At 41.7% G+C, this 288358-nt stretch overlaps 3 protein-coding genes across 5 annotated transcripts in view; all 3 read right to left on the reverse strand.

Annotated features, from left to right (window-relative positions):
- top1mt (DNA topoisomerase I mitochondrial) overlaps positions 1-13743 on the reverse strand; it is a 23161-nt gene extending 9418 nt beyond the window's left edge. Inside the window, exons 1-11 of one of the 2 annotated variants that reach the window (XM_060922381.1) lie at positions 13522-13743; positions 11014-11129; positions 10805-10926; positions 10551-10673; positions 10253-10440; positions 9818-9962; positions 8190-8333; positions 5767-5949; positions 5310-5378; positions 5081-5195; positions 2286-2413 (exon numbers count right to left, since the gene is read on the reverse strand). In XM_060922381.1, coding sequence (XP_060778364.1) covers positions 2286-2413; positions 5081-5195; positions 5310-5378; positions 5767-5949; positions 8190-8333; positions 9818-9962; positions 10253-10440; positions 10551-10673; positions 10805-10926; positions 11014-11129; positions 13522-13649 — 1461 coding nt within the window. In that variant the 5' untranslated portion in view covers positions 13650-13743. Of the gene's footprint in view, positions 1-2285; positions 2414-5080; positions 5196-5309; positions 5379-5766; positions 5950-8189; positions 8334-9817; positions 9963-10252; positions 10441-10550; positions 10674-10804; positions 10927-11013; positions 11130-12034; positions 12105-13521 lie in introns of those variants that run through there. The other variant, XM_060922382.1, reaches the window with a different exon arrangement.
- Positions 13744-32621: 18878 nt separating this feature from the next.
- Positions 32622-36362, reverse strand: zbtb14 (zinc finger and BTB domain containing 14). Of its 2 annotated transcripts, none has more exons than XM_060922385.1 (2): positions 36221-36362; positions 32622-34458 (listed from the first exon to the last, which is right to left on the reverse strand). In XM_060922385.1, the coding sequence occupies exon 2, from the start codon at positions 34442-34444 to the stop codon at positions 33110-33112; it is 1335 nt and encodes a 444-aa protein (XP_060778368.1). In that variant the 5' UTR covers positions 34445-34458; positions 36221-36362; the 3' UTR covers positions 32622-33109. The 2 variants fall into 2 exon arrangements, with proteins under 2 accessions (XP_060778368.1, XP_060778367.1); XM_060922384.1 differs by lacking the exon at positions 36221-36362 and adding an exon at positions 35700-36041.
- A 12614-nt stretch (positions 36363-48976) lies between these two features.
- epb41l3a (erythrocyte membrane protein band 4.1-like 3a) lies at positions 48977-234197 on the reverse strand. The gene is made up of 25 exons (XM_060922394.1): positions 234155-234197; positions 173242-173393; positions 172254-172445; positions 152755-152859; positions 152608-152650; positions 142358-142433; positions 140272-140490; positions 139866-139953; positions 128917-128961; positions 127549-127701; positions 126507-126604; positions 117548-117723; positions 101506-101720; positions 87054-87101; positions 85095-85130; positions 76723-76911; positions 71971-72063; positions 67601-68263; positions 66328-66456; positions 64825-64953; positions 57645-57776; positions 55895-55993; positions 50990-51070; positions 50532-50647; positions 48977-49082 (listed from the first exon to the last, which is right to left on the reverse strand). Exons 2-24 carry the CDS (start codon positions 173380-173382, stop codon positions 50537-50539), a joined length of 3261 nt encoding a protein of 1086 aa, XP_060778377.1. The 5' UTR covers positions 173383-173393; positions 234155-234197; the 3' UTR covers positions 48977-49082; positions 50532-50536.
- Positions 234198-288358: the final 54161 nt, after the last annotated feature.

Here is a 288358-nt window from a genome sequence, read left to right on the forward strand (position 1 = left end):
GACTGTTGTAAAGAGAAAAGGGGATGTCTCACAGTGGTAAACATGGCCTTGTCCCAACTTTTTTGAGATGTGTTGTTGTCATGAAATTTAAAATCACCTAATTTTTCTCTTTAAATGATAAATTTTCTCAGTTTAAACATTTGATATGTCATCTATGTTCTATTCTGAATAAAATATGGAATTTTGAAACTTCCACATCATTGCATTCCATTTTTATTTACAATTTGTTCTTTGTCCCAACTTTTTTGGAATCGGGGTTGTAGTTAACTAAAAACACATACAGTCAGACCAAGTCAGAATGCTAATTCAAGTTGTTCTTCCATGCTGCAGTTTACAGCATGCCCCTGTTGAGCATCAAAACAATACATTTGCAATCAGTATGTCTCTCAAATCAGTCATAAACAAAAAAGCATTGGCGGGGCCTGTTTGGACCAGTTTCAGTTTTTGAATATGCAGTGAGAAACTGGCCAAAGAAAAAGGGAAATGATATTGCAGATGACACAAACATCAAATCAAATTGACTGATGAGTCCATGGAATAATAAACCAGCAGCAGGACAAACCGGTTTCTTAGAGAGCCGTTTCACAATCAGGGTAGACTTTCTGGGCCCACAAACCTCAGATTTGTGTGTTTCTCTGCTACCAAAAGAAGAAAATTAACTGCATAGAATTTCAGAGTTACAGGTCATATACCGTGCATGTTACCTGTGGTGAGAAGATGGCAGAGACTGTATTTCTAAAACTGAACAACTTTCTTATAGTCCACAAGACTAAGGTATACAAAGTGAAAAACTATGTGATTTTAAGCACAAATTTTCAAGTCCTGTGCAACAGTGTGTGTACATGGTGGAAACTAATAACAACTGAAGTGGTGATGACCCTTGTAGTTTTCCAGAGAGGACACTGACAAAACATTCATTTCAACCACATGTGACTCATCCATTTCAGGTCTTAGTTTTTTTTTTTTTTAAACTGTGGAACAGAGCATTCTGCTTCAAAAGAGACAAATATTTTCTTAATCATTTACAACCTCATCATATGGTGAGTGTTTTCCAGAGAGAACATTTTTGATGGATAAAGGATTTTGTCGGGGACACTTAGTGCCCGGGCGGCACGGTGGTGTAGTGGTTAGCGCTGTCGCCTCACAGCAAGAAGGTCCGGGTTCGAGCCCTGTGGCCGGCGAGGGCCTTTCTGTGCGGAGTTTGCATGTTCTCCCCGTGTCCGCGTGGGTTTCCTCCGGGTGCTCCGGTTTCCCCCACAGTCCAAAGACATGCAGGTTAGGTTAACTGGTGACTCTAAACTGACCGTAGGTGTGAATGTGAGTGTGAATGGTTGTCTGTGTCTATGTGTCAGCCCTGTGATGACCTGGCGACTTGTCCAGGGTGTACCCCGCCTTTCGCCCGTAGTCAGCTGGGATAGGCTCCAGCTTGCCTGCGACCCTGTAGAACAGGATAAAGCAGCTAGAGATAATGAGATGAGACACTTAGTGCCCCCCCCCAAAATATAAATAAATAAAATATCCACTTAAAAATACTTTCTATAGTGAATGAAAGTATATATGTCCCAAAATAAAACCTAGTTAGTGCTTAAAAACAAACAAAAAAACCCTATGCAATTCTGAATTTAACCTGTAAAAAAGTGTGATATTTAATGTAGAATTAGATGAAATGACCACAAAGTCAAAACGGAGTCTGCATTTGACTCAAATTTGATACAAGATCTTAAGAGACATTACTGCTATAGGTCGGGCTGGTGTGTCCATGTAAATTAAGCAATAAGAAACTCCAGTACACACACACACACACACACACACACACACACACACACACATGAGTTGCAGGAGTTAGGGTTGGTGTTATTCAAAAAGACAACCATGATTGTCAAACAGCCCTATAATAGCTACAAAATTACTGCCTGAAAATCAGCTTCCCATTTTAGCTTTCACCATTCATTCAATTAAATGTAGGAAGGCAGTCAGGGTCATTATCAGGTCCAAACTGGTTAAATGCAGGGACTAAAAAGCTGCAGGGCATCAGAACACTGCTGATTACAGGACCAGTGTACTTCGGCTCTCGGTGCTCGTCACGGACCTGATTCTCACTAAGTGCGCTACAAGAGCTTCAGATTAATGACTAATAATTAAGGCTTAGAAAACAAAATTGCAGGAAAAACAGGTGATGTAACATTTCTTAGTAATGATGGTTTTCATGTCAGCAGCATAATTACAGTAATTACAGAATTAATAATTTACACGATTAATAATTAAACAGGAAGTCTCAGGCTTACCTTCTCCTGAAGAGCTAACATGGACTTCTCAAATGTTTTGGGTGCTGCCCTCTGGTGGTTGCAGAGTATAGCCACAGCTCGGTTCGCTCTGTTATAAGCCAGCAGTTTTTCCTCCACAGTCATATCATCTGACCACAGAAACACAGTGCCAACGGCAATCGTGGAAAGTAAAAGGTCAATGTGACACTACATAAACAAAATTACCCCTTACAAACATTATTAATAATATTTAATGACTTAAGGCAGAAGTAGAATGCTAATAATGACAGTTTACCGTACACAGTTCTTCTGCACTGCTCAATTTTCATAAACCTCATAGCATTTTTATCCATCATAGTTGACACAGGACTCTGCTGTATTTGCACTCTTACCCGAATATATTTTTTAAAAAACAAGAATAATAAAATCATAAATTAATATCAATAATTCTTAATAATATGAATATAATAAAAGGTCCATAAAGCTAAATAAGTAACTTACTACTAATAAAGTATAAATAAGGATTTTTAATTTTCTGACCATTTGCTGAACAAACTGACTGATCAAAAACCAAGATAAGGTGGTGGTGGGGGGAACGGGACGGACACGACTCAGTTTGTACAACTCCGGTTCTCTAGGTTAGAGATGAAAGTGGAACAAAAAGAAACCCTGAACTTTTGAAAGTCAAACTAAGATGGGGGGGCAACGTCCCCCGTAAAAATTTTAACACGCAAAACCCTGCATTCTAGTGCATTTTAGTACTTATTTTCACTAAAAACAAGTTATAACTTTTAAGCCTTTTTCTTTCATGTACATTAATGATTAACATGTCAAAAATATAAAATTTAATTCCCCTAGTTAATGAGTAATTTTCAGGAGCGCATTTAGAAAACGTGGTGATTTTCCTGCTACACAGTTCATTACTTTGAAAAAAATCAGACAGTTGAAGGTAAACTCAGCAAAATCCCAAAACAGTCCTGTTAAAAAGTAAAGGTCTGTTAGAGTTTCTAAAGCTTTCAGGTTTCAATGTTGGGGACATTGAGCCTCGTTTATCAATCTTTTAGTAGAGTTGTGCGTTTGCAGAAGCTAAAGTGAACTAAACATTTCCAATTCATATTTATGCGAGTTGAAGCCAATTGTTTACATTAGTTCGTATTGTCTGTAAATTTAAACACACCAATGAATACCAAATTTCTCATGTAAATCAGGGGCGCAGCTAGGATTTTTCAGGGGTGTGTGTGTGTGTGTCTCACACTGACTGGCAGCCTGAGTGCATTATGTAACAAAAAATAATTACCATTGCTAGTTTTAGGTAGCTTAGAAACCGGCTCTTCCATTATTGCTGTTTCTTCCACGTTTTCTTGATGTTGTGTTCTAGAAACGGCACTAAAACTTAGCTTCGAAGCCACAAAATGCAACTTTGATGGAAAATATATATAATAAATTGCTTACCTCTCTTCACGTCGAAAGGAGGAGGAAAGTTTTGCTTGTTTTGACATGGCGAATTATTAACACGAGGAAATACTTGTAATTTGCAACTAAAAAGACTGCAGCTACACTGGCAGCTTGAACATGCTTTCTAGTGCGATTGTGCTGCGCTTGTGCAGAACGGTTTCAGGCCAGTGTGCCTTAGCATGTGCACCTGAGGCGCGCCTAACGAGCTCCAGCACACGCACCGTTAACAAACACCACCCGTCTTTAATCAGTGAACTATGTTTGGGCTATTTAAGGACCGCGCCCATGCAAGGACGATGCGAAGTATTACGCCGCGTCTAGGAATGCGAAAAATCCGAAAAATAAAATTTCTCCGTTCGGAAAACCGGAGATTTTCAAGAGTTTTGTCAAATATCCGGATTTCCGGGTAAATTCGGAAGACTTTCATCTATACTAGGTTGGACAATTTTTGAACTCGACTAAAAAATAAATGCATACCCAAAAAAAAAAAGGGGGGGGGGGGCCCAACCATACACAAAGACTGAAAAGATCCTGAAAAAGACACTTAAGACTAAAATCTGGCACCCTCTCACATCTAAAGACAATGTGTCAGTCACAGAGTTATACTGGCCTGACACCAAACGACTTTACAGGTGATTATCTAGGACTTTGCAAAGACTGGGGATCTTGCAGGGTCACTATTTGCAGGAGCCAAGACTGAAGATAATATTAAAAACGGCTGAGTTTACTGGAATGTCAAGATGAGAGAGAAAAAAAAAAAAAGTGAATTAAGATAGTGACCCTGACCACCTTACACCAAACGATCGTGATGGGAGCACGCTACAACTAACAACTCGCTCGTGATTTTATTCTGACACTGAAAGCTTGACTGCAACAGTGAAATTCCTTGAAAGGTCATTTGGTATGAGGCAGACCTAACTGTTCTTGGAAGCTGAATATCAAATTTAGGATCCTAAGATGCATTTTTGCCCACTAGATGTTACTTTATTTATACAGTTACTACACTGTACATGTTGTACTGTTTTGGGCAAGTACCATTTCATATGCAGAGTGAAAATATATATGTATTTTTAAAAAAAACAAAAAACCGAAAGTGGCCTTTGCAGATGTAACAGAAGTTTGGCAAAAAGTTTCAATCCACTGAGATCAACAAAATGCTCTATATTTACATAATTACCCAACACAGATGTGTGAGCTAAAGGCTACAACTATAATTTTGTTTTTTTTTTTACACCAAGTGTTCCAAAAGTTCCGGTCTTGGTTCAGTTTTTTCCAGTCCACCTCACTGGAATTATAGCATATGGTGGCTAAGAAACTGAGCCAGTATCTTTTCTCCTTCTACAAGGCATGTGCATACTGACCTCTGGTGAGTTTGTCCAGCTGCTCCTGCAGAGTAGTGGAAGCATTGAAAGTTCGAAACACTTTGGCTGTCAGTCCAGGCATTGCCTCATTCAGCTTCTTATTCAGGTAGAGTGTCTGCAAGGAGTTAAAATGACAATAACGCATTCCAAGTAATCGAGTTACGATTGTGAATGATGTCTAGATACAAGTATTAAATGGATGATGCCAAATGTAGAGCAAGATGCTTACAGAAATTCTGTCGAATAAGTCATCTTCTGGATCCTTATTTTCCATGAAAAGTTTCAAGTTTTTGAAAACCTGAATACAAATATTACACCTCAGTTTATGATTGTAAATCCACAAGCAACATTTCAAGTTAAGAGGGGGAATAGGGCAAAAATTACAATTTTAAAATAATTCATAATTTCATATCTTAACAGGTGGCAGCAAAACATTCAGCAGTTTCACATTTGCAAACATTTAAGTGTGGTACAACAAGCAATTACGGTTTATTTAAAAAGCTATTAAAATTACAACATCCCATCAGCCACTTTTTACTGCCAGCAGTATCCATTAGTGCATGTGCCATCAACGCTAATTAAGGTTGGTAATTTTTAAAGCATAAACTTATTCATTCACACTGCAACACTACAAAGAAACTCAAGACAAACTAATAAGACGACAGCAAAGACGAAGAAGTGCTCACTTGTTTCTCCACAGGCACTTTGTTGTAGTAGCGGATGGAGTCCTTCCCCAGGAAGTCAAACTCCACTACGTAGTCCTGACCATCCAGGTGCTGGTGGAGGGTAATGTGCTCTACACGCAGAGAGCAGCAGCCCACTGTGTCTGCAGTATCATCCTCCTTCTCATTTCCAGCCCTCAGAGCTAGCTATACACACCCACACAAACACAGAACTGCATTCAAGACATGATAATCTGTATATTTATACAACCATTTCCAACAAAGTTGGAACGCTGCATAAAACAAATTAAAACCAATGTCAGGGCTCAAAATTCGCGGTGGTCCGGTCGCCCGAGGCGACTTAATTTGTCATTTGGCGGGTAATTCCTGTCACTAGCCAGCCTGGCTGGCTAGTTGAAAATAAAAAATATATATGAAGCGAAGATTCAGACACACCGTCAACTAAAGCTGCCACATATTAAGCGTGTGCCGTGTCTGTGTTAATTGATGTGTTTATCGGCAGGACGGAAAATACCGAAGAATTCCGAATCATATCGTGTACGAGTCCGGCTGTCGGTTTTTTCACTACTGCACATGCATATAACACATCTCGTTGAATATTGCGGTAATCATGTGTAGTATTGGACCAGGTGGGTGGAGCACAGAAGTACGGCAGGCCAGAACTGAGTTCTCAATGAACTATTTATTGCTAGCTTTTCAGCCTTTTATCACTTCCCAGCCGTGCGCGCGCACGCGCGCGCACACACACGCACACGTGTTCTGGTTGGGGAGAGAGAGCTCCCTTTCTCTGCTCTCCTCTCCTTTTAAAGGGCGCGGTCACTGGGGAAGATACACAAACACAGGTTAATCCCCATCAGGTGCAATGATTCCACCACTTACCTTCCCTGACTCCGCCTTCCATTCACAGACAGACGCTTGGCCACGCCCCCGCTGCCACATCACGTTATCAAATTCAATAGATGTGGCCACATTATCGCCCATTTAAACACGTGTTTTTGTTGTTTACATCTACATCTGCCAAAACTACGTTGCGATGTGGAATTTTCTGAAAGGTGTACAGAAACCGCCAGAGACGGGGACAAAGCGACCTCGGTCTGAAGAGGAGAAACGACAAAGGACTTGTAAGCAAACGTGGGAGCAGGGTAGGCCTTGGCTGCAATACGATTTTTACGGAATAATTTTTTTCAAGTTGATTCCTAGTCAATATGAAGCTCCTAATGCTTTCTCTCTCATAAATGGTTAAATACAGAAAGCATGTTGGACATATTTTGGGTGCTATAGTCATGATAGTAAGTATATTTGTTTTCAATACTCATACACCAAGTTGCCAAGTTTTCCAATATATTATTATTTGTTGATATTATATTATGGTGCTCTGTGTTGTTCTCATTTATGTATTTAACATCAATATCAAAATACTCGGAGCTTGAAATAAATGCACATTAGTCATGAACAATGGTAACTACTCTCTTTTGCGTTATTTTTGACAGAAGTAAAATTCATACATGAACAAATTTTGGCGAGTTGATTTTCTGTTTGGCGAGTTACTTTGGAAGGTAACTAGCCCGGCTGGCTGGTGAAAAAAATATATGAATTTCGAGCTCTGAATGTGATCTGCAAACAATGGAAATCCTACATTTCATCGGAAACAGTACAAAGACAACATGTCAAATGTTCAAACTGAATTTTTTTTTTTTAAATATGCGCTCATTTTGAATTTAGTGCCAGCAACATGTTTAAAAAAAAAATTGGGACGTTGGATGTTTCACCGCTCTGTGAAAGATTAAGTGGGCAAACAGTGCAACAATTTAAGAATAATGTTCCTCAATGCAAAATTGCAAAGAATTTGGGGGCATCATCATCATCATCATCTATGGTACATACTATGATTAAAAGATTCAGAGAATCTGGAGAGATCTCTGCAAAGGATAAGGACGAAAACCAATGTCGGATGCCTGTGATCTTCAGGCCCTCAGGTGACACTGCGTTAAAAGCAGACATGATTCTGAAGTGGAAAAATCACTGTATGGGCTCAGGAACACTTCAGAAAACCATTATCTGTGAAAACAGTTCAATGCTACATCCACAACTGCAAGTTAAAATTCTACCATGCAAAGGTGGAACAATATCCAGAAACACTGCTGGGCCCAAGCTCATAGACAGAGGTGAAGTTGAAAACTAAAAATGGTCTGACGAAATCAATCATTCGATATGTTGTCTTTGTACTATTTCCAATTAAATATAGGGTTTGCACATTATAGCATTGTTTTTATTTACGGTTTACACAGCATCCCGACTTTTTTGGAAATGGTGTTTAAGATGTTTACATGTTTATTATTTTTAATACTGCATTAAAACGGTAAATGAGATTTGATGAGCATTTTCTAACTGATCCTTTATCATCATGCTCAGCAGTGATAATCTACCTTGTCAATGAAGTATAAAGCGACTCCCCTTTGTCTTTGTTTCATCTCTCGAGCAGTCCAGGCCATTCGGTACTCACGCCTGATAGCATCGACTCTCAGTTTCAGCTTACGGGCCGTTTCATACTTCTGCCAGTCCTTCTCACCCTGCACGGGACACAGAGTGCAACACACGAGTCAAAATTCAGCATTAATCCTCATGAAAATCATTACAAAGAGTCACTGATGACATGTCACTACGCAAACATTTTTCTAGCATGCAGGTTTTATATACATAAATTGGTGATTGACTGCAGTGAGTAAACAAACTAACTGGGATTGCTTTTGTGTAACCAAAGGCATTGTCACACTTGGCTGTGTTTGGAGTTACAAATTCCAGCCATGTTTTCACACAGATAAATTGCACAACTGATTTGTGCAATTGCTCTCTGAAGGCCAAATGTATATCTCATCTCATTATCTGTAGCCGCTTTATCCTGTCCTACAGGGTCGCAGGCAAGCTGGAGCCTATCCCAGCTGACTACGGGCGAAAGGCGGGGTACACCCTGGACAAGTCGCCAGGTCATCACAGGGCTGACACAGACACAGACAACCATTCACACTCACATTCACACCTACGCTCAATTTAGAGTCACCAGTTAACCTAACCTGCATGTCTTTGGACTGTGGGGGAAACCGGAGCACCCGGAGGAAACCCACGCGGACACGGGGAGAACATGCAAACTCCACACAGAAAGGCCCTCGCCGGCCACGGGGCTCGAACCCGGACCTTCTTGCTGTGAGGCGACAGCGCTAACCACTACACCACCGTGCCGCCCACCAAATTTATATAAATAGCATTTTTAACAACAACAACGCAGCTTTACTGAAATTCAGATGGAGATTTTGCTCCCAGTGAGCAAAACCAGAGGCAACAGGGTCAAAGAGAAACTTCCTAAAATAATATGAAGAATATTTGAAAGGGATGGAGATTTAAAAGGGAATCCATCCTCTTCTGGGTGACACTAGAGAATGGGATAATAAACCATTACAGTGTACACTTGTACAATAGTTGTAGTAAAGTATACCAAGTGTGTATAAAGAATGTTATAGCGGTTATTATAAGGTATTAGAAATGATTACATATTAGAGGTACAAACAAAAGTGTATTAGAAGGTACAAGGACAACTGTAAACTTAATTTCTGCTTTGTGCAAAAACTTGACATATTAGGAGATAAATAATACATAAAATTAAGAACAGTAACTGATTATCAACAGTTCTAACGTCATCACTTGAGTTTGAATGTATCGTTCACGCCACATATCGAGAAGGCATTGTGTCTCCGCCCTAGACCACAACATGCCTTTCCCAGGAAGACGACTGCTCGTCCCCCTCCCATATGGTGTAGTCCACACCTGAGCTCACTTGCAGCAAACTCCACACCACTATTTTAGAAACGTGTTTTCTGGATCACATACGAGTCTTAAAACAGCTTTCATATTTAGCCAAACATACTGGCGCAAACGGCTTCCGGCTGCGAAAAAAAAAAAGACGTGCAAGTGTGAAATAACAAACTAAGCACACAGGAAACCATTAGGTAAAGATGAATGGAGTAGTTGTCATCCCTTTAGGCTAGGCAGAAACTTGTACCTTGAGTTTGGAGCTGGGATTGAGCATGATGTACTTGATGTGTCCATGGATGTTCTCCACCCAAGACGCCAGCCATGTGACGGTGTTATCGTGCTGCACTCTCTTCCACCGATGGCCTGCAGGTGGCTCTGGGACCTTCACATCTCTGACCAAGACAAAGATCGGAGAGTTTTAACCCCCCCCACCTCAGCAAAAAGTATTTGACAGGATCAACAACAGTTTGCTTGTGTCTCAGCTGTTCACACATTTAAATGACTTGAAGCACCATCATGGGCCAACATTTAATGGGATATAATTAACCATACAGAAGATCTACAGACCTACTGGGGCCATACTACTGTGGTGTAATGCAAGGTTACCCAAAATTATACATGAAACCTATTAAAAAGCAATCAATCGCTTTGCTAATCTCTATTCATCTGAGCTTTTACTTACGGACTACAGTTAATAATCACGTCCTCAGGCTGGACGCGTTTCTTCAGCTTGCCCATTTTGGGGTGTTCCCCTCGTCCTCTAAACAGCCCTGGAGGCTCCACACGAAAATTGCCTATTTTCTCCTTATGTCCATCCAGCAGACAGTATCCATACTCCTCTGTGAGTTTATTAGCTTCCTCCTTTAAAACCTAAGTTACAGAATTATAAAAGACAATTCAAATACATGCCTAGCAGTGTTGTAACAAAATTAACTACTTAATACAACAGAACTAAAAGACAGTGACAAACACACACTTGCCTGTTTTTCTTCTTTGCTCATGTTCTTCTTTTCTTCTGACTTTTCCACAAAGTATTTATGGACTTTAGTAAAGTCACACTTGGACAGCTTCTTGATTAGTTTCCTCTCATCTTCTGTCATTACCTAGAGACAGAGTAGAACATGCGCACCTAATGAAGAGCGAGCTCTTCCTGACGGCAAAACCAGAAGAGAGAGAAAAAAAGGAGGCATCAAGGACAACAAATAAATTGCTAGCATTCAGAAGAAGTGCGTACCTCTCTCCAGTCAGTGAAGAAATTATTTTGAAAAACCTCCTTGGTGGTGTACTCATGATCCAGCATCTTGGCATAAAAAGTTGCTACTTCTTCAGCAGCCAGGCTAAGCTGCACAGGCTTTCCTAAAACCAAAACAAACCCAGTGCATTCAGCTTTGGACAATAAAGAAAACAGTCTGGTATACAGTATATTAGTAAATACACACTCACCATCATATAAAAATGGCACATTGCTTGGTAACGGTTCATATTCTGGTGGGAAGAGAGGCCCTTTGTGCTCAAGACTTTTCCACTTCTGACCATCAGAGTGCGTCCCTTCCTCCCACCTACACAACAGTCATGTTTAAAATAAACTCAAAAGCATTCTAAACAAGATGCTGAGAAAATATCAAAAATATTATCAAATCGATAGAAAGATGCACAGTTAGAAGATAAGGAGGAGGTAAAAGAAAAGGAAAGTGTTTTTGGACAAAAGGTCCATCATCTTCGCAATATATAAACACACAGTCCTATTTACAGTATATGAAATATTCGAGGTGCTTTTTTAAATACTGTGTACACTTGGTTATTTTATTGGACCCGTCTACCCCATTGGAAAATACTGTAGATGTAATTTATAAACAGGAAGGTGCATATTAATCATCTTCAAGTATTCATAATTGAAGGTTTCTGAGGTCAACATTATTGGTAGCTGGTGGACTGTTCTCAACCCGGCAATGAGAAGGTGGTGTTTCAAATTATCTTATATTAAATGGCATTTAGCAGATGCCTTTATCCAGAGTGACGTACAATATACCCCAGAGTAGCCTGGGGAGTAGATGACTTGCTCAAGGTCACATCAGCCATTCAGGGAATTGAACCAATGACCTTTTGGTCCCAAAACTGCTTCTCTAACCATTAGGCCATGACTTCTATTTGTGAACCTCGTGTTTGAGAACTACTGCCCGTTTCTTAGCTGTATTGAGAACAGGCTCATCTGTTCAGCAGACAGTGGTCCGATAGTAGTGCTTTTCCTACTGACAGACCTGACAAAAGGACCAGTGAGGTAAAAGTAGTTATTAAAAGTGCATATCCTGGACTAAATTTTTTTTAAATATGAAAGCATGTCCCTTTACACACTCATCCAGAAGGGTAATTTTGCACAAGGCCATCTGTCTACAGCAGAAAAAGATAAAATAAAACGTGTCTGGAAAAATCCCAAGGGAGTCTGGAGCCAGATTTGTGACGTCACCTGCAGAAGCGCCAGCAGGCTGCGCGAGCTTTGTCCGGTTTCAGTGCACAGCCTGTGTAGACCAAGTTTAGCAGCTAGCGATTTTGCATTGAAATATGGAATTGTCACCTGAGCGCAATGTGGGGAAACGATGAATACTAATCCCATCAAGATTGGTGCTGCTACACCCTCCTACGATACATCTGTTAACCATTTTAATAATTATGTGATCACGTTGAAGAAATTTGCAGAAAACCACCAGGTCGTTTTCTCATAAACAAACCAGAGCTGATGTAGGATTCAGAGGGAGGCGTCCCGCACGCGACATCACGAAAATCAATGTTCGCCGGGAAATCAAAACGCCAAGTTTTTTCAGAGGCGGACCAATTCGCCTCAAATGGCTTGATTTCAACTGAATTTTTCTGGTATTGCACAAGATAAAAAAAATTGCACAAAATGTGACAGATATTTGACCAAAGTTTAATATAAAATAGGAGAATTATATTGATCTTGCTCCTGAATTTACCTGTGCTATCTCATCTCATTATCTCTAGCCGCTTTATCCTGTTCTATAGGGTCGCAGGCAAACTGGAGCCTATCCCAGCTGACTACGGGCGAAAGGCGGGGTACACCCTGGACAAGTCGCCAGGTCATCACAGGGCTGACACATAGACACAGACAACCATTCACACCTATGGTCAATTTAGAGTCACCAGTTAACCTAACCTGCATGTCTTTGGACTGTGGGGGAAACCGGAGCACCCGGAGGAAACCCACGCGGACACGGGGAGAACATGCAAACTCCGCACAGAAAGGCCCTCGCCGGCCACGGGGCTCGAACCCGGACCTTCTTGCTGTGAGGCGACAGCGCTAACCACTACACCACCGTGCCGCCCCTACCTGTGATATGTGACTCTAAATTGACCGTAGGTGTGAATGGTTGTCTGTGTCTATGTGTCAGCCCTGTGATGACCTGGCGACTTGTCCAGGGTGTACCCCGCCTTTCGCCCGTAGTCAGCTGGGATAGGCTCCAGCTTGCCTGCGACCCTGTAGAACAGGATAAAGCGGCTAGAGATAATGAGAGGAGATGAGATGCACTTTAAACTGGCAGCTCGGTGTATGATGTTAACGTGGATCTTAAGTGGCTTGAAAGGAGGCGTAAAAGACTTGCTTTTTCATTAACAATGACCCAAATACAGCATGAACAAAAAGCACACTGGCTCCGGGTTCGAACCAATGACAAACCATCATTGAGTTCACACCTGTACTAAAGAGTTAGGTTCATATTCTGGTTCTTCCAACTCCAGCACTCCAATAACGTGGCACTAAATGGCACCAAGAGATGGCCAGGGCTGGGAAAATAAATAAACAAACAAACAAACAAACAAACAAACAAAAACAATCATCTTCATCCCACTTGGGAATCAGAGCACTTTATAAAAGACAGCGTAACCATGACAACAGATCTCTTCGTTCTCCGCACCACTGTATACAGCGAGCTAACTAACCTCCTCGGCATGGGCACACTTGCAGCAGTACGAGCATATTTTCTGACGGAGAGACACGGAAACGCAGTTCTGTCAAACTTCACGGAAACGCGAATCAGCAGAGTCAAAACATCATAACACACTTTCATTCCAGTCAGAAAGAGAATGCAGGGCGACAACGAAGCCTAAAACTAACGCGCTCGTGCCAGCGCGCAGCCCAAAACACACGGGCGCGCATCAATGACTGTGTCACATCTGCTATTGTCCTACCGGAAACGGGTGTTGATCTTGAGTTCCGGGAGACAAAACCCCAACATTTAATTGCAAAAGGTATTCAGAGAGAGAGAATCACATCAAGAAATAATTATTAAAAACACAACTATGTGCCATAATTACTGGCACCCCGTATTTAATACTTTGTACAACTTCCCTTTGCCAGTAAAACAGCACCGAGTCTTCTCCTAGGACATTTTTATAAGGTTGGAAATACAGAGCAGGATATCCGACCGAGACCATTCCTCTTTACACAATCTGTCCAGATCATCCAGGGTCCAAGGCCCTCTCTTGTGCTCTCTGCTCTTCATTGGGGTTCAGGTCAGGGGACTGAGATGGCCATGGCAGAAGCTTGATTCTGTGGTCAATTAAAGTGCCATTCCACCATTGGATGTATTTTTTTTGGCATCTCATCTCATCTCATTATCTGTAGCCGCTTTATCCTTCTACAGGGTCGCAGGCAAGCTGGAGCCTATCCCAGCTGACTACGGGCGAAAGGCGGGGTACACCCTGGACAAGTCGCCAGGTCATCACAGGGCTGACACATAGACAACCATTCACACTCATGTTCACACCTACGGTCAATTTAGAGTCACCAGTTAACCTAACCTGCATGTCTTTGGACTGTGGGGGAAACCGGAGCACCCGGAGGAAACCCACGCGGACACGGGGAGAACATGCAAACTCCGCACAGAAAGGCCCTCGCCGGCCCCAGGGCTCGAACCCAGGACCTTCTTGCTGTGAGGCGACAGCGCTAACCACTACACCACCGTGCCGCCTTTTTTGGCATAAAATACAATATATTTTATGACATGACTAGACAGAGAAATCTTTTAGCTTCAAAATGATATATCAAACATAATTTTTTGACAACGACAAGTATATTAATTAATTTTGCCACCAAAGTCACCTACCCTTTTAATTTCCGCGCGGTAGTGAAACGTGATGTCATCGGCAGGTTCCCCTTCTTGTGGCACAGATTATCAGCAATGGCGGATAGAACGCGATTGTCAGCTTCGGAAAAGAAGCGAAGGAAAATAGCAAGTGATGCCCAAAGGAGACGGTCGATGGTGAATATCGGCACAGCAATCGACAAGTGGAAATCTTGTTCTATCCGCCATTACTGATAATCTGTGCCACGTCACACGTGACGTGGTACACAAGAAGGGGAACCTGCCGATGACATCACGTTTCACTACTGCGCGGAAATTAAAAGGGTAGGTGACTTTGGTCGCAAAATTAATATGCTTGTCGTTGTCAAAAAATTATGTTTGATATATCATTTTGAAGCTAAAAGATTTCTCTGTCTAGTCATGTTGTCATAAAATATATTGTATTTTATGCCAAAAAAATACATCCAATGGTGGAATGGCACTTTAACTATTGTTGTGTTGATTTGGATATATGCTTCAGATCATTGTCCTGCTGGAAGATCCAATGACAACCCAGTTTTAGTTTCCTGGCAGAGGCAGCCAGGTTTTGATTTAAAATGTCCTGGTATTTCATGGAGTCCATGATGTCATGTACCCTAACAAGGTTTCCAGGGCCTTTGGAGGAACAATCACCCTGAAACATCACAGAACTTCCACCATATTTTATAGTTGGGATCGGGTTCTTTTCATTATAGCCATCCTTCTTTTTACACCAAACCCACCTTGAGTGTTTATTGCCAAGAAGCTCCATTTTTGTTTCATCAGACCAGAGAACACAGTTCCAGTCAAAGTTGTAATAGCGTTTCACAAATTTCAGGCACTTGCGTTTGTGGTTAATTGACAAAAGACTTTTTTCTGGCAAAAGACTTGACAAAATTGACAAAAGACTTTTCTTCCAAATCTGTTGGCATGGAGGTGGCGTCTGATGGTGGTTTTGCAGACTTCAAAACCCCAAGATTTTACCAAAAAAAAAAAAAAAAGAGGTAATTCACCAACAGTGATCCTTGGGGATCTTTTTTGCCTCTCTTACCATTGTCCTCACTGTACGGGGGCAAAATAAACTTGGGTCCTCTTCCAGGCAAGTTTGTAACAGTCCCACAGTTGGTGTCCACTTTATTGCCCCAACAATAGAAAGGGACATTTTGAGGCGAATAGCTTTTTTGTAATAACAATACCCTGACTTAACACACTTCTCTCTCATTTTGTTTGTGTTCTCTCTTCTCTTTCCCATGATGATGGATGACTAAGGGAATTTGGCCTCTGCGTCACCTCATATTTGTCCCCCAGTTAAACAGGAAGTCATGGATTACAGCTTGAAAATTCCTACACACTCCAACTCAAAAATGTACAATTTGAATGGGAAACATGCTTCAGTTACATTGTGCTCACTATAATTTCTAGGGGTGTCAATAATCATGGCACATGCATTTTTGTTAAATTATTTCAAGGGATTTGTTTTTCTTGAATATATTTTCAATTAAAGGTTGGATTTCTCTCATTTTTTCAGTGTGTGATGAAGCTACTTCAACAAAAGGTGGATTTTTTCTTAACCCTTTCTACTGATTTTTACAAGGGGCACCAATAACCATGGTGGGCACTTTAAATAAATAAATAAATAAATAAATAAATAAAAATTTAAATAGAATAAAACCACTAAACTCCGTTTCATGGACCCCATTTTCAGAACCACTGGTTTGGGCTACCTGCTGCTGAAAGTAAAAAGCCTGAACCAATAAAATTTACAGCCTCCTATAGTTTTTTTTAAACACACATGAATTAGAAATTTACTTCATCTTGAAATGATTTTATGGGTCAAACTCTTACCATTTCCATTTCCCAGCTTCATCTTCTGCTTTTTTTGTATCACCTTTCTGTTTCCGTTTTTCCTTGTCCTCATCCTTCTTGGCCTTTTTATTTTTCTTTGGTTCACGTTCTGGGCTGAGAGCGCTCCTTTTTTTCTTTTGGCCTTGGATTTTATCTTTTGTGATATTGACAGTGCACTCTTTGTCCCTCTTCTTTTCACTGTTGGATTTCTCTTTTCTCACCTCTAGATCATTGTCAATAGGCAGACAGGCTTGTGTGGAGCCAGAGATGGGATCAAAGATTTGCTTTTCAACGTCTTCCTCTTTTAAAGCTGTCAGAGATGTGTGGCTATCATCAGTCTGCTTCACTTTTGCCTATTCAAAATAGTTTCATATGAACAAGAGCATTAAGAATGATGAACGAGTTATATGATTAATCTGATGAAATGACCTTATACTAACTCTTGACCAAATAGCAAATTATTAAAAATCACATATTAAAAGTATAGGAAAACAAATGTGCAGGGGTCTCTAAAGACATTATTCATTTCCATAAGTCGCATGAGTGACAGACTTGAAATGATTATGAAATACTTTAATTTTACACTTACATAAGTTTTATTACTCTTGACATCAGACAAACATTCACCACTTTGATTTTTCCAATCCTTTTCAGATCTGCAAAGCAGGAAAGATAGAATTTCATTCAGAAACAAATATTCTTACAATTTCACACCATTTTGGATTTTTAGCAATTTAATATTCCTTGTTTATTCACTGAACGGAGAGATTTCCCCTCATGCCTTTACAAGACTGCATCCAGTGTGTAATGAGAGCTACACTATTTTGCCAAAAGTGTGTGTATTCTTGTCAAACATACCTTTATAGATATGTGCATCTCAAACAATTAGAATAGCATGGAAAATATTGAATTTTTCTTCATCAGCTATTTAAGAAAAGTGAAAATGTAATATATTCTACAACCCCGATTCCAAAAAAGTTGGGACAAAGTACAAATTGTAAATAAAAACAGAATGCAATAATTTACAAATCTCAAAAACTAATATTGTATTCACAGTAGAACATAGACAACATATCAAATGTCGAAAGTGAGACATTTTGAAATTTCATGCCAAATATTGGCTCATTTGAAATTTCATGATAGCAACACATCTCAAAAAAGTTGGGACAGGGGCAATAAGAGGCTGGAAAAGTTAAAGGTACCAAAAAGGAACAGCTGGAGGACCAAATTGCAACTCATTAGGTCAATTGGCAATAGGTCATTAACATGACTGGGTATAAAAAGAGCATCTTGGAGTGGCAGCGGCTCTCAGTAGTAAAGATGGGAAGAGGATCACCAATCCCCCTAATTCTGCGCCGACAAATAGTGGAGCAATATCAGAAAGGAGTTTGACAGTGTAAAATTGCAAAGAGTTTGAACATATCATCATCTACAGTGCATAATATCATCAAAAGATTCAGAGAATCTGGAAGAATTTCTGTGCGTAAGGGTCAAGGCCGGAAAACCATACAGGGTGCCCGTGACCTTCGGGCCCTGAGACAGCACTGCATCACATACAGGCATGCTTCTGTATTGGAAATCACAAAATGGGCTCAGGAATATTTCCAGAGAACATTATCTGTGAACACAATTCACCGTGCCATCCGCCGTTGCCAGCTAAAACTCTATAGTTCAAAGAAGCCGCCGTATCTAAACATGATCCAGAAGCGCAGACGTCTTCTCTGGGCCAAGGCTCATTTAAAATGGACTGTGGCAAAGTGGAAAACTGTTCTGTGGTCAGACGAATCAAAATTTGAAGTTCTTTATGGAAATCAGGGACGCCGTGTCATTCGGACTAAAGAGGAGAAGGACGACCCAAGTTGTTATCAGCGCTCAGTTCAGAAGCCTGCATCTCTGATGGTACGGGGTTGCATTAGTGTGTGTGGCATGGGCAGCTTACACATTTGGAAAGACACCATCAATGCTGAAAGGTATATCCAGGTTCGAGAGCAACATATGCTCCCATCCAGAGGACGTCTTTTTCAGGGAAGACCTTGCATTTTCCAACATGACAATGCCAAACCACAAACTGCATCAATTACAGCATCATGGCTGTGTAGAAGAAGGGTCCGGGTACTGAACTGGCCAGCCTGCAGTCCAGATCTTTCACCCATAGAAAACATTTGGCGCATCATAAAACAGAAGATACGACAAAAAAGACCCAAGACAGTTGAGCAACTAGAATCCTACATTAGACAAGAATGGGTTAACATTCCTATCCCTAAACTTGAGCAACTTGTCTCCTCAGTCCCCAGACGTTTACAGACTGTTGTAAAGAGAAAAGGGGATGTCTCACAGTGGTAAACATGGCCTTGTCCCAACTTTTTTGAGATGTGTTGTTGTCATGAAATTTAAAATCACCTAATTTTTCTCTTTAAATGATACATTTTCTCAGTTTAAACATTTGATATGTCATCTATGTTCTATTCTGAATAAAATATGGAATTTTGAAACTTCCACATCATTGCGTTCCGTTTTTATTTACAATTTGTACTTTGTCCCAACTTTTTTGGAATCGGGGTTGTAGACTCATTACATGTAAACTAAAATGTTTCAAGCATTTTTTCTATTTTGATAATTATAGCCTATAGCAGAAAAAAAACCATCTCAAAATATGAGAATATTTTCATTTCACATGAGTAAAACAGTATAAATACCATGCATCTCTTGGTTTGGCTTAGTACACGCAACTACAATCATGGGGAAGACTGCTGACTTGACAGTTATCCAGAAGACCATCATGAACACCCTCCACAAGGAGGGCAAGTCACAGAAGGTCATTGCTGAAAAGTGCACAAGCAACAGGGATGACTGCAGCCTCGAGAGGACAGTCACGAAAAGTCAATTCAAGAAATTGGGAGAGCTTCACAAGGAGTGGGCCGAGGCTGGTATCAGTGCATCAAGAGCCACCACACACAAACGCCTTCAGGAAAGGGGCAACAACTGTCGCATTGCTAATATCAAGCCACTCCTGAACCAGAGACATCAGAAGCATCTTAACTGGGCTAAGGAGAGAAAGAACTGGACTGTTGCTCAGTGGTTCAAAGTCCTCTTTTCAGATGAAAGTAAATTTTGAATTTTTTTGGAAATCAAGGTCCTAGAGTCTGGAGGAAGAGTGGAGAGGCACAGAATCCAAGGTGTTTGAAGTCCAGTGTGAAGTTTCCGCAGTCTGTGATGATTTGGGGTGCCATGTCATCTGCTGGTGTTGGTCCACTGCGTTTTATCAAGTCCAAAAGTCAATGCAGCTATCTACTAGTAGATTCTGGAGCACTTCACGCTTCTATCTGCTGACGAACTTTATGGTGATGCCGATTTCCTTTTCCAGCAGGACTTAGTACCTGCCCACAGTGCCAAAACTACTACCAAATGGTTTACTGACCAGGATGTTACTGTGCTTGATTGGCTAGCCAACTCACCTGACCCGAAACCCATGGAGAACCTACGGGGTATTGTCAAGAGGAAGATGAGAAACACCCGACCCAAAAATACAGACGAGCTGAAGGCTGCGATCAAAGCAACCTGGGCTTCCATAACACCTCAGCAGTGCCACAGGCTGATCACCTCCATGCCATGCCGCATTGATGCAGTAATTTGTGGTAAAGGAGCCCCAACCAAGTACTGAGTGTATAAATAAAACATACTTTTTTTTTTTTTTTTAGAAGTTGGACATTTCTGTATTGTAAATGCTTTTTTGATTGATCTTAAATATTCACATAATTTGGGATACTGGATTTCAGATTTTCATAAGCTATAAGCCATAGTCATCAAAATTAAAAAAACACCACACCTTGCAGTTTAGTTTCCCTACTTACACAAGCTCTAAAAATACAAAAGTCAATATGCAACATAACAGTAATGCAACGCAAAACAGAAAGTGTTGCATTTGAGTTCAGTGATAAATTATTTGTTAGAAATTATGTAACACTTAAAAGTTATATTAAAAACTATTAGGTATTAACATTTTGTTATGACTCTAATCAACTGCTTTCAATTATTTTATAATAAGACAGATACCCATTTCATCTCAAAATGCATTAGAACAATTAACACTATCAATATCACATTGCTGAGTGTGAATGGTTGTCTGTGTCTATGTGTCAGCCCTGTGATGACCTGGCGACTTGTCCAGGGTGTACCCCGCCTTTCGCCCGTAGTCAGCTGGGATAGGCTCCAGCTTGCCTGCGACCCTGTAGAAGGATAAAGCGGCTAGAGATAATGAGATAATGAGAATATCACATTGCAATATTACCCAGCTCCGCCCATAACAATATAAAGATGTATGAAATGTTTACAGCCACTAACAATTCACATCCTTCATGTTCTGTTTTCCCTTGTGGTTGCATTACTTCCTCCAAGTTATTGTTTCCATCCACTCTATAAGACAAACACATCATTCTTATTCACGTTACGCTATAAACCTTCTAGAATTAGTATTATACAACTGTTTGGAATCATTTAACAGCTAATAAATAACTTGCCTCTTTTCCAAGTCTTCACACGAGTCCTAACAGAAACAAGCATATTACTTCCATAAATCACAGCTCAGAGAGAATATTGCAAATGACCAGAAGAATGGTAACAGTGCCATCACATGGTCAACATTTCACCAAAAATAAATAAATAAATAAATAAATAAATAAATAAGGAAAATCATACCAACTTCATGACCTCAGGTTCAGATCCACTGTTCCCAGCATCAGACTTCAATTTTTCAGAGCTATGTGAAACATATATATAGCATGTATAATGAAGGAAGACTAACAGTATAGTTTCATTTATCTGAACATATGAAGATCTTCAACACACCTTGTGATCCTAGGCTCCTGCAAAGGTTTGTGTGCAGGTCCTGAGTGTGAGCTCTTTAAGAAGGGGGGGGGAAATAAAGCCTTGGACATATGGGTTTAAAAAAAAAAAAAAGATCCTTCATGTCTAGCATACCTTTGCAGATGATTGGTGGTACTTTCCATTTACTTCAGAACCTTTAACTTTCTCCTTGGATCCTGATTTTGCCTTCTTCCTAATTCTGGCACGAGAAATGATTCATGACAAATTTGGCAGAAGAAAAGGTCACTTTTATGGTTTTTAAATTTATGCAAAATAATGGCCCAAATGCTATATCCAGTTTTTAGGAAGAATTTAAATGTGTTCTGGCAGCCAAACTTGTAATTTATTGCCATCGTTCTGCAATGGTATACTATATGGCCAAAAGTACACCTGACCATCACACCCTGTTTGGTTGTTCCCCAAACTTTTGCCTCAGTGGAAGCACACAATTGTCTAGAATGTCTTTGCATGCTGCAGCAGCATTACAATTTCCCTTCACTGGAACTAAGAAGCCCAGACATGTTCCAGCATGACAATGCTGCTGTGCACAATGCGAGCTCCATGAAGACATGGTTTGCCAAGTTGGGTGTAGAAGAACTTGAGTGGCCTGCACAGAGCCCTGACCTCAACCCTACTGAACACTTTAGGATGAATTGGAATACTGACTGGGCACCAAGCCTCCTCACCAGACATCAGTGCCTAACCTCACGAATGCTCTTGTGGCTGAAATGATCACAAATCCCTATAGCCACGCTCCAAAATCTAGTGGAAAGGCTTCCCAGAAGAGTGGAGCTTGTTAGAACAGCAAAAGGGGGAACTAAATCTGGAACGGGATGTATAACAACACATATGGGTGAAACTGGTCAAGTGTCTACATACTTTTGACCATGTAGTGAATGTAGGCCAAATTAAAGTGGTAAAAGCAGGCTAGCACTGGGGAATTTGTAGTTAAACCAGCTGCATTGTGACTACAGTTTATGAAACACAATACAAAGTACTCTCAAATGCTGCTGCAGCTTTTTTTTTTTTTTTGCCCTGCAGTTTGGGATTTGAGCATTTTGCACCAATAAATCAATATATTAAACATGTACAAGCAGTCATTGAGGGAAATATCCTCTCATACAATTGTGTCTTGGTCCGATACCGAACCTTATCTCTGAGATTATAGGGTCAGTCCATATGAAATCACCAGAAGCCTCCCGACTGACCATCTCTGATTTGTTTCATACTTTCACAAAATAATGTTATTTCCAGTAAACACCACACAAAATGTCAGCTTTATATCTTTATTAGTTTTTGCGATATTGGCGGGGTGTGTGTGTGTGTGTGTGTAAAAGAGACACTAATTTTACAGTAAAAACAAGGTGGTACAGGAAAAAGATGCCAAGGTCAATAAGTCATTACTTTTGAACTATTCCTGCTAGATGCATGAAATTTTCAGGAGTTGTTCTTAGGTACTAGATGTCTTTAACTACTATAAACGAAGAGCCACAGTTGCATATTTATCAGTTTATAGCTTACTGAAAACTGTTTAAAAAAATTGTTTGTGCTTTGGAGCAGTTTTGCCCCTCTGTATTTCCACATTGAAGCACATCAAATCTTTCAAATTTTGGTATTTATTTCTCATGTTGTAGTACCATTTTGGTGACTAAGTATTTTTTCTAAAAGAAATAAAATTCTGATTCTGTTCTCCCCGTGTCCGCGTGGGTTTCCTCCGGGTGCTCCGGTTTCCTCCACAGTCCAAAGACATGCAGGTTAGGTTAACTGGTGACTCTAAATTGATCGTAGGTGTGAATGGTTGTCTGTGTCTATGTGTCAGCCCTGTGATGACCTGGCGACTTGTCCAGGGTGTACCATGCCTTTTGCCCGTAGTCAGCTGGGATAGGCTCCAGCTTGCCTGCGACCCTGTAGAAGGATAAAGCGGCTAGAGATAATGAGATGAGATTACATACATACATATACACATATACACACACATAGAGAGAGAGAGAGAGAGAGAGAGAGAGAGAGAGAGAGAATCTTATTCTATAGTAAAGATAAGAACCCAAGAACAACAACTGAAAATTTCATGCATCTAGCAGGAATAGTTCAAAAGTAATGACTTATTGAACTTGGCATCTTTTTCTGTACCACTCGTTTTTACAGTAAAATCAGTGTCACGCTCCATTTTTAAAGCTCCAATATCTCAAACTAATAAAGATATAAGGCTGAAATTTTGTATGGTGTTTACTGGGAATAACAACATTAGTTTGTGAAAGTATGAAACAAATCATAGCTGGTCAGTCAGGAACATTTTCTGAAACCTGGTGATTTGAGGTGGATTTACCCTACAGTATAAACATCTTGTGCATCAGTAAATTCTCATGGCTCTTCTTTATTCTGAAAGAATATCTGTAAGAAGAGACCATTTCAGAACCTTGGCTGAAAACTATTTAGAGATGTAGTACGTTTTGAACCAGTTCTTTCAATATAAAAGTGCATGACATTACTTGTAAATATTACCATTTCATTATACACTCACTAAAAACTTTATTAGGAGCACCAGTACACCTACTCATTTCTGTGTTGTTTTTTTAAGAAGGCTTTGTCACATGTACACTCAAGCACAGTGTCTGCATTTAACCTACCTGAAGCTGTGAAAACACACATGCACACACAAGCGAGCAGTGAGCACATACAGACAGGCCTTTGGGCCCAAGGCTACTTCTCTAACCTTCAGGCCATGGCTGCCCTAATCAGCCAATCATGTGGCAGCAGCGCGATGCATAAAACATGCGGATATGGCCAGCGGCTTCAGGAAATTCAGTTCATGACAACCATCAGAATGGGCAAAAATGTAAATCACGGTGACTTTCACTGTGGTGTGATTGTTGGTGGCAGACAGGCTAGTTTGAGTATTGATATAACTGCTGATCTGGGACGTTCATACCAAACAGTCTCTAGATCTTACACAGAATGGTGCTGTGAAGAATAAAAAACATCCAGTGAGCAGCATTTCTGCAGATAGAAACACCTTGTTGATAAAGTTCAACAGAGAATAGCCAGACTGGTTTGAGCTTACAGAAAGGCTACGGTAACGCAACCACTTCAACTGTGCTGAGCAGAAAAGCATCTCAGAAAGCACAAGATGTTGAAACTCGAGGCAGATGGGTTACAACAGCAGATAACCAAGCCAAGCAGCCAAGCCAAGAAGCCTTTGTCACACAAACACTCAAGCACAGACTTAAGCACACAGTGAAATTTAACCTCTGCATTAACCCATCTGAAGCAGTGAACACACACACACAAGCAAGCAATGAGCGCGCACACATACCCAGAGCATAACCACATTGGGTTGTCCTTCTGTCAGCCAAGAACAGACAGCCGAGACTGCAGTAGTCACAGGCTCACCAAATCTGGACAGTTGAAGACTTGACTGTAGCCTGGTCTGATGAATTTCGATTTCTGCTGAGGTAGGGTCATAATTTAGCGCCAACGGCATGAACCCAACCTGGCTTGTATCAACTGTCCAGGCTGGTGGATGTGGTGCAATGGTGCAGAGTGAGTGTTTTCTTGTCACACTTTAGGCCAGTTAATACCGATCATTGCTTGAATGCCACAACCAGGGCTTTGAACCGGTTCAAGGAACGAAAACGAAAACCGGGAACTTTTTCTTTTTCACATGGAACAGAAACGAAACCAGAAACTTTATTATTTTTTATGTTCCGGAACAGAAACGCTTATTAAAAATAATGGTAACCGATTAATACCGGTTTTTATTTCGTTCCTCAAAGTTTCCGTAGCCTACAAATAAAAAATTCATTCTTCTCCTGCACAAGTTTCTATGACCCGCTGGGGTTCACTTCCTGTGTGACATTTGCTGACTGAATGGAGAGAGCGGGAGGGTGGACTACTATCACGTCTCCACATCTTAAATAAGAGGTAAATATTGCAGTCTGTCATTCAAAAACGTCAATTTCAAACACGATATCAATATATTTGTCCACGTTAATGAGAGGCTCGCGAACATTAAATGACGTTAACCTCTGTTAGCCTATCAATGCATAGGGCCTGACTAGCCTTTGGTAACACACTAAACGAATTATCTTTCATTTTTGGCACTTTTTCTGTTTGTGTAGATGGGAAGACATACTGAGAATCCAAATCGCCAACATTTGAAATAATAATTGTTTTGAATTATTTCTTGTCTTATTTAATGAAGGTTGTCATAGAATTAGCCTACATTTGGCTTAAGCTGGATGAGACAGAGACAATTTTATAGCCATTTGTTAAACAGCTGACAGGGAACGTAATTAACCGTTCCGGGAACGAAATTTTTTTGTTCTAACCGGTTCGGGAACGTCTATTTAATGGTGGAACCCAAAACCGGAAATGTTAAAATTCTGTTTCTGTTCAGAACGAACCAATAGGAAAAAAATTCTGGTTCAAAGCCCTGGCCACAACCTACTTGAGTATTGTTGCTGACCAGGTGCATCCCTTCATAGGTACGATTTACACATTTTCTCAGGGCTATTTCCAGCATGACAATGCACCATGTCACAAAGTAAAAGTCATCTTAAACTGGTTTCATGAACAAGACAATGAGTTCAATGTTCCTCAGTGGCCTTCCCAGTCACCACAATCCAGAACACCACCACCTTTGGGACGTGGTAAAATGGGACACTCACAGCATGAATGAAGTGCACCTAAAAAAAAATCTGAAGGAATTGCACGATTTTGAAATCACGTCAACATGGACCAGAATCTCAAAGGAACGTTCCAACATCCTGTGGAATCCATACCACTAAGAACTGAGGCGTTTGAGAGCAAAGCGAGGCCCTAGTCAGTATTAGTACAGTGTTCCTGATAAAGTGTTCAGTGAACGCTTTTGCATAGCTAGTTGTGATGTTTAAAAAGCGGCGTAAAGGGTTTGAATAGCCACTGGACTAAATTTATCATTCAGACATGGCCTGTGAGTCAGTTTGGATACAAGCTGCTTCGAAACGAATAAACACACAGTTTGATGGATACTGAAATGAAAGGTTTTTCCTCTACCTGCGGTCCTCGGTCTCGGCTGATCTTTTCTTGCCGTGTGAATGGCCTTCTCTGGCTCTCTCATCTTCCTCCAGCTTCATCACTGAGATTGAACAGGATGCACCACTGATGATTACACTTTTTTTTTTTTTTAGCTCCCAGCTCTGAAAAGAGACGAAATATAATTTAGACCCACTCTACCATTCAGACAAAGTGATTTTTCACATGCATGACTGAAAAAACAAAACAGCAAACACTTCTTGACAAATGTTCTTAAACTCCATAACCTGCACTTTTGAAGATAAAGACTAGTCTATCTTCTGCTGCCTGAAGTGAATGTTTATCTGTGCAGACAATACTGCACTTTAATTTTAATTTATTCTCAAATCAAAACAAGATTTCCAAGTAATCTGTAACAGAGACAATAGTGAAGCCTTGTTGTTGTTTTTTTTAATGAGCAGTCGACAAAGAGTGGACAAGGTGTGAAGAAGAAAAAAAAAACAACAACAAACCCTCACACTTCAACTTATCAAACTTGAGAAACTATCACCTAGATATATAATATATTCTGTCCCCTGAGATGTTTCTCTTCAAGCTGTTCCTAAAGCAAAAAGCGTGAAAAGATAAAATGGTGCAGCTAAATAGAGTAAATGAAACTCTCATTTCAGGAATGAAGTGATGTGACCTTACCTTACTCACACCTGAAAGTTTCTAAGTTCTCCTTGTCGCTAATTGCGCATGCGCATTAGCCGCGCCGACTCCCATTCTGTAGAGCAGTGCGTGTTTAATGGCAGAGGTGGATAAAGTACCCAACTTCATTACTTAAGTCGCAGAGCATTTTTTAACATAGTTACTGGGAGACCAAATGGTCTCCCAGTGGCCAGATTTGGTCTCCTAGTCAATGCCAAACCAGCTTCACTGGGAGACCAAATTTTAAACCAAGTTATGTCTTATCATTTGGTTCAATCAGATGCAATTAATTAACCAAGTGCCATGTAAGTATACATTTAACAAGGAAAACGAAGATCTATGTTATAAGATATACACACAAGATCATGTTGGTTAAGAAAAACAAAACTAAAATTTGGTTACTGGGATGGCTGATGTCAGAATCCGATGTCATTACTGTGTAACTTTGAGTGTCTCTGACATAACATTTGTGCTTGGTACACTCTAAAAAATAATGGGGCCAGTACCGGTTCTTCAGGGCGATGCCATAGAAGAACCTTTTTTCAGGGCTTCAAAGAACCGTTCATGCGACAGTCCTTTAAAGAACCATTTAAACCATTTGTTTGAGCAGTGAAGACAGATTTGTGTAAACATAGCCTATGTGCATTGACCAGCAAATGGTAAGAGAATGCCAGGCTCTGAAGAACCATTTCCAATGTGAAGAACCTTTCGCATAATGTAATGGTTCATCACAGAGTTTTGACTCTCCATGGAACCACCCAGAGATTTGAAGAACCACTGAAGCACCTTTATTTTTTAGAGTGTAATTGCTCTTGATAGCTGTGTAGTCACTGTAGTGTGTTTGTCTGTATGGTGATTGGTGAACCATTTTGCATCACAGAATATGCCGCAGCGGTGCAGCTGCATGGACTCTGGGGCCTGTGATTGTATTGCCCAGACCAGTTGGTCTCCTAGTGGAAAATCCTTAAAAAAATGCTCTGAGTCAGATCCCATTGGTCAAATGTTACTCTGATACAAGTGAAAGTTCTCATCTCATCTCATTATCTGTAGCCACTTTATCCTGTTCTACAGGGTCTCAGGCAAGCTGGAGCCTATCCCAGCTGACTACAGGCGAAAGGCGGGGTACACCCTGGACAAGTCGACAGGGCTGACACATAGACACAGACAACCATTCACACCTACGGTCAATTTAGAGTCACCAGTTAACCTAACCTGCATGTCTTTGGACTGTGGGGGAAACTGGAGCACCCGGAGGAAACCCACGCGGACACGGGGAGAACATGCAAACTCCGCACAGAAAGGCCCTCGCCGGCCACGGGGCTCGAACCCGGACCTTCTTGCTGTGAGGCGACAGCGTTAACCACTACACCACCGTGCCGCCACAAGTGAAAGTTGTCCAGTCAAATTTTTACTTAAGTTAAAGTACTTGCTTTTAATACTTAAGTATTAAAAGTACATTTTCTGTCAGTGCATTGTTGTATTATTGCCACAACACTTACAAAACCCAATGCCTCTGAAAAAACCAACTGGAAAAGAGCCAGTGTTTTTTTTTTATTGTAACACTCCTCACCACCTCCACAAAGCAGCATGGTAGTGTTCTGACCCAGCTCTGGCAGTGTGCACACATGTATGTGTATGTTAATCAGGGAGACAGTGGAATAGTTGTAAATGCAGCTTGCTCAGAAAATAAAAATGACAATCCAACCTGATTAAAACCCAGGTCCGCACCTCAAGCTTAATAACTGCCCAACAGCAACACTGCTTTAAGTCAAGTCAAGTGAAGTTTATTTGTATAGCGCTTTTAACAATAAACATTGTCGCAAAGCAGCTTTACAGAATTTGAACAACTTAAAATATGAGCTGATTTTATCCCTAATCTATCCCTAATGAGCAAGCCTGTGGCGACGGTGGCAAGGAAAAACTCCCTCAGACGACATGAGGAAGAAACCTCGAGAGGAACCAGACTCAAAAGGGAACCCATCCTCATTTAGGCAACAACAGACAACATGACTATAACATTAACAGTCCTAACATAAAGTCAGCTTCGTTGATGCTATAAACCCCCCACCGACAGAAACCTGAGCGCAAAACCGTTCACGACAACCGCAGTCCCAAAGTCAGCAAGTCAACTGCAGTCCCCAGCCATAAAAGCACCACTGCAAGAGTTCAGAGCGTCCTCCAGGCGCAACCCCCAACTGTCCACATGGGGCCGCCCTACACAGGAGCAATGCGATGAGACTCCAACCAGACACAGGGCACCAGAAGCGAGACCAAAAAAAAGACCATCATCTGACATCAAAACAAAAAAATTCCAGCAATTTGTTGCGACTGACTAGTACAATACTGTCCATCTCACAGGTCTCGTGTGTGTGTGTGCGTGTATTCATGCACATAATTCTGCCTGTGGAATCAAAGTGGTTTAACGTTAAGCTAGCTAGTCCGTGACCTCACATGCTAGCAAAATCTTTTCAAACGCAAAATCACATTGAGTAGCTAACATGACTAGAAAAGAAAGATTTCTACATTTTGTTTATTTGCCAAGATTATGCTAAAACATTTATGAAACCACTTCAGATAAGTTAACGTTATTGATGTTAGCGTAACTCCATGTTTACATGCTAACTAACAGTGTCCAAGTTAACTAGCTATGTGTAAATGTTAGCTGTGGACAAGGCTACGGCAGCTTGGCGGGCAAATCCATAGAAAGTCATGTGACTAACCAGACTGCATAGCTATTGCAATGTTATCACTAGCTCTAAAAGCACAGACAACTTCATTGCAAGCTTTCTCTTGGAATAAAACGTTTATATACCTCAATATGCTTCTGCAGGTCGGACAGCAAATTTTTGTAGGCCGTGATGTGGTTCGTTTTAGGTAAACAAAGCAAACATTTAAAATTAAAAAAATCTTTAATCCTTTCAGAAAACTGAAACATGGGTTCCAGATAAAGCTATGGATGCGTGCATTCCCCAGAAGAACCGCCTCCTTCCATTCTGCTATCATGTTCAAATAACGCTGCTGAGAAATCATTGAACTTGATTTTATAGTCTATGGACGTGACGTGACCCTAGTGATTATTGATAGACTGTCTCAGTGTCACCTGCGAAAAAAAACCCCAATCATGTTTTACAAAAGGAAAGGAAAAAAACATCCACTTTCAAAGCTGCTTCATAGGAACGAGTAACGAGGAGCTTGACAGAAATGTAGTGGAGTGAAAAGTACAATATTTGTCTTTCAAATGTAGTGAAGTTAAAGTCATAAGTTTCCCCCCCCCAAAAAATACTCAAGTACAGATACTCAGGGGCGGCACGGTGGTGTAGTGGTTAGCGCTGTCGCCTCACAGCAAGAAGGTCCTGGGTTCGAGCCCCGGGGCCGGCGAGGGCCTTTCTGTGCGGAGTTTGCATGTTCTCCCCGTGTCCGCGTGGGTTTCCTCCGGGTGCTCCGGTTTCCCCCACAGTCCAAAGACATGCAGGTTAGGTTAACTGGTGACTCTAAATTGAGCGTAGGTGTGAATGGGAGTGTGAATGGTTGTCTGTGTCTATGTGTCAGCCCTGTGATGACCTGGCGACTTGTCCAGGGTGTACCCCGCCTTTCGCCCGTAGTCAGCTGGGATAGGCTCCAGCTTGCCTGCGACCCTGTAGAAGGATAAAGCGGCTAGAGATAATGAGATGAGATGACAGATACTCAGAAAGTGTACTTAAGTACAGTACTCAAGTAAATGTATTTCATTACTGTCCACCTCCGACGTTTTTAACCCAGATCACACACATTTTATTTTATATTACAGTGAAAGGCCATCATGAGGGACAAGAAGATAAAACATGCCTCCTCATTACTGACAGTTTTAGCTTTAATTTTTCCAGAATGTTTCCTGGTTTAATACTCTTTAGTCATCTTCAGCTTCCATTTTATCCTGGTCAGGGACAAAGTGAATCTTAAGCCCATCCTGGAATACACACCAGTCCATCACAGGGCACCATGCAAACACACATTCACACCTAGGGGCAGTTTAGCCCAGTCACTCCATTTACTGAACTATGGGGGAAAAGAAAAAACAGAGGAAAGAAAGAAAGCAAGCAAGCACAACTTTATTCATCACACACTTGTGAAATTCCTCTCTCCATTTAACCCATTTGAAGCAGTGAACACACACATGCGCACACACATAGCATGGCTGCCCACTGCTCTGGATAACAGCAACCGGGGAGCAGTCGGGAGTTAGGTGCCTCGCTCAAGGGCACCTCAGCCCAAGGCCATCCCATGTTAACCTAACCGCATGTCTTTGAACTGTGGGGGAAACCGGAGCGCCCGGAGGAAACCCACACAGACACGGGGAAACCCTGTGTAGACAGTAATGCCGGGATCAGACTACATATTTTTTATCTTACATAACAGTCACCATGTCAAATTAGGCGATTATAGGGCCATAAATTCTTACTGTGTCTTGGTCAGGAGGCACGGTGGTGGGGCAGCATGATGTCAGGATGACAGCGGTTAGCACTGTCGCCTCACAGCAAGAAGGTTCTGGGTTCAAACTCAGCGGCCAACGAGGGCCTTTCTGTGTGGAGAAATGTTCTCCCTGTGTCTGCATGGGTTTTCCGCACAGTTCAAAGACATGCAAGTTAGGTTAACATGGGGCGGCCTTGGACAGAAGTGCCCCTGAGCAAGGCACCTAACCCCGAACTGCTCCCTGGGCACTGTAGTATAGCTGCTCACTGCTCTGGGTGTGTGTGTGCTCATTGCTCACTTGTATGTGTTCACTGCTTCAGATGGGTCAAATGCAGAGGACGAATTTCACTGTGCTTAAGTGTGCATGTGACAAATAAAGGGAGACTGGCAACACTATAAGTTTGTCCCCAGCCAATCATCATTGCACATTTTCTGGGAGAAAGACCAAGAAATGTGTCATAGGAGATGTCAAACTAGGCGAGAAAATATAAAAAATTTAAACATGCTAGACTTTTACTGGAGTGCCCCAGAACCCACATTGCTATTCTTTGTTTCACTACAAGGTCCATTCGTCACTCCTGACGTTCGTATTAAGGCCCAAAATTGGAAATTTGTCAGCCATGACAAAATCACATCGAAATCAGGCTGAATTTGTGTAGTCTGATCCCAGCATAACCCCAGGTCAGGATTAAACTGGGGACTCTGGAGCTACATGCTGCACTGTGCTGCCTGGTTTCACTCACCATTTTATCAGAGAAATTTTTTTTTTTTTAGAATTGTGTCACTCTTAGAATTGTTTTTAAAATAGATAGAATATTTTATTTAATTTTATTTACCTTTTTGATAGTGTTAATTTCATCTTTGCCAGTTATTTTTCTGAGGGCCATGTGCATGTTATCTATGGATATTTAATGTAACCCTCAATAAAAAATGTTAAAAAAAAAGAAAAGAAATGAAGTTGTGATAATTGCATACTAGGAATGATTTGCAGGTTTGGTTCAAATTCTTTACAAACTGTAGGTTTTTACGTTCCTCACACAAAATACAAAAATGCAACTGATGCACAAAAGTCTGCACTTTTGGAAATGCTTTTTTATTACAGCAAAAATATCAATAAGGTAAATCTTCTTTTCATCTTGCAAGATAGTTGGTGGAAAGACTGACCATCAAAGACAATTATCAGCATTTTGATAATTCTGTTTTCTTAGCAAAACTGGCACTGTGCACATCTGTACTGTGTCAACAAGTGTAAGTCAGTACAATTCATTGTCCATTGCACTGCCACAAATACTAAATACATTTGGTATGAAGTTTACAGTGAGAAAAAAAATCTTGCACCATTTACATCTGGAAGAAAATAAAAACATTCAACAGTGTTAATCAACTTATGTCTAAAATTAAAAAAATTATCATGATCTGATACTCTAATAGTTCAAAAAATGAACTTAAAACAAGACCAAAACAATAAGACTGCATCTGTTTACCATATTGAAATGGGTAAGAAAAGATTGTTCTACAGTGCATTAGTGTGAGTGTACTGAACATACACACACACGCACGTTATGTTACGAGCATGCTATGGATTCCAGTTGCTGCTCAGCCTCTGCTGCCATCGCAGCTGCTTGTAGCTGTTCAGTCTCACTCTGCAAGGTGTTTGCAGACAGCTGCTTCCTCTCACTGTGCATGTTGTTCTCATGTCTCTTCAAATCTGATGCTTTGGCAAAAGCCTTGGTGCAGGAGCTACACCTGAAAGGCTTTTCGCCTCGGTGTCGCCGTTCGTGGTCCTTCAGGTGGGACTTGTGCTTAAAAGCTTTTTCACACATGTGGCAGTTGAAGGGTCGCTCATTGCTGTGCACCCTCTCATGTTTCTTCAGATCCGGGGCGCGGATGAAAGACTTGCCACAGTCTTCGCATCTGTAGGGTTTAAAGCCAGTGTGGATTTTTAAATGCTCTTTCAAGTGGGCCTGTGTGGTGAATGCTTTGGTGCATATCTCACATATGAACGGTCTCTCAGCAGAATGCAGCTTTTCATGTTTCCTCAGTCGGTTCTCGTCCACGAAGGTCTTCCCGCAAACCTGGCAGGCAAACTGGTCCCTGTGGCCGTACAGCAGGTACTCAAGCTTCATGTCTGCAGTAGCCGTACTCCATCCAGGAGCTTGCTCATCCTTAACGTCCCCCATGCTGTCAGCAAACGCAAGGGTCTGAGTGTGAGCGGCGAGCTCTTTGGGCTCAGTGTCCATTGCTTCCACATCCTGATCATAACACGCAACCTTATGTACTTCCTCCTGGGTTAGCTCTTTTAAAAGTGAAGTGGCTTCCTCTACCCGCAGGGCACTGTTGGGCGATTTGTCTAGATCGTGATTGCCTTGAGGTTCCTCAACGATGTCGTCCGATGGCGTGTCGTCCTGGTCCCCAATGACCTGGACATCACTGTCTTGATTTAACTGGGGCTCATCCGGTTGAAGCCCGATTTTTACAAGGTCATAGGGATATTTGGCATTTTTATGGTCGTTTTTCTCCTCAGAGGACATGTCGCGTTTTTGAGAGCACAGTTTGTCCAAAAAACGTATTCCAAGTATTTGTCCAGATGACATCATTAAATTGACATCCTTCTTCTTAACAGAGATCTTTGCTGTGTACATATAGTTCAGAACCTCTTCAAAGATGTCCGAGCGGATGAAGTCAATCTCAATAACTGAAGAGCTGTCCACCTCGTGCTTCTTAAAAAGCTTTTTGAAGTAATTGCTGCAAGCTGCTAACACGCATCGATGTGCCCTGAACTTAACGTCTTCGACCACCACAGCTATGTCACAGTGCTCGCCTTCTAGTCTCTGCTCGTTCAAAATCTTCAGGAAAATAGTTTTGTGTTCATCATCCACATATTTCAAAGTTTCTGACATGCTGGAACAAAGGTCTGGAGGGACAGAGAGGAAAAGAGATGTTCAGTGATAATAATAAGTACTTATACTATAAAGAAGCCTTTCTTTATAGCTTATACATCATAATATAAACGGTTTCATTGAGTTGACTAGCACAGGACCTTTAACAGTTCAACTAAAATGTACAGGTGGATATTCTTGTATAGTCTACACGTTTCAAACTTTGCGTTTCATTATTATTTATCATCCAACACTGTAAATCGTGCTGGGTTGTTTTACAATCAGGGTACAAAGTTTGTGTCACAGGGGTCCAAAATTCAAACTGGTTCTTGTACCAGTTTTTAAGTGAAGGACAAGTTAAAGAACAGATAGGCATGTGTAATAGTTTGTATTATAACAAGATTAAGTGTAGCTTTAAGCAGGGCTGGGAGAAACTAATGAAGTGATTCTCGGAGAGGACTTTTTTTTTTTGACAATTCAGAATCCACTACTTCCATAGTGCTTTTAAATATAAGGCTGTAAGCTTTGTATTAGTTGTCTCTAATATTTGTCCCAATATCTTGACCACATTTTAGGATGAAAATCATTTTAGATATGTTATTTTATATTGAAAAATTAGCTGTCTAGGAGAGGACTTTTTTTTTTGACACAATTACATACTAATTTGATCAAAATAGTCTGAAAACTTACTGGCATTCAACATTAAAACTTAACTATGTTTCCAATGATATGGAACCAAATATTTGTTTTATGGTATAAAGAATGATTTAAGTGCATCCCTTTTGGAGCTACCTGTGGTCAAAAAAGCACTTTTTCTAAATGACACGAGTAATTTTGCTAAATATGACATATATTCCCATACATTCACCAAAAATAACGTTATCACCAATTTTTTTTTTTTTTTGCATGGTAAATAGAGCGTTCACAGACAGGGCTACAATAAACAACCAAGTTTATTTAGTCAAGCCTTTTGATATTGAAGATAATAAGTGTTAAATGTGATTTTTAGCTCGCGTACCCTGATTGTAAAACAACCCTGTTTCAAGAGTGACAAAGATATGCAAAGATTTTGATTTTACAATGAGTTAACATCATAGCGCCTGAACCAAATTCGGTTGCTAGCTAGCAGCCTGAGGCCGGAGGTAAAATAAATGTGAAATGATGTTTGATTATTACAAGATACTACCAACCATGAATGGGTTTACTTTCTTTACAAGCATGCAATGCGCTAGTTAAGCTTAGTTTGGGTTAATAATCCATTCTCGGTATTGTTTACCTGCCGCATTAGCCTCCCCGGTTAGCAACCATCTTGTTATGCTATCACCTAAAGGCAGAGGCTATTATGTACGGTTAGCATTTAGCAAGACGGCTGGCTAGCTAGCCAGCTAACTAGCTAGCTAGCAAGCAGTGTAACTAACTATCCATAGCAAACCATTGTTATATCACGCGCACAAAACAATTTAGCAAATAAAATCCTCGTAAAAGTGAATAAAATGTCTATTCGGCGTGTAAAAAAAGCGTTATAACCAGGCTACATAGCGGCAGTTTATGAACACAGAGCTCCGTGTAGAAGTGAGTGAGTGAGAGAGAGAGCGCGCGTGTGCGTGCGTGTGCGCGTTCGTTTCCCCCCTCAGCAGAGCGCTGGTAATATGGACGCCGTTCACGACGGACACAAGCACGAGCAGCCATGAACACTCCTGCCATGACGAAGCCGAGAACGCGCAGGCATCCCTGCTCAAACATTATGCAATTAATTGTAAAAGCTGCTCCAATTAGCGAAAAAAGCGCATTTCTCACCCTGACGTGGCGTTTTGATCCTCTGGAGAAGTCTACGTTGAATGTCACGCAGCCAGTAGTGAATAATGCACTTTGTGTTTTGTTGGCCTGAGGACGAGCACACACACGCGGGAGGACGCGCTCAGCGCCAGCACGGAACTGCAGGCAGAGCGAGGGCGTGCGCAGCCGTGCCGACAGCCAGCGCGCTTACGCAAACAGCGTACGAGCAGGCAGTCCATAACAAGCGCGAGCGGCAGCTCGGCTTGTAGATACGCTCGCGTAAGTTAGTGAATACGGATCTCAGCTCGCGCGGGTACGGAGCTGCTGGCGGCGCGAAAGCCACTGTCACGAGCGGGAAATGAGAGTGCACGCATTTTGCGCGCCACTGGAACCCAGAGACAGGAGCACACTTTAATCTTATTCATGCCTTTTGTTTGGTTACATTTTAGACGCATGGTCATTAAAATAATTGTCCTGTGCAGAATTTGACCACAAAATGTATCTCAGACTCAGGTCATGCAGTCTTTCTTGTGGTGTATGTTTACAGATGAGGATAACTACAGTACATTTCATTATACTATACACTCTGTATGTATTAAAAGTTGGGGAAGAAAAAAATCCAAATGCAGCATCCTTGATTTATCTTTTAACACACAGTGGTGCTTGAAAGTTTGTGAACCCTTTAGAATTCTCTATATTTCTGCATAAATATGACCCAAAACATGACACAAATACTAAAAGTAGATAAAGAGAACCCAGTTTATACTTGGTCATTTATTTATTCAGGAAAATGATCCGATATTACATATCTGTGAGTGGCAAAAGTATGTGAACCTCAAGGAGTCAGGTGCTTTCAATCAATGGGATGACAATCAGGTGTGAGTGGGCACCCTGTTTTATTTAAAGAACAGGGCTCTATCAAAGTCTGATCTTCACAACACGTGTTTGTGGAAGTGTATCATGGCACGAACAAAGGAGATTTCTGAGGACCTCAGAAAAAGCGTTGTTGATGCTCAGCAGGATTGAAAAGGTCACAAAACCATCTCTAAAGAGTTTGGACTCCACCAATCCACAGTCAGACAGATTGTGTACATCTCATCTCATCTCATTATCTGTAGCCGCTTTATCCTGTTCTACAGGGTTGCAGGCAAGCTGGAGCCTATCCCAGCTGACTACGGGCGAAAGGCGGGGTACACCCTGGACAAGTCGCCAGGTCATCACAGGGCTGACACATAGACACAGACAACCATTCACACTCACATTCACACCTACGGTCAATTTAGAGTCACCAGTTAACCTAACCTGCATGTCTTTGGACTGTGGGGGAAACCGGAGCACCCGGAGGAAACCCACGCGGACACGGGGAGAACATGCAAACTCCACACAGAAAGGCCCTCGCCGGCCCCAGGGCTCGAACCCAGGACCTTCTTGCTGTGAGGCGACAGCGCTAACCACTACACCACCGTGCCGCCCAGATTGTGTACAAATGGAGGAAATTCAAGACCATTGTTACCCTCCCCAGGAGTGGTCGACCAACAAAGATCACTCCAAGAGCAAGGCATGTAATAGTCGGCGAGGTCACAAAGGACCCCAGGGTAACTTCTAAGCAACTGAAGGCCTCTGTCACATTGGCTAATGTTAATGTTCATGAGTCCGCAATCAGGAGAACACTGAACAACAATGGTGTGCATGGCAGGGTTGCAAGGAGAAAGCCACTGCTCTCCAAAAAGAACATTGCTGCTCGTCTGCAGTTTGCTAAAGAGCATGTGGACAAGCCAGAAGGCTATTGGAAAAATGTTTTGGGATGGATGAGACCAAAATAGAAGTTTTTGGTTTAAATAAGAAGCGTTATGTTTGGAGAAAGGAAAACACTGCATTCCAGCATAAGAACCTTATCCCATCTGCGAACCTTATCCCATCTGTGTTTTGCTGCATCTGGGCCAGGAGGGCTGGCCATCATTGATGGAACAATGAATTCTGAATTATACCAGCGAATTCTAAAGGAAAATGTCAGGACATCTGTCCATGAACTGAATCTCAAGAGAAGGTGGGTCATGCAGCAAGACAACAACCCTAAGCACACAAGTCGTTCTACCAAAGAATGGTTAAAGAAGAATAAAGTTAATGTTTTGGAATGGCCAAGTCAAAGTCCTGACCTTAATCCAATCGAAATGTTGTGGAAGGACCTGAAGCGAGCAGTTCATGTGAGGAAACCCACCAACATTCCAGAGTTGAAGCTGTTCTGTATGGAGGAATGGGCTAAAATTCCTCCAAGCCGGTGTGCAGGATGGATCAACAGTTACGGGAAACGTTTAGTTGCAGTTATTGCTGCACAAGGGGGTCACACCAGATACTGAAAGCAAAGATTCACATACTTTTGCCACTCACAGATATGTAATATTGGATCATTTCCCTCAATAAATAAATGACCAAGTAGAATATTTTTGTTTCATTTGTTTAACTGGGTTCTCTTTATCTACTTTTAGGATTTGTGTGACAATCTGATGACGTTTTAGGTCATATTTATGCAGAAATATAGATAATGCTGAAGGGTTCACAAACTTTCAAGCACCACTGTAGCTGTTTTTATTATCTAGAAGTCCACATGAATTCCATCAGACAAGACACTTTTGGTCAGTGATCCCCCCCGATTTCTGAATAGGTTGTATTTAAAATCTTAAACTTAATATTCGCTCATATAAGTATTATAACTCAGCAAAAAATGCTTTGTGTCCACCCAATTTATCTACAATTTGGCAAAACTGATTAAGGACATAAGCTCCGCCCACTTGGTACAATGACATCACGTCATATATCTCTCAAAAGCTTGCTTCCTAATATACAGTCAGGTCCGTAGGTGTTTGGACAGTTATCCAATTTTCACAATTTTGCTTCTGTACACCACCACAATGGATTTGAAATGAATCAGTCAAGATGTGACTGAAGTATTTACTTCCAGCTTTAATTCAAGTGGCTTAACAAAAATATTGCAGTCACTGTTTTGGAATTACAGCCTTTTTTTTTTTACATAGTCACTCAATTTTCACAGGCTCAAAAGTAATCAGATAATCTCTCATAATTATAATTATTACACTGCTTATTTGAATACTCAGTTATGATCAGTGAATTACGGCATGCAGTGGTCTATTTCTTTATAATAGACCGGAGCTAATGACCACATTTTTAGGAGAAGTAATAAAAATAATTTTAAATCAATATTTTGTCAATATAGTGATTTCTTTAGTAAGCAGCCATGTACCGTAATAAGCAGGACAATGTACAGCAGGGCGGCATGGTGGTGTAGTGGTTAGCACTGTTGCCTTGCAGCAAGAAGGCTTTGGGTTCGAGCCCAGTGGCTGAAAGGGGCCTTTCTGTATGGAGTTTGCATGTTGTCTGTGTGGATTTCCTCTGGGTGCTCTGGTTTCCCCCACTGTCCAAAGACATGTGGTTAGGTTAACTGGCTACTCTAAATTGCCCATAGGTGTAAATGGTTGAGAGGAGTGAACCTCTATAAATAATCCAGTACAAGGCACCAGGAAGCCACTACTGTAATCCTTCACTAGAAACTTGGACCTGCCATCAGGCAGAACACTAAAAAAATGTACCGCAAGCCAGTCATTATTGCAAAAGAAACACCTTCAGGGTGATTCAAGACCACTCTGCTTTGTGCTAGGGTTCTGTATCACCCTGTCAGGGCTTATTTAGAGGCAAAATTACAAAAATTGTGTCTCTGTCCGACCCATATTCATGGGCTTGACTATATACACTATATGCCCAAAAGTATGTTGACACCTGACCATGACACCCATACGTGGGTCTTCTACAGACTGTTGCCACAAAGTTGGAAACACACAATTGTTTTGGATGTCTTAACATCTGTAAATCTGTAGTTTTACAATTTCCTTTTACTGGAACTAAAGGGCCTAAACATGTTTCATCATGACAATGCCCCTATGAACAAAGTGAGGTCCATGAAGACATGGTTTGCCAAAGCTTATGTACTGTAGAACTTGAGTGGATCAAGCCTAGACATCAACCCCACCAAACACCTTTGGGATGAACTGGAATGTCAACTGAATGCCAAGCCTCCTCACCCACCATCATGGCATCATTAATGATCTTGTGGCTGAATGAGCATAAATCCCTGCAGGCACACTCCAAAATCTAGTGGAAAGGGGGCAGCCATGGCCTGAAGGTTAGAGAAGCAGCCTTGGGCCCAAAGGAAAAAGTTGGGCAGGAAAAATGTGAGGGGAGTTGAGTGAATGAACAGCACTTTCCCCTCCCTCTGTGTCATGGTTGAAGTGCCCTTGAGCAAGGTACCTAACCCCCAACTGCTCCCCGGGTGCTGTAGCATAGCTGCCCACTGCTCTGGGTCTGTGTGTGTGCTCATTGCTTACTTGTGTGCATGTGTTCGCTGCTTCAGATGGGTTAAATGCAGAGGAGCAATTTTGCTGTGCTTGAGGGTACATGTAGGCTTCTTTTTCTAAAGCCTTCCCAGAAGAGTGTAGGTATTTTAACAGTAAAGGGAACTAACTCCATGTTAATATCCATGATTTTGGAATGGGCATATATGGGTATAATGCTCAGGCGTTCACGCACATTTGGCCACACAGTGTACATGTCAGTTTGTGTGTCATTATGATATACATGCCAATGCAAATTCCTTTATAAACCTAATAAACCTCACGAAATGTGGAAGAGTCACATTGTATTTTTAAAAAAACGTTTCTCAAAAATCTTCTGTATTTAGAACCAAAAATCACAGTTTCTATTTGACCTCCATCCATCCATTATCTGTAACCACTTATCCTGTGCAGGGTCACGGGCAAGCTGGAGCCTATCCCAGCTGACTGTGGGTGAGGGACACCCTGGACAAATCTCCAGATCATCGCAGGGCTGACACATAGAGATAAACAACCATTCACACTCACACCTACAGTCAATTTAGAGTCACCAGTTAACCTAACCTGCATGTCTTTGGACTGTGAGGGAAACCGGAACACCCGGAGAAAACCCACACAGACACAGGGAGAACATGCAAACTCCACACAGAAAGGCCACTGTCGGCCACTGGGCTCAAACCTAGAACCTTCTTGCTGTGAGGCAACAGTGTGAACCACTACACCACTGTGCTGCCCTTCTAGTTGACCTGCATTTATGAAATTTTATATGTTCATTACAATCCATAATTAGAAGAATATTAACAAGGAATTTTCAAAATTGTTGCATTTGCATTCAATTTTAAACTGAAAATTGACAGTTTATAACAGCTTGTAGGATGTTCTTAGTTAAAACAAGAAAGAAATGATTTTTTACCTAAACTTTCTTTAAAGTTTTTTTCTCTCAAGAAAGTGTTCACAGCGATATATACATTGTAATTATAACATCATCCAAAAGTTTTTGATTTTATTAAGTCCTGCATAGGGCAGCACGATGGTGTAGTGGTTAGCACTGTCGCCTCACAGCAAGAAGTCCTGGGTTCAAGCCCTGCGGCCAACGAGGGCCTTTCTGTGTGGAGTTTGCATGTTCTCCCCGTGTCTGCGTGGGTTTCCTCCGGGTGCTCCGGTTTCCCCCACAGTCCAAAGGCATGCAGGTTAGGCTAATTGGTGGCTCCAAATTGACCGTAGGTGTGAATGTGAATGGTTGTCTGTGTCTATGTGTCAGCCCTGCGATGACCTGGTGACTTGTCCAGGGTGTACCCCGCCTTTCGCCCATAGTCAGCTGGGATAGGCTCCAGCTTGCCTGCAACCCTGTAGGACAGGATAAGTGGCTACAGATAATGGATAGATGTAAGTCCTACATAAAGAGCAATATACAACCCACTCACGACCCTGACCAATTTGCATACCGAGCAAACAGATCCACTGATGACACCATCTTCATTGCTATATACACACTGTGCTGGATCATTTAGAGCATTGTGGCAGACCACAGTATGTGCGCTTGCAGTGCTGTGTGTCGGACAGAGTGATCAGCAACACCGGGGTTCCGCAAGGGACTGTCCTTTCTCCTTTCCTTTTCACTCTCTACACCACTGATTTCAACTACTGCATGGAGACCTGCCACCTCCAGAAATTTTCTGATGACTCTGCAGTGGTTGGACGTATTACCGGTGGTGATGAGAGCGAGTACAGGACGGTGGTGGACAACTTTGTCACGTGGAGCAGGAAGAACCACCTACAGCTCAACGTGATGAAGACGAAAGAACTGGTGATCGATCTGAAGAGAATCAGGGCTCCGGTGAACCCTGTTAACGTCTAAGGGGTCAGTGTGGATGTGGTGGAGGAATATAAGTACCTGGGGGTGTACTTGGATAATAAACTGGACTGGTCCAAAAACGTGGACACTGTACACAAAAAGGGCCAGAGCCTTCTCTATTTTCTGAGACGGCTGAGGTCCTTCAACATCTGCCAAATGATGCTGCGGATGTTCTATGAGTCTGTGGTGGCCAGTGCCATCCTGTACGCTATCATCTGCTGGGGCAGCGGCTTGAAGGTGAAGGACACTAACAGACTCAATAAGATCATCAGGAATGCCGGCCACGTTGTAGGCGTGGAACTGGACTCTCTGACAGTGGTGTTGGAGAAAAGGACACTGTCCAAAATAAAAACAATCTTAGACTGTCCTTCCCACCCTCTACATGAGGAGCTGATCAGCCACAGGAGCACGTTCAGTAAACGGCTGATTTTTCCACGCTGCACAACTGAGAGACGCAGGAAATCATTCCTACCTGTTGCAGTCAAGCTGTACAATGCCACTGTATAACTGTGGTACACTGTCTTACCATGTATACTGTATCCTTAACGCAGGTGCAATATATATAGGAATCATTGTATATAAAATCACTTCATTTTGCTTTTACTTAAGTTATTGAACTTATTTACATTTATTTTATTTTTATTTATTCTTTTCAGATGATTTTATCTTCTATTTTTAGACATGTTTACTTCTTCGATTCAGGAGCTTGGTAGCAAATTTGAATTTCCCTCCGGGGATTAATAAAGTAATTCTGATTCTGAACTCATATGCCAAGATGCCCTTCATTGAATACAGCTACACATTTAACACCATAATCCCTGGAAAACTGGTCATTAACTACACAACTATTTAACCAACTGTATTTCGACAGTCAAACTTAGCCAATATACATCTTCAATCTTGATCTTGAACACAGGATCCCCCAGGGCTGTGTGCTGAGCCCCCTTCATTACACAACCTACACTAATGACTGCCTCCACAGTAATGCCTCTAACACCATTATCACATTTACGGACAACGCAACTAATCTCTGACAACAACAAGACTGCAACGAGACACCTACTTGCTGTAGATCAAAAGGCGCAGGCTATCTGCTGGTACCTCATATAATGAAGGCTACATCAGTGGGCAGAGCGTTTTCTTACAAAGCCCTACAGTTATGGAACAGCCTTCCAAGTAGTGTTTGGAAATAAGACACAGTCTGAAAACATATCTGTTTAGTCAAGCCTTTTGTTAATGGTGTTTATGAGGTAAAGGAGTAGATCTGGAGGATCCTCAGACATAGAGTGTTTTGGTAAACTGGGATGTATGGATGCTGTCAGTCCCCCACTCACTTGCTCACTCGGGTTTGTTGACGGTGTAGTGGCTGGCTGCTTTATGTCCCGGGGCTCCCTCATGCCTGTGTTACCTTCTGGCTCTCCCCTTTTAGTTAGTTTTGCCAGAGTCCTTGCTTGCACTCAGCGCAAAATGTATACTGTTCCTACTCATCAGGTGACATTGGGCATACTTAACAACCTGTGTTTTCTCTCTCTTTTCTCCCCCCTCCCCCTTCTGTCTGTCCCTCTGAGTTACATGTCAATCCTGAGATTGAGATGCTGACCTCTTCTGCTCCTCGGACCTGCCTGATCCATCCTGATGCCCTGTGTCTGGCTGGAGTCTCATCACATCATTCCTGTGGAGGACGGCCCCATATGGACAGTTGAAAGTCACACTTGAAAGATGCTCTAATGTCAGGTGAAGAAGCATGGCACTCAGACTGCGTTCCCATTTATCTCAAAGGTGTTCAGTTGAGTTGAGCTGATGGCAAAGCATTTTTTCATGGACCTTAAATGTTTATGTTCAGGGGCAGTTTCTTTCCAGTCTTGCACTATACAATAGTACCTCACAATCACAGCACAGGTCACTGACTGTTACTAACAACTGGGTGCTGTCGCGACTCCAGGGCATATCAATAACTTTAACATGTCCAATAAATAAGAATCTGGCCAACAACTAATAATTTGTGCAATACTACAATATACATAAGAACTAAAAATTAGCGCAACTACGATGCAATATGTGCTACTACTAAGAATTTGCACCACAACTACTATGTGCAGTAACATGGGAATTTGTGCAATAACTGCAGTATGTGCATTAACTAAAAATGTGTGTAGGTTATCTGTGCAGTAGGGGTGTACAGGAGAATATGTAGGGTGAGTGGAATTGGGGCTCTTGCCTTTTCTTGTCTGTTATGTGCATGATATGTTAAATGTATAGTGGTGCAGTGGTTAATACTGTCGCCTCACAGCAAGAAGTTTCCAGGTTTGAACCTCACGGCCGACAGGGGCCTTTCTGTGTGGAGTTTGTGTTCTCCCTTGTGGGTTTCCTCTGGGTGCTCTGGTTTCCCCCACAGTTCAAAGACATGCAGGTTAAGTTAATATGGGACGGCCTTGGGCTGAGGTGCCCTTGAGCGAGGATGGTGGTATAGTGGTTAGCATGGTCCCCTCACAGCAAGAAGGTTCCGGGTTTGAACCCAGCGGCCGGCGAGGGCCTTTCTGTGTGGAGTTTGCATGTTCTCCCCGTGTCTGGGTGGGTTTCCTCCGGGTGCTCCGGTTTCCCCCACAATCCAAAGACATGCAGTTACGTAGGTTGACATGGGACGGCCTTGGGCTGAGGTGCCCTTGAGCAAGGTACCGAACCCCTGACTGCTCCCTGGGTGCTCTGGGTTGCCCACTGCTCTGGGTGTGTGCGTGTGTTCACTGCTTCAGATGGGTTAAATGCAGAGGATGAATTTCACTGTGCTTGAAGTGTGCATGTGACGAATAATAATAATAATAATAAAGGTTTCTAACTCCCAACTGCTCCCCGGGCGCTGTTAGCATGGTTGCCCACTGCTCTGGGTATGTGTGCGCGCATGTGTGTGTTCACTGCTTCAGATGGGTTAAATGCTGAGAGGAAATTTCACAAGTATGTGATGCATAAAAGTTGTGCTTTCTTTCAAAGACATGTAGGTTAGGTCCAATGGGGGCCGCTGTAATTGGTGCAAGCTGTTGTGGCTTCCCAGCTATAATGTGTGTGTAATATATATATATATATATATATATATACACACACACACACACACACACACGTGGCATAAGTTTACATACAGTGGCATGAATGTCATCTTGGATATGAATGTCATGGCAATATTTGGGCTTTCAGTCATTTCTTTGAACTGTTCTTTTTCTGTGGCAGAATGTACAGCATACATTTTTAATAAAAAAAAACACTAGAATTTGGTGTACAAGTTTTAATTTTTGGGGGGTTTTCTGAAATCAACACAGGGTCAAAATTATACATACAGGGTCAAAAATATACATACAGCACACCTAATATTTGGGTAAAATGTCTTTTCGCAAGATTCACCTTGACCAAACATTTTTGTTTACCATGAACAAGCTTCTGGCAGAATTCTGGTTGGATATTTCATGACTCTTCATGGTAGAATTGGTAGAGTTCAATTAATTTTTTTTCTTGGCATGGACTCATCTTATAAGCACGGTCCATATATTTTCAATAGGGTTGAAGTCAGGACTTGTTTTAAGCTTAATGTTAGCCTGCTTTATCCTCCATAACCAGCTCTGATGCATGTTTGGGTTCAGTGTCCTGTTGTAACTCCCAAGTCGTGTTCAAGTTTCTGATGGTTTATGTTGAAGAATTCTGAGGTAGTCCTCCTTCTTCATTATTCCATCCACTTTGTGCAATGAACCAGTTCCACTGGCAGCAAAACAGCCCCAGAGCATGATAATCTTACCACCACCACCAGCTGGTACAGTGTCCCTCTGTACACGGTGGTCTTTGTGGCCAAACAACTTGATCTTTGCCTCAGTTGACCATACAGTTCTCCTCCAGAAGGCTTTTTCTTTGTCCATGTGGTCAGCTTCAAACTTTAGTTAAGCTTGAAGGTGTCAATTTTGGAACAGGGGGTTATTTCTTGGATAGCAGCCTCTTAGTCCATGGTGATCTGAACTGTAGACAGTGATCCATCAGCTTCCAGTTCATGGCAGGGCTGTACCATGGTGGTTCCCAGGTTGTTCCTGACCATCCAAACCAATTTCCTTTCAGCTGAGGGTGACAGTTTGGGTTTTCTTGAAGCAAAGTGGCTTGGCAAAGTGACTACACCTCACAATAACTTGGATACAATTGTTTGAACTGATCTTGGAATTTACAGCTGTTTAGAAATGGCACCAAGAGACATTCTGGAGTTGTGTATATCTGTGATCCTCTTTCTCAGATCTATATTGAGCTCCTTGGACTTTCCCATTTTACTGTGTGTTGGTCAATCCAATGAGTGCTGTAAACAAACCCTTTTTATGAAGGCACAGAGAAGCTACCAGCTTCTCTGTGCTTGGGTTAAATAAAAATATCAGTAGTCAACTGGTGATAATTTATTTTGATTTTAACTGTTTAAAACCTACTACCTTACTGCTGTTGACTGGATATGTTTTGTTAGAAAATTAAATCTCAACCAAGCACTGACAGAAAGGTGCTAAACTACCTCAGCAACACCAGTGGATACCACTCACGGAACAAAACTCACTTGAGACTAAGCAACAGATTAAAGTAAATAAATAACTCAACATAAAACTTGTGCGCAGTTGTCTGTTTGCAAAGAACATGATGGAGATATCAAATTAATGGACTAAGACTGAATCAGACACACAAAATGAAAAGATCGATTCTTCAAATTTGCTCTTATTCAGTAAACAGTTTATTGTATAGGAGCCATTTTGCTGGTGGTGCAAGGGGCTCTTATAAAAGACAGTTATTTAGGTTCTCTGTGGTTCGCAGTCTGGTTATTGCACTAAACATAATAATACATATATAAGAAAAATCAAGTGATTATGTAGAATACTATAAACCATACTGGAGCAAATATTACAATGTTGTAAATTTATTTTATGAAAGTATTTGCATACCTGTAATATACACTAATCAGCCATAACATTAAAACCACTCACAGGTGACGTGAAAAAACATTCTACAATGGAACCTGTCAAGGGGTGGGATATATTAGACAGCAAGAGAATGAGTAATTCTTGAAGTTGATGTGTTGGAAGCAGAAAAAATGGGCAAGCATAAGGATCTGAGCAACTCTGACAAGGGCCAAATTGTGACGGCTAGATGACTGGGTCTGAGCGTCTCCAAAATGGCACATCTTGTAGGGTGTTCCCAGTATGCAGTGGTTAGTACCTACCAAAAGTGGTCCAAGGAAGGACAACCGCTGAACCGGTGACAGGGTCATGGGTGGCCAAGGCTCGTTGATTTGCATGGGGAAAGAAGGATAGCCCATCTGGTCCAATTCCACAGAAGAGCTACTGAAGCACAAACTGCTGAAAAAGTTGATGCTGGCTATGATAGAAAGGGGTCAGAACACACAGTACATCGCTGGATGCTTATACAGTATTTTGTCACAGTAATCTAATCTTTTGACCAAATCAATCTCTCAAATACATTTTTAAATATTGTTTTTATTGAGCTTATGTGGTAAACACATTCACCATGGAGTGCAGCATATGGCAGCATTATGATTTAAAAACACACAGGCTAACAACACCAGCAACAACAACAATATAATAATAATAATAATAATAATAATAATAATAATAATAAATAATAATAATAAAAAGAGGGACCAGAAAATGAAGGATAAAAACACAATTCGTGATGTTTCTGATTCTCTGTCCAGTTTGTCCACTTTTTAAGGCTCAGTTATACCACGCAGGGCATAATTATTATTATTTTTTTTTTTGGAAATGACTTAAAAATGTAAGATTGGGGTAAAAGTCACCTTGCAAAGCTTGAAAAGCCTTAAAGCCTCACTTTTAGCAAGGACCTTGAGTCAGTGACAAATATCACAGTGCGTTCATTCTTTGAAAATTTAGACATTTTAGTGAGGAAAAAATGGGTCATGACACATATCTTGTTTTCACAAGATATGTAAATTAAAAAAAAAACATATATATCAAATGTGACACATATCTTGTTTTTACTAGTATGGCCTACAAAGCAAGTGTACATCATTCATATTCTCAGGCACACATACATTGAGCAGGAACATGTCAGAGGCAGATAAGGATGGCTGGAACAGGACATGGTGACTGGACTCAATGATACACCTATTGCATGGTTAAATACTCGGTGTTCATACAGATGCAGTCTATTATTATTCTTATTTTACTGTATTGAGAAGTATCCTAATAAATAAAACGTAGATCATAATATCAGCACTATTTTCAAAATTCTTGTCACATACTCTCCCCTTCAGACGGAGTGTGCAGGAGAGACTGAAATTTACACTGCGGTCACTGAGCATTTCCTACATTGTATATAGCGTTTGTTCTCTGTACAGAAAAAGTGTTGTTCCCTTGTCATGCAGTATCATTGACCAGTGCTGGACCAGGCTAGCCAGGAGATCTGTAAGCATGTGCTGCAGGAGAGAGTGAGTATGGGTTTGTTAGAAGGCGACTCCAGCAGTGCTCAGATGAAGTTATATCCATGGATGTATCTGTGGTGCTGCTTCCGTAGGCAACATCTCCAAAATGTCCTTTATTTGCATGGTGTAGGTGAGACTGCTCCAGAAACTATGAAGACACTAATCCTACAAATATATGGGCAAAAACTTAGAATAATATTCCATAAAATGACTATCATCAAGGCATGAAGTAAAATTAGAGCAATATGAAGTAGGACACAGGACATTTCAATGCTGAATACACCATTTTAACACATTATCAACACCAAAGCATGACATACAACAGCATGTGTCTGTGAGTGTGCAGAAGTTTACACACGCTGAGAACACAAGCATACAAACAATGCCATATATTAGGAGTGCCATGCAAAATTATTGCATATATCAGTCTCTAAAACATGCTTGCACAATATCTGACAATAAGAAATACAGCAAGCGGGTCCTATTAACAGTACCAGTTTGTATATTTTAAGAATAGAAATTAAATAACAAAAACAAACAATAAACATATGAGGCCAAATTAAAGAAATCTATCATTAAATCCATCAATATATCTCCAAATATTAAGTAAAAAGCAAGCAAGCAAACAAACAAAGCTTTCAATATATCCATTAATAAATCCTTCATCATTAATTAAATGTTTGATAATTATTCAATAAAGCACGAACACAATTGTCAACTCATTTATTGATGGATTAATCTGAAAATCTATTAAAGGATATTTTGAAGGAAATATTAATGATGTATATATTTACTTTTAATGATTTTTCATTTGGCACTCTCCATCCTCCAATTTAAACATAGCCATAATTAGCTGCAATTACCTGCAGTAAACGGTACTATTATTGTAATACTACTTATGTCCATCAGAGGGCACCCTATTTCTTGTCTAATACAAAGCAATGGCTCTGAGAAGGTTTGCGTCATCGACAGCCCCAAAGCAACACTTTAATTTTCCCTTCATTACTGGCTCAGTCTTTGGCTGAAGCCTATAGAGGCACCTGTCTGTATGTCTATGTTTAATCGAGTTCGAGTGTGTTTAAGAACGTAATTGGCGTGCCAGCCTCAGGCAGCGATTCCACAGTCGCAGTGTGGCACCGCTGCGTACTCACTATTAAAGTGCCATGTTACATAACTTCGGTTTGTGATGTAATCCCCTGTGGCTGAGTGGTCTAGAGTGCTGTCCCGAGGAAACAAACACATTCTGCAACGTTTTTCTGAATCCTAGAGTTGACGTATTTCTGAGCAGGCTACTTTTTCTATTCATGTACCATAGCTTCTATCTCCCAATCAGACAAAGGCTGAGCTCAGACCTGCACAGGTCTCTAGTTTATTGTCAAAGCAACATGAAGCAAAACCAAGCAAAAATATACATGTTGTTTCAAAATATCCAGCATGAACAATATGAGGGAGACAAATGATCTGTCTTCAGAGAATCTCTGAATGGGATTTGGATGCAGACAAAATTGACAGGGGTTAGAATAGCAGCTCCTAGAGCTTTGGAGCATTAGCAAAGCGGTAGATTAGTTTGCAGTCGGCCAAGTCAAACAGAGTCGTGACTGGCTCTTCCCTTACCTGCATCACTCCTCGCCATCTTCTGGTGTGATTTCAGTCTCTTTGTGGACCACTACTTTGGTCACTGACATGTCGGGGTGCTGCTCTTTGGCTTCTTTAATGGCCTGAGCCAGGGCCTGGCCCCAGTGGCACCCCATAACGGCAACACAAAGAGGTGTAGGAATGCAAGTAATAAGAATTACGTCTTTAACAAATAATGTGAAGTGGAAGTGTGTGGAGAAAATGAATAGCTGGAGAGTGAATAGTCAGTTCTTTTACATTTAAAAAAAGAGCATTACTGAATGTCACCAAATAATAGGGAGAACTGATGAAGGTATATATATATATACACACTTAGTAATATTGGTTAGATCAGAGTAAGTATTCAAGTGAACATACTCGTCAGAATCCTGTGAAGCACTGTATCCACAGTATAGCTAAAGCAGCTGTTCAGTGTGAATGAATGGTGTGATTCTTACCTCATCATGGTCGATGTCTGCATCCCCTGAGATGACAATACGTTTCTCAATCCTGGTTTCTGAAACACCTCCCTTCACAGTCTGACAGCAAAAAGATCACACTTAAAAACATTTACAACAAACCAAACACAGCTCTTGGGTGTTTAAATATTGAGGACATGCAAAATAATGATCGTCTCAGGCTTCAACAGCCAAAAGGCAGCATTTAAGAATTTACTTGTTTGTTGTTAAATTATTGATACGTTTCTTGTGTCAGTCTTCGCTCATTCTTTCTCACTCCCCCCCATAACATTATTAGATGGTCCCACATGGATACCCTAAATGTTTGCACTTCACAAAACTAGTTTATACCAAAGTCTCACCCTCATCTGGACATTATTGCGGTATTTCACTCACGTGACCAAGTCATGTGATGCTGCCATTTTGGACGGCACGGCTCGAATCAGTTTGAATGTGAGGAAGGCGACAAACGAAAAACATAAAAGAAAAAGGAGCGAGATGCAGAAAACACCTTCACTATCCAGCGACGTAGGGCATTTACAGGGCGAGCAGAGGGAGAGGTATTTGCAAAAATTGAGGTTAGCAGGCTTAGACAGCGACGTTTACCTGCTTCCACCAGGATTGTTCACTGACGTACGGAAGTACACGAAGCCCTCGTCTTTACCTGACTTCGGCCCACATGATCTGTATACCTATGTCGTTAAAAACCCATCGCCATACACAGGTATTGATCTGAAAGCGTATAAGAGTTTGGATACCTACAGATATTTTGTGTCAGGCTGGGTAACATGCCTACATCAGCGGATCGTCCCTGGAGCCGGTGGTCGCCATCTGATTACAGCTAAGGTTTGTTCACATTTTCATTTACTTTCGGTCCTCAGGATAAACAAAATGTTATTAAATGTCATTGAAATAACTTCTTAGTCTGTTGAGACATGGCCCGTTATAAATTTGCTGTTACCAGGCAATGATGAAAAACTGTATTATTAGGGTCGGTGTAGTTGTAGCAGTCTATTAGCAACTAGCTGTTAGCACTAGCTAATGTCAACAACAGTAGCTGGTATGCTACTGTAGCAATGTTTACGTTCAGTCATTTGGATGACTGTTAAAACCTTTCAGTCTCAAGTTTTTCCTTTACTGGATTTACTAGTTTACTGAGCTAGCGCGCTCGGGCAAGCTGGGAGCCATCGCGCGCTAGCCTGCCGGCCGGCTGGCGCGCTCGCTAGCTCAGTAAACTAGTAAATACAGTAAAGGAAAAACTTGAGACTGAAAGGTTTTAACAGTCATCCAAATGACTGAACGTAAACATTGCTACAGTAGCATACCAGCTACTGTTGTTGACATTAGCTAGCTTGACGTTCAAAATAGTGGACACCGGGGCGTCACGTGACCCTGTGACATCAGGTGAAATACCTCAATAGTCTTTTTTTGGACTTCTCCCCATTTTGTCCAACCCAGTCGCCAGATCACACAACAGCTACTAACTGGGCAGGGTGAAAACCAACACGCGCTTCCTCATATCAAGCCAAACAACTGCATTTTTTCAAACAGCTGCTTAGGCAACCTCACAGTGCAGCATATCACACTTTGAGGAATATGCTATCTACCCTCTTCTGCATCCATGAAGCTCACAGAAACCCACAGTTGGCTAGCGTCGCTGTGTTGCCAGTGGAGAAAGAGTATGGTCTCCCTTCCATTCAGAGAGCACAAACACATTTTTACACTGTAGTATCCAACCGTAGAAGAGCAATAATTTATAAACTATCAGGTATCAGTCAGAAAAGGATCGATTCGCTTTTGAGTGTGAGAGGTTCCTCTCAAGATTTCTTCTTCATGTCATCCCAGGGAGCTTTTCCTTTTCACCGTCACCTGTGGTTTGTTCATTAGGGATTTAGAGCTGCTTCCAGATTTCTGCAGCTTTGTGACAAGGTTTATTGTTAAAAGTGCTACAGAAAGGAAACTGAACTGAATGTTATTTTACAGCAAGGATGATTGGTTTCATGCACCATGATCCATCAGGAAGACACATAATCTGATACTGTGGAATCACTACACAGCAAATTCAGAAGTGTTAAATTTTGGGTCTTAGTGAAATTTGAGCAAAAGTAGAGTTAATTTTACTCTGATAGAGTTAAATCCATTATATTTGACTTCAGGGGCGGCACGGTGGTGTAGTGGTTAGCGCTGTCGCCTCACAGCAAGAAGGTCCTGGGTTCGAGCCCCGGGGCCGGCGAGGGCCTTTCTGTGTGGAGTTTGCATGTTCTCCCCGTGTCCGCGTGGGTTTCCTCCGGGTGCTCCGGTTTCCCCCACAGTCCAAAGACATGCAGGTTAGGTTAACTGGTGACTCTAAATTGACCGTAGGTGTGAATGTGAGTGTGAATGGTTGTCTGTGTCTATGTGTCAGCCCTGTGATGACCTGGCGACTTGTCCAGGGTGTACCCCGCCTTTCACCCGTAGTCAGCTGGGATGGGCTCCAGCTTGCCTGCGACCCTGTAGAAGGATAAAGCGGCTAGAGATAATGAGATGAGATGAGATATTTGACTTCAGTTGATAAGTACCGGTAGTTGGTGTCAAAATCGGGTGTAAAAACAAAGCGTCACTAAATCAAACCTGTCAGTGTAACTGTATAAATACTAACTCTGAACTTCTAACTCTCAACTCCGATCCTGGGTTTTACACTTGAAGTGTTCATGTCACCCCGCCCGCTGCATAGACACACATCGATTGGCTGAAGCCAGAAGATCTACGTGCGCTTCACCGACTGCTGAACAAAGTAATGAACATGCTTTGATTTTTGTTGACCAGTTGACTTACTTTAGACCATTTCAGAAGCAATATTCTAATGAGAGTCAAAGGACATATATTGTTCCATAGTGTTACATTTTTTAATGCGACTTCATTTTTTTGGGGTGCAAATGTTTAAAATAAATGTTTAATTGTAAAACACAAAATATGTCCACCTTTATTTCAGCAAACTTTAATTTGAAAATCATTTTCAGGAAGAGCTGTATTTACACCTTTTAAGTGTTATGGGGCTAACGCTTTTATAGTCAACAAATGATCCTCTGAGAGCGTTAATGTCTAACACTACATATCAGTGTTGAGAAAAACTAACACTGGATGTTGTTAATAAGTGTTAACTTTTAACTCCAAAAAGAGTGAAAAATGACACCAAATTAGTGTTAAGGTACCAACACTGCAAAAAGAGTTAAATTAACACTCATGGGGTGGACCCATATAGACACTTTAAAAGTGTTGAAATTAAATCTGACAGTGTTAATTTGGGTATGCGGATTTTGCTGTGTACATGGCCAAATCTAATATTAACAAGCAATTCTACTTATTGACTACATTTTTATTTCCATATGCAGTGTTTCCCCTAAGTTTACTGGTTGGGGGGAGTTGCTGGATGAGGATGATCACCTGCAGGACCCCTCCCCGCAGCTCCTATTACAGAACATTTTGACCTGAACAAACAGTTAAAGGAGTCATATTTAAGTCTCATCTCATCTCTCATCTCATTATCTCTAGCCGCTTTATCCTGTTCTACAGGGTCGCAGGCAAGCTGGAGCCTATCCCAGCTGACTACGGGCGAAAGGCAGGGTACACCCTGGACAAGTCGCCAGGTCATCACAGGGCTGACACATAGACACAGACAACCATTCACACTCACATTCACACCTACGGTCAATTTAGAGTCACCAGTTAACCTAACCTGCATGTCTTTGGACTGTGGGGGAAACCGGAGCACCCGGAGGAAACCCACGCGGACACGGGGAGAACATGCAAACTCCGCACAGAAAGGCCCTCGCCGGCTGCGGGGCTCGAACCCGGACCTTCTTGCTGTGAGGCGACAGCGCTAACCACTACACCACCGTGCCGCCCATATTTAAGTCTTCACATTTATTTTAGAACAATAACGTGTAGAACCTTAAAGGTGTGTGAGTGTGTGTGTGTGTGTGTGGGTGCAGGGCACAGGGCAATATAATGGTAGAGGAAACACTGATATGGGACACCAAGTACAAGAAATGATTTCATATGAACATTAGAAAGTGGAAGCAGAAAATGAGGCTGCTCATGTTCATGAATTAGCAAGCAGTGATGGGAATAACGGCGTTACTAACGGCGTTACTTTTTTTAGTAACGAGTAATCTAACTAATTACTTTTTACATCGTTATAACGCCGTTCCCGTTACTTACAATAAAATACTATGCGTTACTTTATTAAAGCTGTTCTCATCTGGCACGCTGCTCGTTCAGCCTTTCTTTAGTCTGCTTTAGTGTGGGGCGGGGAGACACGAGACAACGGTACAGTAAGCCAATCAGAGTAGATTTGGACAACAGACGTAGGTAGGCTCCGCCTACTGCACTACTGCGCGCTCTTTCAATCAGAAGACACAGCGATGGCGAGCGGTCAGCCCAGCACTGCGCTTTCACACTGGAAATACAGCCAGGACTTTTCATTACTTGAAATAAAAGGCAAGAGTGTTTACGTGCAATGCACATTATGTCGAGGAACAAAGTGTTTGTCCTCGTCAGTGGCCAGTAATTAGTAACAATTTTAATAACTACAAAAATATATTACATTTGATAGATGTCTTATCTCACACTGTCCCACAAAAATATTAATATAGTGTAGATAACATTACTAATTGGTTCTGTTAAGTGTCCATTTCAGTCATTAAACACATTTAACATTCACTTTTATTATGATTACACTAATTGAATTTGATTTTTTTGAGGGGGAACAAAATGTAACGGAATAATTACTTTCCCTGGTAATTAGTTACTTTTATGACAAAGTAACTCCGTTACTAACTCAGTTACTTTTTGGGAAAAGTAACTAGTAACTATAACTAATTACTTTTTGAAAGTAACGTGCCCAACACTGTTAGCAAGCCATACCTTAGTGATGTGTGTGGTGGTGGTTGTACTGGTGGTTTCGGAGGTGATGGTCTGTGCACTCATCAGAATCCCCGGCTCTTTGTCACTGTCCGTATCACCCTGTCACCAAGACAAAAGCGATGTTGTGATAGATTGCATGAGGAGAAAATGCCTTCTCAAATATCACCTTCCAGACTATCCCTGCTCCTGACTCTTTCTTCCACCAGAGTTCTGCCTCCCCAGTCACCCCAACCTCCTGAGTTTTACCTGTTCCTAATTTCCTGTTGTGTATGCACAACCTAACAGATGACTGCTGTCCGTACAATTACTGAATGTACTCCATTACTGTGCAGAATTTGTCACCCACCCTCGTTCCCTTGAGTTAATGAAAAGAGACCATAGCAGGACCAGATATTAATTGGGTGTTGACTCATTCTCAGCATAGCAGTGATGCTGAAGTAGAAGTGTATGACGTGGAGCAGCACTGTGTGAGTTTTGCACATTGTGTACACTTGTTGGCCATTTTATTAGACACGTTTTCCCTATTGGTTCACATTGTATGCGTAGAGTTGGAGACTATAGCTAATTTTCCCAGGCACAATTTGAGTTTATCAGCTTTTAGCTCTTCTTAGGCCAAGTTTACATTAGACCGTATCTGTCACGTTTTCTTCGCGGATGCACTGTCCGTTTACATTAAAACGACTGGAAACGCCGGGAAACGGGAATCCGCCAGCGTCCACGTATTCAATCCAGATCGTGTCTGGTCCGGTGCTGTGTAAACATTGAGAATACGCGGATACGCTGTGCTGAGCTCTAGCTGGCGTCGTCATTGGACAACGTCACTGTGACATCCACCTTCCTGATTCGCTGGCGTTGGTCATGTGACGCGACTGCTGAAAAACGGCGCGGACTTCCGCCTTGTATCACCTTTCATTAAAGAGTATAAAAGTATGAAAATACTGCAAATACTGATGCAAATACTGCCCATTGTGTAGTTATGATTGTCTTTAGGCTTGCCATCCTTCCACTTGCAAGTGGTAAGTGACGCGCATGCCCGATATGCACTGAGAGCACACACACAGCGGCTCAGTCCCGAATCACTGCTCGTGCACTTCACTCGCGCGCTCTGTGAGCTGTGCAGGGCCGGAGTGCGCACCCTCCAGAGGGCACTCGCTGTTCAGGGCGGAGTGATTTGGAGCGCAGGATGCCTGCGGAGCCGAGCGTATCCGTGTATTGGCGTTGCTGTGTGCACGCAAATCGTGTATTGGCGTTGCTGTGTGCACGCTAATCGTTTTAAAAACATTAATCTGATGATCCGCTGATACGGTCTAATGTAAACCCCACCTTAGTGATGATTTCTGATCACAGGACTGCTGTTGGCTGTACATGTTTGATTGCTGTACGGTTACACGATCCAATCAGGGAAAGAACAAAATCTGATTTGAGTGTTAATGCCAGTTAGATAAAGGCCATGTGTGCTCGCTGTGTTGTTTTTCAGTGATGTGTGCTGGCTGTGTTGGTTTTCAGTGATCAATGCATTACTTTTTTTCTGTAATATTTTAAAATTATAAAGAATATTCTTTACTTTACATTTTAACTGTATTAACCTGAAACAATAAAAACAGTTTGAATAGTTTTTGTTTCAAACTGTGTATATAAAAAAGCAAGTGCATGGAGACTCTCTGTAAAAGCTTCACTATTCCAGCCTGTGTGTCTGCATGCTAAAACATGCTGTGATGTGTTTTCTGATATCTGCAGAGTAGCAGTGTACCTTCAGAGCTTCGTATGTTATGGTCTTCATTTCCGTGTGGATCACTGGCATTTCCTGTGCCACCAGTGTCTCCGTCTCACCTGACAACGCACTACTAAAGGTAATGACCTCTGTCTGGAGCAGTGATGAAACCTTCATAAAGAAAGAAAGAAAGAAAGAAAGAGCAGATAATACAATGTCAGTTTTCAACTCTTTTCTCTTTCTCTCTCTCTCACACACACACACACACACACACACACACACACACACACACACACACACACACACACACACACAGAGCTCATTGGACACATCCTGTCAGCTGTTGGTGTGGCATGGATGAGACAAAAAAAAAAAGAGAATAATAATTTGGACCTGTTAAAGCTCATGGGCAACGGTTTTAATTTTATGCACATTTGAAACTTTATATGTTAAAAAAACCCTCTGTAATTTTCTTCTGGTCCCAAGAAGTATTGTTAATAAGTAATAATTAAAATAAGTTAGCGCAGATCGTGGCGAATTTCTGTTCGGCTATTTTCATGACCACTCTGCACGTGACGTCATTTAAGCCAAACAAACCGCTTGAGTTGAGTCCACTTCCGTTTACTTACAGTGCCGTTCGGCTTGAGTGCAGACGTGCGTTCAGGAATTTCCAAAGAAAACCCATGCCTTATTGTTGTGCAGTGAACTGTAACAACGGGACTGGTTAAGGAAGAAGTTTTTACCTTTTACCAAGAGAGGAGAAGAGGCAGAGAGAGTGGACTGGCTTTTTCTGGAAGAGGAGAAGAGGCGGAGCAAGAGGGTTGGCTTTTTCCGAAAAAGGAGAAGAGACGGAGTGAATAGATTGGCTTTTTCCGAAAAAGGAGAAGAGGCAGAGCGAGTGGGTTGGCTTTTTCCAAAAGAGGAGACGAGGAGGAGAGAGTGGATTGTGTGCGTGAAGCCAGAGGGTTGTTTTTTTCCGGAAGAGGAGACGAGGAAGAGAGAGTGGATTGTGCGCGTGAAGCCAGAGGGTTGGCTTTTTCTGGAAGAGGAGAAGAGGAGGAGAGAGTGGATTGTGCACATGAAACAAATTCAAGCAGTCAAAGAAGAAACGGGCCAGCAACGTTCAAGCAAAAAGGAGAAGATTGGAGGTAAATATTTTTACTTTTGCTTGCAATTGACAAGTCAAGAATCCTGAGGGATCCTGTACAATCATTGTGGAAATGAGACAAAGGGATATGTCCTCGCTTAGAGTCGGCTATAAATAGTATAATGCCGCGGATGGCAGGCTAATGTGGCCTACCGGCACACTGTCCAGTAATCATTACCTGTATCCACTAGGGAGGGCGGTTTAATTATTTTTCAAAAGGGCTCTTATTTAGTATTACGATGAAAGTAGGAATTTATCATAACTACCAGGATAAATCGTTTGGGTGCGAGTCTTGTTGAGGTCCGGGGTCACCGCGATCAGAGTCGGCCGAGTCGCTGTCCGATTCCGAGGCCGCACGGTCAAACCGGTGAGACACATTCACCGATTGCTTCGCAACGGCCATAGGTTCATACATATATGGTTTCACCTCTCGATATTCAATGTGGAGAGTTCCTACTTCAAAATCGCTATCAGACATTTTACACGACCTCTCACGACCAAAGTCCGTACACGTGTGCTCGGTTCGCAAGTAAACACAGAGCTGCTCCCAGTCTGTTTGGCTTAAATGACGTCATGACGACGGTCCCCTGGCGGTGAAAGTGCGCATAAGTGGGATGTAAACAAGCCTTCGGAAATTGGGCAAAACAGTATATTTTAACCGTTTTATTCAATTTTAGGGTGCAAATTAGACACCAGGAAGATTGAATTCACTTTTTGGGTCATTCTTCTAGACCTTGGGTGGCCAACCCGCGGCTCGCGAGCCGCATGCGGCTCTTTGCCCGGTGTCATGCGGCTCTTACGTTCATATCGAAGTTTGTGTTTGTGTTTTTTTTTATGTGCGTGTGCGCTTTGCTTGAGTTCAGTATGGTATTTTCGTCAAATGCATCTTCGCTTTGCTTGGGTATATTACGGTATTTTCAGGTCATGTCAAATGCGCATGTGCGTGAGATAATCGCTAAGTTTTTGGGCAAGGTGTATCTTGTGTCAAGTAGCCTCTCAAAACGGCAATGAAAAAATGCACAGCAAAACGAAAATATGAAGACGAACATAGGACATTTTTAACAGAGTGGGAGAGTTTATACTTTTTTGTTGAACGTAATGGCAAGCCATTCTGCCTTATATGTCAGTCGTCATTAGCTCATTTCAAAGCTTCCCGCCTCCCTGAATAAGCAAGGAGCCAGATATGCAACACTAATTGAAAACCTGCACGAAAGCTTTGTAACCCGGTTCCGTGATATACAACTGAAAAGGCCACAGGTTACGTTCCTTGTCGACCCATTCAATGTGGAGACGGACTGTTTGAAAGCCCCGCTAGTCACAGATGAGGCTGCGGCTGAGTTGGAGATGATCGATCTTCGTGAGGAAGACCAACTGAAACCTGTTTTGAGGGAAGGCACCATTGAGTTTTGGAAAAGTGTGCCATTGGAAAAATACCCCAATGTGAAACGGGCTGCGCTTAAGATACTGTCAATGTTTGGGTCAACATACGTCTGCGAGTCTGTGTTCTCTACCATGAAACACGTGAAGTCAAAGCATCGTTCTGTTCTGACTGAAACCCATGTGAAAGAACTGCTTCGAGTGGCAACGACGGAATACAAGCCAGATTTGAAGAGGATTGTTCAAGGCAAGGAATGTCAGAAGTCCCACTAAGCAACATGCATAGTAAGTGCATACAATATTGATTGCTGTAAATGACTGGCCTGTGGTATTAGTACTGACTGAAGGAGTAAATTTCTCTCATGCTGGCGTGTGACATTTACTATTAATCTGGCTGAGCAGAGGTGCGTGAGCGTGTGTGTCTGTGAGAGAGAGAGAGCGAGGGGGGGCGATGTTCATGTGCGGTCATGTGTATGGTGTGGCTTTTTTTTGGTAATGCCATGAGTCCCATTAAGCAGCATGCATAGTAAGTGCACACAATGTTCATTGTTAAAAATGACTGGCCTCAGCCTGTGGTCTTAGTACTGTAGGAGTAAATATGTTGGTGTGTGACATTTATTATTAATCTGGCTGAGCAGAGGTGTGTGTGTGTGTGTGTGTGAGAGAGAGAGAGAGAGAGAGAGAGAGAGAGAGGAAGAGATGGGTGATGTTCGTGTGCCCATGTGTATGATGTGGCTCTTTGCGGTAATACAGTAAAAAATGTGGCTCTTGGTCTCCAACTGGTTGGCCACCCCTATTCTAGACAATAAAGTTGATATTCTACGTTTCACCTCTGACCTTTGCCTATGACCTTTAAAGGTAACACTATATCAGTATGGTAGGACACAGACACAATCAACCTTATTTACTAGAAAAACACCCCTACAAATATGTGCCAAAAAAAAAAAAAGAAGCTGTATCAGCATTATTCAGGTCACAATCTCCTTACTTTACAATGTTTGTTCCAGAGTAGTGTGAAAATACGACAGAAAAGTGATACTACATGAAGTTCCAACCATGTTCACCACCAACAGATTCAGGAGTACACATAAAACAAACAATGCTTTCATAAGATATTATTAGCATTTGTGCCACAGTGCGCTGTTATAGGAAAATAATCTAACTTGGTGATGGGTGGCAGCACACCACCCTTTTGTTGATTATTTTTCTACAACCCCGATTCCAAAAAAAGTTGGGACGCTGTGTAAAATGTAAATAAAAACAAAATGCAATGATTTGCACATTGTTTTCAACCTATATTCAATTGAATACAACACAAAGACAATATATTTAATGTTCAAAATGATCAACTATCCATTATCTGTAGCTGCTTATCCTGTACAGGGTCGCGGGCAAGCTGGAGCCTATCCCAGCTGACTACGGGTGAGAGGTGGGGTACAACCTGGTCATCATCACAGGGCTAACACATAGAGGCAAACAACCATTCACACCTACGGTCAATTTAGAGCCACCAGTTAACCTAACCTGCATGTCTTTGGACTGTGGGGGAAACCAGAGCACCTGGAGGAAACCCATGCAGACATGGGAAGAACATGCAAACTCCACACAGAAAGGTCCCTGGACTCGAACCCAGGACCTTCTTGTTGTGAGGTGACAATACTAACCACTACACCACCATGCCGCCATGATCTCATCTCATCTCATTATCTCTAGCCGCTTTATCCTGTTCTACAGGGTCGCAGGCAAGCTGGAGCCTATCCCAGCTGACTACGGGCGAAAGGCGGGGTACACCCTGAACAAGTTGCCAGGTCATAACAGGGCTGACACACAGACACCCATTCACACTCACATTCACACCTATGGTCAATTTAGAGTCACCAGTTAACCTAACCTGCATGTCTTTGGACTGTGGGGGAAACCGGAGCACCCGGAGGAAACCCACGCGGACACGGGGAGAACATGCAAACTCCACACAGAAAGGCCCTCGCCGGCCACGGGGCTCGAACCCGGACCTTCTTGCTGTGAGGCGACAGCGCTAACCACTACACCACCGTGCCGCCATGATATACTATAGTTTTTGTAAATATACACTCATTCTGAAGTTAATGACTAAGACATTCCAAAAAAGCTGTGACAGGGGAAACAAAAGACTGGGAAAGTTGTGGAATGCTTCAAAACCCACCTGTTTGGAACATTCTACAGGTAAAACAGGTTAACTGGTAATTGGAAAGGCTCAATCATTCACAAGCAAGGATGGGGTGAGGTTCACCACTTTGTGAGAAACTGCATGGGCAAATAGTCCAACGGAACAAAGAACAACATTTCTCAACATACAACTGCAAGGAATTTCGATAATTCAACATTGATAATCCATAATATCATCAAAAAATTCAGAGAATCCAAAGAAATCTCTGCACATAAGGGGAAATGCTGAAAACCAACATTGAACTCCTGTGACCTTCGATCATTCAGGCAGCACTGCATTAAAAACCAACATGAACGTTTAAAGGATATTACTACATGGGCTCAGGAACATTTCAGAAAACCGTTGTCAGTAAACACAGTTTGTTGTTGCATCTAACATGCAAAGCAAAAACCATATATCAACAACATCCGGAAATTTGTAACTGGTTTTGGAAATCATGGCTGTTGTATCTTCCAGGCTAAAGAGGAAAAGGACAATTCAGATTGTTAAGTTCAAAATCCAGCATCTGTGATGGTATGTGGATGTGTTTGTGCCCATGACATGGGTAACTTGCACATCTGTGAAGGCACCATTCATGCTGAAAGGTACATACAAATTTTGGAGCAATATGTGCTGCTATCCAGATGATGTCTTTTTCAGGGATGTCCCTGCTTATTCTAGTAAGACCATACCAAGCTACATTCTGCATGTGTTACAACAGTGTGGCTTCATAGTAAAAGAGTGCAGGTGCTAAACTGGTCTGCCTGCCTCCCACTGAAAATGTGTGGCACATTATGAAGTGCAAAACACAACAACGGAGACCCCAGACTGCTGAGCAGCTGAAGTCGTATGTCAAGCAGGAATGGGAAAGAATTTCATGCTCAAAACTTCAACAATTATAGCCCTTTTCCACCAAATCAGTTCCAGGGCTGGTTCGGGGCCAGTGCTGGTGCTGGTTCACAACTTGTTCAACTTGCGAACCAGCTGAGAACCAGTTTGCTTTTCCATAGCTCGGGGTCCTAAGGGGAGCCACGTCATTGTGTCACTGTATACGTCAGTTACGTTGTTGCGTTTGCATAAACCTTGGCGCGAACATCGAAGCAACAACAACACGGAGAAGAAGAAGAAGAAGAAGCAACAACAACAACAATAATGGATGACTGCTGCTTTACTGCATCCATGATATCTCGTCGCTTATTTAAAAATGGCGCCCTCTCGCGGTCTTGCTATTGTTGTTGGTCTTAACAACTCCGCCCCCCCGCTGACGTAAGCGGTTCTTTCCTCTGGCCCAGCAGAGAGTTGGTGCTAGCCTGGAACCGGTTTTTCTGGCCCAGAGCCAGTTCTTTGTCAGTGGAAACAGAAAACCCGGTTCCAAACTAAGCACTGGCCCCGAACCAGCCCTGGAGCTGATTTGGTGGAAAAGGGCTATTAGTGTCTTCAGTTTCCAAAATCTTATTGAGTGTTATTAAAAGAAAAGATGATATAACACAGTGGTAAACTTATCTTTGTATTGCATTCAACTGGATATAGGTCAAAAAGGATTTGCAAATAATTGCATTTTGTTTTTACACAGCGTCCCAACTTTTTTGGAATTGGGGTTGTATAACAGTATGTCTGGACATGTTTCACTCCTTTATTAAATTTTTGAGTGATGCAACAGTTTTTGACTCACATTTGAGTGCCAGTGATTAAGTTAAAAAAAATCCTTAATCTGTAGCTCATACCTTGTCATATATCAGCAGATAAACATTCAAAGGAAATGAGGAACATTTGAAGGAAGAGTCTCAGAACAAGTACAAGTTTCTGGGAAATTCTGGGAGGTGTGTGTGCTTCAGTGTGCTCATACACACAGAGCTACTGTCATCCATTTTCCAAATCTGACGAGCTTATTTCTAAGATTCTCAATATTGTACTCCATAACAATTTGTGCATTTAAAAAACTCTCAGTTAGAGACCTCAGTGCAGCTCACTGATGCACACACAGATACTGCTGCACACTGGAACTACTGGCTCAAATAACAGTGCATGGACAGTGTTGGGGGTTTCAGGAGAGGAACTGAAGCAGAAGCCTAGGTACTGGTTTGTTGATTATGGGGCCAAAGGTGGAGACACTACTAAAATTGAAGTTCTACCTCTTCACTGTGACCCTCAGGATCTCCACTCTGTTCTGACAGGATGATGGGGGAGCAGAGTGCTATACTGGGTGACTGGTTTCCTGAAGCTGGCTCATCATCATCAGTAGACAGAGAAAAACTCTCATCGCCAGACTCGCTGTCACTGGGCGACAGGGGCTGAGTGGTCGCGGCAGTGAGGGCATTACCCGTAGAGGACATGGACCTGTTGAATTCAGCAGCTGCCATGCCTTCTGAATCACTGCTGGCCTCTTCGGGCTCTGTGTCACTGTCTGATGTGGATTGGTCTGAGACATGCACAGAGCTTCTAGGCTCATCATAGCTAGTTTTAGAGACACTGGGCTCCAATGGTTGATCTGGAGAAATGAGTGCCTCTACCTGTGACTTTTCTGATACGGGATACTGCTGTAGATCAACTGCCTGTTCCTCTTCTCTTGGCTGGTCTTTTTCTGGAAGCTTCTGTGTATCTGCTGGCTGTTGAAGAGTACTCTCAGGATCGGTAGATGTCTACAACAAAACATAAAACAATGAAGATCAGAGATCACAGTGAAAAAGAAGCACATGATGCTTGAACAAATAATTACACAATAACAAAAAAAAATTTATTAGAATTTTGGTACTCAAGATAATTATACTATCATACAAAAGGGCTAATAATAATTTCATCCATCTAAAAAGCCTTAACAAGGCACATTATATCACATTTATCTTATTTAACAATTATTCACAGACGGTGAGGTGAACATCGGTGAATAATAACTGAGACGAAGTCAAGGTTATTATTCACCGATATTCACTCAGCCTGAGGCGGATAATTGTTTTAGTATAACACAGGTGATTATTAAAAAAAATTCTTAAAAAATAATTTATTTCAAACTTCAAAAGTGGCGTGCAAATGTAATGCCCGAAGACTTCTGTCACTTATCTACGCTGAGTCGCATAAAATACTTTTATTTTGAAATCAGTAAAATAAATTACAATTCCACCTTACCTTTGAATAGTTTTAAACCAAACTTCATAGCATCTTTAATGCTTTTAGGAACAGCATTTTCTTTCATAATTTGTAATTCTTCCTCACTTACGGTGACGAAGCAATTGGCTGCCATTTTGTCGATCGCTTGAAGTGAGTATCAAGAAATAGTCCCAAATTCTCGACCAATCATTGCGCGCGATTTTCTATAATCACTTGTGTATTTATACTAAAATGAAGTACTCAAAACTCATGTCTAAGAAAAGTGTAAGGAAAGTTGTTGGTACAGTACAGTCAATGTGCCTTAATTAATGCTTTAGTCAAAAGCATTTGTAAATTAATGCAGACAAAAGAAATTGTATTTATGTATGAACAAGTAAAACACAGAACTACATAAGTAACTGAAATAAACATCTTAATGTTTACTGACAGAAGTCAACAACTGTCCTGGGAGTTTCTAAACAGATTTTATGTTTATTGCAGATATGTAATAGTTTCAGCAGATTAATATATTACAATTGAGAATTAATATATTACAATCTTGCACCCTTTGAACCTCAAAAGGGTGCAAGAATTATGTATGTTGAATGCTGTGACTTTGAATACAATATCCTCTATGTACTGCAAGCAATAAATCTGTCAATATATAATGAAAAGACAAGAGATGGCTTATAGACAAAACATAAGGACAAGGGGACACAACGGCCTATAAAAGCATGCAGTAGGCTAGGCTGCAATGGCTCTGAATATAAAATGACCAGATCAAATCATAGCTATGCTTCATTTAGCATTAAATATAATTATAATGTAAGCAGGCAGAGCAAGTCTATCCTATTCTTTAGAAAAGACTGCACGCTATGGTTGTTGTACCAAGCTGTAAACATTAGAATGTTATCTCTAGTGTGGTCCACCTTAAGCATGGCTTGAGTTTGCCCAGTTGTTGTTGAGGAGGAGGACCAGGTACGAGTGCTGAGCTGTTCATGAGCAGACTTTAACAGAGCAGTGAGCTCCGGAGACATCTCATCGAATGTGGGCTTAGGCTGAGCAAATACCCACAAAAGCCAGACACACACACAGGTAAGGGTTAAAATGAATGCAGACACACACACACACACACACGCACGCACAGACACAGACACTCGCATATTCACACACACACACACACACACACACACACGAGCACAGACACATGCAGACACGCACAGACACACGCACGCGCACACACGCACGCACGCAGACACCATTTTTCAGAACACAGACTGGAAACTTGAGAAACAAGGACATCAGCCTGTTTGTTGTGCTGAGTGAAGTTCTTTAGGCAAAATCTAGCATATTCAATTTGGGCTATTCATAAGAGAGCTAATTAATTCCTTATTTCCCACAGATTCAACATACAGCAGCAATCTAAAGAATCTAAAGCACTTTGACAACTGTTGAACTGCTGAACACTTTGTAGGTTCGATTACAAATCGGTCATCCTAGAGTTTCACTATTAATGTTTTTGAGCGAGCATTAAGTGTGAACTGACATTTCAGAGTGAAGACCAATACCATTTAACCCCACAGGGACCACTCTACTTGAAATAGTGTTGCTTTCTCTTTGATTCCTGATGAATTTCAAATCACAACAGCCCTAAAAGGAGTGGAGTTACGTCAGTTTCCACTGGGAATCAGTACCCTCTTATGAATAGAGCCTTCAACATTCCACATCAAGCAGCATAAACATCAGAGAGAACATAAAAGGAAAAGAAATCTGCCATCTTTTCAATCTGTGACTAAAACCAAAGACATTCCATGTGTGACTGACAGCAGAAAGCCTGATTTAAAAAAAAAAAAAGAGAGAGAGAGAGAGAGAGAAAGAAAACAAAAATAAGCTGCTCATTTGTGTGCAAAATGAAGCGGGTCAAAGCGAGCTTCATAAAGCAGCAGGCTTGGGTTTAAAAGCAGAAGTGACATCAAATTCCGTGGTCAGGTATTTGAGTCAGAAAATAAAAAGAAACACAAGACAAAGGAAAACGATATAATTTGAGAACATTCATAATAATGTATTAATACTGCAAAGCACTGGCTTTTAAGTAATTCGTTCATTTGAATTGTAATTATTTTGGAAAGCCAGGCCTGGGAAGCTGGAAGGTGCCGTGTGGGAAGCACAGTGCTGGCATTATCAGTGTTAGTGTTATACTACCACTCTGGCTGTCGGAGAGGTTTTGGTTAGATAAGGGCCTGAGCTGGGGCTCACAGCCAGTTCCACTGACTTCGATGGAGATTTGAGTGGAGATCTAAGCGGGGACCTGAGAGGGGATCTGGGCGTAGGGGTTAGTGCCTCCCTCATTGAGGAATCTGTAAGCAGCTTCAGCTCAGCCTTTTTTGTCTCTTCAGTGTCCTCACTGGAGTGGGTAGCTACCACCAATTTCACAATGCCTGTAGGCTCAGATGGAGAAGGGGTCCGTGCTTCCTTAACCGTGATCACTGGTGCCGTTATGGCTTCTGTGCCTGTCAGGATTGCAGGCTCGTGCTTCTCAGTGGAGACTGGTATGAGCTTCACAGCTGTGGTGCTGGTTTGATCCCAGAGCTGCTTCTTCTCTACTGTGAGAGTCGGGGAAGGAAAGTCGTCTTCTTTTGTTGTGGTCACGATCTTCCCTGTTGTAGTGTCATAGGACTTGCCGAGTGTGTACGCCTTATCACGCACTTCCTCCTGTATGGCTGATGCCTTTTTGAGAGCTACATCTCCCAAAGCCTCGTCAGCAGTAACAGTGTTAGTAATGCCCACTACTTTGTAGCTGACTATGTTTTTCTTTTCAGGTACCTTAGGTGGAACCTTGTTTATAATTACCCAACCATCAGATTCCTACATATAAGATACAGAAAGGCATGTTAGGCACCTCTGTGGGAGAAGTGGAAGACACACTTAAAGCCAACATACATGTCAGTAGCTACTAACACATGCTGATAGATTTTTAAACATCTCTTTAAAATGTACAACCCTGTTTCCAAAAAAAAGTTGGGAAGCTGTGTAAACTGTAAATAAAAACAGAATATGATGATTTCCAAATCTTGGAAGCCCTAAATATCATTGAATATAGTACGAAGACAACATATTAAAATGTTGAAACTGAGAAATTTTATTGTTGTTTGAAAAATATATGCTCATTTTGAATTTGATGTCAGCAACACATTTCTAAAAAGTTGGGACGGGGCATGTGCTGTATCACCTCTACTTTTAACAGCACTCTGTAAATGTTTAGGAACTGAGAAGACCAGTTGCTGTAGTTTTGAAAGTGAAATGTTGTCCCATTTTTGCCTGATATATAATAATTTAATTTGTTCAGCAATTTGTGGTCTCCCTTACTGTATTTTGCATTTCATAATGCACCAAATGTTTTAAATGGGAGACAGAGCTGGACTGCAGGCAGGCCAGTTTAGCATCTGGACTCCTACCACAGAGCCATGCAGTTGTAATATATGCAGGAAGTGGTTTGGTTGGCATTGTCTTGATGAAAGAAGGAAGCCCTTCCCTGAAAAAGATCTTGTCTGGATGGCAGCACGTTGCTCTGAAACGTGTATATATCATTCAGCAGTAATGCTGCCTTCCCAGATGTACAAGCTCCCCATGTCATGTGCACTAATGCACCCTCATACCATCACAGATGCTGGCTTTTGAACTGTGCACTGATAACAAGCCGGATGGTCCCTCTCCTCTTTAGCCTGGAGGATGTGGTGTCCATGATATATGAAAATAATTTCAAAGTTTGATTCGTCAGATAGGCGGCACGGTGGTGTAGTGGTTAGCGCTGTCGCCTCACAGCAAGAAGGTCCGGGTTCGAGCCCCGTGGCCGGCGAGGGCCTTTCTGTGTGGAGTTTGCATGTTCTCCCCGTGTCCGCGTGGGTTTCCTCCGGCTGCTCCGGTTTCCCCCACAGTCCAAAGACATGCAGGTTAGGTTAACTGGTGACTCTAAATTGACCGTAGGTGTGAATGTGAGTGTGAATGGTTGTCTGTGTCTATGTGTCAGCCCTGTGATGACCTGGCGACTTGTCCAGGGTGTACCCCGCCTTTCGCCCGTAGTCAGCTGGGATAGGCTCCAGCTTGCCTGCGATCCTGTAGAACAGGATAAAGCGGCTAGAGATAATGAGATGAGATGAGATTCGTCAGATCTCAGGACAGTTTTCCACTTTGCCTCAGTCCATCATAAAAGAGCTCAAGCCCAGAGAAGGGGCAGTGTTTCTGGATATTGTTTATATATGGATTTAATTTGTGGATGCAGTAATGAACTGTTTTCACAGACGATGGTTTTTTGAAGTGTTCCTGAGCCCATACAGTGATTTCCACTACAGACACGTGTCTGCTTTTAATGCAGTGTCACCTGAGGGCCTGAAGATCACAGGCATCCACGATTGGTTTTTGGCTTTGTCTCTTTTGTACATAGATTTCTCCAGATTCTCTGAATCTTTTAATGATATGTACCATAGATGATGTGATCCCCAAATTCTTTGCAATTTTACATTGAGGAACATTATTCCTAACTTCTTGCACCGTTTTCCCACACAGTCTTTCACAGAGCGGTGAACCCCTCCCCATCTTTACTTCTAAGAGTCTCAGCCTCTCTGGGATGCTCTTTTTATACCCAATCATGTTACTGACCTGTTGTCAATTAACCTAATTAGGTTTCATTACATTACACAACCATTCCAGTCTCTTGTTGTCCCTGTCCCAACTTTTTTGAAACATGTTGCTGGCAATAAATTCAAAATGAGCATATATACTAGTGCATCTCAAAAAATTAGAATATTGTGAAAAAGTTCAATATTTTCCATCAGTGATTTAAGAAAATGAAAATGTTATATATTATAGACTCATTACACATAAACTAAAATGTTTCAAGCATTTTTCTATTTTAATTTTAATCAGTATGGCATACAGTACAAAAACATAAAAAAAAACATCTCAAAATATTAGAATATTTCATTTCGAGTTTGAGTAAAACAGTATGAACACAGTGTATCTCTCGGTCTAGTTCAGTACACACAACCACAATCATGGGGAAGACTGCTGACTTGACTGTTGTCCAGAAGATGATCACTGATGCCCTCCACAAGGAGGGTAAGCCACAAAAGGTCACTGCTGAAAAGGGTGGCTGGAAAAGGTGCACAAGCAACAGGGATAGTCGCAGTCTTGAGAGGATTGTCAAGAAAAGTCGATTCAAGAACTTGGGAGAGCTTCACAAGGAGTGGACTGAGGCTGGTGTCAGTGTATCAAGACCCATCACGAACAGACATCTTCAAGAAAGGGGATACAACTTTCCCATTCCTAATATCAAGCTACTCCTGAGCCAGAGACAATGTCAGAAGTGTCTTATCTGGGCTAAGGAGAGAAAGAAATGGACTGTTGCTCAGTGGTCCAAAGTCCTCTTTTCAGATGAAAGTACATTTTGCATTTAATTTGGAAATCATGGTTCTAGAGTCTGGAGGAAGAGTGGAGAGGCACAGAATCCAAGGTGTTTGAAGCCCAGTGTGAAGTTTCCACAGTCTGTGATGATTTGGGGTGCCATGTCATCTGCTGGTGTTGGTCCACTGTATTTTATCAAGTCCAATGTCAACACAGCCATCTACCAGGAGATTTTAGAGCACTTCCATCTGCTGACGAGCTTTTTGGAGATGCTGATTTCCCTTTCCAGCAGGACTTAGCACCTACCCACAGTGCCAAAACTACTACCAAATGGTTTGCTGACCATGATATTACTGTGTTTGATTGGCCAGCCAACTTGCCTGACCTGAACCCCATAGAGAATCTATGGGTTATTGTCAAGAGGAAGATGAGAAACACCCGACCCAAAAATACAGATACGCTGAAGGCCACTATCAAAGCAACCTGGGCTTCAATAACACCTCAGCAGTGCCACAGACTGATCACCTCCATGCCACACCGCACTGATACAGTAATTCATGGTAAAGGAGCCCCAACCAAGTATTGAGTGTATAAATGAATATACTTTTCAGAAGTTGGACATTTCTGTATTTTAAATCCTTTTTTTGATTGATCTTAGGGAATATTCTAATAATTTGAGATACTGGATTTCTGATTTTCATGAGCTATAAGCCATAATCATCAAAATTAAAACAAAAAAGGCTTTAAATATCTCACTTTACATGTAATGAATATAGAATATATGAAAGTTTACCTTTTTTTATTAAATTATGAAAAAAAAGGAACTTTTTCATGGTATTCTAATTTTTTGAGATGCACTAGTATTTTTTTTCAAAAAACAAAAACATTACTTAGTTTCAATATTTGACATGCTGTCTTTGTACTATTTTCAATGAAATATCTTTCCATGATTTGCAAACAATCACATTCTCTTTTTATTCACAGGTTACACAGCGTCCCAACTTTATTGGAAAGGGGGTTGTATTTAATAAAACTGAACTCATCAGAAAATTTGTTTGCTAAGAAAGAAGAGACACAATAAATCAGACTTTATTGCACACTCAGGACTATTTAGTTGGTCAGAGGAGATTTCAAAGGCATCCAAATGTCAAAAAAATTGTAAATTCACCCACCACATCATCTTTCCTGTCCTCCAGGCTGTCCTGTTGGTCTGTACCTTTAGCAATCTCCTCTTTCTCAGCCACTGCTTCTGAATCCTCTTTGGTCTGCATGAAGTGCAGAGAGAGAGTGATATCAGATGCTCCATTAAGAAAGCACGTTATAGAACATGACTCCGAGATCTACAGTGTAAAACAGACCTGACGTTTATATTCCTCAGTTATTTAAAATTATATACTGCATAACATCGTCCTGACCTGACTATGATCTGACACAACAGAGGCACAGTCTTAGGTGTATTAGCTTCAGGTATGAATCACAAGCATATATAATTGCAAGTAGATATTTCATGAGTCAAATCGTAACAGCATAAAAGCATAACAGAATGTGTAAAAAATATAAATTGATAAACAGAATATCACAAGCTTGATGCATCTGATTAACAAACAATATGAAAACAAAAGGGGATTGTCCGTGTGTCGGAAAAGAAAGCCCCTATACTGTACATACACAGCTATACAGTATATGTTTAAGTCACAGGTAGTTTTGTTGAAATTTTCAAAATATACTGACTTTCTGATCAGCAAAGTATTCAAATTTCATGTTCATATTCGACTTGAAAATTGTGACTATACTGAAATTCTGTTTGAATCAATAATTTATTATATGATATTTAATATGCATGAACATTACTGATGTCTTATGAAGTGCAAATATCTTGAATATTGTCAAATTCATCTAGTACATCTTATTATACAATTATAATAAACCCAGTAAAATTGTTAAGTTTTTAAAAAAGATATTTTCCTACTCATTTCAAACGTTAAATAGTTTTGTTCTATTGACAAATAATTTTTTCTAATTTTAAACATTTATTTCTGGAAAGAAACAAAATGATCTGCCAACAGAATAAGAAAGTTTTAAGCTCGAAATGTTTAAAAATGTATTGAAATAAGTTCAATAATTTTAGATTTGGTTTACTGTAATCTCATAACAGGAAATACTAGATAAATTTGACTATATTTAAGATATTTTCACTTATTAAGCTGCCATTGGGGCAGCACGGTGGTGTAAGTGGTTAGCACGGTCGCTTCATAGCAAGCCCAGCGGCCGGCGAGGGCCTTTCTGTGTGGAGTTTGCATGTTCTCCCCGTGTCTGCATGGGTTTCCTCTGGGTGCTCCGGTTTCCCCCACAGATCAAAGACATGCAGTTAGGTTGACGTGGGGCGGCCTTGGGCTGAGGTGCCCTTGAGCAAGGTACCTGACCCCTGACTGCTCCCCGGGCGCTGTAGCGTGGCTGCCCACTGCTCTGGGTGTGTGTGTGTGTGTTCACTGCTTCAGATGGGTTAAATGCAGAGAATGAATTTCACTGTGCTTGAAGTGTGCATGTGACAAATAAAGGTTTCTTCTTCTTCATTTTTTGCAGTGTAGTGCCACTATTTTAAATGAAATCACTGGAGTTTTCATTGTCACTACTGCCATAAGCACAGGCCATTACACTGTGACACTTAGATCAATCAGTGAGACTAGTGCCAAATTTTTTTTTATTAAAGATTTATTTTCCAGGATGGCACACATCAATAATAACTCAAGCATTAATAAATTATTCTACTTAATTCTTTTTTTTTTAAAGAAAGCAAGCAAGCACAACTTTATCATCACACACTTATGAAATTCCTCTCTGCATTTAACCCATCTAAAGCAGTGAACACACACACATGAGCACACACACATACCCAGAGCAGTGGGCACTGGGCAGTCATGCTAACAGCACCTGGGGAGCAGTTGGGAGTTAGGTGCTTCGCTCAAGGGCACCTCAGCCCAAGGCTGTCCCATACTAACCTAACCGCATGTCTTTGGACTGTGGGGGAAACCGGAGCACCCGGAGGAAACCCACACAGACACGGGGAGAACATGCAAACTCCACACAGAAAGACCCTCGCCGGCCGCTGGGCTCGAACCCAGAACCTTCTTGCTGTGAGGCGACCGCACTAACCACTTACACCACCGTGCCATGCCGTGTTAAAAATTCTCCGACAAGGAGTTTGAAATGAAGGTCATACAGCAGCGTATTGGGGCTGAGGTGTGTGGGAGGGTAATATTCTGAGAAAAACTCACAGTTTCTGAGATTAAAGTCATACATTTACGAGAAAGAACTCAGATATTCTTGGAGAGTATAAAGTCATAAATTTGTGAGAGAAAACCTCAGAAATTCCAAGATTAAGTAGTCACAAATTTATAAGGAAAACAAAACAAAAAACCTCATGCTTCCCTGCTTCATGGCTGCAGTGCACTCTGGAAAATGTAGGAGAAAACCTGTTGGTGCTTTATTCTTTCATATTGTGTGATTGAGGAGGACAGACCGTATTTCCTATAACTTTCGGCTCAGCCGTTTCAAAGAAACAGAGATCTGGACAGAAAAGAAGAATCCATACACTGAAAGTGACGGGAAACTTCTCGGCAAAAATAATTATACATTTATAGACTGCTAAGACAAAAAAAATTACATGGATAAACAAACCTGTATGGTTTATCCATTCATCACCCAGTGCATCCCGGAAGTGAAACAATCGCTCACGGCTTCTCAGCTGCAATGCATTCTGGGAGATGCAATCGAAAACCTCTTAGTGTTTTGTTCTTTTTATACTGTGTGACTGAGGAGGAAAAAGACTACACTTCCTATAACTCTTGGCTCAGCCGTGGCATCTGTGGTGTGATGACATCGATCCAACCTTCCAAAGTGAAGCGATCTGGTTCCTTGACAAAAACACTATTTTTTCCAAGTTTTGATCTTGTAAATTTGTGATTTATTAATTTTGGAATTTTTGACTTTTTAAATCTGAGTTTCTGAATTTTTTCTCAAAATTTCTAAGTTTATTTCTCGCAAATTTATTACTTTATAATCTCAGAGAATATCTGAGGTTTTTTCCTCATTATTTACAACTTTAATCTCAGAAATTCTGAGTTATTTTTCCCTCAGAATATTACCCCTGCTTAACTCTAACCCTGAAGAAACCTATCCACAAGGTTTTGTGATTTCTAAATGCATCTTCTAAAAATAGCTAACACAAACAAACAAACAAACAAACAAACAATATTGTTAAATGTCTGCAAATGCCTTTAAAGTGCATATCACGGGTAAATTCAGGAGCAAGATAAATATAATTCTTCTATTTTATATTAAACTTTGGTCAAATATCTGTCACATTCTGCATTCTCTGCAATTTTTTTACCTTGCGCAATACCAGAAAAATTCAGTTGAAATCAAGCCATTTGAGGCGAATTGGTCCGCCTCTGAAAAAACTTGGCATTTGGATTTCCCAGAAAACATTGATTTTCGTGACGTCGCGTGCGGGACGCCTCCCTCTGAATCCTACGTCAGCGCTGGTTTGTTTATGAGAAAACGACCTGGTGGTTTTCTGCAAATTTCTTCAACGTTATCGCGTAATTATTAAAATGGTGAACAGATGTATCGTAGGAGGGTGTAGCAACACCAGTCTTGATGGGATTAGTACTCATCGTTTCCCACATTGCGCTCAGGTAACAATTCCATATTTCAATGCAAAATCGCTAGCTGCTAAACTTGGTGTACACAGGCTGTGCACTGAAACCGTGCAAAGCTCGCGCAGCCTGCTGGCGCTTCCGCAGGTGATGTCACGAATCTGGCTCCAGACTCCCTTGGGATTTTTCCAGACGTGTTTTGTTATTTTATTTTTTTCTGCTGTAGACAGATGGCCTTGTGCAAAATTACCCTTCTGGATGAGTGTGTAAAGGGACATTCTTTCATATTAAAAAAAAAAAATTTGGTCCAGGATATGCACTTTAAAGCAGTACAGCTGGCGTGTGGTTCAGGCTATTTTTCCAACACTTGGCAGCTTCAAATAAATGAATGAATGAATGAATTAATCATTTTCAGTGTTTAGGAACCTTAAAAGTTGTAAAATTATATCTGTTATGTTGGGCTCCTTGCAAAGTTTAAACTATGTCATGACCAATAATTTAAGACACAGGTTTTCAGCATATTCTGTGACTCACTCACATAATATTTATGGAAGATTGCAACCTTGCAGCAGCTGTCATTTACACGGCTGCATGTCTCTTAGTCATACTGAGAATGTAATTTGCTACAATCTGATGATTCTTGCGTGCTGTGACAACTGTGATAACAAGTGTGATTAATACAGCACATTATTTTTTTTCCATACATCTTCTGGTTTTAGTTTACGTTACAAACCACACCAGTAATGAAAAAAGACTGCATGTATGTGACAGTAGTTGCAGTATCTTCTACAGAGTAAAGAAACCATATCTCTGTGCATATCTCTCTGTAGCTGAAAAGTTTTCCTCCTCTGAAGGGTATGTGCTTGAGACTATCATTACCTCCAATCTCACTGCCTTTCTGTGAACCGATTCGAAAATGTGACCATCTTAAGGAAAATCAGTAATTCATTCTTCACTCTTACCTAAAACATTCAGTCAGCTTCAATCCAAAGATTGGGGCTTTTTAACAAGCCCCAATCATTTTCCCCAGCATCTGTCAGCTGTGGCGGTCACAGCACTAATGTCTCAAGGTTAAGAGCAGTGGAAATGATTCAGCTTTTACGAGGCACATTCAGTAATCTGCACATCATCCTTGAAAACATTTCTGAAGAAAGTAATTTGTATCTGAGTCACATCAAAACGGCCCACCCTTTAAAAAAACACACACAAAAAAACCCCTAAATCTGTCTGAATGCCAGCCGAGTGACTGGGTGTGACTTTGCTTACATCTTCAGGCACTAGGGGTTCAATCATAGGAGCCTCGTCCAGCCGGGGGGATCGCAGCGGGGACGAGGAGAGACGCTTCTCCCACTCTGTTAAACCTGATTTGTTAGTATCTTCCGCCAGGAAAGTCCTCTTCAGCTCACTAATATTGGTCTGGTGTTTGATCAGCTCATTGGGTGTTTTATCCACTTCCTGAGGAAACAGGAAAATTATTATTATTACTGGGGCTAACAACAACAACAACAACAATAATAATAATAATAATAATAATAATTTCAATGCAAAGGTCAAAGGTTGGTGCTTGACTCTTCCTACACTCAGTACTAGCTCAATCTCCTTACAATTAAAAATACTGAGTGTACTTGGCCATCCATATTTTGTGGTTTTTAAACTTATTTTATTTTTATCTGCAGATTGGTCACTAAAGGGGTTAGATTACACTGTACAGCATTCTACATTATCTCTATTACCATGATTCAGTAATTACCTGAGAAGAAGAAGAAGTACTAAAGGGAAGAAGGCTATAATGAGGAGCAGGAGACAGTGAAGGAGAAGTCAAAGAAGAGTCATATGAACAGAGGCAGCAATGGCCTGGAGGTTAGAGAAGCAGCTTTGAGCCCAAAGAGCCACCAGTTTGATTCCTGGGACTGGCAGGAAAAATGTGAGGGGAGTTGACTGAATGAACAGCACTTTCCCTTCCCTCTGTATCATGGCTGAAGTGTCCTTGAGCAAGGCACCGAACCCCCAAATGCTCCCTGGGCGCTGTAGTGTGGCTGCCCGCTGCTCTGGGTGTGTGTGCGTGTGTTCACTGCTTCAGATGGGTTAAATGCAGAGGAGGAATTTCACTGTGCTTGAGTGTACATGTGACCAACTAAAGGCTTCTTCTTCTGAACGACTATAAGAACATTTTCCTTGATAAACACAGCAAAGAGGAAAGCCAGAGACCTACATCTCATCTCATTCATCTCATTATCTCTAGCCGCTTTATCCTTCTACAGGGTCGCAGGCAAGCTGGAGCCTATCCCAGCTGACTACGGGCGAAAGGCGGGGTACACCCTGGACAAGTCGCCAGGTCATCACAGGGCTGACACATAGACACAGACAACCATTCACACTCACATTCACACCTACGGTCAATTTAGAGTCACCAGTTAACCTAACCTGCATGTCTTTGGACTGTGGGGGAAACCGGAGCACCCGGAGGAAACCCACGCGGACACGGGGAAAACATGCAAACTCCACACAGAAAGGCCCTCGCCGGCCCCGGGGCTCGAACCCAGGACCTTCTTGCTGTGAGGCGACAGCGCTAACCACTACACCACCGTGCCGCCCCCCAGAGACCTACATGATTATATTAAAGTGTAAAGTTCTAAACTAAAGAGTACATTATATTAAACAGAAGCACATTAATAGGTTACCGTGAGTTGGCCTAGTGGTTAGCGTGTCCACCTCTCGATTGGGAGATCGCGAGTTCTACTCGCGGTCGGGTCATACCAAAGACCATCATAAAAATGTTACCTACTGCCATCTGGCAAGGCACACTGCAATACAGGTGCGAGTGGGGAGTCAAACTCTCACGGTTACCAGAGGACTAGCCCCCCCAATGTAACCCTAGCTATGTAACAGGCGAGAGGCCGAGGGCTACAGAAACGGAGATCGGCGCTGCCATATGGTGTGGGAAGGACTTTAGGCTTAGACATTAATAGGTTTCTAAAATGAAGCACATTAAAATGATTTTAGCTTCACTGCCAACCAAAAGTTTTTGAATACCCTGGATTATTTTTGGTTAAACTTAGGGAAAAATAATTCCAAGCCGTAATATTAAGAAATAAGTGCTCAGTGAACTAAGAAATGTGTATGGCTTTTTATTGTATAAAAACAATTCTAAATGAAAAAGGCTGAACTAGATAGTTTGATACGAACACCATCTCATACAGGGGTTTCCAAACTAGGGGTCGTGACCCCATGTGGGGCAGCCTGGTTTACAAAAGGGTTCAGAGAGAAGCTCAGAATATCCACAACGGTTTCTTCCATTTATTTGACAAATTAATAAATTGAAGAAATATCTAAGGTGGATTTTGTATACTAATATGTTTAAATGTTACTGGGAGTCACAGACAGACAAACCATATTTAAATGAACAGGGTGCATGTTATTTTAGTCTAACTCACTATCCTGACAGTAAAGCGGCAATAAAAATTTACACATTTTAACCATCTGGTCAATAAACTAATGTGTCTCAAACTGCAATACTTGTGTACAATTCTAGACCATTAGAGAGCACTAACACTAATAGATTTTCCTGTTACGGTTTAAAACGTTATCATGTAGCCTTCAAAACTCCCAAAAGGTCCGTTTTGCTTACCAGTCTTATAGATTTTCTAGATTAGTAAATACTTTTTAGTGTAAGGTCAGAGTTTTTAATTTGAGGGGCAGCTAGGGTCCAAAATAAGCCCCCACCACTCACCAAACATGAGTAAAAATCTAGGCTGGTGAATAAAATAGAGGTGGGTTGCTGAAACAGACCAACTTCATTTCAAACTTTCATCACTACAACACATAAGATGACTGACTACATTTCGCAATTCTTTGATTGACTCTCGTTCTTTACCGTTACTCCACTGCTTTCACATGGCACCACTTGGCTCAGATAAAACGATGTAGACTACAGCCAATCACAAAACCAGGAGCCATCAGCCAATAGCATTTTCCAATGGAAATGGCACGAACTCACCCCCAAACTGTCAAAACTACCCCATATCAAAACTTGAGCGCAGGAATTTCACTTCAGCAGCTGAAGGTAATCCACTTGGTGTGTGAGAACAACTATCAAATTGAGAAGGAAAAAAAACATTCTAGAAGGAAAAAACAGTTTGTGTGCAATATTATATTCTTTCTGTGTTTCCAAACTAAGAGGACTTATGTCAAAAAATGATCTGGAAAAACTAATACATGCCTTCATCTCTAGTAGGGTTGATTACTGCAATGGCCTTTTCACAGGCCTGCCAAAAAAGACCATCAAATGACTTCAGCTGGTTCAAAATGCAGCGGCGAGGGTTCTCACACGAACAAAAAGAACAGAGCACATTACTCCAATTCTAAGGTCCCTTCACTGGCTTCCAGTAAGCTACAGAATTGACTTTAAAGCATTGCTGCTGGTGTACAAATCTCTAAATGGTACAGGGCCCAATTACCTCTCTGATATGTTGCAGCGGCCTAACCCAATCAGATCTACCAGATCAAAACAGAAAAATTTACTATTAAAACCAGTTGTTAAAACAAAGTGTGGTGAAGCAGCTTTTAGCTACTATGCAGTACAGCTATGGAACCAACTGCCAGAGGACATTAAAAATGCTCCTGCTGTTGGCAGCTTCAAATCTAGGTTAAAGACCAAGCTGTTCTCAGATGCTTTCTGTTAAATAATTAATATTGTCTTCTTTACATTTTTTATAATCTTTACTTTCTCTGCATGTTTTAAATTTACTTTAACTTTAACTTTATTCTATTTTATTCTTTATTCTATTCTGCTGGTTTCTTTTTTCTCCTCCTATTTGAACTACTACTTCATTTTATTATTTTATTTCTACTATTGTTTAATTCTTATTATTTTCTTTTAATTATTTTAATTAATTTTTTTAGAATAAAAATAAAATTATTTTATGTAATTTTATTTCTCTATTGTTTACTGTTTTTGTTTTTACTTCTGTAAGGCACATTGAACTGCCATTGTGTATGAAATGTGCTATATAAATAAACCTGCCTTGCCTTGCAAGTTTCACATTTGTCCTCACGTAAGATATTTACACACGTGAAATGTTAAAACTTCCAGGTTTCCATTTTTCACTTTGTGTTTTAACGCCCTCTAGTTTTGACATTAATGTGCCACCATACTCGATGCAAGAGATATGATGTCACTTTTGGCACCAGGGACACTGCATCAAGCTAAACCTCAATGTAAATTTAAGAAATTTAAGTCATAGTAGGTTGCACATGATATTAGGCACTGCCAGCACGTAACCATAAGAGTAATTCTGAGCATTCTGAGTATACAGCCTTGAGTTTGCAGAGTGTGTGTATGAGATGTCTCATCTCATTATCTCTAGTCGCTTTATCCTGTCCTACAGTGTCGCAGGCAAGCTGGAGCCTATCCCAGCTGACTACGGGCGAAAGGCGGGGTACACCCTGGACAAGTCGCCAGGTCATCACAGGGCTGACACATAGACACAGACAACCATTCACACTCACATTCACACCTACGCTCAATTTAGAGTCACCAGTTAACCTAACCTGCATGTCTTTGGACTGTGGGGGAAACCGGAGCACCCGGAGGAAACCCACGCGGACACGGGGAGAACATGCAAACTCCACACAGAAAGGCCCTCGCCAGCCACGGGGCTCGAACCCGGGCCTTCTTGCTGTGAGGTGACAGCGCTAACCACTACACCACCGTGCTGCCCTGTATGAGATGTATTATCAATTAACATTTTAAAATAAAAGCTGAGTCTTCTTACAACAGCATCTGAAATTTTCATTATTATAGTTACCTTTAAAAACGTCAATCAATGGACAATTAGTAATTACATTGTTTTTAATTATATTTTGTCATATGCAGTTCTATGGCCAATTGAAAAATATTTTGGATGTTATATTTTTTCAGTTTATGAGCCATTGGCAGATAGAACAAAAGGCTAATTTTAGACCCATTACAACAATCATGATGATGACAAAGTTTAAAGAGAGAGAGCTCATCAGTGTTTAATATAACTGTGCAGGAAATTGCTAAATATTTTACAGTTTAAATGTGCTGACTGCAAAGACATTTGAAATTTTCAAAAATTTTTTATAGTGCATGGCATTTTCCTGTGTCTCGCAAGAACAATATCATGCGGACAAGATGTGATCATTTTGATCTGCTGAGGGTTGCTTTTCGCTGTTTTGGGACCGAATATCCTACCTCTTGAGGTAAACGGTATGGCTCTACGGAAACAGCCAAATGCAAGGAGCTTTAACTAATTAGAATAACTAGGGAACTGCATCACACCAAGATGGCAACACGCAGAAAACATCGTGACTCTGCATAATCACTACCGTGGAGTCGAGCCCATGCATTCTCAGGCTAAGACACTGTAGCTAAGCGCTAGCTAGAATGATTTAGTTATCTGCACAGAAAAATGACATCATCTAACCTTGCTCTATCTTGCAGTTGCACTCACTAGGCAGGCTTTCCTTTTCTTTTCTGCTGGCTTTTAGCTGGCAGGAGAGCCAAGTCCACCATGTTTGTCCATGCCAACTTGTTCTGGTTAAAAGTAGGTCAAACACACCCCATGGTGGTCACATGATATTGTTGCTCACTTTCTTTGGCAATCTCCAGAATCGTAAAACGCGGGACGCATTTTATCCCAGCAAAACATTTACACATACAGTAGGATACACGGTGTGTGCAGCAGCGAAACATCTCAAAACTCCAACAGCAATAGAAATAGAACATTTTGCCCAGAATTCAACTTTATAATCAGAATCTTTAACTTGAAGGACACAGATGTTTTGGCTCTCATGTGCAATCTAGTGAACGCCACTTTGAAATCTTCTGAAGGTACATGAAATATGCAGTGAGTGTATGAATAATATCACATGCTTCTGCGTGTGCATGCAAAATTATGCAATAGACTGTTAAGTCAGTGCAAGCAATATTCCTTTTATAGTCATTTGTTACACATACGTATATTACTGACATAATAAAATGTTGAAATATTACAGTAGTCCTATATTATAAATCTGGAATGTAGGGTGGTCAAGGCTTGAGGTCACAGAAAATTCAATGTCCATTTGGGGTTCTCATCTCATCTCATTATCTGTAGCAGCTTTATCCTGTTCTACAGGGTCGCAGGCAAGCTGGAGCCTATCCCAGCTGACTACGGGCGAAAGGCGGGGTACACCCTGGACAAGTCGCCAGGTCATCACAGGGCTGACACATAGACACAGACAACCATTCACACTCACATTCACACCTACGGTCAATTTAGAGTCACCAGTTAACCTAACCTGCATGTCTTTGGACTGTGGGGGAAACCGGAGCACCCGGAGGAAACCCACGCGGACACGGGGAGAACATGCAAACTCCACACAGAAAGGCCCGTGCCGGCCCCGGGGCTCGAACCCGGACCTTCTTGCTGTGAGGCGACAGCGCTAACCACTACACCACCGTGCCGCCCCCATTTGGGGTTGTTTGCCAAAAATAATTTCTGAACCCCTGATCTAATATCAACTGTAAGAAAAATCTAGATTTACAGTATTTTACAACTTATTAACTGCTTCAGCAAACAAGCACAACTGCCTTTAATAAAGCACTAAAGCACTCAATTACAGTCTCATTACAACCCTAAAGTGAACAATAAAGAAGTCCTTCATTGTGGAAACACAAACCAGAACGTCAAGGACGCAGTAGCTCATCTGACCTGCCATCAAAAAAACCATGACTACCAAAACATCAAACAGAACTGAAACGTGACAATGTGAGAGAGGACCAACCTCCACGACAAACTGGCTACAACAGGAAACTCAACAAAGGAATACATTTTGTTCCCCAAGGGAAGATCTACCCAAAACATCGATCAGAACTGAAATCAGGTGAGAATTGCAAGAGGAGATACTATTCTAGTCAGAAGAAAATGTGTTAAGTTGACCTAATTACTAATTTGTTAGCAAAAAACTGACAATACAACGACCAAGTTTTGTGTAGAAGGTCTAGTTCCTTCAAACAAAACAATCAGAACTGAAATTCATTGAGAACTGAGGGAGGAGATATAATTTAACTGAAAATAAACAAAGTTGTAAACAAATTGTTCACAAAAAAAAAAATCAAACAAATGACCAAGTTTGGGGCGGCACGGTGGTGTAGTGGTTAGCGCTGTCGCCTCACAGCAAGAAGGTCCTGGGTTCGAGCCCCAGGGCCGGCGAGGGCCTTTCTGTGTGGAGTTTGCATGTTCTCCGTGTCCGCGTGGGTTTCCTCCGGGTGCTCCGGTTTCCCCCACAGTCCAAAGACATGCAGGTTAGGTTAACTGGTGGCTCTAAATTGACCGTAGGTGTGAATGTGAGTGTGAATGGTTGTCTGTGTCTATGTGTCAGCCCTGTGATGACCTGGCGACTTGTCCAGGGTGTACCCCGCCTTTCGCCCGTAGTCGGCTGGGATGGGCTCCAGCTTGCCTGCGACCCTGTAGAAGGATAAAGCGGCTAGAGATAATGAGATGAGATGAGATGAGATGACCAAGTTTTGTTCCCTGAGGGAAGATCTACCCAAAACATCAATCAGAACTGAAATCAGATGACAATTGCGAGAGGAGATACAATTCAAATGAGAAGTCCCAAAAATCGTGAAGCAGTTTGTTAGCAAAAATTTGACAAAACAACGACCAAGTTTTGTGTGGAGTGATGAGTTCTTTCAAACAAAACAAGTGGAACAGAAATCCATGGAGAACTGACGGAGGAGATATGATTTAACTGAATTGTGGACGACGGACGGATGACTGATGCCATGCCAAGGCGAAAGCTCATCGGCTTTATGGCCAAATGAGCTAACAAGTGAGTGTGGCTGCTATGTGGTCGCTGTATAGTATAGTTGCTATGCTGGAGTTGTTAGGGAAGAAAGCAAGCTGAACTTCCAATTCCATCATTAATGCTGAACAACAATCTCACACACACACACACACACACACACACACACACACACACACACACACACACACACACAATTAAAGCCTTGCAGTGTTATGAACTTAGTTAGAGACTGCAAATGTTAGGAGGATGACACAGCTATTACATGTTTTATAACTGTTCTGTTGGACAAATTCAACACAGACCTGGAGCTGAGCTACCACACCTACCATGCTGCACACACACACTTAACATTTAGTGTTTTGTTTTCACTCCATGCAGCATATCTCCCATTCCTTACCAACCTCCAGCATCAGTCTACTATGTCTGATAAACACATTTTCTCCTTTCATTCTCCTTCTAACACTGGGCTGTAGAAGGAAGGAGACATTGATGTATGAACTAGGAGTTTCCTACTGTCACAAATTTTGCGATTAGTTTCTTTTTATCAACCTTCTGGTAATATAATATTGCTTGACGTGTAGAGGCTGCGTATACATCACATCAATCTCTCATGACAAGTGCGACATCACACACTGAACACATACACACTCAGAAGAAAAATGTTCAGTTATTTTAGATTGAGCTGGAAGATATCAATTATTATTATTATTATTATTAATTTTTTTTTTTTACAGTTTCTCAAACTGATAATAGTGCTACAGCTGTAACTATCCTGATATCTATTTGCAATGAAACCCATAGCATTCAGAGAGTCTTCTCACCTGATTCCTTATTTCAGATTCATCTTCCTGATCCGACTGCCAGCAGGAGACATACACACAAAAAATTGGACATTATCATATCAGTGAAACAAAAACAGAGATAAGGCAGCAAATGTGTCACTGGAAACAAAAATGAGGATGATAAATGAAAAACATACAGAATGAATTGTTTTTAGATGCTCCAATAGGTGAGAAACAATAGTGGCTGACTACATTTCTAAACAAATGATTTTCATTTTAATATCTGCTTCCCTGCCAAGTGTAAATCTACAGCTTAAAAAAGATCAAACACCTGCAATATAATGCTACATAGCTACGGCTAACAGTCAAAACCATAATTTAATAAGATGTAAAATACAATTACAGAAATGTTCAATTGTGATGTGTATATACAGATATAGATAAAGATTATATAGATATACAGATAGATATGCATTAAGATTTTTTACTATATTGCTGTAAAACTAGGCATATCTGACGATCGCTGGCCGTGCTGTGAAAACTATGCATGCGGATGCTCATCTAAGTTTCCAAATCTGTCATTGCTTAACTCTTGAATATTTTCTAGCATGAATACTCATTAAAAAGCTTATATTTTCTGCTTTCCAAAGAAATTCAGCTCATTAAGATCTGTTCAGTACTTTGGGAGTAACAGCAGGTTGAAGTTGGTACAACAGAGTGCACTCTCGGCTCACGGGACATCGGGAAACTGCCGGTGCTTTTTGAGTTACGGGAAAGCAGTCAGGCTCTCTTCTGATCAGTTTCCGTCTGGGTTACTCATGAATATCAAGCAGATAGCTTTTATAGAGATGTTCTCCTGCTTTCGCTGTTTCTAATGATGTATTCAGCAAAATTTTCCGTCAGCTAGTTTTGATGTTATGATTCACAGGAGACTTTGAAGTGAGTTTTCATAGCTTTACCTACTTTTTTTTTTCAAATCAAACTGATTCATATAAATAAGTATTTTAGAATATAAATGTAGTTGTTTTGATGAAAAATACTGAGATCTTAGTGGTCGGAATGATATTTTGAAAAACCAGAAGTCAGAAACACAAGTGTCAATTTCAATTCAATTAACTGGAATTGTTTATTGGATGTGGCTCACAGTTTTTTCGAGGTTAGCCTTGAAAGATGTGAATATTAAGTGAAATAATCATTTACATTCTTTCATGTAAACACTAGTAGACCTGACTTTTGAGAAATACAAAGGCCTACAGAGCACAAAGAGGGTATTAGAAATAATCTTTTATTATTTTTTTTATTGAGTGTACTGATTTAACATTAAAAAAAAAACTTAATTAGCATAATTAATACTAATTAAATACAAATTTACATAATTAGTTTTTACTAATTTTTCTAAATTTGTATTCAGTATACAACCATCTATGTGCCTGCCAATATCCATATAAATATCTTGAAAAACAGAAACGTTATTAAGAAAAAACCTTTGATCTCATTTGTTAATGAGGTCCATTTTGCACCATGTTATCCTAATACACGATATTACATCAGTTTTCTAAAAATTAAGCTGTTTCTTCAATCTTTGATTTGTAATATCTCAAGAATGGATAAATATTTTAATTCTGTAAAAAGTATGTTGTTCTGCATTCAATTCTGAATTCAATGAAAGCAATTTTAAGCAATTAGGACTGAATTTGAATTTTCACCTGATATGCCTAATAAAACTTAGAGCTTAAATTCAGGGCTGTAAAGCTCAAAAACTGGGTGATCTGGAGACAAATGATTAATCTGGAAGATCTGTATCTGTAGATACCCCTATATCAATTTGTTAATAGTAATACAATGGCTAAGAAGTAAAAGTCAGGTTCAAATGTTGTCCATATGCAATATCTCGAAACATAAAAAATGAATAAACATACTTAATGAAATCAAACAAACAATAAAACCCAAATGTGCTGAAATGTGAAAAGATCAGGAACTTGGAACTATATTACAAACCTCAGTAGCGGTCAATTCACCATCAATAGCAGTGTCTGTAAAATCAGTCTGTAATGTGCAACCAAGCACACATCCATTTGAAAGCATGCAAAGAAAGAAATCAATCTATTATTTCTTGTATTTATATTTGTCTGTATACTGAGGCAAGTGCAATCACAGTAGTTGGAATTTTAAATTTACCCCATTTTTTATTTACCTCATTGCATTATATTCATTAATAAATCTAAGGAGATTGCAATAAAAGGTGATTTTACAGACTTCATGGTAGTTCTTGAAATTCTTGACATATCACCCATGTAAAACTGATTAATGTACTTGATGGTCATCACCTTCACATTCATTACTCTGTCTGTCTGTCTGCTGCCATCCTCATAGTTGAGGATCAGCGATCCAGGAAGCCATCAACTAGCTCCCATGAATTCTCTTGGGTGATTATAGCACACGGGCGGCATGGTGGTGTAGTGGTTAGCGCTGTCGCCTCACAGCAAGAAGGTCCGGGTTTGAGCCCCGTGGCCGGTGAGGGCCTTTCTGTGCGGAGTTTGCATGTTCTCCCCGTGTCTGCGTGGGTTTCCTCCGGGTGCTCTGGTTTCCCCCACAGTCCAAAGACATGCAGGTTAGGTTAACTGGTGACTCTAAATTGACCGTAGGTGTGAATGTGAGTGTGAATGGTTGTCTGTGTCTATTGCCGCTTTTCCACTACCAACGCAGCTGAGTTGGGCTGAGCCGTGCCGTGCTGAGTCGGGCTGAGTCGAGCTGAGTGGGGCTGTTGGAGTTGCATTTCGACTACAACCGCGCTGAACCGTGCTGGCTGGAAGTGGGTGGACACATTGGGTGGAGTTAGCGAAAGTGGGTGGACGTCACGTGATGTTGTTAGGCGGCACAAACAGTGACATCAGTGACCTTTTAAGCGGTAGTCTCACGACCCGGAGAGTAAACAATAAACATGGAGGACATGGAGTCGTTAGTGTTGCTGGTCTTGGTGCTGTGGCTTGTTGTCACCGACAACGCCAACAGATACTGGCAAGAGCGTATAGATGAGGCGAGGCGCATAAGGCTTCAGAAATTCTCGTAATTCGTAATTCTTCTTCTTCCGGGTTTACGGTGTTTACAGATCCCAGCGTGCTCGCGGGGCGTGTGGGGGCATGTGAGGACACTCCTCCTCACCAATCAGTGCACAGGGCAGTGTCTCCTCATGCCCCCAGCCCCACTCGGCTCGGTTTGGCTCGCTTCAGCCCCACTCCAAAACCGTGCGAGTTTTGGGTGCTAAGCAGGGCTGAAGCGAGCTGAGTCGTGCTGCTCTGAGGTAGTCGAAACGCGAGCCGTGTCGGGCTGAAGTGAGCTGAAGCGAGCTGAAGTGAGCTGAAAAAGGGTAGTGGAAAAGGGCCATAAGTGTCAGCCCTGTGATGACCTGGCGACTTGTCCAGGGTGTACCCCGCCTTTCGCCCGTAGTCAGCTGGGATAGGCTCCAGCTTGCCTGCGACCCTGTAGAACAGGATAAAGCGGCTAGAGATAATGAGATGAGATGAGATTATAGCACACCAGAGAGACCCAAATCCTCATCTGGTGGCAGGTACACACACACCTATGGGCAATTTAGAGTAACCAATTGAACTAATCTGCATGTCTTTGGACTGTTGGAGGAAACTGGAGCACTCAGAGGAACTCCACGCAGACATGAGGAGAACATGCAAACTCTACACAGAAACTCAAACCCAGAACCTTCCTGCTGCGAGGTGACAGTGCTAACCACGGCACCACCGTGCTGCCATTCATCGCTCTAGGATACAGTATTACAGCCATTATATTTCATCTCATGCACACAGCACATTCATAACACATTTAACAGTTACTGAACATTATAACACAGTGCTACTGAATTGTCTATTCTGACTGGTCAGAAGGTATTGATTAATTTTCTATAACAGATAAGACAAACAACAGGTTTATATTAATGTGCTTGCTCCAATACATTATTGTTTTTATTGTACCGTACCAACATCCACTGGGACTTGTATGGTGGATGCTTCACTCACTGTAACTGGATTAAAGAAATTATTGATATGGTGAGGTTTTCTCAAAGGAGACATTTATTTAGCATTTTGGAAGAAGTTTCCAGTGTCAGCATTTTGCAATAGCAGGAGGTAAATCTGTAATTATGTTTTCTGGCACAGGAAAGTCTTCAGGACAAAAGATTTTGTAGTTTGTGGTTTCTCTGTAACATGACAAGCTGCAATTATTTTGTCTTATTAAAGGGAAACTTTGGTCTTTTTATTTTTATTTTTTTAAACCCAGGCCCTATTTCCCATCTTTTTGGGTCAAAATCTATACTAGGGACAAAAACGATTGAAATCAGTTCATTACTGAGGTAGACCATTATAATCAGCAATGGCAAAACAGCTATCCAATGTACCGTAATCCTACGGGGCAATTATCCACGTCAAGGTAAACCGCTTGTTTTACCAATGACAGGCTCAGGATATTATGATAAGTTTGACAACATGGAAAGGAACCCTACAGCGATACACCTCTGTCTACCTCAATAACTGTTAAGAAACTATAGCAAACAACCATTTCTACAGTCATTGTTTTACCTTTCTCTTCTTCCGGTCTCTGACAACATCACATTCAGTGCTTGTCATAAATTATCGCACAGGGGATGTTTTCTGATGTTTACAAAAGAAGTCAGGCAGAATTTGTGAAGACGTCTATTTCCAAACATTTAGCTGATTATAACATGAATGAGTGTCTGACAAGCATCAACAGGATCCATTTTGTCAGCATCAGAAAACAGCCCTGTGCCATAATCGATGACAGACACTGAATGTGGTGCTGCGTCAAATCAAGATATATTATAGTTCATAATGCCTACAGTGGTGCTTGAAAGTTTGTGAGTCCTTTAGAATTTTCTGTATTTCTGCACAAACATGACCTAAAACATCATCAGATTTTCACACAAGTCCTAAAAGTAGATAAAGAGAACCCAGTTAAACAAACAAGAGAAAATATTATACTTGGTCATTTGTTTATTGAGGAAAATGATCCAATATTACAAATCTGTGAGTGGCAAAAGTATGTGAACCTTTTGCTTTCAGTATCTGGTGTGACCCCCTTGTGCAGCAATAACTGCAACTAAACATTTCCGGTAACTGTTGATCAGTCCTGCACATCAGCTTGGAGAAATTTTAGCCCGTTCCTCCGTACAGAACAGCTTCAACTCTGGGATGTTGGTGGATTTCCTCACATGAACTGCTCGCTTCAGGTCCTTCCACAACATTTCCATTGGATTAAGGTCAGGACTTTGACTTGGCCATTCCAAAACATTAACTTTATTCTTCTTTAACCATTCTTTGATAGAACGACTTGTGTGGGTCATTGTCTTGCTGCATGACCCACCTTTTCTTGAGATTCAGTTCATGGACAGATGTCCTGACATTTTCCTTTAGAATTCGCTGGTATAATTCAGAATTCATTGTTCCATCAATGATGGCAAGCCGTCCTGGCCCAGATACAGCAAAACAGGCCTAAACCATGATACCACCACCACCATGTTTCACAGATGGGATAAGGTTCTTATGCTGGAATGCAGTGTTTTCCTTTCTCCAAGCATAACACTTCTCATTTGAACAAAAAAAGTTCTATTTTGGTCTCATTCGTCCACAAAACATTTTTCCAATAGCCTTCTGGCTTGTCCACGTGATCTTTAGCAAACTGCAGACGAGCAGCAATGTTCTTTTTGGAGAGCAGTGGCTTTCTCCTTGCAACCCTGCCATGCACACCATTGTTGTTTAGTGTTCTCCTGATGGTGGACTCATGAACATTAACATTAGCCAGTGTGCGAGTGGCCTTCAGTTGCTTAGAAGTTACCCTGGGGTCCTTTGTGACCTCGCCGACTATTACATGCCTTGCTCTTGGAGTGATCTTTGTTGGTCGACCACTCCTCCTGGGGAGGGTAACAATGGTCTTGAATTTCCTCCATTTGTACACAATCTGTCTGACTGTGGATTGGTGGAGTCCACACTCTTTAGAGATGGTTTTGTAACCTTTTCCAGCCTGATGAGCATCAACAACGCTTTTTCTGAGGTCCTCAGAAATCTCCTTTGTTCATGCCATGATACACTTCCACAAACATGTGTTGTGAAGATCAGACTTTGACAGATCCCTGTTTTTTAAATAAAACAGGGTGCCCACTCACACCTGATTGTCATCCCATTGATTGAAAACACCTGACTCTAATTTCACCTTCAAATTAACTGCTAATCCTAGAGGTTCACATACTTTTGTCACTCACAGATATGTAATATTGGATCATTTTCCTCAATAAATAAATGACCAAGTATAATATTTTGTCCCATTTGTTTAACTGGGTTCTCTTTATCTACTTTTAGGACTTGTGTGAAAATCTGATAATGTTTTAGGTCATATTTATGCAGAAATATAGAAAATTCTAAAGGGTTCACAAACTTTCAAGCACCAATGTAAATGTATAAGTCTATATGTCAACTATACAAAGGAGGAAACTTAAATGAAACACTGCAGTGCCCCCCATTTCTGATTTTAGGACTATAACTCAGTTTTTATTATGGTCCCGTGTTGAATTACACGCCTCATATATAAATATTGAGAAAGCAAAAAGCCTCTTCATTTTAGTTATCACAAGTTTTTCAGGTCTCCAAGGTCTAGTATTAAACTAATAGCTTCACTTCCTGCAGTGATATTACAAACAGAAATCTGTCTGTTGGATGGCTTATGTACACACAAAGTTTTCCTAATAGCAGATTAAATCAAGTGTACGTAATTGTGCTACTCAATTTGTTTTTATCATTTAAATACACTCACATACTGAAGAAAGTATGAAAAAGTGAGTTTGCTGAGAAGAGCTGCACATTAGCCAATCATCAGTAGCAACAAGAAATAATGGCACACAAATGATATTTGCAGTTCATCTTCAAGGTATAACTGCAATTATTCTATCCACATTCACTGGATATGAGCAATCACGCACTCTGACTGGCTACTCTACTCATAGGCTATCAGCTCATATATCGTGAGTAGAGAAAAACAAAATGGCAGAGTGCATCAAGTGATACATGTCACTTTGTTGTCAAGTATTTAAAAGAAACAGAAATAGCTAAAAGAATATAGCCCCCCCCCAGTATCTCCTGTTCCACACTCCAGCCCAGTCAGTGGTGGTAATGCACCTTTAAGTTGGTTTGCCAACCACCAAAAAAAAAAAAAAAACCTGAAGAAGAAAATGGCGGAGGATGTTGCTGAACCAACTGTAGACGAAATAAAAACTCTACTCGAAAACAACCCCCCCCCCAAAAAAAAATCAACAAAATATGGAATTAAAGTATTTGATGGTAAGAACATATCTTTTTTATTTTTCAAGAATTATTATTATAGCGTTTTTCACAAATTTCCACTATCATTTCGCCGGTTTGTTTACATTCTAAGCGGAAACGATTTTGTCGGACATTTTGTATAAAGTTTTTAATTTATCAAATTTGCAAACAATAAAAATAAAAATGCTCTGTTTCTCAAAATCCAGTGAATATGGATATAATAAATATATGTTATTTACCAGCTGGGAGGTCCGTATGGTGAAATACCGTGACCGAGGTCTTGAAAGTACTGAGCGAGGCCCTCTGGGCTGAGGTCATTATTCAAGGCCGAGGTCACGGTATTTCACTATATGGACCGACCTTAAGCTGGTAAATAATATATTAATTTTTTTCTTTACCAAATTCTAACAGAAAACGAGAGCGCCCGAAAGGGAAAACCAAACTGAGCCGCCATTTTGAATCCTCATTCACAGCTGTAATGCAAATGGCTCCCTCCTCAGTATACAAGTGCACTTCCATGGCAGGAAAAAAACTACATTTTGCCGCCTATGTAGTCCCCTATTTATACAAAATTGAGTCATTCAGGATTCAGCCATGTTTTTGCTCGGCGTTAGCAACAGTTACAGTGTGGAAGCGGGGGCGTGGCCAAGCGTCGGTCTGTGAATGGAGGGCGGAGTCAGGGAAGTGGTGGAATCATTGCACCTGATGGGAATTAACCTGTGTTTGTGTGTCTTCCCCAGTGACCGCGCCCTTTAAAAGGAGAGGAGAGCAGAGAAAGGGAGCTCTCCCCAACCAGAACACTTGTGTGTGTGTGTGCGTGCGTGGCTAGGAATTGGAGAAAGGCTGAAAAGCTAAAAAATAAAGAGTTTGTTGAGAACTCAGTTCTGGCCTGCCGTGCTTCTGTGCTCCACCCACCTGGTTGAATACTACAGTGGTGCTGAAACCTGGGAAAGTGTAGAAGGGAACGGCCACATGGAGTCCTGCCCCTTCAAGGACCTGGTCCATGCCCTCACCACGGCCCAACAGAGCCAGCACCAGGCGCTGATCGCCCTCCAGAAGGAGCAAGAACAACGCTTCAAAGCCCTGGTGCTGGCGCAACAGGAAGATCACCAGGCGTTCCGGCACCTGCTCGCGTCGCCGGGGTCCCCGATCACCACCACCGCGGACCCTCCCCACCTCACCCTAACGAAGATGGGTCCGCAGGATGACCCCGAAGCCTTCCTCGCTCTTTTCAAGCAGGCAGCCGAGGCGTGGGGTTGGCCGGTGGAACAACGCGCGGAGCGCTTCCTCCCCCTGCTAACGGGCGAGGCGCAGCTGGCCGTGCTACAGCTCCCCGCCGACAACCAGCTGGTCTATGTGGACCTCCGCAGGGCTGTCCTCCAGTGTGTGGGTCGCACCCCGGAGCAGCAGCGGCAGCGCTTCCGCACGCTGCGCCTGGAGGAGGCCGGCCGTTCGCATTTGGCCAGCAACTCCGGGACACCTGCCGGCGGTGGTTGAGGGCCGACAACCGCGATGCCGAGGGAATCAATCATCGATCTGGTGGCGCTGGAGCAATTCGTCGCCCGACTTCCGGAAGGAACCGCGGAGTGGGTCCAGTGCCATCGTCCGGTGTTGCTGGATCAGGCCATCAAGCTGGCGGAGGACCATATGGCGGCCGTTCCGATGGCAGGACAGCGTGTCTCCCCTTCTCTCCTCTCCTCCCTTCTGTTCCTCGTCCTCGCCCCATTCCCCCACCGCGGAGGTGGGGGCCGGCTCCACTCCAGCCGGCCCGCCACACCCACGGTGTCCTACCATTTCCTACTTCCGTGTCTGTGTCTTCCCCCCCTCAGGTGAGTGATCTCTGGAACACCGGTGCAGAGAGAGAACCTGGGCCGGTATGCTGGCACTGCGGGGAACCAGGGAACCTCCAGCATCAGTGCTCGGCGATGGAGGTGGGCACGATGGTCCGGATCCCCGACGTGCTGGAGACCACCCTCGATCGGGCCGGAGCGTATCGTATACAGATGAGTATCCAAGGGGATACGTATCAGGCTTTGGTGGACTCCGGCTGTAATCAGACCTCAATCCACCAAAGCTTGGTGCAAGACGAGGCGCTGGGAAGAGCACAGTTGGTGAAGGTGTTGTGTGTGCACGGGGATGTTCACAACTACCCTCTAGTGTCGGTCCATATTCTATTTCGAGGGGAGAAATTTAGAGCAAAGGCGGCGGTTAATCCTCGCCTTACCCACTCAATAATTTTGGGGACTGATTGGCCGGGATTTCGGGAATTAATGATGCACTTAGTGAAGAGTGGGGCCTGCCATAGTTCAGCGGGGGGAGGTCCCGGAGCAGCATTGGCGGGAGCAGCTGTCACAGAGCCGTCTACGTCATCACCGTGTCAGAGTGAGGCGCAGCAGGCTCCTCCTCCCTCTCTCGGGGATTCCCTCGCGGATTTCCCGTTAAAGCAGTCGCGAGACTCGACTCTGCGGCACGTGTTTGACCAAGTGAGAGTAATCGATGGTCAAACACTCAAGCCAAACGCCACCCCGTCCTTCCCCTATTTTTCCATTATTAAGGATAGATTATACCGAGTGACGCAGGACACTCAGACTAAGGAACAAATAACCCAGCTTTTACTCCCAAAGAGCCGCCGGGAATTTATATTCCCGGCGGCTCACTTTAATCCCATGACCGGACACTTGGGGCAGGACAAGACACTAGCCTGAATAATGGCCTGGTTCTATTGGCCAGGGATTCGCGGCGATGTCCGTAGGTGGTGTACGGCATGCCGCGAATGCCAGTTAGTAAATCCCAAAAGCGCCTTTGCACCCTCTGCCATTAATCAAGACCCCATTTGAAAGAATTGGGATGGATCTCGTCGGGCCATTAGATCGGTCAACATGAGGATATCGCTTTATTTTAGTTCTGGTGGACTATGCAACATGATATCCGGAAGCAGTGCCTCTTCACGATATCTCAGCACGTAGTATTGCTGAAGCACTCTTCCGTGTCATCTCCTGGGTCGGAATCCCTAAAGAGATTCTGACTGATCAAGGCACTATGTTTATGTCACGTACACTGCGCAAACTGTATGGGTTACTGGGAATTAAGCCTATCCGCACCAGCGTTTATCACCCACAAACGGATGGCTTAGTCGAACGGTTTAATCGCACCCTCAAAAACATAATTAGAAAATTTGTAAGCAAGGACGCACGCAACTGGGATAAATGGCTCGAGCCCCTGTTATTCACAGTATGAGAGGTCCCACAAGCCTCCATGGGGTTCTCCCCGTTTTAATTACTATATGGGCGTAAGCCGCGTGGCATTCTGGATGTGCTACGGGAAAATTGGGAGGAGGGACCTTCAACCAGTAAAAACGAAATTCAGTACGTTATTGACCTGCGCACCAAACTCCACACACTCACGCACCTAACCCTGGAGAATTTGCGGCAGGCCCAAGAAAGTCAAGTCCGTCTGTACGACAGGGGCATGTGCCTTAGGTAGAATTCACACCGGGAGATAAAGTACTCATGTTGTTGCCCACGTCGAGCTCTAAATTGATCGCCAGGTGGCAAGGACCCTTTGAGGTCACACGGCGAGTCGGGGACGTCAACTATGAGGTGAAGCGAACGGACAGGGGTGGGGCATTACAGATATACCACCTCAACCTACTAAAACTTTGGAACAAGGAGGTCCCCGTGGCGTTGGTGTCGGTGGTTCAAAAAGGGAAATTGACATCGCCCACCGCTCCAGTCCCCTGTGGAGACCACCTCTCCTCGACCCAGCTCACAGAGGTCACCCAGTTGCAAACAGAATTTTCTGACGTGTTCTCGCCCCTGCCTGGCCACACCCACCTCATAGAACACCACATTGAGATGCCCCCAGGGGTAGTAGTGCGCAGCCACCCTTACAGACTGCCCGAACACAAAAAAAAGGTGGTTCGGGAAGAGCTCGAGGCCATGCTCGAAATGGGCATTGTCAAGGAGTCCCACAGCGACTGGAGCAGCCCGGTGGTCTTGGTTCCCAAGGCTGACGGGTCGGTCCAGTTCTGCGTGGACTATAGGAAAGTCAATGCGGTGTCTAAGTTTGATGCGTACCCAATGCCTCGTATTGATGAGTTGCTCGATCGACTAGGCACAGCTCATTTTTATTCGACACTGGATTTGACAAAGGGATATTGGCAGATCCCCTTGACTCCACTATCCCGAGAGAAAACAGCCTTTTCCACACCGTTTGGCTTACACCAGTTCGTCACACTTCCTTTTGGGCTGTTTGGGGTGCCCGCTACATTCCAGCGGCTTATGGATAGGGTCTTCTGCCCCCATGCCACCTACGCGGCCGCCTACTTGGATATTATTATTTATAGTAATGACTGGCTGCGGCATGTGGAACACCTAAGGGCTGTCCTTAGGTCGCTGAGGCGAGCGGGCCTTACAGCCAACCCGAAGAAGTGTGCGATTGGGTGGGTGGAAGTACGGTATCTGGGTTTCCACTTGGGCAATGGGCAGGTGCGTCCCCAAATCAATAAGACAGCAGTGATTGCGGCCTGCCCAAGGCCCAAGACCAAAAAGGGGGTGAGACAGTTCCTGGGGCTGGCTGGCTGGCTACTATCGTAGGTTTATACCTAATTATTTGGATGTCACCAGCCCGCTGACTGATCTCACTAAAAAGAGTGCACCAGATCCGGTCCAGTGGACGAAGCAATGCCAGCGGGCTTTCTCAGAGGTAAAGGCTGCACTGTGTGGTGGGCCACTGTTACACTCCCCTGACTTTTCTCTCCCCTTTATTTTGCAGATGGACGCATCAGACAGAGGGCTGGGGGCTGTTCTGTCCCAGGAGGTGGGGGGGAGGACCACCCAGTGTTGTAGATCAGCTGGAAGCTGTCGGTCCGCGAGGGCAGGTACAGCACGATCGAAAAGGAGTGCCTCGCCATCAAATGGGCGGTCCTCGTCCTCCGCTACTACCTGCTGGGGCGCCCTTTCACCCTCTGTTCAGACCACGTGCCCCTGCAGTGGCTCCACCGCATGAAGGATGCCAACGCGCAGATCACCCGTTGGTATCTGGCACTCCCGCCGTTTAAGTTCAAGGTGGTCCACAGGCCGGGGGCGCAGATGGTCGTGGCGGATTTCCTCTCCCATCGGGGGGGGGAGGGAGTCGGCTATAGGCCGGACGGCTCCCCGGCCTGAGTCGGGCGGTGGGGGTATGTGGCAGTGGGGGCGTGGCCAAGCGTCGGTCTGTGAATGGAGAGCGGAGTCAGGGAAGATAAGTGGTGGAATCATTGCACCTGATGGGAATTAACCTGTGTTTGTGTGTCTTCCCCAGTGACCGCACCCTTTAAAAGGAGAGGAGAGCAGAGCAAGGGAGCTTTCCCCAACCAGAACACGTGTGTGTGTGTGTGTGTGTGTGTGTGTGTGTGTGTGTGCGTGGCTGGGAATTGGAGAAAGGCTGAAAAGCTAAAAAATAAAGAATTTGTTGAGAACTTAGTTCTGGCCTGCCGTGCTTCTGTGCGCCACCCACCTGGTCGAATACTACATACAGGTTTTTAGCTTTCTCCTGAAATGCTTTCTTTTATTTCTTCTTCCTCAGGGTAGTAAAACTCACTTTCACTGTGAAGACTGTCGTTATCGCTATCCATGCTGTAAAATTAATACTATTCTCTTGAGAAATGCTGGCAAAAATGTATAAGATTTTTGATAATCTTATAAATAAATCTCATAAAAAAAGATAAATGTTGACAAAAAAATGCTACTATGTTTGTTGTTGTTGTGAATGAGCGAGTCGCCAGAGGTCCATAACCGGGGTCCGTAACGTAGGATACATACCCGCTCGCCAGCCAATCAGAGCGCAGGATTTGATGGAAACCAGACCGTGAAAAAAATAAAAACAGTTATTCCACTCAATCTTGTCATACATGGCTTATAGCCAAGTCGGTGCTACGTGCCTCGTTGGTTATCAGCTCATGTACGACTCGATTTCATGGAATAACTGTTAAATATCCTGAGGCCTAGTAGCGGACAGCCCCAACAGTTCTTCATGACTGAAATGAGATGAGTGCTCTTATAATTCCAAAGCCATTTAAATAATTCTGTAATCAACATCTTACAGTTTGAAAGCATGTGGTCATTAAATATATCATATATATGAACCTGATTGCACTATTAATCACTGGCAGCAAATATCTGGGTTTTCTTTGTGATTTGGTCTGGGATTTGTTTGTGATGACTTAGTACTCCTCTGGACCTGTTTTTAGCACTATTCATAATAACTTTATGAATTGCTGCTGGACACACAAAAAAAGCCCTAATATTTGGATTAACAGAACTGTTTTGCAAGTTTCTTCTAAATGGGCCAGTTAGACACTAGCCCTTTCACTTTAAGATTCTTTAAAACCTCAAATATTGAATGGAGAATTCAATGTAGATATTAAAACCTAAAAATATGTCAATGTTCATTTGCTCATGGACTCCAATGATACAGTCCCAGTCAAACATCTGAACACACATTCTAATTCAATGTTTTTTCTTTATTTTTATTAATTAAAAGACACTTCATCTCTTAAATGATGGATGTCGTTTCTCTTTACTTAGTTGAGTGGTTCTTGACAGAATATGGATTACTACAGTTGTGTAATAGGGCTATTTACTGTATTTTTATTATTATTTACTATTTACTGTTTGGGGCGGCACGGTGGTGTAGTGGTTAGCGCTGTCGCCTCACAGCAAGAAGGTCCGGGTTCGAGCCCCGTGGCCGGCGAGGGCCTTCCTGTGTGGAGTTTGCATGTTCTCCCCGTGTCCGCGTGGGTTTCCTCCGGGTGCTCCGGTTTCCCCCACAGTCCAAAGACATGCAGGTTAGGTTAACTGGTGACTCTAAATTGACCGTAGGTGTGAATGTGAGTGTGAATGGTTGTCTGTGTCTATGTGTCAGCCCTGTGATGACCTGGCGACTTGTCCAGGGTGTACCCCGCCTTTCACCCGTAGTCAGCTGGGATAGGCTCCGGCTTGCCTGCAACCCTGTAGAACAGGATAAAGCGGCTAGAGATAATGAGATGAGATTTACTGTTTGATCTCAAACGCATTAAGAAGGCAAGAAACTGCACTAATTAACTTTTGACGAGGCACAGCTGTTAATTGAAAAGCATTCCAGGTGATTACCTCATGAAGCTGGTTAAGATAATGCCAATAGTATGTAAAGCATCATCAAGGTAAACGCTGACTACTTTGAAGAATCTAAAATATTAAAGCTTTTTTTTTTTTTAAACACTTGTTTGCCACCTAATTCCAACAGTCCCGTGCAAACGTCTTCGACACATGTAAAGAAATGCTGTAGACCAAAAATGGCTTAAAAATAATTAAATGAAATGTTTCAACATTAAAAAAATATGATAAACAGTAATCAGTAAGCCATAATAAATGAAACAAAGTCAATATTTGGTGTGAGGCGACCCTTTGCTTTAAAAAAAAAAAAAGTCGTCGTCGTCTCAGGTCCAGTGAGTGCAGTTTTATGCGGAAATGAGCTGTAGGTTTTACTGAGCATCTTACAGAACCAGCCACAGTTCTTCTGGACACTTTGGCCGAATCCCATTTCACCCCTTGGACCAACCCCTTGGCCCTTCCCCTCCATTTTGCGCGTTCACGTGAAGGGGTAGGGGCATCCCAATCCCAGTTAACGCGGAGGGGTAGGGGAAGGGGTAGGGCTTCTGTACCCCTCCAAACGGAGATTTTCCTGGAGCTGACTCCGAACGAAGGGGTTTGAGTGATTTCCCACAATGCCATGCGGATTTCAGCGAGATTTCAGAAAGATGGCGGTTCCCGCGGCGAAAGATTGTCATAAATGTATTTTCTCCATTATTTACGTGTTTTAAGTTGTTATCCAGAGGAAACACGCCGCTTGATTCGCTTTCGAGCTGAGAATGAGCAGCGATTTCTGAAATCCAAGCTGCTGCTAAAAAGCTTTGGGAGTGAGTATTGTTTTCGGGTGCTTGACTGCGTACGTTTTGTTCTGTTATTCTCGCTTTTATTGTTTACATGAGTGTTCTGACACCTCATTCTGTCGGATGTGGTGCACGAAGCGCCAAAGATATCCCATTCAGTGGTGTTAGTTAACAAATCACACCCTGCCAGCAGAGATTTCTGGCTCTGACTGTAGCGGCTGGTCGCAGCCAATGACGCATTTGGTCGCGTTTTGCTAACGTAAACGCTGACGGAGGTACGCGATGACGTATGCGATCGTTGAAGGGCTATCCCAATACGTAGGGGTTGAATTTCAAGCCCTATCCCTTGTAGCTCAGTTTCAAGGGGAAGGGCCAAGGGGTAGGGGGAGGGGTAGGGGTAGAAATTAGAATTGGGATTGGGCCTTTGACTGTCACACTTGTTTCTTAATTTTGCACCAAAACCCAGCAGCCTTCATTATGTTTTCTTTTTTAATCTGAAAAGTAGTCTCTTATGTAATATGCTGCTCAGATGCAAACTTTTTTTTTTCTGTAACATTTAATTATGTGACTGTGGGTGGTAAAAGAGAGCAACTGGACTTGCTTGGAGATTCTTGAAGACGTTTCACCTCTCATCCGAAAGGCTTCTTCAGTTCTGTCTGACTGGTAGGGAGTATCAGGTATTTATCCTACTCCCTACCAGTCAGACAGAACTGAAGAAGCCTTTCGGATGAGAGGTGAAACGTCTTCAAGAATCTCCAAGCAAGTCCAGTTGCTCTCTTTTACCACCCACAGTTACTATGACCTGGATGACTGAGAATCTTCACAGACATTTAATTATGTGCTGGAAAACGAACATTTGGACTCTAAAATGTTTTCGTACTGACTCGATAATGTAGAAATCATAAAATAGAAATATATAACAAAGTTTGTATGGTAAAAAAAAAAATAGCGGGCCTAAGACTTTTACACAGTACTGTATGTTCCATATGTAATTTCATAGTTTTGATGTCTTCAGTATTGTTCTACAGTGTAGAAAATAGTCAAAATACAGAAAAACCTATGAATGAGTACGGGTGCCCAAACTTTTGACTGGTACTGTACAGTATATCATTAAAATCAACACACAAATGTTACTACTTCATTTGGCAAGTGTTTAGTTATAGGAAGTTTTTCAGGACAGTGTTAATAATAAGGATCATACCCTTGTGTCTTGTCGGACAGGAGTTGGTGGACTTGGCTGGGACACTTCTGTAGCCTTGGTCGTCTCGTCCTCTTCCTCCACAACAACATTTTCTATGAGCACCAGTCCCTCCTCCTCCGATCTCTTCTCCTCTGCCTTCTTCTCTGGTGTAACTGTGGTGATGAGGTCACTCACGGCGATGCCCTTTGCAGCCCCGTACAATGCTGTGCCCATCTCTACAACACACACACACACACCCCTTTTCATTCACTGCATAATTATTGCAATAGGTAGTATGCAGTACAACGGTATGTTCAAGGCTTGGATGCTGATGTCATGACAGACAAAATGAGCAAAGCCATCCTGCATTCATTTTCAAATCTACGGGGATTATGAGAACAGCATCAAAGCAAAGGCGAAATGAACATACCAGAAAAACAAAAATGCAGCTCTCAATTACAGATATTAGCCTTGATCTATGACAAGAATCAAAAGCAATATCCAAGTAGCACAATAATGAGTCTGTTGTGAATGTGTTGAAATGTAAAGTCATAGTCAAAGTCCAGTGATCTTTTCATCCCGGTAACTATAGAATACTGTGATTTTTTTTATACCATTCTTAAAATCTTTAGTTTATATACTGTAATTAGGTGTTTTATTGCTTTTGCACTCCTTCTGCCATTACTCTATACACAGTCATGAAATTCTGGCAAATCAAATAATTCACATCTTTACAGATGTAGTTCTCTACTGGCATTTTGCAAAAAAATATATATATATTAAGTGTCGATTAACTAAAATAATTTTTAATAAACTAGCATTAAGTTCAAACTGCTAGATTTCATGTTGCTCTATTTACAACTCTTCCTAGTTTAGGACCATCACTGTTCACAGTTATTACAGTCACTATACAAGCCATTTAATCAGTGTATTGCAATGTTGTCATTCTTAAAACAATGTTCGAAATAATTTCTTTGGCTGTCTTGATTTTAAAACAAACATTACTGATGCAGCTCTTTGCTTCTTCCCTAAATCATCATATTTATAGATAACTTTAAACACTCTTTCCTTGAGGTAATTCAGTTGCATTGCCGAAAGGTTCGGTTTTATTATTGTTTTTGTGTATGAGGAAGCCTGAATAGAAATGCCATACATTCCAAAGCCACTTATATTTTTTTTATGTCTGTATGAGATGGAGGTTTGTGTATAAAGCAAAGATGTGATAAAAGATGAGAAAAACAGACTTGTTAAATACAATATTGTAGCAGGTATTCATTACAGTTTCTCCATGGTTACTACTGTAGTATATAATCATGTCAAAACAGTGCTGTAAAAGGGAAAGTCACCTCACTGAGGCTTTTATGTGGCTGCTAGCGCTTCCTGTGGCCATGTCACAAACCACACTACCACGTGAAAGTTTAAATAAATACAGTGTACATATGATGGCTATTTTAGAATATTATTTTCAGTACATTAGTTTTAAAAACAATTATTTTGCATTTTCTTTGTATGAATGAAAAGTTTTTGAAAAATTACTTAAAAGCTATGTTTGCCTGAAAACCCTTACTGCAGAGGTATTATTACAAACTGTGGGGTAAAAGAATTTCAGGGAGGCCTGGATACAGGAAAATACCAAAGCAATAAATATTTAAATGACTGTATCAGACCTGACAACCATTACATACCGTATTTTCCGGACTATACGTCGCTCCGGAGTTTAAGTCGCATCAGCCAAAAAATGCATTATGAAGACGAAAAAAACATATATACGTCGCACCGGACTATAAGTCGCACTTTTTTGAAGGGTTATTCTATCCATAGAATCTGTGATTGTATCTGATAAGCGGCGCGTGGTTACTGCGCGACTGCATTGTTTATTTAATAAACGAACAGCTGAGCAGTGATAACGCGCCCTTTGCCCTGTAAGTAGCCTAGTCTGATTATTTTAAATATCTACTACTATCTTTAATACTATCACTATCGTTATTACTAATAGCCTATATTACTATTATAACTAATATTAGTAGCCTATTACTGATGCATTAATCAGTTTGCTTTTAGAATATTTTTACCGGTAGGGCTTATTATCGCCCCATGGCTCTTTCATCTGTGTTATTAAAGCTGTAGTCATCATCGAGGAGTGTCATTCTTCATTTTTGTCGAATTTTATTTAATTAAATCAGAGGTCAAGTAGGCTATAGGTATATCATCTCCAAAGACAGGTACGGTAGTAAAAACAACCGTCTAGTGAAAAAACAAACAAACAAAAAACCGCTTTTAAATCCCCTACTTAAATCCTTAAAATGAGTCATTTAACTCATGTCTTGTGTGATCTGATCTCCAATGGTGAAATAAACCAGTTGTGATGAGTACAGTCTGTTATTTTAGAAGATAAATGTAATATATAATTTAATATATAGACTAATAAAAATTAATATTTTATAATAGAATATCACGACATATTACTGTCTGTAACTGTTTGTCACTAAAGCGTTTTCTAAGATCATAATGTCTGATATTATTATTATTATTATTATTATTATTATTTTACACACACAATAAGCGCATGTGCTTTAAGTTATAGTAAACCATCCCCCGCCTTTTTTTTTTTGAGTCGCCGGACCCACCCACCTCCTGCGTTCTGGGACCTCCCACTTCACAAATTAAGCACTGCCTAAAATCACTACATAACTTATTTAAATAACTACAGCCCTATCATTAATAATAAAACACAGGTCAATCAAGTTTATCAAGCTGATGATTTCACTCCAAATCAGCAAATCCATTGAATTCCTCATCCTCGGTGTCGCTTCTGAACAACTCTGCCAACTCCAGCGGCAGACGAAGCGCCGTTTCCTCTTCTTCTGCGTGGCTGTCGTCAGACTCAGCATCAGCTCCAGTTATTCCGCGGTGAAAAAAAAAAAAAAAAACATATATACGTCGCACCGGAGTATAAGTCGCATTGCCAGCCGAACCATGAAAAAAAGTGCGACTTATAGTCCGAAAAATACGGTATATTGCATAGGAGCTCCATATTTTAACATGAGTATGCAATATCTGATACAGTCGTTTAAATATTTACTGTTTTGGTATTTTACAATACAATACAATACGAGGTCTTTCACTGACATCACAGATTTTTGTTTTTCACGCAGCGTCTGCCATATTGCCGGCAAACAAAGAAACAGCCGCAACAGTTAATAATGAAAACTGAGATGAGTGCAGTGAGTACAATCTCTCTGAAATGATTAAAAATTTAGATTATACTAGCAGATCATGTTACATCCAAAAGCTGAAACATGCAGGCATCACAGATCCATATAATTTACCACAAACTTATTTATTCTGCACAGCTCTCTCTTTCTCTCTCTCGTTCTGTGTGTGTGTTTACCGCTTCAGATGGGTTAAATGCAGAGGAGGAATTTCACTGTGCTTGAGTGTACATGTGACAAAAAATAAAGGCTTCTTCTTCTTAATTTATCCACAAATGTATTTATTTATTATTTATTTTGCACACTGTTTTCTCTCTCTCTCTGTGTGTGCTGTGTGCACACCGCTTCAGATAGGTTAAATGCAGAGGAGGAATACACCAGTGTACATGTGACAAAAATAAAGGCTTCTTCTTCTTAATTTACCCACAAATGTATTTATTCCACTTGAAGAGTGTTCGGCAAACCAGCTACTGGATTTGGGATACTACGACATCCTGAACTATTTAGTATTTTGGACTTCTAAATACACCGGAGATGCTAAAGGCAGACAAAAGTACAGATGCCAACCAATATTTTGAGGCAAGTTTTGTGCCGAAATATTATGGGAAATTCCCAATAAAGAAAAATACCTTGGTATGATAAAAATAAGGACAAACGTGGACTTCTAATAGTAATAAACAAGCCAGGGCCTAGATCTAGCATATTTTATGGTGTTTAGCTGAGTCTACATTATCAGTACATAACAAACATGCTGCTAGTCTAGCCAAGCATGAGGTCAAATAAAATATATTGTGTCCAAGGCCCACATTCAGATCTACATTTTAACGTTGCACAGAGCTTTCACACTAACCTGATATAAAATGTTCTCCAAACACACGGGAATGCTTTATCATCCAGTCTTCCTGTTTAACTGCAGCTTGCCATTTTTCTATTTTTTTTTCAACAGGAAGCGGTGAAAAGTTAAACCAGGCTTATCTCCACGTCTGTTATTACATCCAAAAGCACTACAGGTCTCTGGCATTGTTCTTTTAGACATATCTTCTACAAGTTTATCTGTAGATGTTTACTGAATTGGGCCTACAATCACTCGCGTACACTTGTGCCGGTCATTGTCAAATACAAAGCTTGCCCAGCAATATGGCAGTGTAAACAAATCCGCAGTTGCGATGATGTCACGTGAAAGTCCTCCATACATTGAGTGATACAAGTCATCACTCAAGAATGTGCCAAAAGTACAATCTGCTTTTTTCATAACAAGACAGCAGATGAGCTAATCAAAATACACATATATATAAGATGACTGATAGTCCTGTTCCCTTCCCCATCTCACTTCAGTAAAGTTTTGGCCAGTGGTTTCATCTCCACTGAGTTTCCCATTTTAAAGATCCACTGATGCAGAGCCCTTGCTTTCTGTCACAGCAAACGGAGAATATTTTTAGAGTTTATTAATGTGAAATAAAATATTTCAAATCTACCACTTAGTTAACAGGAGACACATATTTAGTTAATATCAGTGTTAATATAAGTGTTCGATATGCAATAAAAATGTTCTTAAAAAACCCTGGATTTTGGCCTCATCAGGAAAAAAGTCATGAATATGAAAAGTTGAATATGTCTGCCTTATCATATAAAAACTTGAGTAAACAGTTCAAACAGGCTGAGCCAACAAGCTGAATCACAAATTACACAAATGTAATATGATGGTGGTGTACACAATAACATCCCTATATTCTTATGCTCTGTCGATGAATATTATACAGTCTGCATGTTTTTTTATGTAAGTGTGAATAATTTTCAGTTCAGTCTAGAAATTAGATTTATTCTTAATACTCTGTATGACCCAATAGCTCAATGTCCTCAATTTACCTTGAGAAATGTCCTGAGATTTAGTCAATGAAATTACTTTGAAATTAGCAGTCCGTGGTATGAGCCATGCTGACAAATATTCCCAGAAGATAAAATATTAGAAAGCTAAGCAAAGGGAGACTGTAGCTAGCAGTGAGCTTGTACATGCTAGGCTAGCAGCTTAAACAGTCAAGAGCATGCATAGCTGGCAAAAGGATTGCACCTATGACCTTCCACACTAGCAAGCTTTCAAGGCCTAGGCTGGGGGTTGGAGATGCACGCATCTACCTGTTGGTTTAGTGCCATTCATAGTGATAAGTGGTTTAAATCCTGGGATTAGAGTCGCTGTGATTTCAGGGATGCTCCGCTGAGCTGAGGAGAAAGTCAACACCACAAGAAGACTTGCTGACTGGTCAGTTGAAAAGACACCAAGTGTGTCTACAAACTGAGGCAGAACTTTTCTACATAGTAATATTCAACATATTCATTTGTATAGCTGAAATTTAAGGGAAAACATATAAAATGCTATCTGTATAACCTGAGGTCGTAAATGTGCAGTTTGTAGGTTTCAGTAGTGCTTCTAGAAGACGACGATGGCCTATAATAAAGAAATTTTATAGGCACCGTTCCTCCAAGCAACCACATTTTTGAACTGTTGCTCATACTATGTCACAAGGCTGCTGAACACACTCGGAGGAAAGTGCTAACTGCCCTCCTCCATATACATTATGGACAATCAGGAGAAAGTAACGCCATCCTTACCACTTAGAGATCATATACAATTTTGCTCTCTTGGATTCCTGGCTATAGATGGCTGTGGCAGTTTTTGTAAGACTTCAAACTTGTGATCAGCCTACAATACTGAAAACATATTCGGGAGCAATCAATACGTAATATTGTACTAGATACTAACTGCTTGGTTTGAGGCTGTTGTGTACAATTTATGGGCCTCAATTTCACACAATATAGCTCTGCTCACTTTTTTCCAAAAAAAAATCTAAAAAATAAAAAGTGTCCGCGCTTGTGTTTGACATAAGCGCAATATGCACGTTAGCGCAGAATGTGTAACATTCAAGAGCAGATTTATGCAGAGTATGATTCAAAGTATCAGATGGAGTAAAAATGTGTGCTTTTTTGCAAGAATAACGCTGAGTAAATAAAAAAAGATTAAAATTATGTGTTTTAGCATATTTAGTAAAGAAGACAGCGTGGACGACGGAAAATAAGAATAAGGAAAAAAATTAAATTCAGGTGTAGACTGTGTGAAGTCCAAATCGATGGTAATGAAACATGACCACAAATTTGTATAGATTTAAAAAAAAAAGTTAAGGTTAAGTTAGAGACAGTGTAAAAATAAGCAGTGCTATGCATGGAAGCGCTAAATGAGTGCTGCTCAGTGAACATGCTCATATTTTTGGTGAACTGAACAAATCCGTTTGCACCTAGTGAATGTGAACGTGAGTGTAGTTCACTGGTGAGAGGGAGCGATGCTCAATCAACAGAAATAGGGATAAAGGGCAGAAATTTAACTTTTATATTGTGATATGAAATACAATGTGTTAAGATGTCTCAGGATGGCACCTTGCAAAGTTATTACATGACCATCTAAATTTTCTCGCGCGTTCCTTGTCTTGACCGGTGTTGCCTTACGGTGATGTGCTCCGATGCACTGGTCATTACACTACTGATTTGCTTATATCAGTAAAGTAAACTTGAAGAGCTTTCTAATGGAAGGTGAAATTTAATATTTTAATTGCTGATCAAAGATTTCACTTTGGATGCAGAGCAGCTCATTAAAAAACATAAGATAAAATAAGAAGAAATGAACTTGAACTGGTTAATTTTAATCTATGTGAACTGAACTTTGAGCCAGATCTTGTTCAGTGTGAACTTGCATAACTCTGAAAATAAGTGTGCTCTTTTCCAAGAATAAAACCAAATAATCTATTCAAATGTTAAAAATAAGAACAAGAATAGATAAAAAAAAATCTTTAATTTGAAGTGTAGACTACAAATTAACAGCCATTTCTCATTAACATCGGTTTGGATTACTCACAGTCTACACTTGAATTTAATAATATATAGAGGATATTACACGGTGGCACGAAGATATGAAGTTTATCTTTGAGTGGTGAATGTATGTCACGAGTGAGCAAAGTGAACGAGTGAAAATATCTTCAACACGAGAAGATATTATATGGACACATCCACAAAAAAAATGCAAGTTAATCAAAAGACTTTAAATTTTGAACTGGTTAACCATGTTGACAACGCGCATCAAGTCAGCGGGAAAACACTGGGAGTGATGTCATCGGAGTGAAATATCGGGAATCATTATTATACATACGGGCCACTTTTTCCATGGAATAAAAACACGTATTCTATTCCCTTTTAGCGGGCTTATTGATGCCATGCAATATTGTTATCATATCGCTTATCCTCCATGTATTATGCCACTCTACCCAATGGAGAATGAGCGTGCACTATTGTTATAATATTGCACATTGTCAAGACAACACAATGTCAGACATCGGAGCTCATGCGAAGATCCAGTGACAAAACTTTTCTGCTGTGCATGTGCACAATCATTTCTTTGTCAGCCGGGAAAGAGCGAAGATCCAGTGCTAGGTTTAAGCACTAAATAAATAAACTGAAAACTGAAACTAAAGACGTGCTGAACACCCGAAAGGCTACCAAAACTTAATTATATATTCTTCACGCATATTTACAAGAGAAAAACATACCAACGGACATAGAAAAACTGGAAAAGAGACACATCAGAGACGTAAAACTTCTGTGCTAATGAGTGACTGACAGTTTGTACACAAACATGGCCGCGAGGTTTGCTTTATTAAAAGCAGAAGATTTAGAGAGAATTTTGAAAGCGGAAGATGCGCTGAACACCAGAAAGGCTACCAAAACTTCACTGGATATTCTTCATGCATTTAATCTTCCGCATTAAATATACTCAACAAAAATAAAAACTTTACACTCGTTTCAAAGTCAATAATTTGAACATTTTGGAAAATAGGTTTGAAATAACGGTTGTATTCAATTATCTTGTCATTAAAGATGCTATAGCATACAGATCATGTTTGTCATGGAATCGGTTCCACCGGAAATGCGACGACAATGTCCATGATCAAAAACTGTGAGTCACAACTTAATGAAATCATGTCAATATCGGGTGTGTCCTCCATGGGTATTCACAACTGCGATACAACGTCTCCTCATGGATTGGATGATGCGTCTGAACACAGCTTGGGGAATGCGCCGCCATATTTGTACCAACATGGCACCAAGCTCCTGCAAGTTCTGTGGAGGGTTCCTTACGGTCGGCTGTGGTACCAGTTTGATGGAGACGTGTCTGGAGATTATGGATGGTCTGTCGACTGGATCCCATAACCCTCGCAACATCAGTGACGGATGTTCCCGTATTCAGCATGCCAATGGCACGTTCACGCTGAATGTTTGACAGTCGTGGCATTGCAAATTAACGAATAAGTAACCATAAAACCTTGTTTTTCTGAGATGACGCTCTACTCTGATACCGTGAGATCAATTGTACGTGTATCAATAGGTCAAGTCACTTGTGTCACGTGGAAACGTGATTTTAGTGTGCAGTGCTCTCGCACGTACTACGTAGGCCCGACCAATAGAATGAATGTGTGACGTAATGCCCTTGACAATGCATTTAACCATAATCACAACAAGAACTCTTTCAAGAAAAGTTTCTAAACACTATTTGAAAAATGAGTGTCAAGTTTTTATTTTTGCTGAGTATATATGGAAAAGATGGAAAAGAGACACGTCAGAGATGTAAAACTTCCGCACTAGTGAATGTCTGACAGTCTGTACACAAACATGGCCATGAGGTTTGCTTCATTAAAAGCGGAAGATTTAAAGCCGAAGATTAAAAGCGAAAGATATATTTTGAAAGAGAAAGACGCGCTAAACTCCTGAAAAGCTATCAAAACTTCACTGGATATTCTTCACGCATACTTACAAGAGAAAAAAAAACATACCAACGGACATCGAAAAACTGGAAAAGAGAACAATAGCGGAAATATTGTCAAAGTTCTACTTGGAGGTGAGGAAAAGTGACGGAGACTTTTACAAGAGGACTTCACTCGTGGATTTCACTCAGCAAAGTCCTTTTGTTTTGAACAACTGCAATAGAAAAATTAACTACGACCAAAAGTAAATTTGAACTTGAACTGTATATAGCTTGTATACAAGTTGGGTTGTTGTTCAGACTTTCTGGACTTATACCATTTTTATTGTTAGAACTTTGACTTTGTACAGTACATTGGATTGACAGAACATTGAATTTCATTTGATCAGAATCAGCATTCAATATTGGTAAGTTACCGCCCTGTTCTGTTCCATTGAATGTATAATAATAATAATAATAATAATAAAAATAAACATTGGCTGGCTTTTTTGTGCTATATCAGATATATTCCATTCTCGTCTTCGACTCGTTCAATATCATGCTAGCTGAATGGAATATATCTGATATACCATTCAAAGCCAGCCAATATTATTTAAATATGTCACTCAGTTCCGTGATGTATTTTTTATGAAAAATACGAGTTTTTCAACACGAGAAGATAAACTTCATATCTTCAAGCCAATGTGTGATTTTCTTTTTAAGATATAGACAGACAAAAAGTACCAAATTTATCACTCACTATCCTCATGAGTGACATATAGAGATTGCATACATACATCAGTCCTGGACAAAACGAATACAACCCCGATTCCAAAAAAGTTGGGACAAAGTACAAATTGTAAATAAAAACGGAATGCAATAATTTACAAATCTCAAAAACTGATATTGTATTCACAGTAGAACATAGACAACATATCAAATGTCGAAAGTGAGACATTTTGAAATTTCATGCCAAATATTGGCTCATTTGAAATTTCATGACAGCAACACATCTCAAAAAAGTTGGGACAGGGGCAATAAGAGGCTAGAAAAGTTAAAGGTACAAAAAAGGAATAGCTGGAGGACCAAATTGCAACTCATTAGGTCAGTTGGCAATAGGTCATTAACATGACTGGGTATAAAAAGAGCATCTTGGAGTGGCAGCGGCTCTCAGAAGTAAAGATGGGAAGAGGATCACCAATCCCCCTAATTCTGCGCCGACAAATAGTGGAGCAATATCAGAAAGGGGTTCGACAGTGTAAAATTGCAAAGAGTTTGAACATATCATCATCTACAGTGCATAATATCATCAAAAGATTCAGAGAATCTGGAAGAATCTCTGTGCGTAAGGGTCAAGGGCGGAAAACCATACTGGGTGCCCGTGATCTTCGGGCCCTTAGACGGCACTGCATCACATACAGGCATGCTTCTGTATTGGAAATCACAAAATGGGCTCAGAAATATTTCCAGAGAACATTATCTGTGAACACAATTCACTGGGCTATCCGCCGTTGTCAGCTAAAACTCTATAGTTCAAAGAAGAAGCCGTATCTAAACATGATCCAGAAGCGCAGACGTCGTCTCTGGGCCAAGGCTCATTTAAAATGGACTGTGGCAAAGTGGAAAACTGTTCTGTGGTCAGACGAATCAAAATTTGAAGTTCTTTATGGAAATCAGGGATGCCGTGTCATTCGGACTAAAGAGGAGAAGGACGACCCAAGTTGTTATCAGCGCTCAGTTCAGAAGCCTGCATCTCTGATGGTATGGGGTTGCATTAGTGCGTGTGGCATGGGCAGCTTACACATCTGGAAAGACACCATCAATGCTGAAAGGTATATCCAGGTTCTAGAGCAGCATATGCTCCCATCCAGCCGACGTCTCTTTCAGGGAAGACCTTGCATTTTCCAACATGACAATGCCAAACCACATACTGCATCAATTACAGCATCATGGCTGCGTAGAAGAAGGGTCCGGGTACTGAACTGGCCAGCCTGCAGTCCAGATCTTTCACCCATAGAAAACATTTGGCGCATCATAAAACGGAAGATACGACAAAAAAGACCTAAGACAGTTGAGCAACTAGAATCCTACATTAGACAAGAATGGGTTAACATTCCTATCCCTAAACTTGAGCAACTTGTCTCCTCAGTCCCCAGACGTTTACAGACTGTTGTACAGAGAAAAGGGGATGTCTCACAGTGGTAAACATGGCCTTGTCCCAACTTTTTTGAGATGTGGTGTTGTCATGAAATTTAAAATCACCTAATTTTTCTCTTTAAATGATGCATTTTCTCAGTTTAAACATTTGATATGTCATCTAAGTTCTATTCTGAATAAAATATGGAATTTTGAAACTTCCACATCATTGCATTCCGTTTTTATTTACAATTTGTACTTTGTCCCAACTTTTTTGGAATCGGGGTTGTATATTCACAGCAACATTTGAATCAATTTTTCACTCAGTTTTCTTCTTGCATAAAAGCACACTTATTTTTATACTGTCCGATACCGTCTCTCTTGAACACTACACATTCTGCGCCAATGCGTGCATTGCTCTTATGTCAAACACACAGTTGTTTTTTTCTCAGTTTTATCTCAGAGTTTTCTGTTTTTCTCAGCGCTGAAACTAATAAGTGCTCAACATTTGTGCAACAATGTGTAAAGTTGCACAGGTGATAACTGCGTTGAAAAGGGCGGGATGAGCTTGTGTGGGGAGAAAGAGGAAAGGCACCCCCTTTGGCTTGGGCCAAAAATTCCTAATACTAGCTATTACTTAGTGGTGCTAGTGCATATTGCTTTGTTAATGCTTCTCTTGCATGTTAAACGTATCCCTTTTACACATTCATGCTATTAAAGACCGACACAGAAGCTGATTCTGCCTTTATCAGTTCTCAGTTCCATATATGCATGAAACATTGTTCATATTCATGGTATGTGAATCAGGATGTCATTGTAATCTACATTTTTTTTTTTTAACAGATGCCCCTTTTCCACCAAAGCAGTTCCAGGGCTGGTTCGGGGCCAGTGCTTAGTTTGGAACCGGGTTTTCTGTTTCCACTGACAAAGAACTGGCTCTGGGGCCAGAAAAACCGGTTCCAGGCTAGCACCAACTCTCTGCTGGGCCAGAGGAAAGAACCGCTTACGTCAGCGGAGGGGGCGGAGTTGTTAAGACCAACAACAATAACAAGACCGCGAAAGCGCCATTTTTAAGTGGCGAGAAGCAGCAGCTGTACAAACGCGAAGTCATCCATTATTATTATTATTATTGTTGCTGTTGTTGTTCTTGCTGCTGCTGCTTCTGTGTTGTTTTTGCTTCGATATTCGCGCCAAGGTTTAAGCAAACGTAGCGACGTAACTGACGTATACAGTGATGTAATGACGTATACAGCGACGTAATGACGTATACAGTGATGTAATGACGTGGCACCGCGAGCTATGGAAAAGCAAACTGGTTCTCAGCTGGCTCGCAAGTTGAATGAGTTGTGAACCAGCACCAGCACTGGCCCCAAACCAGCCCTGGAACTGATTTGGTGAAAAAGGGGTAAGAGTGAGGGTCTTACCGTATTTTCTGGACTATAAGCCGCTACTTTTTTCCTAGGTTTTGAACCATGCGGCTTATACAAAGGTGCGGCTATTCTGTGGATTTTTCTTCCACCGCTAGGGGCGCTCTAACCGGAAGTAGAATCAAAAATAAGATAGACGAAAAATCAATGCAAAGAAGAATTAGCAGATCTTTAGCAGATAGAACACGCACGACAAATTACTAACTGGTAATTATTTTCAAATCCAGCGAAGATGATTAAAGTGACTTGTGGTTTCAAACACAGGAGAAATGAAGGTAAATAAATACCGGTTATTTTCTCTTGGTTCTGTTCCGTTTTAATCAGCAAAGTTGCTGCCGTGTTAAAAGGCACTGTTCGGAAAGAATCTGTTCAGGTACATACATGTACATTTACAGTACAAAATCGTTCTGTACATGCAGTAAATATCTAATTTTTCAACATAGATATCTGCGGCTTATAGCCCGGTGCGGCTTGTATATCTTTTTATTATTATTTTTTTTTAAATAGAGTGGATGCGGCTTATATACAGGTGCGCTCTATAGTCCAGAAAATACGGTAAACAAAATAATAAAATTATAATTTTTGCCTGATATTAAACCATTTTTCCTAGTTGACTCTAATGTATTGGGATTGATATGCGGTTACGGAGACAAAAGAAGCTTAACCATAGTCCTCTCATATTGAAGAGCTAATTACAGAGGACACAGGTAATGGGAACTCACACAGGTAAATTAGGCTTACACTGCTCAAATCAATAGCTTCATTTCAGTATCATTTCATTAGCGAATTACTGTCCACATCAAGGGAATGTTTCTTTCCTAACTTCAGTAGAATAACAACATTAGTAGTCAAAACCGCTGTGTTAAGACTGAGAGTCAAAAATCCGCTGACTTCTGCGAGCTCTTGGGGAGCAATACAATTTTAATTTATTCCACTAATTAGAAATTGGCTGAGGAAAGAAAAGTGTAAGTGTGCATTTGAAAGCAGAAAGGATAAAACAGCACTAAGAAGAAAACCCCTGTGGTGAGTCTTCTGTCTTGCTCTTAACAATGTGCTTCAGGAAAATAGGGGTACAAAATAATGCTGGAGTTCATCAGAGGAGCTGCCCCAGCACAGCAAAAAGCGCTTCTCAGCAGAGACACCACAAAGCAACTTGGAAGACATTAATGCAGGTCTGGTACCAGTTGATAAAAACAGTGGGTATAAAGAGAGAGAGAGAGAGAGAGAGAGAGAGAGAGAGAGAGAGTGAAGGCCATGCTGGATGAAAATGGCAATGTGAACACAAATAATAACAATGACACAAACTCTAGTGAGGCTGACTGACATGCTGCCATTAACATAGGCACAAAAACATGTTGGCATTATTGTGAGAAACAGCCCGGACTGCTAAAGTGTGCCAGGATAGGATTTCGAGAAAAACAATGCCACCATTAAACAGATTATGGTAATGGAGAGTATAACTGCCAATAAAGCAAATTGTTTCTATTGATACATGTGAAGATAATACAGTTACAATTCTATTACAGTTACTTGAGTCAATTAGTTTACTCAAGACAGTGTCTAATAATAACTGACTACAGTAACTAGAACTGGTGGCAGGCATTGCTTAAAGCATATATGCAGAACCATGGCCTCATTTTTTGTTTATAAATGCCTTGAGAATGGCACAGGAATAGTTTTAAGTGTTAACAATAAATCTAATCTAGTAATTTTTATGATTAAAATGATTCATACAGGTAGCGGTCTGAGTGAATGACCTTGACGTCTGTGACGTCATAGCAGGAAGTCTATCGGTCTCATCGCCATTTCCGCTATACTAAAACACAGAGCTGACTGCAACTCCGATCCTCCATTTAGAGCTAATTTATCGCCATGCCACGTAGATGTGTTGCTGGTCGGTGCAGCAACACGACAAAAGGTGGATTTACGTTGCATTCATGGCCCAAGAATGTTCAAACTGCAAAGATTTGGACGCGTTTTGCGAGAAGTTCACGGGCACATTGGGTGGCTATGAAGCAGTCTCTCCTCTGCTCTGCACATTTTACTAAAGACTCGTACGAGACCTCTGATCTGTTGAGGAGCGTTGGTTAGAAGCCCATATTGAAAGAAAGTGCAGTACCAACAATTAAAGGAAAAGAAAACTACAAGAAAAGGAAAGTAAGTTCAGTTGCACCAGTTCTCCTGGAGTGTAAGCCGAGGGTTGTTGCTAAAACCTGGGATGGAACGGGACATCTTATCGCTCGGGCAGTGACCTCCCCGCGGTTGTTGCTAAAACCGGTGACATCCCGTCCCAGGTTTTAGTAACTGCCTGAGCCGAGCAGTAATGGCGGAGTACTCACTATGGAGAAAATGGAGAATGAGTGGACCAGCAGTCTGATTTCTCCGCTGGATATGCTTGCCTCAGCAGCAATATATTGGCCTTACGTGGAAGAAGCGAATGAACGGAGAACTGAACGAACAACTGAAAGTCAGATTGTTTCAAAACAATCGGCCACAAGGTCGGCCTTCAAGAAGCGAGAACACAGACGGGTAAGCTGCGACTCTCATTTGGATACAAAACAACAAAAACACCACTCGTTTACCTGCATTTAGATTAATACATGTAACTTGTATTGTGTTTAAGTTACCGGTATAAGATTATTTAATTTGCTTCAGAATGTGATTGTCTCAGTTCATCTGATTATTTAATTAGCCTTTTATGTTTTATCAGTGAAAATGCATGCATGTACATGTATGTTGCATAAGTTATAACACCTATCCAGTTTTAACCCACAATCAGTGAAGTCAAATCAGTCTTAGTTGAGCGAGTCGGTAACGGTGTTTCTTACTTTCACCATAAATTTTTATTTATATGGCTTTGGTCTATAGCTGTCAAAGGCCTCGGCCTTAAAACCGGTTCCTGCTGTGACGTCACGCACTCAGGGCTGGCTGGCTCAGTGGGGCAGCTCGAATGCCAACTTTGCGGTCGATTTTAAATCTCAAAAATATATATTTTTTATTCCCATTTATGCAGCATACAAGAGTCAAGGATGGAGATACTATCCACTCAGAAATTTATTTAAAAATAAAGGTTCTGCATATCTGCTTTAAAGGTAATAATACCACTGAATAGTACATCAGCTCTGCATTCATTAAACTTGACTAAAGGTAGCACTGATTAAAATCTGATCTTCAAATTAGGAACATTTAATTGCACATTAATCAATTTTTGCACTTTCAGCTTGTGGAATATTGTAATGATAAAAGATACATTTAAATAATGCAATCCATTTCGACTTCAGTTTTATCAATATTAAAGAGTGTGTTTTAAAAATCAGTGCCATAATGAGAAACATCAATCTTTGCAGTTCTGCTAATCATGACAAGTCCTTATAGCTGTATAGACTGTACCTGTAATTATTTAATTTGCATAATATCAAAATTTAATATGCATATATAATGAACCTAGCTTCAGTAATTAAACACTCAACCATAGATTACAGACAACGTGAATGAAAGACTGAACCAACCTCCATCTAGACTGCGGGACATGATGTAGCGTTTGCTGGTGGAGCGCTCAAAGTAGGGAGCTGGGCGAACTATTTGTGAACTGGCTCGTCTCGTTTGGACTTGGGTTCGTCCACTGTAGCGGAACTTGGAACCAAGAGTCAGGAACTTCTTGGGTGGAGTTTCAGGAGACACCAACCTGATAAATAATGTTCATATGCTTTGGTTACCTACTGGTATAAAGTGCTCATAGGTCAGTGCAACGCTTCTGGATTCCAGAAATGTGACTTAATTCTTTACCAAGTCAGGAACCCATTATCAATTTCACCTACAATCCTTAAATTCTGTTAGTATAAATGCTTCTTATTTGGGCTTTAATATCTTTTAAAAAGAAGTGGCTTATAGTCGGGCAAAGCCAGTTGGTGGTGTGTGGGCTGAGCATCGCATGTAGTTGTCATATCCTGCTATCTCATGTCTTATTCACATGTAAGAAAACACCTAACATTATCATAATGAATATAAATAACAAACAGGGCTGTTTTTCATACTTTTTTTTTCGTTTCGGTCGGGCACCACCTGAACCGATGATCACATCATCAGCTTTTCTTTGGCTAATCAGACACAAGGTACGCCACCACTCTTGCCGGAGCAGTTAGGGGTTAGGTGCCTTGCTCAAGGGCACTTCAGCCAGTCCTGCTGGTCCAGGGAATCGAACCAGCAACCTTTTGGTCCCAAAACTGCTTCTCTAACCATTTTAGGCCATGGCTTCCCCATTTTTCATACAACCCCGATTCCAAAAAAGTTGGGACAAAGTACAAATTGTAAATAAAAACGGAATGCAATGATGTGGAAGTTTCAAAATTCCATATTTTATTCAGAATAGAACATAGATGACATATCAAATGTTTAAACTGAGAAAATGTATCATTTAAAGAGAAAAATTAGGTGATTTTAAATTTCATGACAACAACACATCTCAAAAAAGTTGGGACAAGGCCATGTTTACCACTGTGAGACATCCCCTTTTCTCTTTACAACAGTCTGTAAACGTCTGGGGACTGAGGAGACAAGTTGCTCAAGTTTAGGGATAGGAATGTGTGGCAGCGGGGGCGTGGTCAAGCGCCGGTCTGTGACAGGAGGGCGGAGCCGGGGAAGGTGAGTGGCAGAATCGCTACACCTGACGGTAATTAACCTGTGTTTTGTGTGTTTTCCCAGTAACCGCTCCCTATTTAAGGAGGCAGAGGGAGAGCAGAGGGAGCACATCCCGGGACAAGAACACAGTGTGTGTGTGTGTGTGTGTGTGTGTGTGTTACGCCGCATGCTAGAAACTGGCGATTGAAACTGAAAAGTTGAGAAATAAAAAGCCTTCTCTGCATCTAAAGCGTTGTCCTGCCGTCCTCTGTGCTCCACCCACACTTCGTAAGTGCTACAGTGGTGCCGAAACCCGGGAAAAAGGTGGAGCACCAACTTTGCAGACCCATGGAATCCTCCCCGTTCGCGGACTTGGTCCACGCCCTCGCCACGGCTCAGCAGAGCCAGCACCAGGCACTCGTCACGCTCCGAAAGGAGCAGGAGCAACGCTTCGAAGCCCTGGTGCTGGCCCAGCAGGAAGATCGTGAGGTGTTCCGGCATCTCCTCGCGTCGGCGGGGTCCACCAGCGCCCCGGCCGCGGGCCCGTCTCCCCTCACCATGACCAAGATGGGCCCGCAGGACGACCCTGAGGCGTTTCTCACCTTGTTCGAGCAGGTCGCCGAAGCCTCGGGGTGGCCGATGGAGCAGCGCGCGGCGCGCCTCCTCCCCCTCCTGACGGGAGAGGCGCAGCTGGCCGCACTACAGCTCCCCGCCGACCGCCGGCTGGCCTACGCGGACCTTCGCCGGGCCGTCCTCCAGCGCGTGGGGCGCACGCCCGAACAACAGCGCCAGCGCTTCCGCGCGCTGCGGTTGGAGGAAGTTGGCCGGCCGTTCGGGTTCAGCCAGCAGCTCCGGGACGCCTGCTGGCGGTGGCTGAGGGCCGACGATCGTGACGCAGAGGGAATCATCGATCAGGTGGTGCTGGAGCAATTCATCGCCCGCTTACCAGCCGGAACCGCGGAGTGGGTCCAGTGCCACCGCCCGGCGTCGCTGGATCAGGCCGTAGGACTGGCGGAGGGTCATTTTGCGGCTGTTCCGGCGGCAGGACAGCCGACGACGTCGTCTCTTCTCTCCTCTTCTCTCTCTTTTTCTCCCCCCCTTCTGTGTCCCGTCCTCGCCCCATTCCCCCACCATGGAGGCGGGGGCCGGCACCACCCCATCCGGCCCGTTGCACCCGTGGTGCCCTCCCATTTCTCCCTTCTGTGTCTGTCTCTCCCCCCCCTCAGGTGAGTGAGCCCCAGAGCACAGCTGCAGGGGGAAGGCCCGGGCCGGTTTGCTGGCGCTGCGGGGAACCGGGCCACCTGCAGCAACAGTGCGCAGCAATGGAGGTGGGCGCGGTGGTGCGGATCCCCGACGCGCCAGAAGCTGCCCTCGATCGGGCCGGAGCGTATCGCATACCGGTGAGTGTACAAGGGGCTACATATCAGGCGTTGGTGGATTCTGGTTGCAATCAGACCTCGATCCGCCAAAGCCTGGTGCAAGACGAGGCATTGGGGGGAGCACAGGGGGTGAAGGTGTTGTGTGTGCACGGGGATGTTCACAGATACCCTTTGGTGTCGGTCCACATATATTTCAGAGGGGAAAAATCTATAGTGAAGGTGGCGGTTAATCCTCGCCTTACCCACTCTTTAATTTTGGGGACTGATTGGCTGGGATTTCAGGGTTTAATGACGCGCCTAGTAAAGAGTGGGTCCTGCCATTTGACAGGGGGAGGTCCCAGTGTCGCTTTGGCTGGAGCTGCTGTCGCAGAGCCGTCTACGTCATCTCCGCGACAGAGCGAGGAGCCGCCGGCTCCTCCTCTTTCTGTTGGGGAATCCCTCGCGGATTTCCCACTAGAACAATCGCGAGACGAGACTCTGCGACACGCGTTTGACCAAGTGAGAGTAATCGATGGTCAAACGCTCCAGCCGAACGCCACCCCGTCCTTCCCCTATTTTTCCATTTTGAAGGATAGATTATACCGAGTGACGCAGGACACTCAGGCGAAAGAGCGAGTCACACAGTTATTAATTCCAAAGAGCCGCCGGGAATTGGTATTTCAGGCGGCTCACTTTAATCCCATGGCGGGACACCTAGGGCAGGATAAGACACTAGCCCGGATAATGGCCCGATTCTATTGGCCGGAGATTCGCGGCGACGTCCGTAAGTGGTGTACGGCGTGCTGCGAATGCCAGTTAGTAAATCCAGCGGCCATTCCAAAAGCACCCTTGCACCCCCTACCATTAATCGAGATCCCGTTCGAAAGAATTGGGATGGATCTCGTCGGGCCATTAGATCGGTCAACACGAGGGTACCGCTTTATATTGGTTCTGGTGGACTATGCAACGCGATACCCGGAAGCAGTGCCTCTTCGCAATATCTCAGCACGCAGTATTGCAGAGGCTCTCTTCCACGTCATCTCCCGGGTTGGAATCCCGAAAGAGATTCTGACTGACCAAGGCACCTCGTTTATGTCACGAACACTGAGCGAACTGTATGGGCTACTGGGTGTTTAAGCCGATCCGCACCAGCGTCTATCACCCACAAACGGACGGTTTAGTTGAACGGTTCAATCGCACCCTCAAAAATAAAATCAAAAAATTCGTAAGTGAGGACGCACGTAACTGGGATAAATGGCTCGAACCCTTGTTATTTGCAGTGCGAGAGGTCCCTCAAGCCTCCACGGGGTTCTCCCCGTTTGAATTATTATATGGGCATAAGCCGTGCGGCATCTTAGATGTACTGCGGGAAAATTGGGAGGAGGGACCTTCACAGAGTAAAAACGAAATTCAGTACGTTATGGACCTGCACGCAAAACTCCACATGCTCACCCACCTAACTCAGGAGAATTCGCGGCAGGCCCAGGAACGGCAAGCCCGCCTGTACAACAAGGGCACGCGCCTTAGAGAGTTCACTCCGGGAGATAAGGTACTCGTCCTGTTGCCCACGTCGAGCTCCAAATTAATCGCCAAGTGGCAAGGACCCTTTGAGGTCACACGGCGAGTCGGGGACGTCGACTATGAGGTAAGGCGAACGGACAGGGAGGGGGCACTACAGATCTACCACCTCAATCTGCTTAAACTCTGGAACGAGGAGGTCCCCGTGGTGTTGGTGTCGGTAGTTCCGGAGAAGGCGGAGCTGGGGCCAGAGGTTCAAAAAGGGACATTGGCATCACGTACCTCTCCGGTCCCCTGTGGAGACCACCTCTCCCCGACCCAACTCACGGAGGTCGCCCAGTTGCAGGCCGAGTTTTTGGATGTGTTCTCGCCCCTGCCCGGTCGCACTAACCTCACAGAACACCAAATAGAAACGCCCCCAGGGGTGGTAGTGCGTAGCCGCCCTTATAGGCTACCTGAGCACAAAAAAAAGGTGGTTCGGGAAGAACTTCAGGCCATGCTCGAAATGGGCATCGTCGAGGAGCCCCACAGTGACTGGAGCAGCCCGGTGGTCTTGGTACCCAAGGCCGACGGGTCGGTCCGGTTCTGTGTGGACTATAGAAAAGTCAACGCGGCGTCTAAATTCGACGCGTACCCAATGCCTCGTATTGATGAGCTGCTCGATCGACTAGGCACGGCTCACTTTTACTCGACACTGGATTTGACGAAGGGATATTGGCAGATCCCCTTGACTCCATTATCCCGGGAGAAAACGGCCTTGTCCACACCGTTCAGCTTACACCAATTCGTCACACTTCCGTTTGGGCTGTTTGGGGTGCCCGCTACATTTCAGCGGCTGATGGATAGGGTCCTCCGGCCCCACGCCACCTATGCGGCCGCTTATCTAGACGATTTTATCATTTATAGTAATGACTGGCAGCGGCACCTGCAACACCTGAGGGCCATCCTTAGGTCGCTGAGGCAGGCGGGTCTCACTGCCAACCCGAAGAAGTGTGCGATTGGGCGGGTGGAAGTACGGTATCTGGGCTTCCACTTGGGCAACGGGCAGGTGCGTCCAAAAATTAATAAGACAGCAGCGATTGCGGCCTGCCCGAGGCCCAAGACCAAAAAGGGGGTGAGACAGTTCCTGGGGCTGGCTGGCTACTATCGTAGGTTTATACCTAATTATTCGGACGTCACCAGCCCGCTGACTGACCTCACTAAAAAGAGGGCGCCAGATCCGGTCCAGTGGACGGAGCAGTGCCAGCGGGCTTTCTCTGAGGTAAAGGCTGCACTGTGTGGGGGGCCACTTTTACACTCCCCTGACTTCTCTCTCCCTTTTATGTTGCAGACGGATGCGTCGGACAGAGGGCTGGGGGCCGTTTTGTCCCAGCAGGTGGAGGGGGAGGATCGCCCCGTCCTGTACATTAGTCGGAAGCTCTCGGTGCGTGAGGGGCGCTACAGCACGATTGAAAAGGAATGCCTGGCGATCAAGTGGGCGGTCCTCGCCCTCCGTTACTACCTGCTGGGGCGCCCTTTCACCCTCTGTTCGGACCACGCGCCCCTCCAGTGGCTCCACCGCATGAAGGATGCCAACGCGCAGATCACCCGTTGGTATCTGACACTCCAACCCTTCAACTTCAAGGTGGTCCACAGGCTGGGGGCGCAGATGGTCGTGGCGGACTTCCTCTCCCGTCAAGGGGGGGGGGGGGGAGTCGGCTGCGGGCCGGACAGGCGCCCGGCCTGAGTCGGGCGGTGGGGGTATGTGGCAGCGGGGGCGTGGTCAAGCGCCGGTCTGTGACAGGAGGGCGGAGCCAGGGAAGGTGAGTGGCAGAATCGCTACACCTGACGGTAATTAACCTGTGTTTTGTGTGTTTTCCCAGTAACTGCTCCCTATTTAAGGAGGCAGAGGGAGAGCAGAGGAAGCGCATCCCGGGACAAGAACACAGTGTGTATGTGTGTGTGTGTGTTACGCCGCATGCTAGAAACTGGCGATTGAAACTGAAAAGTTGAGAAATAAAAAGCCTTCTCTGCATCTAAAGCGTTGTCCTGCCGTCCTCTGTGTTCCACCCACACTTCGTAAGCGCTACAGAATGTTAACCCATTCTTGTCTAATGTAGGATTCTAGTTGCTCAACTGTCTTAGGTCTTTTTTGTCGTATCTTCCGTTTTATGATGCGCCAAATGTTTTCTATGGGTGAAAGATCTGGACTGCAGGCTGGCCAGTTCAGTACCCGGATCCTTCTTCTACGCAGCCATGATGCTGTAATTGATGCAGTATGTGGTTTGGCATTGTCATGTTGGAAAATGCAAGGTCTTCCCTGAAAGAGACGTTGTCTGGATGGGAGCATATGTTGTTCTAGAACCTGGATATACCTTTCAGCATTGATGTTGTCTTTCCTGATGTGTAAGCTGCCCATGCCACACGCACTAATGCAACCCCATACCATCAGAGATGCAGGCTTCTGAACTGAGCGCTGATAACAACTTGGGTCGTCCTTCTCCTCTTTAGTCCGAATGACACGGCGTCCCTGATTCCCATAAAGAACTTCAAATTTTGATTCGTCTGAGCACAGAACAGTTTTCCACTTTGCCACAGTCCATTTTAAATGAGCCTTGGCCCAGAGAAGACGTCTGCGCTTCTGGATCATGTTTAGATCCAGCTTCTTCTTTGAACTATAGAGTTTTAGCTGGTAACAGTGGATGGCATGGTGAATTGTGTTCACAGATAACGTCTCATCTCATCTCATTATCTCTAGCCGCTTTATCCTTCTACAGGGTCGCAGGCAAGCTGGAGCCTATCCCAGCTGACTACGGGCGAAAGGCGGGGTACACCCTGGACAAGTTGCCAGGTCATCACAGGGCTGACACAGACACAGACAACCATTCACACTCACATTCACACCTACGGTCAATTTAGAGTCACCAGTTAACCTAACCTGCATGTCTTTGGACTGTGGGGGAAACCGGAGCACCCGGAGGAAACCCACGCAGACACGGGGAGAACATGCAAACTCCACACAGAAAGGCCCTTGCCGGCCCCGGGGCTCGAACCCAGGACCTTCTTGCTGTGAGGCGACAGCGCTAACCACTACACCACCGTGCCGCCTCACAGATAATGTTCTCTGGAAATATTCCTGAGCCCATTTTGTGATTTCCAATACAGAAGCATGCCTGTATGTGATGCAGTGCCGTCTAAGGGCCCGAAGATCACGGGCACCCAGTATGGTTTTACAGCCTTGACCCTTACGCACAGAGATTCTTCCAGATTCTCTGAATCTTTTGATGATATTATGCACTGTAGATGATGATATGTTCAAACTCTTTGCAATTTTACACTGTCGAACTCCTTTCTGATATTGCTCCACTATTTATCGGCGCAGAATTAGGGGGATTGGTGATCCTCTTCCCATCTTTACTTCTGAGAGCCGCTGCCACTCCAAGATGCTCTTTTAATACCCAGTCATGTTAATGACCTATTGCCAATTGACCTAATGAGTTGCAATTTGGTCCTCCAGCTGTTCCATTTTTGTACCTTTAACTTTTCCAGCCTCTTATTGCCCCTGTCCCAACTTTTTTGAGATGTGTTGCTGTCATGAAATTTCAAATCAGCCAATATTTGGCATGAAATTTCAAAATGTCTCACTTTCGACATTTGATATGTTGTCTATGTTCTATTGTGAATACAATATCAGTTTTTGAGATTTGTAAATTATTGCATTCCGTTTTTATTTACAATTTGTACTTTGTCCCAACTTTTTTGGAATCGTGGTTGTACTTACAGCTGTTAATTAGCTTATTGCTTTAGCAATATATCTACCTAGCGCTGTGGAAGACTCTGGTCTTGCGCATGAGATAGGTAGACAGACAGGTAGGCTATCCAATCATTTCACTAGGACCGAATGAAATGATTGTGGACGGGCTTTTTACATCCCTGCGACTGCCACAGATGACAGATTTTTTTCTTTTTGTGTGTCAGAATATTCGAGATGTAAAGAGAATTTCAAGAAATATAGCCAATGCTTCTAAAAATTATCTACTGGAGCTTTAAAATTACTCAAGACTTTTAAAAACATTGTTAAAGAAATAACAGACCACTTTTCCACATTATTACGGTAAGACTGTGTGTAATTTTACACATAGACAGAGTTATTATATTCCTCAAAACTGTAGGTTACTTTCCTTTATAGCACAGCACTCTTAAATTCTTGGATTTGATTGGTCAGAAGGTGTTGATTAATTTTCTAATATTATGGCTTATAGTACTGACTGCAAGGTGCATCACAAATTAATATTAACATTCCTTTTCTAATACGTTATTGTTTCTTCAGTAACAGCTATTTCACAGGGACTTGTACGGTGGATAATATTAACATAAATGAAGTCTAAAATGGATATATAATTTAACATATATAGTGCTGATGTGATAAAGCTTTTCATAGCTGTTTAATTTACATTTATAGAAGGAGTCTCCAGTGTCAACACTTGAGAACATTTAGAAGTAAAGCTCTGACACAGGAACTTTGAGCTTTACTGTTATTCTGTAACATGACAAGCTGCATTTTATTAACTGCAAGAGAAAGTGAATGAATGACTTTATAATTTATAGAATGACAATTAGAGTTTAAGTGATACCAGCAACTAACTTGTTTCATAAATTATCCACAAAAAAATAAAACTGATAAAAATGACATATCCTTCTTTAATAATAATAAAAAATACTCTTTGGCAAATTGCTGTGGTATAAGACGCGTAAAACAGTTCAGGACATGCTGTAAGAGGAAAATAATCAGCTTTAGTGTCGTACTGTCACTCAACATCACAACTCACTGATTATTTACCTATAGCAGCATGTCCTGCCATTTTGAATACTTTAAGTAAAGTCTATTTCTAAATCATGTAAATGTCAGAACAGACTAAAGGTTATTTATATAATCTTTGCAAAATTACTAGAACTACTCAAGTGTTATTTCTCCTCCCACTCTCATAATTCTCACCTGAAAAAGGTGTGGTGCTCCACGCAAACCTTCCAGAGTCTCTTAGCTGCTCTGTGGTTGGGGAGCTTAAAGCCGATCGTGCTTTCAAACTGCTCAAACTAGACGTTAGTAACATAAACAAAACACATTTCAAATATTTGTGAGCATTTTGTATTAAAAGCAGGGCTTTGAACCGGTTCAAGGAACGAAAACGAAAACCGGGAACTCTTTCTATTTCACATGGAACAGAACGAAACCAGAAACTTTATTATTTTTTATGTTCCGGAACAGAAACGCTTATTAAAAATAATGGTAACCGGTTAATACCGGTTTTTATTTCGTTCCTCAAAGTTTCCGTAGCCTACAAATAAAAAAGCCATTCTTCTCCTGCGCAAGTTTCTATGACCCGCTGGGGTTCACTTCCTGTGTGACGTTCGCTGACTGAATGGAGAGAGCGGGAGGGTGGACTACTATCACGTCTCCACATCTTAAATAAGAGGTAAATATTGCAGTCTATCATTATTCAAAAACGTTAATTTTAAACACGATATCAATATATTTGTCCACGTTAATGAGAGGCTCGCGAACATTAAATGACGTTAACCTCTGTTAGCCTATCAATGCATAGGGCCTGACTAGCCTTTGGTAACACACTAAACGAATTAGCTTTCATTTTTGGCACTTTTTCTGTTTGTGTAGATGGGAAGACATACTGAGAATCCAAATCGCCAACATTTGAAATAATAATTGTTTTGAATTATTTCTTGTCTTATTTAATGAAGGTTGTAATAGAATTAGCCTACATTTGGCTTAAGCTGGATGAGACAGAGACATAATTTTATAGCCATTTGTTAAACAGCTGACAGGGAACGTAATTAACCGTTCCGGGAACGAAATTTTTTTTGTTCTAACCGGTTCGGGAACGTCTATTTAATGGTGGAACCCAAAACCGGAAACGTTAAAATTCCGTTTCTGTTCGGAACGAACCAATAGGAAAAAAATTCTGGTTCAAAGCCCTGATTAAAAGGGTGATCCGAGTACACTACTGAAGCTCTGAATTCACCTCTCCAGGTCGGATTTTGATGTAGAAGTTATTCCTCTTGTAGGAAATCTTGAGGACTTTGGGCCAAGCAAATCTGTTGATGCGCAACCGGTCTCGGTAAATGAGGAGGCCAGATGAACACACTCCTAGCATTATCTCCACCCCCTCTGAATCCTGAGGAATGATTATACAGATGAATTTGGGACACTGCTTCATAAACAAAGAGAAAACAATCACAGGACCAACATCTGAAGTTTTCTGAGTGGCTCCAAAGTATATGTCAAATTTTATTAAAAAGAAAAAAAAAAACTTTCAGTAGAGAACTGCTGGTAGCCAAAAATCGCTGGCGATGTATCAAGCCTGTCAGAAAAGGGTTTTTTTTAATCAAAATGTAAAATGACTTGGAAACAGTGTGGCACTGCAATAACGTCACATTCAGTGTTGTGATGTGAAGGAAATTGAATGTGGAACCAATGTCGAGCAGGCCATGAGGTAAGACCCCTGAGAGAGAAGAAAATGCACTAGACATTCAGCAGGCAATGTGGAGCCTAATGTGGCTCTTATTTGGGGCTGTGTAAATGCCACTGGTCAGCCCCACATGTCCTTATGCTTTAAGTGGGCGCTGTATTACCACAGCATATGACTCTCTGACAGGTCCGTTTCAAATGATTGCACACAAACAAATGCAATTGTGTTTCTCATCCGTGCGATGGGTTATCACAATGTGGGTTACTGAGATCTTTCAGGCATTCAGAATATGACATCATAACAATAAAAAGCTGGGTACGCATTTCACAGCGGACAGATGCTGAACATGTTGCTATCTACTAAATGCAACATCTAGGGCACACAATCACAATTGTCGAGGCTTTGCACCTACTAATTATTAGGAATATTCAAACCACTATGCATACACACACACAAATAAAAATTACAACTTTCTTTCAGGAAGTTTTCTGGGGAAGATAATGGATGTCTAATACAAGTGGGTGTTTGCCCCATCCTGATGTGACTGATGCTATTTATTAATGTGGTGTTTACTTGATAATGATGAAGCCCTTTAAAAATGTTTCCCATCTAATGAATGTTTTACAGAGCTGATGGAAATTACAGCTTGCGTCTTATTACCCTGGGACCGAACAATGTGTTTCTATACTAACATGTCAAACATGTGGAACTATGAGGAGCTCTTTCTCTGGGGAATGTAACCTCCGCATACAGGCATACTGAGAATAGGCAGTGGGCCGCAATAGTGCACGTATTGCGGCCAAATCAGCTGCAGCTCAGACAATGAGACTCTTCACTCCATGGTCATGCACGAACACTGGGGTCAGACGGAAGAAGCATACACACAAATAAGGACACACAGATGTATGAATGCAGCCTTACCTCTCCTTTAGCTGGAGACAAGCACTCAAAGAAGCTTCCTACCAACTAGGCCATTCAGTAAGAAAAGGGAAAAAGAAGAGGGCTGATCTAATGAAATTGAGGGACAGTTTCCATTCTCATCATTGCTTGGTCTCTTATTATTTCAGATGAGACAGCTCAATGACCATTGATGGGATGATGTATGCCATCTCAACTCTTACATATCAACTAGAGATGAAAAATCACTGGGGATAGCAGTGTTATGAAAGATGCTAAAGAATTTTTTTTTCTTTTAACCGTGTGGCCACTTGTTTTGAAATTAGCCTGTAATGAAACAATCATCTATAAAATATAAATAAAACTGATGATTTCATAAGCAAATCTAATTAAATATATTGATAAAAGTAATACGCAATATGAAAGATGACCTAATATGCCTCAGACTGACAGATTATATTTAAATCCACTCACTGTGAAATTAATTTGAGAGACTGAGAATGTTTACCTCGTAACTGCCGACTCAGCCCTAAGGCAAGCATCATTATATCAAATTGCACATTTAAACTACCATTTATTTCCAATAAGAATTACATTTATTTTAATGACTGCTGTCTACTGAAAGTTGTGTTGCTTGCTCATACTGAAGTATTAGAGAAGCAGACAAAACAGCAGGGTTTTTGAAGATGTCAAAGTTTCATCTCTTTTGGAAAAGGCTACAGAGGCAAACGTATTACTTTCTGTCTCCATAGCATAACATTATTAGAACTGGCTTAAGCTATGGAATATTTACACACGATTTTCTGTTAACTCTTTGACCCAGTCATGCATTAAAAAACACCTCAGCTTTGCTCATGAACCAGCAGCAGCGAGAGAATGAATTTGTTATATATTGCATGTTTGCCGAATTGTGCTTTTGGTGTCTGTACTGGAGGTGATTATTGTGAATGCTATACTATTGCACTGCGAACATAAAATGCAGCAAAAATGCATGTAAAACAAAAAACAACAACACAACATAAAAATTATGTCACTTAAAAGGTTGGAGTTTAAAAAAACAAATGGTTCACAGTATGATAGGAAAACATACAATTTGCAGGCATTTCTGTCATTAATAAATGACATACGAATTAGGAGATATGAAGCGTCACTGTATGTGTGCAGCCTGGGAAAACTCTTCACATGGTGAAATTTTCTACTACATATAGTTCAGAAAACTACAGGTTGAAATAATATATATATATACACGTTACCCTTTGGCACGTATCTCAATGAGAAATGAAGTTATAGTTGAACTTCTAGTTAAAATAAGAACTTTAACCCAGGAGCATTTTTATCTAACTACACTCTGAATTAATTAGGCTTAAAGCCATTTCATTACAACATGTAGCTATCCAACAAATTGATCAATCCCTGACATTCACTGTGTAAGAAAAGTTCAGCTAACACACACACACACACACACATACACATTATATATATATATATATATATATATATATATATATATATATATATATATATATATAAATTAAGCTTCCACCTCAGATACAATAAATAAACACATAATAATAAAAAAAAATGGTGGGGGTCACACAACAGAGCTAGGCTCCAATAACGATGTGCCCTATAATAATAAATTAATTAATTAATTTAACAAAAGGTGCATATACATATAAATAGAACTAAATAATAAATATAAATACATCACATCACAAAAAACATAAATAAAACTAAATAATAATAATATTTACTTAATTAATATTCAAAAGCCCATTCAGCAGAAGCCTAAAACATATTCGCCTCACAGTAACTTGCTTGTGGATACCACAAATTAAAATATATTCTAAAAATCTCAGAACAAATGAATATAAAATTGACAATTATAATATTCCAATTAATATATATATATATATATATATATATATATATATATATATATATATATATATATATGAGGGCTGTCAAATGATAAAAAAATTTAATCGCGATTAATCTCAGGATTTCATATAGTTAATTGCGATTAATTGCATTTTTTAAAATCTATGTAAATGAATAAGGCTTTTAAAGTGAAATGTTACAATTAAAATGGTGAACACATTTTATGCTAAAAGTACTTGTTAAAAACTGCTGGGACAAGAGAAAATGGTAAGGGAGTTTATCACTCACATACTAGGCAGTACTGAACATAAAATCCAATTTTGTGTTTTGTGTGATGGATTAGGGAGCTGTAGTCTCAAATATAAAACATGTAGTCACATACTACTGTGTCTCAGTTCAGACATGTGTGACAAAAGAAAATAATGAAATAAAACTTCAATTGTGCTGGAGTTGTATTCAGTCACAGCCTATAGGACTTTACAGTGCTGTGCAAACAAAAATAAATTGCAGTTGGACTTCAATAAAGACATTTAGTGTCCTATCACAGTGCTACAGCGTACTGAATTCTCACTTTGCAAAAGGATTTTAGAACTGCAAAGTGCATACCAAAACCAACTCAATCACACTCTACTTTTGAAATGAAACTTTTGAAATGAAACTTCCCGTTTAACAGACCTTTCTCCATCACTCACCATAGACATATAAACATAGACGCCGCATTGAGCTGGTGGCCCGTTGCTGGGATACGTCAGAGTGTCCGCCATATTGGATGTGGCAAATCTTCCCCGTAAACCAATGCAAGTAAATGGACTGAACTTCATAAAGCCCAGGGGCGTAGCTTGGGTATTGTGACGGGGGGGGCGGTAGATGTTTCAGAGGCCCCCCTACCCATATCTTAGGCTATAGCCTAATAAAATACCGGCGATAAAGGCATTTTTACAATTTCGAAAATGCGACCATAATCTTCAGCAACAGACTCACGCATGACAATAAGTGCAAACTAACAGGCTTTAATTTTATTTCACATCAATTATAAATCATACAGCTCGCTCTGGGTGATTATATCATTCGAACTCTGCAGCACTGCGTAGCGCACTGGAACTGCGCATTGCAAACAAGTACAAACCAGTGGCAAAATATCATTTGGTGGAAATTATTGTATGCCCATCAAACAAGTATTGTATGTCCATCAAAAAAAGTAATGCCTATGCCCATAATGATTGATTATTAAGATTGCGTCTGTGGGCTCAACTGAACAAAAAAGGGCAGCCTTAACACATTTAATTTAGTTTCAGCTTTAGCTTGTGCAGTCAGAAGAGCCATCTTCCCGGACAGTAAACTCCACCTGACTAGCATTTTCCACAGTGCTAGTACCAGCACATCCGCCTGTCTCGTTCACCTCAGGTGTAGCATCAACCGTAGCCTGGTGAAAATATCTCGTCAGTGGAGCACAGCTAGAAGTCACAGCATCTCTCCTCTGTTGCTCCTCTAATCTTTCTCTCCTTTTACGTGCGCCGGATTTAAAGCGCCTCATACTTGTTTTAACACTGCTAAGAAAACCGTACCATCACCACACCACAACTCAGCTAGCAGATTAATTCTTTGTTTGAGTAACCATAGCATTAGAATCCTGAGCAGCATGGACCACTGCGCAGGGGCAACTTCAGAATCTGGAGGGTACGCATAAACAAGCCATAAGCCTATGTCAGTGCCAGTAGGCCTAGTGTGTCTTACCTTGATATAAGCTGTCTCATCACAGAAAATAGAATAATTATATAACCATATTCCACGTTATGTGTAGACGCCACCGGCGCAGGCACATAGTGTAAATAAAGTTTGACCAGCACGTCCGGTGATTGGCAGGGGCCCCCCCTAGTGGTGAGGCCCTGGGTTTTTGGCGCCGATGCCCCCCCCCCAAACTACGCTACAGATAAAGCCCCTTTCTACAATAATATTTAACTCAATGCCTTTTATTCACCCATTAAGACACACACGTACTGTATATATTTGGGAAACAAACAGGCATCAAAACAACACATATAACTTTTAATGTGATGGTTATAAATAGTGTGCGAAATACCCTGTACACTGCAAACTAGCGACAGATACGCGATAGATAGCTCAGGTAAGCTAATCAGTCAGCATACCGTAGCAAGCTACCAAAACCTGAGGCCACAATAACCAACCTACAAGACTGAATATGATAAATGATGGAAATAGTGGAAAAACTGGAAATAGTGAATGAAAATAAAAATTTACTGTTTTATTTATTGAGTCACCACACAGACCTACTCTCGTTGAATAAAGTGAGCTGAATGACCGCCAAACTGAGTTCGGCCAGGTTCTAACGCCATACCAAAACAAAATACATCACTGATTCCTTCACATTCAGAAAGGTTAAAAACATTCATCATACGTTCAAAAACGTTCATCATAGTGTGGCACTGTATTATCTAATTCTCACTGCTTATAACTCTACACCTACCCGGTGGAGATGAGCTGGGAAACTGAAGACTGAAGGAACAGTATTGAAAAGTATTTTTCCAGTCTCACCTGTGAAAGGTAATCCCATGTGATCTCGTTTGGACGGTAAACCTGTTGGTACAGTTAAACGCAGCACATGAATGAGGCATCTTTATTCTCGGCTACTGTCTAGACGCTATACCAGAGACGGTTGAAGAATCTTCACTTTGCCACATCCAATATGGCGGCGAGGATGACGTATGATTCTACGCAGACGTATGATTCACTCACATTGAAGCAGCACGCAACAAGCCTCAACAGGAACTACGGGTGACTCGCAGGGCCAAATTAGAATTTGCGTTAACAGCACTATTTTTTTTAATCGCGATAAATTGAGATCGCGTTAACGCGTTATTATCGCGTTAACTTTGACAGCCCTAATATATATATATATATATATATATATATATATATATATATATATATATATTAGGGCTGTCAAAAATGTCGCGTTATTAACGCGTTAACTTGACTCAATTTTAACGGCGATAATTTTTTTATCGCGAGATTAACGCTCTGTGACATGATGCCACGCCCCGCACAGCCAGAGTCCTCTGCCCTCCCCCGAAGAGCCACGGTGCTCGGCTTAGGTTTCGTTTTCCCATCGGCGGCTCCAGCCCCACTTTGCAGTGGCTGTGACAAGACGTGTTATGCTCTGCAATAAAAAAAAACATTGGTACAACCAGTGTTCGAACTATGCCGATATTTTCGGGGGGTCCCTTTATTCCCTTGGGGGGGGTGCTTGCGCTTGTCTCAGAGCGCGGCTCTCCATCGCGCGCTCACTTCGGATATGCAAATGCTTCCCGTTACACACGATTGCTATGTCAATAAACATCATTTTGACAATATTTTAGAGACCCCCCAACATTTCCCAAGTCATGTTTTCAAGGGATCTCATGTCTGTTTCAGGGGATCTCGGATTACAATGGTTTTTCATGTGACAAAAATGTGCGATTAAATTGCGATTAATCGCGAGTTAACTATAACAGTTGCGACATTAATCGCGATTAAATATTTTAATCGCTTGAGAGCACTAATATATATATATATATATATATATATATATATATATATATATATATATATATATATACATACATATGTGTGTGTGTGTAAAATTAGGGATGAGAGTGGGTGGTCATCATACCCCCCCAGGAAATTTTTGAAAAATAAGGCCTTACAAACCACTTTTCCTGCAATCTGAGCTGTAGTAGATAAATAAAAATATCTGTTGTCTTTTTTATATATTTACATGAAAATGTGTATCAAATCAATAAGAGTATTGTTTGAATTCAAAATAAAATTTTGAAAAATAAGGCCTTACAAACCACTTTTCCTGCAATCTGAGCTGTAGTAGATAAAAAATATCTGTTGTCTTTTTTATATATTTACATGAAAATATGTTTCAAATCGATAGGAGTATTGCTTGAATTCAAAATAAAATCACATTCTACATTCAAAGGTATGGTTATAATTCATGATCAACAAAAATGACAAACTAAATTCACATTAAACTTAAGTTCTATTAATTATCAAAATGTTCATATATTAAATAAAATTTCTGAGGGTGACTGACCTTTTCTCCCTATGACCTCATTAGTTGCATATGATTTCTTCAAGAAGTCTTTTGAAATATTTAAGTTTTCAAAACTGTCAGCATTAATTCAGATTTACTGACCATCATATACATGTTCAATGTATTAAATCAAACGAATGCTAAGTTTATGGGATAATGTCTATGTACGTACACTTTATACAATTATTTATAGTTCACAGTCACTTCTCATTTTCATTTGATCATTTCGACTTCTTCAGCTTTTTGGGCAAAGACAAAAGCTTGTCAGTCCTCTCTTTTTTCCTTTTTCTTTCCTTGGCAAGCTGCTCCTGTGTTTTTACGTGGTCTAATCTAACAGATGTGGGTACTTTTGTAAGAACTGTTATGATTGGCTATCATGCTCTCGCCATCGATGTTTTGGCCAATTACATTGTAGATAACACGTATTCTACCACGAGACTTGGCGAGACTAAAGATGGTGAAAATGTAAACAAGTAACATCGTCGTAGGAATGAATTACGCTTGAGTATCACGAAGGAACATACCCCAACCCCCCTCAATATATGAAAAAAAAAATCTCAACGGATTTGGCATCATATAAAAAGGTTGATTTTACTCAGAAAAAGCGGAAATCCGCCGAAAAGCGGAAAACTCTCATCCCTGTAATTCTATCCACATTCACTGGATATGAGCAATTGCGCGCTCTGATTGGCTACTCTACTATTAGGCTATCAGCTCATATAGATAGTTTTCACATGACGTCACAGAGTTGGGGATTCCCTGGTGGCGGCCATCTTGGAGGGCAAGCTTACCATACGGGTCACTGAGCACACATTGTAGCGCGCGAGTTACATTCATTTATATATTATTTACATTTATTTAAAGCTAGCAATGGTGCAAACTTGTTGTATTCATGGCTGTCGTAATAGGTCAGATGATGAAGTCAAGCGGAGCTTTTATGGAATTCCCACTGTACGGGAGCACGAAGGCGAGCAAGCAAAGAGACTCAGCATACAAAGGAGAAATATATGGCTTGCGAGAATCAACCGCAAGGATTATCAGCCTTCCAAACACAGCAAAGTCTGCTCCGATCATTTTATAAGTGGCAAGTTGTTTAAATAAACAATCAATTGTGTTTAAGTTTGTTTTTGGAAACCAAAACATCGTGTAAACAATCTCTGGAGAATGCCTAACTGGAACCACTGAGTGTACGTTTACATTGTAATGTACACTTAATATCGCTCGTTTGTCACGTTTCTATTTGAAACTTGTCACTTCACTCACGCAAGGGTCATTTTTGAAAAACATTTTAGGTCTATTCTGTAGTCCTGAGCGGTGTGCAGGACTGCGCAAATGTGCACAGCTTCCCGATTTAAACTGTTTTTTTCTCATCCTTATACTTCCTGTTTCATGGACTGTAACGGATTTGCTTATTTAGTAATTTTAATACAGAATTCTCATCTCATCTCATCTCATTATCTCAAGCCGCTTTATCCTTCTACAGGGTCGCAGGCAAGCTGGAGCCTATCCCAGCTGACTACGGGCGAAAGGCGGGGTACACCCTGGACAAGTCGCCAGGTCATCACAGGGCTGACACATAGACACAGACAACCATTCACACTCACATTCACACCTACGGTCAATTTAGAGTCACCAGTTAACCTAACCTGCATGTCTTTGGACTGTGGGGGAAACCGGAGCACCCGGAGGAAACCCACGCGGACACGGGGAGAACATGCAAACTCCACACAGAAAGGCCCTCGCCGGCCACGGGGCTCGAACCCAGAACCTTCTTGCTGTGAGGCGACAGCGCTAACCACTACACCACCGTGCCGCCTAATACAGAATTTACTTTGAAATTATAATCAGACACTCCAACGCCTCCCCCTAAAAAAAAAAAATCGGATCTGCGCGATTCAGGCGGCATCCGCCAAAAGGCGCGCTGTGAATATATAAAGTTGTATATATCAGACAGCCTTTAAAGTTTGATGAAGTCAGTTTCAGGCTTTGGACCAGGCTTTGGCAGTTTCAGGCTTTGGCAGCCCTGCATAGTCACTTGAAAATGCATCTTTGTCCACTTCGTAGGGGTCAATTCCCCCAATCAAGGCCAGTTTGGCTGCATACCGTGAGATGTATATCTATATACTTCTGTTTGCTTGATTTTGCCGACATTGATCTTTATTTTAGAAAACTGACTACATAACTTCATGAATTCGTCCGAGATAATGTAGCCAGTAGTGGCGATGGTCTGTTTTGTTTGCCCTCCAAGATGGCGGCTGGGGGGCTTTCCCCGGAATGCCGTGACGTCAGTGAAAACTATCTATACCGTGAGTAGAGAAAAACGCAATGGCAGAGTGTGTTGCTGAACCAACAGAGGACAAAACAAAAACTGGACTCAAAAACAAAACCCCAAAAAATATTTAAAAAAGCAACAAAATATGGAATAAAAGTATTTGATGGTAAGAACGTCTTTTTTATTTTTCAAGAATTATTATTATAGCTTTTTCACAAATTGCTACTGTAATTTCGCCAGTTTGTTTACATTCTAAGTGGAAATATACATATACACACACACACACACACACACACACACACACACACACATATATATATATATATATATATATATATATATATATATATATATATATATGAGTGATTCCACGCTTATGGGTACTGAAATGGGGGCATGAACTTATTTTTAAAAATTCACCTAAAACCATTTCTTTTTTTACCATCAGGTCACAAAACATGTAATCTTTAATGAATGATATGTTAAAAGATAACTTTAATTGTCTGAGATGTAATAAAAACATATTTATATGCCAAAGTCAAGCCTATGAGTTCCAAAATGATGTCTGTTACATTACTTCTGTTACGATTGTCCATCTCGCATCTGTTACAAATTAATTACAATCTAGCTATATACCATGTTAATCTTATTGAAAGAATGTGTATGTTTATTCTACTACACATGTTTATTAATTATATTTGCTAAAACATCACCTTCCTATGTTTCAAAAAGTAATTCTACATTGTTAAAATTGAGAATATATATGTCCACAACACTTCTGTTACGTTCTGACTTTGGCATATAAATATGTTTTTATTACATCTCAGAAAATTAAAGTTATCTTTTAACATATCATTCATTAAAGATTACATGTTTTGTGACCTGATGGTAAAAAAAAGAAATGGTTTTAGGTGAATTTTTAAAAATAAGTTCATGTCCCCATTTCAGTACCCATAAGCGTGGAATCACTCATATATATATATATATATATATACACACACACACACACACACATATTGGCAGACTGTCTGTTTTTACTGTGTTTGTTAAACTGACTTACTGAAGATGACCTGTGCCAGAAGACACCTAAAGCATTCCCATATCATTCTGGTGAAATCATACATGTCAACCCCAAATAGGCGTCACCTGTACTACAGTGTCTCAAAATCCTTACTGTCTATAAAAAATCCTTAGTAACTACTAACATAACCATGCATAAAATAAGATACCTTCATTTGTTTCAGCAATAACTATTAAACAGTGATATTTTACACATTGCATTAAATCCAAAATAATGAAAAATGACATGATTATATACACAGTAATAACTGTATTGGTCAACAAGTCTTAGAAAGTACAAAGTAACTTTCAGCTGGCACACTCAAGACTGTTCACTATTGTAGGCATGTGCTGCTCCCTTTCCCAGTCTGATGTGGTCACTGGAAGGTTCGATATTGCAGCAGGTGTCAGTGTTCAGTGTACATTGCAGCAAAGATGTCAAAGTGTCTGAGCTCATGTTTTTCCTACAATCAATATGTATCTTCCTCACCTGAGAGAAAACTCTCTCACAATCAGCATTACTGTGAGGGAGACACAGGAAGAATCTCATCTCATCTCATCTCATTATCTCTAGCCGCTTTATCCTTCTACAGGGTTGCAGGCAAGCTGGAGCCTATCCCAGCTGACTATGGGCGAAAGGCGGGGTACACCCTGGACAAGTCGCCAGGTCATCACAGGGCTGACACATAGACACAGACAACCATTCACACTCACATTCACACCTACGGTCAATTTAGAGTCACCAGTTAACCTAACCTGCATGTCTTTGGACTGTGGGGGAAACCGGAGCACCCGGAGGAAACCCACGCGGACACGGGGAGAACATGCAAACTCCACACAGAAAGGCCCTCGCCGGCCCCGGGGCTTGAACCCAGGACCTTCTTGCTGTGAGGCGACAGCGCTAACCACTACACCACCGTGCCGCCGACACAGGAAGAATAATACCATCAAACATTTCCGTCCATTCTGGAAGAAAACGACCCACTGATTTTGTCTTCAATCATTTCTTTGGTAGGGCCTCTGCCATGACTCGCCTCGTGTGCTTGAAAAATTCACGCTCAGCCGATCGATCCGTGTTATTCTGGAAGCGCAGATCGAGTAATTCTGAACGTAAATGAAGACCTTGATGTTTGTGTACTAAAACTTTGAAAATAGTTTTTTAGGGTAATAGTATCATTTCCGTAGTATTTTACCAATACGCCCGTATTAATTTCAAACGCCCAAAATCCGTACTAAGTACGGATAAACCATAGGGGTTGACATGTATGTGAAATATATCTGAGCTTTCCTAGAGTTGAGAATTCTAAGCATGTTTTGACAAGCAAAAAATAAAATAAAATAAACATTATTTTATCTTTTGGCTATTTGTTCGAGATCAGCCACAGTGACATCTGACATGTTTTCACAGGCTGCCACAACTATAAAGAGAAATTACGATGGCCTCAAGGTGAAGGCTGATTTAATGTTTTGGGTTTTTTTTAAATTCTGTGCCTTGATATTCTCAAACATACTGATGGAAAAATGAAGAGTTTCTTTAAAACATGATGAGAAAAGACAAAAGAGGAGTCAAAGCTGAGTCATGCTCCAAGACATGAAATGAATCCTGCTCCTGCTTTCTCAGGGTGGTGTAACAGTACAAAAAGATGCACATGGGTTCTTTACCTTGGCATGATGGAGGTCCACTCCATACATAGACAGCTTTTTGACATTCTCTAGGAAGTGCATTTCAGCCTCAGCTGGCATCATCCCTCTGAAGGAAGATGGACAATATTACATTCTTTCCAAAAACCATACTGACTGCATCACAGCCATGAACTTTCTAATTGCTGAAACTCATCTCATCTTATCTCATTATCTGTAGCCGCTTTATCCTGTTCTACAGGGTCGCAGGCGAGCTGGAGCCTATCCCAGCTGACTACGGGCGAAAGGCGGGGTACACCCTGGACAAGTCGCCAGGTCATCACAGGGCATTGCTGAAACTAATCATGATAAACATTTATGAAGAAAAATCACACGCAACATATACAATTATATCAATACATCTTTGAAGTGAATATGTGAAGCGCACTTGTAGGTCTTGTGGAGCTCCATGACCTTCTCTTCGAGTTCCTTGGTTTGGTTTGGAGCAAAGCGGAACTCACTGACGTAGTCGGTGCTGTATTCATCTGGATCATAATCGCCCAGTTCTGACTGGACTGTATATGAACCAAGCACTGTGTGCGTGGCAAAGGAGCAGGGAAGACGGCCCGACACCACATCATCTCTCAGCTGGAGACACAGGTAATACCTGAGATACAGAGAGAAACAGACAGACCACAATGAAAAGGCGTTTACCACAATAAAGAGACCTTACTAAGTAAAGATGCACTTAGAATGGAACAAAAGAAGCTGCATATCATGGAAATGTTCAACTAAATTAACAGTGCTGCTCAAAATGCTCACACTGGATTAATGCAATACAACGCCGATTCCAAAAAAGTTGGGACAAAGTACAAATCACAAATAAAAATGGAATGCAATAATTTACAAATCTCAAAAACTGATATTGTATTCACAATAGAACATAGACAACATATCAAATGTCGAAAGTGAGACGTTTTGAAATTTCATGCCAAATATTGGCTCATTTGAAATTTCATGACAGCAACACATCTCAAAAAAGTTGGGACAGGGGCAATAAGAGGCTGGAAAAGTTAAAGGTACAAAAAAGGAACAGCTGGAGGACCAAATTGCAACTCATTAGGTCAATTGGCAATAGGTCATTAACATGACTGGGTATAAAAAGGGCATCTTGGAGTGGCAGTGGCTCTCAGAAGATCACCAATCCCCCTAATTCTGCGCCAACAAATAGTGGAGCAATATCAGAAAGGAGTTCGACAGTGTAAAATTGCAAAGAGTTTGAACATATCATCATCTACAGTGCATAATATCATCAAAAGATTCAGAGAATCTGGAAGAATCTCTGTGCGTAAGGGTCAAGGCCGGAAAACCATACTGGGTGCCCATGATCTTCGGGCCCTTAGACGGCACTGCATCACATACAGGCATGCTTCTGTATTGGAAATCACAAAATGGGCTCAGGAATATTTCCAGAGAACATTATCTGTGAACACAATTCACCGTGCCATCCGCCGTTGCTAGCTAAAACTCTATAGTTCAAAGAAGAAGCCGTATCTAAACATGATCCAGAAGCGCAGACGTCTTCTCTGGGCCAAGGCTCATTTAAAATGGACTGTGGCAAAGTGGAAAACTGTTCTGTGGTCAGACGAATCAAAATTTGAAGTTCTTTATGGAAATCAGGGACACCGTCACATTCGGACTAAAGAGGAGAAGGACGATCCAAGTTGTTATCAGCGCTCAGTTCAGAAGCCTGCATCTCTGATGGTATGGGGTTGCATTAGTGCGTGTGGCATGGGCAGCTTACACATCTGGAAAGACACCATCAATGCTGAAAGGTATATCCAGGTTCTAGAGCAACATATGCTCCCATCCAGACAACGTCTCTTTCAGGGAAGACCTTGCATTTTCCAACATGACGATGCCAAACCACATACTGCATCAATTACAGCATCATGGCTGCGTAGAAGAAGGGTCCGGGTACTGAACTGGCCAGCCTGCAGTCCAGATCTTTCACCCATAGAAAACATTTGGCGCATCATAAAACGGAAGATACGACAAAAAAGACCCAAGACAGTTGAGCAACTAGAATCCTACATTAGACAAGAATGGGTTAACATTCCTATCCCTAAACTTGAGCAACTTGTCTCCTCAGTCCCCAGACGTTTACAGACTGTTGTAAAGAGAAAAGGGGATGTCTCACAGTGGGAAACATGGCCTTGTCCCAACTTTTTTGAGATGTGTTGTTGTCATGAAATTTAAAATCACCTAATTTTTCTCTTTAAATGATACATTTTCTCAGTTTAAACATTTGATATGTCATCTATGTTCTATTCTGAATAAAATATGGAATTTTGAAACTTCCACATCATTGCACTCCATTTTTATTTACAATTTGTACTTTGTCCCAACTTTTTTGGAATCGGGGTTGTAGATTAGAAACACAGTGACACAGCAAAAAGGTTAATAGAGCTTTGAAGAAGTTTCTTTTCGGTTTGAGTGTTTTTATGAAAGGCAATGCAATAAATTGCTCTGACCTTGTGATGTCCTCAGAGAGCTGAGCAGGGTCTGGAGGATAAAACTTCACATTGAAGGAAAAATTCCAGGCAACTCCTAAAAGAAAACGAAGAGAAAATAAATCACCTAGAGCCATATGAAGGCTAAGACTGGCTCAGGTGGGGTTTACATTAGACCGTATCAGCGGATCATCAGATTAACGTTTTTAAAAACGATTAGCATGCACACAGCAACGCCAATACACGATTCGCGTGCACACAGCAACGACGATACACGGATACGCTAATCACATGACTAATTCGGCACGTAAGTTGAAATGTGTCAGTGCGGCTCAGCGCTTCCTCCTCAGCGGCTGCGCTCCAAATCACTCTGCCCTGAACAGCGAGTGCCCTCTGGAGGGTGCGCACTCCGGCCCTGCGCAGCTCACAGAGCGCGCGAGTGAAGCGCACGAGCAATGATTCGGGACTGAGCCGCTGTGCGCAAGTCACTTACCACTTGCAAGTGGAAGGATGGCAAGTCTAAAGACCATCATAACTACACAATGGGCAGTATTTGCATCAGTATTTGCAGTATTTTCATACTTTTATACTCTTTAATGAAAGGTGATACAAGGCGGAAGTCCGCGCCGTTTTTCAGCAGTCGCGTCACATGACCAACGCCAGCGAATCAGGAAGGTGGATGTCACAGTGACGTTGTCCAATGACGACGCCAGCTAGAGCTCAGCACAGCGTATCCGCGTATTCTCAATGTTTACACAGCACCGGACCAGACACGATCTGGATTGAATACGTGGACCCTGGCGGATTCCCGTTTCCCGGCGTTTTAATGTAAACGGACAGTGCATCCGCGAAGAAAACGAGACAGATACGGTCTAATGTAAACTTGGCCATAGTGACACTCTTACAAAGCTGAATAATATTATGAAACGTTTCGTTTGCCTGGCCTTTGTCCAGGACATCCAATCATAAGATTTAAAAACAGGATGTAGAAGTAACAGAGAGACTATCATATAAAAATGAAAATAAATGAATCTCGTCACAAAGCAGTGAAAGGACAGTCTATGAGCCATGTACAGAATAAGGCACAAACCAGGTCACTTAAAGCTGCTTACAGTCCATATCATTCTTACTACATTCTTTTCCTCCTTGTGACACACAGATTGTGGCTCGCATCTCTGCTTGCCTGTGTGACAATCAGAGCTGGATGGACAACCATCACCTGAAGCTCAACCCAGGCAAGACAGAGGTAATCTACATTCCTGCTCCATCCTCTCCACCCCTGGACAGTGTCATCTCCATAGGGGACATCTCTAGATCTCCTTCACCCACTGCAAAGAACCTAGGGGACATGTTTAATGACAAACTCTCTCCTCCTCAACGAACATCGCTGCAGTGACCCGGACATATAGCTTCCTCCTCTACAACATCCAAAGGATCCGCCCTTTTCTTACCACTTACTCTACTCAGCTCCTGGTCCAAGCACTGATCCCCTCCTGCTTGGACTACTGCAACTCTCTCCTTGCTGGCCTTCCAGCTTCTGCCATCAGAACACTGCAGCTCGCCTGGTCTACAACCTCCTTCGTTCTTCCCGTGTCACCCCTCTGCTTGACGACCTGCAATGGCTACCTATCGCACCTCGCATCAAATTTAAGACGTTGGTGCTAGCTTACCAGGCTCTCAAGGGGTTCGGGCCAGCATACCTCCAGAGTCTGAGCCGCCCCTACACACCAGCCAGATCCCTATGCTCTGCTACTACTGGTCACCTGGCCCCTCCTCCTCAGCCCGCTCAAGACCGCTGTCTGTCCTGGCTCCCCATTGGTGGAATGACCTTCCCATTGAGGTCAGAACTGCTGACTCCCTGACCATCTTCAAGTGCAGACTGAAGGGCACATGGTGGTGTAGTGGTTAACACTGTCACCTCACAGCAAGAAGGTTCTGGGTTCAAGCCCAGCAGCCAACAGAGTCCTTACTGTGTGGAGTTAGCATGTTCTCCCTGTGTCTGTGTGGGTTTCCTCCGGGTGTTCCAGTTTTTCCCACAGTTCAAAGACATGCAGTTAGGTTCACATGGGCCAGCCATGGCCTGAGGTTGGGGTAAAGTGCCCTTGACCAAAGGCACCTAACCCACAGACCTGGGCATTTTACGGCCCACGGGCCTCATCCGGCCCTTTGGTTCATTCTGACTGGCCCGCGTAAGGTTAATTAGAAATTACAAAATAAACGTATTTTCTAATTTTACCTCATGCATGGACTGAATGTGCATTGCTTTTATTTTGAAGTTGTGTTCAACAAAAACGCAATGCGCGCGACATGAACATGATGAAATCCCACGAAACCTAATCCCGCGATAACTACTTCCGTAATTTGTCCAGACCAACCACAAACTTGTACGTCATCCTTCAAACGGTCCAGCCAATCACATAGTGTGACGTCACCACAGGCGCCGGAGCCCGAGCCGATCTGTAGATCTGATACCTACACCGAATCGACTGATGATCATCTGTCAGCTGTGCTTCGCATCTCCACCTCAGATATTCAATCTGACTTTGATGCGCTCGTTAAAAACCAACAGAGACTAGATTTCTCTCACTGAACAAATAAAAAACTGAAAAACACCAAATGAGGTGATTAGACTACAAATGTGGGCATCATTATTATAATATGATGTATCTTGTTTGATATTTGGAGTAGAAAGACAATATTGTGATGTCTTTATTGTGTTTTGGGGTGAATGTGACCTGAAAAAAAAAAAATGGTACAAACATTCACATTTTGTTAACCATTGTTCTGGGAAATTTGATTGAATAAATGACATTTTTTGTAAGGCAACCTCGTTTTTTTCATACTCTTACCAGTCTTAGCAGCTTGTAAAAACAATGTTATTTACTGCTTTATATAAAGAAATACAATTAATATTATGCAGAATTTAGTTCAGCCTTTTGGTCCGGCCCTCCACAAAATTTTCTGTTTCTCATGTGGCCCCATGGAAAAAATAATTGCCCACCCCTGGTCTAGACCAACCCAGGCTGTGGACGGTCTAGCCTGGGGTTAGCCGTTTTGAGTTCTCTATTTAGTTATACTTTCTATGGTTGGTTTGTTTTCTTGTCTGTTTGAGTATTGGGATTTCAACAGCATATTACACTAAGTGTTGCTGTCACTTATTCAGTTGGCACTAGAACTTTCTTGTCTAGAAGTTCAGCACTTTGTGTACCTGACTTCTGCACTCACTGTACGTTGCTCTGGATAAGTGTGTCTGCTAAATGCCATGTAATGTAATGTAACGTAACGTAATACATTCTACGGTAGCTCTTTCAGCGGTCTATGCCTCAGGAATAACTGTAGCCATGTAGTGCCACAATATTTCTACACAACTAAATAAACTGATCATGACTGGCTGATCAGGCTGATCATGACTCTTAATTATGTAAAAAGCTCCCTAGTTTGTTTTCAACAAGCTGATTGACAGGAACATAATTTCTGGCAAGATCTGTCAAAAGCGTATCAAAACTTGAGATTGAGAGGAGCTCTAGCTTTTACCTGATGATTACTAAAAGCACTTTAGATGTGCATTCCCTCAAAATCACATGCAACACTGAACGGTCATTCGTCATTAATTTTTAAATCTCAGCTATAGGTGACAAAAATATTCTCAATGAATACAGCCCAAACAAATATAAAGCATGCTGATTACAGTATCTACATATAGCATATACAGTACTGTACAAAAGTCTTAGGCACATGTAAAGAAATGCTGCAGACCAAAAATGGCTTGAAAATAATGAAATGAAATCTCATCTCATTATCTCAAGCCGCTTTATCCTGTTCTACAGGGTCGCAGGCAAGCTGGAGCCTATCCCAGCTGACTACGGGCGAAAGGCGGGGTACACCCTGGACAAGTCGCCAGGTCATCGCAGGGCTGACACATAGACACAGACAACCATTCACACTCACATTCACACCTACGGTCAATTTAGAGTCACCAGTTAACCTAACCTGCATGTCTTTGGACTGTGGGGGAAACCGGAGCACCCGGAGGAAACCCACACGGACACGGGGAGAACATGCAAACTCCACACAGAAAGGCCCTCGCCGGCCACGGGGCTTGAACCCGGACCTTCTTGCTGTGAGGCGACAGCGCTAACCACTACACCACCGTGCCACCCCATGAAATGAAATGTTTCAATATTTTAAAAAAAACTATAAACAGCAGTAAGCCATAATAAATGAAACAAAGTCAATATTTGGTGTGAAATGGCCCTCATCTCATCTCATTATCTCTAGCCGCTTTTTATCCTGTTCTACAGGGTCACAGGCAAGCTGGAGTCTATCCCAGCTGACTACGGGCGAAAGGCGGGGTACACCCTGGACAAGTCGCCAGGTCATCACAGGGCTGACACATAGACACAGACAACCATTCACACTCACATTCACACCTACGGTCAGTTTAGAGTCACCAGTTAACCTAACCTGCATGTCTTTGGACTGTGGGGGAAACCGGAGCACCCGGAGGAAACCCACGCAGACACGGGGAGAACATGCAAACTCCACACAGAAAGGCCCTCGCCGGCCACGGGGCTTGAACCCGGACCTTCTTGCTGTGAGGCGACAGCGCTAACCACTACACCACCGTGCTGCCCCTGAAACGGCCCTTTGCTTAAAAAAAAAAAGTACTATTAGGTACAATGCGGGCGGCACGGTGGTGTAGTGGTTAGCGCTGTCGCCTCACAGCAAGAAGGTCCTGGGTTCGAGCCCCGTGGCCGGCGAGGGCCTTTCTGTGTGGAGTTTGCATGTTCTCCCCGTGTCCGCGTGGGTTTCCTCCGGGTGCTCCGGTTTCCCCCACAGTCCAAAGACATGCAGGTTAGGTTAACTGGTGACTCTAAATTGACCGTAGGTGTGAATGTGAGTGTGAATGGTTGTCTGTGTCTATGTGTCGGCCCTGTGATGACCTGGTGACTTGTCCAGGGTGTACCCCGCCTTTCACCCGTAGTCAGCTGGGATAGGCTCCAGCTTGCCTGCGACCCTGTAGAAGGATAAAGCGGCTTGAGATAATGAGATGAGATGAGGTACAATGAGTGCAGTTTGATAAGGAAATGAGCTGTAGGTTTTACTGAGCATCTTGCAGAACCAGCCACAGTTCTTCTGGACACTTTGACTGTCACACTTGCTTCTTAATTTTACTGCAAAACCCAGCAACCTTCATTAGGTTTCCTTTTTTAATCTGAAAAGTGGTCTCTTATGTAATATGCTGCTCAGATACAAACTTTTTTTTTTCCATAACATTTAACTTTGTGCTGGAAAATGAATGTTTGGTACTCTAAAATGTTTTCGTACTGACTCGATGTAGAAGTCGGAAAACAGAAATCTATAACAGTTTGTATGAAAAAAAGGGCGCCCAAGACTTTTGCACAGTACTGTATAAAAATAATACTTAGGAGCACTATGTACGATTTAGGGGGATCGATAAGCAAAAATGGAAGATAGTATTCATAATTATGTTTTCCTTTGTGTATAATCACCTGTAACTAGGAATCATTGTGCTTTCATTCACTTTGAATGAGCCCTTCATATCTATAATAGGAGCAGGCTCTTTTCCATGAAGCTCACCATGTTGCGTTGCCATGTTTCTACAGTAGCCCAGACAAACAGACAAACTAAGCACTGGCTCGAGGCAGCGCCTTTTGTGTTTTGCACTTTTACAAGTTGCAGCTTGAATCTAGTACCGGAAGGAAGATGAAGAAGAAGAAATACGTTGTTTTGTTTTAGTTTTATATCACAAATTTATCAGAAATAAACCTAATATAACTGCAATGGTGATTAGCCTAACAGTTGCTCAGATTAAAAAAAAATGGCTGTGCATGCATTGAATGCCAGGCTGAATGCCACTGGGATGAAAATGCTTTTGTGAAACAGCTGGTGTAAGTCTGCGGCTCTGCAGACAGATATTATTGAAAAGCGATAAACGTCTGAAGTTGTATTCTTGCTTGTGTAATTGTTTTGGTGGTTCCAATAAAATAATATTGTACTCACAATTTAAACCTGTTTTAAGTAAAGTTTTATTCCTGCACTGGTAGTGTACACATACAACCCCGATTCCAAAAAAGTTGGGACAAAGTACAAATTGTAAATAAAAACGGAATGCAATGATGTGGAAGTTTCAAAATTCCATATTTTATTCAGAATAGAACATAGATGACATATAAAATGTTTAAACTGAGAAAATGTATCATTTAAAGAGAAAAATTAGGTGATTTTAAATTTCATGACAACAACACATCTCAAAAAAGTTGGGACAAGGCCATGTTTACCACTGTGAGACATCCCCTTTTCTCTTTACAACAGTCTGTAAACGTCTGGGGACTGAGGAGACAAGTTGCTCAAGTTTAGGGATAGGAATGTTAACCCATTCTTGTCTAATGTAGGATTCTAGTTGCTCAACTGTCTTAGGTCTTTTTTGTCATATCTTCCGTTTTATGATGCGCCAAATGTTTTCTATGGGTGAAAGATCTGGACTGCAGGCTGGCCAGTTCAGTACCCGGACCCTTCTTCTACGCAGCCATGATGCTGTAATTGATGCAGTATGTGGTTTGTCATTGTCATGTTGGAAAATGCAAGGTCTTCCTGAAAGAGACGTCATCTGGATGGGAGCGTATGTTGCTCTAGAACCTGGATATACCTTTCAGCATTGATGGTGTCTTTCCAGATGTGTAAGCTGCCCATGCCACACGCACTAATGCACCCCCATACCATCAGAGATGCAGGCTTCTGAACTGACTGCTGATAACAACTTGGGTCGTCCTTCTCCTCTTTAGTCCGAATGACACGGCGTCCCTGATTTCCATAAAGAACTTCAAATTTTGATTCGTCTGACCACAGAATAGTTTTCCACTTTGCCACAGTCCATTTTAAATGAGCCTTGGCCCAGAGAAGACGTCTGCGCTTCTGGATCATGTTTAGATACGGCTTCTTCTTTGAACTATAGAATTTTAGCTGGCAACGGCGGATGGCACGGTGAATTGTGTTCACAGATAATGTTCTCTGGAAATATTCCTGAGTCCATTTTGTGATTTCCAATACAGAAGCATGCCTGTATGTGATGCAGTGCCGTCTAAGGGCCCAAAGATCACTGGCACCCAGTATGGTTTTCCGGCCTTGACCCTTACGCACAGAGATTCTTCCAGATTCTCTGAATCTTTTGATGATATTATGCACTGTAGATGATGATATGTTCAAACTCTTTGCAATTTTACATTGTCGAACTCCTTTCTGATATTGCTCCACTATTTGTCGGCGCAGAATTAGGGGGATTGGTGATCCTCTTCCCATCTTTACTTCTGAGAGCCGCTGCCACTCCAAGATGCTCTTTTTATACCCAGTCATGTTAATGACCTATTGCCAATTGACCTAATGAGTTGCAATTTGGTCCTCCAGCCATTCCTTTTTTGTACCTTTAACTTTTCCAGCCTCTTATTGCCCCTGTCCCAACGTTTTTGAGATGTGTTGCTGTCATGAAAATTCAAATGAGCCAATATTTGACATGACATTTCAAAATGTCTCACTTTCGACATTTGATGTTGTCTATGTTCTATTGTGAATACAATATCAGTTTTTGAGATTTGTAAATTATTGCATTCCATTTTTATTTACAATTTGTACTTTGTCCCAACTTTTTTGGAAACGGGGTTGTATAATCCTTACAAAAAAGAGGTTTATTCAAGTGTGCTTCTAGTATACTTCTTTTAAACTAAAAATAAGAGAGTATGCTTTCAGTTTACTTTTTATTTACTTAGAGATATACTTAGGCGGCACGGTGGTGTAGTGGTTAGCGCTGTCGCCTCACAGCAAGAAGGTCCTGGGTTCGAGCCCCGTGGCCGGCGAGGGCCTTTCTGTGCGGAGTTTGCATGTTGTCCGCGTGGGTTTCCTCCGGATGCTCCGGTTTCCCCCACAGTCCAAAGACATGCAGGTTAGGTTAACTGGTGACTCTAAATTGACCGTAGGTGTGAATGTGAGTGTGAATGGTTGTCTATGTGTCAGCCCTGCGATGACCTGGCGACTTGTCCAGGGTGTACCCCACCTTTCGCCCGTAGTCAGCTGGGATGGGCTCCAGCTTGCCTGCGACCCTGTAGAACAGGATAAAGCGGCTAGAGATAATGAGATGAGATATACTTAATAAAATTATACATAAGTATACTTGGCTTATACTGAAACGTATATAGAAAAGTCCAAGTATATTAAGCTTATACTTAAACTTTTGATCAAGATATACTTAACAAAAGTGTAATAAAGTATTAAAATATTTGTGCCTTATGTTTAAGTGGACTTGCCCTGTAGTTTGCTTCGGCATTGTTGACTCTTAGTTCTGTCTGTGGTTCCATATAAGGGTTTTTTTATGCCTCCGCCACCGTAAGGTGCAGGAGGCATCATGTCTTCGGGTTGTCCGTCTGTCCGTGCGTCCATCCGTGCATGTGTGCATCCGTCCGTCCCGAAACCTTGTGAACGCGATATCTCAAAGGCTAATGAAAGGAATTTCACCAAACTTTCACCATTTGTGCGCTTTGGGACAAACATGAACTGATTAGATTTTGAGATCAAAAGGTCTAAGGTCAAGGTCACTGTGAGGTCAAATGTCTGTCTGAAAACCTTGTGAACACAAGATCTCCAAGGCTAATACAAGTAATTTCACCAGGTCAAGATTACTGTGAGGTCAAATGTCCATCCCCAAATCACAACTTAATAAGGCGTGTAGTCTACCGGGCGGAGGCATCCCCATCGACGCTGTTGGCGTCAAGTTCTATCTAGTTTTTTTTTTTTACTTCTCCTGAGTGGGATAATTAAATTTTTTAATTTATTTCTTTTTTTTTTTTTTTAGAGCTTGGATGTCAATTTCAGTTGTCATTGCCATGTTTTTATACTTTGGCATTGAATACAACGTTGCTTTAAATTTTGATTTTTAAAGAAAATGAATATGTTCTGGGGGCGGCACGGTGGTGTAGTGGTTAGCGCTGTCGCCTCACAGCAAGAAGGTCCTGGGTTCGAGCCCCGGGGCCGGCGAGGGCCTTTCTGTGTGGAGTTTGCATGTTCTCCCCGTGTCCGCGTGGGTTTCCTCCGGGTGCTCCGGTTTCCCCCACAGTCCAAAGACATGCAGGTTAGGTTAACTGGTGACTCTAAATTGACCGTAGGTGTGAATGTGAGTGTGAATGGTTGTCTGTGTCTATGTGTCAGCCCTGTGATGACCTGGCGACTTGTCCAGGGTGTACCCCACCTTTCGCCCATAGTCAGCTGGGATAGGCTCCAGCTTGCCTGCGACCCTGTAGAAGGATAAAGCGGCTAGAGATAATGAGATGAGATGAATATGTTCTTAATCCTGAATATTTGTTGTTATTTTGTGAATTCATACCTTTATAACTTCATTGTAACTTAAGGTACACTTAAGTTGTCTACTGGTAGTGTGCATGAGGTAAGGGTTAGGGCTAGAAAACTAATAGTATACCTCGAAGGGTAACTGCAGTATACTTCAGAACTAAAAAATGGACTAGATGTATATAACCAGTAACTAATAGTACCGTATATTTCCAATATGCTATAAAGTATACTTTTATAAACTAAAAAGTGGATTAGAAGTATAAAACAAGTAAACTCATAGTATATTTCCAGTATACTATGAAGTATGCTTTTGTAAACTAAAGAGTGGACTACAAGTACAGAACTAGTAAGCTATTAGTATAAGTTTACTTGTGGTATACTTGCAGTACAAAATAAAAAAATACTAGTTGTATACTCAAAGTTGACTTCTCTTAGACTTAAAGTATACTTTTTATAAACTAAAAGTGGGCCAATTTAGTCCCAAGTAGTATTAGATTAGTTTACTTACAAGTATACTGTAAGTACATTAATATCGGTATACTTGGTACACAAAAGTATACTTAAGGAAATATACTTTAACTTTACTTAAGTATACTTAATAAAATAAACTTAAAGTATACTTCCCAGTGGCAAACATCAAGCCTGCCAACCACAAGTTTTGTTTTTTGGAAGAAAAACAAATATATATATATATATATATATATATATATATATATATATATATATATATATATAATTTTTTTTTTTTTTCTTAAAGTGGGCGTGTATGTGTTGTCACTGAGATGAAAGTCCTGTTGTGAAACTGTGACTCTGCAGCTCTGCAAACAGATATATTCTGCTCTGTAACCTCCCCACTAGACGCCACTAAATCCTACAAAGTGCACCTTTAAAACTGCTATATTGTAAGCACTCACCCCTGATTTGCTTCTTCATGTCTTTGGCTGGGTCCAACCAGTTCTGTGAACATAAAAAAAATCTCTCAAAGCATTCCATTTTTTATTTTTATTTTTTTTAAATAGTGTGATTTGTTTTCAAATCGTAAACTAAACATGAACGCCTACCTTTTGGTTTTCTACGTCACGGAATGTGATCCCAAAATAGTCCTTCTCCAGCAGGTTAAGATGCTCACAGACTTTGTCAAAAAGCACCTGGCCTTTGTCCCGTTTCTGTGAACAAAGGAATCCTGCGTCAGCTCCATTCTCATACTTTCACAGTTCATTAAGCACTAGTCAAAATACATTCATTAACTGGTTTTGACTGTGGACATTCTGACACAATGCAGATAACACAGTAACTTAGCCATCAACAAGTGTCGTCATCACACAAACACTCAGAATTCAGTTAAATACATCATCAGGCTCTTTGGGTTGACTGGCTTCTTGTGTTAGCCAACGGTTGTCTGGAAGCACACAGTACCCTTCGCTTTCGACTTGGTAGATGTTGTATGAAAGGGAAGACCTAACTGGTGGTGGGGAATGAATTAGGCTACATCCACACGACAACGGCAACGAGATGTTATTTAAAAAATATTGCGTCCACATGGGCAACGATCAGTAAAATATCAGGTCCATATGGCAACGCAACGCTTGCTGAAAACGATGCAATACACATGCCACACCTCTAGGGGCGCTGTAAGACAGTCCCTTCGGAGACACCAGAACAATAGAAGAAGTAAGGACGCATGCGCATAAACTATTATGCGCCAGACTTCATATTAGCCACAAAGTCAGAAAAATCTGTTCGTAAAATTACATTATAATGACCAAATACAATGAAAAGTATTTTTCCAGTCTCACCTGTGAAAGGTAATCCCATGTGATCTCGTTTGGACGGCAAACCTGTTGGTACAGTTAAACGCAGCACATGAATGAGGCATCTTTATTCTCCGCTTTGACCCATCCAATATGGCGGCGAGGATGACGTATGATTCTACGCGGAAGGCGGCGTCTTTAATGGTCCGGAATAAATTGAATGCTACACATTGATGGATTAATTTGTTCTTCTACGCCCTTTTTGAGGAATGTATTGTAGGACTCAAACCAACATCTGAAGAGGTGAGATCGCTCCTTTTTTCCCCTATTTTTGCTGGCGGGATTGACTCTCACTCTCTCTCTCTCTCTCTCACTTTGCACCATTACACAATAAATATTCACAGTGAAAATATTTTGTAAGCGCGTTTCATGAACCAAGTTATAGGATTTGTTGACAACTCGCATCGAGTTCGTTACACTTCTACCCGGCGTGAAGCACTCACAGTCATGTGGTTATGACGTCATCGTAAACAAATCCGTTCTACTCATCCAGACGATTTCGCAACGGCAACGTTGCCAGATTTTTCCACTCTGGAACCCGTTCTCAAAAGATTGCGTTTTGGGGCACCCACAACGCCGGTGCCGTGTAGACGCCAGGCCGAAACGATAAACAATTTTATCGGATTCACCTGAATCCGTTGCCGTGTGGACAGGGCTTTAACCAAGACTAAAATTAGGGAGCAAACGAGGAAAGTCCATCCATCCATTATCTGTAGCCACTTATCCTGTTCTACAGGGTCACAGGCAAGCTGGAGCCTATCCCAGCTGACTATGGGCGAGAGGCGGGGTACACCTGGACAAGTTGCCAGGTCATCACAGGGCTGACACAAACAACCATTCACACTCACAACTACGGTCAATTTAGAGCCACCAATTAGCCTAACCTGCATGTCTTTGGACTGTGGGGGAAACCCACACTGCAAAACCCGATAAGGTCACTGAGCTCAAAAATTTTATTGAAACCGATTACGTAAAAATTTTTGAGGTAAGTAACTTAAATTTTTTAAGGTAAGATTTCTTAAAAATTACAATTAAGTGTAACCATAGTGTAATTTTTAAGAAATCTTACCTTAAAAAATTTAAGTTACTTACCTCAAAAATTTTTACGTAATCGGTTTCAATAAAATTTTTGAGCTCAGTGACCTTATCGGGTTTTACAGTGCACGCAGACACGGGTAGAGCATGCAAATTCTACACAAAGGCCCTCACCAGCTGCTGGGCTCAAACCCAGGACCTTCTTGCTAAGGCGCAACAGTGCTAACCACTACACCACCATGCCGCCCAGGGGAAAGTCCCCCCCCAAAAACAAACAAACAAACAAACAAACAAACAAACCCCAACCTCCTCATCATCATCATCAATCAATCATCAACCATATCATGCTCACTGTGTAAAAAACAGTACTTAACTCTGAAGTGTTAATGCATTTTGCACGTTCACAGAATTCAAAATCAACCCATGCAACTACCAAATTCCCACGTTACACTGTTTTTCTGCAGACAGCACAATTGTTAAATTGCTCTGGTAGAATAAATGGATGTAATCCAATAACCTTCATGTGAAAAACACAACTGACCCTGAGAAATTATATCGTTACTGAGCCCCCACAGTCAAAAAATAAGCTCTCAGTGCACTATGGAGAATGCTGTTTGGTGTACACATGATGCAAGTGCTTAATACGTTGCTCAAAGAAACACAGAAATTTAAATGTTGTTTCATCAAGCTTTATCACAAAGGCCCTCGTGGGGAAGATATCTGCAGACTTATACTTGCTGGATAACACATTTTTTTCACGTTAAAATGTTTTTTTTTAAACATCACATCACTAAAACAAACTGATTAAATAAGGCTGTATGCTGAGCATTGTCTTAAACTAGATTTAATACATCTGCGCATTAGAATTTCATTACAGTACAATTACAAATGTCGATTTTACTTTTTAAAAACTCCATATTTCACTTAACTGTATTTGATATAGCCTTGGAATATTCAGGCATTAAATTCCAGTTCCACACTGACTACTCTCCTGAAAAGCTGTAGTTAGTGGGAGAGCCGTGTGGCAGGTGAGGCCCAATGGGTTACTGTCTGGCACAGGGAAAAGCATTTCAGTGAAAGTACTCCTCACCCCTAGAGACAGTCTGGTGCACATAAAGGGCAGCGAATGGGGTACAGGCTGTTATTCTTCTCTCTTACCGTGCTCCATTTATCCTCCCTTTTCAGCCAACATAATAATGCAATCAGGTGCTCAGTGTGTGCTAAAAGGCAAGCAGCCACAAAGAAGCCTGATCATAAACTGTTATTACTCACAGCCATTATCACCTTGTCATAATGGCATGTATAAAGCAGTGGGAGTCCAAACCCTGAAATTATGAAAGTGCTTTGTTATTAATATTTTTCATTTCACACATAATAAACTTTTCTTCATGCTCCTTCAAGCTATGTTAGGACCAGTCTTGACCCAAAGTCAAATGATCTCTGATCAAATTTACCACCAAAGACTCTTAGGTAGGGATGAAAAAGTTAACTTTTTCCATTTTTGATATAACATTCATATCAGAGCTCTGAGTACAACACGAAACCAAAATATAGAAAGTAAGAAATGCACACTTCTTTTCCCAAGTTAAGCTAAACAAGAGAGCACTGATCGCAGAGCACTTTAAGACAGTTTGCGTCATGTGTCCATATGCATGATCTCTGCATCATGTCAGTCAATGTCTGGGGAATTCATGGCATAAAACGAGGCAGTGGACTGAAATGAAAAATACGTCAACTCTAACCTGATATCAACATAATGTTATTTAACAATTATTCACCGAAGGCGAAGGGAATATCGGTCTCGGTTATTATTCTGCGATATTCACTGAGCCTGAGGTGGATAATTATTTTAGTATAAACATGCAGGTGATTATTTTAAACAATCATATTCAAATTATTGATTTCAATCTTCAAAAGTGGCATGCATGGTAATGTACGCAGACTTGAGACATATGCGCAGACTTGTGTCACTTGTCTACTATATGCTGAGTCACAAAAAACACTTTGTTTGGAAATAAATCACACTTCCACCTTACCTTTGAATAGTTTTAGTCCAAACTTTGTAGCATCTTTAGTGCTTTTAGGAACAGCATTTTCTTTCATATTTTGTAATTCTTCCTCATTTACGATGACAAAGCGATTGGCTGCCATTTTGCTGAGTCAGTCGAGGTGATTATCGAGAAATAATCCGAATCTCTCGACCAATCAACGCATGCGATTTCCTATAATCACATGCATATTTATCAGAGGTGGACAAAGTACCCCACTTCATTACTTAAGTCAGAGTACAGATCCCACCAGTCAAATGTTACTCCGATACAAATGAAAGTTGTCCAGTCAAATTTTTACTTAAGTTAAAGTACTGAAGTACTTACTTTTAAAAATACTTAAGTATTAAAAGTACATTTTCTGTCAACGCATTGTTGTATTATTGCCACAACGCTTACAAAACCTAATGCCTCTGAAGCAACCTACTGGATTTACAAAATGAACGCATGCTGTGCCATAGTGGCGGTTTAACGTTAAAGGGCTGATGACACGAACATGACTCTATGCAATTTCTTAAATAAACTATACAACATGGCAAACATGTTAGATTTCTGTTATAATTACGTGAAAAGAAGCTGTTGTTACGCGAATATCCAACTTTTAATTGCACAGCGCAAGAAAACTGGGTCCGTGGCTCGCGGCCATGTCGTGACGTCAGCGGAAGAACACGCTGCGGTTCACTGGCTGTTCTACTCTGGTTCTACTCAATGGAAATGGCGCATGAAAACGCCGGTGAACTCTCTAGTGCTAGCTCTTCCTCTTCTGGGAGTCTAGAATTGTGTTGATCTCTTCCGAATAGAATCTATGATAGCCTACCCTCTTTACCCTTTGCCTCTCATTGCTAGGCGGCAGTTACATGAAAGCCGCAAGCTTTCACAAGCAAATACACGACTGATATCACGCCGACTTTATGATTACATTTATGATTATCATGTAGAATCTATAGCTCTACGTACCTTTATCTTATGTCGTTTCACAACACATGTTCTGACAGGAGGACTGTCTTTGGATCCGGCATAGCTACTAGTAGACCCCCTCCAGAATACTGGCAGTGTTGCCAGATTGGGAGGTTTCCCGCCCAGTTGGGCGGTTTCAAGTGCATTTTGGTGGGTTTTGAACATATTTTGGGCTGGAAAACGTCAGCAGTATCTGGCAACAGATACTGCTGACGTTTTCCAGCCCAAAATATGTTCAAAACCCACCAAAAAAATGCACTTGAAACTGCCCAACTGGGCGGGAAACCTCCCAATCTGGCAACACTGTGTAGGCACTGCTGATGGTAGTAACACACGTTTGTTCTGAACTGAACACCCAAGAGATTATTTTAAGCTGGGAAGGGTGTCAAAACAATCCAAATCGAAGTGTTCAGAGCACAGGACGGATGTTGGTGAGGGCTCCCACTTGTCACGAGTGCGCCTGACTTGCTTCACCCACTTCGCATCCAGCTCGGGATCTCCGGGAAACTTGAATAAACTTACCCCATCCTTGTGGGTTTTGGAGCAAAAGCCGGCAACACAACGCGAAGGCATAATAACTATATATATATATATAAAAATGTATAATAATGTCTAATAAAAATACTAATAATGATAAACTGAACACCTGCCGCATCAACAACAAACTGGTAAGTGAGGAGGAAGATTCTTTCGCTGACGTCATATAGCTCCTCCTCCTCATTCGTCTCCTGGGTGCTGCAGCCCCGTCAAATTTGCCCAAATAGCCACGTTTTTTATCATAACTTGTAAAATAGGCGCCTTCGTGAATTAATATATGGATCATCGGGAATTACTTTTTATGTTATAAAACATCTCCAAAGATGTCAAAAATGTGTCATCAGCACTTTAAGCTAGCTAGTCAGTGAAACTTCACCTGACATGCTAGCAAACGCTTTCCAAACTCAGTCATATTGGGTCGCTAACGCTACGAGAAAAGAAAGATTTCTACATTCTGTTTATTTGGCAAGATTATGCTAAAACATATTTCTGAAAGGACTTCAGATAAGTTAATGTTATTCATGTTAGCGTAACTCCGTTTTTACATGCTAACTAATATTGTCCAAGTTAACTAGCTTTGTGTTAATGTTAGCCGTGGACAAGGTGATGGCAACTTGGCAGGCAAATTCATAGAAAATCATTTGACTAACCAGACTGTATAGCTATTGCAATGTTATCGCTGGCTCTAAAAGCACAGACAACTTCATTGCAAGCTTTCTCTTGGAACAAAACGTTTATATACCTCAATATGCTTCCACAGGTGGGACATCGAGTTTTTGTAGGCTGTGATGTGGTTCACTTTAGTCAAATCAAAGCAAACATTCAAAACGAAACAAATCTTTAATCCGTACAATTTTACTGAAACATGGGTTCATGGGCCATGGGTGCGTGTGTTCCCCAGAAGAACCGCTTTCTTCCATTCTGCCATCAACTGATCGTGTTTAAATAACGCTGCAGATAAATCATTGAACTTGATTTTATAGTCTATGGACGTGACGTGACTCTAGTGATTACTGATCGGCTGTCTCAGTGTCACCTGGGAAAAAACCAATCACGTTTTAGAAAAGAAAAGAAAAAAAAGCATCCACTTTCTAAGCTGTTTCATAGTGACGAGTAACGAGGACCTTGATAGAAATGTAGTGGAGTAAGAAGTACGATATTTGTCTTTCAAATGTAGTGAAGTTAAAGTCAGAAGTTTCCAAAAAAATTTAAAAAAAAAATACTCAAGTAAAGTACAGATACTCAAAAAGTGTACTTAAGTACAGTACTCAAGTAAATGTACTTTGTTACTGTCCACCTCTGGTATTTATACTAAATACCATTAATTACTGAATGCTGAATGATCAACAGTGCATTTTGTAACCAAGAAGATTATGCTCCACTTTGGGATAGGTGTTCACAACATACCTTACTGCTCAGTATTTATTGAATATTATCACAAAGGATAATACTGACATATTTCCTCAAACAATAGAGGACTTGACATTAGAGTTGCTCAAAGTGATTATCGAGAAATAATCTGAATTTCTCGACCAATCAACACGCACGATTTTCTATAATCACCTACGTATTTATACTAAAGTCTGATATCAACTCCATTACTGATCGTCAATATCGGAAGGAGGCATCTCCACTCTTTGGTGTGATAACACATTGATAGGCATGTGATCAACCAGTACATAAAACCAACTGATCCAACTTGATTCCTTGAGCCAAGGGATCAAAGTGGATTTGTGAGACCAGAGTAGATATTATTCAGGGACAAAATCAACCATACACAGTCTCTGTGACACTCAGGAACAAAAATCAAGTCTATTCATTTACATTGTGTCTACAACTTGTCTTCGCTTCAATATACTGTACATTACTGTAGAATATATATTGATACGAGTAGAACTACCACCATTTTAGCGTCTTAAGTGTGTTCTTACAAAGAACTAACACCACATGTAGCTTTTTCTGCAGCAACAATCCTCATTTCTTTAAGTGTTTTGATGTTCATCGTGAGAGCTGTAGAGCACTTCCTACAGTATGCTGCAGAAGTGTACTGCGGAAAGACTGAACAAAGCCCTCATTAAGATACAAGCTAATGGGTTCACAACTGTGTGTGATGGCAGATGAGCCTAGAAAAAAATAGAACAAGAGCAGAGAAAGAGAGGGAGGGGAATAGAGAAAGGAGTAGGATGAGAAAGACAGTCTTATGAAAATTGAATGATTCCATGGAAAAGACATGCTCTCTTGTGCGTCCACAATGTTTCTAAATCACCAGACCCTTTCAAATACTGTTTTATAAAATGCTACAGACATAAGTACTGACTTAGAAATCTTGAAATGGGTGGTATTTCTGGGGTGGTGTAGTGGTGAGCACTGTCGCTTCACAGCAAGAAGGTCCTGGGTTCGAGCCTAGTGGCTGTTGAGCATATTTAGTTCAACCTTGTCCAGTAATTTAGCCTGGCAAGCCAGATTAAATGTGAATATTTAGTCTGGCCTCGCTCATAGACATTTCCGAAGGGTGTGGGAGGAACAACCCGCTGTCTTTCAGACTGTCTCTGTGCGTATAGGCCAACGCTCTGACCAATCAGCGCAACAGTGACTGTGACGTAGTCAGAGCGACAGAAAGCAGTGGGGGAGGCCTTGAAATAAATAATTTTTCAAAATGCGTATTAATTAATAAACAGGTTCCAGATATTAAGAAGTTTGGAGATAATGACCACAAGTTTGGAGTCTGTACCACATACTTAACATACACTCTTATTTTTTTTCAAGTGTTTTTCAAGGGTTTGCTTAAACTGTTTTTGAGAGTTTTTATTTAGTGGTGTTTGGTGAAATAATTTCCCTTAAATTTAAAATAACGGGAAAATAAGAAACAATCAAAAAATAATGTTTCAAAGCTGTTTATTAATTCTTCGTACTGCACAAACTAGCCCCATCCTTTTGGCTACGAGCTGAGCCAGCTGGTAGATCAGACTTTTGCTATAGACGGTCGGCAAAACAGCGAAAACGTCCTTCTTGAAAAGGAATGAGTGGAGAGCCTCTTCCTGCTCATGTTTCAACGAAAACTCCAAGTCTAATTCTTCTAAAACTGATTCCAAAGCGGAGTCAAACGCGCGCTGTTCACTAGCCGTAGCCATCTTTCCTGCTGTGCTTTCTCCAGCGTCGCGCAGCTTTGTCGTCACTCCTGCAAAAGCCCGCCCAAAGGATCCAAACAAAAACCTTGCGTTGTGATTGGCGGGCACGATTTGATGCCCGGGGTGTTTTGTTGATATGGTGCGAGACTAGACCCACTCGTAGGCAAAAATATTTTTGGCCGCTAGGCGGGTGGGTCTAGTTTACTAGGCTACCAGTAATTGCTTATTATTACCTTATTAGTAACAACTATTTTGTACTGAACTAAAAAAATGGCTATGACTTTCTAGGTTACACCACTTTTAGATTTTTTTACTTAACAGCATTACCTTGTTCAAATTCATTTCTATAATAACTGGGATAGATAGATAGATAGATAGATAGATAGATAGATAGATAGATAGATAGATAGATAGATAGATAGATAGATCTTTGTGATGTTATAGGAGTAGTAGCTGATAGCTATTTATATTATCCATTTTCATTATTAGTACTTGGGCAGCACGGTGGTGTAGTGGTTAGCGCTGTTGCCTCACAACAAGAAAGTCCGGGTTCACGCTCCATGGCTGGCGAGGGCAGGCACGTGCACACGTAGGGCTTTAGGGGTGCTTGAGCCCCTGCCCTTTTTGCCTCGAATTAAATGTTGCCCTTTTAAAATAATAATAATAATAATCCTGGGCGGCACGGTGGTGTAATGGTTAGCGCTGTCGCCTCACAGCAAGAAGGTCCGGGTTCGAGCCCTGTGGCCGGCGAGGGCCTTTCTGTGTGGAGTTTGCATGTTCTCCCCGTGTCCGCGTGGGTTTCCTCCGGGTGCTCCGGTTTCCCCCACAGTCCAAAGACATGCAGGTTAGGTTAACTGGTGGCTCTAAATTGACCGTAGGTGTGAATGTGAGTGTGAATGGTTGTCTGTGTCTATGTGTCAGCCCTGTGATGACCTGGCGACTTGTCCAGGGTGTACCCCGCCTTTCGCCCGTAGTCAGCTGGGATAGGCTCCAGCTTGCCTGTGACCCTGTAGAACAGGATAAAGCGGCTAGAGATAATGAGATGGATGCACGGGCGCAGATAGAGGGGGGGACGGGGGGGATTCGTCCCACCCAGATTTAAATTCATCTCGTTCGGTCCCCCCCACTTATAGGGAGGAAAAAACGTCTATGCTGTCTTATTTCTTTGCATAAGGCAAACCTCACGGAAAAATCAAAAGACTAATTACCATTCGGTTTATTGAGGTGCACAGCAGTACAGACAGCTGCAACTGCGCAGACTGCACAGGTTGCGAGCGCGAGCCTGGTTGCTATGGTTACAAGTTTGACAGGCATATCGGGGACAGCGCCTCCTAGTTCAGGACCCCAACACGGCATGATGAAGGGTGCCAAAAGGCAGAAAACGATTGCATCGTTTTTAAAAAAAAAAACGACTGTAAGTAAACTGTGCCTTACTTTATCATATCACCTTGCAATTTTTTGATAGTCTGTTCAAAGTAATGTCGTAGTGAAAGTAAAATCGTACGGAGTAGAGATGCCTTTCTGGTAGCCTCCTTCTTTCGGTGGCAGCCTGTAGATACAGTGCTCAGAAGGCAGTTTTAATGTTTAATCTGGCATTCCCTGCCATAATTTCAGCGAGCATATTGTTTCATAAGGAAACTTTGCGAAGAGTTGTTGACTGACTGCCGCTCACGCAACACACAGGCATAGTTAGAAAGTCAGGATGCACTGGTTTACACTTTACACACACACGCGTAGCCCAGCCTCTCGCTATGTTTAACAGTTGGAACTTAGCGGTTTTAAAACTAGTTTTGCAATTTCTGTGCGTGATGATAATGTGCAAACTTTGGATTTCCATAGGCTATGTTAAAATGTTATCATTGTCCTGGCCTGCAGGTAGTTCCTGGTGATGGCAGTGAGGGAGGTGAAATAACATGTATACACACTACCGTTCAAAAGTTTGGGGTCACCCAGACAATTTTGTGTTTTCCATGAAAAGTCACACTTTTATTTACCACCATAAGTTGTAAAATGAATAGAAAATAGAGTCGAGACATTTTTCTGGCCATTTTGAGCATTTAATCGAGCCCACAAATGTGATGCTCCAGAAACTCAATCTGCTCAAAGGAAGGTCAGTTTTATAGCTTCTCTAAAGAGCTCAACTGTTTTCAGCTGTGCTAACATGATTGTACAAGGGTTTTCTAATCATCCATTAGCCTTCTGAGGCAATGAGCAAACACATTGTACCATTAGAACACTGGAGTGAGAGTTGCTGGAAATGGGCCTCTATACACCTATGGAGATATTGCACCAAAAACCAGACATTTGCAGCTAGAATAGTCATTTACCACATTAGCAATGTATAGAGTGCATTTCTGATTAGTTTAAAGTGATCTGCATTGAAAAGAACAGTGCTTTTCTTTCAGAAATAAGGACATTTCAAAGTGACCCCAAACTTTTGAACAGTAGTGTGTGTATATATATATATATATATATATATATATATATATATATATATATATATATATATATATATACACACACACACAAAATGGAATCATTTGCTGACAACTCAGTCCCCCCCAGTTCAAAAATCCTATCTGCGCCCCTGGATGGATGGGTGGTATTTCCTAACCTTAAGAGCTTTACCTGTCACACCCATTGACATTCCGAAGTTTTGTAGCCTTCAGAGATATTAGATTCTTTGTAAACAAGTGATACAAAGCCGCAATGTTTTGTTTTGTAACAGACAGATGACGATTTGACTAATCATCAGTGTTGCTAGAGTAAGTTATATAATCACCAAATTCAGTTCATTAATTTAGAGTCACATCAAGATTTTTATTTTTTTTGCATTTCACAGAATATCAAACACATTTTGAGCTCTAGTAGGTACTGAGACTTTTAAACCAAAGCAGCTAATGTGTGCTACTCCAGCCCTAGTACGTAATTCATCAATTTGTTAGTGATTTTACAGTAGCTGTTTTACTCTGGCAGTTATCATAGGTATTTACAGAGTGTTTTTTCATTGCTACAGCAATATTGTTGTCATGCAGCCAAATTTCCCTTTCATCCTCTCTCCTCATACAAGTTGGGCCACATGTACACCATATGGAAATCCTCACTTAACAATTTGTGTCTATGATAAAAGCTAAAGGTACCCTGTCTTCCATCGCTGGCTATAGCCTCCTATCCTCTCTTCTGCTGCAGAAAGTGCATTTTTTATACACTTCAAGTATTTTGCTAGTGAAATACTACAGATCTACATGGGACCTGCTAGGTCTGAGTTGGTTTTACCTCATTAGTATTGCTATCCTTACTAGCCATCCCTCACTGTGCTGTTTCTCTAGTTAGCTCTGTAAACGTGTCGTTTTATTGTGTTGCTGCAAAATAGCAACACTCATTTTCTCCCTCTGCACCATCTCCTCTGAACATTTCACATCTCTTACCATTTAACCAACCAAGAGCATGTGGAGTAGTTCTGCTTTTCTATATCTGGCACCTCCAGGACGGGCGGCACGGTGGTGTAGTGGTTAGCGCTATCGCCTCACAGCAAGAAGGTCCGGGTTCGAGCCCCGTGGCCGGCGAGGGCCTTTCTGTGTGGAGTTTGCATGTTCTCCCCGTGTCCGCGTGGGTTTCCTCCGGGTGCTCCGGTTTCCCCCACAGTCCAAAGACATGCAGATTAGGTTAACTGGTGACTCTAAATTGACCGTAGGTGTGAATGTGAGTGTGAATGGTTGTCTGTGTCTATTGCCGCTTTTCCACTACCAACGCGGCTGAGTTGGACTGAGCCGTGCCGTGCTGAGTTGGGCTGAGTCGGGCTGAGCGGGGCTGTTGGAGTTGCATTTCGACTACAACTGCGCTGAACCGTGCTGGCTGGAAGTGGGTGGACACATTGGGTGGAGTTAGCGAAAGTGGGTGGACGTCACGTGATGTCGTTAAGCGGCGCAAACAGTGACATCAGTGACCTTTTAAGCGGTAGTCTCACGACCCGAATAGTAAACAATAAACATGGAGGACGTGGAGTCGTTAGTGTTGCTGGTCTTGGTGCTGTGGCTTGTTGTCACCGACAACGCGGACAGATACTGGCAAGAGCGTATAGATGAGGCGAGGCGCATAAGGCTTCAGAAATTCTCGTAATTCGTAATTATTCTCCTTCCGGGTTTGCGGTGTTTACAGATCCCAGCGCGCTCGTGGGGCGTGTGTGGGCATGTGAGGACACTCCTCCTCACCAATCAGTGCACAGGGGAGTGTCTCCTCACGCCCCCAGCCTCACTCGGCACGGTTTGGCTCGCTTCAGCCCCACTCCAAAACGGTGCGAGTTTTAGGGGCTAAGCAGGGCTGAAGCGAGCTGAGTCGTGCTGGTTTTTGGTAGTCGAAACGCGAGCCGTGTCGGGCTGAAGTGAGCTGAAGCGAGCTGAAGTGAGCTGAAAAAGGGTAGTGGAAAAGGGCCATATGTGTCAGCCCTGTGATGACCTGGCGACTTGTCCAGGGTGTACCCCGCCTTTCGCCCGTAGTCAGCTGGGATAGGCTCCAGCTTGCCTGCGACCCTGTAGAACAGGATAAAGCGGCTAGAGATAATGAGATGAGATGAGATGAGATGAGATGAGATGAGATGAGATGAGCAACTCCAGGACAATCAGCAGGACATCTGAGATATGGCAACTCCTCTTTGTACACACTGCAGCACTGAGTCTCATGTTGATCTCAGAAAAGATCTCCTTGACAATGAAATAGGTTACACAGTTCACTGACATGAAGCTAGATTCACTTAGACATTACTGTATTTGCCGGTCATATTCAGCAAGGTTGCTAAACGCAGTACTGGCTTCGTGCTGAGGATGTTAGGATTGTACGGTAGTTCCCTTGGGCTTGCTGGAACTAACATCTGTTCAGAAGTGGGTTATTCGCCTGTGGCTGGACTCCAAATACTACAGACAGACACTTGTTCTCATCTCAGTCATCAGGGCACAGGCTCTGGCTTGGCTTTGCTAATGAAAGGGGTCTGCTTGGGAAAAGTACCCCACTGGAGAGAGACGTTCAATACAGACATCTCCCTTACTGGCTCTGGAGCAGTGTAGGGCTACAGAAGCACAGGGGACATGCGGCTCTCTGGGGTGAGATTAGAACACACCAATCAACTGGAATGGAGGGCGGTCAATCTGAACATCAAGGTTCCTTCTCAGACCTGAGATGTTACTTTATGTTGGTCAACTTATACAATGTTGTGGAAGTCAGATAGAGCTCATCACCCAATTGTGTAAATTAATGGACTGACCTTGGATCATTCTCATACCTTAGATATGCCAGGTATACACCCTAGGATACTATTTAGACTAGATACTGGCCATCTGATCCTCAGATCAAATTTTCATCTGTAACAGAATAAATAAAAACAACAACAACAAGAGGCTCTCTTGTCTAAGCAGGGACTGGCCCACTGGGTGGTGGATATCACCACCATGGCTTGTAGGCAGGCAGGAAGCAGTGCCCCTCATCTCATCTCATTATCTCTAGCCGCTTTATCCTTTTACAGGGTCGCAGGCAAGCTGGAGCCTATCCCAGCTGACTACGGGCGAAAGGCGGGGTACACCCTGGACAAGTCGCCAGGTCATCACAGGGCTGACACATAGACACAGACAACCATTCACACTCACATTCACACCTACGGTCAATTTAGAGTCACCAGTTAACCTAACCTGCATGTCTTTGGACTGTGGGGGAAACCGGAGCACCCGGAGGAAACCCACGCGGACACGGGGAGAACATGCAAACTCCACACAGAAAGGCCCTCGCCGGCCCCGGGGCTTGAACCCGGGACCTTCTTGCTGTGAGGCGACAGCGCTAACCACTACACCACCGTGCCGCCCGCAGTGCCCCTATCTGCCCATATCAAACAATTAGGAATAGAATAGATAGATAGAATGCCTTTATTGTCACTGCACAAATGTACAACAAAATTTAATCTGTCATAGGAGAGCAATATCTCCTTCTTATGGGCATTACATGCACTGCTACTATCTGAACATTACTATGCACTTTGTCCAACTTCTACAAGGTTAACTTTGCCCTTCCCAGTGCACCAAACTGTGCTTTTATGAAGCCTGGCAAACTGCCAGGGTTCCAGGTTATTAATGACAAGAACCAACCTGGTGAGAACTCCGCAAGAAGGTTCCAGAGAAAGTGGTGGAACCAATGGTATTTACTTATTTATTTTTATGTGCCATACATCACTTCATGACGTTTTTGGAACATGTGTGCACGTGGGGACAAGAATGTGTCTGGGTGATTTTGACTGCTCCTGGCAGTTATTCAGAGCTCACAGCCCAGTAGTCACAAAATTAGAGATTACTTAACTATTATGCTTATTGTTTTATAGACAATTATTTAATAGTAACCACAAGACTTGTGTGACCATAGCAAGGTTGCAGGAAAGTTCACAGTTGGTGAGGAGAGCAAGGTTTTAGCATTTTGTTCTTTGCGATACACATCAAGATGCACTCACTATGGATTAGCTGCGGGTCAAAAATATATGTTTTTCCAGATGCAATTTCATGAAAATATATTAATATTAAATGGCATAGCGCCACCGTAATAAGCATAACATGGCTATCTGCCTTACTGCTGACAGGTTCCTGTGTAGTAATTTTAGCCCAGTGTCATGGGAAATGTATGAATCATACAGTGCTATGAAACAAAGTGAATTGGCTCCATGCCTGTTCAAGCTGAGTTCTTGCTACAATTCATACAAGAATGTGTCTCTATGGTGGTGTTTTGAAAGATAAGCTTCAAACAGTTGCTCTCTCTTCATAAAAAAACAAACAAAAACTGGTGGCTTATCACTAATTATCTGTATGCAGCCAACTAACTGGGTGGCTCAATACAGGAGGAAGACAGCTGACCTAAGCATCCTGTAAGCTAACTTAAAATTACATTCACTTTAAATATAGAATGTAATGGTACATGCAGGCTGTAAATATTTTGTTTCATTACTTTATAGTACCTAGTACACTGCACATCCACAAACTGCAGAAAATAAAAAGTTTAGTGCCGAACATGCCACTTTACTTGTGTGTGTGCGCGCGCGTGTGTTGGCAAAAATTTAAATATTTGAACAATTTTTATTTAATATTTCACCTGAAATATTTAAATAATATTGGCTGGCTTTTTTTTCGTGGTCTATCAGATATATTCCATTTAGTTAGCGTGATATTGAACAGGTTGAAGAAGAGTTCAATATCATGCTAGCTGAATGGAATATATTGTATCTGATAGACCACGAAAAAAAGCCAGCCAATATTATACATACACATTCCTTTTGTGTGTTCAACACGTCTTTCTTTTTCAAAATTCTCTCAAAATCTTCCGTATTTAATGAAACAAACCTGGAGGCCATGTTTGTTTACAAATTGTCATAATGGCTCGCTAGCGCAGAAGTTTTATGTCTCTGACGTGTCTCTTTTCCAGTTTTTTGATGCCTGTTGGTATGTTTTTCTCTTGTAAATATGCATGAAGAATATATTTTTTAAAAGACATTTTTTGGGCTTTTTTCACCTTTATTGGATAGGACAGTGTAGAGACAGGAAATGAGTGGGAGAGAGATGGGGAGGGATCAGGAAATTACCTCGGGTTGGAATCAAACCCGGGTCCCCGGATTTATGGTATGGCGCCTTATCCACGACACCCCCATGTGTGAAGAATATTTAATGAAGTTTTGGTAGCCTTTGAGGTGTTCAATGCGTCTTTTTCTTTTCCGGTGAACAAAGAACTTTCTCACTGGATATTTGCATCAGGTCTGACATGTGACATCATGTTGTCTTGACAACCATGCAATATCGTAAACCATATTCAATGCTCATTCTCCATTGGGTAGTGTGACGTAATACATGTAGGATAAGCGATATGCTAAAAATACTGCATGCTATCAAACCAAATGAATGAAATCCGCTAGAAGGGAACAGAATACATATATGTTATTTACCAGCTGGGAGGTCCGTATGGTGAAATACTGTGACCGAGGTCTTGAAAGTACTGACCGAGGTCACGGTATTTCACCATATGGATCGACCTTAAGCTGGTAAATGATATATATATTTTTTTTCTTTACCAAATTCTAACAGAAAACGAGAGCGCCCGAAAGGGAAAACCGAGCCGAGGCGAGCCGTCATTTTGAATCCTCATTCACGGCTGTAATGCAAATGGCTTCCTCCTCGGTATACAAGTGCACTTCCATGGCAGGAAAAAAACTACATTTTGCTGCCTATGTAGTCCCCTATTTATACAAAACTGAGTCATTCAGGATTCAGCCATGTTTTTGCTCGGCGTTAGCAAGTTAGAGGTTTTTAGCTTTCTCCTGCAATGTTTTCTTTTATATCTTCTTCCTCAGGGTAGTAAAACTCGCTTTCGCTGTGAAGACTGTCATTATCACTATCCATGATGTAAAATTAATGCTATTCTTATGAGAAATGCTGGCAAAAATTTATAAGATTTTTGATAATCTTATAAATAAATCTTATAAAAAAAGATAAATGTTGACAAAAAATGCTACTATGTTTGTTGTTGTGAACAAGCGAGTCGCCAGAGGTCCATAACTGGGGTCTGTAACTGGGGTCCGTATAGTAGGATACGGACCCGCTCGCCAGCCAGTCAGAGCGCAGGATTTGATGGAAACTGGACCGCGAAAAAAATAAATGTTTTTATTCCATTGAAAAAGTGTCCTGTGTGTCTAATATTTATTCCTATTCCATACTGACACATTATAGAGTGGTTATGACAAAATTTCAGATCATAAAAGAGGCCACACTAACTGAACTAAAACTAAACTACATTATACCAGTAGAGGTCTTTGAAATGATATTTTATAAGCAAGAAAGCTGAATCATCTTTCCAGTACAGATACAATCACTGAAGCTAAAACTGCATTGAGTAGTTTGGATTCTTGTTCTTGGCAGAAGTCATTTAGCACGCACAACTGTCCTATACAGACAGCAACTACAAGATATAAATGCAGCTTGACAGATTTATACAGCCTGACAGATGGAATTCAAATCTATGGAAGCAGTAGGACAGTCTAAAAATGTTGGTTTGCAAGAGACTCTTTATGTGATTGGAAAGAGTAATTAGGAAACATATCACTGAGTGTAGCGGCATTTACCTCAAATTCAACTAGATAAAACAGAAGGCCACTCTATGAGGAATTAATTACAGCTACATTTCAATACTATAACTCAGTTACACGTACATTATGGATGACTTTTTTTATGCATTTTCATATGAGCAACCTTCAATGAGCAACGAGATGCATAATTTATATTTTTAATAATTGAGATGAAAATGAGATACAAAATATATTTTTGCTTTAAGTATTAATGTAATCATATCTGTGATATGATTCTCAGTCATATATACAGATATGGATGAAATTAGTTGTATCCACATTCTGCAGTATTTTCTTCTTTCGGGTCACCACAGCAGATCGTCCAGTGTACGATCCACATATTTGCTTTGGCATAGTTTTTACACCAGATGCCCTTCTTGATGCAGCCCTCCCCGATCTATCCGTACTTGGGAACAGCTGGGCTTGTGCATCCCCAGTGGCTGGGTATTTTGTCTTTGAACTGTGGAGCACCCAGAGGAAACCCAATGCAGACACGTGGAAGAACATGTAAACTCCACACAGAAAGGCCTCGGTTGGACGCTGGGCTCAAACCCAGAAGCTTCTTGCTGTTAGGTGATGGTTCTAACCACTGTGCTGCCCATATTCTGCAGTATTGTACTATTATGCAACTAGCTTATTACAACTGCTTAGCAAACAAGTTTCATATTGAACAGTAACAGGGTTCTTTCCTTTTCCTCATGAAAAATCTTTTCAGGACTTTTTCCACATTGCCTTTTAAATTATTCCAGACATTCTGTGTGGGCGGCACGGTGGTGTAGTGGTTAGCGCTGTTGCCTCACAGCAAGAAGGTCCGGGTTCGAGCCCCGTGGCCGGCGAGGGCCTTTCTGTGCGGAGTTTGCATGTTCTCCCCGTGTCTGCGTGGGTTTCCTCCGGGTGCTCCGGTTTCCCCCAAAGACATGCAGGTTAGGTTAACTGGTGACTCTAAATTGAGTGTGAATGGTTGTCTGTGTCTATGTGTCAGCCCTGTGATGACCTGGCGACTTGTCCAGGGTGTACCCCGCCTTTCGCCCGTAGTCAGCTGGGATAGGCTCCAGCTTGCCTGCGACCCTGTAGAACAGGATAAAGTGGCTACAGATAATGAGATGAGATGAGAGATTGTGTTCTGCTTTCATTCTCATTTTTAAACTTTTTTTTTGGCCCAAGGTTGTTCAAAAATTCACTTGGTACCAGAGAACACTGGGCCAAAGGTAAGTGATTGACTTTGTGATCAAATTTGAGGTCATATGTTCTGAATACTTGGGTAAAGAAAGGAACAGAGATGTCAGCTGACCACTGTTTGGTGGTGAGTTGAATATGTTGCATAGGACATCAGTCAGATGTACCTGGTAAACCCAGAAGAGTCTACCAGATTGCCTGGTAGTGTCTGGAAAAGGCTCTGGAAAGAGACAAATTTGGCTCCCACCTCTGAAAGGTGGGAAGCCTAGAAAGCGTGATGGTGTAGGATGTAAGCTTATGGTTATCAGTTATTTTATAAAAATGATGCTTCACTGCATGCCTAGTTATTTCTGGCATAATTTGCTGTCCAAAAACGTGTTTATATGGATTCAAAAACTGTACACTCCAGCACTTTCTGGTTCATATAGAAGTGTCTACGATCTCACCTGTCTAAGTGTGACACCTGTACAAAAATCCTTTCAGCAGATGGCAGTCCATGACACCCTTTGAATACCTTATTTAAGTAAATTGGAGATTGAAATTGAAAACCCTACTATACCCTATAATCAAAACCCTAACTAACCCTACTATAAAAACAAGTGATGCCCGAGGTAAATGGGAAAAACAGAGAATAGAAGAACAGGTTTAAATAAAGTTGGATGAGTCTGAAAAAAGTCATATTGGCTAGTTCTTATGAAGGAAAAAGGGTTACAAGCGGGAAACTTCACTCACTTCCACCACACAAGTGTAGTCCGACCCATCAAGAAGTGTGACTTTGCACTGCATGTTTTTTGGCTTCTTGGTAACCTTGACGGGAGACTTGGAGAGCTTGCTGGAAGTGGACTTGTAGGGGGTGGACTCGTCCTCAGTTGACTGCTGATCGGTTTTCCCCTGGGCAGCAACACCTGTCTCTCTTGCACCGTTCTGCTCACGAGGGAACATATAAATATAAAGAACATGGTTCAATCTCCAAAACCTCACAAACACATGTAGACTAAACAGACTTTAAACTGGTGCTGGTAATGGATCAGAGGCATTACTACTTTGATACATCTTACCGGTTTGTGTATGCGTGTGCAGAGATGTTCAAGTTCTTAAACAAGAACTGACATTCTATAAGCTCATATTGCTTTTTATTTTAATTTTATCAGCCTAACTGGTTGATGAGCTTTGCAGTAGTTTGGTTTGAGTGAGCATGAGCTAAAAGAAGAGCAGAATTATAAACTGTATGAACTATGTACGTTTGGGGTGGCAGGGTGGTATAGTGGTAAGCACTGGTACCTCACAGCAAGAAGGTCCTGGGTTCGAGCCCAGTAGTCGACAGGGGCCTTTTTGTGTGGAGTTTGCATGTTCTCCCCGTGTCTGCATGGGTTTCCCCAACAGTCCGAAGACATGCAGGTTAGGCTAATTGGTGGCTCTAAATTGGCCGTAGGTGTGAATGTGAGTGTGAATGGTTGTCTGTGTCTATGTGTCAGCCCTGCGATGACCTGGCGACTTGTCCAGGGTGTACCCCGCCTTTCGCCCATAGTCAGCTGGGATAGGCTCCAGCTTGCCCGCGACCCTGCACAGGATAAGCGGCTACAGATAATGGATGGATGGATGGATACGTATGTTTGTTAGACTCCAAGCCTTAAAATGTAGACATGAACAGTGAACATGGGTTTTCCTAAGGTTCGTAGTTCAAATCTAAATCTAATTGGATTTAGAAACCAAATGCTACCTGCTCTTTTTTAACTGGCGTGCTGTGGGCAGCTGCAGGTGGAAGCTGGTCGTCGATGGGTGGGGCTGTGTGGGGCGGAGCCGCACCTGCCCCCTGCTGCTCCGGCTGGCCTTCTACCTCTGAATTTGGCTCTGTCGTCATGGCAATTTACACTGTAACAAGAACAACAACAGTGTGGTTAACATAGCTATTGTAAATGCAAGAACACATAGTATTATCAGTTACCACACATATTTGTAGAATATGCTGTACAAGAATGCATAAAAATGAGAAAGTGCTGCCTTGGCAGTGCAGTTCCAGATACTACAACATTCATCAGAGATGTTATGATTTACAGTATGCAAGGCTACACCTCTGGAACTGCTTTGAAATTGCAACTACTTCATGTTCTAAACGTATGGGTGCTACAACAAACTGCAAATCCATACACTACCGTTCAAAAGTTTGGGGTCACCTAGACAATTTTGTGTTTTCCATGAAAAGTCACACTTTTATTTACCACCATAAGTTGTAAAATGAATAGAAAATATAGTCAAGACATTTTTCTGGCCATTTTGAACATTTAATCGACCCCACAAACGTGATGCTCCAGAAACTCAATCTGCTCAAAGGAAGGTCAGTTTTATAGCTTCTCTAAAGAGCTCAACTGTTTTCAGCTGTGCTAACATGATTGTACAAGGGTTTTCTAATCATCCATTAGCCTTCTGAGGCAATGAGCAAACACATTGTACCATTAGAACACTGGAGTGAGAGTTGCTGGAAATGGGCCTCTATACACCTATGGAGATATTGCACCAAAAACCAGACATTTGCAGCTAGAATAGTCATTTACCACATTAGCAATGTATAGAGTGGATTTCTGATTAGTTTAAAGTGATCTTCATTGAAAAGAACAGTGCTTTTCTTTCAAAAATAAGGACATTTCAAAGTGACCCCAAACTTTTGAACGGTAGTGTACGTAGCTGACAGACAGTACTGGCAATATTTTGACACAATGGAGGTTTTATAACTAAAATGCCCAAAGCTGAAAAACAGCTACTATATCTCCTCCTCTTCCTCCTAAACCTCATGCCAACATGGTGTTGAGCCCACCAGTGCCACCTAACTCCGCCATCTCTCACGGTCATGGCTGAGTGCCGGGACGTCCTCCAGTCTCAGATTAATCTGCTGGAGGACTTGACAAACGACATTGTTCCAACTGGTGCATGGTCAACCGTGAAGGCGTCTCCATCCCACCGCTAGGCAGATCAAATTTACGAAGTGAATTGGTTGGACCAGCTCTTATTTTAGGGGTGTCATACGAAAGGGGATGAATACCTACACACACTCCAGATTTTTGTTTTTTTCATCTTAATTATTGTTTGTGTCACAATAAAACAACAATTTGGACCTTTAAAGTGGTAGGCATGTTTTGTAAATCAAATGGTGCTAACCCTCCAAAAATCCATTTTAATTCCAGCTTGTAATGTGACAAAAGAGGACAAACACCAAGGGGAAATGAATACTTTTGCAAGACACTGTAAGCCAAGCCAAGAAGCCTTTATTTGTCACACATCCACTCAAGCACAGACTTAAGCACACAGTGAAATTTAACCTCTGCATTTAACCCATCTGAAGCAGTGAACACACACATGCACACACAAGTGAGCAACGAGCCGGGGAGCAGTTGTGGGTTAGGTGGCTTGCTCAAGGGCACTTCAGCCCAACCTCAGGCCCTGGCTGCCCGATGTTAATAATAATAATAATAAATAATAATAATAATAAGTTCAATTTATATAGCGCCTTTCTCAAAACCCAAGGTTGCTTTACAATAATAGGCAGAAAGAAAAGAAAAAAGTCCACCAAATAGAGGTCAGGATATCATTCCAGTGGTGTAGCAGCCACAGTCCCACCAAAAGGTGCACAAAAACAAGTCCCACATCTCCAGCACAGCCACCGTGACGCCGCCAGCAACATCGCTCGAACACCACGCCATGGATCCACAAAGCGAGCACAGAAGCACCGCCACGCAGAGCGCTGGTATGTCCCAAACCGCCTCCACAGCTGCTGCGACGCTACCGAGCAACATCGCTCGGAACATCACGCCAAGCATTAAAGCACAGAGCTCTGGACAACCACGATGTTAAAATGAGCAACGAGCTCACTGCAGTCCATAGCTGGGAGCACAGGCATCACCCACAGCGAACCAAGGCCTGGAGGGAACCGACGCCCAAAACTGGGTCCGGAGCTACACCACAACCGGTGGACAAAAAACACTCAAACAAACATCAAACACAGAAAAAAGAAAAAAAAATTAAAATAAAAAAGGAGAGAAAATAAAATAGCTCCTAACTGCATGTCTTTGAACTGTGGGGGAAACCGGAGCCCCCGGAGGAAACCCACACAGACACGGGGAGAATATGTTAACTCCACATAGAAAGGCCCCTGTTGGCCACTGGGCTCGAACCCAGAACCTTCTTGCTGTGAGGCGACAGTGCTAACCACTACACCACTGTGTATTAATCAGCCCGCGATTTCCTATAATCACCTGCGTATTTATACTAAATACTATTAATTATTGAATGCTGAATGATCAACAGTGCATTTTATAACCAAGAAGATTATGCTACACTTTGGGATGGTGTTCACAACATACCTTACTGCTCAGTATTTATTAAATATCACAGAGGATAATGCTGACATATTTCCTCAAACATTAGAGGATTTCACGTCTTGTGATTGGGAATACAAAATACTGACAATGAAATGAAAAGTTTGATACATTTACTTCTCAAGTGCAATAATTATTTCCTGGTGGAGTGACACCTAGCACACACTGAATATAAAATCCCTTTTTACACTGTTGTGAAATAAAAAACATGGATTTGAGACATAAAGACAACTCCTTCCAAACGATAGTGCATTTTTAGAACGAATAGCTGATGGCAGAGTATGCTTGGTAACCTTTTTTTCAATTTTTAACCATAACTGAACACCAATTAATAAGAGACAGTCTGAAAGAAAGAGTCATCTTGAAATGTACTAAACAATACCAAAACCAATCAAATAATCTGGATCAATTCTAATAACAGGTCTATAATAACATTTGCTATAATACTACAAAACTATAATAGCAGTCTAATAACAGTCATTTAGAAAATGAATCCCAAATTACTGGAGAACGAGGTCTGTAATTCATTTGATAATGACATGCCTTGATTCATGCGCTTACATACACACTGTCCACTAACTACCAAATACCAAGAAAATTCTGCGCTTGTTTTCCAATATAATTCATCTGTGTGAATGTGGTGCAGTTTTGTGTACAGTGTATAGTAGCATGAGAGGAAGGATCACTGTGCAAAAAGATAGGTGGACATGTCCCTTCCCTCTGTGCTCTATTTTAAGGGATTAGACGTATGGTGGTTGTGTGATATAAACGCTAACGTAGTAGGTCACTAACCCTATAACACTTTACACTATAGGAAATACAACAGCATGGCCTTGGGACAGGTTCCCGTTACAAATAAGTACAACTGAATGAATGAATAAGTAAATAATCTAATGTGTATGCAAACCTTTAACATCACGTTAACTTCAAAAGCACGCCTACACTCAAAAAAATGATTCTTGGTCCAGGTAAATATTAAGAAATAGTTACACATAAAATTTAACCTCCTAGGGCCTAGCGGTCACATACGTGGACAGCACTTTTTAGAAATTCAGAACAAGAATCCACATATGTGGACATACTTTTTCTCAGAAAGTACATCTTATCAAAGATGATGCTTAGTTTTTATTCTAATCAGGTTCTAATAAGCCCAAATAGCAAAAAGAAATAAAAAATGCATGTAAAAAAAACAGCTTGGGTCTTAGGAGGTTAAGTAAAGTTTATAAAATTGAAAATATATTCAGTTAAATCATATAAACGCTATTTGAACTGGCCTACTACGAACTATATCTAAACAAATCATGTATACTTTACTTGATGAGATCTCGTAGGGACTGACATGCACATCACACTCCCGCACAGTAGATGGCAACATTTTCAGTCATTGTGTCAAACTTCTTCCTACTAAATCGTGACCTTATTGGTACAAATAATTATATTTAAAATTTCAGAAACACGATAGTGAAATTCATGTCACAATTCAAGCGGAATCAAAAAATCATTTTAATTTCAACATTGACTCATGGGGGCGTCGTGGCTTAGGTGGATAAGGCGCCATACCATAAATCCGGGGACCCGGGTTCGATTCCGACCCAAGGTCATTTCCCGATCCCTCCCCGTGTCTCTCTCTCCTGCTCATTTCCTGTCTCTACACTGTCCTATCCAATAAAAAAGCCCAAAAAATATCTTAAAAAAACATTTATCCACATAAGGTTTATTTTAAAAAAATCCATAACCATTATGTAATTTATTTGCATTACCTTAACATGGTTGAAACGTGTACCATAAAGCTCAGCATTTACTTAAAGTTTATGTGATAGAATTACATGGAAAATTGTCATGTGATTAAATTACATAAAGTCTATTTTTTAGGGTCAATTATTTTTTTGAGTGTATTAATTAACCCACTGGCCAAGAAATACCAAATAATACGTGCTCAAAAAGCCAACTGGGACTCAGGTGTCTAGTTGCTGTAACCTGGCTGTAAATGCCATACGCAGCTCCTAAAATATGCACAAAGCTGGAAAAAAGAGAGCTAAAAATAGAACCCCTCGAGTATTGAGTAACATCACAGGCAGTAGGAAGAGAGATATTCACAGCATATTTAAAATCACTTCACACAGTCACTGTCTATTGCATGTTTAACATCTAACATTACAACTATTTTAGAATGCTAGTTGCAGAACAGTGAATACGGGGTCACAAGATTCAGGAGTAAAATGTTTTAAAGATCTTTTTTTTGCTAAGAAAGCTCCAGTGCCAAATCTAAGTTGAATAACAAAAAAAAAAAAAAAAATTAACATCACATTATACACACACAGTATTGTCCTTTGAATACAATTTCTTCTTGAATATGCAGGAAAAGTATAAAAAGACATAACAAATGCACATTTTTTTTTTCGCAAACCACTACTACAAGAAATGACCATTGCTTCATCATTATTGATTATAAAACAGTGAGCACATTTTAATTTAAAAGTAAATATAAACAAGAACTGTGAGCTACTGCTCACTTACGTATCCCCCCGCTCTCGCTTATGTCAGAATGCAAGCAATCGAAGGAATAGGACACTTATTATGAATGTTGACTTCAACAAATAATTAACCCTGAAACAAGTAAGTAAAGAGCAGTGTTCTCCCCAGGGATTTCAAATAGCATCCTGGTAAACTGTCATTTTGAAATAGCATTTTGCTTCCTGAAGTAGCGTCAAAATCCACCCTATATGTTTCGTAAATATATTCAGTCGGTAAACAGGAAGTCGATGTGCGACAGACCTGAAAACGGTACACACGGTGTAGAACCCCAAGCTGAAGCTCGGTACCAAATATCAAGCAGTTGTGATTTGTAGTTGCTGAGAAAAATGTTATGAAAATTTTGTAAATCCACGCTATATATTTCGGAAATACATTAAGTCGGTAAACAGGAAGTTGATGTGCGACAAACCTGAAAACGGTACACATGGTACAGAACCCCAAGCTGAAGCTTAGTACTAAATATCAAGCGGTTGTGATTTGTAGTTGCTGAGAAAAATGTTATGAAAATTTTGTAAATCCACGCTATATATTTCGGAAATACATTAAGTTGGTAAACAGGAAGTTGATGTGCGACAAACCTGAAAACGGTACACATGGTACAGAACCCCAAGCTGAAGCTTAGTACTAAATATCAAGCGGTTGTGATTTGTAGTTGCTGAGAAAAGTGAGATGAAAATTTTGTAAATCCACCCTATAGTTTTCGTAAATACATTCAGTCGGTAAACAGGAAGTTGATGTGCGACAAACCTGAAAACGGTATACAGGGTATAGAACCCAAAGCTGAAGTTTGCTACAAAGTTTCAAGTGGCTATGATTTGTGGTTGCTGAGAAAAAGGGTATTTCGGACAAATGGACAGAGGTAAACCAGTATGCCCCCCCCCCCCCCCCCCCCCCCTTTGGAGCGGGGGTATTATAATAATAATAATAATAATAATAATAACTGGCACAGAGTGTTATTATATATAAATTTTGAAAAACTGTAAGCTCATGATTTTACCAGCAGTAGCCTTTATAGTTAAGTGAGGACAGAAAGCAGGCATTGAGCCTGAACTACACAGTCAGTGGCTTTTTCCATAATGCATTCTGTCATTATATTTGCCTCTATAACACTTCATCACATGACTAATTATGGATTGGCCAATGAGAACACACTGGAGGCGAGAGTCGATGAACAAAACGTTCCTGCAGGAGAACGAGTGTGAGTGATTTTCAGGTGATGAGTGATGTCATGCTGTGCACTTATTCTTGCACAAACAGTGCGGTTATTCCAATGGAAAATCATGTTTTTTGTGTCATTCAGTCTTTTGCTCTCTTGCACTGCATTCTATGTGGATTATGGTGGTTTCTTATGTAAAAGTGTTACACACACACACACACACACACACACACACACACACACACACACACACACACACACACATGCATACACACACAGATATATATCAAGAATAATTATAAACACACTGAAAACAAATATAACCCCAATTCCAAAAAAGTTGGGACAAAGTACAAATTGTAAATAAAAATGGAATGCAATGATGTGGAAGTTTAAAAATTCCATATTTTATTCAGAATAGAACATAGATGACATATCAAATGTTTAAACTGAGAAAATGTATCATTTAAAGAGAAAAATTAGGTGATTTTAAATTTCTTTTTTCACCTCCATTATTGACAGACAGAGACAGGAAATGAGCAGAAGAGAGAGACACACACGAGGAAGGATTGGGAAACGAACCCAGGTCCCCAGACCCACAGCACGGCGCCCCATCCACCTGAGCCATGACGCCCCCAGGTGATTTTAAATGTCATGACAACAACACATCTAAAAAAAGTTGGGACAAGGCCATGTTTACCACTGTGAGACATCCCCTTTTCTCTTTACAACAGTCTGTAAACGTCTGGGGACTGAGGAGACAAGTTGCTCAAGTTTAGGGATAGGAATGTTAACCCATTCTTGTCTAATGTAGGATTCTAGTTGCTCAACTGTCTTAGGTCTTTTTTGTCATATCTTCCGTTTTATGATGCGCCAAATGTTTTCTATGGGTGAAAGATCTGGACTGCAGGGTGGCCAGTTCAGTACCCGGACCCTTCTTCTACGCAGCCATGATGCTGTAATTGATGCAGTATGTGGTTTGGCATTGCCATGTTGGAAAATGCAAGGTCTTCCCTGAAAGAGACGTCGTCTGGATGGGAGCATATGTTGCTCTAGAACCTGGATATACCTTTCAGCATTGATGGTGTCTTTCCAGATGTGTAAGCTGCCCATGCCACACGCACTAATGCAACCCCATACCATCAGAGATGCAGGCTTCTGAACTGAGCGCTGATAACAACTTGGGTCGTCCTTCTCCTCTTTAGTCCGAATGTGACGGTGTCCCTGATTTCCATAAAGAACTTCAAATTTTGATTCGTCTGACCACAGAACAGTTTTCCACTTTGCCACAGTCCATTTTAAATGAGCCTTGGCCCAGAGAAGACGTCTGCGCTTCTGGATCATGTTTAGATACGGCTTCTTCTTTGAACTATAGAGTTTTAGCTGGCAACGGCGGCTGGCACGGTGAATTGTGTTCACAGATGATGTTCTCTGGAAATATTCCTGAGCCCATTTTGTGATTTCCAATACAGAAGCATGCCTGTATGTGATGCAGTGCCGTCTAAGGGCCCGAAGATCACGGGCACCCAGTATGGTTTTCCGGCCTTGACCCTTACGCACAGAGATTCTTCCAGATTCTCTGAATCTTTTGATGATATTATGCACTGTAGATGATGATATGTTCAAACTCTTTGCAATTTTACACTGTCGAACTCCTTTCTGATATTGCTCCACTATTTGTCGGCGCAGAATTAGGGGGATTGGTGATCCTCTTTCCATCTTTACTTCTGAGAGCCGCTGCCACTCCGAGATGCTCTTTTTATACTCAGTCATGTTAATGACCTATTGCCAACTGACCTAATGAGTTGCAATTTGGTCCTCCAGCTGTTCCTTTTTTGTACCTTTAACTTTTCCAGCCTCTTATTGCCCCTGTCCCAACTTTTTTGAGATGTGTTGCTGTCATGAAATTTCAAATGAGCCAATATTTGGCATGAAATTTCAAAATGTCTCACTTTCGACATTTGATATGTTGTCTATGTTCTATTGTGAAAACAATATCAGTTTTTGAGAGTTGTAAGTTATTGCATTCCATTTTTATTTACAATTTGTACTTTGTCCCAACTTTTTTGGAACCGGGGTTGTAATTAAGGGAGCAATATTTGATCTTTTTTATCCTTTATGTGTATAAATAATTTGGAAGATAGTTACAGCATGATTAAAACAAAACAAAAAATGGATGAAGTCTGAAGAAAAACTGTCTGGAAAACAGACTTCTGGTCCAGAATACTTGTTTGTGATTGGATGTGCCTGCTATCAATCATTTTATAGACACACTAACAGCTGTGTATTTCCTTGTTGCGGGTAGGGCAGGGGAAAATTCATGAATATTCCTGAGGAAAGCACTACCTGATTGGCCCGTGAATGAAGAACGTGCTACCTGTTTGGCCAATAAGAGCCTTTTGGCTCACTGCATTGTTTTGATGGAAAATAAATTAATCAGTATCCACACTAGATAACATTTACCAACTGTTTCCAAAACCCTTATCCAAAACCTAACCTTCTTGCATACGTGTTCTCCAAGATGGGGTTCCAAAGTCAAAATTAAACTGTGAAACATTGACATTCGCTGGCCAATCAGAATATTCATGAGTTTCCCCCAGCCTCCCAGCAAAAAGGAAATTTGTTTATGGGCCAGTGAAGAAGGCGGGAGTCGTTAAAATGTCAAACCACCTAACCATTAGAGACCTAAGGGTCATGGGGGAGACTAATCTTACATAATGCACCTTTAATGGATCAACATATTTAAATTAAGGCCAATTTCCACTAAAGTAAAATATGTAAGTTCAACAAAAAGTAACAAGATGAACTGTGAGCTACTGCTCACTTATGTATCCCCCCGCTCTCGCTTATGTCAGAATGCAAGCAATCGAAGGAATAGGACACTTATTATGAATGTTGACTTCAACAAATAATTAACCCTGAAACAAGTAAGTAAAGAGCAGTGTTCTCCCCAGGGATTTCAAATAGCATCTTGGTAAACTGTTACTTTGAAATAGCATTTTGCTTCCTGAAGTAGCATCAAACTCCACCCTATATGTTCCGTAAATACATTCAGTCGATAAACAGGAAGTCGATGTGCGACAGACCTGAAAACGATATACAAGGTATCGAACCCTAAGCTGAAGCTCAGTACCAAATATCAAGCAGTTGTGATTTGTAGTTGCTGAGAAAAATGTTACAGAAATTTTGTAAATCCACACTGTATGTTTCGTAAATACATTCAGTCGGTAAACAGGAAGTTGATGTGCGACAGACCTGAAAACGGTATGCAGGGTATAGAACCCCAAGCTGAAGTTTGGTACCAAGTGGCTGTTATTTGTGGTTGCTGAGAAAAAGGGTGTTTCAGATGGACGGAAATACGGAAGGACGGAAGTAAACCAGTATACCCCCCTCCTTCGGAGCAGGGGTATAATAAATACGTAAATAACAGGGTTATGCACAGAGTATCAGTTTAAACTCATTAATTAGAAATACAGTACCAGTCAAAAGTTTGGACACACCTACTCATTCACAAGTTTTTCTGTTTTTTACATTGTAGAACAATACTGAAGACATCAAAACTATGAAATAACACATGGAACATACGGTATATGGAATTATGTGGTAAACAAAAAAAGTGTTAACAAACAAAAAATATTTCATATTTTAGATTCTTCAAAGTAGCCAGCGTTTACCTTGATGACACTTTGCACACTGTTGGCAATATCTTAAGGAACCAAGCCAAGAAGCCTTTATTTATCACACGTACACTCAAGCACAGACTTAAAGTGCCATTCCACCATTGGATGTATTCTTTGGCATAAAATACAATATATTTTATGACAACATGACTAGACAGAGAAATCTTTTAGCTTCAAAATGATATATCAAACAATTTTTTGACAACGACAAGTATATTAATTAATTTTGCGACCAAAGTCACTTACCCTTTTAATTTCCGCGCGGTAGTGGAACGTGATGTCATCGGCAGGTTCCCCTTCTTGTGTACCACGTCACGTGTGACGTGGCACAGATTATCAGCAATGGCGGATAGAACGCGATTTCCACTTGTCGATTGCTGTGCCGATATTCACCATCGACCGTCTCCTTTGGGCATCACTTGCTATTTTCCTTCGCTTCTTTTCCGAAGCTGACAATCGCGTTCTATCCGCCATTGCTGATAATCTGTGCCACGTCACACGTGACGTGGTACACAAGAAGGGGAACCTGCCGATGACATCATGTTTCACTACCGCGCAGAAATTAAAAGGGTAGGTGACTTTGGTCGCAAAATTAATATACTTGTCGTTGTCAAAAAATTATGTTTGATATATCATTTTGAAGCTAAAAGATTTCTCTGTCTAGTCATGTTGTCATAAAATATATTGTATTTTATGCCAAAGAATACATCCAGTGGTGGAATGGCACTTTAAGCACACAGTGAAATTTAACCTCTGCATTTAACCCATCTGAAGCAGTGAACACACACATGCACACACAAGTGAGCAATAAACACACAAACACCCAGAGCAATGGGCACCTACGATACAGCACCCAGGGAGCATTTGAGGGTTAGGTGCTTTGCTCAAGGGCACATCAGCCCAACCTCAGGCCATGGCTGCCCCTTGTTAACCTAACCACATGTCTTTGGACTGTGGGGGAAACCGGAGCACCCGGAGGAAACCCACGCGGACACGGGGAGAACATGCAAACTCTGCACAGAAAGGCCCTCGCCGGCCACGGGGCTCGAACCTGGACCTTCTTGCTGTGAGGCAACAGTGCTAACCACTACACCCACCGTTGAGGTAGTCACCTGGAATGCTTTTCAATTAACAGGTGCCTCATCAAAAGTTAATTAGTGCGATTTCTTGCCTTCTTAATGCATTTGAGATCTAACAGTGAATAATTAAAATACAGTAAATAGCCCTATTCCACAACTGTAGTAATCCATATTATGTCAAGAACTGATCAACTAAGTCAAGAGAAACGACATCCATCATTACTTTAAGACATGAAGTGACTTTTCTTCTTCTTTCAGCTGTTCCCATTTGGGGTTGCCACAGCAGATAATGTCCCTCCCAGCATCTCCTCCTGTCCTCTGTATCTTCTTCTGTTACACAAACCGTCCTCATGTCCTCCTTCATCTCATCTTTGGTCTTCCTATTTTCCTTCTACTTGGCATCTCCATCTCCAGAATTCTTTTCCCAGTATACCTTGGATGTCTCCTCTGTACGTGTCCAAACCATCTCAATCTCGCCTCTCTCATTTTGTCTCCAAGCCACAACATGTGCTGTCCCTCTAATATTCTCATTTCTCATCCTGTCTAACTTTGTCACTCCGAATGAAAAAGCTCAACATCTTCAGCTCTGCTACCTCCAGTTCAGCCTCTTGTCTTTTTGTCAGTGCCACTGTCTCCAAACCATACAATATTGCTGCTCTTACTACTGCCTTGTACACTTTCCCTTTCACTCACTGGTAACCTTCTGTCACAAATCCCTCCGGATATCCTCCTCTCCTCCATCCATTCCAACCTGCTTGTACGCTCTTATTCACTTTTCTTCCGCACGCTCTATTACTTGGTAGAGTTGACCCAGATATTTGAACTCACACATACACACACGAAGAATCTTTTATTCATCCATCCATTCATTATCTGTAACCGCTTATCCTGTACAGGGTCGCAGGCAAGCTGGAGCCCAACCCAGCTGACTATGGGTGAGAGGCGGGGTACACCCTGGACAAGTCCCCAGGTCATCGCAGGGCTGACACATAGAAACAAACAACCATTCACACTCATGTTCACACCTACGGTCAATTTAGAGCCACCAGTTAACCTAACCTGCATGTCTTTGGACTGTGGGGGAAACCGGAGCACCCGGAGGAAACCCACGCGGACACGGGGAGAACATGCAAACTCCGCACAGAAAGGCCCTTGCCGGCCACGGGGCTCGAACCCAGGACCGTCTTGCTATGAGGCGACAGTGCTAACCACTACACCACCGTGCCACTCTGAAGTGTCTTTTAATTAATAAAAATAAAGAAAAGCCACTGAATTGGAGGGTGTGTCCAAACCTTTGACTGGTACTGTATGTACATCATTACAAGCACTGTGATAGACTGGTGACATATCAATATATAAAACCTAGATATTTACTTAACCCCTTCAAACACAAAGAAAAATGCTATGGAACTTCATATATACAACTGTACGCATTATGTCCGAAGGGGTTATGTGGAAATTCTGCCCTTAATTTAAATACATTGATCCATGAATTATGTTTTTCAGTGGTATACTGTAATGCAGCCCTGTGATGACCTGGCGACTTGTCCAGGGTGTACCCCGCCTTTCGCCCGTAGTCAGCTGGGATAGGCTCCAGCTTGCCTGCGACCCTGTAGAACAGGATAAAGTGGCTACAGATAATGAGATGAGATGAGATACTGTAATGCGGCTGTGTCAAATGAACTCAAGGTTTCAATGAGCACAATGAAAAAAAACAATGTACAAAAGCCAGGCCAGGTCAATACCGAGAGATCCGAAACAGTAACGAGAGCTAGACAAATCATGATCAGGAAACAGACAAGAGTCCAAGAACCAGGAATCAGTAGACACGGGCAATCTAAACACAGGGGCTAGGCGAATCGTAATCGGAAAAAAGGCGAGGATCGAAAAATCGGTAGGCAAGAGAAACGGGCAAACAAACACAAGGGCTAGGCAAAAATGGAAAAAAAAACGGAAGGCAAAAAGGGTCACACACAGGTAATCAAACACTCAGTAGGCTCACGAAATGTAGAGGCAATACTGTGCAAAGAACACAACAAACAAAGGGGTATAAATACAGACATAAACAAAAGGTACAGGTGATGGTGATTAGAACTCGGGGAACCACTCTTAGGAAGTGTCTCCGGATTGGCTGACGGAGTGCACGTGGTAGTGACTGGTGTGTGACGGGGATTGTGGGAAGTGGAGTGTTGGGTGAGCCTGGAAGCGTGACATATACAGGATCAACTGTCATATTACCCACGAGTCGACTATGTGTCATCTTCATGCTTCCATATTTTTTCCTTGTACTGGCCAATTCCATTCTTTACAGGTTGCGTTGTTTGGGGTGGCACGGCGGTGTAGTGGTTAGCACGGTCGCCTCACAGCAAGAAGGTTCTGGGTTCGAGCCCAGCAGCCGGCGGGGGCCTTTCTGTGTGGAGTCTGCATGTTCTCCCCGTGTCTGCGTGGGTTTCTTCTGGGTGCTCCGTTTTCCCCCACAGTTAAAAAAAAAATAGACATGCGGTTAGGTTAATATGGGACGACCTTGGGCTGAGGTGCCCTTGAGTGAGGCACCTAACTCCCAACTGCTCCCTGGGCGCTGTTAGCATGGCTGCCCACTGCTCTGGGTATGTATGTGTACTCATTGCTCATGTGTGTGTGTGTGTGTGTGTGTGTGCGCGTGTGTGTGTTCACTGCTTCAGATGAGTTAAATGCAGAGAGGAATTTCACAAGCGTGTGATGAATAAAGTTGTTGTTGTTCATGACAAAAGTATTCTCTTTGACCCTGACCCGTTTTGAGTCTTGGAACTCATGGCTGTGTTAAATTTCTTTCGCTTAAACTGTCAGAGCCGATCACTGTCACACAATATGTGAAGCTCAAATCATGTTGAAAAGGGGAGCCATCCATTACATTTTCCATTTCTCTGATGACAGATTGATTGAACCACTGAAGTAAGGTCGATAGAAGTGATGGCTCTGAGTGAGCACAAATAACGCTTCCATATTTTCCCCCCCTCATATTTTTATATTTAGTGTACTGTTATCTATTGTTACACAAATGGCCCTAAACAAATCTCATTTGAATTCAGGGTTTAGTCATATTTATTGCGAATACTGCACACTATAAAGTGTGCACTCTCTCATCTCATTACCTCTAGCCGCTTTATCCTGTTCTACAGGGTCGCAGGCAAGCTGGAGCCTATCCCAGCTGACTACGGGCGAAAGGCGGGGTACACCCTGGACAAGTCGCCAGGTCATCACAGGGCTGACACATAGACACAGACAACCATTCACACTCACATTCACACCTACGCTCAATTTAGAGCCACCAGTTAACCTAACCTGCATGTCTTTGGACTGTGGGGGAAACCGGAGCACCCGGAGGAAACCCACGCAGACATGGGGAGAACATGCAAACTCCACACAGAAAGGCCCTCGCCGGCCACGGGGCTCGAACCCGGACCTTCTTGCTGTGAGGCGACAGCGCTAACCACTACACCACCGTGCCGCCCAGTGTGCACTCTTTATAAAGAATTTTTCTTTTTATGCAAATACTGTGTTTAACGTGTCAATTGAGTAAGATATTTATTTAAAAATAAATGGGTTATTTTGAAGTGTTTTTCTCTCATTTGCTAATGAGCAAGCTGAACTTTTTTTTTTTTTTTGCTCCATTCATGTCAGATTGTAAAATATATACTTTCTAGTTTCTTTCTGAAAACACAGTAAATGGATGCTGATTCTGTTGAGGTCCCGTCTCATTTATCAAACAAAATGCAACAAGGCGAGCTGCAAGAGAGCTCTGGCAAAGCTTAGAGCCAAAACAATATATCCCTGAATAATATATATTATTCTATCCACATTCACTGGATATGAGTAATCATGCGCTCTGATTGGCTACTCTACTACTAGGCTATCAGCTCATATAGATGACTTACGGTACAACCACGTGATCAAAATGTGCTACGTCATGAGCGTCCGCCATGATGGTGGATATATAAAGCAACTCGGATGGCAGCCAGTGAAAGCGTGTCTGTAAACGATGCTGAATTTTCTCAGTATTACCACGATTTAAATGAATGAATGAATGGTTTATTTCGAAATTCATATTTACACATACACATATCTGAACATAAAATTTACAAAACGCGATTCCAAGGTGACCCCCAAAGACTAATAGTCTGTCAGCCAAATTAACTATATACATCCAATAGTATTATTTACATTTGTGTGGCTGGAGGACAGCCTATTAAAAATAAAAAAGAGAAGAGAGAAGAAAAAAAAAGTCATGAGAAATGAGAAAAAAGACAAAAATAGTAAAATTAATAAAAAAAAATGAAATATACAGAAATAATCAAAACTCAAAATACATGTTAGTATATTGTACCATATGGGACAAATCGAGAGGAAAAATTTAAAGAAAAAAAAAAGAAAGTTAACAGCAAAATTACATAAATATACTCGTACCATGACTGTATTATTGTCCATTAAAACGTTTAGGTGGGGAAGAACAGTAAGTAGTGACTAATATTTTTTGCATAAATGGTATTTAGCCCTAGAATTAAAAGATTTAATGGATTTGGCGTCTTTGAGATTTACAGGTAGTTTTGACCAGAGTTCAGGGACAAGGTGAAGGAAACTGTCGTGGACGGTACTTGTTTTATATGAGTTTATATGGATATCGTCGGTGACGTGTATCATAAGGGTGAATGTCGTGGTTAAAATTGAATTTTCGACACAGAGGGAGCGGTAATTTATGACAACTAAAAAGAAAGCTGAATTTTGCAAGTTGAAGTTTAAACTGGTCTTCTAACGAGTCTTCTTCTTTGAACGATCGAGCGAAGATTTGATACAAAGAAAAGATAGATATGTGTGGTTTTGACCCACATTATTGAAAAAAAGTCAGACTTTTCTGAAGATAAGACGCGTCTACCGACCATCGAGTACTAATACAGGTCATTTCGTCCAAAGCATTTTTCATACGCACTACCAATTATTTTATATTTCAGGTATTTGTTTGTTCGAAAAAAAAGGAGGAATTCTCAGTGGAATTTGACCGAAGCAAAACACATTTTTGTAAAGCAAATGAGTGCAATGGTACGTGCGCTTCGACACTAAAGGGTGTACTAAGGGGGGTAACCACGTCAGCCCGTGCCACTTGCTGACCCTGGGATGAGTTAACTCCCTTGTCATTGCAGGCTGCTTGCTTGCATGTCTATGTTTCCAGCTGGATCATATTAAATCTTCAGTCACGGAGCAGTGCTCTCACAAGGGCCTCGTTCGCGAATCCCAGACTGAGGCGTGGTCCTACTGACCAGAGACCGTGCTCTTTCGAAGGGGGAGGCTTCGAAAAGCCTTTTTTCTACAGGAGGCGCCTGTAAAATTTGGCTTTGTTGTGAGCCCCGTTAGCCGAGTTATTAATTTTTAAAGCCGGCTGGATCATGTTAAATCTTTAGGCGCAGAGCAGCGCTCTCGCGGGGCTTTCATTCACGAACACCGGAATACCTGAAATATAAAATAATTGAGAGTGTGTATGAAAATGGCTTTGGATGAAATGTCTTAACTATTGGATGAAATGGTCATTGGACGAAGTGTCCTGATCCCCTCGTCTCCTCTCTGTACTAAGCCTCGGAGTTTCCTTGCCGTCTTTCCGAATTACAGACGGAATTCTAAAAAATCGGAACGTGCCACAGTCACGAGTACTGTTGTGACCACAACCATATACAGCACAAAGATGTGGCATAGCTAAAAGAACACTTAAAGCAGTGGAAAAACAAACAGAGTTGCGCACACATGACTAAGGGTAGTATCTCACTGGGCTACAACAGCTTGCGACAAATTGCTCTCGCGGGGCTTTCATTCACGAACACTGGAATACCTGAAATATAAAATAATTGAGAGTGTGTATGAAAATGACTTTGGATGAAATGTCTTAGCTATTGGATGAAATGGTCATTGGACGAAGTGTCCTGATCCCCTCGTCTCCTCTCTGTACTAAGCCTCGGAGTTTCCTTGCCGACTTTCCGAATTACAGACGGAATTCTAAAAAAATCGGAACGTGCCACGGTCACGAGTACTGTTGTGACCACAACCATATACAGCACAAAGATGTGGCATAGCTAAAAGAACACTTAAAGCAGTGGAAAAACAAACAGAGTTGCGCACGCATGACTAAGGGTAGTATCTCACTGGGCTGCAACAGCTTGCGACAAATTGCGAACGTCATTTGCGAGAGAGTTTCAAAAGTGTCTTGAAACATTTGCGGGGCTTCTCAATTTCCTCGCATGAGTCGCAAAGTGTCGCTCCTTCGTCGCTGAAATTTTGAACATGTTCAAAAAATTTGTGCGGCAAAATTTCTCTCAAAATAGCCGCAAATGCGTCGCTGGTGTCACAAAGCCGTCGCGAACCCTTCTCAAGTCAGTTTCCATGAGGCTTCCTCTACTTCCCTGCCTGCCGAGGGAAAGCCGGGCTGCGACAGCCTGCGACTAGTTGGAGACACAACAACTGCAGTAAAATATGCGAATATCAATTCAGTGTGATTCCAAGTGAAAATTGTCACTAATTTGCATATTTTATCGCAATTGTTGTGTCTCCAACTAGTCGCAGACTGTCGCAGCCCAGTGAGATACTGGCTTATGTTTTGTATGGAATGTCGCTTGACCCTGCATTTGTATATCCACCAACATGGCCGACATCCAGGTTTCTAGTTTGCTTTGACGTCACTTGCAAGTCAAGGATACCGTGAGTACAGAAAAACAAAATGGCGGCATGTGTTGCTGAACCAACTGAAGACAAAATAAAAACTCTACTTGAAAACAAAACCCCAAACGATACAAAAAAAAGCAACAAAATACGGAATGAAAGTGTTTGATGGTAAGAACATATCTTCTTATTTTTCAAGCATTATTATTATTATTATTATTGCATTTTTCACAAATTGCTACTGTCATTTCTCTGTTTTGTTTACATTCTAAGCGGAAATGATTTTGTCAGATGTTTTGTATAAAGTTTTCATTTATCGAATTTGCAAAAAATAAAAATGCTCTGTTTCTCAAAATCCAGTGAATGTAGATAGAATAAAACAGGTTATTCCACTCAATCTTATCGTACACGGCTTTTAGCCTACTTGGCGCTATGCGCCTGGTCGGCTATCAGCTCATGTACGACTTGATTTCGTGGAATAACTGTTAAATATAAGGACACGAGTGTTTTACTGGGAAATTTACTTGTATTTTTCATATAAGCTACATATAAGCTACATCCGGGACATGGAGATTCAAAACCGTGACATAAATCTCTATATGTCACTTGTGAAGGAATCGATGAATTGTTTTGATAAATTTGGTACTTTGTTTGTGAATGTGTCTATATACACTACCGTTCAAAAGTTTGGGGTCACCCAGACAATTTAGTGTTTTCCATGAAAAGTCACACTTTTATTTACCACCATAAGTTGTAAAATGAATAGAAAATAGAGTCAAGACATTTTTCTGGCCGTTTTGAGCATTTAATCGACCCCACAAATGTGATGCTCCAGAAACTCAATCTGCTCAAAGGAAGGTCAGTTTTATAGCTTCTCTAAAGAGCTCAACTGTTTTCAGCTGTGCTAACATGATTGTACAAGGGTTTTCTAATCATCCATTAGCCTTCTGAGGCAATGAGCAAACACACTGTACCATTAGAACACTGGAGTGAGAGTTGCTGGAAATGGGCCTCTATACACCTATGGAGATATTGCACCAAAAACCAGCAGCTAGAATAGTCATTTACCACATTAGCAATGTATAGAGTGGATTTCTGATTAGTTTAAAGTGATCTTCATTGAAAAGAACAGTGCTTTTCTTTCAAAAATAAGGACATTTCAAAGTGACCCTGAACTTTTGAACGGTAGTGTAATAAAAAGAATATCACACGATGGCTTGAAGAAATGAGGTTTATCTTCTTGTGTTGAAAAATTCACATTTTTCATACGGAATACATCGCGGATCCGAGTGACATATTTCCTGATAGTTCACTCTGATGATGTCACTCCCAGTGTTTTCCTGTTGACTAGATGCACGTTGTCAAAATGGCAAACCGGTTCAAAATTAAAATTCTTTTGATTAACTTGCAACTTTTTTTTTTTTTTTGTGTGTGTGTGTGTGTGTCTATACAGTATAATATAAAAAACGTTACACGGTGCCACGAAGATATGAAGTTTATACTTTGCGTCGCTCACTCTTGAATATATTCACCACTTGAAGATAAACTTCATATTTTTGTGCAACCGTGTAATGTCCTCCATGTACAGGATTTCAGTATTCATTCGCCAAAAGCATTCAAGCAATTTACACATCCATCCATTATCTGTAGCCATTTATCCTGTTCTACAGGGTCGCAGGCAAGCTGGAGCCTATCCCAGCTGACTACGGGTGAAAGGCGGGGTACACCCTGGACAAGTCGCCAGGTCATCACAGGGCTGATACATAGACACAGACAACCATTCACACTCACATTCACACCTACGGTCAATTTAGAGTCACCAGTTAACCTAACCCGCATGTCTTTGGACTGTGGGGGAAACTGGAGCACCCGGAGGAAACCCACGCGGACACGGGGAGAACATGCAAACTCCACACAGAAAGGCCCTCGTCGGCTGCTGGGCTCGAACCCAGGACCTTCTTGCTGTGAGGCAACAGTGCTAACCACTACACCACCCTGCCGCCGCAATTTACACACATTTGATATTATATTTTAACAATAAATCTACAAAACCATAATCTATAAGAGTTTAAGTCCGAAAATGTTAAAAAAAAGAAAAAAATATTGCTGATTATTTTTTTTGCGGTCCGGTTTCCATCAAATCCTGCAGTCTGATTGGCTGGCGAGCGGGTCCGTATCCTACGATACGGACCCCAGATATGGACCTCTGGCGACTCGCTCGTTCACAACAACAACAAACGTAGTAGCAATTTTTGTCAACATTTATTTTCGCATTTCTCAGTATAATAGCATTAATTTTACATCATGGATAACGATAATGACAGTCTTCACAGCGAAAGCAAGTTTTATTACCCTGAGGAAGAAGAAATAAAAGAAAACATTTCAGGAGAAAGCTAAAAACCTGTAAGTGTTGCTAACACCGAGCAAAAACATGGCTGAATCCTGAATGACTCAATTTTGTATAAATAGGGGACTACATAAGCCTAGGTCACAACCAGACGTACGATTTTTTGGCCGTGCAATTTTTGGCGTTTCCCAAATCGCTGCGGTTTTTTTGTTCATGGAGAAAGACGCACGTTGGCCGCAAGTTTGTCTTGCAACCTGAAAAAACCATAAGCGCCCGTAGAGTTTGTTTGACATGACAAAGAACCTCTGCGGCCGGTCTGCGGCCAGTCTACGGCTCGAAAATCAGCATGTCACGCGCGTGCCCTCCGTGCGTTTCTTGCATTTTTTGCACGTAGACCGGCCTTAGGAGCACGTACGGCCGGTTGTGACCGAGGCAATAGGCGGCAAAATGTTTTTTTTTCCCCCTGCCATGGAAGTGCACTTGTATACCGAGGAGGAAGCAATTTGCATTACAGCCGTGAATGAGGATTCAAAATGACGGCTTGCCTTGGTTTTCCCTTTCGAGCGCTCTCGTTTTCTGTTAGAATTTGGTAAAGAAAAAAAAATTAATATGTTACTTACCAGCTTAAGGTCGGTCTGTATGGTGAAATACCGTGACCTCGGCCTTGAATACTGACCTCAGCCCAGAGGGCCTCGCTCAGTACTTTCAAGACCTCGGTCACGGTATTTCACCATACGGACCTCCCAGCTGGTAAATAACATATATATATATATTTGTGGGGGGAAACCCTACTAATTATAAATATAGCATGTTCAACAACAACAGAGTGTTCAGATAATAACCTCAAATATGACCATCTTAATCCATAATATCCATCCATCCATCCATCCATCCATCCATCCATCCATTATCTGAAATCATGTGACTGGACAGTACAGACACACAATAACTACATATAGTAAATAAATATGCTTGAAGGCCCTGCAGCAGATATATGCACATCTCATGCATATCTTAAAGGAATGTTTTAGCACTGTCCGAGTTTGGCTTTTATTGTGGTATTGTACAATTAACTCACTGCACCTCAAAGCCATTACTTTTTGATTAATGGGTGATTAACTTTGTAGCCAGGTGGCAAAGCTCTCCACAAATCCTCATCTAATTCCAGTTTGCTAAGAGCTGTCAATAAGCATCTTGCTCTGCTTCAATAATTGCATACTTTTCTCACATGAATTTTAAAAAACGAACAAATAAAAAAACCCGGGATAATCCAAAGTCAGCCTCAGAGAACACAAACATTCACTTTAGTAACTGTCACTTCAGTTCTGTGCCTGTGCGTGCGTGTGCATGCATGTGTTTGTGTGCACTAAACACTAAAGTAGGTCACACTCGCACTGTGGCATGACCAGCAGCGGTGCTATGATAAGCTCCCCACGTCATCACTACTACACAGGTGAATGGGAGCAGCTTAATGGACTTGATTCCCATAGTAACCACAGATGGACAGTTCAGACATCAATATGCACCGACAAAGTAGCCTTCATCCACTCTAGACATTTCAGTCCACAGCAAAAAGCTGCACATGGCAATAAAGCAGTCAAATTATTGACATTATTAACCCTTTGATGCAAAACATGGGTCAAAAGTGACCCGGCTGAGTTTTTATCTTCTATATCTTTGCAATAAATTAATTCCATCATTCAGTATTCAGGCGGCACGGTGGTGTAGTGGTTAGCGCTGTCGCCTCACAGCAAGAAGGTCCGGGTTCGAGCCCCGTGGCCGGCGAGGGCCTTTCTGTGCGGAGTTTGCATGTTGTCCGTGTGGGTTTCCTCCGGGTGCTCCGGTTTCCCCCACAGTCCAAAGGCATGCAGGTTAGGCTAACTGGTGACACTAAATTGACCGTAGGTGTGAATGTGAGTGTGAATGGTTGTCTGTGTCTATGTGTCGGCCCTGTGATGACCTGGCGACTTGTCCAGGGTGTACCCCGCCTCTCACCCGTAGTCAGCTGGGATAGGCTCCAGCTTGCCTGCAACCCTGTAGAACAGGGTAAAGCGGCTAGAGATAATGAGATGAGATTCAGTATTCAAGGTATTCCTCAATTAACTTGTTTTTGATCATCATACACCCTTATTTTATTTTTTCCTTTCTTACTTTTTGAATAAAAACCCTTTTTGTATCACTACCCTTCTAATGCACAACATGGGTCAAAAACGACCTGCATTCATTTTCCAGCTTATTTCATGTATGGCTGAGTGTTTCTATGATATACTTTTGAAATAAATTCATTTTGTCATTTACTTTTCCAAATATGCAGTAAATATCTTGTTTTTGTTTAGCACAAATCATCATTTTTATTTTTCCTTTCTTAAGTTATGAACAAGCACAGCTTTTGTAATTCTACATCAAGTTTACACACATGGGTCAGAACCGACCCGCATGCATTTACTACAGCGTTTGGTGGGAACTGTGGATTGTGCTTGTGTCGGACATTTCACAGCTCAGCTCAGCACAGCACCCTTTGCCCATCTAATACATGGAAGTAATGTTTTTCAATTGTTCTAACATTACCTTAGAAAAACATTGATTATGTTGAGGTTACCTTGAGAGTGAGTAGATTACTTGTCAGAAAGCTAAAAGTAATTACTATTAGCTACCGAGCTGTTGACATATTCTACTTTAGTTAGCTAATTTTATTGTAGTTGGCTTCGCTAACTACATAGTTAATAAATAAATAACTGGCCCCATTCACTGCTAAAGTAATTACTTGAAACAAATTATTATTATTATAGTGTTAAGACATTTAATTTTAAATCACACTTGGATGACCCATGTGTAGTAATATAAAAAGTATTTTTGTTCATAAAGTAGGAAAGAAAAAAATAAATTAATGATTTGTGGTAATTAAAAACAAGATATTTAAAGAATACTTGGAATATTCAATCATAAAATAAACTGATTTCAAAAGATAGAGCAAAGAAAAACTCAGTCAGCATGAAATAACCTGGAAAATGAATGCGGGTCATTTTTGACCCATGCTGTGCATTAGAAGGGGTGTGCATATGTTTTGCATCAAAGGGTTAAAAAGGAGAAGTCCAATAGCACATCAGTTTTTGGATAAACATAATAGACTAAGCATGTTTCAAGATACACATGAAATAAAAAGAGCATGTCCTATTTAGAAGAAATTCTGCAGTTAGTGCCTAAATAAGCCTGGCTCTAACTCATCCAATTCCTGTATTGGGAAACTCATTTGATAATATCAAGCCTAAACTGCAAGATAATGCTGCTAATGGAAAAGGGAAAGAAATAAGAAATGGGGGGGGGGGGGGGGGGGGGATGATAGAGTAAATGGAATCTTTATGAGCCAACATTTAAAGGTTATAGAATATTCCCTAAATTGTAACTATTACGTTTCCACCTAACATCCATATATAGTTGTGTTTATACAAAATATTATAACATCTTTTCCTATTCTTTAATAAAAGCCAAGCAGGTGGTGCGATCTGTCACTTTTGATTCCCTATAAACTTAAAAAAATAAATCATACTTTGGAGGCATGTGTCAGAATGCAGGCATTTACGGATGTATGTGCAAAGGAGAGCAGAATACAAACTGTCAACAAAGCCAAGACGAGAGACTGGAATCGGAGTCGGTAAACTAGCGAGGGTCGGGCGATCGGCGAACAGGGAAGACAGGAGAAATAGCAAAGGGTCAGAAATATGACAGACGGTCAGAAAGCTACAAGGCTTGATATGAATTGAGATAGCAGAACAATACTTCGCACTGGTGTGTGTGTGAGGGGAGCTTAAAGTGCATATCACGGGTTAATTCAGGAGCAAGATCAATGTAATTCTCCTATTTTATATTTGGTCAAATATCTGTAACATTCTGCATTCTCTGCAATTTTTTGACCTTGCGCAATACCAGAAAAATTCAGCTGAAATTAAGCCATTTGAGGCGAATTGGTCCGCCTCTGAAAAAACTTGGCATTTGGATTTCCCAGCAAACATTGATTTTCGTGACGTCATGTGCGGGACGCCTCCTTCTGAATCCTACGTCAGCGCTGGTTTGTTTATGAGAAAACGACCTGGTGGTTTTCTGCAAATTTCTTCAACGTTATCGCGCAATTATTAAAATGGTTAACAGATGTATCGTAGGAGGGTGTAGCAACACCAATCTTGATGGGATTAGTACTCATCGTTTCCCAAAAGACCGGACAATGAGAGAGAAATGGGAGCGCTTGGTCTACACAGGCTGTGCACTGAAACCGTGCAAAGCTCGCGCAGCCTGCTGGCGCTTCTGCAGGTGACGTCACGAATCTGGCTCCAGACTCCCTTGGGATTTTTCCAGACACGTTTTGTTATTTTATTTTTTTCTGCTGTAGACAGATGGCCTTGTGCAAAATTACCCTTCTGGATGAGTGTGTAAAGGGACATACTTTCATTAAAAAAAAAAAACCTGAAATTGGTCCAGAATATGCCCTTTAAATAGAGGGACAGATAATTATGGAAACAAGTGACAGCTGAGTTCAACAGACTGGAGACAGAAGGCGCTGTGGTTCTTGGGAACTGTAGTTCTAGGTGTCCATGTTTGTAGTTTGTTCGTTTTCAACAGGTTTACAGACAGCATGTCACATTTATGTCGTTAAGTGGTTTCACTTCCATGTTTGATGGAAGAAATATGGGCTGTCAAAAACAAAATTCCCAAAATGCATATAATTCCCACTCTTAGGTTGATGTGAAAGGTTTTCGCCCGGTCAGAGGGTTGGGAATTACGTAGGTGGGAAGATATTATTATTATTGTTGTTGTTGTTGTTGTTGTTTTCATCATCACTATTACTAAAAATGGCCAGAGTGGGGAAATATGACTCAGACTGAATCCAAAACTAGAGACGTGTTCAATAAGTTTGAGATAAATCTCCCTTTATTGCAGTGTTTACTGACATTGCCAGCTGCTATTGCAGTACTGTGATATATTGCACTGTAATGTCAGTGGACAAAAAGGACAAACATAAATTAATTGTTAATCACTAACAATATTGTTAACTAAGTAGCATGAATAGCTTAAAGAGTCCTTTCACCACATCATTATTCCTTTTAATAATTACTTAATAATTACCATGTCAGCCGATAATAGATCTAAAAGGCTTATTTTGTCTCATCTCATTATCTCTAGCCGCTTTATCCTTCTACAGGGTCACAGGCAAGCTGGAGCCTATCCCAGCTGACTACGGGCGAAAGGCGGGGTACACCCTGGACAAGTCGCCAGGTCATCACAGGGCTGACACATAGACACAGACAACCATTCACACCTACGGTCAATTTAGAGTCACCAGTTAACCTAACCTGCATGTCTTTGGACTGTGGGGGAAACCGGAGCACCCGGAGGAAACCCACGCGGACACGGGGAGAACATGCAAACTCCACACAGAAAGGCCCTCGCCGGCCCCGGGGCTCGAACCCAGGACCTTCTTGCTGTGAGGCGACAGCGCTAACCACTACACCACCGTGCCGCCCAGCTTATTTTGTGAGACATGAATTTAAGATTAGATTCGACTTACCACTGTGAAATTAGTTATAGAAGAAAAATAGTGAGAAAACCTTAGTTTCAATGGAAAAATGTTGTACTGCTGTTGTGGTAAAAACAAACATGACCCAAACAGCATTCTCTATCACTCCATGTGAAAACACTCACTGTGAGTTATCCATTAACCAAAAAATAAATAAATAAATAAATAATTAAAAAAAAAAAACATATTTGAGTGTATTTGAGTGCAGGAGTCTTTAAAATCCTGTGTCTTTATTGGCCAATGTAGATGTTAAAAACACAGAGTGCATCATAGTGATGAAGCAGACGCACTTTAACACAAAATTAGAAATAGAGTTGCGCAAAATTAGAAATAGAGTTAAATTAACCGGGTTACATGTAATACAGGTCATCGCACATAGCTGAACTCTATGTAATATACAGTAATGAACTCTCTCTCTCTCTCTCTCTCTCTATATATATATATATATATATATATATATATATATATACACTCTATGTAATGAAAGAGATGAACTCACAGAGAGAGAGAGAGTATAATACAGATCAAACAGAGTGCGTGTGGTCTTGAAAGAGAGCTCAAGAAAGAAAGAAGTCGGATCCCAGGAGACTGATGGAAGAAGATTAAAGCGCCATCCTGCTGAAGACAGTCTCTTCAGTACATTTTGACACGGCATCAAAGAAAGCAAACAGGAAGCCAACAGCTGTGTTTCCTCTTCCTTTACCAGAATTACTATTTTAATTCCTTGGAGAAGGACAAATATAACCCTGGGACTGATGGGGACACACAAGAGATAGTCTTCAAGAGGTACAGATCCAATATCAGTCAGAGAGTGTTAATGAGAATTATCCAGGCGCATCCTTACGATTAGCCGTCTACTATTTTATTTCAAATGATGTGACAGATCTTGTCGTTTTTACGTCAATTAAAATGTCATAGTATTACCACAACACATGATGTATGATGGGCGGCACGGTGGTGTAGTGGTTAGCGCTGTCGCCTCACAGAAAGAAGGTCTGGGTTCGAGCCCCGTGGCCGGCGAGGGCCTTTCTGTGTGGAGTTTGCATGTTCTCCCCGTGTCCGCGTGCGTTTCCTCCGGGTGCTCCGGTTTCCCCCACAGGCCAAAGACATGCAGGTTAGGTTAACTGGTGACTCTAAATTGAGCGTAGGTGTGAATGTGAGTGTGAATGGTTGTCTGTGTCTATGTGTCAGCCCTGTGATGACCTGGCGACTTGTCCAGGGTGTACCCCGCCTTTCGCCCGTAGTCAGCTGGGATAGGCTCCAGCTTGCCTGCGACCCTGTAGAACAGGATAAAGCGGCTAGAGATAATGAGATGAGATGATGTATGATTTCCTCACTTAGAAAATGATTTATTCTTCTTTCTGAGAATTCTATCACCTGTCTAGAAATAAGAACACAAATATCACAAAGCACATGACACTTCCCTGCTACACACCTTGAAATGTGCAATCTCGCTGTCATGCTAGAAAACAAGTTTATTGCATCCATGTGACAGATGTTATCTTCAGTGCTTGAATTTAAAGCTCCATGCTTGAATTTTAAAGCTCGGGAGCACACAACTGATCCACACCATGAGTAAGACCTCACTTATTAAATCTATCAATTATAACATGTATGTTTAAAGATACAAAATACAAATCAGGTTGCCTACAGTTTCAGATTCACTGCCAATGTCTGGACTTACTTCATAAATAAACTCAAGGATGAGCTGGGTCAATTTTTTTTTTTTTTACCATTTTCTGCACACACTCCACATTTTATATGGTAGGGCGATAGGGAAGCATCAGCAAAGGACCAAATTTAAACGCAGCACAATATCACTGCAGGAGGAACATATAAATATTGCAAAAGGCCAGACACAGGCTAAATCTGAATATCTGAAAATCTGATCCGTATGAACCAAATAGAAGTCTCATCCTGTATGGGAAGGACACTTCACTTTGTGAAAATAGTCATCATGAGCAAACCTTTCCATCGTGCAACTGTGCACAGTATATGATCATATATAAAGTTTTATTAAACTAGGCTTAATGGATTTTAAAGGTAGACTGCCTTTCAGATTTTTCAAGTGTAGGTCATAAAAAGAATTTTCCCCTGACACCCAATTATTTTTGCTTAGTGGACCGAAAGATGCTGAATTCGAATCACAGACTTCCAATTTTATTAGCTTTTTTAAAAAATAGAACATTTAATGAATTTAGGGCCACATGGCCCTAAATGCTCTGCTATTTTTGCCTGCTTCACCATGACCCAATTCAAGATACTACGTCATGCATCATGGTGGTCTTTCCCCATTTGCGCAAGGCATTGTCTCATCTCATCTCATTATCTGTAGCCACTTTATCCTGTTCTACAGGGTCGCAGGCAAGCTGGAGCCTATCCCAGCTGACTATGGGCGAAAGGCGGGGTACACCCTGGACAAGTCGCCAGGTCATCACAGGGCTGACACATAGACACAGACAACCATTCACACCTACGGTCAATTTAGAGTCACCAGTTAACCTAACCTGCATGTTTTTGGACTGTGGGGGAAACCAGAGCACCCGGAGGAAACCCACACGGACACAGGGAGAACATGCAAACTCCGCACAGAAAGGCCCTCGCCGGCCACGGGGCTCGAACCCGGACCTTCTTGCTGTGAGGCGACAGCGCTAACCACTACACCACCGTGCCGCCGCAAGGCATTGTGGGATACAAATTTGAAACAGGAGAGAAAAATGGAGGACGTGAGTGTGCGAATGAAACGTGAAAGACCGACGACAATAACGGACAGCAAGAAGAAAAGACGTGTTGCGAAGGAAAAGAAATGCAGGACCAAACTAATAAATATTGGTAGTCAGCGAGCACCTCAATGTTTTCAGCTGTTCGTTTAGCGACAAGATGATGTAACTGTCAGTGCACGGTCAAAGTAAACCTGCGCATGCGCACACGGACTTCCTCTGTCTGCTTGAAAGTGAGTGATTTCATGCATATTATTTGCTCTGGAATCCTCTCAAATTAAATAACTTCCCAGCCACAGAATGGTCTGATATTTTGTGAGATATTACAGAAATATCACAATGACCAAATTTCAGAGGGAACTAAATTTCACTGATTTTATGAAATCGAAAGGGCGTCTCTCTTGAACAATTATTATGTACTATTCTGATGGAGGGCGGCACGGTGGTGTAGTGGTTAGCGCTGTCGCCTCACAGCAAGAAGGTCCTGGCTTCGAGCCCAGCACCCGACGAGGGCCTTTCTGTTGCCCCTTTTCCACCAAAGCAGTTCCAGGGCTGGTTCGGGGCCAGTGCTTAGTTTGGAACCAGGTTTTCTGTTTCCACTGACAAAGAACTGGCTCTGGGGCCAGAAAAAACGGTTCCAGGCTAGCACCAACTCTCTGCTGGGCCAGAGGAAAGAACCACTTACATCAGCGGGGGGGGGGGGGGGGGGGGGGGGCGGAGTTGTTAAGACCAACAACAATAACAAGACCGCGAAAGATCGCCATTTTTAAGCGACGAGAAGCAGCAGCTGTACAAACGCAAAGTCATCCATTATTATTATTGTTGTTGTTGTTGCCGCTGCTGCTTCTTCCGTGTTGTTTTTGCTTTGATATTCGCGCCAAGGTTTATGTAAACGTAGCGCCGTAACTGACGTATACAGCGACGTAATGACGTATACAGCGACGTAATGACGTGGCTCCGCTTAGCACCGCGAGCTATGGAAAAGCAAACTGGTTCTCAGCTGGCTCGCAAGTTGAACGAGTTGTGAACCAGCACCGGCCCCGAACCAGCCCTGGAACTGATTTGGTGGAAAAGGGGTATTAGTGGAGTTTGCATGTTCTTCCCGTGTCTGTGTGGGTTTCATCCGGGTGCTCCGGTTTCCCCCCACAGTCCAAAGACATGCAGGTTAGGCTAACTGGTGGCTCTAAATTAACTGTAGGTCTGAATGTGAGTGTGAATGGTTGTTTGTCTCTATGTGTCAGCCCTGCAATGACCTGGATGTACCCCGCTTCTTGTCCATAGTCAGCTGGGATAGGCTCCAGCTTGCCTGTGACCCTGTAGAACAGGATAAGCGGCTACAGATAATGGATGGATGGATGGATGGATATTCTGATGGAACAGTTACAGTTTGGTGTAATCAATAAAGAATAAGGCTGTTAAATGTTAACTCATAAAATATAACAGAGTTCTAAACAGATGGGCGACACGGTGTTGCAGTGGTTAGCACTGTCACCTCACAGCATGAAGGTTCTAGGTTCCAGCCCAATGGCTGACGAGGGCCTTTCTGTGTGGAGAACTGAGTACTACAATTTAGAGTAGTAGGCTAATTGGCTACTCTAAATTGTCCATAGGTGTGAACGGTTGTTTCCCAAGCCCAGAAATGGGAGGGTTGCGGCAGGAAGGGCATCCGGGGTAAAGCTATGCTCCAGTTAGTATGACATGTGGATCAACAGGGTCAACATGGACCCCGACCTGGCAACAGTGCTGGACAAGGAGGAGGAAGAAGAAGAAAGGGTTCTAAACAGATGCATTTATTTATTTCTTTGGTGGGGGCTAAAGGTTTTTACTTTCATTTGGACATGAGGAGGCTTGAATCTTGAAGCTTGCAGGACAACGACAAAAACCTTGAAGCACTGTGAGATACAGGGTCACAGTCGTTTAAATTAGGTTACTAGTTTGTTTATCCTTTGGGAAACAGTATCAACTAAAAAGATTTGAAAATACTGAGTGCAAAAATAACTGCATGAATTTAAAAAAAAAAAAAACAGTTCTAGCTGAGACAAATTACTGTCTTTTTATATCTGGGGTTCTCCCCACAGCTCTGCAGTGTTTCCAGAGTTTATAGTGATAGGTTTTAATACTTAATAATAAAAAATGCCCTTCGAGTTACACCACACCCATTTCAGGTTGAAATCTGAATATATGGTATATTATCATGCTCGAGGTTGTGCTGTTAAAATGAATATCATAAGAACAGCTGTTATTTGTTCATAGCTAATCACAGCCGTGCTGATATTCAGTACAACAGCACAACCTTGAGTGTGATATTGCTTTTATCTAACACTTCTATAAACGAGAAATTAATATCAAGTAAGTGACAGTTTGGATACAATGTGGCCAAATATTCTCTTCATTTTTGCTCCGCGAGTGGAAACAGATTCCCAAAGAAGCCACACTCACTTTGTAGCATGTCATATAGCTGGCTAGCTGCCTCACACTGATGTGTACATTCTGTTAAAGGTGCTTCCTGTAAAAACTGGTTTAATTTCGTCCTTTGAATTTTCATCTGATAAGCTTTCATGTTTTAAGTCAAAAGTTATATTCCTGAAAATGACCATTTGCCATGCACGCTGATGGTGTCGCTAACACTACTGTAGCAACTGTTTCAAATTAGGGAGTGGAATTTTACCTGCCAAACACAGTCAAGTGGAGCGATATATACAGTGAAACATTCCAGTGCTGTTATACTAAATATCAGCGCTCTTGGAATGCTCATCTCATCTCATTATCTGTAGCCGCTTTATCCTTTTCTACAGGGTCACAGGCAAGCAAGCTGGAGCCTATCCCAGCTGACTACGGGTGAAAGGCGGGGTATACAACCAATCAAATTAGTGGACCAGAAATAACTGTTGTGTTTTATATATATATATATATATATATATATATATATATATATATATATGTACAGTGGTGCTTGAAAGTTTGTGAACCCTTTAGAATTTTCTATATTTCTGCATAAATATGAAAACATCATCAGATTTTCACACAAGTCCTAAAAGTAGATAAAGAGAACCCAGTTAAACAAACGAGACAAAAATATTATACTTGGTCATTTATTTATTGAGGAAAATGATCCAATATTACATATCTGTGAGTGGCAAAAGTATGTGAACCTCTAGGATCAGCAGTTAATTTGAAGGTGAAATTAGAGTCAGGTGTTTTCAATCAATGGGATGACAATCAGGTGTGAGTGGGCACCGTTTTATTTAAAGAACAGGGATCTATCAAAGTCTGATCTTCATAACACACGTTTGTGGAAGTATATCATGGCACGAACAAAGGAGATTTCTGAGGACCTCAGAAAAAGCATTGTTGATGGTCATCAGGCTGGAAAAGGTTACAAAACCATCTCTAAAGAGTTTGGATTCCACCAGTCCACAGTCAGACAGATTGTGTACAAATGGAGGAAATTCAAGACCATTGTTACCCTCCCACAAGTGGCCGACCAACAAAGATCACTCCAAGAGCAAGGCGTGTAATAGTCGGTGAGGTCACAAAGGACCTCAGGGTAACTTCTAAGCAACTGAAGGCCTCTCTCACATTGGCTAATGTTAATGTTCATGAGTCCACCATCAGGAGAACACTGAACAACAATGGTGTGCATGGCATGGTTGCAAGGAGAAAGCCACTGCTCTCCAAAAAGAACATTGCTGCTCGTCTGCAGTTTGCTAAAGGTCATGTGGACAAGCCAGAAGGCTATTGGAAAAATGTTTTGTGGATGGATGAGACCAAAATAGAACATTTTAGTTGAAATGAGAAGCGTTATGTTTGGAGAAAGGAAAACACTGCATTCCAGCATAAGAACCTTATCCTATCTGTGAAACATGGTGGTGGGAGTATCATGGTTTGGGCCTGTTTTGCTGCATCTGGGCCAGGACGGCTTGCCATCATTGATGGAACAATGAATTCTGAATTATACCAGCGAATTCTAAAGGAAAATGTCAGGACATCTGTCCATGAACTGAATCTCAAGAGAAGGTGAGTCATGCAGCAAGACAACAACCCTAAGCACACAAGTTGTTCTACCAAAGAATGGTTAAAGAAGAACAAAGTTAATGTTTTGGAATGACCAAGTCAAACTCCTGACCTTAATTCAGTCAAAATATTGTGGAAGGACCTGAAGCGAGCAGTTCATGTGAGGAAACCCACCAACATCCCAGAGTTGAAGCTGTTCTGTACGGAGGAACGGGCTAAAATTCCTCCAAGCCGGTGTGCAGGACTGATCAACAGTTACCGGAAATGTTTAGTTGCAGTTATTGCTGCACAAGGGGGTCACACCAGATACTGAAAGCAAAGGTTCACATACTTTTGCCACTCACAGATATGTAATATTGGATCATTTTCCTCAATAAATAAATGACCAAGTATAATATTTTTGTCTCATTTGTTTAACTGGGTTCTCTTTATCTACTTTTAGGACTTGTGTGAAAATCTGTTGTTGTTTTTGGTCATATTTATGCAGAAATATAGAAAATTCTAAAGGGTTCACAAACTTTCAAGCACCACTGTGTGTGTATATATATATATATATATATATATATATATATATATATATACACACACACAGAGTTAGGTCCATATATATTTGGACACTGACACAAATTTTGTTTTTTTACCTGTTTACTGAAACATATTCAAGTTATAGTTATATAATGGACATGGACATAAAGTCCAGACTTTCAGCTTTCATTTGAGGGCATCCACATTAAAATTGGATGAAGGGTTTAGGAATTTCAGCTCCTTAACATGTGCCACCCTGTTTTTAAAGGGACCAAAAGTAATTGGACAGTTGACTCAAAGGCTATTTCATGGGCAGGTGTGGGCAATTCCTTCGTTATGTCATTCTCAATTAAGCAGATAAAAGGCCTGGAGTTGATTTGAGGTGTGGTGCTTGCATTTGGAAGATTTTGCTGTGAAGAAAACATGCGGTCAAAGGAGCTCTCCATGCAGGTGAAACAAGCCATCCTTAAGCTGCGAAAACAGAAAAAACCCATCTGAGAAATTGCTACAATATTAGGAGTGGCAAAATCTACAGTTTGGTACATCCTGAACAAGAAAGAAAGCACTGGTGAACTCATCAATGCAAAAAGACCTGGACGCCCACAGAAGACAACAGTGGTGGATGATCGCAGAATAATTTCCATGGTGAAGAGAAACCCCTTCACAACAGCCAACCAAGGGAACAACACTCTCCAGGAGGTAGGCGTATCAGTATCCAAATCTACCATAAAGAGAAGACTGCATGAAAGTAAATAGAGGGTTCACTGCACGGTGCAAGCCACTCATAAGCCTCAAGAATAAAAAGGCTAGATTGGACTTTGCTAAAAAAAAAGCATCTAAAAAAGCCAGCACAGTTCTGGAAGAACATTCTTTGGACAGATGAAACCAAGATCAACCTCTACCAGAATGATGGCAAGAAAAAAGTATGGCGAAGGCATGGTACAGCTCATGATCCAAAGCATACCACATCATCTGTAAAACACGGTGGAGGCAGTGTGATGTCTTGGGCATGCATGGCTGCCAGTGGCACTGGGTCACTAGTGTTTATTGATGATGTGACACAGGACAGAAGCAGCCGGATGAATTCTGAGGTATTCAGAGACGTACTGTGTGCTCAAATCCAGCCAAATGCAGCCAAACTGATTGGTCGGCGTTTCATAATACAGATGGACAATGACCCAAAACATAAAGCCAAAGCAACCCAGGAGTTTATTAAAGCAAAGAAGTGGAATATTTTTGAATGGCCAAGTCAGTCACCTGATCTCAACCCAATTGAGCATGCATTTCACTTGTTAAAGACTAAACTTCAGACAGAAAGGCCCACAAACAAACAGCAACTGAAAACCGCTGCAGTAAAGGCCTGGCAGAGCATTAAAAAGGAGGAAACACAGCGTCTGGTGATGTCCATGAGTTCAAGACTTCAGGCAGTCATTGCCAACAAAGGGTTTTCAACCAAGTATTAGAAATGAACATTTTATTTACAATTATTTAATTTGTCCAATTACTTTTGAGCCCCTGAAATGAAGGGATTGTGTTTAAAAAATGCTTTAGTTCCTCACATTTTTATGCAATCATTTTGTTCAACCCACTGAATTAAAGCTGAAAGTCTGAACTTCAACTGCATCTGAATTGCTTTGTTCACAATTCATTGTGGTAATGTACAGAACCAAAATTAGAAAAATGTCTCTGTCCAAATATTTATGGACCTAACTGTGTGTGTATATATATATATATGGGTTGTCCATCGTTTCGATAATGACGCTTTGTGTTTGCACAATTCATCTGTTGTGGACTCTCATATGGCTGTGGAGTCCAATTCTTGAGTGGCATGAACATTCACAGTGTGGGCAAGTGAACTGCTCTGGCTCAGCTGGTGCAGCAGCAGCAGCCTTCCGTCGTGCTCGAGCATCAGCAAGGCTTGCTCGCTGGGCTTCCTCAAAGCTGTCGTGGCCTTGTCTTGTCAGTGCACACCAACCAACTCTGTCTTGTGCACACTGCTCCACCTGCTTTGGGGTGATCTTGGCATGGGCGATGTTGGCCTTCATACAGTCCTTGAATCGCTTGCAAGGCCTGCCTCGGTTTCGCTTGCCAGTGGAGAGCTCGTCGTACAGCAGCTGCTTTGGCATCCATGAATCATCCATAAGGATGATGTGGCCGGTCCATCGAAGCTGGTTTTTCAGGATCATGGCTTCGATGCTTGTGGTCTCTGCTCTATCTAAGACCTCCAAGTCTGTGACCTTGTCCTGCCATCGGATGCCAAGAATTGACCGCAGGCTACGCACGTGGAACTGTTCCAGCAGTTTCAGGTGCCTTCTGTATAGTGTCCACGTCTCACTTCTGTATAGAAGACTGGAGAGAACAACGACGTTGTACACCTTGAGTTTCGTGGACTGCCTGATGTTGTGCTGGTTCAACACACATGAGCGCAAACGATCTAGTGCTTGGCTGGCTTTGCAGATCCTGGCATTGATTTCCTTGTCCAGGGTTCCATCGCTGGAGATGACACTGCCAAGGAACTTGAAGGCCTTCACTGACTTAAGTGCTGTTCCTTCAGTGGAGATCAAGGGAGGACGAGCAGTAGAAGCTGGGGCAGGCTGCACCAGAACCTCCGTCTTGTCTAGGCTGATAGTGAGACCAAAGAGACGAGAAGCTTCAGCAAATTTGTTGACGATGAGCTGGAGGTCTGACTCCTTGTGTGCCATAAGGGCACAGTCATCAGCAAATAGCGCTTCTAGGATCTTCTAGGATATGGATATATATGTGTGTGTGTGTGTGTGTGTGTGTGTGTATCCATCCATCCATTGTGTGTGTGTGTGCGTATATATATCCATCCATCCATTATCAGGGTCGCAGGCAAGCTGGAGCCTATCCCAGCTGATTATGGGCGATATATATATATATATATATATATATATATATATATATATATATATATATATATATATATATATACACACACACATATACACACCCAGGGCTCGAAATTCTTTTTTTTTTTTTTTCACCAGCCAGCCGGACTAGTTACCTTCCAAAGTAACTCGCCAAACAGAAAATCAACTAGCCAAAATTTGTTCATGTATGAATTTTACTTCTGTCAAAAATAACGCAAAAGACAGTAGTTACCATTGTTCATGACTAATGTGCATTTGTTTCAAGCTCCGAGTATTTTGATATTGTTGTTAAATACATAAATGAGAACAACACAGAGCACCATAATATAATATCAACAAATAATAATATATTGGAAAACTTGGCAACTTGGTGTATGAGTATTGAAAACAAATATACTTACTATCATGACTATAGCACCCAAAATATGTCCAACATGCTTTCTGTATTTAACCATTTATGAGCGAGAAAGCATTAGGAGCTTCATATTGACTAGGAATCAACTTGAAAAAAATTAATTATTCCATAAAAATCGTATCGCAGCCAAGGCCTACCCTGCTCCCACATTTGCTTATAAGTCCTTTGTCGTTTCTCCTCTTCAGACCGAGGTCGCTTTGTCCCCGTCTCTGGCGCATACCTGCCAACCTTGTAAAAAAATTTTGAGTAGCTATTTATCGCGGCGGTGTGGCGCAGCACGGCGCAAGGTCAGGCACATTTGCTGATCAGTATTGATTGTTCACATGCTCACTCATTACAATGTATTACTAAGCACAGAGTTCCCACTCACCACCATATCTAGTTAATCAACATACAAGTAGACTATGAAGAAAACAAGAACTCTTTTAATGAAAAGGCATGAATATATTTCCAATGCTTTCACCAAGACATTTGGCACAAGGCAACTGTGCCCGAATATGTCCCTTATACAGTACAGACCTTAAACTTAAAGATAAGGGATAAATGTACTGCCTTTGGCATATTGTGTCTTAAATACATTGGGAATTATAAACAACAAAGAATCCCAAATAGCATGCTATGTCCCTTTTGACATTTAGTATTATATTCATACATGTCAACCTTTGGTCAATCAAACCTGTATAACCAACCTCCAAAATTCGTATTTCCCTTATAAAATCCGTATAAGATGCAAATTAAAATAATTTACCTAAAATTTGAATGATAATCAACAATGATATATCCCAGTTACTTTTTATTCAATATTAATAACAATAAACCTTCAGAATGAATACAAAGCTCCAATGTTTGACAAAAACACAAAGTGTTATCAGCGTAGTTACGAAGGAAATACTTCGTTGTTTGGAGACAGGTTTCACTGAGCGGCTATTATGCACGAGACTTCATATTAGCCACAAAGTCAGAAAAATCTGTTCGTAAAATTACATTATAATGACCAAATACAATGAAAAGTATTTTTCCAGTCTCACCTGCGAAAGGTAATCTCATGTGATCTCGTTTGGATGGTAAACCTGTTGGTACAGTTAAACGCAGCACATGAATGAGGCATCTTTATTCTCGGGCGAGGATGACGTATGATTCTACGCAGAAGCCGGCGTCTATGACTTCACGGTTGGTGGGATTCTTGCAATGCGGTGTGCGCATGATCAAAAGTGGAACGAAGTCTCGCTACCACAAGATAACGCGCGATTTCATAAGACTGTTTACTGGCTGTCTGTGGTGTACAGTACGTTTGTAAATGTTATGCGTTCTTTTATCATCGTGGGAATTGATTATAGCTCTAAATAAATATTGAAGTTTTTTTTAAAGAATCCGTATAACTTTATTTATACGCCCGTATACTACGTTTATTGAATCAAATCCGTATAAAATGCGGACATTCCGTAGAGGTTGACATGTATGTATATTGTATAGATAACAGAAAAACCAAAGGGCTATAGCCTATATCTTTTAAAACAGACGCCAGCAGTCTGCAAAATACACACACACACACTAAATACTTTTTTCATAAATTTAGTTTTGACCATAAAAGAGATTCTGTTGCTCCTCGCTACACTTTGAACTAGGCTACACTAAACATCAAAAGTGAATATTCCAGAGTACTTATATAAATATATATTTTTCAATATTAATATTTAGTAAATGCAAACTGATAACCACACTTACAGAAAAATTTACTGAAAATAAATTATAGGCTACTCTGGCCTATCCAATAACATAGCCTTTATAATATTCATATTCACTGACCTGGCCTAATTTGGAAAAAAATAATGGCCTATGTATATAAATGCAAGCATTTCTATGTTAGCAATATTATTACCTGTATTTCCTTGATGGCTAATGTCAAAATCATAATTGCACAGTGTGCAAAACGCATGATTAGGCGGTTTAGAGGGGCGGAGGCATGGCCATTGATCTTGATACTTCGTTAGGAACTTCTGAGGGGCATAGACTCGCTTCTTTTTAGATTTGCTTCCCTCTCTCTCTCTCTGTCAGTATCCTCATCTGACGTCACGTGTATTATTAACTGCAAGGCACACACATACACAAACACACATCATCATCCACCACACGCACTTACGTGAAAACACTTTGTGCGCTGCTCACTGAATCTCACATGCATGAGTAGCCTAGTTCAGAAGATTTTAACGCGTCTATCGATTGACTGGATGGAAACGTCAGTAGGCTACTATATTTTCACTTTAGGCTATGCAATATTTTTTGGATTGAGAAGCCTGGGTCAAATATCAAAACAAGCTGGAACAAATATTTCCTTCAGATAAGGCGGAACACTGTGCTTTGAACTATGACGTTAGGACGGTTGTCCTTGCTTTATTCACAATAAAGCGTTGGTCTGTGAATGGAGGGTGAATGGCCAAGCGTCTGTCTGTGAATGGAGGGTGGAGTCAGGGAAGGTAAGTGGTGGAATCATTGCACCTGATGGGGCTTAACCTATGTTTGTGTATCTTCCCCAGTGACCGCACCCTTTAAAAGGAGAGGAGAGCAGAGAAAGGGAGCTCTCTCTCCCCAACCAGAACACATGCGTGCGTGCATGCGTGTGCGTGCGCGCACGGCTGGGAAGTGATAAAAGGCTGAAAAGCTAGCAATAAATAGTTCATTGAGAACTCAGTTCTGGCCTGCCGTGCTTCTGTGCTCCACCCACCTGGTCCAATACTACATGTGATTACCGCAATATTCAACGAGATGCGTTATATGCATGCGCAGTAGTGAAAAAACCGACAGCCGGACTCGTACACGATATGATTCGGAATTCTTCGGTATTTTCCGTCCTGCCGATAAACACATCAATTAACACAGACACGGCACACGCTTAATATGTGGCGGCTTTAGTTGATGGTGTGTCTGAATCTTCGCTTCATATATATTTTTTATTTTCAACTAGCCAGCCGGGCCGGCTAGTGACAGGAATTACCCGCCAAATGACAAATTAAGTTGCCTCGGGCGACCGGACCACCGCGAATTTCGAGTCCTGATACCTACATATATATGGGGCAGCATGGTGGTGTAGTGGTTAGCACTGTCGCCTCACAGCAAGAAGGTCCGGGTTTGAGCCCAGCGGCCGGTGAGGGCCTTTCTGTGTGGAATTTGCATGTTCTTCCCATGTCTGCGTGGGTTTCCTCCGGGTGCTCCGGTTTCCCCCACAGTCCAAAGACATGCAGGTTAGGTTAACTGGTGGCTCTAAATTGACTGTAGGTGTGAATTGTTGTTTGTCTCTGTGTCAGCCCTGCGATGACCTGGCGACTTGTCCAGGGTGTACCCCGCCTCTCGCCCATAGTCAGCTGGGATGATAGTACTCAGCGTAAATGAGTGCACCCCCTTTGAAAAGTAACATTTTAAACAGTATCTCAGTGAACACAAGCAATTTCCAAAATGTTGACAAGACAAAGTTTAATATAACATCTGTTTAACTTATAATGTGAAAGTAAGGTTAATAATATAAACTTAGATTACACATTTTTCAGTTTTACTCAAATTAGGGTGGTGCAAAAATGAGTACACCCCACAACAAAAACTACTGCATCTAGTACTTTGTAATGGCCTCCATGATTTTTAATGACAGCACCAAGTCTTCTAGGCATGGAATGAACAAGTTGGCGACATTTTGCAACATCAATCTTTTTCCATTCTTCAACAATGACCTCTTTCAGTGGCTGGATGGAGAGTGATGCTCAACTTGTCTCTTCAGAATTCCCCATAGGTGTTCGATTGGGTTCAGATCAGGAGACATACTTGGCCACTGAATCACTTTCACCCTGTTCTTCTTCAGAAATCCAACAGTGGCCTTAGATGTGTGTTTAGTCATGTTGGAAAAGTGCACGACGACCAAGGGCACGGAGTGATGGTCGCATCTTCTCTTTCAGTATAGAGCAATACATCTGTGAATTCATGATGCCATCAATGAAATGCAGCTCCCCGACACCAGCAGCGCTCACGCAGCCCCACATAAGGACACTGCCACCACCATGTTTCACTGGAGGCACCATGCATTTTTCTTTGTATTCCTCACCTTTGCGACGCCATACAGTTTTGAAGCCGTCAGTTCCAAAAACATTTATCTTGGTCTCATCACTCCAGAGTATAGAGTCTTCATCTTTGTCAGCATGGGCCCTGGCAAACTCTAGGCGGGCTTTTTTGTGCTTGGGCTTTAGGAGAGGCTTCTTTCGTGGACGGCATCCATGCATGCCATTCCTCTGCAGTAAATGCCGTATTGTGTCACGGGAAATAGTCACCCCAGTTTGGCTTTCTACTTCTTTAGGTAACTGCAGTGAACTTGCATGCCGATTTTCTTCAACCCTTCTCATGAGAAGACGCTCCTGTCGAGGTGTTAACTTCCGTGGACGACCTGGATGTCTCTGTGAGATGGTTGCAGTTCCATCTTTCTTAAATTTTTGTACCACTTTTGCTACAGTATTCTGACTGATAAGTAAAGCTTTGCTGATCTTCTTGTAGCCTTCACCTTTGTGGTGGAAAGAAATTATTTTCTTTGGGGAATTCTGAAGAGACAAGTTGAGCATCACTCTCCATCCAGCATCCAGTCACTAAAAGAGGTCATTGTTGAAGAATGGAAAAAGATTGATGTTGCAAAATGTCACCAACTTGTTCATTCCATGCCTAGAACACTTGGTGCTGTCATTAAAAATCATGGAGGCCATACAAAGTATGAGATGTAGTAGTTTTTGTTGTGGGGTGTGCTCATTTGTGCACCACCCTAATTTGAGTAAAACTGAAAAATGTGTAATCTAAGTTATATTATTAACCTTACTTTCACGTTATAAGTTAAACAGATGTTATATTAAACTTTGTCTTGTCAACATTTTGGAAATTGTGTTCATTGAGATATTGTTTAAAATGTTACTTTTCAAAGGGGGTGCACTCATTTACGCTGAGCACTGTGTATATATATATATATATATATATATATATATATATATATATATATATATATATATATATATACACACACACATATATATAGTCACTGCCTAAAAGTGGAACTCTTGAGTGTACGAGCAAAATATTTGCAAGGGCACACAATCAACCTGAATAGAATATTATAGCATATAAACCATCGAATTGTGTAATGTAGTGCATTTCATGTCAGTAAATTGCTGCATTGTCTTGTGACAGTGATACCAATCATGAGATACGCATCACAGTTACAAATACATATTTATTCCTTTCTTAGACACCACATGCCATGCGGCAGAAACAACACCACGACGTTTATTATAGTGTGACTCTACTGGATGCCTGGTGGACATCAGTGAACCAGCGCTTTCACTTTATATCATTACTATATAGTTACGATCGAATATCAAACTTGAGATGTCAAACAGTTGTCTAATTACATCTTTCATGCTATGGAGCTCGGAGCACACAGCCGCAGACTGTAAAGCATGTGCACGCCATTAAGACCAATTACCATGCACCTGTTCCTGATTAGAGCTCAATCACAGCGCATTAAGAACTCTCAGTAGCACACTGACTTTGTGAAAGCCTTGTATTTTGCATCGCTTTTCTGGTTTTGACCGTGTTAGTGATTTTGGACTGCAAGCATTTTATTACCTCTGATATCCTTTCTGTGCCTCGCTGCCTGTTATTTGACTCTGCCTTTGTCTCTGTTTTGGACCGGTTTGCTAGTGTGCTTTCAATAAAACTCTTCCTGCACTTACATCCGTCTATCATTCTTACATGACAGAAACTGTCAACCGTCCAAAAAACTAGTGGACTAATAAAACTGTTTTAATTAGTTTTATATGAAACGGGGGCGGCATGGTGGTGTAGTGGTTAGCGCTGTCGCCTCACAGCAAGAAGGTCCGGGTTCGAGCCCCGTGGCCGGCGAGGGCCTTTCTGTGTGGAGTTTGCATGTTCTCCCCGTGTCCGCGTGGGTTTCCTCCGGGTGCTCCGGTTTCCCCCACAGTCCAAAGACATGCAGGTTAGGTTAACTGGTGACTCTAAATTGACCGTAGGTGTGAATGTGAATGGTTGTCTGTGTCTATGTGTCAGCCATGTGATGACCTGGCGACTTGTCCAGGGTGTACCCCGCCTTTCGCCCGTAGTCAGCTGGGATAGGCTCCAGCTTGCCTGCGACCCTGTAGAACAGGATAAAGCAGCTAGAGATAATGAGATGAGATGAGAAATTAAAAATAAGTGCTGGATAAAACCCCATCTATCTTGTGTCAATAAAGATACAAATTTCGTTGTCTGGTGGTCAAGTGTTAATGAGATACGTTGACTCGCACTTATGGTCAGGTTCCTTGTGGTGGAACATGTTCAGCGTTTGTACGGACAGACGTCCTACAGTCAAAGCCATCAAAAATCAGGTCAATGGGGGCGCCGTGGCTCAGTCGACTAAGGTGCCATACCATAAGTCCGGGGACCCGGGTTCGATTTCGACCCGAGGTCATTTCCTGATCCCTCCCTGTCTCTCTCTCCAGCTCATTTCCTGTCTCTACACTGTCCTATCCAATAAAGGTGAAAAAGCCCCCCCAAAAAAATCAGGTTGATGCATTTATTTCAAGTACAGAGCTTGGATCTATAAAGGCGCTCCAGTATAAAGATAATTCAAGCACTAAACAGAAACCGATACATCGGCTTGCATGCAAAAGTATAGCATAGCAAAGTACTAAGTAACAACACAGAAAAACACTCTTCATGAATATTCCAACAAAGGCTTTAGTTAATCTTAGAGCATGCATTTTAGTAAAACTTTCAATCATTAAACTGTGATGAAGCAGCAAATTCATATCACTTGCTTGTTGCCTCAGTGGCCTAGCCTGGAAAATTTGTTGCATATCAGGAAATCAGGTTTCAGCAGTGCTATTCTAGGTGTATCCAATCTCACAGTTTGAGATGATTTAAAGCTTTGGATTGAAAGCCTTGCAGCATAACAACAATCCTAATTGACTGAACTAGTATCTTTACAGCCAGTGCACATTTCAATAATGCAACCACAGCACAAACTCAGAAGAAAACCAACTCACTGAAACAGCATACATCTGGCAGTGGATCAAGTTCCTCCCATCAGTGATCGATGAGTGGCAATGCTCTGCAGTAAACACTGATATACGGCAGGATCGCAGCTGCTACGGGCTGCAGTAAAGAAGGTCTTGCTGAATGTGCTGTGCTTCTTACCACCCGTGTACAGAGTGCTATAATTAGAATATGTGATCTGATGCCAGTATATAGGCTCATCACGCTGAGCCAGAACAGCTGGCAAGGGTGAGCAGAAGTGTGTGTGTGTTACATATTCATTTGGTAACACTTGGGCCATCATTGTGTAACATCCATCTCACAGCTGAGAGAAGACATAAGTGCACTGACCTTTTTAATATCAGTGTTGAAATGAACTTCCAGGTCAAAACTGTTTAAAATTTAAGGGTGTCAATTTGGTCAAATACGTGAAAAAAAAAATCGCTAGGACTTATAACTCTACATACAGTACAACCCTATCATATCTGAGTGCTTAATGAAACCGCGATGGGTACAGATTTTGGTCTGACAACTCTAATCCATTTATACGGCTTTAGACTGGAAAAAACATTGCTTTATCCATTTCCAATCTTTACCTGCCCAGTTTTGATGATGCCCATCAGATTCTTGTTCTTGGCTAATAGAAGTGGAATCCAATGTGGTCTTCTGCTGTTGTATCCCATCTGCATCGAGGTTTAACGGTTTGTGTGTTTTGAGCAGGGCTTTGAACCAGAATTTTTTTCCTATTGGTTCGTTCCGAACAGAAACGGAATTTTAACGTTTCCGGTTTTGGGTTCCACCATTAAATAGACGTTCCCGAACCGGTTAGAACAAAAAAATTTCGTTCCCGGAACGGTTAATTACGTTTCCTATCAGCGGTTTAACAAATGGCTATAAAGTTATGTCTCTGTCTCATCCAGCTTAAGCCAAATGTAGGCTAATTCTATTACAACCTTCATTAAATAAGACAAGAAATAATTCAAAACAATTATTATTTCAAATGTTGGCGATTTGGATTCTCAGTATGTCTTCCCATCTACACAAACAGAAAAAGTGCCAAAAATGAAAGATAATTCGTTTAGTGTGTTACCAAAGGCTAGTCGGCCCTATAGAGGGCTACCGCATGACGTCACCGCGCCGCGAGATTTTGTTAGGCAGCTGGGCCATAGAAGGTTCACGCTGCATGCTGCACACTACACGCTACACGCGTGTAAAGAAAAGTGGACAAACGTAGCATGACTTGCTCTGGGCCATAGAACGGCGTTCACGTTGCACGCTGCACACTTCACGCGTGAAGCGTGAAATGAACATGCACACTTTTTTCTAGGCGTGAAGATGGAAATTCCAGTCAATGCATGCGGTCACCGCCGCGCCAGCCAATCAGAACGGGTCTAGGGAGATAACTCTATGCTTTCAGGGGAAAACTTCAGAAAAAATATAATTGAATGGTATAATTGAAAAACAGTTCTTCATCGGGATTGTCAAGCAGATTATAGAATGTTCGGTGAAATTCACCACGGGTTTCTCTCAGAAGGAAGTGTTCTCGGCTCCAAATTCTGTTCCTTTTTCTCTTCCTCTGTCTCAGTAAAAGCAGAATGAGGCAATCGTCGTCATCCGAAGAGTCCGTATTGTTGGTTACTCGGTCAAAGTAGAACAGACGCAACACGTGAACATCCAAGCATGAAGTTTAATGGCCTAGGGTCCGGTTCTTCACGTGAACGTGTAGCGTGTAGCGTGCAGCATGCAGCGTGCAGCGTGAACCTTCTATGGCCCAGCAGCCTTAGGCGCCATATTGGAAGACCAAGTACACATCTATGCAAGTACATACATTCATAAAACAAACTACACCTGAAATGTAGCCACGGCCGGTTCTGCCCTAATCTGGACCCGGGTGCAACATCGCGCAACCCCACCCCCCAAAAAAAAAAAATCAGGACAACCATCACATAACTATAACTATAAACATTTTATATCAACTATTTTAACTAAATGGGCTATAATAAATAAGCCTGCAGGCAGCCACGGCGGGCTGCCTCAGAAAACTAACCATTCAATGACGCAACTGAAAGCCTGCAGGCAGCCACGGCGGGCTGCCTCAGAAAAGTAACCATTTGTCCTACCTTAAAACTCGTTTTGCATTTTCTGCCTCCTTTTTTGTATTTTCAACCCTCCGTTTATTTTCTTTCCTTTTCTGAAAACCCGATTTGTGTCCAGACATTTTGTTCTGCTACCAACGAACTAACTCGTCAGGTCTCGTCTCTCGAGCCCGCGATGATTCCCGTGGGAAGGGCAACAATTGATACATTTTTACAAACAGCCAATAGGGAGGTTGCATCGTTCAGGCTCTTCTTTGCTCAGACACTCAGTGATGGAGACGTGATAGCAGTCCACCTTCCCGCTCTCTCCATTCAGTCAGCGAACGTCACACAGGAAGTGAACCCCAGCGGGTCATAGAAACTTGCGCAGGAGAAGAATGGCTTTTTTATTTGTAGGCTACGGAAACTTTGAGGAACGAAATAAAAACCGGTATTAACCAGTTACCATTATTTTTAATAAGCGTTTCTGTTCCAGAACATAAAAAATAATAAAGTTTCTGGTTTCGTTTCTGTTCCATGTGAAATAGAAAAAGTTCCCGGTTTTCGTTTTCGTTCCTTGAACCGGTTCAAAGCCCTGGTTTTGAGATGCTTTTCTGTTCACCATGGTTGTAAAGAGTGCTTATTTGAGTTATCATAGCCATCCTGTCAGCTCAAACTGGTCCAGACACTCTCCTCTGACCTCTGTCATCAATAACCCCCAGAATCACTGCTCACTGGATGTTTTTTGTGTTTTGTACTGCTCTGTGCAAACTCTAGAGTCTGCTGCGTGTGAAAAATCTCAGGAGACCGGCGGTTTCCGAAATAATCAAACCGGCATGTCTGGCAACCATGCTACAGTCAAAGTCACTTAGCTTACTCTCCATTTTGATGTTTGATGTGAACATTAACTGAAGCGATTTACCTGTATGATTTTATGCACTGAACTGCTGCTGCATGATTGGATAATTGCATGAATATGCAAGTGTACTGATGTTGCTAATACAGTGCTCAGTGAGTGTGTATAGACTATAGTTAATCGAGGACTACACTTTTTGATGGCTGTTATTTTCCCCCAATTAAATCGAGTACAAATTTTTCTGCTTGCCACAAATATCATACCTATAAAAATCATAATATACATTATTATACATACAGGACAATTTTTCGAAGGAATAAAAACATGTATTCTATTCCCTTCTAGCGGGTTCCATTCATTTGGTTTGATAGCATGCAGTATTGTTAGCATATTGCTTATCCAACATGTACAGTAATCCCTCAGTATTCGCGGGGGTTAGGGACCGGACATGGCCGTGAATAAGCCAAAATCATGAATACTTGTAACCCCCCCCCATAAAACTGCTCACAAATGCTTAACTCTTCCCTTCCTTTAGCATATCGAGAAATCCTACCTTCTCCTATAGCGTCATTACCTTCTTCTGGCGCTTAGGTTCCTTGGCAGGAGCCTTAGAACATGCAGAGCATTTAGGAGCCATTGTAGGGCGTAAAAATTATTCAAAAATACCAAGAACGCACAACACGTGAACAAGTCTGAACTACAGGAACCGCGAGACTGTACCGTACAATGCGCTCATTCGTATCAGCCAATGAGCAGCAGCCCGCCATTCAAACTTCAGCCAATAGCGAGCGAGCATTCGGCTCCGAGAATGTAGCAGTGCATAAACGTTTGCAGTGCGTAAACGTTCGATATGTTCGCCGCAAATGACCGTGAATCACTGAGATTTCCGCGAATGTATAGGAGATATGTTCTATATAAAATCCCGCGAATATGTGAATTCGCGAATACTGAACCGCGAATAGGCGGGGGTCTACTGTATTACGCCACTCTACCCAATGGAGAATGAGCGCTGAATATGGTTTATGATATTGCATGGTTGTCAAGACAACATGACATCACACATCGGAGATGTAAAACTTCCGTGCTAGCGAGCAACTGTGACAATTTGTAAACAAACATGGCTGCCAGATTTGCTTTGTTAAATACAGAAGATTTTGAGAGAATTTTGAAAGAGAATGACGCGTTGAACACCCAAAGAGTGTGTATGTAGTATAATAATAATAATAATAATGGGGGTCGGCACGGTGGTGTAGTGGTTAGTGCTGTCGCCTCACAGCAAGAAGGTCCTGGGTTTGAGCTCAGCGGCTGGCGAGGGCCTTTCTGTGCGGAGTGTGCATGTTCTCCCCGTGTCTGCGTGGGTTTCCTCCGGGTGCTCCGGTTTCCCCCACAGTCCAAAGACATGCAGGTTAGGTTAACTGGTGACTCTAAATTGACTGTAGATGTGAATGATTGTTTGTCTCTATGTGTCAGTCCTGCGATGACCTGGCGACTTGTCCAGGGTGTACCCCGCCTCTCACCCATAGTCAGCTGGGATAGGCTCCAGCTTGCCTGAGACCCTACACAGAATAAGCGGCTACAGATAATGGATGGATGGATGGATAATAATATTAGCTGGCTTTTTTTCATGGTATATCAGATATATTCCATTCAGCTAGCATGATACCGAACTCGTCTTTGACTCGTTCAATATCATGAAAGTAGAATGGACTATATCTAACATACCAGTCAACGCAGCCAATGTTATTTAATTATTTCATTCTATGTAACGGTCCTTCTATGTTATAGTACTACCTGTCACTGAGCATAAAACTGAAAATATTGTTGATCTAATATTGATCATATACAGTGGTAACGTGTTCACAATAATCTAATTGGGCAGCACAGAGGACATGCATAACTAGTTCAAGGTCTACGATTATGATGAAGTCAAAGCCCTGTGCATGTCCATAAATCTTACCCAGTGTGAACTGTGAACCTGGACTGCACTATAAATAAAGGTTATGATCCCATTTCTGGAAGGATTGACCCTCTGTTGTATGATACTGGATTTAAACTGTTTTAAAATGTATGCGAGATAAAAGATGTAAAATAAAAAAAAGAATACAAAATGTTTATCAATGATCAATTACTACTAAGTACTCATGCCCATACATACTACAGATGTCATTTTTGTTACTGACTATGAATTTGTTTAGCACATTTGTGCGTGGCGGCACGGTGGTGTAGTGATTAGCGCTGTCGCCTCACAGCAAGAAGGTCCTGGGTTCGAGCCCCGGGGCCGGCGAGGGCCTTTCTGTGTGGAGTTTGCATGTTCTCCACGTGTCCGCGTGGGTTTCCTCCGGGTGCTCCGGTTTCCCCCACAGTCCAAAGACATGCAGGTTAGGTTAACTGGTGACTCTAAATTGACCGTAGGTGTGAATGTGAGTGTGAATGGTTGTCTGTGTCTATGTGTCAGCCCTGTGATGACCTGGCGACTTGTTCAGGGTGTACCCCGCCTTTCACCCGTAGTCAGCTGGGATAGGCTCCAGCTTGCCTGCGACCCTGTAGAAGGATAAAGCGGCTAGAGATAATGAGACATTTGTGCGTTTGCTTTCACACCCTGAACCTCTTTTTATTGGGTGGACTGAGCTTGGGTATGTAAATGAACGTGTCAGAACAGACAGATCCTGAAGGTAATTGCGTTGCTAATTTGAGCCCCTCGGTGACAAGCCTCAGCCACCATGTAACTGAGGTTCTTGACTACCAGCGATGAGGTGATAATTAATGTCAAATCCCAAACTAGGATGATCTGACAGTACACTCTTCTTCAGCCAAAGTCATAAATATTTCAATAGCAGTGACCTAGCCACACAGCTTATATTTGAACAATTTATTCTTTTCAGGTTTTATAAACTTTAGTATGCACTTAGAAACAGATTTTCTTCTCCAGTAGCTTTAAATACTCCTTAAGAAAGTATAAATTAGTAATAACAACATATTACAGAGTGAAATAATAGACATCTGAAATGTACACCAATATGCTTCCAGTAATATCACACTTTAAATTTCTCCATGTGAACTGCAGACTCTTCTTAAAGTGCATATCGCGGGTAAATTCAGGAGCAAGAGCAATGTAATTCTCCTATTTTATATTAAACTTTGGTCAAATATCTGTAACATTCTGCATTCTCTACAATTTTTTTACCTTGCGCAAAAATTCAGCTGAAATCAAGCCATTTGAGGCGAATTGGTCCACCTCTGGAAAAACTTGGCATTTGGATTTCCCGGCAAACATTGATTTTCGTGACGTCACGTGCGGGACGCCTCCTTCTGAATCCTACGCCAGCGCTGGTTTGTTTATGAGAAAACGACCTGGTGGCTTTCTGCAAACTTCTTCAACGTTATTGCGTAATTATTAAAATGGTTAACAGACGTATCGTAGGACAGTGTACAGTGGTGCTTGAAAGTTTGTGAACACTTTAGAATTTTCTATATTTCTGCATAAATATGACCTAAAACATCATCAGATTTTCACACAAGTCCTAAAAGTAGATAAAGAGAACCCAGTTAAACAAATGAGACAAAAATATTATACTTGGTCATTTATTTATTGAGGAAAATGATCCAATATTACATATCTGTGAGTGGCAAAAGTATGTGAACCTCTAGGATTAGCAGTTAATTTGAAGGTGAAATTAGAGTCAGGTGTTTTCAATCAATGGGATGACAATCAGGTGTGAGTGGGCACCCTGTTTTATTTAAAGAACAGGGATCTATCAAAGTCTGATCTTCACAACACATGTTTGTGGAAGTGTATCATGGCATGAACAAAGGAGATTTCTGAGGACCTCAGAAAAAGCGTTGTTGATGCTCATCAGGCTGGAAAAGGTTACAAAACCATCTGTAAAGAGTTTGGACTCCACCAATCCACAGTCAGACAGATTGTGTACAAATGGAGGAAATTCAAGACCATTGTTACCCTCCCCAGGAGTGGTCGACCAACAAAGATCACTCCAAGAGTGAGGCGTGTAATAGTCGGCGAGGTCACAAAGGACCCCAGGGTAACTTCTAAGCAACTGAAGGCCTTTTGCACATTGGCTAATGTTAATGTTCATGAGTCCACCATCAGGAGAACACTGAACAACAATGGTGTGCACGACAGGGTTGCAAGGGGAAAGCCACTGCTCTCCAAAAAGAACATTGCTGCTCATCTGCAGTTTGCTAAAAATCATGTGGACAAGCCAGAAGGCTATTGGAAAAATTTCTTGTGGACAGATGAGACCAAAATAGAACTTTTTGGTTTAAATGAGAAGTGTTATGTTTGGAGAAAGGAAAACACTGCATTCCAGCATAAGAACCTTATCCCATCTGTGAAACATGGTGGTGGTAGTATCATGGTTTGGGCCTGTTTTGCTGCATCTGGGCCAGGACGGCTTGCCATCATTGATGGAACAATAAATTCTGAATTATACCAGCGAATTCTAAAGGAAAATGTCAGGTCATCTGTCCATGAACTGAATCTCAAGAGAAGGTGGGTCATGCAGCAAGACAACGACCCTAAGCACACAAGTCGTTCTACCAAAGAATGGTTAAAGAAGAATAAAGTTAATGTTTTGGAATGGCCAAGTCAAAGTCCTGACCTTAATCCAATCGAAATGTTGTGGAAGGACCTGAAGCGAGCAGTTCATGTGAGGAAACCCACCAACATCCCAGAGTTGAAGCTGCTCTGTATGGACAAATGGGCTAAAATTCCTCCAAGCCGGTGTGCAGGACTGATCAACAGTTACCGGAAACGTTTAGTTGCAGTTATTGCTGCACAAGGGGGTCACACCAGATACTGAAAGCAAAGGTTCACATACTTTTGCCACTCACAGATATATAATATTGGATCATTTTCCTCAATAAATAAATGAACAAATATAATATTTTTGTCTCATTTGTTTAACTGGGTTCTCTTTATCTACTTTTAGGACTTGTGTGACAATCTGATGATGTTTTGGGTCATATTTATGCAGAAATATAGAAAATTCTAAAGGGTTCACAAACTTTCAAGCACCACTGTAGCAACACCAATCTTGATGGGATTAGTACTCATCATTTTCCAAAAGACCGGACAATGAGAGAGAAATGGGAGCGCTTGGTCTTACACAGGCTGTGCACTGAAACCATGCAAAGCTCGCGCAGCCTGCTGGCGCTTCCACAGGTAACGTCACAAATCTGGCTCCAGACTCACTTGGAATTTTTCCAGACGCGTTTTGTTATTTCATTTTTTTCTGCTGTAGACAGATGGCCTTGTGCAAAATTACTCTTTTGGATGAGTGTGTAAAGGGACATACTTTCATATAAAAAAACCCCGAAATTGGTCCAGAATATGCCCTTTAATACAACCTCATCTTGTTACCGTGCTACGAAGAGCCTTACATACAAATCTTTAACAGAATGCACATATTTTATTTTTTAATGAGCTTTCCTGAGCCACGAGGAAAAGCTCCCCCTTAAGCTTATATCTAGAGAAAAAGCCGAGAGCAGACAGAGCTTGGAAGTGCTTCAGACAATTACCCACTAAACCTTACTGCATCTGGTCCCTCTTTAAATGTGCTTCGTGATTCTTCGGCTTAGAGGAAATGGCGAGCACCATCTGTACAGACGAAACAGTCCACTCAAGTGAAGTTTGGAACATCTCTTACATCAACAGGAGTTAAGGTACTACACTTATAACAAGCATGATCATTTGATCATAAAGCAAAAAAAAAAAGTGGAACCTCTGTACTGGTGAACTCTCAGGCTGAGCTTTATTTTTCTGTCTCTGCAACACAACTAAGATTGGATTTAAACAGTGAACCCTGTTATTTCCAGTGGTGCAGCCACATTCATTTTAACCAATGAATGCACTGGTTTGCATATCTCATCTCATCTCATTATCTCTAGCCGCTTTATCCTGTTCTACAGGGTCGCAGGCAAGCTGGAGCCTATCCCAGCTGACTACGGGCGAAAGGCAGGGTACACCCTGGACAAGTCGCCAGGTCATCACAGGGCTGACACATAGACACAGACAACCATTCACACTCACATTCACACCTACGGTCAATTTAGAGTCACCAGTTAACCTAACCTGCATGTCTTTGGACTGTGGGGGAAACCGGAGCACCCGGAGGAAACCCACGCAGACACGGGGAGAACATGCAAACTCCGCACAGAAAGGCCCTCGCCAGCCCCGGGGCTCGAACCCGGACCTTCTTGCTGTGAGGCGACAGCGCTAACCACTACACCACCGTGCCGCCCTGGTTTGCATATTTAGGCAGTATTTTTTTTGTTGTACTGTTCCACTGCAATATGTTATTCTTTTAGATTAGAAAGCTGAGTGTGAGAAAGAAAAAAAAATACAGCCTGAGGGTGTATTAGCATGCAGATTAAAAGGATTAACTGAGAGTTTCTGATACAAACTGAAAATAGTACAGAATAAATTGAAGTTAAATTAAAGTTAAACCTGCCTGAAAGCCCATTTGGTATTTCCAGCTATTCAGAAGAAGGCATCAGAAAACATTCTTGAAAGCAGGAAGGTACTGCAGGTGGACAGTTTGTAATAAGAGATCTGACCAAAACAAGTTTCAAGCAAAACTAAAACAGCTCATACATAATTGTACTGTCTATGTCAATGAACTCAAAGAGCGTTGTTGATTTCAACACACAACTGAACTCTTCTTGTCAGATTCTCCAAAAGGAGGATGCGAATGTGATCCTGGTCACGGTTACAATCTCAAGCCTGTCTCATGCCCTGGGAATTCGTCCATCATGGGGCACCACTCACATTTCCTCACACTTACTCCCAACATAGCCAATTCACCTTACTGGCATGTTTGTGGGAGGAGGGAGGAAACCAGAGAACCTGGAGGAAACCTATGGACACTAAGGCCAAGTTTACATTAGACCGTATCTGTCTCGTTTTCTTCGCGGATGCACTGTCCGTTTACATTAAACCGCCTGGAAACGCCGGGAAACGGGAATCCGCCAGCGTCCACGTATTCAATCCAGATCGTGTCAGCTCCGGTGCTGTGTAAACATTGAGAATACGCGGATACGCTGTGCTGAGCTCTAGCTGGCGTCGTCATTGGACAATGTCACTGTGACATCCACCTTCCTGATTCGCTGGCGTTGGTCATGTGACGTGACTGCTGAAAAACGGCGCGGACTTCCGCCTTGTATCACCTTTCATTAAAGAGTATAAAAGTATGAAAATACTGCAAATACTGATGCAAATACTGCCCATTGTGTAGTTATGATTGTCTTTAGGCTTGCCATCCTTCCACTTGCAAGTGATGAGTGATATGCGCTGGGATCACACACACAGCGGCTCAGTCCCGAATCACAAGCTGTGCACTTCACTCGCGCGCTCTGTGAGCTGCGCAGGGCCGGAGTGCGCACCCTCCAGAGGGCACTCGCTGTTCAGGGCGGAGTGATTTGGAGCGCAGGATGCCTGCGGAGCCGAGCGTATCCGTGTATTGGTGTTGCTGTGCACACAAATCGTGTATTGGCGTTGCTGTGTGCATACTGATCGTTTTAAAAACGTTAATCTGATGATCCGCTGATACGGTCTAATGTAAACATGGGCTAAGAGAACGTGCACATTCCATAGAGACAGTAACACAAGCTCAGGATCACAGTCAGGTAACTTTCTGCCTATAATTGCTTAACTGTTTTTTTTTTTTGCTGGTACCACATACAATATAAAATACTGCTTACTCTTCACAAGAATTAATTGAGACTAATGTTAGCTAGATATAATATAGATAAATAAGGAATAACCCGTGACAGACCTTGCATGGAGTGCAAGTGGAGTGCTTATACTTACTGAATACCAAACCCACCCATCCATTATCCATAACCTCTTATCCTGTGCAGGGTCGTGGGCAAGCTAAAAAAAGCACAACTTTATTCATCACACACTTGTGAAATTTCCTCTCTGCATTTAACCCATCTGAAGCAGTGAACACACACGTGTGCAATGAGCACACACACACATACCCAGAGCAGTGGGCAGCCATGCTAAAAGCACCCAGGGAGCAGTTGGCAGTTAGGTGCCTCGCTCAAGGGCACCTCAGCCCAAGGCCGTCCCATATTAACCTAACCGCATGCCTTTGGATTGTGGGGGAAACCAGAGCACCCGGAGGAAACCCACACAGACACGGCGAGAATATGCAAACTCCACGCAGAAAGGCCCCTGTCGGCCACTGGGCTCAAACCCAGAACCTTCTTACTTCGAGGCGACAGTGCCAACCACTACACCACCATGCTGCCCTGAATACCAAACCCCCACACCCAAAATGCATTATTTTCATATAACTGCATGGTGTGGAGTGTGTTATTCCACTTATGAAACCTCATGTATTTCAATGGTTTATAGTTAGATTTAATGTTGTGGTAAGTCCGAGAGACAAGTTAGTTCTCGCTTATGTTAAAGCCAGTTTGTTATTAGGTTTAGATTACATGGACCGTCTGCTGTACAAGTCCCTTTGTAGAAAACGATAACTTATTAGAACGAGTGCATGAACATTACCCTATAATTCATGTTACAACCAAAACTACTGTCTGAGCTGGGCTGTTAGATGAAAATAACTATAAAACCTACTGACCAATCAGGTTCAAGCAATGTGGTATAACTAATGTTATGGGTGATATGTTAGATGTTTTTTCTTAGTGATTACCAGGACAACAGTTAAAAAGATAACTAGAAAAGTACTAGTTTGTATTACAGAAAATGCTGTCTTAAGGATTAAGATCGGAGCAGATGGAAAAGAAAGGTGACTAAAACTATTGAAAAATGACGTAGGTTCAGATGTAAATGGTAATAAAACGCTTCCAGGTTGCTATAACAACAGCTGCCTGGCAAATTCTCAGTAAACTGTGCTAGTTTAACCAAAATAGTTTGATATGTTACAGACTCAAGCAATAATAAATAAAAGAACATTACAAGATAGGCTGTTATGGGAAAATAATCAACAATGAGGTGGTGTGATGCAGCCCAACACACAGCAGAGAGTCAGTGCCACCTGAAGTAGTGCTATAAATGTTAAATAAACATCCCCTTTACCATCTCATCATCTCTAGCCGCTTTATCCTGTTCTACAGGGTCGCAGGCAAGCGGGAGCCGATCCCAGCTGACTACGGGTGAAAGGCGGGGTACACCCTGGACAAGTCGCCAGGTCATCACAGGGCTGACACATAGACACAGACAACCATTCACACTCACATTCACACCTACGGTCAATTTAGAGTCACCAGTTAACCTAACCTGCATGTCTTTGGACTGTGGGGGAAACCGGAGCACCCGGAGGAAACCCACGCGGACACGGGGAGAACATGCAAACTCCGCACAGAAAGGCCCTCGCCGGCCACGGGGCTCGAACCCGGACCTTCTTGCTGTGAGGTGACAGCGCTAATCCCCTTTACCATATCAATTATTATTCTATCCATATTCACTAGATACGAGCAATCGCGCACTTCTCTACTACTAGGCCATCAGCTCATATACCTTGAGTAGAGAAAAACAAAATGGTGGCGCGCATCAAGTCAGATATATCACTTTGTTATCAAGTACTTAAAAGAAACAAAAATAGCTAAAAGAATATACTGTTTTCCCCCCAGTATCTCCTGTTCCACACTCCAGCCCAGTTGGTGGCAGTAATGCACCTTTAAGTTGGTTTGCAAAAAATAAAAACAAAAATGTAATGTTTCTCAAAATCCAGTGAATGTGGATAGGATAAAACAGTTATTCCACTCAATCTCATCATACATGTCTTATAGCCAACTGGGTGCTACGCACCTCGTCGGCTATCAGCTCATGTAAGACTCGATTTCGTGGTATAACTGTTAATTATACAGTACATTGTTACATAACATATTCATGTATTTTGTTCATTATTAAACTTAGATTATGTAAAGCATTTGCAAGTCTCCATGAAGGAGTTGTTACAATAGAAACAATAACATATTAGAAAGAGTGCATTAATATACACACCTGTGACTTGAATTACATCCAGGACTAATGTCAGAGCTGCTGACATATAAAAATTAACCAGTAGCTTCTGAGCGATCTGATCAGAAAATTCAATAAATTAAATAAATTTCATTTGTCAGTGCACCAACAATATATAAATATGGCTAGATGTCAGCTGTTATAAGGTAAATAAGATATAAAAAGCTGAAGTAGTAATGTAATTTTTATCTATAAGAATGTGAATCAACATAAAGGCAGACAATTTTACCAATGAATATGAATTAACAATTGAATTCATCTTTAATTCATGTTATTAACACTGCATGGATTCTGGCAATTATGCACAATGGTAATTTCATTAACTGGTTATAAATAAACAACTTCTCTGTGTGTTCTCACCACCAGCATCCAGTACATAATGATTTCAAAATTTACTATTCACAGAAAAGGAATAAAACTGAATTTGTTTGCCACGGTCACTGTTTTATACACTACTCTGAAATATACTGGAATTATTTTCCTTTCAGGCTGTTACATTCATGTTTATTTCATGTGCATTTCTCATTTCCTGTGTCAGATCTGGCCCAACAGGAGCAGGAAATTGAGGTGTACATAATAGCATCTCTGATTCAACCCAGGTACATGTACGTTGTTATTGAGTTTGTTTTATTCATGACAAGTATGACAAGCATATTACATGTGAATTGGTCAATCTAAATGCATGTGAAGATGAAAAAAAAAACCCCACACTTCTGACTAACACTTTTAACAACCACCTCCCACCCCACCGGTAATAAATGTTAGGCAGTCTGGGAAAACATGTCAGAAGTCAATGTGGCTGAATTCTAGAAAACACCAATTATAGAAAAACTAAGTTTTGATCAAAACATTTTAACAAGTTGTATACTTCATAACTACTTCATATCGACTAAAACTATGGAGTTACAAAATTAAGGCTATTTTCTAAGTTTGCCCCAGTTTAACAAATGCAATCTGTGGTTGGTAGAAGAGAGCAACTGGACTTGCTTGAAAAGTCTTGAAGACGTTTCGCCTCTCATCCGAAAGGCATCCTCAGTTCTGTCTGTCTAATAGGGAGTATCAAGTATTTATCCTCTCATGGATCATAATAGAATCCGAATCAGAATGCTGATGGCTGCATTGTAGGTGGCTGATAGATGTCATAGACACCCACCTCTGTTCAGTGATGGTCGTTCCAGGTTGACAAAAATGAACGATCCTCTCTGGCTAAGATGTCTGCCAGTTTTCTGGAAGTCCTCTCATACTCCCGCACTAGTCGAAGGGAACTCATCCCAAAGTGCGTAGAAACATATCTGTGAAGATACTCAGTCATCCAGGTACATAGTAATCTGTGGTTGGTAGAAGAGAGCAACTGGACTTGCTTGAAAAGTCTTGAAGACGTTTCGCCTCTCGTCCGAAAGGCATATTCAGAGATATGTTTCTACGCACTTTGGGATGAGTTCCCTTCGACTAGTGCGGGAGTATGAGAGGACTTCCAGAAAACTGGCAGACATCTTAGCCAGAGAGGATCGTTCATTTTTGTCAACCTGGAACGACCATCACTGAACAGAGGTGGGTGTCTATGACATCTATCAGCCACCTACAATGCAGCCATCAGATTCAGATTCTATGATGATCCATGAGAGGATAAATACTTGATACTCCCTATTAGACAGACAGAACTGAGGATGCCTTTCGGACGAGAGGCGAAATGTCTTCAAGACTTTTCAAGCAAGTCCAGTTGCTCTCTTCTACCAACCACAGATTACTATGTACCTGGATGACTGAGTATCTTCACAGATATGTTTAACAAATGCAGCAGTTACCCTTTGGTGACTGACCCCTTGAAAATGGTTCCTCCAGGAACGATGACTTTTCAGTTGTCAAGACAACGGAAAAACTAAAATACAAAAACAGAAAGATACGTCACACTGCTCTTGTGCACAAAACAAAATGCTCTTGTATTTTAGCTTTTCCGTTGTCTTGACAACTGAAACGTCATCGTTCCTGGAGGAACCATTTTCAAGGGGTCAGTCACCAATTAATTTAATAATTTTACCTAAAGATGCTTAAACTGGGGTGGCACGGTGGTGTAGTGATTAGCGCTGTCGCCTCACAGCAAGAAGGTCCGGGTTCGAGCCCCGTGGCCGGCGAGGGCCTTTCTGTGCGGAGTTTGCATGTTCTCCCCGTGTCTGTGAGGGTTTCCTCCAGGTGCTCCGGTTTCCCCCACAGTCCAAAGACATGCAGGTTAGGTTAACTGGTGACTCTAAATTGACCGTAGGTGTGAGTGTGAATGGTTGTCTGTGTCTATGTGTCAGCCCTGTGATGACCTGGCGACTTGTCCAGGGTGTACCCCGCCTTTCGCCCGTAGTCAGCTGGGATAGGCTCCAGCTTGCCTGCGACCCTGTAGAACAGGATAATGGATGGATGTTTAAACCTTATTAGCCAAGTGTGCTTTTCTCATGATTTCTTCAAATTGTTGGATAGTTACATGCCAAAGCAAAACAGACATAAGCCATAATCACACTCCGTACAGATGATGGCAGATAGTTAAAAACGTTTAAATGTCTAATAAAAAGACATTAATAACAAGAAAAAAGAAATCAGCAGAACAGAACTCACTGAATTAATCAGTGAATTATACACGTACTGAAATATTTCACATTATTATTGTGATCAGTTGAATGAAGTGACAATGATGAGGCTTGTGTTTAGCTTCCATAATGAGACAGATACTGGTAGGTGATGCTGATAAAGTGCTGATAAAGCTTAAAGTAATAACTTACATCTCTTATCATTTTTAAAATTTGGCAGTAATGTAAATTTTCCGTAAGTAATTTAGGTTATAGATATAGACGTAGGGCGGCACGGTGGTGTAGTGTTTAGCGCTGTCGCCTCACAGCAAGAAGGTCCGGGTTCGAGCCCCGTGGCCGGCGAGGGCCTTTCTGTGTGGAGTTTGCATGTTCTCCCCGTGTCCGCGTGGGTTTCCTCCGGGTGCTCCGGTTTCCCCCACAGTCCAAAGACATGCAGGTTAGGTTAACTGGTGACTCTAAATTGACCGTAGGTGTGAATGTGAGTGTGAATGGTTGTCTGTGTCTATGTGTCAGCCCTGTGATGACCTGGCGACTTGTCCAGGGTGTACCCCGCCTTTCGCCCGTAGTCAGCTGGGATAGGCTTCAGCTTGCCTGCGACCCTGTAGAACAGGATAAAGCGGCTAGAGATGATGAGATGAGATGAGATTTTGTTACAGATTTCCATTTTATGACTTCTACATTATCGAGTCAGTACAAAAACATTTTAGAGTTCCAAATGTTTGTTTTCCAGCACAAAATTCAATGTTACAGACCAAAAGTGTTTGTATCTAAGCAGCCTATTCCATAAGAGACCACTTTTCAGATTAAACAAGATCAACTGTGAGCTACTGCTCACTTACGTATCCCCTCGCTCTCGCTTATATCAGAATGTAAGCAATCGAAGGAATAGGACACTTATTATGAATGTTGACGCCAACAAATAATTAACCTTTACAAGTAAGTAAAGAGCAATGTTCTCCCCAGGGATTTCAAATAGCATCCTGGTAAACTGTCATTTTGAAATAGCATTTTGCTTCTTGAAATAGCATCAAAACCCACCCTATATGATAAATACACTCAGTCAGTAAACAGGAAGTTGATGTGTGATAGACCTGAAAATGGTATACATGGTATAGAACCCCAAGCTGAAGCTCAGTACCAAATATCAAGCAGTTGTGATTTGTAATTGCTGAGAAAAGTGTTACAAAAATTTTGTAAATCCACACCATGGGCGTAGTGGACATGGGGTACGCGGGGGACATGTCCCCCGCACTTCCCGTATTTGTGCCCTCTGTCCCCCGCACTTTTTACAGCCATTACAACCACCCAATTCATTTTTAACATGTGGAAACGCGTTTTTCCGAGCCGCCTCTAAACGCATCATGAGCAGGCGGAGCTAAGGCGGCAAACAAACACCGCTGTCGTGTGTGATCAGAGACGCTTTAGAAAATATTGTACGAGTATCTTTGGTGTGATTCAGATCTGGACAGTGCTTCTGTATGTTCAGCAAACCAGCCAAGAGGCTAAAGACTTTAGACCGCTTTTTCCAAACAAACCGTGTAAGTTGAGTAATGCTGTTGAATGTAGATAATGTTTAGCTAAAAGATGACAAATAGATGTCAATTTAGTTAGTTAAGCTAGCTAGCTAACTTAGAGGCGGTAGTAACTAGTTACATTTACTTGAGTAACTTTTTGGATAAATTGTACTCTTAAGGAGTTGTTTTGTTGTAAAATACGTTTTACTTTTACTTGAGTAATATTATTCTAAAGTAACAATACTCTTACTTGAGTAACGTTACTATTTTGGCTACTCTAATGGTGATGATACACGGGGCAACTTTTTGGGCAATGTTGCCGAGCAATGTTGCTGGCAACGGGCAACTAGGTGAGACACGGCAACTTTTCAGGGCAACTAACAATGGGCAACAACAGTTAGCAACGGCAGTTTACAGTTAGCTGCTAAAAAACAAACAAACAAACAAACAAACAAACAAACAAAAAAAACGATGTCTTAATTTTTGCTGTGACCATTTAATCAAGCTGTCTGTTGTTTTTTCGAGCTTTGGTGAGGTAAATTCCTCCATATAGAATATTAAAATAACTTACCGGCGTAAAAACAGATGAGGAGTCTCTCCATCTCTTCACTCCACTGACACTGAGCGGCCGCCATATTTGTTTGAAATTTCTGATCCGAACCTCACCGGCGGTCACATGACTCGATACTCGCATTCTGATTGGCTTATCTCAAAAAGTTGCCAGAGATTATCAAAACCATTCAGAAAGAAACAATGTTGCCCAATCTCAATAGAAAAGAGTCAAAACGCAATTGCCCAGCAACATTGCTCGGCAACATTGCCCAAAAAGTTGCCCCGTGTATCATCACCATAAGATTACTCACTTCTGGGTAGAAAATAAGAATATAAATGTATTTGTGTTCCTTTGACTGTTATTTTTGTAAAGATTTAATTTATTTTTGTGGTAAAGTTTAAAGTACATGAATTTGCTGATTATTATTACTGTATTCCTAATTCTATTTCAAAATGTTGCTTTCCACATATTTTTTAATCTTTATTGCCACAATAGAAAGAGCAGGGTGAGAGAGGAGACAGTGGACCAGAGGCCAACAGGGATGATTATGCAGGGTCACAGGTGAGAAGAGAATATAACTAGCTATGTCACTACTACTATTCTTAATTCTATTTATACATTTTACTTTGCACATTTACTATCTATATTATTGTAGGAGAAATTGTCACTGGCTAAAGAAATGTACATAGGATAATTATCTGGCTGTAGATGCTCCAGGGTCATTCTATGTCAACTCAACCAGAGTTTGGCAGCTTTAGAGTTTAGATTTTGACTTTATATTTTGACAGTATATCATTTTAAAGAACTAAAGTCGGTTCCCTGGTGCTGTGCTGTTTGTGGTTATGTGGTTCTTTAGCTGCTAAGGAGAGGTGCAACTGAATGCGAGAGGATGATAAATCACTCAATAGACCTCTGAACAATTTGTCCCCCTCACTTCTAAAATGATGGCTACGCCCCTGATCCACGCTATATGTTTCGTAAATACATTCAGTCGGCAAACAGGAAGTTGATGTGCGACAGAACTGAAAATGGTATACCTGGTATAGAACCCCAAGCTGAAGTTTGGTACCAAGTAGCAAGTGGCTAAGATTTGTGGTTGCTGAGAAAAGGTGTGTTTCAGACTGACGGAGATATGGACGGATGGATGGACAGAGGCAAACAAGTACCCCCCCCCCCAGAGCGGGGGTATAATATAAAGAAAACATAATGAAGGTTGCTGGGTTTTGGTGCAAAATTAAGAAGCGAGTGTGACAGTCAAAGTGTCCAGAAGAACTGTGGCTGGTTTTGTAAGATGCTCAGTAAAACCTACAGCTCATTTCCACATAAAACTGCACTCACTGGACCTGAGGCTATTATTTTTTTTTTTTTAAAGCAAAGGGTCGCCTCACACCATATATTTACTTTGTTTCATTTATTATGGCTTACTGCTGTTTATAGAAAAAAAATTTTAATGTTGAAACATTTCATTTCGTTATTTTTTTAAGCCATTTTTGTTCTACAGCATTTCTTTACATGTGCCTAAAGCCCCATCTACACGATCATACATTTGTCCAAAACATTATCATACAAATGTATGATGATGATCATACAAACTTGAACATGTTGTGGATTTCTGTCCACACGATCATACATTCTCTTCCTTGGGGGCTGCCATTTTGTATGTCACATGACAGGCAGTGTAGATCACATGACCCGAATTAACAATCTGATTGGTGGATGACCCAAAATGTTGTAAGATGTTGTGAACATTTGTTGGAAAGTAGAAACACGATTCTAAAAATTTGAACAACATCATACAAATGTATAATCGTGTGGACGGTTTTCCCAACAAACTTGAACAACGTCATACTTGTATGACGTTGTTCAAGTTTGTTGGGAAAACCGTCCACACGATTATACATTTGTCCATGAACATCATCATACATTTGTATGACGATGTCCATGGACAAATGTATGATCGTGTAGACGGGGCTTAAGACTTTTGGCACAGTACTGTATATGTAAAAAGGAAACATATTTCAGTTCATGAATGCCTGTAGCTTTCAGAACTATGTACAGCAGAAAACAGTCAAAATTTGACTAGGTGAAGGGTTTTCCCAGGCTGCCACACTTTAATTTGATAAAACAAACCTTGGCAAAATGTGCAATGTCAGTACTGAACAACAGGTGCTATGAAGAAAGCTGGACCAAGCTGCATCAGCTGCCGAGTGAAACAATTTATATGCGAGGTGCCAATTCCTGAGAACGTTAGCATCAGAAATTCCTTGGAGATGCTCAGTTTGAGCTCTTCGTTTTAACGACAATCAGCCTCGGAACTGATCGAATGAGCCAGATGAGACTGAGCAGAAATGTCCGTGTAACTGAATGTCCGATTTCTGATGTTGTAATTGATTAAGTTATTCTGTAAACTGGGTGCATGTCTGGTGCAGCTGCCCTTCAGAAATGTCAAGGAAAGGCTCTTTGAAACAAAGTGCTTTTGAGTTGTGAAGTAAGAGTCTTCTTTAAAAATTAGCACCATTTTTTTTTTGTTGCATATTTAATGTGTACAAATGAGTACACACTTCATGTGAAGTTGAGCATCTGGCTGGCACTCAGTATGATTGTCCTAATTTTTTCCCCCACTTTATGTAGCAATTGGAAATTCCCAAAATAGATTCACCAACTCATGACAAGAGATTTAACACATCACACATAACACATCACAAGCAGTAGCTGTTAATATTTGAAGTGTTTGCCTTTTCTAAGGACTGATGTCATCATACACACATTTCTGAACAAGGTTATCTAGCCCTTGTTTCACCAGATCTATTCAATGCTTTGTTGCCATCAGGGGCGTTGCTAGACATAAAGCTCTACTGGGGCATGGCACAGCCTCCCCCCCCAAAAAAAAACCCTATATCAATTTTTTTTGAAAGCTTGCGGCGTATGAAATGTGCTCAAGGACATACACTACCGTTCAAAAGTTTGGGGTCACTTTGAAATGTCCTTATTTTTGAAAGAAAAGCACTGTTTTTTTCAATGAAGATCACTTTAAACTAATCAGAAATCCACTCTATACCTTGCTAATGTGGTAAATGACTATTCTAGCTGCAAATGTCTGGTTTTTGGTGCAATATCTCCATAGGTGTATAGAGGCCCATTTCCAGCAACTCTCACTCCAGTGTTCTAATGGTACAATGTGTTTGCTCATTACCTCAGAAGCAGGGGCTTCAAAGTTTGGGAGAATAGCAGGGTACAAATAATTTACAGCAGGGTGCAAAATGGTAAAATGTCTGCCAGCGGCAGACATAATGCACGCAAAGCGTGCAGGGATATATATATACAGTATAGAGAGAGAGCTATAGATAGATAGATATGCAAGTACGAATTTTTCATGGGGTGGGATGGTTTGGAACAGGCCATCTAAAATTGGGATAACATTTACCCGGGACGGGTATTTGAGGCAGGTCGTCTAGCTTAAGCTTGATTAGCGTTGTTACGCACGCCAGTGTTTCCCACAGAAATTCTGGAGACTATGGGGGCAAGCCATGGGGGAGGCGTGGGGGTTGTTTAAAATTGAGTGATATGTTAAATATTAAGTTATTACTGAAAAACTATTGATTAAAAAAACAGACACTGAGAAATGGTCCTATAAACAACTTTACCAATATAAAAGATTACCAGGACTACAAAAATGCAGAAAAATAGGCTTTACTTATCCAAATGCACCTGTTGGTTCAAAAGTTAAAGTGCAGAGAACCTCACAGCACAACATAAAGTTACCTTAAAATATAAATGCCTCAGCTTTCATGTAAGAAAAAAAAAACTATTAATACTAGTACTGTGTGCAGGCAGTCTCTCCTGAAGACCAAATTAAACAATAATTATAAACTAATAAAATAAATGGCTCAGGCTTCATAGAAGAAAAAAACAATTGGAACAGAATCTCACAGTATGATGCTGAAGCTGCCTAAACAATGGAAAATAAAATACCATTTTGGCAAAAACGTTGGCATCCATTAATTTCTTGTATTAAGTAAAAAAATATGTTGCCAGGGGTGGCACGGTGGTGTAGTGGTTAGCGCTGTCGCCTCACAGCAAGAAGGTCCTGGGTTCGGGGCCGGCGAGGGCCTTTCTGTGCGGAGTTTGCATGTTGTCCGCGTGGGTTTCCTCCGGGTGCTCCGGTTTCCCCCACAGTCCAAAGACATGCAGGTTAGGTTAACTGGTGACTCTAAATTGACCGTAGGTGTGAATGTGAGTATGAATGGTTGTCTGTGTCTATGTGTCAGCCCTGTGATGACCTGGCGACTTGTCCAGGGTGTACCCCGCCTTTCGCCTGTAGTCAGCTGGGATAGGCTCCAGCTTGCCTGTGACCCTGTAGAAGGATAAAGCGGCTAGAGATAATGAGATGAGATGAATGAATATGTTGCCAGATACTGCTGACGTTTTACAGCCCAAAATATGTTCAAAACCCGCCAAAATGCACTTAAAACCGCCCAAATTGGGCGGGAAACCGCTCAATCTGGCAACACAGGCGGCAGTAATGGCTGCACTCGTGTCGAGGATGTAAACACAGTTGACGCGGCAACGGATATACATGACATAGTGGATGTAATTTACGTTCACAACTTTTTTTGCTGTCAGAAATATTTAATATTAAATTTTGTGACTCGACTGACAATAGCCGGCGGCATAACAAGCCATAGCCGGCGATTTGCCGCCGGTGACCGGCTACTTTTGAGACCGCTGCAGAAGGCTAATGGATGATTAGAAAACCCTTGTACAATCATGTTAGCACAGCTGAAAACAGTTGAGCTCTTTAGAGAAGCTATAAAACTGACCTTCCTTTGAGCAGATTGAGTTTCTGGAGCATCACATTTGTGGGCTCGATTAAATGCTCAAAATGGCCAGAAAAATGTCTTGACTATATTTTCTAGTCATTTTACAACTTATGGTGGGAAATAAAAGTGTGACTTTTCATGGAAAACACTAAATTGTCTGGGTGACCCCAAACCTTTGAACGGTAGTGTACAGCTTCACTTAAAAATATATACTTTTGCTGCGTGAACTTGCATGGCATCACTGTACATTCTTTCTCCAATTTCACGCACTTGGCTGCATGCGCGTTCCCTACATTCACATGGACGCGCACAGACGCACAGAAAGTTGCCTACGTTAATGCACCTTGAAGTAAAAAAAACATCCACTCTATTCCTGATATTATCGATAAGCCCCAGCTCGAATAGTAACGGTTCACCACTAGATTATGGTGGTGTAAGGCACCAGTAAAGCATTTTACACCATAGAACTTTTCTCAAACCCATCTTCAGCCCCACTCTCCAGTCCCTCACATCTGTGGAGAAAATGTTCATTAGAATTCATTTCTCCACCAAAAACATTAATAAGGTACAACACCTCATTAAAATAAACTGTTTTACTATGTGTGGAAGTTTGGAATGATTAAGAGATTATATATCTACCAAAAAAAACCCCCAAACAAACCCCTCAATACCATATAAATTAGTTTTAGCCTTGAATGTGAGTGGATTAATGTGACTGGTCTGATAATGCTAATCCTCATTAAGTAGCTAGCTAGCTAATGCAAACCAACACGTTTTAGAATAGAGTACATTATTTTATCAATCATTGCACAATGGTAATTGAAAGCTAAAAAAATCTAAGAAAATGTAGCTTTCTGTAATAAGTTCATTTTATTTTGCCTTGTGTGGGAGTCATTAATCACTGATGGATCATATCTAGCTTGCTAAATAACAAGGAGATAAATCTTAGAGATTTTATCTAGGAAGTTTTAATTTGCTGTTGCTAACCCACACAGTTTATTGCTGCTAATAATGTGAAAATTGTGTTCTTGGTTGTTTTGACTGGATATGTGATGTCGTTCAAAATGAGCTGCGAGGTTTGTGGACATGAAGCTAGTACGATCGAGGTACATGTTTGGCACAAGCAAATTCACAGACGTTGCTAATGTAACTTTTAAAGTGCATATTCTGGACCAGTTTCGGGGTTTTTTTATATGAAAGCATGTCCCTTTACACACTCATCCAGAAGGGTAATTTTGCACAAGGCCATCTGTCTACAGCAGAAAAAAATAAAATAACAAAACGTGTCTGGAAAAATCCCAAGGGAGTCTGGAGCCAGATTCGTGACGTCACCTGCGGAAGCGCCAGCAGGCTGTGCGAGTTTTGCACGGTTTCAGTGCACAGCCTGTGTAGACCAAGCGCTCCCATTTCTCTCTCATTGTCTGGTCTTTTGGGAAATGATGAGTACTAATCCCATCAAGATTGGTGTTGCTACACCCTCCGGCGATACATCTGTTAACCATTTTAATAATTACGCGATAACGTTGAAGAAATTTGCAGAAAACCACCAGGTCGTTTTCTCATAAACAAACCAGCACTGACGTAGGATTCAGAAGGAGGCGTCCCGCACGCGACATCACGAAAATCAATGTTTGCCGGGAAATCCAAATGCCAAGTTTTTTCAGACGCGGACCAATTTGCCTCAAATGGCTTGATTTCAACTGAATTTTTCTGGTATTGCGCAAGGTAAAAAAAAATTGCACCAAAAGCAAAATGTGACAGATATTTGACCAAAGTTTAATATAAAATAGGAGAATTACATTGATCTTGCTCCTGAATTTACCCATGATATGCACTTTAAGTGGGCGGCACGGTGGTGTAGTGGTTAGCACTGTCGCCTCACAGCAAGAAGGTCTGGGTTCGAGCCCCGTGGCCGGCGAGGGCCTTTCTGTGCGGAGTTTGCATGTTCTCCCCGTGTCCGCGTGGGTTTCCTCCGGGTGCTCCGGTTTCCCCCACAGTCCAAAGACATGCAGGTTAGGTTAACTGGTGACTCTAAATTGACCGTAGGTGTGAATGTGAGTGTGAATGGTTGTCTGTGTCTATGTGTCAGCCCTGTGATGACCTGGCGACTTGTCCAGGGTGTACCCCGCCTTTCGCCCGTAGTCAGCTGGGATAGGCTCCAGCTTGCCTGTGACCCTGTAGAACAGGATAAAGCGGCTAGAGATAATGAGATGAGATGAGATGAGATGCACTTTAAGTGTGGTTTTCCTGACTCTAAAAGAACCTTTCAAAAATAATTTCAGCATTTAAAACTCACACATATCAACTAAAACACAAGTCTGGTGTTAAGTCTGGGCCATTTGCCATATTAGACTTGTCACGTCATGTTGATTTATGTGACATCAGGTGTGAAAATTCTGAGGAGTTTTTTTTTCCCCCCCATTTGAAAACACATTAGGGAGGGAAAAGAAGTATCTTAGCAAACGATATTTAAAAGTGGTGCTGGGGCTTTGTATTAATTACACATTGTGTCCTTAAAATAAATAAAACAATATCGATTTTTTTTAAGTCCCATGTGGAACGGAGCTGGTAATTCAAGGCTGGATGATTGAGGATTAATCATGTCGTTTACGAGGCCATCCTACGTACAGCCCTGACTGAGTTTACAACTTTGTTCACAGTGTACAACATGTTCAACTTACAGTACCAGGAGCAGGACTCTTGTACTTTGGAGTTCATTCAGAAGGAAGACACCTTGTTTTGTAACTCTAACTTTCTTTTTGTTCTTTGCATGCCTCATTTCTATGGAGAGGATTTCATGCCACCCTGAAAAGAAAACGTGACGTTGGGATGAGGGGGAAAAGAATTGCCATGACGTATTGTTTTACAGTGAGCAGCACACAGAAACCATGCACTGTGGAAATGCAGCGTGTATCAGTCATTGTTTTTCATTGTGTCATGTGAAGAGGATGTGCCTCAGTGAAAATCGAAATCATTTCATTCTTTTGCATCATGTTCAACCACTAACCAGCAAAGGAAAGTGAGGGATTACACTACGCAGAATTTAATGATGAAATTGTGCTACACCACATCGAAATGTAATAGGTGTCTTTGATTCATCTTCTTTTTCGAAAAGTCCCGTCCCTGCATTATTACAACCCCAATTCCAAAAAAGTTGGGATGCTGTGTAAACTGTAAATAAAAACAGAATGTGATAATTTGCAAATAATGGAAACCCTATATTTCACTGTAAATAGTACAAAGACAACATATCAAATGTTGAAACTGAGAAATTTAAAAACGAAAACGCAGAAACTTAAAATCACGGAAACCCTATATTTCACTGAAAATAGAGACAACATATCAAATGTTCAAAGTGAGAAATTTTTTATATATATATATATGCTCATTCTGAATTTGATGTAGGCAACACGTTTCAAAAAAATTGGGACAGGGGCATGTTTACCACTGTGTTGCATCACCTCTACTTTTAACAACACTCTGTAAACGTTTGGGAACTGAGGAGACCAGTTGCTGCTTTTTTGAAAGAGAAATGTTGTCCTATTCTTACCTGATATACAATTTCAGTTGCTCAACAGTTCGGGGTCTCCTTTGTTGTATTTTGTGCTTCATAATGCGCCAAATGTTTTAAATGAGAGACAGGTCTGGAGTGCAGAAAGGCCAGTTTAGCACCCGGACTCTTTTACTACGGAGCCATGCAGTTTTAATATGTGCAGAAAGCAGTTTGCCACTGTCTTGCCAAAAGAAGGAAGGCCTTCCCTGAAAAAGATTTTGTCTGGATGTCAGCATATTGCTCTGAAACGTGTATATATCATTCAGCATTAATGCTGCCTTCCCAGATGTACAAGCTCCCCATGTCATGTGCACTAATGCACCCTCGTACCATCACAGATGCTGGCTTTTGAACTGTGCACTGATAACAAGCCGGATGGTCCCTCTCCTCTTTAGCCTGAAGGACATGGTGTCTATGACTTCTAAAAAGAATTTCCACTTTTGATTCGTCAGACCTCGGGACAGTTTTCAACTTCACATCAGTCCATCATAAAAGAGCTTGGGCCCAGAGAAGGTGGCTGTGTTTCTGGATATTGTTTATATCTAGTTTTGCATTTGTGGATGCAGTAATGAACTGTTTTCACAGAAGGTGGTTTTCTGAAGTGTTCCTGAACCCATACAGTGATTTCCACTACAGACACGTGTCTGCTTTTTTGCAGTGTCTCCTAAGGGCCTGAAGATCACAAGCATCCATTGTCTGTTTTCAGCCTTGTCTCTTGCATACAGAGATTTCTCCAGATTCTCTGAATCTTTTAATGATATTATGTACCATAGATGATGTGATCCCCAAATTCTTTACAATTTTACATTGAGGAACGTTATTCTGAAATTGTTGCACTGTTTGCTCATGCAGTCTTTCACAGAGTGGTGAACCCCTCCCCATCTTTACTTCTGAGAGACTCCGCCTCTCTGGGATGCTCTTTTTATACCCAATCATGTTACTGACCTGTTGCCAATTAACCAAATTAGGTTTTTTTAAGCATTACACAACTTTTTCAGTCTTTTGTTGCCTCTGTCCCAACTTTTCTGAAACATGTTGCTGACATCAAATTCAAAATGAGCATCCATCCATCCATTATCTGTAACCGCTTATCCTGTCCTACAGGGTCGCGGGCAAGCGGGAGCCTATCCCAGCTGACTATGGGTGAGAGGCGGGGTACACCCTGGACAAGTCGCCAGGTCATCACAGGGCTGACACATAGACAACCATTCACACTCACATTCACACCTACGGTCAATTTAGAGCCACCAATTAGCCTAACCTGCATGCCTTTGGTGGAAACCCACACGGACATTGTGTGTGTGTGTGTGCCTGTGTGCGAGTTTGGGGCGTAGGGGGTTTGGACACTCATGTGAGTAATTTGTTTACTGTATGAGTGGAGTTTTCTATTTGGGTGAGGTAGGAGGTCTGGATATTTATTTTGTATGTTTTTATGTATTGTTGTTTTTATGTCTTGCCTGGGACTGCAGATGTAAATTAGCCTGAGGCTAACTCTGGTACGATGCATTAAATGGCAACATTTATGTTTTAATTGTACATGGTCCCTTATAAAATAAACTGAAACATGGGAAGAACATGCAAACTCCACACAGAAAGGCCCTCGTCAGCCACTGGGCTCAAACCCAGGACCTTCTTGCTGTGAGGCAACAGTGCTAACCACTACACCACCATGCTGCCCCAAAATGAGCATCCATCCATCCATTATCTGTAGCTGCTTATCTTGTTCTACAGGGTCGCAGGCAAGCTGGAGCCTATCCCAGCTGACTACGGGCGAAAGGCGGGGTACACCCTGGACAAGTCGCCAGGTCATCACAGGGCTGACACATAGACACAGACAACCATTCACACTCACATTCACACCTACGGTCAATTTAGAGTCACCAGTTTACCTAACCTGCATGTCTTTGGACTGTGGGGGAAACCAGAGCACCCGGAGGAAACCCACGCGGACACGGGGAGAACATGCAAACTCCACACAGAAAGGCCCTTGCTGGCCGCTGGGCTCGAACCCAGAACCTTCTTGCTGTGAGGCGACAGTGCTAACCACTACACTACTGTGCCACGCCCCAAAATGAGCATATATTTAATAAAATTTCTCAGTTTCAACATTTGATATCTTGTCTTTGTACTATTTTCAATGAAATATAGGGTTTCCATGATTTACAGAGCTTCACATTCTGTTTTTATTTATGTTTTACAGTGTCCCAAATTTTTTGGAATTGGAGTCGTACCATGCGCCTCAGCCTTGACAGGGTTCGTCTGGTTAGCACAGTATGGGGAAGCCTGTCCTGTTGGCTAATCGTTTGGATCTTGAACAACAATCTCAGGCCATTTTCCTCAACCACACTCCCCATCTGCTAAAAAGCTCTGATTGGACACTGATTTTCATTTACTGGTGGCACGATTTCAGTGTGTACCTTCCTGGTTAGTCATTGAACAAAATGCAAAACAACGAAATGATTATTTTACTTTTCATTGAGGCACATTTTCTTCACATCACACAATGAAAAACAATGACTGATGTACACTGCATTTCCACATGGCATGGTTTTTTATTTTGATTTGTTTATTCGATATTAAAATGTTTGTGCAAATAAACATAATAATATATGGATGACACAAGAAAGTACATATACTTATTTCCATTGTGGTTCATTATAAAAAAAATCCATGTGACATAGTTCAACAGCACCAATAAAAAATAGTTAACAATAGGTAAATAGATATATTAAAAGTGGAAAATTTACATTAATAAAATACAAAATAACTAGATTCTTGTCTGTTAAGACTTTCAAATAAAAACTTTTTGACTAGAAATTTGAACTGAGATTTACTCCGAGCACCTTTGACATTTGATGGTAAACCATTCCATAATAAAATACTAGAATAAATGAATGATATTTTACCAGGAGAATTTACTCTAGGGGTCTGGAAGGATATACCACTATGTCTTGTGGTAATGTAATGGAGATTATGTGTTAATTTGAATGGTGTCATCAAATAGCTTGGTGCAGTTTCGTTGTAGATGTTATACACCATATTTAATTTTAGCTATTTAACACGTGATTCCACTGGCAAACATACCAACCACTTCAAACTCCTGGGCACCGATATGTTTTCTGGCCGATGCATTCAAAAAGAACCGAATAATTTTGTTTTGGGTACACTGTAACCTAACCTTATATCTCTTGGTTAAACCAGATTACCACGATGTGCAAGCATAGTTAAAGTGACATTGAATAAATGCCGATATTAATAATTTTTTGGTCTTCATATCAACATTCCTGACCTGTCTATATAAGAATTTTAATCTGGCATTTGACTTATGATGACATTTTCAGCCATGCCTTCTCCAGAAAGAGATTGATCTAGTTTGGCACCTAGATATCTGACACTAGTACAGCATGTCGATGTTTTGCCTGCACATTGCACCTGAATGGATTTATTATGTTTGAGTCTATGTTTAGAGCCGAAAAGAATAGACTCAGTTTTATCCAGATGTAGGGAGAGCTTATTGTCAATCAGCCATTCTCTGACTGAAGCCAGCTCAGAGGATAGTGTACTTTGGATATCTTCGACACAAGGGCGTGAAACTACTGTATGAGGGCGGTGTCGTCCGCATACAAAAATGTTTTGCACCAAACTGCAGATGGAATGTCATTAACATACGGTATATTAAGAACAATAAAGGTACAAGAATTGAACCTTGTGGTACTCCACAAGTTATGGTTGCTGGTTTCTATGTGCTGCTCACAGTAAAACAATATGTCCTGGTGATTGTTTTCCCCTCATCCAAAAAGTTAAATTTGCATTTCAAGGTAGCATGAAATCCTCTCCATGCATTTCCTGACTCTAAAGTCACCAACTAATTGCTGTTGTATACTGCTGTGTTTCTAAGCACTTCATTGAGATAAACCCAGAAAGGAGATCAAAGACCAGACGAGGGCAAGTTGGTCTCAAAGAAAACAGGAAAAATTGTCAACAACAACAACAACAACGGCGGCGGCACGGTGGTGTAGTGGTTAGCGCTGTCGCCTCACAGCAAGAAGGTCCTGGGTTCGAGCCCCGGGGCCGGCGAGGGCCTTTCTGTGCGGAGTTTGCATGTTCTCCCCGTGTCCGCGAGGGTTTCCTCCGGGTGCTCCGGTTTCCCCCACAGTCCAAAGACATGCAGGTTAGGTTAACTGGTGACTCTAAATTGACCGTAGGTGTGAATGTGAGTGTGAATGGTTGTCTGTGTCTATGTGTCAGCCCTGTGATGACCTGGCGACTTGTCCAGGGTGTACCCCGCCTTTCGCCCATAGTCAGCTGGGATAGGCTCCAGCTTGCCTGCGACCCTGTAGAAGGATAAAGCGGCTAGAGATAATGAGATGAGAACAACAAAAATCTAGCAGAGTAAACCCTTGCATTTCCACTCTCCTGAAGAATCATATGAACTTTGAGTGGGACTTTATTTAAGCAACTTTTCACATAGATTTGGAATTTTTAGGGTTTCTTTTTAAAAACAAACAAAAATGTAAAAATGAAGCAACATTCGTTGGATTTTATTCAGACAACTTGCTCAATGTTTATACTGATGATGTGATTCTGATGTCATCTCATTTCACAAATATTTGAATACATACCATTTGAACATTGAATGCTTTCATGTTTATTAACCCCTTGGCTGCCACCCATAATTAATTGTAATGTGCCGGGCATATAGGACAAAAATAGGTCAAAATTGGGATTATTTTGATAATCTTTCTCTAACTTGTTCAGAACTTTATATTTTTAATATTTGTCTAGAAAAATCACAAAAAACACTGTTGTAGAGTAAAAATAACTTTAGTAATCAAAAGCAGCAGGTCTTGTCAATGAGAACCTTTCCATAAACATGAATTACTAGTACTTGAAAACACAATGTACACCAAGTACCATTTTCATGATGGTCTTTGGTATGACCCAACCATGAATAGAACTCACACGCTCCTAATCAAGAGGCAGACATGCTAACCACTAGGCCAACTCACAGTAACTTGCCATTGTGAAATAAAAGTAATGTGCCATGTAAGGTACATAAAAGGCAGTGTTTATGACGAGTAGCGTGCGTCATAAGGCACGGTGGTAAAAGATTTCATGACATACGTGACTCGCCCAAGGGCACTGAAGGGGTTAAATTTAGCCTTTAAAGTATTGTGTAACTGGCATTAGTGTTTTTAATGTATTTTATTATAACAGTAAGAAACTGTAATTCAGAACACAGTGTATATGCTGTAAAAAGTATGCTAAACAGCTGGCAACCCTGCTGCTAGTATTTTACTGTATTTATTGCAACTCGCTGTATTTGAATGTATTTCAATATAACAGTAAATAACTAACTCAGGATGCAGTATAGATCACTGAGCTCTACGTAAAATATCTGGATGGCTCATAGACTCATCAGAGTGAAGTCATCCGGCCGCCATCTTACCACACACATCGGAGCAGAATGGTCATAATCTCTGCCTAGGAAGCCACACAAAACTGGACAAGTTATTTATGTAATTGGTGAGAAAAATTGCAAGAAAAATGCCTCCATGTGCAGCAGTGAACTGTACAAACCGTCATGTCAAAGGTTTTGGATGGATGGACAGTTCACCTGTGAGTACTGATAGTGTGATCATTTTCACAGCTTTTACACGTCTGTGCACAGTGCCATTTGCGTGGACCCCCCATGGTATTTTATGATGATTTGCAAGAGCGAAAAACAAAAACAAAACCAACCCCCCCCCCCCCCCAAAAAAAAAAAAAACAGAAAATCTGTCTCATCGTCTTGTCTGGTTTTGTTGAAAATCTGGCATTGATATCTGGGATGAACACTGTGACTGTGTCAGATTTTCGATGGAAATGTCCCAGACTAGCTCAAAGCCAAAGTCTAGACATGTTTGATATTGAAAGTGAAAGCTCAAACTCAAAGGCTCAAGTTTACTCAAAAATGAACGGAGTAAATTAGCCTCAGTAGCCTAAGGCCTTGTTTACATTATTTCGAATCAGCGGATCATCAGATTAACGTTTTTAAAACGATTCGCGTACACACACAAAATTTCTGTGCCCGCAACAAAACCGTTCCCCGTGCACACAGCAACGCCAATACACGGATACGCTAATCACATGACTAATTAGACGGCACGTCACATGATCCCAGTGCATATCGGGCATGCGCAAGTCACTCACCACTTGCAAGTGGAAGGATGTCGTTGTAAAAAATGAAGTATGCCAGTCTGTTATCGGCGGTACTGGTACTACAATGATGCCTTTTTTACACCGTGTATGGCCTTCGTGTTTATGCTAGAAGGATCTAACAGTGTTCGGTACACTCTTCACCTCGCAGAACGGCCGTTTTTTGCGATTACAACAAGACTATTTAGTGCTACGGTAACCAACACACTTCCTGTATTGCTCATTCACTTAATGACTTCCTCAACACACTTCCTGTATTGCTCATTCACATGACCAACGTGGCATGACCAACGCCAGCGAATCAGGAAGGTGGATGTCACAGTGACGTTGTCCAATGACGACGTCAGCTAGAGCTCAGCACTGCGTATCCTCGTTCCTCAATGTTTACACAGCACCGGATCAGATACGTACTGGGTTGAATACGTGGGCCCTTGCGGATTCAAACTGTTCCACCTGTGGAGTCGTTTCCCGGCGTTTTAATGTGCACGGACAGTGCATCTGTAACGAAAACGATACGGATACGGTCTAATGTAAACACCACCTAAATGAAAGAAGGACCACAGCCTTCGGCAGAAATGGCAGTGAGGGATGCAAATAAAAAGAGAGATGTTATTGTTCTAGTTTGGTCAGTAGTTATTTTCATTTACCTAAGGGGGCTTTCACACCAACAGCAGTTGGTGCGCACTAAACAGTCTATTTGAACCAAAAACTCTTAGTTCGGTTCGTTTTCGTCGGTGTGAAAGCATCAATCACACTCGGGTGCACACTAAATCAAGCAGACTGAGACCTCCAAAAAGGGGTGGTCTCGGTCCGCTTGATTCCGCACCAAATGTCAACCTCTGGTGCGGTCCCTCTGGTGAGAACGCGAACCTGGACCAACTCAGGTCTAAATACGCATAATACGCACATTTTTTTCATTGAAAAGTGGGGTGTGTCTACACTGGATATAATGTAAAAGGCTGCCCACACTAAGAAGAGTAACTATTTTAACTATAACTATAAAGATAATGATGTGAGCATCTACACAATGTGATCATTATAACGTCCTGTAAACAGCGGCATCAGGCACACGCGCGTGCTCCAGCTCTGTCAGCATTCTGTCAGAAGGAAATTCAGATTACCCTGTATTAACCTACAGCATAACAGATTCTACAGTAAAAGCCGGCTGGCTTGTCAGGCTAACAGACTATAGCCCACCTTGTGGGTCTTTGGAAAGGTGCTTGTCTCATCATCAGCAGGACAGCATTGGTGAAAACAGCACGTCTCCTCTGCCTGAAATGACGCGCTATACGCCTTCGGCGAATCCAGTATATCTGAAGATTGTTCTCCAGCTGCAGCCGCGACTCATTCCGGAACTGGATATTTTGCCAGAAATGGGTAATGTTGACGATATAAAAAGCAAGGACCAGCACAAGAAACAGTGTGCAAACGTGTCGCTCCATTGTGAAAGTCCAAATTGGTGCTTATTTCCACTGGAAGATGACGAAACGTCATTCAGACCAATTTGGTTGGTTTGCATGTGTGAACGCGGACCACACGCAGTCTGTATGCTACAATGTAACAATTTTACTGCCTGGTGCGGACCAAATAATCGAACTAGCGGTGTGAAAGCGCCCTCAGGCTAAGCACAATTGACAAGGTAGATCATGTACACATCACACCCACTTGCACAAATTGACAAAGTGGGCATTATTGCCTGTTTTAACAACATGATTTTAGTTTAAATTGAGTGTAAGTATACTGATGAGTATTCTTAAATCAGGGTTGGTCATATTTCCTGGTCAACGGCTTCTTTCCCTGACGGCGCCGATATATGATTTCCTGTACAAAGTGAATGGGAGACGTTTATCATGTTTATATTTCACTGACAGTTGACTGGGAAATATGACACAAAAATAAATTAAAATATAATAATAAAATATTATATTTTTATAATAATAAAAACAATAAATAGAAAGGAAGAATAAATATCGGAAAGAGAAAAAGATACACTATATACAGTGGTGCTTGAAAGTTTGTGAACCTTTTAGAATTTTCTGTATTTCTGCATAAATATGACCTAAAACATCATCAGATTTTCACACAAGTCCTAAAAGTAGATAAAGAGAACCCAGGTAAACAAATGAGACAAAAATATTATACTTGGTCATTTATTTATTGAGGAAAATGATCCAGTATTACATATCTGTGAGTGGCAAAAGTATGTGAACCTTTGCTTTCAGTATCTGGTGTGACCCCCCTTGTGCAGCAATAACTGCAACTAAACGTTTCCGGTAACTGTTGATCAGTCCTGCACACCGGCTTGGAGGAATTTTAGCCCATTCCTCCGTACAGAACAGCTTCAACTCTGGGATGTTGGTGGGTTTCCTCACATGAACTGCTCGCTTCAGGTGCTTCCACAACATTTCCATTGGATTAAGGTCAGGACTTTGACTTGGCCATTCCAAAACATTAACTTTATACTTTTTTAACCATTCTTTGGTAGAACGACTTGTGTGCTTAGGGTCGTTGTCTTGCTGCATGAGCCACCTTCTCTTGAGATTCAGTTCATGGACAGATGTCCTGACATTTTCCTTTAGAATTCGCTGGTATAATTCAGAATTCATTGTTCCATCGATGATGGCAAGCCGTCCTGGCTCAGATGCAGCAAAACAGGCCCAAACCATGATACTACCACCACCATGTTTCACAGATGGGATAAGGTTCTTATGCTGGAATGCAGTGTTTTCCTTTCTCCAAACATAATGCTCATCATTTAAACCAAAAAGTTCTATTTTGGTCTCATCCATCCACAAAACATTTTTTCAATAGCCTTCTGGCTTGTCCATGTGATCCTTAGCAAACTGCAGATGAGCAGCAATGTTCTTTTTGGAGAGCAGTGGCTTTCTCCTTGCAACCCTGCCATGCACATCACTGTTGTTCAGTGTTCTCCTGATGGTGGACTCATAAACTTTAACATTAGCCAATGTGAGAGAGGCCTTCAGTTGCTTAGAAGTTACCCTGGGGTTCTTTGTGACCTCGCCGACTATTACACGCCTTGCTCTTGGAGTGATCTTTGTTGGTCAACCACTCCTAGGGAGGGGAACAATGGTCTTGAATTTCCTCCATTTGTACACAATCTGTCTGACTGTGGATTGGTGGAGTCCAAACTCTTTAGAGATGGTTTTGTAACCTTTTCCAGCCTGATGAGCATCAACAACGCTTTTTCTGAGGTCCTCAGAAATCTCCTTTGTTCGTGCCATGATACACTTCCACAAACATGTGTTGTGAAGATCAGACTTTGATAGATCCCTGTTCTTTAAATAAAACAGGGTGCCCACTCACACCCGATTGTCATCCCATTGATTGAAAACACCTGACTCTAATTTCACCTTCAAATTAACTGCTAATCCTAGAGGTTCACATACTTTTGCCACTCACAGATATGTAATATTGGATCATTTTCCTCAATAAATAAATGACCAAGTATAACATTTTTTGTCTCACTGGGTTCTCTTTATCTACTTTTAGGACTTGTGTGAAAATCTGATGATGTTTTAGGTCATATTTATGCAGAAATACAGAAAATTCTAAAGGGTTCACAAACTTTCAAGCACCACTGTAAGAGAAAAACTGAAATAATCCCCGTAAAAATAATTATAGTCGTAAAAGAGCCGTTCAAAAAAAATGATCAGAGACTGAACTGGAAAAGGAAAAAAACAATAACAATGAAGGGGCGCGTTATAAAGATATGTAAGGAATGTGGGTAAAGTTGAGAAAATAAGAGGAGGTAATGAAAGGAAAAAAGTCAGGAAATACTTTTCTTGGGGCAAATTTGATCGGATACAACGGTTTAACACGTAAGCCAAATATACGCGATGTGCGTGTTAATATGGCGGCCAGATAGCTTCACTTGTCTCTCCAGCGGGGAATGGGCTATGAGCCATGCAGATTTTTAATGTAGAGATCAGTGAGTATAGATGCTGTAAAAATTACAGTAAACAGCTGGAAACCCTGCTGCCAGTATTCGATTGTAACGTTACAGGAACATTTTTTATACTGTCGGGTTACACACCTCTCTACAGGCATTATATTTGCATGTCAGTCAACAAACATTTTAACAGTTTAAAAACTTTTACGAGCAACATCTAGTATTAATGAGATCCCACCAATTTAATGTGATTTTGCTGCATGTAACATTAAGTAGCATTCCACTGCACTTTCCAAGTAGGAAGTCACATATTATGATTTTGTGAGTTTGAAATAGGGTAGCACGGTGGTGTAGTGGTTAGCGCTGTCGCCTCACAGCAAGAAGGTCCGGGTTCGAGCCCCGTGGCCGGCGAGGGCCTTTCTGTGTGGAGTTTGCATGTTCTCCCCGTGTCCACGTGGGTTTCCTCCGGGTGCTCCGGTGTCCCCCACAGTCCAAAGACATGCAGGTTAGGTTAACTGGTAACTCTAAATTGAGTGTGAATGGTTGTCTGTGTCTATTGGCCCTTTTCCGCTACCCTTTTTCAGCTCACTTCAGCCCGACACGGCTCGCGTTTCGACTACCTCAGAGCAGCACGACTCAGCTCGCTTCAGCCCTGCTTAGCACCCAAAACTCGCACGGTTTTGGAGTAGGGCTGAAGCGAGCCAAACCGAGCCGAGTGGGGCTAGGGGCGTGAGGAGACACTCCCCTGTGCACTGATTGGTGAGGAGGAGTGTCCTCACATGCCCACACACGCCCCGCGAGCACGCTGGGATCTGTAAACACCGTAAACCCGGAAGAAGAAGAATTACGAATTACGAGAATTTCTGAAGCCTTATGCGCCTCGCCTCATCTATACGCTCTTGCCAGTATCTGTCCGCGTTGTCGGTGACAACAAGCCACAGCACCAAGACCAGCAACACTAACGACTCCATGTCCTCCATGTTTATTGTTTACTATCCGGGTCGTGAGACTACCGCTTAAAAGGTCACTGATGTCACTGTTTGCGCCGCCTAACGACATCACGTGACGTCCACCCACTTTCGCTAACTCCGCCCAATGTGTCCACCCACTTCCAGCCAGCATGGTTCAGCGCGGTTGTAGTCGAAATGCAACTCCAACAGCCCCGCTCAGCTCGACTCAGCTCGACTCAGCCCAACTCAGCACGGCACGGCTCAGCCCAACTCAGCCGCGTTTGTAGTGGAAAAGCGGCATATGTGTCAGCCCTGTGATGACCTGGCGACTTGTCCAGGGTGTACCCCACCTTTCGCCCGTAGTCAGCTGAGATAGGCTCCAGCTTGCCTGCGACCCTGTAGAACAGGATAAAGCGGCTACAGATAATGAGATGAGATGAATTTGAAATAAAGCAGGAGTTAAACAATAGGCTACAATTCAATCCTGCAATGAGGTTATATTGTAAATAGCATCCATTAAGCTTTGAGAACATAACCTGGATGCTACCTGATGAAGAGACTGAGATCGAGAGAAAGAAAATGTTTCACTTGCAGTCTTTTTAAAAACATATGAAGCTGAGTTTATCTGCCAGTGACCAGCCAAAAGTGAAAAGCGCTATGTGTTTACCCAGGGGTTAGTTGTGAAGGATACAGAACAATATCTCCCAGACCAAACACTGGTGTGCGTTACACATTGCACAGATGCATCAAATCACTGAAGCATAGCTCTTAATCAAGGCCAAGGTCAAGGCTTTTTTTTTCTTTCTTGTCATTTCAACAGTACACAGTTAAAACGAAGCAACGTTTCTCCAGGATCATGGTTCTACCTTAAACATCACAGGACTACATATAACAACATAAACTGCATGAGTGCAGCGAGTGCAGCCAATAAACTACACACAACACAAAGTTGTCACATATAATCTTACGACAACTGACGAGATTCGATACAGACACGAGGCAGACTTCAATCTTCGACTGGAGATAAAAATACTCGAGTCTATTTGCTTATAACCGTAATGAGTAATTACGACTACAGTGAGCAGAGTAAGAAACGCTAGCTCCTGCACGTACGTATATGGCTGAATTACTCTTCACTACAGTTAGGCTAATGCTAATGCTGGTGATTCCTCTGAGTCATGCAGTAGGGCGTGTCTTTGTTCACAATACTCGAAAAACAGACTGATCTGAATGTGAATGTAATATTTATGGGTATGCATAAACGTACCACATGAAGACATGGAAATGCTAGCACTTATTCTGTATTCGGTTTGCTTCGGCGAAGTCTGATCAAATCATGTGATGCCAGCTCGCAAAATTTATTTGAAGCAAAATGATCAGCTACTTTTTCAGTATTACAAAATTTGTGCTGCCTGATGATGATGATGATGATGATGATACAGGAAACAAAATCGAATGCACATTTCAATGTCAGTGATTACAAACAGGAAAGCAAAGGGATACAAATACAAAGTAACTGAAAGGTAAAGAACATGTAAAGTGCTGAATGAGCAGTGTTTTAGCTGTCTGTGACACACCAGTACAGAGACAAGCACCTCTCTCTCTCTCTCTCTCTCTAGGCCTTTAAGCCCATAAATCCACACCTGGCTCTGCTCAGTGTCCCTGCAGATCTCCAGGGTGGCAGAAGAGCATCTAGAGGACTTACAGTCAGTGATATGGAGAAACTATGGGGAGATTTGAGGCTATAGCATCAGTCGGGGTAACAAAGGGCAGCTGGCTGATGTACAGTGCACGCACAGAGCTGTAAAACGAAACCACACCCGCCGCATTGCAGAAGCAAAGGGGAAGAAGGCCGGCAACTGAACGCAAGTCATCAGCTGTCCCGGCATCAACCGCGCGTCCATCCCTCTCCAAAAGCGCATCGCTGCGTCCAGCTGAGCGCGCATCCCGCACACATCTGCATCACGGGGCTGCGAAAGCACAACCTGCCGGATTCTATAGACCTTCAGATCACGCGCATGTTTACTGTCTTTCTGCAACACAATCACCTGCCCTACTGAGGTTTTTTCCCCTCTCAGAAGGTTATCGGTTATTTCCTACAGGCTGGGATGCTAAGCTCTTATTTTTGCACTGTCCGCGCATGTTTTCCTGCATTTACACACCGCAGTAGGAATAAAAGAGCGGAATAGACTCATATTTACCGGTTATTCAGTGCACAGCGTGATGGGATGCGATTTCCCGGTGATCAGCCTCCTCGCGTTCTCCCTGCTCACAGCCCGCAGCTCAGCTCACTGGCCCCTCACACACACACACACACACCGTGGCATGCTGGGAGAGGACAGCCCCTACACATCCCTTGATTCTTGCCTTTTTTTTTTTGCCCAACTAACTCAACAAATCCAACCACACACCAAGTTCTTTTCTTTTCTCTCTCTCTCTCTTTTTTTTTTTAAAACTTGCACCAAATTCCAAAAGTCTGTATTTAATGGTACCATTTGGCAGCCATAGGGTTAAGTCGATGATATGGTTAAGCTGAGTCACCATAACATGTGTGCCTGTTACAGCCCTGTTTTAACCACTGTGCCATTTCAGGGAACTAATAATAGGTCAAAAAAATTGTTTTAAATAACAAAATCATTCAAGAACTAGACTAGAAAAGCACTCTGAGAGCGCAGACCTCCTCCAAGAATCCTTTAAAAAATTCCAGGATCCAGAAGGTGATCCGGATCACCGCCAAAATTTAATGGATTGTTACTTGTGCCCAGTCACACCTCTGGAAAAAATTTCAGAGCAATCCGTTCATTACTTTTTCCATAATGCTGCTAACCAACAAACAAACAAACAAACCAACGCTACCGAAAACATAACCTCCTTGGCGGAGGTAAAAACTAGAAAAGCACTCGGAGAGCGCAGACCTCCGCCAAGAATCTTTTAAAAAAATCCGGGATCCAGAAGGTGATCCGGATCACCACCAAAATTTAATGGATTGTTACTTGTGCCCAGTCACACCTCTGGAAAAAATTTCAGAGCAATCTGTTCATAACCTTTTCCGTAATGCTGCTAACAGACAAACAAACAAACAAACAAACAAACAAACCAACACTACCAAAAACATAACCTCCTTGGCGGAGGTAAAAAGCACTCGGAGAGCACAGACCTCCGCCAAGAATCCTTTAAAAAATTCCGGGATCCAGAAGGTGATCCAGATCACCGCCAAAATTTAATGGATTGTTACTTGTGCCCAGTCACACCTCTGGAAAAAATTTCAGACCAATCTGTTCATTACTTTTTCCGTAATGCTGCTAACAGACAAACCAACAAACAAACAAACCAACGCTACCGAAAGCATAACCTCCTTGGCGGAGGTAAAAACTAGAAAAGCACTCGGAGAGCGCAGACCTCCACCAAAAATACTTGAAAAAAAATCCAGGATCCAGAAGGTGATCCAGATCACCGCCAAAATTTAATGGATTGTTACTTGTGCCTAGTCACACCTCTGGAAAAAATTTCAGAGCAATCTGTTCATAACCTTTTCCGTAATGCTGCTAACAGACAAACCAACAAACAAACCAACAAACAAACCAACGAACAAACAAACAAATGCTACTGAAAACATAACCTCCTTGGCGGAGGTAAAAAGCACTCGGAGAGCGCAGACCTCCGCCAAGAATCCTTTAAAAAATTACGGGATCCAGAAGGTGATCCAGATCACCGCCAAAATTTAATGGATTGTTACTTGTGCCCAGTCACACCTCCGGAAAAAATTTCAGAGCAATCCGTTCATTACTTTTTCCATAATGCTGCTAACAGACAAACCAACAAACCAACGCTACCGAAAACATAACCTCATTGGCGGAGGTAAAAAGCACTCGGAGAGCGCAGACCTCTGCCAAGAATCCTTTAAAAAAATCCGGGATCCAGAAGGTGATCCGGATCACCGCCAAAATTTAATGGATTGTTCCTTGTGCCCAGTCACACCTCTGGAAAAAATTTCAGAGCAATCCGTTCATAACTTTTTCCATAATGTTGCTAACAGACAAACCAACAAACAAACCAATGCTACCAAAAACATAACCTCCTTGGCGGAGGTAAATATTGAATGTAATAAAAGAATGACCTAATGGACAACACATGGAAAGTCTGATGGGACAGTAAGTAAGTTGCTGCTAGAAGACGTTAGTGAGCAAGAGGGGGTGTAGAGGGTCAGCAGTTCTCTAAGGTAGATCGGAGCAAGATAATGCAGGGCTTTGAAGAACTAAGAAACCTTTATTCGTCACATGCACACTGAAATACATCTGCATTTAACCCATCTGAAGCAGTGAACACACACACACACACTCAGAGCAGTGGGCAGCCACACCAGAGCACCCGGGGAGCAGGTAGGGGTCAGGTACCTCGCTCAAGGGCACTTCAGCCCAAGGCCGCCCCACGTCAACCTAACCTGCGTGTCTTTGGACTGTGGGGGAAACCGGAGCACCCGGAGGAAACCCACGCAGACACGGGGAGAACATGCAAACTCCGCACAGAAAGACCCTTGCCGGCTGTTGGGTTCAAACCCGGAACCTTCTTTCTGTGAGGCGACAGCGCTAACCACTACACCACGGTGCCGCCATGAAAGTGACAAGCAAGATTTTAAACTTAATCCAAGACAGGACCGGTAGCCAGTGTAGCTGGGAGAGGATGGGGGATTGATGTGAGCTGGATGTTTAGTTGAGTTAAAACTCTAGCTGCATATTTATGGATATATTGTAGCTTTGTAAAGACTTTGCAGGGAGGCCTATAAAGAGCGAATTACAGTAATCTAAACGAGACATAATGAAAGCATGAACCAGAGTTTGTGCATCATTACTAGTCAGAAGTGGACAAAGACGAGCAATGTTACGGAGGTGAAAGAACACAAGTTTTGTGAGTGATTTAATATGAAGTTCAAAATTGGGTGATGGATCAAATACTGTCGTACTCCAAGATTTCTGACAACAGGAACAGGCTTAACAAGCACACCATCAATACTCATAGAAAAGTTGGATGATTCAGATAATAGGGATTTGGGACCAACCAGTAGGACTTCAGCTCATATCATCCATCCATCCATCATCGGTAGCCGCTTATCCTGTGCAGGGTCACGGGCAAGCTGGAGCCTATCCCAGTTGACTTATTGCCCCTTTTCCACCAAAGCAGTTCCAGGGCTGGTTCGGGGCCAGTGCTTAGTTTGGAACCGGGTTTTCTGTTTCCACTGACAAAGAACTGGCTCTGGGGCCAGAAAAACCGGTTCCAGGCTAGCACCAACTCTCTGCTGGGCCAGAGGAAAGAACCGCTTACGTCAGCAGGGGGGCGGAGTTGTTAAGACCAACAACAATAACAAGACCGCGAAAGATCGCCATTTTTAAGCGACGAGAAGCAGCAGCTGTACAAACGCGAAGTCATCCATTATTATTGTTGTTGCTGCTGCGGCTGCTTCTTCCTCGTTGTTTTTGCTTCGATATTCGCGCCAAGGTTTATGCAAACGTAGCGACGTAACTGACGTATACAGCGACGTAATGACGTGGCTTCCCTTAGCACCGCGAGCTATGGAAAAGCAAACTGGTTCTCAGCTGGCTCCCAAGTTGAACGAGTTGTGAACCAGCACCAGCACTGGCCCCGAACCAGCCCTGGAACTGATTTGGTGGAAAAGGGGTACCTCTGGGTGAGAGGCGGGGTACACCCTGGACAAGTCACCAGATCATCAAAGGGCTGATACATAGAGACAAACAACCATTCACACTCACACCTACGGTCAATTTAGAGCCACCAATTAGTCTAACCTGCATGTCTTTGGACTGTGGGGGAAACCGGAGCACCCGGAGGAAACCCACACGGACACGGGGAGAACATGCAAACTCCACACAGAAAGGCCCCCGTCGGCCGCTGGGCTCGAACCCAGAACCTTCTTGCTGTGAGGCAACAGCGCTAACGACTACACCACCGTGCCGCCCAACTTGGAACGTTTTTTTTTTTTTAATTAAACATATTCACCACACCCATATTGCAGGAAACAGCGGAAAACACAGGAGGAAAAAAAAAACAGAAGTAGAAATGCTAGTACTGTGAGCATGGTCTCTAAAGTCTGGTACGACATCAGTCAAATTCATAATTAATCTCAGCTAGTGCTGTGGCATGATAACAAAAAGGCATGACTGTTTTTTTTTTATTTAAATCATGTTTGTGTGATTATTAATTGAAGCCACTCGGCAGTTACTCAGGATGCTGTAAATGCATTGGGTAGCCCTGTACATTCATTAATTAAGACTTTTTGTCTTGCAAGCTTCATATCTCAATGTCACTCACGCCCATATGAAAGGTAAAAATTCCCACTTGCAAATAGTGTGCCTGCTATTCATATCTGTATCTGCAGCTGTTTTGAACACATTATCTGTTTAATGTTAATAATGTTTTTGTATTCAGTTACATGCCTAGTTCAGAGCACTGGTATTCTCACAATCCTGTAACATTATGATGTGATTTGAACCACATCAAGGGTCAAGCATTTATCTTGCTTGGCACTGAAATAACAATAACCCTCGCTGAGCTGATGCCAATATTTTCAGCTGATCAACCACAACATTAACTACTTATTAACTGAGTGCGAGGTCTTTACGGGAAAATATCAGCCCGAGATCTTGACAGTACGGACTCTGTACAAAAAGATCAAGGTCTGATATTTTCCCGTAAAGGCTGAGCAAGCGAGGTTAATAAGGAGTTTATTATATGGCTTTTTTATTTCTAAGATTAAAACAGGGCGGCACGGTGGTGTAGTGGTTAGCGCTGTCGCCTCACAGCAAGAAGGTCCGGGTTCGAGCCCCGTGGCCGGCGAGGGCCTTTCTGTGTGGAGTTTGCATGTTCTCCCCGTGTCCGCGTGGGTTTCCTCCGGGTGCTCCGGTTTCCCCCACAGTCCAAAGACATGCAGGTTAGGTTAACTGGTGACTCTAAATTGACCGTAGGTGTGAATGTGAGTGTGAATGGTTGTCTGTGTCTATGTGTCGGCCCTGTGATGACCTGGCGACTTGTCCAGGGTGTACCCCGCCTTTCACCTGTAGTCAGCTGGGATAGGCTCCAGCTTGCCTGCGACCCTGTAGAACAGGATAAAGCAGCTAGAGATAATGAGATGAGATTAAAACAGATGGTCATTATAATGAGGCATGATGCTGCTTTTAGTCATGTTTGTATAGTTGAGTCATGCATGCAGAATAAATGGCTAGCGGTTTCAAAGCTGCATTTCTGTTAGTGGTTAGCAGTTACTGAATGCTCTTCGTCGCTCATTTCTTGAATAACTCGGTGGCTCGTTTGTCTTTTGTGTTTCGGCCGTTTTTGATTCCATTTTGATTTCCAATTCATCGGTTTTTTTGTCATTTTGTTTTTGTTTGTTTTTCACAACAGTGAAAGCCGGTGCCTTGGAAAGAAAGTCTGTAATCGCCCACGGGCATTATGGGAAAATACTGCCCGCCAAGGAACCAATCAGAGCGCATGACTGTACCGGAAGTAGCTCGTGCCATATAATAAAAATGAATATACATTCATATGGGCGGCACGGTGGTGTAGTGGTTAGCGCTGTCGCCTCACAGCAAGAAGGTCCTGGGTTCGAGCCCCGGGGCCGGCGAGGGCCTTTCTGTGCGGAGTTTGCATGTTCTCCCCGTGTCCGCGTGGGTTTCCTCCAGGTGCTCCGGTTCCCCCCACAGTCCAAAGACATGCAGGTTAGGTTAACTGGTGACTCTAAATTGACCGTAGGTGTGAATGTGAGTGTGAATGGTTGTCTGTGTCTATGTGTCGGCCCTGTGATGACCTGGCGACTTGTCCAGGGTGTACCCCGCCTTTCGCCCGTAGTCAGCTGGGATAGGCTCCAGCTTGCCTGCGACCCTGTAGAAGGATAAAGCGGCTAGAGATAATGAGATGAGATGAGATACATTCATATGCATTCCAGTAAATAAAACAGAAAGGTAAGCTCTGTAAAAGAGAGAATATCAAAAGATGTGAGGCACTAACATCCAATAAAGTATGTCAGGGAGGTGTCTCTAAATACCTGTCACTTTGAAAAGGCCCCCTCTTGCACTAGCATTCATGTGTTCTAGCCTAGGCACTGGAAGGGGCTATATTTGTTTGAATTTTGAGTTTCGAAACAGCTAGCTTCAGCTAACTTTGTATATATAATGGTGATTAAGTATGACTACTGCAGCTACTCTGTAACGCACCTAGACTGCATCTGGAATATCAGAGGGAAAAACCCGCAGAAGCACCATCACTTTATTTAAAGGACTAAATTAACTCCATGTTTGCTGTTAGCTAGTATCATTTAATGAGACTTTAATTATATTTGTTCGTTTTATCTGTTAATGTGAACATCTGAGATATTTTTAATTCATACTTAAATTCAAAAACATCACCCCTAAGATTATATCAACAAATCGGTCTATACATTTAAAGTTCAAAACAGGAAACAGCATGGGTGCAGATCCCGGGGGGGACGGGGGGGACATGCCCCCCCCCCCCCCCCCCCCCCCAATTTCTGAAAAACATGAATTGTCCCCCCCCAATAAAAATCCCCTAAATTATTCAAAATTGTACAAACAAATGTATTTCCAGACTTCACATTCTTCACATTTTAGATAGAAATGGTGGAACAAATAATGTTTGACAAATATATTTCTGACTCTGCATTCCATCTCTGCATGGTATGAGTTGCATATGGGCAAAAAAAAAAAAATCACTTTTGTGTCCCTCCCAATCCTGACATCGGATCTGCACCCCTGGGAAACAGTCAAGTCAATAACGTGTTGTGTGCTGTACTTTAATCTACTTTTGATTTCTCTCACCATAGCCTTGATGTGTAAACAATACAATCACACAAGTGTACCAAACAAATAAAAAGTAATCACAGTTAAAGCCTTTTAGTTTTTGTTGTTGCTGTTTTATTTAATTTTTTTTTAATTTTAACTTTACGTGGTGCCATTCATCTCCCCAGAACAGCCCTTTGAGCATCCTGGATGATGACCATCTGGCGATATCACTAACTAAATGAGGCTAGAAGAAAGGAAATAGTTTTGGACCAGATATAAATGAACAAGGACATGCAATAAGAGTTAAAGTGCATATTCTGGACCAATTTCGGGGTTTTTTTATATGAAAGCATGTCCCTTTACACACTCATGCAGAAGGGTAATTTTGCACAAGGCCATCTGTCTACAGCAGAAAAAAAATAAAATAACAACACACGTCTGGAAAAATCTCAAGGGAGTCTGGAGCCAGATTCATGACGTTACCTGTGGAAGCGCCAGCAGGCTGCGCGAGCTTTGCACGGTTTCAGTGCACAGCCTGTGTAGAACAAGCGCTCCCATTTCTCTCTCATTGTCCAGTCTTTTGGAAAACGATGAGTACTAATCCCATCAAGATTGGTGTTGCTACACCCTCCTACGATACATCTGTTAATCATTTTAATAATTAGAGTTGAGCCGGATACTCGGCTGAAACGAGTATCCGTTCCAGATAAAGCACTTTTGCCGAGTACGAGTATTATACGAGTAATACGAGTCAATATCTGTGCTCAGCCTGAATGAAAATCCTCACACAGCGTCACAGCGCCCCTCCCCTACACACACTGCTCTGCTCACTCACACAGAGAACAGCTCTCTGTCTCTACCTCAGTCACTCAGGTTCGCGGCTCTTTTCCGTTAACGTTTCGGGTTTCTTCAGCTTCAAGTTTGTTTTTATTTCAGTTTGTACTTATAACCAGGAGAGTTCTGGTAAACATGGGTTCGTTCAGACGTGGTGCTTGGTAGAAAGCGACTCGCGTTGCATCTCTGCCTGTCGGAGATTTTTTTTTCTTTTTTTAACCGTCGGTTAAAAACAGTTTTTTTTACTTCACGCATTGAGTGTCTGACACTTTCTTGCTGTAATTCATGTAAAAATAAAGGTAGTAGTGGTATAAGTATTACAAATTAAGCTACACACACACATACTCTCTCTCTCTCTGCCGGTCGTCGGAGTTTTTTTTTTTTTAAGCCATCAATTGGCTCTAACCAGTTTTATTTTACTTCACGCACTGAGTGTCTGACACTTTCTAGGTAGTAGTGGTACAAATAATATTACAAATTAAGCTACACACACACACACACACACACCTGGTGTGGAAATAAAAAAAAATAAAAAAGAACCAAAAAAAAAAATCACACTGATCATAAAAAAATTAAAAGTTAAAAAAAGAGAGTTATGTTGAGTATGAAAACTCTTGTTCATTACATTTCATTTCATAATTGCAACCGCATGTGTTGTATTCATTGTTGCAAAACTTGTTCTGTAAATAGTTTGTTTGCTATCGTGATCAAAACCATTGATCTGAAGCTCAATGCTGATGCTGTCCTGTAAATAGTTTTGTAATCAGCAATAAATATAACAATTTCTGATCAACCCATATCAATTGCATGCTTGAACATAGAAGAACAATAGTGATGCGTGCTCTGCATTGCATCACTAAATAGCATACTGGTTAAAGCCCCGCCCGTTTCAAGACAACCAGACCCACTTCCGGGTTAAATCCCGCCCACTCCGAGTACGGATATGGATACAGATAATGCTGTACTCACTCATCCCTATTAATAATTACGCGATAACGTTGAAGAAATTTGCAAAAAACCACCAGGTCGTTTTCTCATAAACAAACCAGAGCTGATGTAGGATTCAGAGGGAGGCGTCCCGCATGCAACGTCATGAAAATCAATGTTCGCCGGGAAATCCAAATGCCAAGTTTTTTCAGAGGCGGACCAATTCGCCTCAAATGGCTTGATCTCAACTGAATTTTTCTGGTATTGCGCAAGGTAAAAAAAATTGCACAAAATGCAAAATGTGACAGATATTTGAACAAAGTTTAATATAAAATAGGAGAATTACATTGATCTTGCTCCTGAATTTACCCGTGATATGCACTTTAAGGCAGACTCATTTTTATCATCACTGCCAGTCACTTTGCAGCCAGTCTAAAAATACAGTAGACCACGAGTAACGCTAATTACATCGATAATAGAAAAAAGCAACCCAAGGCTTTCTTTCTTTAAATGATCAAGATCAAGTTCTTTAGAAATGCTACTGCACTCTTATTGTGGACCTTTAAAAGTAACGGAAAATATTATATGCCACCTGAACAGAAGCTGTCATTCCCAAGTCACATAAATTACAGCTTAGGCTCAGCTGCAGTAATAAAGTTGTGCTGCTTAGTAATTACAAGTATTGCAGTATTCAGCTGTACACTGCGCTCAGACGTCTCTCAGTTCCACTGACATTCTTAATCCTGCACTATTCTGCATATTTTCTCTCTGTTTCAGTATCTCCGTCTCCTGCTCTGTTGCTCTCAGAATGCCAGACTTTTTTTTTTATCTCAGTCTCTCTTTCAATAACCCTTGAGTTCCTTATTTCATATACTTTCCCTTTTTTCTGTCTCCCATACTCTCTCACCTTCTCTCTCCTCTAATTTCTCCCATTCTCCCTGACCTGAGTCCCCTGTCATCTTGGCATACTCTGTGCTATGCATGCTGATGAGTCTGTGTCTCCTTAATATTGTGTTAGCTACAGTGACCTCCATGAGTATTGCCCCCCCCGTAAAGATTAGTTTAAAAAAAAAAAAAAAGGGTTAGAAAAAAATACACCTTTTGGTGAAGTAGCTTCATCTCACACTGAATAAAAAAGAGAAAATTCCAACTTTTAATTGAAAAATTATTCAGAGAAAAACAAATCCCTCAAGAAATAATTATTTTCAACAAAAACCCATGTGTCACTATTATTGGCAGCCTTGGAAATGATAGTGAACCCAATGTAACTGAAGCATGTTTCCAATTTATACTGTCCATTTTTGAGTTGATTGGAGTGTGTAGGAACTTTCAAGCTGTAATCCATGACTTCCTGATTAACTGGGGGACAAATATGAGGGGACACAGAGGCCAAATTCCCTTAGTCATACATCAACATGGGAAAGAGAAGAGAACACACAAACCAAATGAGGGAGAAGTGTGTTAACCTTCATAAGTCAGGAAATGATTATTATTATTAAAAAAAAAAGCTACTTGCTTGAAAATGTCAATCTCTATTGTTAGGGCTATAAGGGGTGTTCACACGGCAACTTTTACTCCGGTGTAGCACCGGGGCTGCCCCGGTAGAGCGTTCACACGGTACAAAGTTATACCGGTGTAGCCCTTGAAAGCTGCTTAAACCGGTGCAAATCTAACCCTGCTCGGGAGGTGGTTTAAGAAATTTACTCCGGAGTAAATGCTAGTTTGCGGGGCAGCACCGATATAAAATGGGACGTCTGAACGCTACAGGGGTAGACTCGCTACGTGTGAGGAGAGTTGATTACATACGGGCATTGCATAATTTGCATCCTGGTATTTTGCGCTTCCAAAATGGCGAATAGCAACAACAACAGAACTGCGTGTCTTCCAGTGTTGCCAGATTGGGCGGTTTTAAGTGCATTTTAGCAGATTTGAACATATTTTGGGCTGGAAAACGTCAGCAGTATCTGGCAACACTGGTGTCTTCATCCACGTTGTTTTCCCGGCGCTTGGTGATGCCATGACAACCGGGAAAAGGAAGTACATTTTCACGCATGCGCATATTTCATTTCCGCATTATTACTATCGTATAGCACGGTCGCAAAAACTGCCGTGTGACCGCAAGTGGGGCTGCACCGGTGCTAACACGCTTCTCTCTAGTAAGCAGGTTTGTGATGTGTGAACGCTCCACAAAATTTACACCGGTGTAAGATATATCGCAACAAAATACATCGGTGCAGCATCGATGCAAATACGTGCCGTGTGAACACCCCTTTAATAAAATGTGGATATCAACTGGAACTGTTACAAACTTGCCTGGAAGAGGATCCAAGTTTATTTTGCCGCCATGCACAGTGAGCAGGATGGTAAGAGAGGCAAAAAAAAAAAAAATCCCCAAGGATCACTGCTGGTGAATTACCAAAAAAAAAGTTAAATCTTAGGGTTTCCAAGTCTCCAAAACCACTATCAGACACCACCTCCATACCAACAGATTATCTGGATAGTATGCCAGAAAAAAAGCCTTTTCTGTCAATTAACCACAAATGACAAATGTAAGTGCCTGAAGTTTGTGAAATGTTAGTACAACTTTGACTGGAACTGTGTTCTCTGGTCTGATGAAACAAAAATGGAGCTTTTTGGTAATAAATACTCAAGGTGGGTTTGGTGTAAAAAGAAGGATGGCTATAATGAAAAGGACCCGATCCCAACTGTAAAATATGGTGGAAGTTCTGTGATGTTTTGGGGCTGTTTTTCCTCCAAAGGCCCTGGAAACCTTGTCAGGGTACACGGCGTCATGGACTCCATGAAATACCAGGACATTTTAAATCAAAACCTGGCTGCCTCTGCCAGGAAACTCAAACTGGCTCGTCATTGAATCTTCCAGTAGGGCAGCGATCTGAAACATATGTCCAAATCAACACAACAATGGTTAACTGACCATAGAATCAAGCTTCTGCCCTGGCCATCTCAGTCCCCTGACCTGAACCCCACTGAGAACCTGTGGGGTGAGCTGAAGAGGAGCGTGCACAAGAGAGGGCCGAGGACCCTGGATGATCTGGAGAGATTCTTTTCTGGATTGTTGCTAACCAATTGACTCATTTTCACAAGAGGTGCCAATAACTGTGGAGAGCACTGTAAGTCGTGCCTGATCACACTACTGAAGGACACTGAATAGGAGCCTTACTGGTGGCAGAACACAACCACTACAAGAAAGGTTGAGGAAATAAACTATCAGGCCAAGAGGTGAACAGATGTCAGTCAGAATCATAAGGCTATCCTAGAATCATAAGTAGTTCCTAATTTCATGGGTTCATGTGTTTGATACAGTACCAGTCATTAGTTTGGACACACTTGCTTATTATTATTATGAATGAGAGTGTGTCCAAACTTTTGACTGGAACTGTACATTCAAACACATTACAGTTTTAGTACTGTATGTTCTGCTACATAAGGACTGTGCAAATCTAAGTCAGGGGTTCTCAACCTTTTCCACTTTGAGGCCCAACTATTCATACTTCTAACGAGTCGGGGCCCATTAAAAAATCCCCAATTATTTTGTCTCATCTATTCTATTAGAATCTAATAATCTACTGTAAAGTGTATTAAGGGAAAGCAACATCACTCCGTTACAGATGGGAGCCCAGGAATTAAATAAATGCAATAAAAACAAACTGTTTTTAATTGCAGGTATTGTATTTAAAACTGCATGGATGTGCCAGAAGCCAACATAAAACCCTGCATGCAGGTCATTCTCACTCAAAAGGGGTTAATGATCCAAAAGTGGAGTCTGGTCCATTAACACAAGAACTTATTGCCATGTTTGGGTACAAAAAACAAGTTATTAAAACTAAGACGTATATTCAAAAGAAGTGGATATAGAAACCACTCAATGGGATTAGATCCTCACATGCTAAAGCCTCGGTCACAACCGGTCGTACGTGCTCCTATGGCCGGTCTACATACAAAAAACGCAAGAAATGCACGGAGGGCACGCGTGAAACGCACGGAGGACGCGCGTGTGACGTGCTGATTTTCGAGCCGTAGACCGGCCGCAGAGGTTCTTTGTCATGTCAAACAAACTCTACGGGCGCTTACGTTTTTTTCAGGTTGCAAGACAAACTTACGGCCAATGTGCGTCTTTCTCCACGAACAAAAAAAAAACGCAGCGATTTGGGAAACGCCAAAAATCGCACGGCCAAAAAATCGTATGTCCGGTTGTGACCTAGGCTTAACAAAGAAGGATTTTTCCTACGAGTTGGAAAATTATCCATCCGTTGATTTCCCCGACATCTCAGACTACCTGGTGCCGCAGACATCATTCTACACGGACACACAGATGACAACCTGGAAGAGCATGGAGGTGAACAACTTTTTATATGTGGCTGGGTTAAAGCTCTGGGGATCAGGACACTACAAGATAGATGGTGGAAGATGGATCTAAATGCAGGAAGAGTGTTTAGTAGCAGGCCTGAGTGATTTTTACAAAAGCAAAACAGAAATCAGAATATTTAAACAGCATTATAAACATGGCTAGAAACAAACATGACAGTAATGATGCTTTGCAAAGCCTCTGTGAAAACAGTGTCCCTATCTGCTAACTGCACTCAAATCAGTACCAGGTGTTTCCCATCATGATCAGGTCCCTCCGTGAGTGCGCGCGGCTGCTCGAGCTGCGCCAGACTCAAGCGTGCAAAGGCGCGACAGTCAAGTGTTCACCGACTGTATGATCACAACTTTTAGCTCACGTGACCGTAGCTTAATGAGGCGGATGTGACGTCGGCTGCATCCCAGCAATCGTACCCTACTACGAGTAAAAAATTAACTTCAATTTGAAAAAAACTCACAGCCCACTAGATGGCACTTTGCGGCCCAACAATGGACTGTAGCCCAGTGGTTGAGAAACACTGCTCTAAGGGTGTATTCAGACCAGGATAGTTCGATAGTTCACTTGCTTTGGTCCGAACCAAATGTTTTTTTTATTTTTTCATTTTGGTCCGGTTCGCTTTCACACTGTACATTTTAGTAAGCGGACCAAAATCTGTCAACAAAGCCACGCGCCCTGAGGTCGTTCAGCTATTGGTCAGAGACGACACGCGCACAAAGCGTTAAGTTCAAAAGTAGTAATGGAGGCTTTCCGTGCTGTTATTCTTTTTAACGTCATCAAAGCTATATGTTTTTTCCAGTTTTTACTGTTATCATAATTGTGCGATTACTATGCTGCTGTACAAGTAATTTATCAACGACGACGACAAAGGGCAAGGCGGCTACGGAGGATAGCGCTGATGAGCGCACATCATGTTGTGACAGTTCTGGCTCTTCACGCAATAGATGAATTTCTTTTTTGCGTCGCTAGTACCGCCACTTTTTGAAAGAATGTCCCTGATTTTAATGTAGGTCTGACGGAGTTTCTTCACTTTTAGCCGACATTGTTCTGGGGAGCGCGTGAACCCCTTCTCCTTCATTTTCTCACTGAATACAGCAAACACGTCGGCATTTTTGTGTGTTCCCTCCAAAAGCTCAGATATGTGGACATCTGCCCATATATCCACAAGGGTACGCGTTTCTTCCTCGGCCCACGTTTGCCCCCTACTCATTTTTTGTACTCTGTAGTCTAGCCTACCACTGGTCTGAATGACTGAACGACTGGTGTAAGGTTCCCTTGACAACCGAAACAGTGTTTGCACTTTGCGGTGGAGTGTCAAGACTCTGTTTCCCATAATGCTCGACAAACAACAGAAGCTCCCGAGGTACAAAAAAGCAAAACTGTCGGATTAGGTCCGGTATGCTTTCACACCTCCAAAAGGTCCGCACCAGGGTTCCTTTGGTCCGGACCGAGTCCGACCTTGCAGCTCGGTCTCGGTCCACTTGTTTGGTCCAGACCAGAGTTCGGTGGTTTGTATTCAGACCAACCCAAAAGGTCCGGACCAAGGGAAATTTGGTTCGCTTGGTCCGGACCAAACAACGTAGGTGCGAATACGCCATAAGTAACATACCTACATCAAGGATCATTTGCTAAAAATATATATAAATTTGACACAGGCGGCATGGTGGTGTAGTGGTTAGCGCTGTTGCCTCACAGCAAGAAAGTCCGGGTTCGAGCCCCGTGTCCGGCAAGGGCCTTTCTGTGCGGAGTTTGCATGTTCTCCCCGTGTCCGCGTGGGTTTCCTCTGGGTGCTCCGGTTTCCCCCACAGTCCAAAGACATGCAGGTTAGGTTAACTGGTGGCTCTAAATTGACCGTAGGTGTGAATGTGAGTGTGAATGGTTGTCTGTGTCTATGTGTCAGCCCTGTGATGACCTGGCGACTTGTCCAGGGTGTACCCTGCCTTTCGCCCGTAGTCAGCTGGGATAGGCTCAAGCTTGCCTGCAGTAAACTGCCTCTACATGAATGAATATAAATAAAGTTCTGAGTAAGACTTCTTTATACAATTTCTGGTATGAAATTTAATATTAAACTGACAGTTTAATATTCTCTGTTCTATTTTACTCCTCCTAACAGCCAGTGGCATATGTAGTGATGTATGGTGCTGTATTTGCAATACCATAATACAAGTGGGTGGTGTATCTACATGGTGGCTTGTAATGGACGGACATCCCATCCTAGGTGTATGCACTGAATACCTTATACTTTGTAAAGTTTCTCTCAGTAAGTCTTAAGGAGAAACTCTTATTTTCAGAGCCACCTAGAAGAACTTTTAGTGGTAAGATAAGATTCTTTATGAATACAGCCCTAGACCTCTACCAGTTACTCAAGCTTCATTTTGACAGGCTTTTATTGTTTGCTCCATGCTCATTAACACAGGAAACACAATTATCTAATGGAGTAAAAAGACACTGGCGTGACTCATTAATTTGCTGCTTGGCAGATTTTTACATGCTAGGTCGGTCAATCATAGTTTCGAGTGCTCTTCAGCAAACTGTCAAAACAGAGCAGGTTGCAGCATAAACATGAAGAATGCAGATGAAAGTGTCTGAAATGACTTTGTAGAGCTTACTACCTGCTGCAAAGCTTAAATGAATGGTCTGTAAACTCATTTATAATAACATCTATTATTAATTACAAATGTATCTCTATGTCTGAATCACAACAAATATAAAGGATTCATCTTTCGTGAAAAACATTTCTGAGGTTTTTTGATCAGGAATACTACACTACATTACCCATTTGATGTGAAATCATTTGTGTTATGTGTTTGCCAAGTCTTTCCACTAGATTTTGGAATATGGCTGAGGGGATTTGTCCATTCAACCGCAAGACCATTAGTGAGGTCAGGCAGAGATGCTGAGTGAGGAGGCCTTGGAACCTGTTGACATTCCACTTGATCCCTAAGGTGCTCAGTAGGGTTGAGATCAGGGTGCTGTTTAGGCCACTCAAGTTCTTCCATACCAACCTTGGCAAACCTTGTTTTGTGCACCAGTTTGGGGAAGACCCACATATGGGTGTGACTGTCAGGTATCCACAAACTTTTAGCCATATAGCATAATATGCATAAAGAAAAAAAATCCGAATTAGGAAAGCACCAAGGGTGGCACGGTGGTGTAGTGGTTAGCGCTGTTGCCTCACAGCAAGAAGGTCCTGGGTTCGAGCCCCGTGGCCGGCGAGGGCCTTTCTGTGTGGAGTTTGCATGTTCTCCCCGTGTCCGCGTGGGTTTCCTCCGGGTGCTCCGGTTTCCCCCACAGTCCAAAGACATGCAGGTTAGGTTAACTGGTGACTCTAAATTGACCGTAGGTGTGAATGTGAGTGCGAATGGTTGTCTGTGTCTATGTGTCAGCCCTGTGATGACCTGGCGACTTGTCCAGGGTGTACCCTGCCTTTCGCCCGTAGTCAGCTGGGATAGGCTCCAGCTTGCCTGCGACCCTGTAGAAGGATAAAGTGGCTAGAGATAACGAGATGAGAGATGAGATGAGGAAAGCACCAAAATCTGTGCCATCAAAAGGAAAAAGGCAGTAGATTTTAGATATAAACTTCTACATACAATTTCTGGTACGACCCCCCCCCCCAAGATGTTATTGTATGCCTCTTAGATGAACATTTCATAATTCCATATTTTCTGTTCTGTTTCACCCCTACAAACAGCCACAGTGACATATGTGGTGTCATATGGTGCCGCATTTGTAATACATATCATAATGGAAGCCATTACATGACACACACACGTCAGACCACATGTACATCATATGTGGATACCCGCTACAGTCAGAGCTACAGGTATCCTGTCCTATCCTGCATTGACAATATACTGTAATTGTGATGGCCAAACTTTGCCTAGCAGAGCACAAGAGTCAGATGATAATGTTTAAGGTTTGTATTTTTTTTTTTAATTGTACACAAGCCAAAATGAATGTTAGTAAATGGGAAGTCTTTCACAACTCTGAGAAACTCATTCAACTGTGAGACAATAATTGAATAATGTCTTACAACAGGAAGATTATAATTATACTGAAATATAATTTAGATGTAATTGGGAAGCCATGGCCTAGAGGTAAAAGAAGCCCCTTTTGGGAACAAAAGGACGCCAGTTTGATTCCCTGGACTAGCAGGAATGGCTGAAGTGCCCTTGAGCAAGGCACCTAACTTCCAACTGCTGTGGGTATGTCAGGGTCGTCTTGTACTTTACTCTGGATAAGAGCATCTGCTAAATGCCTTTAATTATTAAACTTTATTACAGGCTCGAGGCTCACAAAGAATACATTACAATACATACATCAATAAAACAATACACTACCTTTAATGTTATGTTGATATAATTTATGTCAACACAGTTTGCAACAAATGTGAGAATCTCTGAGATGTCCTTAATAAGAACAACAAATTACTTTCAGAAACAAATCCACCATCTGTAAAGCACAACGTTCAAGTCCAACTAAGCTAACAATTTAAGTATGGATGTTATATGGGATAATTTGGGACTATATGGGACAATATGCTAATTTTTCAAGATCAGCCTAGTTTTACCAGCTTACATTTACGCTTGCAAGATGTACCCATTGGACGAGCATGTTGCTAATGTGTGATTTAGCTGGAATTTACCATAAATGCCATTGTGTATTCAAGCTATGTCTTCAGTGGCGATCCTAGAGTGATTTACTCCCCGGGCGAAACCCCCTGCTGGCGCCCCCCCCGCCCGTCTTGTTTTTTTTTTTTTCCGGGGGGGTTTTTTTGAGGACCTTTTTTTTGGGGGGGGGACCGTTTTTTTTTTTCGCGCCCTCGCTCGTCCCCCCCGCGTTGGGCTCTGTAATAGCCAACAGAATGTTAACAGCTTTACATGGTCATTTAAACATTTCTTGTCGTGTGTTGTACGTCGTGGACAGGGGCGTTGCACCAAATTCTGGGCCCTATGCACAAGCAGTGGCCATGCCCCAAAAAAAAGCTCACCAGTTAACAATGCTGAAAGTATCTAACAACAAGGGCATACTACCAGTCCAGTCAGTTATGTACCCACACATTAACTCTTAAATGAATAAAAAAACAATCACACAATACGTCACTGAATCTTTGTTTTATTTGCAGAATGATTAAAAGTTGATGCCACCAAAGGTCACCAAACATAATAGGCCTGCATGAAAATTGAGCACCTTTGCATTGGGCTGAAGAGAACAGATTTTTATCAAGTAGCTTATTCATTACATAAAAGAAATGCCATTTCCAGATTTCTACATTAACAAAATACTTCCTTTAGAATGAAAGGTAAACAAAACTTGACTCTCTTGTCATTTTTCATTTTAAAAAGGGCAAAAAGAAAACAGGCTTCCACAAAGTGCTAAACACTGGAATTTATACCCCAGCTATTAGCCTAATTATGTTATGGCCCAATATAATTTAATTTTCCATTAGTATACTATTGCAATGCAGAGAAAAAAGGCATCATGTTATTTCTAATTTTGTGTTGTGCAGTTTTTAGCACTGACAATCGCGGTGGTATTGAAGCATTTATAACCGCGGGTGTTCATTTAATGTAGGCTATTTGCTTTCACACTTGGGCTCACCTTTCTTGGGAACGAAGTTTTGAGCAGTTGCTTTCCCTCATTTCTTTTCTTGTCTCTTTCCTGCCTCTCTTTTCGTTTCTAAAAACCGGATTTTGTTTTCTTGTGCATCATCTACCATAGCACAGATAGCCTACAATGCGCAGTGCTGCTTCAGCAGAATGAACGCTTAAATGCGCTTAGTTAAAAAAGCCCGGTGAAAGCGGACTAAACCATTTCGTGCAAAGGGTGGGGGGGGGCCTGTCCCCAGACACTATATGTAGGCTAGGACAAACAATTCAATCCATTAATCAAACGATTTATTTACCCAAAACATTACATTTACATTAGTTAGCAACATATATTGTGATCTGTGTCCGGGGATCAGGTCGTCGAGGCCCCTGCCTTCAACTGCCACCCAATCCACATGACCAATCCTATGGTCATGAGCTTTGGGTAATGACAGAAAGAACAAGATCGCGGATACAAGCGGCTGAAATGAGTTTCCTTCGCAGGGTGGCTGGGCGCTCCCTTAGAGATAGGGTGAGAAGCACAGTCACTCGGGAGGAGCTCGGAGTAGAGCCGCTGCTCCTCCACATCGAGAGGAACCAGCTGAGGTGGCTCGGGCATCTTTTTCGGATGCCTCCTGGACGCCTCCCTGGGGAGGTGTTCCAGGCATGTCCCCCCGGGAGGAGGCCCCGGGGAAGACCCAGGACACGCTGGAGGGACTATGTCTCTCGGCTGGCCTGGGAACGCCTCGGTGTTCTTCCCGAGGAGCTGGCCGAGGTGTCTGGGGAAAGGGAAGTTTGGGCTTCCATGCTTAGACTGCTGCCTCCGCGACCCGGTCCCGGATAAGCGGAAGAAGACGAGATATATTGTGATCTTTAAATTGTATTGATATTTAAAGGAAAATAAAATTACAGACTCCTCAAGGGCCCTCCCCCCACTTGGGGCCCTGGTAACTCAGTCCCCCTTTCCCCCACTACAACGCCCCTGGTCGCGGACACGGCCCGTTATAAATTTGCTGTTATCAGAATGGCAATGATCAAGTCGTAATGTATTACTTAAGACTCGGTGTAATGTCATAGTAGTGTAGTACTATGGTAGTAAAGTCTTCTTGATGACTAGTACAACGTTCCGCTGGCGGGATTGTGCATATTATGGGGCTACGACAAGTTAGGCACACACACACACACACACACTGATGACGTCACCTGCGCAACTTTGGTATTGGGCTTCCCCATCCAAAATGTTCACACACACACACACCCCGCCCGTCTTGTTTTTTTTTTTTCGGGTTTTTTTTTGGGGGGGGACCTTTTTTTTTGGGGGGGGGGACCTTTTTTTTTTTTGCGCCCGCGCTCGTGCCGCCCCCCCCCCCCCCCGCGATGCCGCCCCGGGCGGCTGCCCGGTCGGACCGCCCCCAGGACTGCCCCTGTATGTCTCTTTTTATGGTTTACCTAGTTTGTCACTTACATCTACATTTGTGTTGTATATCATATAATGGCAAGTAAATATATGCACTTGCCAGTGCTATCTGTCATTCACTGACGCCAGTACCAATATGTAGACAGAGAAGTGATTAAGAGGCTGTCCACACGGCAACGGATTCAGGTGAATCTGATAAAATTGTTTATCGTTTCGGCCTGACGTCCACATGGCACCGGCATTTTGGGTGCCCCAAAACGATATTTTTTGAGAACGGGTTCCAGAGTGGAAAAATCTGGCAACGGCGCCGTTGCGAAGTCGTCTGGATGAGTAGAACGGATTTGTTTACGATGACGTCACAACCACATGACTAGAACAAGCAGCACTCTCGCTGTTTTGTATGAACCACTGCATTGCATTCACTTTTGTATACAGCTTTTCTTTTAAATAAACAAGTAACTGAACCATTTCTTGAATTTCTTTTTTTTATTGGATAAGACTGCTTTTCACACACAATAAGAAAATTAAGTTATATAAAACTATGCACACTAATAAAACTAATTTGTACACGCAGAAGCCACGATTTCCTCGCGTAGTCGCAGCCATCTTCTTCTTGTTGTTGTGTGTTTGTTCCTGAGTGCTTCACGCCGGGTAGAAGAAGGGGTTTATGCGCATGCGTCCTACTTCTTCTATTGTTCTGGTGTCTCCGATGGGACCGTCTTACAGCGCACGTAGAGGTGTGGCATGTGTATTGCATCGTTTTCAGCAAGCGTTGCGTTGCCATATGTACCTGATATTTTACTGATCCGTTGCCCATGTGGACGCGATATTTTTTTAAATAAAATCTTGTTGCCGTTGTCGTGTGGATGTAGCCTAAGTATTTGATTAAGAATTAACAATCAGTAGCAGCTCTAAAAGATTTGTTAAGCTTTAAACATGAACATGAATACAAATCTCACCTTCTAGCATGACAACCACCCAAAGCACAAATCCAACTTCACAAAGGAACGGCTTCAGAAGATGATAAACATGTTGGAATGGCCCAGTCAGTGCTTAGACCTAAATCCTTTTGAAAACCTTTGGAATGAATTGAAGAGAGTTGTGCATAGGAAATCCTCTCACGGTTTGTTAGATCTGGAGCATTTTTTTCAAGCAACAGTGGAATAAATTGCCAAATGAAGATGTGCTAAGATAGTAGTCTCTTACCCAAAAGACTGCAGAGTGCAAAAGGTGCTTTGACAAAGTATTAGTTTTGCACTTGAATTATGTTGGGTACTCTATCACATTAAAAGTAGGAAAAGATCTGGCATGATTGAAATTGTTTTCCTTTTTTAAAATCACAAAAACCTGCTATTTGAATAGGGGTGATATAGACGTTTTATACTGTATCTACTATAAAAAGGAAACCAAAAACAAAGTAGCCATTCTTGTCAATCAGAAAACAGTCAGTGCTTGAGCATGCATAGTGTCATGAGCCCTGTAAAGTGTATGATCAGGCTACCAGACCCATTCCAGACAACTGATGGAATTTTATGTCGGTATTCCTGTAAACATGGACACCGAGCATCAATGATTTTTTTTTTTTTTGTGAAAAATCCTGTTAGTTTTGCATTTAACAGTAAATGTGTAAATTTGTGAAAATACAATGTAAGTTAATCATCTCTGTTAACAGTGTCGAGATAGCAATGATAGAGGTATCTGCTGCTGAGCACTTTACCATGTTGGATGAAATGTCACAGTTCACTGAGTGGGTGTAGTCAGGGGTCACATAACATACCACACAAAATTCCAGCTGGCAAACACACATGTAGGGCGTATGTCTTTTTAAGACCCACATGCCCAAGCAGTCTGTGATAAGGTAAAAACTCTCTCATAAATGTACAGTACCAGTCAAAAGTTCGGACGCATCTATTCATTCATAGGGTTTTCTGTATTTTGACTGTTTTCTACATTGTAGAACAATACTGGAGACATCAAAACTATGAAATAACAAATGGAAGATATGGAATTATGTGGTAAACAAAAATAGTGTTAAAAAACAAAATGTTTCATACTTTAGATTCTTCAAAACAGCCAGCATTTACCTTGATGAAATGCTGGCTACTTCGTAGCCTTGTACACTATTAGAAGAAGAAGAACAACAACAACTTTATTCATCACATGCTTGTGAAATTCCTCTCTGCATTTAAGCCATCTGAAGCAGTGAACACACACATGCACACACACGTGAGCAATGAGCACACACACATACCCAGAGCAGTGGGCAGCCATGCTAACAGCGCCCGGGGAGCAGTTGGGAGTTAGGTGCCTCGCTCAAGGGCACCTCAGCCCAAGGCCGTCCCATATTAACCTAATTAATTTAACACATAATACCAATTAATTATTGGTATTATCTTAACGAGCGGGGCGGCACGGTGGTGTAGTGGTTAGCGCTGTCGCCTCACAGCAAGAAGGTCCGGGTTCGAGCCCCGTGGCCGGCGAGGGCCTTTCTGTGCGGAGTTTGCATGTTCTCCCCGTGTCCGCGTGGGTTTCCTCCGGGTGCTCCGGTTTCCCCCACAGTCCAAAGACATGCAGGTTAGGTTAACTGGTGACTCTAAATTGACCGTAGGTGTGAATGTGAGTGTGAATGGTTGTCTGTGTCTATGTGTCAGCCCTGTGATGAACTGGCGACTTGTCCAGGGTGTACCCCGCCTTTCGCCCGTAGTCAGCTGGGATAGGCTCCAGCTTGCCTGCGACCCTGTAGAACAGGATAAAGCGGCTAGAGATAATGAGATGAGATCTTAACGAGCTTCATGAGGTAGTCACCTGGAATGCTTTTCAATTAACAGGTGTGTCTCATCAAAAGTTAATTAGTGCAATTTCTTGCCTTTTTAAAGCATTTGAGATCAAACAGAAATTGTAAATAATAAAAATACAGTAAATAGCCCTATTCCACAAATGTAGTAATCCATATTATGTCAAGAACCACTCAGCTAGGTAAAGAGAAACGACAGTCCATCATTGCGGTGGGAGGAAACCAAAGCACTTGAAGGAAACCCACGCAGGCACAAGGAGAACATGCAAATTCCACACAGAAAGGCCCCAGTTAGTCATAAAGTTCAAACCCAGAACCTTGCTGTCAGGAGACAGTGCTAATCACCACACCACCCATATATAATATTAAATATATATTATATGGTGTGATGTATTCCATATATTATATGGAAATGAGTGTTTTACTGGGAAATATACAACATGCATTTTTCATACGAGCTACATCCAGGACATGGAGACCCAAAACTGTGACATGAATCTCTATATGTCACTCTGCTGGTGTTGTTCCAATGTATTTTATGAAGTCCAAAGTCAACGCAGCCGTCTACCAGGAGATTTTAGAGCACTTCATGCTTACATCTGCTGACAAGCTTTACGGAGATACTGATTTCCTTTTTCAGCAGGACTTAGCACCTACCCACAGTGCCAAAACTACTACCAAATGGTTTGCTGAACATGATATTACTGTGCTTGACTGGCCAGCCAACTTGCCTGACCTCAACCCCACAGAGAATCTATGGAGTATTGTCAAGAGGAAGATGAGAAACACACAACCCAAAAATACAGACGAGCTGAAGGCCACTATCAAAGCAACCTGGGCTTCAGTGACACCTCAGTGGTGCCACAGGCTGATCGCCTCCATGCCACAACGTACTGATGCAGTAATTCATGATAAAGGAGCCCCAACCAAGTATTGAGTCTATAAATTAACATTCTTTTTAGAAATTGGATATTTCTGTATTGTAAATCCTTTATGGATTGATCTTAGGAAATATTCACATAATTTGAGACACTGGATTTCTGATTTTCATGAGCTATAAGCCATAGTCATCAAAATTAAAACAAAAAAGGCTTGAAATATTTCACTTTACGTGTAATGAATGCAGCATATATGAAAGTTGGGGGCGTCGTGGCTCAGGTGGATAAGGTGCCATACCATAAATCCGGGGACCCGGGTTCGATTCCGACCCGAGGTCATTTCCTGATCTGTCTCTCTCTCTCCCACTCATTTCCTGTCTCTACACTGTCCTATCCAATAAAGGTGAAAAAAGCCCAAAAAATATCTTTAAAAAAAGAATATATGAAAGTTTACCTTTTTGAATGAAATTACGAAAAAAAAGAACTTTTTCACAACATTCCAATAGTTTGAGATGCACTAGTATGCATTCATATGTCAGGTCAGGGTTGTTGACTCTGCTACTGGTAACGTAACCCAGTACTACCTGCCGCATGGACGGGTGGTCGGCATCTAAACCGGCTCCCCCACCAATGCATGACACTGGTGAAGAGGGTGGCATGTCACCCAGCAGGATTAAAAACAAAACCTGGCAAAGGGCGGATGAGCTCCTCGCAAGCCAACGGCCAACATGCAATATACGGCAGCTCTAGGGGAGTAAACCCCGAAAAAAAAAATCAGTTAGTCCTTGCTTAGGTCAGCCCACTGATTTTTATCTGACCACTCCATTAGCACATGATTTAGTGACTTGCATCTCATATGAGTCCACTCTACTTCAGTTGCTGGTGGAGGATGTAAGTACGGAAGAGGGCAGCCTACTTACACTGCGGCTTGAGGTTAGCACCCTCATGCTGCGGACTTTCATACTCGCTAAAGTTCCCCCTAAATCATCAAATCAACATCAGCGTCGTACGCCTGGGCCGCCCCGCCGCACCCATGATGAGCCACAGGTAAAGCCGTGAGGACCCCATGGTTCTGAGACCCCCAAGCGTGTCTGCAATTACATGAAGCAGATCAAACTTGCTTCCTGGAATGTAAGAACCCTGTCTGACGACACCACCACCACCAAGCGCCAGGCTCCCAAACGCCGATCAGCACTCGTTGCCGCTGAACTCAAGAGGTTTGATATAGATGTCGCCTGCCTCAGCGAATGTCGTTTACCTGAAGAGGGCAAATTCATGGACGGTGACTACACGTTCCTGCACTCTGGCAGACCCAGTAATCGACCTAAACAGGAAGGCATGGTGATTGCGCTTAAAACCAGCCTTCGTTCATCCATGTCCAGCTGGAAAGGCGTCAACTCTTGAATAATGAGGATGCGTATTAAGCTTGGTAAAACCTGTAATGCTACAGTCATCAGCATTTATGCTCCGACCTTCAAACAGCCTCTCGAAGAGCGGACCCTTTTCTACGATCAGCTATCAGAAGTTTTGTCATTTGTTCCCAGTGGCAACCGTCTCTTTCTTCTTGGTGATTTCAACGCAAGAGTTGGCAGAGATACTAAAACATGGCCCGACATCATTGGCCCTCATTTTTAGAGGTGTTCCATCAACGGTCCTTGCGTTGCTTGGTCAACATCAAGTGGTGGCATCACATCACGAGCATTGAGGTCCTCAGACGTGTAAAATTAACCACCGTAGTGACGATCATCCGAGGCAATAGGCTCTGCTGGTTGGGCCATGTCTGCAGAACGGACGACACCCGGATGCTGGAGCAACTTCTCTTCGGTGGGTTAGTGCGGGGTTCAAGGCCAAGGGGTCAACCGAAGAAACGCTGGAAAGACTGCATAAAAGACGACTTGAAGGCTTTAGGCTTCGACAAAGACTGGCATGATATTGCCCTTGACAGAAAGTCCTGGCGCTTAAACATCTGTTGGGGAAAAGCGCTCTCAGAACGCAACTTCGAAGATCATCGGCAGGCCAGACGGCATGGGGGTACCCCAATCGTCAAACGTGACGTGGATTATACGCATATATATATATATATATATATATATATATATATATATATATATATATATATATATATATATGCATGCGCACACGCACACAAGCATGCATAATGAAGGTATCAGGTTGTCTAAAGGAGGAGTAATATTTACATGTCATTAAAGGAATGAACAAATAATCTATGGGTAAACCTTGAGCCTAGTAACCACAGCTGACTCTGGGATCTGTCATGTTTTATTCATGCGACTGTAAATGTTCCATTAACTTTCATGAATGTTAAATTACCTTAGAGGCTCTTCACTGAAACGCATACAAAGCAGATAGAAGGAGACCATAAGTAATCTTTTTTGAAAAGGTGCTTTCAAGGTTCCAAAAACATTACTATGCATGTCACCCTGTGAGGTGATTTCCCAAAAGTGCACTGGACCAAGGTATTTAGGGAAGATTGTGGAGGCGATACAGTTTTATGACCAGTTACTGTTTCTAGGTTGGAGAGAACTGAAATTCACTATAACTGTATTCACAGATAGGTTGGACAAAAGGTAATTTCTCTTCTTCTTCTTTTTTTTTTTACTACCACTGGTTATGACAATGACCATGCTAATTGATTTTTCAGGAATGATGTCAGTTTGTAGGCTTGGGAGCTGCTCTAGTTTCTGCAGATCCAGTTTCCTGAGAAAAAGAGCCCAAATGCTCACCATAGCTCTAATGTGTGTATACTTAGGGTCAAGAGAAAAATAACTGATTCGATTTGAGTTGTCATATTGTCCATAAAGGTTTCCATCTTTCATTGTAGTCAACACACAGTTGTCTGGATTTAATGCATCAGAGCTAGTGTAGGGTCTGCATTAGAAACTTTGAGTTCAGCAGTTATGCCTGGCCAATGGATATTTGTACTGCAGAAGTGAATATAGTGATGTGGGTAACTTGTATCAGGGGTGTGCAAAAATATCGATACGGCGATATATCGCGATACTTTGTCTTCCGATTCAATATCGATACTCAAAATTTGAATATCAATATTTTTTCAAATAATAAATCATGTTTCAGACGGGTTGTAAATCCAGTACGACTTCCGCACCTCCGCTCCGCAAGGTGTCGCTGTGCCGCTCCCTCACTGCAAGGCACTCTTCATCTTCTCTTTTTTCCCCGGCGGTTGCAGTGAGGAAAAAAAACAAGCAAGCATGACTGTTAATGTAAACCTAGAGATGCCGCCGAACTTTAAGGCAGATGTTTGGAGGCATTTTGGATTCCAAAGGAAAGGAGAAAAAAACAGTGAGCCGGACAAAGAGTATGCACTCTGCAAAACCTGTTTCGCTCCAATTAGATATTCAGGTAACACAACAAACTTGCGAACTTACTTTGCACGACACCACCCCGACATATTAGCTCAGCCGGAGCCGCTGAAACCCGACCCGAAGCAAACTACACTGGACACCGCCAAAGTCCTCCCGTCTACTTCAGTGATGTGTGACTTACTGTAACTGTGAACTTAATTTTGTCATTTAAGGCCAAAGGCAAGAAGCTGCACTTTATCTTGCATTTTCAATTTTAGTGTGTGTGAGACACTGCATTTTATTTTGAGTATTTACTCTAAGTTCAGAAGAGACATGATTCACTGAGGTTTCAGTTCAGTTTCAGTGTGTGGACACTGACCCACACTGCACTTTGTTTCATAATTGTGCTCAGGGAGACTAAGATGCCCACTGCACTTTTCAATGTGTTTCAGACAGTGTGTTGTTCCTGCAAAATAAGCACAAGTTAAATGTTCTCAGGTGTATGTTCTCAAGTTTACAAAGAACAAATTGATATTAGTGTTACCACTGAAATGTATGTGCAGTCTGCAGTGCAAGTTTTAAGTTTTCATAAAACAATTTGATTCTGCTTGTTAAGCAGCACTGATGTGTCCATGCTTACAGAAAAGTTGATAATACTAGCACAGAAATGGGAATTTTCTGTATGTTGTAGTGAAGCGACTCTTGGTTTTGCCAGCAGTGAAATAGAGACAAATATATGTCTGGCAAGAGTGTGTAGTTATGTATGTGAAATGTAATTTTACAGTGGTCAATAAAGTCTGATTTTCTTCAGTGACACAGATATCGTGATGTGGTTGAAATTTCTTGCAATATATCGATTATTGCAGAATCGCTGTACCGTGATATTATCGTTATCGTGGGCAAAATATCGCCATAGTATCGTATCGTGAGGTATGTGGTGATACCCAGCCCTAACTTGTATATCAGCAGAAAGCACCACTCAAGTTTTATTATCATACCAATAGTAAGTGTTGCCTCACATAAGCCTTATAACTCACTGGCATCTAGAACTGGGATATATAAGCATATGGTATGAACACTGAGAAAGAATTATATGATGAAATCAGCACTTATAAAATGCTCAGGGAATGTTTCATAAAACAAGAGATTTAGACAAATTATACAAATTGTTGAAAATAACCAGCTCTGTCAGGACCATGTCCATCAAGGAACTTAATTTATACTGCAATATTTGCAACAAGTTGTATTTGGTGGATGGCTCTGTTCTGGGATCTCCCTGCCCTTCCATGTGCATATGTGGAAAGCCTTGGGGCAAGGACAGCACACCTCCCTGCCCTACCATGTGCCTACATGGAAAAGCTAAAGCAGGGAGAGTGGCAGCAATGACCCTGCATAAGGTACAGAACAAAGCAGGCATCAAGGACATGGAAATGGCATTGATTAAGGGACCTCCCTGCCCTTCCACATGCCTAAGTGGAAAACCTTGAGGCAGGGAGAGCACACCTCCCTGCCCTTCCATGTGCCTGCATGGAAAGGCTAAAGCAGGGAGGGTGGCAGCAACAGAAATAACATTGATTAAGGGACCTCCCTGCCCTTCCATGTGCCTAAGTGGAAAGCCTCGGGGCAGGGAGAGCACACCTCCCTGCCCTTCCATATGCCTACAAGGAAAGGCTAAAGCAGGGAGAGCAGCAACAAAGACTGTTTGTATTAGCAGGTCTGTATGAGACTGAAGCACCCTGCATTTTTATAACCCTTCTGTTTTGCTGCCAGAGCCATACGCTCCGCTACTACTGGTCGCCAAGCCCCTCATCCTCTCCACTCCTGACCAGGCTGCTGTCTGTCCTCACTCCCCGTTGGTGGAATGATCTTCCCATTGAGGTCAGAACTGCCGACTCCCAGACCACCTTCAAGCGCAGACTGAAGACCCACCTCTTCAGACTACACCTCTCCCCCGTTTCCCTTCCCACTGGGTACAGTAACTGCGCATTGGTCTTGCCCATCCCAGGCTGTGTACGGTTTAGCCTGGTCATGATGACTTGGGGTTAGCTGTTGGGGTTTGATTTTTCTATATTTAGTTGTACTTTGTCAGTTCATTTGTACGGTCAGCTCAACAGAATATTACACTAGGTGTTATGCTGTCACTTGTTCAGTTGACACTAGAAAGTTCAACACTTCTTGTACTTGATTTTTGCAGTTTTTGTACATTGCTCTGGATAACAGCATCTGCTAAATGCCTGTAATGTACTGTAATGCTGTTTGTTATCAAACATCATTCATCTTCAGTAACCACTTGATTGTGGTATTTCCAAAGCCTATCCCACGAAGACTGGCCAGCAAACATCATCAAAACTATTGTATTTTATTGTGATGTTTCTTATATATACTGTACACACACACACACACACACACACACACACACACACACACACACACAGTTGTGGTCAGAAGTTTACATATAGTGACATGAATGTCATCTTGGACATGAATGTCATGGTAATATTTGGGCTTTCAGTCATTTCTTTGAACTGTTCTTTTTCTGTGGCAGAATGATTGCACAGCATACATCTTTAATTAAAAAAAACCCACTAGAATTTGGTGCACAAGTTTTAATTTTCTTTGGGTTTTCTGAAATCAACACAGGGTCAAAATAATACATACAGGGTCAAAAATTTACATACGCTCACTTAGTTTATTAATTCAGAGGTGCTGAAACTTCCAAAATATCTCTTATCTTGCCAAGGCCGAGGTCTCTTAACTTCCTGTTAGTGATCATGATTGACTACAGCTTGTAGCTTCTCTGTGCCTTCATAAAAAGGGTTTGTTTACAGCACTCATTGGATTGACCAACACACAATATAATGGGAAAGTCCAAGGAGCTCAGTGCAGATCTGAGAAAGAGGATCACAGATGTATACAACTCTGGAATGACTCTTGGAGCAATTTCTAAACAACTGTAAATTACAAGATCAGTTCAAACAATTGTATGCAAGTTATTGTGAGGTGTAGTCACTTTGCCAAGCCACTTTGCTTCAAGAAAACCCAAACTGTCACCCTCAGCTGAAAGGAAATTGGTTTGGATAGTCAGGAACAACCTGGGAACCACCATGGCACAGCCCTGCCATGAACTGGAAGCTGAAGGCTAATTGTCGACAGATCAGTGAGTTTTATATCATCATGGACTAAGAGGCTGCTATCCAAGAAATAACCCTCTGCTCCAAAATTGACACCTTCAAGCTTAACTAAAGTTTGAAGCTGACCACATGGACAAAGAAAAAAGCCTTCTGGAGGATAGCTGTATGGTCAGATGAGACAAAGATTGAGTTGTTTGGCCACAATGACCACCATGTACAGAGGGACACTGTACCAACTGGTGGTGGTGGTGGTGGTGGTAGGATTATCATGCTCTGGGGCTGTTTTGCTGCCAGTGAAACTGGTTCATTGTACAAAGTGGATGGAATAATGAAGAAGGAGGACTACCTCAGAATTCTTCAGCATAAACCATCAGAAACTTGAACACGACTTGGGACTTGGGAGTTACAACAGGACACTGAACCCAAACATACATCAGAGCTGGTTATGGAGGATAAAGCAGGCTAACATTAAGCTTAAAACAAGTCCTGACTTCAACCTTATTGAAAATATATGGACCGTGCTTATAAGTCGAGTCCATGCCATACCAATTCTACCATGAAGAGTCGTGAAATAACCAACCAGAATTCTGCCAGAAGCTTGTTCATGGTAAACAAAAATGTTTGGTCAAGGTGAATCTTGCGAAAAGACATTTTACCCAAATTTTAGGTGTGCTGTATGTATATTTTTGCCCCTATATGTATAATTTTGACCCTGTGTTGATTTCAGAAAATCCAAAGAAAATTAAAACTTGTGAATCAAATTCTAGTGGGTTTTTTTTTAAATTAAAGATGTATGCTGTACATTCTGCCACAGAAAAAGAACAGTTCAAAGAAATGACTGAAAGCCCAAATATTACCATGACATTCATGTCCAAGATGACATTCATGTCACTGTATGTAAACTTCTGACCATGGTAATATTTGGGCTTTCAGTCATTTCTTTGAACTGTTCTTTTTCTGTGGCAGAATGTACAGCATACATCTTATATATATATATATATATATATATATATATATATATATATATATATATATATATATATATATATATATATTTATTTATTTTCATCTCATTTCCAGAGGTGAAAGCTTGATATAACAGGGCAGCAATATGTAGCACATACTAATTTTAAAAAATGCAGAAATTTCAAGCATTTCAAGAAGGTTTCACAGCAGTATGCACACGATAAGAATTATAATGTTGGGAATTTGGAGTGAAGCATTTGCGCATGGTATGTTACCCTCTCACAGCAACAGCATGAATAGTTACTGAAATAATGCATTATGAATACAAAACGTTATTCCATATGGAATTTGTCAAAAAAAACATTTTTTCAAAGATGTCTGACCTTAAATACATAAGGTCAGACATGCAAATATAGTCTACACATATACACAAGTTAAATGAGTATACCAGTTGAACTGAACTGAGGCTCCACAATGTGCTCTTATGCCATCCCCAAAATATACTTTGCTCTGTTATCTTCACTATAAAAGTAAAAGTAGATCTCTAATAGATCTTATCGCACATTAACACTCTCTTGCTGTGACGTCCACACAAGCTTCTGCCTTTCTGCTTGGACAAAGGCAATTTCACTAAATCAGGGATGTGGCCTAATGTTAAACTGTTGGATAAACAATACCTTACGCTCAAAAGAAAAGCCCAGATAGAGAGCATCCAGACACAGACACATTAATTCATAGACAATACTCAAACACACACACACACACAATGGACTTAAGACCAGATAATAAATGAATACAGAATACCATAGAGAGGAAAGAGTGTTTTGTGTGTGTGTGTGTGTGTGTGTGTGTGTGTGTGTGTGTGTGTGAGAGAGAGAGAGAGAGAGAGAGAGAGAAATAAAATTGAGGTGTAATTTGGGGAATATGGTTCTTTTTAGAATGCTACTGACGATGCTCTGCACTTCTGCCCACTGGGCTCACTGACTACAAACAGATCAATGTACTTTGGTAGGAAAGCAATTCATGGGTAAACGACAGGAAAACAGATGTTTGTTTCTATACTCACTGTGCTAACTGACAGATGCATAAGCACGAAGCAATTTAAACCAAATCAGTGAGTGTTGGAATGTCATTCAGGTATATATTTTTTGTATAATCATTCTTCCCCAGAAAAGGAACAGTTCAAAGAAATCACTGAAAACAAATACTGCCATGACGTTCATGTCCATGATGAGTGCATGTAAACCTTTGACCACAACTCTATGTATGTATGTTTGTATGTATATTTATGTATTTATTTATTATATAGACATGAGTGCTTTACTGGGAAATATTTTTCATACGAACTACATCCGGGACATTGAGTAACATATTTTTGTGTAATATACTGTGTGTATATATATATATATATATATATATATATATATATATATATATATATATATATATATATATATCCATCTGGTCTCTCATTTGGGACATTATGGTAAAAAAATGTTCTAATTTTACTATTTTTTTTGCATTTCCCTAACACTCAATGTTTCTTTTGTCATGTTTAATAAGAATTAAGATAGCATCTTGCTTTATCTGGTCTCCACTGTGGAAAAATTTTTCGATTACAATTCAAATGCTTTTGTAAAATTGATTTACATATAAAATCACTACATCGTGAAGAATTAAAGCCCCTCCTTCACAGAGGAGTGAAAATATTGAATAAAATTTCCTCTTTTGATTGCTTGGGTTAA

The sequence above is a fragment of the Neoarius graeffei genome, chromosome 5, assembly GCF_027579695.1.
Source record: "Neoarius graeffei isolate fNeoGra1 chromosome 5, fNeoGra1.pri, whole genome shotgun sequence".
Classification (NCBI taxonomy): Eukaryota; Metazoa; Chordata; class Actinopteri; order Siluriformes; family Ariidae; genus Neoarius; species Neoarius graeffei.

What these genes read in the sequence shown, in the direction of transcription:
- zbtb14 (XM_060922385.1), bottom strand. Translation starts at nt 34,444, where the DNA reads ATGTCAGAAACTTTGAAATATGTGGATGATGAACACAAAACTATTTTC.
- epb41l3a (XM_060922394.1), bottom strand. Translation starts at nt 173,382, where the DNA reads ATGACGACAGAGCCAAATTCAGAGGTAGAAGGCCAGCCGGAGCAGCAG. An exon ending in CATGAAGAAGCAAATCAGGG is followed by an intron (nt 142,434 to 152,607) that starts GTGAGTGCTTAC and finishes GTTTTCTTTTAG; the next exon opens with GAGTTGCCTGGAATTTTTCC. An exon ending in CTCTCTGAGGACATCACAAG is followed by an intron (nt 140,491 to 142,357) that starts GTCAGAGCAATT and finishes TCTGTATCTCAG; the next exon opens with GTATTACCTGTGTCTCCAGC.